Here is a 288,358-nt window from a genome sequence, read left to right as displayed (position 1 = left end):
GGAAGGGATCTTGATCATTTATGACATCATTGAGTTGTAAAATCAACCAATCTCACAACTCTCCCTACCACTGGACACCTTGTTACGCATTGCTGTGCTTTCTGTGTTTAGTCGCTCAGTTGTGCCTGATTCTTTGCAATCCCATGGACTGTAGCCCACCAGATTCCTCTGTCATGGGATTTCTCAGGCAAGAATACTAGAGTGAGTTGCCATGCCCTCCTCCAGGGAATCTTCCCAACTCAAGGATCGAACCCAGGTCTCCCGCATTGCAGGCAGATTCTTTACCATCTGAATATTGTGTTGGCCAAAAAGTTTGCTTGGGTTTTTCCATAAGATGTTACAGAAAAACCTGAATGAACTTTTTGGGCAACTCAGTAAAATAATAGGGGCTTTTTTGGTGGCTTAGTGGTAAAGAATCCGCCCACCAATGCAGGAGATGCAAGTTCGATCCCTGGTCCAGGAGGATCCCACAAGCTGAGAGACACCTAAGCCAGTGTGCCAAAACTACTGAGCCTGTGCTCTAGAGCCCAGGAGCCAAGTCTACCGATGCCAGTGCACTCTAGGGCCCATTGTCTGTGACAAAAGAAGCCATTGCAATGAGAAGCCCAAGCACTGCAAGGAAGCGCAGCCCCCACTGGCAGCAACTAGAGAAAGTCTACACCTAGCATAGCTCAAAAAAATTAATAAAAATAAATGATAAAATTATAAATAAAATAGTAAATGATCTTTTTGTTTAAGTCACTCCAAATTGGGATTTTTGTTACCAACAACCAGATGGTGCTAGTGGTAAATAATCTGCCTGCCAATGCAGAAGACATAAGGGACATGGGTCAGGAAGATCCCCTGGAGGAGGGCATGGTAACCCACTCCAGTATTCTTGCCTGGAGAATCCCCATGAACAGAGGAGCCTGGCGGGCTACAGTCCATAGGGTTGCAGAGAGTCAGACATGGCTGAAGCAACTTAACACACACATATACAACCAAATGCATGCTAACTAATACAAAATTTGGCTAGGTTTTTGAAATTTAATATTCGTGTAAAAACAGGAAAAGAATCATGTATTTCATAAGTCCAGGTTCTACTTCAGAACTTACCATTTATTGGTTGAATGACCTTGGACATCATAAGTTACTTTCCTTATCTGCCAATGAAAACAATATTCTTTTTCTCTCTCTATTCTTCTGGTTAAATGAATGTATTTGATATGCTTTGTAATTTTTAAACTTTTAGAATTAGCACAGTAAATAACGTGTGTGTGTGGTGCTATGAGTTGTAACATATGTATAGATTGATGTAACCACCACCACAATCAAGATACAAAACAGTTTCCCTCAAAAACCTTCCTTTAAATCCTTTTGTAGTCACACCCTTCTCTTATCCCTAATTCCTGGCATATTGAGCTTTCTCTCTCCTTATACTTTTGCCATTTCCAGAGTGTACCGTGAATGGAATTATACATTATGTAATCTTTTGAGACTGGTTTCTTTCATTCAGCATAATGCCTTTGAGATTCATCTGTATTGCTGTGTTTATCATTAGTTTCTTCCTTTTGGTTGTTGACTATTATTCCATTGTGTGGGTATATCACAGTTTATCCATTCCCCATTACGGGACATTTGGGTTGTTTCCTGGTTTTGGAACTTACACACAGAGCTGCTACAAACATTTATGTATGGGGTTTTGTGTGAACAGAAATTTTATTTCTTGGGTAAATATTTAGGAGTAGAATGGCTGGGTTATATGGGAAATACATGCTTCACTTTTGAAGAAACTGCCAAAATATTTTCCAGAGTTACTGTGCCATTTTGTGGTTCCCCTAGTAAAGCATGAGAGTTCCAGTTGCTCTGTGCTCTTGTCAGCACTTGACATTATCAGTATGTTTCATAGTTGCCGCCCAGATGGGTATGTAGTGGTTTCTAATTGTGGTTTTAGTTTGTATTCCCCTAAAGGCTAATGATGTTGAGCATCTTTCCACATGCTATCCATGTATCTTCTTCGGTGAAGTGAAATGGAAGTCACTCAGTCGTGTCCGACTGTTTGTGACCCCATGGACTATACAGTCCATGGAATTCTCCAGGTCAGAATACTGGGGTGGGTATCCTTTCCCTTCTCCAGGGGATCTTCCCAACTCAGGGGTTTAACCCAAGTCTCTCACATTGCAAGCAGATTCTTTACCAGCTGAGCCACAAGGGAAGCCCAAGAATACAGGAGTGGATAGCCTATCCCTTCTCCAGCAGATCTTCCTGACCCAGGAATCGAACTGGGGTCTCCTGCATTGCAGGCGGATTCTTTACCACCTGAGCTATCTGGGAAGCTTTGGTGTATCTGTTAACAAGTTGGGCTACTTTATTTGTTTATTTATAAAATTTTATTGAAGTATAGTTTATTTACAATGTTGTATTAGTTTCTGCTGTTCAGTAAGTGATTCAGTTGTACATATACATACTCTTTTTCATATTCTCATTTTCTTTTCCATTACGGCTTTATCACAGGACGTTGAATATAATTCCCTATGCTATGTTATAGGATATTGTTTTTTATCCATTCTATATATAAGAACTTACATCTGCTAATCCCAAACTTTCAATCCATCCCTCCCCCACCCCCTTGGCAACCACAAGTCTGCTCTCTCTGTGAGTCTGTTTCTGTTTCAAAGATATATTGTTTTGTGTCATATTTTAGATTCCACATATAAGTGATATCATATGGCATTTGTCTTTCTCTTTCTGACTTACTTTTGCTTAGTATGATAATCCCTAGGTCCATCCATGTTGCTGCAAATGGTTTTATTTCATTCTTTTAATGGTTGAGTAGTATTCCATTGTGTATGTATATGTACCACACTTCTTTATCCATTCATCTGTCAATGGACATTTAGGTTGTCTCCATGCCTTGGCTATTGTAAATAGTGCTTCTGTGAATATCAGGATGCATGTATCTTTTTTTAATTATAGTTTTGTCCAGATATGCGCCTAGGAGTAGGATTGCTAGATCATATGGCAACTCTATTTTTAGTTCTTTGAGGAACTGCCATACTGTTGTCCATAGTGGCTACACCAATTTACACTCCCACCAGCAGTGTAGAAGGATTCTCTTTTCTCCATACCCTCTCCAGCATTTATTATTTGTAGATTGTTTAATAATGGCCACTCAGACCAATGTGAGGTAGTTTGGATTTGCATTTCTCTAATAATTAGTGAAATAAGCATCTTTTCATGTGCCTATTTGCCCTACTTTATTCTTTAACTGAGTTTTTTGTTTTCTGATTTTTTTTTTAGTTTTGAGAGTTCTTTATATATTCTGGATACAAGACCTTTATTGGATATGTGACTTGCAAATATTTTCTCTCAGATTGTAGCTTGTCTCTTCATTCTCTTGCAGAGCAGAAGTTTTCAATTTTGATCAAGTTCTTTTTGTGGATTACACTGTTGCTGCTATATTTATGAACTCTTTGCTAACCCAACGTCACAAAGATTTTCTATGCCTTCTGAAAAATTTATAGCCTTATAAATTACATTTAGATCTATGATCCATTTTGAGATGTCTTATCTAAGGTAAGAGGTTTAGGTTTGCAGGGGCAGTTGGCGCATAAGGATGTACAGCTTCCTTTTTATGAAGAGCTCTCTATGTCCTTGGTCATATCTAATTTGCTGAAGAATCCAAAAAATCATTTTGTATTAATGTCCCTGGAGTGCTTCATAAACTGTAAGTGAAGTGAAGTTGCTCAGTCATGTCCGACTCTTTGTGACCTCATGGACCGACCCCATGGACCGTAGCTTACCAGGCTCCTCTGTCCATGGGATTTTCCAGGCAAGCGTACTAGAATGGGTTGCCATTTCCTTCTCCAGGGGATCTTCCCAACCCAGGGATCGAACCTGGGTCTCCCGCATTGCAGGCAGATGCTTTACCATCTGAGCCACTATATCATAAAATATAAACCTGTGCCCTATTGTAAAACTGTATTCTTATGAGGTCTGGATCTGCATAGGAATTGGCAAAAGAAAATAAATCAGAATTATGAAGTAAACCACCCATCAGCTGGCTACTATTATATTCCTCTCCACTCATAAATATGTCAACCACAGAACACCTGATAATCTGAAAATTACTTTTTTTTCCATTTATTTTTATTAGTTGGAGGCTAATTACTTTACAACATTGCAGTGGTTTTTGTCATACATTGAAATGGTGAATACATGAAAATTACTTTTTAATTAACAGATGGTAATGGGACTTAGTCAAAATATTGAAATATTGATTCGGGGGTGTTTTCTTGCTACCTCACTGCTAAGTATTTGTTCAAACATGCAGGCCCTAAGGGAGATTGTGAAATCAGTGAAGATGATCTCTGATCCCCTCTCCACTCCCTTTCCCACCATACCCTTTCAACCAAGTTATATGAAGAAGGCAGACAGGGTGCTACATGAAGACCAACATAGGACCAAAATTCTGAACCAGAGCATGAAATGCTGATCATCAAATTCAAGTGTAATCTCTCTTCTCTGTTGTCTTATAAACCATATTTCCACTGAAGTCATTCTTCTGTTAATCATTTACTCTGGCAGTTGTTGATTTTAAGCAGAGCCTAGGATTTTTTAGAGCTTAGATAAGGATAAAAATCTCAAGTTTTCAAGCCTGGGGCTTTTTGTTTTGTTACCTGGTAAATTTCAGCATTAGAAAACAAGATTGGGAAATTCACACGAAATTCAGGAGGTAGATAAAGGGTAAATAAATCTGATCCAACCTTTATGTCAATTGCAGATGAGATACAAAAGGTGAGGTTATCTTTCAGGAGTGCACTTTTGTTTACTCAAGCTCCCACCCAGAATCCTACAGCCTTCTCTTCCCCCATAGGCTGATTCAAATTCCTCCCCTTGGAAACATAGAGGTCAAGCTGTGCATAAAGGAGATTTATTAGCAGACCAGAGGCTATCAGGCATTAAGCAAACAGGGAAATCACAGACGTTCAAAGTTCACCACTGTCTCAACAATCATCGGTGATGCTCCCTAGGACAGCCAGATCCTTCTAGAGTTTGATGTGGGGCCCCTGTGAGGCTATGGGGATCACTTTATTGCTGCCCAGGACTTGGCTTAGAAGCACTGTCTTGAATTTCCCTGGAGATCCAGTGGTTAGGACTCTGTGCTCTCACTGCCTGGGGCATGGGTTTGATCCCTGGTCAGAGAACTAAGATCCCATGTGCTGCGAGGCGTGACTAAAAACAAGCAAAGAAAACAACAACAAAACCAAAAGAAGCACTGTCCCAATAATAACTTCCACAGGGATATTCTCTCCTGAGCTTAGGACATATATACTGTATGTTCTCAAAAATTACAGCTTAGTGAACGACTTCCACGCCCATTTCTAGTTCTTGGTGAAAGCTATAATCATCTTTGTGGTTGGTGTCTCCCTCTAGATAGTACTTGGAAAATTCACTTGACCTGATTATGATTGTTGTATTTGGCCACCTCTGCTAAGGAAGGGCTCTGTCCTCACCTTAAGCCAACAGGAAATCGCAGCCTTCTTCTCTTAAGGCGGCTCCACTGGTAATAATTCTGTGGCTTCTAAAGATGGGACCTACCCAGCATCCAGAGGATTAACTATGGGAATCTTGCCTCCGAAACAGGAGAGAAACAAACCCTTTTCCTGGAATTTTTCTGAGTATTTGGCATCTAGGTCGTGGGGATTGGGCATTTACCAATACCGATTTCATTCCTCCTGCATTTTTTTTTAAACATTTTTTCCTCCTAGCAAGTAGGGGTTCTTAGTTCTGGACCAGGGATTGAACCCATGCCCCCTGTGGTGGAAATGAAGAGCCTTAACCATTGGACCACCAGGGAAGTCCCTCATCCTCCAGCTCAGTTTCTCAATCTTGTCCCACTCTTTGTGACCCCCATGGACTGTAACCCACCAGGTCCCTCTGTCTGGGGGATTTTCCAGGCAAGAATACTGAAGCAGGTTGCCATTTCCTCCTCCAGGGGATCTTCCAGACCCAGGAATTGAACCCATGTCTCCTACATTGGCAGGCAGATTCTTTACCACTGCACCACCTGGGAAGCCCATGTTATTACAAAGGAATAAACAAATCACCTGGGAAGCAATAGAAGGAGAATGAATCTAGGGATGTGGGAGTCATTCCATTTCTGTTGGAGAGCTCTTTGTTGTGAGCAAATTTCTCTCTAAGCCTCAATTTCCCCTTTCTTTAACTGGTGGTACCAGCAGCCCCATCCCTTGGTTTTGTTGTTTAGATGAAGTGCGGGAATGGATATAGAGTCCTGTAGTACAGTACCTCTCTCAGTTTTTAATAGATGTTAGCTGTTATTAGTTACTAGCATCAGTACATGTGGTGAGAGACTCCATGCCTGCCCTAATTGTTGCCTTATGATTTTTGCTTTACTAAATGGAAGTATGGAGGTGCCCTACTTTTTTTCATTGCTATGCTCTAAACTAATCAGAAATAAGAAAGAAACAAAGACAATGTTTTTCAGTGAAGACCTGTGATGTGTTATCCTCTCTTTCCCCTTTCCCCTTAAATGATGGAAAAACCAGGGACTTATTCACCCTTAATACTTCAACTGCCTAACTATTCAGGTTTCTAATCTTTTATCGTCTGATAGTATTTTCCTTCTGAAACCCTGCCACGCTAACCAGCCTATCCCATTTGAGATGGAAGGGAGATAAAGGAATTACTGATTACTAAGTGCTTTGAAGATATGAAGGACTCTCTAAATGCCAAGAGTCATTATTGCCTTCCAGTATAGCAAAATGGTATCATAAAAATGGATCATAAAATCTCTTTGCTACCATGGACCCTACTCTTTTTTGCCAGTTAAAATTTACAGCTATAGCCTGTTTGTTCAAAGCCACGAGGGACATGAAAACAACCCTGTCATTTTCTAAAGTTGATGTCAGTGTCCCTAATCAATTGAACATAGAATGTCTCTGGAGATGTGAGCAAATTCATTTTGCAGCATCCATATGAGAATAACACATCACGATCATCTTCAGTTTCTAATGACATCAGTGACTCTTCCCTTACTTGCGAGCTCTTTGTCTGCAATGAATGTGCTGTCCGCATCTCTTTGGCAAGTGTTTGTTAGTTTATATCATTACCCGGTGTTTCCTATGCACCCTGCTTCAGAGCAGCAGGGAACTGGACAGAGAGAAGAAATCATCCAGGTAACCTTGGATTAGGTAAAGGACAGAGTAAACACATTATTGAGTTTAGAAGACATTGTTTAATCAACTTACAGAAAAGCTATTTGCTCATTTTCCTATCATGATACCCATGTGTATGTGTATGCTTGGTCGCTCAGTAGTGTACGGTTCTTTATGACACCATGAACTATAGCCTGCCAGGATCCTCTGTCCATGGGATTCTCCAGGCAAGAATATTGGAGTTGGGTTGCCATTTCCTACTCCAGGGGATCTTCCCGACCCAGGGATCGAACCCACATCTCCTGCATTGGCAAGCAGATTCTTCACCACTGAGCTGCCTGGGATAGGACAGCTTTAAAAAAAATTTTTTTTATTGAAGTATAGTTGATTTATAATGTTGGGTTAGTTTCAGGTGCATAGAAAAGTGATTTTTATATATGTATATAAAATATATATTTTCAGATTCTTTTCCATTATAGGTTATTAAAAGATACTGAATATAGTTCTCTATGCTTTACAATAGGTTCTTGTTGGTTATCTATTTTATATTATATATAATATATATATAAATATATATATATTTTATACAGAGTGGTTTAAATTAAGTATAATTGCCTTACCTGGAAGCCCACCTATTTCTTTGTGTTTAGGGAAAACGAGGGACTTTAGTAGGATTTGACAAATGAATAATACATGTGGCATGATGAAAAGAATTGGGTTTCCATTAGAAGCTTTGAACATACTCACAACCCAGGATACAGGGCTGTTTTCGAACCAAATTCATATAAAAGTATTTAATGATTTTGAAATTTGATTACAATTTTCAAATCCGTCTGTGATTTTATTTTTATCCCAACACTGCCCTTTGATTTGACAAAGTAATGTTGGCACCTGACACTATTCCTTAACTTTATTAAGTGAGTATAATTAAACGTTATTTGCATTCAATTATTTGCTTATCTGCTTCTTTGATTGTGCTTTCTCTTTTCATCAATACCAATTTTACCTTCATTTAATCAAAGTGGTGAAATAATTAGATAGATAAGAGATTTAAAGTAAAACTGATGATTCAACCTTGATAAGACCCTAAGGCCTCTTGGAATATTAACTTCCTTTATCACTGCTTTCCCTAAGGTTCACCTTGATTTTTATATACACTTTAACTTGGGTGGGATCATGGAGTGGAGGATGGGAGGGAGACAGGTACTGAGGGAGCTATTGAAATAAAAATGAAATGTCAAAAGGCAAGTAAGGTCAAAATGCTTCAATATCTACTATTGTAGGAGGAATTCTATACATATTATGGCTTGTTGACATATGTAGAATTTTCACATACAATGAGAAACTATCAAAAATGATCTTGTAAAACTACTCATTAGATAAAAGGAAAGATGTTAGATTCTGCCTTTATTAAACTTTTAATGTAAGCATAGCACCTTTCTTACTAGATTCTTCAGAGATCTGAGATCATAGAGTATTAGACAAGATGGACCATGGATATCTTAGTCCAGCTCTCTCCTCCAGAGGGGCCTCCCTGGTAGCTCAGACTGTAAAGCCTCCCTACAATGTGGGAGACCCGGGTTCATTCCCTGAGTCAGGAAGATCCCCTGGAAAAGGAAATGGCAACCCACTCCAGTACTCTTGCCTGGAAAATCCCATGGACCAAGGAGGCTGGTAGGCTATAGTCCATGGGGTCGCAAAGAGTCGGACAGGACTGAGTGACTTCACTTCTCCTCCAGAGGACCAGAGAGGTACACTGATTTTCTCAAAATCTGGTAATGGAGGGAAAAAGAGAAAAAGCAAGTGAGGGAATGAGAAATAGAAAACAGCTTGTGGACTCCTAGTGAAAGCTCTTTCAATGATTGAGTAGGAGGAATTTTCACTAAGTAAATCCCCTACATGCAAATGAGTTCCCTTCTGAGAGTGCATTCATAAATCCAATTTGTTTGTAAGTCCAACAAAGTTAGCCTAGGTACCCAACTAATACAATCAGCTATACAGTACTGTACTGTTATAGGTTTGTAATACTTTTCACACAAATAATACATAAAAAGCAAACACACAAAATGAGTAATGTCTACCATCTTATCTCCTCACTCCACTCTTTCAATTATTTTCTCTTTTATTTCCATTGTTATCGTTTGGCACTTCTTAGCAGTACCAGCTACATCACTGCTGCTTTTATACTTGCTTCCAGACTTCCTGGGCTTGAAATAAAGATACTATACTCTACACTGTCTTGTCCAGTAAAGTACACAAAAGCATAACCACTTACACAGGATGCATGCACATGACAATGTATATACCACACACGAACACTAACTTACATGATTAGACATGCGAAGGCTCATCCACATCTTTGAAAGTTTGCAACTTCAAGGTTCATATGTAGGGGACTTACTGTACTCAGCATCCAAAATCCCTTCCATTTCCCATTGTGTGAGCGTTAGTGTAGAGCCTTGGTGTTAAAACATTCTCTCCCTCTCTCCACCCCCTGCACAGTCAGATCATGGGCACGTGATCCAGCAGATTCTCTCACCTGGGGCTTTGAATCTTGAAGGACTAAAGAAAAGGAGCCTGGGAGATGAGTCGACAATGCTGTGATCTACCAGCCTTTCTGGCTGTGTCTAGCGACTCGCACACTCTTGCCATAGTGACTAGAGCCATCAATGGCCGTGGACTACAGCAGAGTCAGCAGTACCATCTTAACCAATCTGCTACCTTGCCTCGATACTTTCCATACTTTAATCAAACATTCCTCTCCAGGAATTCTATGAGTTTCCTGATGATTTCCCACTGTCTTTTTTTTTTAACCCCAAGAACTCTGACTGATTCAGAAATCTGTACCACAAAGCGAACTGCAGGCAACTGACCCTTAGGGAAAAGTGATAAAAAATCTGGAAAGTGTTAGTATGCTGTAATGTTCTTTATCTTTCTGGCTTACTTCACTCTGTATAATGGGCTCCAGTTTCATCCATCTCATTAGAACTGATTCAAATGAATTCTTTTTAATGGCTGATTAATATTCCATGGTGTATATGTACCACAGCTTCATGATAACTCTATATGCAAAACAGAAAAAGAGACACAGATGTACAGAACAGAATTTTGGACTCTGTGGGAGAAGGCGAGGGTGGGATGTTCAGAGAGAACAGCATTGAAACAAGTATACTATCAAGGGTGAAACAGATCACCAGCCCAGGTTGGATGCACGAGATGGGTGCTCAGGGCTGGTGCACTGGGAAGATCCAGAGGAATCGGGTGGAGAGGAAGGTGGGAGGGGGGATCAGGATGGGGAATACATGTAACTCCATGGCTGATTCATGTCAATGTATGACAAAACCCACTGTAATATTGTAAAGTAATTAGCCTCCAACTAATAAAAATAAATGAAAAAAAAAAATCTGGAATGATTAAATGACATTAAAACTCCCCCTCAGAAATACAGTGGCAAAACAGCTGCTTAAACCATTGCTTATGGCCACCTGGAATGCTGATGGAGAATACGATTTAAGAATAGCATGAAGGGCATGAAGAGTTCAATGACAGCCAATGAAATGGCTGCTTCTTATAATGTATGGCTTAATGGTGGGAAAAAGTCATTGGCCTGCACTGATCTGAGATGGTCAAAGATAAACTCAAACTTTGGTCTGATCCTGGGTGCTGATGAATTACAGTGTCAGTGGTATTCACAACCCTGACAGGTTTCTGAGGTGCACATTTTGGCATTATTTGGGTTAGACCGAATGCTGGAAAATTGACATGGAAATATATGAGAGGATTTAGAGAATCCTAAGAGTGCTGAACCCTTAAGTCTCATTGAATCTCCCTTGTCAGCTCAAGAAATCTCCCTTAGCTTGTCTGATGAAACTGTCCTTTTCTTGATTGAAGACATTCTATTACTTAAGGGAGTTGCCTTGCAAGCTGAAGTCAGTTCACTTCATCCTTCTCCACCAACCCCCAAGATTGTCAGATTCCAGCATGGCCCTTGGAGGGGGCTGGCAATGACAAAGTCAAAGCCAGAGAAGGCCAAAGAACTCCCAGATATCTAGTTTATGTTGAAAAACTCTGGGAAGTGTGTGTGAGAATAAAGCCTAAGGATGCTTGATCAAGGATGAGAAATGTGATTTTGGATTGTCTGGATACAATCATGAAAGATTCACTGTAGATTGAACAGCTATATTGAATCCAAGGGATGAAGAAGGAAAATGCTCCCAGGTATCAAGCCTTATACCTCCTGACATTTGACCTGGAGGGAGAGAAGCCCTGAGGCATGGGTCTATTCTGATTCATAAACACTAGTTAATTTGGCCAGATGATTAGGTGCATGGAAGGAATACGATTCGAGACTGGAGACAAGGAAGTCTCAAGAAAATTGAGTGGGTTTCTCAGAGGAAATATTGATGTTCCTTGTGATACACACAAAAAAGCAAAGTCTCTTATGTCTGTTTCATTTATTACTGTATCTGTTTAAAAAAATGCTACACTGCATGTTATGGACATAAATATAAATACTTTTTATATAAATGTTGTTTAGTTGCTAAGTCGTGTCTGACTCTTTTGTGACCCCATGGACTGTAGCCCACCAGGCTCCTCTGTCCATGGGATTTCCCAGGCAAGAATACTGGGGTGGATTGTCATTTCCTTCTCCAAGAGATCTCAACTCGGGGATCAAACCTGAGTCTCCTACTTGGCAGGAGGATTCTTTATCACTGAGCCACCAGGAAGCCCTTCTATATAAATAGCAGCTGAAAAAAAAATTTCTCAACATTGTATTGAGAGAAATACATGCTCAATTAAGTTTAGATATTAACAGCACAATGGGTTTAGGTGTTCTATCAGGAAAATCATTGATTAAGGCATTCTATTGGGTGGGCTGATTATATTATTTGGCTACCCAACAGTTGAACCCCTGATTAGATTTGAGGATCTTAGTCCTGGTTTCTTGTAGAAAGATCTAGAGAGATAAAGGGAACTTCCTAAGATCAGGAAATGGGGAAGGAAGGAAATGAGAGAGAAAAGACAGAGAACTGGAAATAAAACCAAATCTCTACTTTTGTCTGACAGTCTTACTGCTGCAGATTACAAAGGATATTTAGGAGGTCATTTGTTAATGGAGATTTGTCTTTTTTTAGAGGAGACAGAAAACTGCCTTGTTTTTTGAGCCCTTCTGAATATCTAGAAATTCCCAAGTGTGTGAGTCTTAAAAGAAGGTAGCAGTCCAGCTCCCATCAAGGAAGTCAAAGTGAAAGAAAGTGAAGTTGCTCAGTCATGTCCAACTCTTTGGGACCCCATGGACTTTCCGTCCATGGAATTTCCCAGGCAAGAATACTGGAGTGGGTTGCCATTTCCTTCTCCAGGGGATCTTCCCAACCCAGGGATCGAACCCTGGTCTACTGCACTGCAAGCAGACGCTTTAACCTCTGAGTCACCTGGGAAGCCCCTGACGAAGCAAAGGAGGCAATATTTCCTGTCCCCACCTCTTAGCAAAGAGGGTGATCTAGCAGGTGAACTAACCTCAGCCAATTGGATGTTCCCATCCAGGACTTTGCTCTCAAGAATGTAACTGAAAGATGAAGGAAAAGATTAGAAGCATAGTGAGAGCAGGTGTCCACCCAGCAGTGGTATCCTAGTCAGATCGCTCCTGTTGGGTAGCTTTCCTTGATCTCTGCCTTTTTTTTTTTTTTTAATGAGCCTCATTCCCCAGTCTTCCCACTGATTCTCTGTACCAGCTGATAGCCTCTAGCGCGAAATATCTACCCAGGAAAGCTGGGAGGGGGAGTAGAGTGAAGTCAGACTTATTCTCTTGGTTTCCCATGAGATTGCCTTGGGTTGGCTGTTCCTTGATAGAAATGCACGTTCCTATCAAGGTGGCCTACTTTATACCACGCTCCTTCCAAGTTCCAATGAACTCTCCATCCCTCCATCTCTTTGGGCCAAGGAAGAGCAACAGTTCCTGGCCTTTAGCCCTGGGTCTTGGCACTATACCTGTGTTTGTGCCCCAACCCCCTTCCAACCCTTTGACATTTGTTCCTTTGTCAATAAACCCATTTCAAATTATTCTAATAAGGTTTCACCTGTTTGTCAGAAACCTGACTGACATGCCTTCAAGTATATTTATTTTCTGGTTAGCTTTGTTGCAAAGAAACCCTACAGTCCTAGCAATCTAGGAGGAGGGGAAAGAAGAAACAAAAGCCCAGAATTGGGGGTCAAAGGTGAAATTTTCAGTCACTGGCAAAAAATGAGGCTGACTGTAGCCAAGGGACCCTGTTAGGAAAAAGTTACCCATGTAAAGGCACAGATAAAAATAGTTCAAAATGCTCTTAGAGTCTTCAAGCCCGATTCCAATCACAAAGGGCGATGGCAAACAGCACATGTAAAAGGGAGCTTTTGTTCACAGATACACAATTACTGAACAGTCGGACCATTCATTTTTTGAGTGTCTGGACAGTCGTTAAGTCCTCCTTCCCTCCCAGTTCCTATAGTGTTCTGTGCAAATTAAAATGCACATTGGTTCTTCTCCATGTCTCTGCCCAACAGTTTTCTTGTTGTCAGACAGCCGCACGTTTGGAATTATGCAGCATGACAAAGCTATTGATCTAGCGCCACCTAGACACACCAAATCAAACTGCAGAGCTGCCTCCAACTTCATTAATGGAATAGTGAATTTTAAGACACAGACCATAAAGCAAATAAGGGGAATTTTGTATTATGAGGGAAAGTAAACCATATGGAAAAAACTTGCTGAAAGCCAGGCACTACAGGTTTCGAGCACATTAGGAGTTATTATCCTGATTTAACAGATAAAGAATCAGTGGCCAAGAATAAGCAACTTGCCCGGATGACTCAGGTAACAAGGGGTAAAGCCAGAATTCAAAACCATGCAATCGCAAGCCTATTTTCTCAATTGAGGTGTGTGATCCTCCCCTCCCCCACCGAGGGGATGCTCAAGATAATCCATCTTGGTGGAGCAAACCAAATATTAGAGCTTTTAGTTATGTTTATTGTTTATCTCTGGAGAAGGCAATGGCACCCCACTCCAGTACTCTTGCCTGGAAAATCCCATGGATGGAGGAGCCTGGTAGGCTGCAGTCCATGGGGTCGCTAAGAGTCAGATACGACTGAGCAACTTCACTTTCACTTTTCACTTTTATGCATTGGGGAAGGAAATGGCAATCCACTCCAGTGTTCTAGCCTGGAGAATCCCAGGGATGGGGGAGCCTAGTGGGCTGACGTCTATGGGGTCACACAGAGTTGGACACAACTGAAGTGATTTAGCAGCAGCAGCATTCTTTATCTCATCATTTAAGTTTTTGTGTATGTTTTACAATATACACAGTATATTAGTACATGCATACACACATGTATTGCTTCTGCGTGTAGCTTTTCTCGATCTCTGCCTTTATTATTTCTGAGCCTCATTCCTCCAACTTTTCACTGATTCTGTTACCAGCTGAGAGCTTCAAATGCTAGATATCTACCTAGGAAAGTTGAGGTGCATGGGTACATAGACAAGCTCTTTTATTTTCTGGTTTCTGGTTGGTTATGAATGAGATGTGTGATCTATAAGTTTGAAAGGCAGTATAGTGGACATGAATTTGAGCAAACTCCAGGAGATGGTGAAGGACAGAGGAGCCTGGCAGGCTATGGTCCACGAGGTCACAAAGAATCGGACACAACTTAGCGACTGAACAACAACAGCAACATAGTGTAGTTTTTGGAGCTTAGATTCTGGAACTAGACTCTGTATCCAAACCTCAGCCCTACCACATTTTAGCTAACTTTGGGTCACAACTTCTCTGTACCTCAGTTTTCTGTGATAGGCAAACTTAAACAATTAATACATAGAGTGCTTAAACCAATGTCTGGCACAAACGAGAGTGTCATAATCTAAGGCATTATCATTGCATCACATGAGCCTTAAAAGTAGTCATCTAGGAAATAACCTAGTCATACAACTACTGCCATATACCCCTCATAATTCTTCTTGTCGAATCGTCTCTTGAGTTAGTCCATGAGTCACAGGAGATCATCAAGTCCATTTCTTTACAGCCACTCTTTGTCACCCCAAAGCATATTTTTTTCTTGAAAGTCTTTTATATTTTTCATCCATTTAAGTTCCAAATTGTTCTTTAAAATAAATCTCTTTTATGAATCTAGTACAAGTATAGAGATTTAGGATTTTCACCTCCATGGCTTTTTACAAGAACATAACTCAGGGTCCAGAGTCTCTTCCAAAAGAGTCAAAGCACATTCCCAGCAGTTTCAGCAATGCTAGACCAAGTGGCTGCACAGAGAAGGAGAAATTTCATTTGGATATCTAAGTTATGTTTCAGATTCCTGCAAAAAAAAAAAAAAACTATTTTATCAAAGTACAGTGTAATGTAGGGAGTCCAGTAACCAGTGTCAAAACTCAGCTTGATTACTGGTTCAATACTTACTAATAGAATCACTTACAGATCATTAACACATGTAGAGTGATTTAATGACTCCTTGCTTATGAGTCTGGGATGGGAGATGAGCTCATTGAGGTAGAGAGCCAAATGACGTAGGCTATTGGCTGGACTTTGTCTTTTATTTTGAATGAGTAGGGAAGCCATTGGAGGGTCTTGAAAAGAGGAAGGCATTTCCCTTAAAAGGATCATTCTGACTCCTGGGTTGTGAAAACTGTTATGATGGAGGCAGGACACTGTGATGTGCAGGGTGTATTTCTGTTTTGTATATAAGTGCATTGGTATCATTTTATTTTTTAATCCACATATAAACAATATCATATGATATTTGTCTTTCTGTGTGTGGCTTACTTCACTTAGTATGATAATCTCTAGGTTCACAGATAAAGAAAACAAACTTAAGGTCGCCAAAGAAGAAAAGGGTAGGGTGGGATAATTAGAAAAATATACACACTACTATATATGAGATAAATAACCAGCAAAGATCTACTATATAGCACAGGGAACTCTAGTCAATATTTTGCAATAAACTATAAGGGACAAGAATCTGAAAAAGAATACACACACACACACACACACACACATATCTGAATCACTTTGCTGTAAACCTGAAACTGATACAACATTGTAGATCGGCTATACTTCAATTAAAAAAACTAATTACAGTGACATTTGACTTTAACAGATAATTGATAATGTATGTTGTACTCTAGTGCTACAAATAAAAACTTGGGCCATTAAAAAAAAAAAGAAATGATGGCAGTACTCTGGATGAGAGATGATGGTATTTTGGAGCAGGGAGGTAATTTTGAAGATGATAAAATATGAGGAATTTGCAGATATATTTTGATATTTTGTAGCCAAAAGGAATAATGTCAGTAGAAGGCCCCAATAAGGTATCTGGTATACATTGAAACCAATAAAAAGACATAGTCATTATTATTTTATACTCACAACTTGTACAGTAGTCAATAGGTAGCCAGTTTTTCAGGACTGTTATGAACTAGGATCTTCTAAGATATCCTTTTCCTTCCTAACATATTTTAATTTTTCCTCAGTAGACAAATGGCATAGTCCCCAGAGTTAGGGTATTGTAGACAGACAAGTATGACTTCAAATCTTGATTTCACTGCTTACTAGCTGTTTGATCATAAGCAAGTTGCTTAATCTCTCTGTACCTCAGTGTCTTCATCTGTAAAATGGACTCAATAAAATATACCCCAAGGAGTTTTGTGAGGATTCAATAAGTTGATACATGTAAAGTGCTGAGAAATATGCCTACCACATCATAAATAATCATTAAATGTTAGCTGTTATGATTGTCAGCTTCTATCAGCTTTTCTATTTATTATTTTTCATTTCAAACCTTTGATTTTGATTGAAGAAGCAAATTTGTTCATTATTAAAAAAATTAAGCCATACAGATATAAATGAATTAGAAATTAGAAATCCCCTCTAATTCCTCACCCCAGAGTAGTGGTTACTACTGCATAGCATCATAAAGGTTGGTCCAGATATTTACCTATGTGTATATCAAACCTATCCATGTAGTTATATCTGTTAATTTACTTTTATATAGTAGGGTAATACTCTGCATATTATTTTACAACTTGTTTTTATCACTAAAAATGTGATCTTAGATATCTTCCCACATAAACACACACAAACTCATTATACTGATTTTCATGGTTGCATAGTATTCTGTTGTATGGAAGCCTGATAATTTACTTATTCATTAGCTTATTTACATACTTTATGTGTCTTTAATTTTTCTTAAACAATGCTGTAATAAATGCCCTGGTACATATTTTTGGTGCAAATTTGTATATTTCTGTAAATTCTGTAAAAAAACAAACTTTCTGTAAAAAAAAGTTCTGGAACCACATATCTACAGAAGTGAGTATGATGAGTAAGAATTGTATGCTTTTAAAAAAATACGTTTAATTTATATTGCCTTTGAAAAGGTCATACTTTTTCAGATTTCCACAAAGTGTGAATAAATATGCTCATTTCTCCTGCTGACTAGGTCCTGACAATCTTCTTAATCCTTGCCAGCCTAATAGGCAAAATAAATAAATATTATTGCTTTATTTGCACTTCTAATAGTAAATTATCTTTTCATGTGTTTTTTTTTTCATTTATTTTTATTAGTTGGAGGCTAATTACTTCACAACATTTCAGTGGGTTTTGTCATACATTGACATGAATCAGTCATGGAGTTACATGTATTCCCCATCCCGATCCCCCCTCCCACCTCCCTCTCCACCCGATTCCTCTGGGTCTTCCCAGTGCACCAGGCCCGAGCATTTGTTCATGTGTTTAAAATTTGGATTTTTCGGTACAAGCTTCCTGCTTTTGTCCATTGCTGGAGTTCCTTTTATTTATTTTTTCCTTTTCTTGTCTTTAAAATTTGAAAAAAGGCAAGCCATTGGCTAAGGAAAAATATTTGTAATACATAAATTGACAAATGACACTAGATGTTTACGCAAAAGAAGTTTGAGCATCTGCCCACAAAAAACCCTGTGCATATCCATAGCAGCTTGGTTTATTAGAGACCCAGACTGGAAACAACTCAAATGTCCATCAATATAGGTAAACAGAGAAATAAAGGTATATCCATAAAAATGAACAAATTACCAATACATAATGATATCTTCTCAAAGACATTTTCCTGAGAGAAACCAGACACAAAAGAAATTGTACAAAAGATGATATTAATCTATGCATGATGGAAAATCAGAATGGTGGTTTTTTTCCTAGAAGGTGGAAGTGGAGGAGGAAAACACATATCTGGCTTAGGGTGGTAATTAAATGGCGTAATGGTATATACATTTGTCAAAGCCCATCAAAGTATACAATTAAAATGGGTGTATCCGTTCTTAAGTAAATTGTGCCTCAATCATGTTGACTTAAAGAGAAATAAGTTGTTTTGTTCCTGAATCAAAACATTTCACTTGTACATTAAAGTACAGGAAATTAGTACAGAAAATAATATAATAGTCACTCACACATAACCACTCTAATTGAAAAGATGTTAACATTTCACCATATTTGTTTGAGATCTCTGTTCTTTTGAAAGAAGTAAACCATGACTGAAACTTATGAAATTACAGTTCATCTCTCACCCTTCCTTCCTGTTTCAGAGGAAATAACTCTTCCTAAAATGATGTTCGTCCTTCCCATGAATGATCATGTTGCATGTCTCTATACAAATATTCTAGTTATCATGTGTTTAAAATTTATAAGATAGAATAGCATGACATAACACATATTTTGTACTTTTAAAATTTTTCTCAACAGAGAAATTGTTGAGAATTCCTCATGTCCAGACATGTAAAACCTCATGTCCAGACATTATAACTGCTATATGATAGTCCTCTGTGTGAATAAATAGTATCCATTCCTCAACTGATGGACATTTAGGTTGTTTCCACTTTTTTCTAGGATAAACAATGCTGAGATGTGTATCCTCATGTATGCCTCTTTGGGACAGGTTATCTTTTCAACTTCAGTTTTGACAAATTATTTTCTAATGCATTTGTACTAATTTGCACTCTCACTAGCAAGTTACCTGTATTCCTAAATACACTTATCAATATTATTATATTGCCAATAATGTGAATATAAAATATCATTTCATTATCACTTATTTTGCATTCTCCTCATTTCCAATAAGATTAAACATCTTTTTACATGCTTATTGGCCACTTGAATATTTATCTCTGTTAATATAATGCCCTTTGCTCATTTTTTCTTTCTTATGTTTTTGTCTTTTTCTTATCAACTTGTGAGTATTCTATACATATTCTGAATACTAGATCCTTTATCCATTAAATGTCCATAATTACATTTACCAGGGACTTCCCTGGTAGCACAGAGGTAAAGAATCCATCTGCCAGTGCAGGAGATGCAGGTTTGATCCCTGGGTTGGGAAGATCCCCTGGAGAAGGAAATGGCAACCCGCTCCAGTATTCTTGCCTGGAAAATCCTATGGACAGAGGAGCCTGGCAGTCCATGGGGTTGCAGAGTCAGACACAACTCAGTAATGAACAGCAAAAATCAGATTTATCAGCCTTTTCCTTTACTGCTTCTATAAGCTACTTATGCTCTTCCACAAGTTAATCCCTTGCTACCCCGAGTGTGATCCAAGAACCAGTAGCATTGATAGCATCTGGAAACTTGTTTATAAATGCAGATTCCTAGGACCCACTCTGATCGCTAAATTAGAATCTAAATTTTAACAAGACCAGTAGATGATCTGTATGTGTGTGAATGATTTTTAAATACTAGACTAAATGATTAAGAAATATGCAAATTTTCTTCCCTGGGGTAATAGCCCAGTAATCCCCACCTTTCTGTTTCTTCTTTATAAATTAAAGTCCTGCCTTGGACCTGTAGGTCCTCAATTCATATATCTTGGAGTGTGTGTGTGTGTGTGCTGAGTCGCTCAGTCGTGTCCGACTCTTTGCAACCCCATGGACTGTAGCCCACCAGGCTCCTCTGTCCATGGGGATTCTCCAGGCAAGAATACTGGAGTGGATTGTCATTCCCTTCTCCAGGGGATCTTCCTGACCCAGGGATCAAACTCGGGTCTCCTGCATTATAAGTGGATTCTTTACCATCTGAGCTACCAAGGACACTACAAAATTTCAGAAATCAAAGAAGCTGTTAGAATCTGATTTGTAAATTCACATGTTTATGGGATTTCATAGTGATGGTCTCAAAGTGGAGACACATCTGTTTATCTGATTCCAAAGAGAGAAATAAGCAGCGATAGTAGCCGAGTTCTGATAACGTTTAAAATGCAGGCTTTGGAAGTTTTGTTGAATGCTGTCAAGAAAGGAACTAGTTTAGCTAGGATGTATAATCCATCAAATGTCTTCCTTGTTCATAGATGTGTCTATTTTTAGTTGACACAAAATGCTGCATAAATGAGTCACAGCAAGAATTAATAGGAGAAATTGCCAAGAGTTGTACCTATTATCAGATGTGTGATGACTTGTGTATATCAGCGTGATTTGCTAAGGAGCGTATGAGTGGTTGGACTTTCTGGGTAGCTCAGCTGATAAAGAATCCACCTGCAATGCAGGAGACCTGGTTTGATTCCTGGGTCGGGAAATTCCCCTGGAGAAGGGATAGGCTACCCACTCCAGTATTCTTGGGCTTCCCTGCTGGCTCAGACAGTGAAGAATCTGCCTGCAATGCAGGAGACCTGAGTTTGATCCCTGAGTTGGGAAGATCCCCTGGAGAAGGGCATGGCAACCCACTCCAGTATTCTTGCTGGAGAATCCCCATGGACAGAGGAGCCTAGCAGGCTACAGTTCATGAGTTCAAAAAGAGTCAGACACGACTGAGCGACTAAACACAGCATAGCACAGCACATGCGAGTGGTTGGCCGTGTATGAAGGGGGCACCAAAGAGCAAATGACTGCAGTGGGGAATCATGAAATTTTACTTTCAAACTCCTTGCCTTCTCCAACATGAAGGAGGTGACTCCACAGGTTGAAAACATCTTGCTACAGGGATGTGGCAGAGGTATTTCCTATTCACTGAATGTCAGAAGTGCTCCCATAGTTCCCCACCACCATGCATCGTTCAGGAGCACAGAACACGAGATCTGGTCAATGGGTGGTAAGAAGAGGAAATGTTTTGTGTTAAGCCACTGAGATGTGGGTGGTGTTCACACTGCAGCATAGCCTGGGTTACATTGACTGAGGCAGTGAAAGCATAGCAGACTCTGCCTTATTAATACTGTTGCATGTTACTCTATGCCAGACACCAAGCAGTGAGTACTACCCAGAACCCCATAACAACTTTCTGAAATAGGCCATAGTATTATCCTATATGAGAGATATCTATATCATATGTATCAATAGTATTTGACATCATTGCTGTGTAGATGTAGATATATGAGCTATTATTGTTTAATAGCTAAGTCATGTGTCTTTTGCATTTCCATGGACTATAGCCCACCAGGCTCCTCTGTCCATGAGATTTCTCAGGCAAGAACACTGGAGTGGGTTGCCATTTCATTTTTCAGGGGATCTTCCCGCCCCAGGGATCGAACCCACGTCTCCTGCCTTGCAAGTGGATCCCTTAACACTGAGCCACCTGAGAAGCCCAAATCAGGCAAGAATGCTGGAGTGGGTTGCCATTCCTTTTGCCAGGGGATCTTCCAGACCCAGGGATTGAACCTAGGTCTCCTGCACTGCAGGCAGATTCTTTACCCTCTGAGCCACCAAGGAATGGTAGATGTATGTGTGAAAGTGAAATCACTCAGTCGTGTCCGATTCTTTGCGGCCCCATGGACTGTAGCCTACTAGGCTTCTCCGTCCATGGGATTTTCCAGGCAAGAATACTGGAGTGGGTTGCCATTTCCTTCTCCAGGAGATCTTCCCGACCCAGGGATTGAACCCGGGTCTCCCGCATTGTAGGCAGACGCTTTACCATCTGAGCCACCATGTGTAGCTGTAGTATATTGTGAAAGGATGTGTTCTTCCTTTCCTCCTGTTATGCTGGAAGTAGTGTCTCTTCAGTAAGGCAGTCCCTCCACATAAGATCTGATGCTGTCTCTTCCTCCCTTCCATTAGTGATTTTTCCTTCACTCTCCCGAATCTGTTTTCCCCCCTTCTATTCAGTTTGTCCCTCAGCATTCCCAGGTCTCTCAAAGCTTCACAAAAGCCCACCATCCACCTCATTTCCTCCTCTCCTGTCTCTGAAGTGTTCACCCTCACTTCCTTCCCTCAGGGTCCCCCCCCCCCCTCCAACTACCACGATACCATTCTTCTGTCACCACTCTACCAAACAGCTACTTTCAACCCTGATGATGATCTCCATGTGGCTAAATTCAGTGGATGGTTTTCACCTTACATCATTCCTCAGCATCACGTGACAAGATTACCCACAGCCTCCTGATGAAACCTCATGCTCTTTCTCTCTGGCCACTGACTCCTTTGCAGCTTCACCATCGGGTGCTGGGTGATTATATTTTAGCCTTTGTCACAACTCATCCTAGCCTCTCTTTTCTCCTCATCCTGTAGTCACTTTCACCTAGCAGTCTTTGCTAAGGCTGCTATCACTATGCAGACCCAGGGATTCTTCAAGTGGGTGACTCCATCTGGAGCTTCTGCTCACCAATTGCCTGCTCAGTTCCATGCTTCCAGTTTGACATCTTAGTGTGGGCAAGGCTGGACCGTCAATCCCTCAGTTGTGTCCGACTCTTTTGTGGCCCCATGGATTGTAACCTGCCAGGCTTCTCTGTCCATGTGATTTCTCACGCGACAATACTGGGAGTGAGTTCCCATTTCCTCCTCCAAGGGATCTTCCTGACCCAGGGATCGAACCATGTCTCCTGCATTGGAAGGTGGATTCTTTACCGCTGAGCCACCTGGGAAAACCCTCTGCTTACTTAACTTCAACCCCTCTTGCTCCATCCTCTGAGTTCCCCATCTCAGTAAATGGCGCCATCCTCCGCCTATTTGCTTATGTTGGAACTTGGGAAGAGTGTTGCATCAATCCTTTGGGGAGGGTTCAGCACAAAAATGTGCTTAACTCTATTTTGAAATGAAAAAACAAACTAAAGCATATCATAACTAAAGTAAGTCTTTTACATTTTTATTTTTCCACAGGGACTATTCTGATGCTTTTAAAACAGAATATTGAATCCTTTCCAAAATAATTTTGGGCCCTTCTTTTGCTGTTGCTATAAGAGCCCCTTGCCTGCCTGAGAGTCAATAGTCAGACACCATTTCCTGTTGATTCTCCTTCTTAAAATATTTTTGAACCTGTCTGCTCCTCTCAGGTGCCAATTTTAAGGCTGCATGACGATTATCTAAATTTCTGCAATAGGTCCAAATTTTCCTCCCTGCTCCAAATTATTTTCTACAAAGCATCCATGTAGGGTGATAGCAGGAATATATATAATGGATTCCATCAATTCACATTTTACAAACTCTCAGTGGCTTCCCATCGTCCTCAGGATAAAATCTCAGGTTTGCAACAGGCCCAAGATCCTGCCACTTTGCCATGGGCCAGTTTTACCTCTTTGAGCTCCTGGAAAAAGCCAAGCTCCTTACACATCTCGGTAGCTGATTTACTCTTTGCTCCCCAGCTCTCTCACTCTCCCAGCTTCTCCTTCCTCAGTTCTTAGATTCAATGTCCTTTCTTCAGTTAAGTTTTTCTTTTTTCATTTTTTTTATTAGTTGGAGGCTAATTACTTCACAATATTGTAGTGGCTTTTGCCATACATTGACATGAATCAGCCATGGATTTACATGTGTTCCCCATCCTGATCCCCCCTCCCACCTCCCTCCCCATCCCATCCCTCTGGGTCTTCCCAGTGCACCAGCCCTGAGCACTTGTCCATGCATCCAACCTGGGCTGGTGATCTGTTTCACCCAGTTAAGTTTTTCTTAACCTCTTACTCCAGATCAGTGCTCCTAGTTTAAACACTTTCTTAGTAACCCCCACTTTGCTTTGTAAGTAAACAATTATTTGTATATTGGATAGTTTAATCTCCCCTCCTAATCTACAAACTCTAGAAAACTCATGCAAACTCCCTGAGAAAGTCAATACTCATTCTAGTATACACAGGAAGTCCAGGATCCTTGAATCCAACTTTGTCTGATTTTAGAACTCATGCCTAAAAGTTGAGAATTAGGCTTTATTTGGTGGACAAACCTGAGGACTTAAGCCCAGAAGACAGCCTTTCAGCTCTAAGGGACTGTTCCAAAGAGGTAAGGGAAGAGCCAGGATTATATAGGAGTTTTATAACAAAAACCAGATAGTCAAAAGTTTAGTGTTAGATAGCTCAAATTAATGTGTGTGTGTTTAATCCCTCAGTCATGTCTGATTCTCTGCAGCTCCATGGACTGTAACACACCAGGCTCCTCTGTTCATGGGATTCTCCAGGCAAGAATGCTGGAGCAGGTTGCCATTTCCTCCTCCAGGGGATCTTCCCAACCCAGGGATCGAACCTGCACATTGGCAGGTGGATTCTTTACCACTAGAGCCAATCTCAGAAACCCAAGTTTACGAATTTAGCTCTCTTCTGTGTTTGGGGCGATGCATGAGTCTGTGCTCAGGGAAATCATTCCTTTGATATGCACCTTAGCTCTCTAGGGCCAATATCCTGTTCTTCCCCATGCTGAGGCCCCTCAGGGTGCACCTTTGTGGGTGGCTGCAGTGGGGGTGGGGGGCCCCCCCCGCCCCCCCCCCCCCTTAGCTCTGGGTAGGTCCTTTGTCTCCATCCTAAATTCCCTCAGGGCTCACCACTGGGGCTCTGGTAAGCGCCTGCTGGCTTGATGGCCATCCTTCGTTTGTTAATACGACTGGCAACATTTCTCCTTCACAGGAGAAACTGGAGAAAAATGTTAACATATCTGGCTAATACTAGAACTGTGTGTGTTCTAGTGTGGGTGAATCTTTTTGTGCAAGTTCAAGTCAGTTGTAGATTTCAGGAAACCTCAGCCTTCTGTGTGTGTGGGGGGGGGGGGTGGTGGTGGTGGTGGAGGAGGTGTTCAGTTTACCAGCAGGACTAGGTAAACTGGACCCGAGTTCTCCCACCGTATAATCCTCACATCTCTAAACGGGTGACATTAACCAACTTGCAGGGCTGTAGTAGGACTCATTCATCTAATACGTATTTAATGAGCATCTAGTATATACCAAGTTTGGGGTTAGATGATGGGGATACAATATGATTTAGGATGTTGGGCACTGCGCCTATCACATTTAGTTATACATGGTCACAGGTACTAGTGTTAACACAGCTGTGTGTTGACATTTGCCTGTGTCACGTAGCTTGAGACGGGGTGTGACATTTGTGACGCTGGTCACTATCCAGACGCGGGCCGGGATTACCGAGCGGCGCGACCACACCTCCGCTCCGGCCACTAGAGGGCGCGCGGCCTCTACCGTAACCGTCCGCTGCGTCTGCGCCTGCGCCGCGCTGGCTGCCCGCCCTCCACTCCCCTCCCCCCAGCGCCCACGCTGCCTCGCGCCATAACGCTCCGCCCCCGTTGCCCCTAGCGGCCGTTTGTTGACTTCCGGGAACACTGGCGTCGCGGATGCGCGGAGTGTCGCTCTGGGGGCCCAAGGGGCTCCCAGCGCCCGCTTCGAAGCTGAGGCACTGCCTTAGGCCCAGCCGAGTCGACCCCGCCGACTTTCTGGCCGAGGAGCAGGCTTTCCATAGCGCCATTACCATGGGGGAACCCAATGAGATGGTGCCCGGTGAGTGGCGCCCGCGGCGGTGGCGGCGGGCCGGGAGGGAGGGTCAGCGGGCGGGCGGACGGCCAGGCCCCGCCTCTGGGCCGGCCCCGTTGGGGGACAGGCCTGGGTCGCGGCCACCCGACTACGGTCGGAGTCTGGCCGCGCCCCTGCGGTTGACTGAGAGGGGAAAGAAAGGAGGGAGAGGAGGGAGACTACGGGGGAAGGGGGTGCCGGTCTTTCTTCTTCTAATTCTTAAAATAAGTTTTAGATAGTTTCTCGAAGGCAGGGGCAGTTTTCACCTCCCTATGATCTTCCCAAAGTACTTCCTTTGAGGTTCTCAGAACCCGGTTGTGTATTGAACGCAGTAAAGACTGGCTAACCGGGGGACGTGCGGTAAAAGGATGGGGAAACAAGTTGGAGAAAGGAGGGAGCCATTAGCGAGTGGTTTTTAGGAGACTTTACCCCTGAGCTCCAGGAATAACCTTTGGCGTTGTGACCGAGTACCACGTACATTCTGTGTAACAGAAATAGACGTTTCATAAAGGAATACTTATTTCAGCCACTTGGGATGTGCTCAGATCTTTCCTGTAATACTTTACTTTTTATTTTTTTTTTTCATGACAACTTCATTTATTATTTTTTTTTATTTTTTATTAGTTGGAGGCTAATTACAATATTGTAGTGGTTTTTGTCATACATTGACATGAATCAGCCATGGATATACATGTATTCTCCATCCCGATCCCCCCTCCCACCTCCCTCTCCACCCGATTCCTCTGGGTCTTCCCAGTGCACCAGGTCCGAGCACTTGTCTCATGCATCCCACCTGGGCTGGTGATCTGTTTCACCCTAGATAATATACATGTTTCGATGCTGTTCTCTTGAAACATCCCACCCTCGCCTTCTCCCACAGAATCCAAAAGTCTGTTCTGTACATCTGTGTCTCTTTTTCTGTTTTGCATATAGGGTTATCATTGCCATCTTTCTAAATTCCATATATATGTGTTAGTATACTGTAATGGTCTTTATCTTTCTGGCTTACCTCACTCTATATAATGTGCTCCAGTTTCATCCATCTCATTAGAACTGATTCAAATGAATTCTTTTTAATGGCTGAGTAATATTCCATGGTGTATATGTACCACAGCTTTCTCATCCATTCGTCTGCTGATGGGCATCTAGGTTGCTTCCATGTCCTGGCTATGATAAACAGAGGCAAGGATATACAATGGAAAAAAGACAACCTCTTTAACAAGTGGTGCTGGGAAAACTGGTCAACCACTTGTAGAAGAATGAAACTAGAACACTTTCTAACACCATACACAAAAATAAACTCAAAATGGATTAAAGATCTAAGTGTAAGACCAGAAACTACAAAACTCCTAGAGGAGAACATAGGCAAAACACTCTCCAACATAAATCACAGCAGGATCCTCTATGACCCACATCCCAGAATATTAGAAACAAAAGCAAAAATAAACAAATGGGACCTAATGAAACTTAAAAGCTTTTGCACAACAAAGGAAACTATAAGTAAGGTGAAAAGACAGCCCTCAGATTGGGAGAAAATAATAGCAAACGAAGCAACAGACAAAGGATTAATCTCAAAAATATACAAGCAACTCCTCCAGCTCAACTCCAGAAAAATAAATGACGCAATCAAAAAATGGGCCAAAGAACTAAAGAGACATTTCTCCAAAGAAGGCATACAGATGGCTAACACATGAAAAGATGCTCAACATCACTCATTATCAGAGAAATGCAAATCAAAACCACAATGAGGTACCATTACACTGCAGTCAGGATGGCTGCTATCCAAAAGTCTACAAGCAATAAATGCTGGAGAGGGTGTGGAGAAAAGGGAACCCTCTTACACTGTTGGTGGGAATGCAAACTAGTATAGCTGCTATGGAAAACAGTGTGGAGATTTCTTAAAAAACTGGAAATAGAACTGCCATATGACCCAGCAATCCCACTTCTGGGCATACACACTGAGGAAACCAGATCTGAAAGAGACACGTGCACCCCAATGTTCATTGCAGCACTGTTTATCATAGCCAGGACATGGAAGCAACTTTACTTTTTAAAAATGGTCATTATGACCCACTAAGTTGATTTGCTGACCCACTCCTTATGACTCGGTTGGTAAAGAATCTGCCCGCAATTTAGGAGACTGCAGTTCGATTCCTGGGTCAGGAAGATCTGGCGAAAGGCTCGGCTCCCCACTCTAGTATTCTTGGGCCTCCCTTGTGGCTCAGCTGGTAAAGAATCCACCCCCAATGCAGGAGACCTGGGTTCAATTCTTGGGTTGGGAAGATCCCCTGGAGAAGGGAAAGGCTACCCACTCCAGTGTTCTGGCTTGGAGAATTCCATGGACTGTATAGTGCATAGGGTCGGCAAACGGACACCACTGATCGACTTTCACTTGTATGGGTCACGAGCAACAGTTTGAAAAAAAAACACTAGAGCAGAATCGTTGCGTTTCTGCCAGGCTCTTGGGTTCAAACGTGATTCAGTTCCTGCCTCGAGTTCACAAGGTAGTGAGACATACAAGAAACTAAACAAAATGGCAGTATCAATTGACAGAAGATGCCACCAGGCCAGCACAGAGCCACTGGCCCCCTGGCTTGGGGGGAGGGTAAGCGGGGGAAGCCTTCTTGGGGAGCCAGAGCAGGACAAAACAGTTGTAATTATTCCTTTTATTAAAAAGTCAGAGCCTGTTCTTAGAACCTGGCCTCCTAAATCATTATTGGTTTGAACTCGCACACCTCACAGTTGTTCTCAAAAGGATTTTCCACAGTGGCAAGTCTCTTGAGCATTAGTATTTATTATTAATACTTAAGTTCGTTATGTCTTTCTTTTTGATACCTGTTTAGTTTGTGTGTTGTCATCCTCCTTGAGGTTTCCTCAAAAGCTGAATCTGGTCTCGTGTGTGTGTGTGTGTGTGTGTGTGTGTGTGTGTGTTTAGATATTAATACCTTTGGGATCTCATAGAAGTTTTTGGTCTCTCTCCAAAATAGTACTGGAGTAAACCAGTTTGTGAATACTCCTCTTATCAGGTAGTATTTAATGACTTCATTTAAGAATGTCCAGATCTCAACATCCTGCATCCTCACAATGTTACTGATGAAACTCAATGCTGTCCTATTTCTGTGTGTGGAGAAAAGCCTTCAGTCAGAGGCTAGACTATGCGACGTTCACCAGTGTGAGTGGGGGATTGAGGGTATCAGCTTATTTCCAAGGAGTAGATGGTCCACCTTGTGGCAGCAGGACTTAGTCATTGTGACAGTATATGTCTTACTTTACACCAGTAAACAGATAATATTTACTTGATTTATGAGATCTTATAAATGAAACTAGAATGAAGTCTGGGGAGTAAAACTGAGTTAAGTTGGAAGAAGGAGGGTGTAGGCCGTGTGGAGCAGATAAAGTACTGGAAAAGTATTTTAGTTAATGGGCAACATAAACTTGTGAAATCAAAACTCTCATATATTTGTCTAATTTACTTGCAGATTCGGGTGCTGTGTTTACATTTGGAAAAACCAGATTTGCTGAAAATATTCCCAGCAAATTTTGGTTTAAAAATGATATACCTATATCTCTTTCATGTGGAGATGAACATAGTGCTGTTATTACAGGTTAGTGTTAAAATCTTAAATGAAGATAGTAATACTTAGAGAATCCTAAGTATTGTAGATATGTTGTTTGAAACATGTTGAAGATATATAGAAAGTGAATTTTTGTTTTTTGTTTTTTTACTTTGCCAGAGAATTCTTGACAAATTGATTTATCAGGGAAGACTTTTAAGTTCCCTTAGTATACTGACATGTGATTTTCTTTGCATATTGCTTTCTTAGAATAAATCTATTTGAATATATTCACCACATCAAAAAACTGTTACTGTATAATCTTAGAAACTTCACAACTAACAGAATATAGCTATAGGTAGATGGGCAAGGTAACCTGTAAAACCGATAACATTGTTTAAGTACAGCTTTTTTGTTTTCTAATGACTTCATCTCACATTATGTTGAAAATGCTTCAGTTTATTATTTCTGTTTCTTTCCCACCAGGAAATAATAAGCTTTTCATGTTTGGCAGTAACAACTGGGGACAGTTAGGATTAGGATCAAAAGCAACTGTTAAGAAGCCAACATGTGTCAAAGGTTTGGGGTCTTGTCTTCTTTATCACTTTAAAAGTACTTTTCTATTGATTGTGTAATTCTTTAGTATAAACAATAAAGCCTTTAGTTCTTTGTTCACTGAGATTTACTTGAATATTGTTGGCATTTAACTTTATTTTTCATGTGATATTCAGAACTACTTTTATATGTTAGGATTTAAAAATTGGATTGATTTTAAACCCAGAGACCACAAAGGAAATAATGATTCTTTAGTACTGTGCACTTGAACATCGTTTTTTTTTTTTTTTTGCCTGTTTTGTAAACCTACTTAAATATTACTCTTATTGTATATACAGAGAACAAACAATATGATAGGATTTTGAGCTCTGTGTCACTTGTTAAGAGTTGTGAACATCATGGTCCTATGTAGTTGCAGGTTTTTATAAAACACACTTTACCCTGCTGTATGTAGTTAGCAGATGTGCTGAAGAAAACATCAGACTTAGGAGTTGATTAGTACTAGTGTTCTTACAAGAACAACAGGACAAAATGTTTCAAATTAGGATTGTCCCAGAAAATATAATACCTTTACAAAGCTTTCTTGCCATTACGTGCAAAAGCTTCTGTCTGGTTTAACCCATGAACGTCAGCTATACTTGAATGGTGATAGACACTCCTTGACAGGAGCAGGATTCTTTATCTTTGTAGCCAGATTTTTTATTTGAGCTCAGAATTTCAGTGTAATTTATCATATCCATGCTTCCGTGGTAGCTTAGACAGTAAAGAATCTTCCTGTAATTCAGGAGACCCAGGTTCAATCCCTGGGTCAGGAAGATCCCCTGGAGAAGGGAATGGCAACCCATTCCAGTATTCCTGCCTGGAGAATTCCATGGACAGAAGAGCCTGGCGGGTTCTGTGGGTTGCAAAGAGTCGGACACGACTGGGTGATGAACACACACATACTCACACATGCTATTTGTAGATATTGTTGTGGAACTTTTAAAGTATTCCACTAAGTCAAAAAGTATTTATTGAGCACAGGCTACTAAACCCTTGGGTTTATTTACAGTGCCCACTATGCTTACTGTTCAAAATCTAATGAAAGTGAATGTGTTAGTTGCTCAGTTGTGTCCGACTCTTTGAGACCCCATGGGCTGTAGCCCACCAGGCCCTTCTGTCCATGGCATTCTCCAGGCAAGATTACTGGAGTGAGTTGCCATTTCCTTCTCCAGGGGATCTTCCCGGCCAGGGATTGAACCTGGGTCTCCTGCATTGCAGGCAGATTTTTTTTTACCATCTGAGCCACTAGGGAAGTCCAATATTTCTAATAGACAAGCTAATAAGATTGTCTAGACTCTGAGATCTTTGAGCCAGGGACTCTGTCTTAGTGATATTTGCAGCCCCTGTGCTGAGCACTTAAGAGATGTTCTGTAAATGTTTTTGATATGTAAATGAATGAATGAAGAACTTTACCGTAGTTGTATGACTAAACAACAATAACAAATGCCTATGAATGTTGAACTTAGTGTTTTGTTGTGTGAGGTAGAAAGTAAACTTGATGATGGTAATGCCAGATTAGGGAATAGATCAGGTTGGAGAAAAGGCAGCATAACAATGCAGTGGATCTCAGCACATACTAATTACTTGTGGAGTTTTAAATAATATATAGATGCCTAGGTCTTACCTCAGACCTACTAACTCAGATTCTCCAGGGGTCAGGCTAAGCTATCTGTATTTTTTTTTTCAGAACACCATTGGTTATTATGATGCACAACTATCTCCAAAAACTTTTGATTTGTTAGTTATGAAAATCAACTTAGAAGTCAGACAGGCCTGGGTTTAAATCTGTTCTACAACTTGGTCATCATTTGACCTGGATTATTTATCATTTCCATATAATCATAAAATACCTTACTTGTCATATTTTTCTATTTTTAGCTTTAAAACCGGAAAAAGTGAAATTTGTTGCTTGCGGAAGGAACCACACCCTGGTTTTAACAGGTATAGTATTCAATCTGTGGGCTTCCCTGGTGACTCAGCTGGTAAAGAATCTGCCTGCAATGCAGGAGACCTGGGTTCGATCCCTGGGTTGGGAAGATCCCCTGGAGAAGGGAAGGGCTACCCACTCCAGTATTCTGGTCTGGAGAATTCCATGGAGTGTATAATCCATGGGGTCACAAAGAGTTGGACACAGCTGAGCAACTTTCACTTCACTTCACTTAATTCAATCTGTATGACTTCCTGTCCAGTCTGAGGACCGAGGTCTCACTCCAGTAACATTTGTGACTTTGTAAAATTAATAGAAATGGTACCTTGGTAACAGTAAGATTAGAATTTTTTAAAAATGTAAATGGATAGTACACTTGTTTGCCTATGAAAATATGCAGATAAATGTTAAGTGGATGAAGAAAAAGCTTTCTTTTCTTGGATGATGTCAAGGGACAGCATCTCTTATGTGCACACCTTCAGGGGCCGCGTGCTCCTGATCTTGCTCTTCCTTCTTCTTTTCAGAGGGTGAGTGGAAGCCCTTCCTAAAAGGCTCTTGATGTGAGTTAGCACGGTTCCAAGCAAAATCCAAACAGGCCGTGTGTGTGTATAAGTGTGTGTATGTGTGTGTAGAAATTCACAAGGTTATTTTAAAGTTTATATGGAAAAGCCAAGGACCTCGAATAGCCAAAACAGTTTTGAAAAGATCAGAATGGAGGACTACCTGGTTTTAAGACCTACTGTAAAGCCACAGTGGGGCTTCCCTGATGGCTCAGACGGTAAGGAATCTGCCTGCAGTGTGGGAGACCCGGGTTCAGTCCCTGGGTTGGGAAGATCCCCTGGAGAAGGGCATGGCAGCCCACTCCAGTATTCTTGCCTGGAGAATTCCATGGACAGTGGAGCCTGATGGGCTATAGTCCATGGGGTCTCAGAGAGTCAGACACGACTGAGTGACTAACTAACACACACACAGCTACAATGATCAAGACAGTGTGCTCTTAGTAAGTAGATAGACAAAGATTAACGGAGTAGAGTCTGCATATAAAGCCACATGTTTATGCCCAAGTAATATTTGACAAAGGTGCCAAGGCAATTCCGTGAGGAAAGGTAGTCTTTCAACAAATCCTGCTGGAGCAATTAAATATCCAGACCTTGACCACCCAGCAGTCTTTCCCACCTCCATCACGAACACACAGCTGCTTCTGTCTTCAGGCTGCTCTCACTGCTTCAGCCCCCACCTCACCTCTCTGCCCTCACTCAATACTTTCCCTCTGCTAAAGTGTCTTTTCTCTTTCTCTTATTCAGATTTTTGTCTTTTAAGATCCAGTGTAAGTCTTCCTTCTTCCATAGAGCTTTTTGTGACTATTCAACTTTTTCCTTGTGTCATTCTCTGAACTGCTTCAGCATACCACCAACTCTGATATGCTCCATATGTTTTAAATTGTGTGGTTCAATTTCCTGTGGCCTTCGAACCTCTTCTGTTTGAAAGCTAGTCTTGTTTCCTGAATTAGGTGTCATTTCTTTTTAAAATAGTATCTAATTTAAAATTTTTACTGATACAGAATGGTTTTGTCCTCAGTTTCCCTTATAATTTAGTGAGGCTTTACTGCCATGTGCTTTTATGACAGATACAAGTCATTTTAATATGTATATCTTTACGTTTCATTACTTTAGAGCTTACTGGCAGTGTTTATTATCTAGGAATGATCCACTATGTGATTAAGAAAATTACTAGCATTTATGCAGTGCTTATAGTGTCCCAAATTCTATTCTAAGAATTTCATAAATGTTAATTCATTTAGTCTTCATAACACCTCTGTGAAGTAGACACTATCATTATCTTATTTTACAGATGAGGAAAATGAGACACTGAGACATTAAGGATAGCTTGCCCAAAGTTACACAGCTGATAAGTGGCAAGCCAGCATTTGCACCCAGAAAGTCTGGTTCTGTGTGCTCTTGCCTAGACACAGTGCTGGACTGCCCTCCTGTTTAGGAAGGCAGAAAATTAAAATAATTATGCAGCATAGAGTTTCCATATTTCTAATTAGATTCTTCTTGTATTTGCCTCATTTTATTGAATACTTATTTGTTACCTATTATATCTTAGCCTTAATGGGTATAGAAGTTAAAATTAATGAACCACATCTCTTTTAAAATGGTTTGATTTGGATTATAAACTAATTTGGAAATTACTTTCCTCTTTTTTGTTCTGAATTAATAGTTCTGCATTTCGATTGCTACTTAAACCCTAGAATAATTTATAAAATCTCACAGAAATGTAGAGCCTTGCTTGTTTTGCTGTATTTTTGACACCAAAAGGAAGCTGTTCACCAAATTGTAGGATAATGCCAGCTTTCAACTTTCTTCACTGGTAATAGACTATCTAGTATACACTGGACTGTCGATGACGACTGTGGTATACTGATGTTTTGTTTTCCATGTGCAGGAGGAGGCAAAGTGTATGCCACTGGAGGAAATAATGAAGGGCAGCTTGGACTTGGTGATACTGACGAAAGAAGTGCCTTCCATCTAATTAGTTTCTTTACATCCCAGCATAAGATTAAACAACTGTCTGCTGGGTCTAACACTTCAGCTGCACTGACTGGTAAGACTTTTTCCATTTCAGACTGGGACACAGCCCTTTTTTTCAGACCAGGATACACAAAATCAGTAAACTGAAGACAGCAGCCCTGTTTTGTTTTCTTTCATTGACCATGTGTTTTCAGAAGACATTTAAAATAGAACTGAAAATCATGACAAATATTACAACTTTATGCTTACATACATACAGAAGGTAACTGTATGTAATTGTTAAGTAACTTCTAAGCTGTACTACCCATCTGTTTCTTTAGATATTCTTAAATAGTACCTTCGTTGCATGTTCTGAAAGTTATACTTCAGCTTTAGTGAAGTTGCTGTCAGAAATATCCCAGAAATCTGCAGGATATATGTTACTAAAATATAGTTTGTAATGGTCATTGCATCGCTCTGCTCTGCCTATCAAAAGCCCATATGAGAAATTTCTTTAAAATTTGGAGCCGAGATTAACATGTCTCTCTGAAGAAGCTGCTGTGTACTTCTCTGTTCCAGTCCAAAGAGGTGTGTGAGGTGTGCTGTCGCTCTGGCCGGCAGGAGAGCCAGAGTCGGATCTGCAGTTGCATCCTTTCAGTTCTCTCACCCACACAGTTAGCGTTTAGACCTCCTCCTTTTGGTTCTTATTTTCATATTTCCTTTTATTTACTTTATCATGAAACACTTCAGATTTTAAAACTTTTAATTAAAAGATAAAAGTAATTAAGTCTGGATCAATTTTCCAGAATATTTCTCTTAGTTTTTTTTCCCCCTGACAACACAACCTTTATCAGAAAGCACAGAAGTTAGCCTGGTTTTGAGATGTTAGGTATGCTAATGTATCTCCTAGTCTCTGAAGTTAGATTATGTATTTTCAACTGTAAAAAAAAAAAGTTAGCAAAAATAATTTTTTTCTTCCTCTAAAGCATCATTCCCACAGTGTTCTCAGAGCAAAGTAGTCCCAGTCCTTCTGACCTGGGACTTGTCTGGGAGATGTGCAGTGTGACTCATGCCGGCATTCAGTTCAGTTACAGGTAGACTGCTTGAAAGGAGGGAACCATCTTCTGTTTAGAGACTTTAGAATAAGGAAAGGATATTATAGGAAAGGACATTCTGTCTTTGCTATTGAGGTAGAAATATGGGTGTGACTAAAGTGATATACTTTAGATTATTCTCTATCCTTTATCATTATAGAAACATTTCATAATAGAAATAGTACTATTAAGTAGTTCCCTGGTATAAATATCTTTTAGTACTCGTCTTTCAAGATACATCATTTTTCTAATTTAAAAAATAAATGTTCTGTTGGGAATATAATAACTTGCTATCCCTGCTACCTCTTGAAATGTTTTTTCCTCTTCATGTTTTATCTATAGAGGATGGCGAGCTTTTCATGTGGGGTGACAATTCCGAAGGGCAAATTGGTTTACAAAATGTAACGAATATATGTGTCCCACATCAAGTGACCATTGGAAAACCTATCTCCTGGATCTCTTGCGGATATTACCATTCAGCTTTTGTAACAAGTAAGACAGAACAGTTGAATTTCTTGTTATCTCCCATGTCTAAGTTATTACTAAATTAATAATAAAATAACATTCTACATTTCTGTAGAACTATCATCATGGTACTCCTGATGAAATAATTTTGGTCTGTTCTGGTCACAGTGTTTCTTCATTTTAATAATGAGTGTTTATAATTTCAAACTATCTGACATGTTAACTGATTTTAATGAATTAGATCTATTAGGAAAACAAATTTCATATATAAAAAACCCTTCTAAATGTTGGTTCTCAAATTTCTTTGCCATTAAAAACAAGACCCATGAGCCTCTTTTCTCTGAATCTGCTTGGTTCTATACTTTGACGTATTCTGATCTTGTCCTGATAATTTGCTTTTATCATTTCAGCACATGAGTCATAGATTTTCATTGTAGGAATAGGGTTGAAGATTTGATGGAAAAGGAGGAGAGTTCAGTATGGGATATGCTTTCCTTCAGTGGTTCTTTTCTCAGGATCCCCAATTTCTCCTTTTCCTGGCCTCATTGGCAACCTTCTTTACCTTAAAATATTTTAAATGCTAGACTCTATTACAGCCTCCATCTACTCTAGTAGTAACAGCAAAAATATGATCTTGGTTTTCCATCCTATTGATGGTTTTTCTAACAATAAAAACACCTAGGAAAACAGTTTTATGGACCCTCTTAGATATCTTTCTAAGTATTTATACTTAGAGTAGTTACAACTCTAAGTATAGGTGTCACTTAAATAGTTATACATTTACTTCTTATTCTGTGCACCTCAGATTCAGGTTTAGAAAATGCTTATTGTCCCATCTTAGTGCCCCCCAGGTTTACCAATGACTTGGTAGTAGTTTGCCCTAAGAAAAGGCAAACTCTGACTTGGCTAGTTTTGTTCACTACTGTGTCAGTTTGTGTCTTGAAGAAACTGACAATCAATAAATCTTGTTGAACGAGGAGGTAAGTGAATGAATGATAAATTGTTTTCCTTGGGCCAATACCACATACCAACTTATCTCCAACTTTAGGGCTCCTGAGGTTGGTATAGTCTGTGCTCACTTTGTTTATGAAACAAAAAATAGAAAAAAAAAACACATGAAAAAACAAATAAAGCATTGTCTTATATTTAGGCCTTAATAAAATTGCCAATATCAATTTTTATTTACTACTGCTTTAGCCATTAGAGAAACAAGTGCAGTTAATCATTTTAACTGATAGACATTACATTGAACTTTTTTGTTTTGTTTTCTGTTTTATGCCTTTAAAAGAAATAGCTATATCGATGTATAGTTCACATACCATGCAATTCATCCATTGAAGGTGTGGGGAGCAGCAGGAATTTACAGACAGTAGTAGAAAGAGACTTGTCTAGACTTAGAAATTCCTTTCATATGAGAAGCAAGAAGCATGGGGAAAGGGGGAGGCACGCTGACTTACTGAGCACTTCCGTGCTGAGTACTTCAGAAAAAATTGTGGTACAGAAAACTTCACTTTTGTGCAAATCAATCTAGAAAATGAGTTTGGCTGTGTTTGCAGTATTTGACCAAGTTTTATGTGACACCTGCCTTGTGTGTTAGATGTCACACAACTTCCCTAGGTTCTGATTTGCTAGAAGGGCTCTGTCTTCGACAGCTCATTATACTCATAGCTAAGATTTATTACAACAAAGGAGAGATATGTATCCTTCAGAGAGGTCCCATATGCACTTCCCAGTCCTTCCTCTTCCAGGGCCACACGAGATGTGTTTTCTCTTTGGCATTGAACTACAGGGATGTGTGTGTGATGTCTCTGCCCAGGGAAGCCCTGTTCTATTCTCAGGGTCTGAGGCTTTTCTGTGGGTGGCTGGTCATGTAGGCACATCCTGCTAGCAACTCGTCATAGTACCTGCAAGTCAGGCCCTTCAACAGTGAAACCAGGTGTACATCATCAGTGTTGATGTTTGTGCAAAGCAACCCTTTCTTAGCTTCTGGCTAAGCTGACATAATTCATTTCTCCAGGTGTGTGTAACAGAATCACCTATCACCAGCTTAAAACTCCCAAGGGCCGCATTCCCAGGGGTTAGCCAGCAGTCAGTCGTGGTGTGGTTCTCTTGGAGACGTGCGAGTAATACAATAAGACGTGCTGTGTTACCTCTTCTGCATGAGTGATGTAGAAGCTTATGATTAGATTATGTGTTTACCACAGTTTTTAAATTCCTGCTCTGTAGGACTCACTTCAGTTCATAGAAATGAACAAAATAGTTCCTGATTTCATGAAGCTCATAGTATAGTGTGCTAAGTGTGATAACAGAAGCAAATCAATAGTATTGGTATGGACAAGGCAGCAATTAAATGACATGAATTCCTTAGTAGGAGTGTCTGTCTGGAAAAAGTGCCATCTGAGTAAAACCTGCCATCTTTAGGCTCACTCACCATATTGCTTCATACATAAATGAGTTTTCTACAGAAAGTTTCATGAAAAGCAATTATTTATGCAATAAGTATTATATTTAATGGACTAGACACACTGCTAGGTTATGCAAATATCATAGTGAGCAAGACAAAATCCATGTCCTTTTGGGGGTTTAATGTCTAGACATTTTTCTTTATTAAAAGTAAGTGGAAGAAGTAAGATCATCTTGTCTATGTACTGTGAAATAGATAAAATAATTTTCTAGTTGTTACTGGTAGTCATAGTCATGAATTCTTCATGAAGATTTTGGATTAGAATAATCAAGAGGAAGGGAAAATCTACCTTTATTCCTTACTATTCGGTAAAAGTATCTCAAGAAAGGTCAGATTTATTAAGTTTATATTTTCTAAATTTTTTATCAAACGTAAGAACATGTTCCAAAAAGACCAGTATTTTGTTCATGTCTCTGTCATCATCGATCCCTCTTTTTTTTCTTCAATAGCTGAGGGAGAACTGTACACCTTTGGAGAACCAGAGAATGGGAAGTTAGGTCTTCCCAGAAAGCTCCTGGTCAATCACAAAGTGCCCCAGCTGGTGCCTGGAATTTCTGAGAAGGTGATCCAAGTTGCTTGTGGTGGAGGGCACACAGTTGTTCTTACAGGTATGGGTGCAGCTCCGTTCCCTGCTTTCTGTGGTACCTAATGAAAACCTTCTTTAACATTCGCTTATTTTTATTGTGGTAAGAACACTTAACATCTGATCCACCATCTTAACAGAATTTTAAGTGTATAATACAGTAATGTTATCTATAGGCACAATCTGGTATGACAGGTCTGTAGAACTTTCACCTTTGCATAGCTGAAATCCATTTATTAGCAGCTCCCCTCTCCACCACCCTAGTCCCTGGCAACCACCATTCAAGTCTCTGCCTCAGTGAGTTTGTATGTTTCAGATACTTCATGTAAGTTGACTTTGCATCTTTTTCCATTAAGATCTCTACTTTTTGTTCCTATAGTTAGTAAACATTTCTGGCCTATGGAAGATATTGCTAAGTAGAAAAAAAATGAATCTTGTCGAATCGTTTTTGCTTACATAATTGACATTTTCATGACCTAACACCTTTAATGGAAGCAAATAACTTTTTTAGCTTATTTTCAAGAACACTTTGTTTTCCTCATGTATATGTATTCCATATTTATTTAAAATTGACTTTAATTTTTCTGAAATACTTAATTTTGAAGTATATTTTGAAGCTCCTTGTTAATAGTCTTTTCTACTTGTCATTGGTAACTCTTCTCTTTGATATTCACAATATCTAACTTGGTGATTTCTTTGTGATTTTTATGTCTGTTACAGTAATTCATTAAAGGGGGATAAGATTTTAAATGACAGATAAGAATACAGAGTTAGAACCTTAATGATAATGTCCCTTTTGGCTTCTGAATTTTGTTTTTGGTATGATATGTGACTTCTTAGGATGCTAGTCAATATAATTAAAATATACTACCTATTAATATGCTTACATTGATGCTCCCAGATTTGTTCAGCATTAGATTTGTTTTAAATGAGTAGTATAGAGATAATGCAGTTAGGTAGTGAATAATTATGATACTTTTTAGTAAAAAGAAACAGTTTTTGAAGTCACCGCTTAATCTTCAGTAACCCAAAGCTAGAAGTGTTCTAGACAAATTTTTAAATAACATCCAATTCTTAGATATTGTTTAAATGTTGCAAGGTGATTAAGCAGTATATTATCTTTAGATTTTCCTCTCACATCACTTTTCCTTGACTTCCTATTGTAGCCCTGGTCATGCTTATAAAGTTATGGTTTCCCAGAATTGCAATTTCCAGATGGAATATTTTCAAAGTGAGAAATATTTTTTTCTAGGTCCTCCACTCTAAATTTGGAAATAATTCTGAAGTTTAAGATTTTTTTTAAACTTCTGCTGATAAAGTGAATTTTTATATAATTTCTGAAAGATTTATTCTAGGAATTAAACTTTAATCTTTATAAATTATCTGAAAATTTATTCTGTAGGCAGAAATGCAATTTATTCTTGCATCAAGTATTTTCTCTGGTTTATACCAAGATTATAGAAAGAATTAATTTCCTAGGTGATTGACGGTTATTCTGAAGGACGCAATGCTGACTATATAATAATGTGTCATTAAACCATATATTATAAAATATTTTCAAGATTATCTTTTAATTATACTTAAAATTTTAAATGCACATATATGCACATAAGTATGATAGTTTCTTATAGTATAATAGACATTTAGCTTTCTGTGAGCTTTGTTTTGAAGTTAAAAACTATGTTGCCAGAAACTGATTGTTTTCTCCAGATTTTTGGAGACTTTCGAATCTCACAGATCATTAAAGTTTTTATATTTTAAGTTTTTTTATTTTGTAAGAAAACATGAGGACCTACAGAAGATTGCCAACTTCCAGTTTGCATTTGGCTAAATATGAACATTGCAAGAAAAATGCAATCTGTTTTTACCATTAAATCATAAAGTAAGGGTCATTTTCAAAACAAAAATTTTAAAGCTCTTAATTTTATAGTAAAAGACACCCCCTTAAATTGTATAAATTTATCTGTATGAAAGATTCACTATTTTGCCTATTTTTTAAAATTTATTCATGGACCTTTGAAGGCTGTATTATGAGCCAGTCCTGGTGAGAAGCCTGTGTTCTGAAGTAGTATGGATAGAAATATTAAATATTTAATTCTGATTGATAAAGAAATGAACCTAAAGAGTGTATGATCATCAGTTTGAGTAAGTACTAAGTTAAATACCTAAGAGTTATCAGATACTTTGCAAGATCATAAAGCCAAGAATAGCTAATCATCTGATCTAAATGGTTCTCTTAACTAAAGGGAATGGCTTAGATTAGATGATTCTCTGGAGGCCCTCCCCAGCTTTGTTTTTTCTTGTGTCTGTAATTGTGATCTTAAAGTCTATTTAGATCTGACTTTATTGATCTTAAAGTCAATAAAATACTTTAAAGATAATTAGTTCATTGTTGATAAATTTATTTAAAACTTGATATTTTTATATAACTACGATAGATTATACAATATAGCTACTGGTTGTAGCGACAGTCAGGGAAACGATGGATTGCTGTTGAGAAAGTTGGAACTGGGACAGACTAAGTGAAACCGAGTGATCCATATCATTTTGTATGTCATCCACAGCAGTTTTCAGAAGACAAGAAAGGCTTGGTTATTAGATTGGGTCCACAATGAAGTCTGGACCCCCAAAGAAAATAAGAACTTAACTTCTCCAGATTATATTTAGACAAACTTAAGATCTCTACAGGGCTACACAAGTATCTAGTTGTGAAATGAAATGTATTCTGTGAAATTAGAGTAATATTTATCTGAAGCCAACTAATCAAATCTGTTTTCCTAAGACAGTATTGTTTATTAACATTGAATTACATTGTTAAAAATGTTACAAAGGTGGGATGACTAAAATTTATATTGATTTTTGTATAAAATGTCCTTAGGTAAGAGTCTTCAGTCATTTAAAAATAATAGAAACTATTGTCATTGCTAATCATTCAAGCACACAAGGGAACAGAATAAGGACAAAACGTTTGTAACTTGATTCAGTCTGCCTGAACAGCCTAATTTCACAGCCCAAGAAACTAGGAGTAATTGTTGGCCAGCTCAAGATAGACAGTTTTTTTCACTTACCCAACATCCTCCTATTAAGCTGAACATTCAGAATTGGAGATACGCTATGTGATTATTAGTTTTACTAGAAATAGTGTTTTTTACACTAAAATAAAGGTCTGTTTGCCATTGCCTCAGTGTGGCTTCATATCCTTGACACTGTGTTGTCTTTAAGCAATAATATCTTTGTGTCTTATTCATGAAGTAAACATTAGAAAGAAAAATGTAAAACTCTATGACAATAGTTATGTGTTCAGCAGTATCCTGTGTTGTCCCAATAAGGTGAGTTGATTAGATAATTACTTTTTAGAAAATTGTTCTTTTACTGCTGACTGTCCCATTGTGTTTTTAAACCTTCCTGTATGTTTTCTCATTTAATCCTCGCAGCAGGTCTTTTAGATAGAGTTTATAGCATTAGGGAATTTAGGTAGCTTGTCTGCTTGCCACAGCTAGTAGTAATGAAGGTTTGGGCTTCTATCTGAATCTGAAGCTCTCACTTCTGTAACTGCAGCAGGAGAAGCAATGTGTTGCACTGTGGAGAAGCACACCAATGCAGTCAACACTGTGCTTCCTGAGGCAGGGGCCTGGAAGCATTGTGTGTCTAAAAGGACACCTCCATCACCACTTGTTTATCCTGTTCTTGGGCTTTTTCATTTCTCAAGACTATATGAGCTAATACTTACTAAATTATTGGAGTTTATTTGGAATCACTTCAAAACTACTAATATCACATAGGATGGATAAACAGCAAGGTCATATTTTATATTCAGTATCCTATGATAAACCATAGTGGAAAAGAATATGAAAAGAATATATGTATAACTGAGTCACTCTGCTATCTAGCAGTAATTAGCACAACATTGTAAATCAACTATACTTCAATAAAATTTTTTAAAAAATTTAAATAATACAGAGGAAAGGCTTTTCCCCTCATCTGATTATTATTGCACTTCCTAATAAATGAGCTTTGTGCTGTGCTTTGCTTAGTAGCTCAGTTGTGTCCTTGTCTTTGCAACCCCATGGACCCCACCAGGCTCCTCTGTCCATGGGGATTCTCCAGGCAAGAATACTGGAGGGGGTTACCATGCCCTCCTCCAGGGGATCCTCCCAACCCGGAGATCGAACCCAGGTCTCCTGCATTGCAGGTGGCTGCTTTACCATCTGGGCCACCAGGGAAGCCCAAGATCACTGGAGTGGGTAGCCTCTCCCTTTTCCAGGGGATCTTCCCGACCCAGGAATCAAACCGGGGTCTCCTGCACTGTGGGTGGATTCTTTACCAGCTGAGCTACCAGGGAAGCCCTAAATGAGCTTTACCTGTGAATAAATGTAGCATATCTGCTGTAAGTTTTAATTCTCATGCAGATTTTCCTCTGAGATTGTTTTCTGAAATAGGTTATTCCATTAAACTACTGTTAAAAGTAAGGACTTTTTCTGTGGGAAACACTATTCGTTTATTTAAGTCAGTGAAAGAAATTAGCTTAATGACAATTGATGCTTTTTGACTGAGTGGTAATTATAGGGACTGTTTTGGTTTCACTGACTTTTGTGTATTTAGCAGTTCCTTCTATCATTATATGTAAGAGATGGAATTAGGCCCATGACATAATTGTTACAACTGTGTACCTTGTCATTTTTCTCTTCCTTTATCGAATGTACAGTTAAGTATTAGGTATTCTTACATGAGTGTTTCTTTGAGAGACCCTTAACATACTTTATTGAAGAGGATATATCACCATTTTCCCAGATATAATGATGACAGTATCTGTCTCTCTGAAATCCTTTTCTTGTATTTGCCTCTCCCCTTTCAGAGAAAGCTGTGTATACCTTTGGGCTGGGACAGTTTGGTCAACTGGGTCTTGGCACTTTCGTTTTTGAAACTTCAGAACCCAGAGTGATTGAGAGTGTTAAGGATAAGAAAATAAGTCACGTTTGCTGTGGAGAAAATCACACAGCTTTGATAACAGGTACGGATCAAATTTCTGTTAATATACTTAATGGAACTGGGTATATTTTATTACAAAATAAATACTATATAGAATGAATGTATCTAACTAAAACAGAGGAATTAATAAGTGAGAAAATGTAATTTCTTGTTTAATATGCCAATGTATAAAGTTGTAAACTCCTTTTTCATATTTTAGTTCAATTTAAAATCAGTGTAAATGATCCAAAGATTTAGAGCCTCAAAATATGTCAGTGCTCTCAGAGGTGAGACCATAGTATTATACTTTGGCAGAAAGCTGGAGTCTTTTTGTAACTATTGATTTGAAGGCTCTAAACTCTGCTCACACCAAGAGGAAAAATCTCCTAAGAAGGAACTTATTTTAAAACATTCTCCGTGTTCAGTCTGACAGTACCATTCAGGCTGAGTAAATTCTTAGAATGCTTCTGCCACTAGGAGGTGTTTTCAGGAGTAACTTTCCTACTTTCTCCACAGTGCCAGCAGTGCTCGCTCTTCTGCCCTGTAGTTTCTCCTTTTATCTGGGAAGATGCTGCTTTGGGCCTACTTCTCAACCTCAGAAACTAGGTGCTGCTAGTGTAGGACTCAGTAAAGGTGCTTCCCTAAAATGACTGACTCACCCATAGATAATTAATACACTGCACAATTTTAATTGCTTTGGAACAAAAGGCTCTGTAATTTTTTTGTTTGTAGCTCACAGTTCTATCGAAAAAGCAAAGCATTTAAAAGTCATAACTCATATAATATTTTGAAATAATCCAGATACTGGTATTTCTGTGTTTTCCTCCTTCTCTACAAAAGTTTCTGCTACAGTGGAGCTCATCTAATGGTATCTGGTTGGGGGAAGTAGGGATCAGCAAATGCAAGGTACTACCATATACTGGCCCTTCTTCCCCAAAGAAGCTTTCAGAGAGCACTGGTGCCCCCCGTTTTCCAGTATCAGTGTCCTTGTTAAAAGTATAGTCGAAAGTGTAGTCGCTAAGTCGTGTCCAACTCTTTGTGACCCCATGGACTGTAGCCCACCAGGCTTCTCTGTCTATGGAATTCTCTAGGCAAGAATACTGGAGTGGATTGCCATTTCCTTCTCCTGGGGATCTTCCCAACCCAGGGATCAAACTTGGGTCTTTGTATTACAGGCAGATTCTTTACCATCTGAACCACAAGGGAAGCCCATTACATTAAAGTCCTTGTTAATGTACATCCTTGTTACTACATTAAAGTCCTTGTCAACGTAACATGAAATTGAACTATATAGAATGTAAAGAATTATTCATTCATAGTCCCAGAAAAGTTGTTGATATGTATGCCTTATTGCTGGGCCCTTAAGCTCAGTTTCTTTGTCCTTACTGCCATTTTCCATCAACTCTAAATTGCCACTGATAGTTGTCGTGGTCTGGGTGCAGACTGGAAAAGAATTTCCAGACATGAGACAGAATGAGAGGAAAATAACGTTTATTAGAGTGGGAGACACTGTTAAGAACAGTGGGCCAGCTCAAGGAAGAACCGATGTTGAATAGGGGTCCTCAGTACACTTTTATACCCAGGGTACAAGGAGTGGGATAGGGGTCTTGTGGGTCATTTGCTGATTGGATGAGGCATACACCTAGTATACTGGGTGGGGGAAGTGTATGGATGTGAGAGTTGGACTATAAAGAAAGCTGAGCACCGAAGAATTGATACTTTTGAACTATGGTGTTGGAGAAGACTCTTGAGAGTCCCTTGGACTGCAAGGAGATCCAACCAATCCATCCTAAAGGAAATCAGTCCTGAATATTCATTGGAAGGACTGATGTTGAAGCTGATACTCCATTAGTTTGGCCGCCTGATGCAAAGAACTGACTTAAAAGATCTGATGCTGGGGGAAATTGAAGGTGGGAGGAGAAGGGGATGACAGAGGATGAGATGGTTGGATAGCATCACTGACTCAGTGAACATGAGTTTGAGTAAACTCCGGGAGTTGGTGATGGACAGGGAGGCCTGGCGTGCTGCAGTCCATGAAGTCGCAAAGAGTTGGACATGACTGAGTGACTGAACTGAACTGAATGGAGTAGGAGGGGAGACAAGTTATACTGTTCCATTAATAGTTACAACATGGAGGAGGGAAGGACGATAAGGGTCTGGTTTTTCCATTCTTGCATTACAAGACCCTCCTTGGTTTTATCTGCTCTTTCATCCTTGGGTCACCACAATAGTAAATATACTTTTTACAGATCCTCTAACATGGAATTAGGTTATTTGGTTAAAGTTTTGTAATACCCTTCCTCCTGATGAAAGAAATTATAGCACAAATAATTGAATTATTAATTTTTTTTGACTGTTTTGTTGGTGAATCCTCCGCAGGAGTAGATGTTATGAATTTTTTTGTTGTTGTTGTTCAAGACTAATGAGAGGTATGTAGTGAGTTATCAGGAAGTTCTTACCAGTTCCCCATTATAGCCAGTGGTTCATGTTTTTAGAAGCTCTCTGAGGTTGGAAGTGTGATTGGACAGCTTGATCAGAGCTTATTTTTTCTGGCTAAAGATACTCAAGTTTAAAAAAAAAACCTTAACATTTTGAATAAGGGAAGTGAAAGTCACTCAGTTGTGTCCAACTCTTCGCAACCCCATGGACTACAAAGTCCATGGAATTCTCCAGGCAAGAATACTGGAGTGGGTAGCCATTCCCTTCTCCAGGGGATCTTCCCAACCCAGGGACCAAACCCAGGTCTCCCGCATTGCAGGTGGATTCTTTACCAGTTGAGCCAGAGAAGCCCTGGTGAATAAGGAAATCAGGGTCAAAAAAAGGAGGAGGAAAGCAACAAAAATAGGGAGTACACATAAAGAAAGGAAACAAATACCTAGTAGTAAGAATTATAACACTCTAAATTGAGAATCTAAATGCTGGTTTATTGGTTATTTATAGGGAATCTATTTGTTTTTAATATATTAAGGTTTGAACTTGCCACTTAAGTGAATTATGGTTATTTTTTCAGAAAATTCTCTTGGTTTTTCTTAGTATACGGTTACTTTGCCATCTTAAAGTGCAAGTTCCCAGATATGATCTTGTCATTTCCCAGCTTAAAACCATTCATTTAGGTTATTGGTGTTCTTAATATCTGCCTTAGAATCCACCTACAATGCAGGAGACCCTGGTTTGATTCCTGGGTCGGGAAGATCCCCTGGAGAAGGGAAAGGCTACCCACTCCAGTATTCTTGGGCTTCCCGGGTGTCTCAGATGGTAAAGCATCTGCCTGCAATGCAGGAGACCTGGGTTCGATCCCTGGGTTGGGAAGATCCCCTGGAGAAGGGAAAGGCTACCCACTCCAGTATTCTGGCCTGGAGAATTCCATGGACTGTATAGTCCATGGGGTCACAAAGAGTGAGCGACTTTCACTTTTACTTGTTCTTAATGTAGAGTTCAAAAATGCTTAATATGAGCTAATAATATACTCTGCAGTGTGGCTCCTTTTTACCTCTTCAGACTCATCTCATACCACTCTCCCCTTTGTGCTCCAGACACGTTGGTTGCCTCTCAGCTTCTTGACTGTGTTATGCTTTCTGTGCTTGATATGTACTGCTGGCCTCTGCCTGAAGAATTCTTTGCTCCCTCCTTCTTGTAGCTAAACCCTAATCCTTTCAGCTTCAGTTTGAAAGCCTTTCCTAGTCACTGGCTTAGAGGGAGAGCCCCTCTATACCTGTACTGGCACCATTTCCTTTACTTCTGCTTCCATGGCACTTACCTCACTTGAGATGGAGAGTATGAAGGAAAGGCTTGAGGAGTGAAGGTTCAGACTAGCTACTATGGCCGCAGACAAAAAGATTAACTGGCGAGGTGACAAAATTACTCATCATTATCTTGGGCCCGGCTGTACAGGGGACCCCCCCCAAATTGGTATCCCCCACAAGCAGCATGGTTGGTTTATGGCATTTCCTTCAAGAGCTTTCCACAACCCCGAAGCAGAAGTAAGAGAGAGGATTGATCTAGTCTAGTGGTGTTTTGGTCTCCCCAGGGGACTCATGATATTTTTGATTGTCATAGTTGCAGAGGCAGGCATTTAATAGATAGAAGCCACGGATATTGCTGAACATTCCACAAGGCACAGGACAAACCCATATAGTTGGGAATTATCCAACCTCAAATGTCTGTAGTGCCAGAGTTGACAAACCCTCAATGACCTGAGGAAAAAAGAAAATAAATTGGGATGTAGAAGGTCAGAATATAAAAATCTCTTTCTCTTTGATAAGGTGGTATTTATCATAAGAGTCATGCTGGATTGCTGCTGCTCCATACAACACCTTGCAGGACTGGGTCTCAGTTTCACAAGCCACCAAGGGCTTAGTGATTTATTCTCACGGTATCTATTGCCTAATGTTATGTGTGGACAACAGAAACCATAGAGAGTGTGGAAACATCAATGGACCAGAGTAAATGCAGAATATGAGGGGAAAATTGCAATGTCAATTAATATATCTACTGTTTACAAATAGATTCATCAAAGTAACACTTTCATAATTCTCTCTTTTTTTCATTTTAGAATCAGGCCTTTTGTACACTTTTGGAGATGGTCGACATGGAAAACTGGGACTCGGAATGGAGAATTTTACCAATCAGTTCGCTCCCGCTTTGTGTTGTTATTTTTTGAAGTATATAGTACATTTGGTAAGGGCTTCACATTTCCCTGTTTACATGTTCACATTCCTATATTTGATTCTTTGGGGATTTCATATAAAATGAGTCCTTTTACATTTAGATGAAATAATATCATGGCTCTATCTAGTGAATGTACTTGTGTCCTAAAGGCCAAATGTCAGATATCACAACACTCTGAAAATCTGTCCTTTTCCTAGTGTTTCTTCTCACTCATAGTAGTCATCTGTAAATGTTCGTTGGGTTAGATACCATTCAGACCCTCAGATCCTGCTGATAATAAATGATGAGTTTTGAAAATACTTTTATTTAGCTAAGTGCTATTTGGATTAAGTGTTGTTTCAGTATTGTCCGCATTAGGCACCATATCTCTGTTGTTTCTAACACTTGCCAATTAAGAACTATAGATGAAAATTTTGTTTAGCCTGTGATGATAGTAAGGGCTTCCCAGGTGGCACAGTGGTAAAGAATCCACCTACAGTGCAGGAGATGCAAGAAATTTGAGTTCGATCTCTGAGTCAGGAATATCCCCTGAAAGAGGAAATGGCAACCCACTCCAGTATTTTTGCCTAGAAAATCCCACAGACAGAGGAGCCTGGCAGGCTACAGTCCATGGGGTTGCAAAGAGTCGGACACAACTGAGCGACTGTGTGCACACACACCACAGGCACACACACATGCACACACACACTGATGATAATATTTTGTTGCAGGAAGGGGGACCCCTTCTAGGGCCCAAAACTGGGCTCTCATCTAACACTCTGAACTGAATTGTCTGAGGAGACACATGTGCTGACAAAGCAAGAGATTTTATTGGGAGAGGGCACCCAGGCAGAGAGCAGCAGGTTTAGGGAACCCAGGAGAACTGCTCTGCCATGTGGCTCGCAGTCTCAGGTTTTATGGTGATGGGGTTAGTTTCCAGGTTGTCGTTAGCCAGTCATTCTGACTCAGAGTCCTTCCTGGTGGTGCACACCTTGCTCAGCCAAGGTGGATGCCAGAGAGAAGGATTCTGGGAGGTGGTCGGACATGTGGTGTCTTCTTTTGACCTTTCCTGAACTCTTCTGGTTGGTGGTAGCTTATTAGCTCCATGTTCCTTACCAGGACCTCCTGTCGTAAAATAACTCATGCAAATGATTACTGTGGTGCCTGGCCAGGGTGCACAGTTTCAGTCAGTGTGCTTCCCCTAACAATATCACTTGGAATTTGTTCCCCAGAGACTCAGAGCCTTATACTGTGGAACACTTCCCATTCCTTGATTTGACACCTATTTGATGAATACCTGCTTGGTACAAGATAGTGGACTGAGGATGAGAAATACAGAGCATGCAGTGATGAACACTGAGACCAGATTCTCACTCACTGAGCTTATAATCTTGTGTGTGTGTGTGTGTGTTGGTTGCTCAGTTGTGTCCGACTCTTTGCAACCCCATGGACTATAGTCCCCCAGGCTCCTCTGTCCATGGGACTCTAGGCAAGAATACTGGTGTGGGTTGCCACTCCCTTATCCAGGGGATCATCTTGACCCAGAGATCGAATCTGGGTCTCCCGCATTTCAGACAGATTCTTTACAATCTAGCCACCAGGGAAGCCCCTGTATAATCTTATGGGGAAGATAATTTTTCAATGCTATACATAAAACAGATCCATTTTAACTTTGGAAATATTATGAAGGAAAGGTTCAGGGTATGCTATTCTATGTTGCAATGTAGAACTCTATGAAGATACCAGAAGTCTCTATATTGTAAACACTACATAATGTTTTTTTAAGCATTTTATTGAAAACTACTTATTTCTTAAAGTCCTTAAGATGTTGATTACGTTTTTCATTCTTTCACCATTGTGCATGCTTGCATTTTGCTTTTGGGGCTTTTAAGCATTAAACTTAAGAAACTTTCATGTAAAGAGAAAGGCTTGAAGACATGTTTATCCAAGAGACTGATGTATTCTTGGATCCCTTATTACTTTTTAAAATTTATTAATTTATTTTAATTGGAGGATAATTACTTTACAATATTGTGATGGTTTTTGCTATACAATGACATGACCCATGGGTCACTTATATTTAAGTAGAACTTGTCTGATTTTTTTTCAAGTTGTTAGTGTTGCTCCCAGATTAAAATAGCATTTTCTAACTTGTGAAGAGAAATATAATGTGCCAGATAGTTTTTTCTCTATACTATATATTCAGTTGAAAGTAAAATGATGTATTAGATTTGGTCTAATTTTCCGTAAAAGTTTTTAAAGAATATATATTGTAATTCATGTGTTTTTTTTTTTTGTGTGTGTGTGTGTGGAGGGGGAGAGGGAGATAGAGAGATTCAATCATTCAGTCTAGGAGGTCTACTGCTAAGTTAATGTTTTGTAGCTAAAAACAGTTAAAAACCCATTTGTGTTTGAAGCCAATGTCAATTAATTGATCTGTGAATTTATGCTGCAGGTTGCTTGTGGTGGATGTCACATGCTAGTTTTTGCCACTCCACGACTTGGTATGGCAGAAGACGTTGAGCCAGTTGAAATAAATAATTTTTGCTTACCTTTGGCTCTATCTGTGCCTATCAGTGATCCACCTTTAGAAAACATGCTGCAGAGATATTTATCAGCACGTGTGCGCCGTCGAGAGAGGGTACGTTTGTGACCTGTTCTATATAATAACACTGTCTAGTGCTGCAAAGAAAAGAGGAAGAAAACAAATTTATTTTCTTTTTAAACCAAAGAAGGGTCTTCTTAGATAAATTTAGTATATAAAATGATTAGAATTAATAGCTTACAAACTTTTAAAGAAAACTCAGAATTAAACTGTTAAATTAGAAAATTGAAATGATCATAGATAACCTTTGTAGACAGTGGTACTGCTAAATTGTTGTCTCAACCGTATGTGAATTGACTTCTATTTTGGTTTTGTCTTTTAAAGCTAATACTTCATGAGCAGTGGAAGGTTATATAGTATAAGTAATGAAAGGTTGAAAACAAAAAATAAGGACTTTGGGTTGAGAGAGGGAATGTTCTTTCTTAATTAAATTTAGGGATTCTCATTCTGTGCTTTAAAATGATCATTATATAAAGTAGTTAGCCTGCAACTAATAAAAATAAATGGAAAGAAAAAAAGTATAATAATAACAAAAATAAATCATCACCAAAAAAATAAATAAAATGATCATTACAATGACACTTATATTTTAAAAAGTAAAATCCCAAGTAATTTTTAAAGGAGACATTCCTTTTTAAGTAAAAATTACTTTAAATTCCCAGATGTATGCCTTTAGAGGTAAAAAGTTACATTTGGCTTTTTATTATGAAAAAGTATATATGGAAAAATTAAGAAATATCCCATAAGTATTTTGTAGTTGGTTTGTGTTTCCTGAGTAACTGTTTTCTTTCAGGGAAGGCAGAGAAAACACACATACACTTTTCCCATCTGGTGAAAAACATAGCTCCAGATTGACGATTTAGAGCAACTTAGACACAGAGGCAACAAAACAAAACATTTTTGAGCCCTTCGGGATTATTCAAGAGTGAACATTGTAGGACTTTGGCCAATTTGAAGTCTCTCTCTTTGATAGTTTTTGCAACCTCAGGGCAGTTTACATCAATATTAAATATATGACATCATCTAACAGTCTATTTAACCTGTTTGCTTTAAAGGAGAAATCCCCAGACTCTATTCGAATGACGGGAACACTACCTCCAGTTGAAGGGACTTCCCCACAACCCATTTGTTTTTTGCCTCGCTTAGTTCCTTTCTCTATGTCTGCAACTAACCTGCTAGAGAAAACGATGACTGAAAATGAAAACTCTACGCCCCCAATGGAGCCAGGTAACATTTGATGCTCTGCTTGCTCTCAGAAGAAATGTACCGTTTATTCCTACTGTTTTCATGTTCATCTTCAGATATTTTCTCCACTTAAATTGTTTTCTTCCTAGTTAGAGACTGACATCTCATTCAAACTCAAATCCAGGAATTCTCTGACTAATAGAAAGCATCTCTGATGACCTTAAAAATCCCATGTGATGACAGCAGCGTTATCTTTATAGAGCAGTGTATAACATACATATCACCTTCTCTTACATTATCACCTTTAAACCCAGAAGCAACCCTAAATAGGTGGGAGTTAGATTCTTCATTTATATATATGAGAAAAACAAGGCTTTGAAGAGATTGAGTGACTTGCCCAAGGTTACTCAGTTTTATAAATGAAATGAACAGGATTTGCATACAGGTCTTTTGGCCCTATGTGAAGTTATGTATTTAGGCAATATAGCATCATGGCTAGGAGTATGGGATGTAGAGTCCAGTTGATCTGGGAGCAGATGCCAGCGCCAACATTTATTAACTATATGTATCTTAGGAATGTGTTTATGTTGCCGCATGGCATGTGCTCGGATGATAGGGACGGGGCAGGAAGCCAGGACTAGGAAAGCAGAGTAAGCAGTAGGTTTGGAATTAAGAAGATAATCTGGTCATCTGGGATTAAAAACAGTGGGACAGATCGTTTTAATATCTTTGGGCTCAGGAACCTACAGAAAAGGTTGAGGTAACAAAGGATCAGGAGCTCAGGCAAGGACTGTGGACCATGGGAATGGAATATTCCCTGCATCCAGGACCTTGATAAGGAGTAGGGTTTCTTACATCTTGCCACAACTTTTGTGTTTCCTTTGGAAATAAGAATCACTGGTACTCTTCAGCCCTGTACCTGGGAAAAGTAGATTCTGACAACAGTGTGTGCAAGGAAAAGACAAGTTTATGGTTTGGGGCAAGTTGTTTGCCACTTCTAGAGATTAGAATGTGAAGATAGAATTTTTTAGAGTAAAAGGAAAAGCCATCCCTTATCTTCTTGTGACTGTTTACTAAAACAAACTTAATAAGAAATATTTTGTAAGTTGTATCCCTGGAGGAGGAAAAGGCAACCCACTCCAGTATTCTTGCTTACAAAATTCCATGGACAGAAGAGCCTGACATTCTACAGTCCTTGGGGTCACATTGAGTCAGACACGAGTGACTGAGCACACATCCAACATATAATGTGACTTTTTCTAAATTATTTGCAGACTTCAGTGTTTCTTATGGAGATAAGGACGTTAGGGAACACATGGATGACAAGGTGACATTTAAGCTAAAACAAAGGGTAAGAAAATAACCACACAGAGAGGATGTGTCTATTCCAGGCAAAGAAAATAATGTAGTTAAAGGCAGTCTATAGGAAAAGGAAAGAAGATCATTGGGGTTAAAGAGAAAGTGAATGAAGGAAAATCAAGAGTGAAGGAAAAGACAGGACAAGATGATGTTGGAAAAAGAGACAGCAAAAAAATATTCATGGTTTTATAGGCCATGAGAGGCCTAAGTGATTTGAGTGTTTTTCTTAAGTGTAATAGAAAGTCATTAAAGGATTTTAAACAGTGGAGTAATGTGCTCCAATCCCATTTATGTTTTAAGATGATCATTTTTGCCTACATGTGGATGCAGGGATACCAGACTAGACTAGAGGTGGGAAGAAAACTTGAGGACCTTTTGCAAGAGATGATGGTGTACAGACCTAAGGTGTTCACAGTGGATATAAAAGTGAGCCCATGGGAAATACATTTTACACATAGAACCAGGTGAACTTGTTAAACTTGTTCATAAATTACACATAGATGTGTAGGCAGGAGGGTGGTTGACTGCTTTGAGGGAAAAAAGTTAAAAACTGAATTTGAGATCCCTGTGAGGCATCCAAGTAGAAATATCAAGCAGGCTGTTGAAAATGAAAGCATAACATTCAGAATAGAGGTCTGGACAAGAAATAGAAATTTGGAAACCATCAACGTGGAGATGGTATTTATAATTCATGGAAGTAGAAAAGAGCACTCAGCATTTTGCCTCGAGACTGACTGATGCTTAGAGGGTAAGAGAGGGAGGACCAGCAAAGCCACTTTTCTCAACCTTATCAGCCAGTAGGGCAGAAGGAGGGAAATGAGGAGAGACTAGGGTCACAAATTCAAAGTACTGCTCAAAGCTCAAGAAAAAGGAGTGTAAAGAAGCATCCCATGGATCTGGCATCCTGGACATTTTTGGTGATCCTGACAAGAGTAGTTCCAGGGAAAGATCAGGACAGAAGGCAGAGTGTCACTGAAACTTAATGTATTCATTTGTGAAATGGGGATATAACACTTACCTCTCATTATCATGAAGTTAACTTGACATGTATAAAAAAGCCTTTGTCCCGAGCACATGGTAAGCTTTCAGGGCAGCTGTTCCACAGCTTCTGTTAGCACTAGACTTCTTTTCTTCCCCATTTACCTCCATCCCTACCTCTCAGAGTTCTACTCATCCATCATTCCCTGTAACTCCTTAGTGAAAAATTTCCTCATCTTCCACATTTGGATGGGGTTTCTCATTCTCCTATATCACATATTTTGTATTCCCTTATAGACTATATGTTCATTAGGATTTAGCAATTACTTAAGTTGGTATCCGCTACCTAATCCCTCACATGGAATGAAGACAAACCGATTGTTCATTCAATGGAATTGAATGAATTTATAAGGGAGAGAGTGCTGTGAACTGGCATTTTCAGTGAAGACTTCATTAAGGAGCTCCTCTCAAAGAAGTATATATGTGCTAAATGGGGATATAGTAATTGAGACAAATGTAAGGTCAAATGAAGCTTGTAACTTTCCATTATCTGCTTTATGATGTAATAATCTTAGGGTTTTCTGTGAAAGTTTCTGGGTCTCTGTACTATTTTTCTGTTGCTACATAAGCAGTGACCCTAAAACTTAGGCTAAAACAACAAACATTTACTATCTCACATAGTTTCTAAGGGTCAAGAATCCAGGACCAGTCTAACTGAGTGATTCTGGTTCAGGATATTTCATGCTCCTCTTGCAAGCTCACTCATGTTGGCAGGAGGTTGGACTTCTTCATCACATGGGCTTCTCCTTGGGTATACTCACAGCATGGCTTCTCCCAGAGCCAAGTGATCTGAGAGAGAGAGGGAGAGAGGACTGAGACATAAGCCACAGTAACATCAAATTGATCTGCTTATTTTATTGGCCATACAGACCAACCTGGTAAAATGTGGAAGGGAACTACACAAGTGTTTGCATAGCAGGAGGGTATAAGTTGATGGGGATCTTTTGGGCACTGGCCATCATAGTGCTTGATACCTCGTAGTATTTATCCCAAAGGAATAATGTTTCTCTGTTCATATGAATGAAGCAGTTGTTATCTTATCAGTGTCAGGGTCTTTAAATTTTCAGAAAGATTTTAAAACCTGCTATCACTGTGAATGAATTCTGTTCAGTTCCCTTAATATGAGGTTAAAAGACATTCGAAAGTGAAAGAAAGTCAAGATCACTCAGTTGTGTCCAACTCTTTGCGACCCCTTGGACTATACAGTCCATGGAATTCTCCAGGCCAGAATACCAGAATGTATTCTGTAGAAGCCTGTCCCTTCTCCAGCAGATCTTTCACACCCAGGAATCCAACCAGGGTCTCCTGCATTGCACGCGGATTCTTTACCAACTGACCTATTAGTAAAATTATAATTGTACTTTTATATTGCAGAATAATTTGTTTATTGTCTAGTTGTCTTTCACTTTTCTGTTGAAATCTGGTTCTATCTTTTCTATGTTAATCATTCAGATTATTTTCAACATAAAATGACCAAAGAGAAAGAAACAGACAGTCTTTCAGCAGAGGATTCAGAAAGCCTTGGAGAAACTGCTGATATCTTAAATATGGTACTGGTTTTCCTATTTGTGCAATATAGATACAAATTTGAGTTTTAGTTCCTCATGTATTTGTGTGTGTATGTCTGTGTATATGTGTACTTCCTAAGCCATTATATACATAGAAAAAAGCTTTTTGTTTTTGTCTTGGTTTCATTCATTATTTTAAACTGAGATTTAGTGAAGTATAGATTAAGTACTGTAAAATTAATTTCAGCCCTCATTATTAGTATGCAATTGAAAGTTGATTATATGATTGAACTGTTTTGTATTACTTTTATTTATATGTATTTTAAATCAACATATAATGATATATAAATATATAATCATATGTATAAGTATATAATCAGTTATATAGTCTTTATTTTTTAGAACATGTTTTTTAAAATTTATTTCAGACACACATGTTGCACCTGAATTCCAGTGAAAAACTAAAATTATCGCCAATTCAAAAGCAAAAGGTATGATACAGAGAGTTATTTTCACTATGGTGGGAAGAACAGTTTAAATTGTTTATATTTTTGTTGAAAGGTTTCTGGAAAGAACTCAAGAAAGGTAAGTATTCAACTTATTTTAGGATTTAAAAGATGGGGATACAATATGTATAGTCTCCATTTGGGCTTATTCTGTTGGTATTTTCTGTGATACAACAAGACTGGCAGAATTTCACTGCTGAAATTTGCTCTTTGAAGTCATTAATAAGTGACAATATCCATACTTTGTTACCATCAAGGCAAAAGATATTTATTACCATTCTTAAGTGTTAGAAGAGGCTCCAGCTGTTTATGAGTGCCTCTCACCCTTTGTTTGAGTGTGACTTTGGGTGAGTTACCTTGATGACTTTACAGGATGATATTAACCTCTTTTCCAGTTCTAAAGTTTTGTGGTTTTTAGTTAAAATATTTGATAATTGCTTTTACAGTGTTTGGAATAGGCTTTAATTTATCAAGGAATTGGTAGCATAAAAACAATATTGAACATTTGGAAATTAGTCAGAAACCATGCATTAGTGATAGAGACTTTTAATGAATAACAAATGAATAGAAGAGGAGGGAATATTCTGGTTTTTCACAACCCTGGAGAGATAAAAACCTGACCTGAAATCATTTTCATTTTCTGGCTTGAAAGACCAGTGAGGTGAAATGATGAAGGGTTCAGGATTAGAAACATAAATTGGAGAAATGCAAATTGAAGGACAAAGGCTACAGAACGCATTTCATTTATATTTCTAGTACCTTTGCCACATTGTTAAACTAAAAATTCTTAAAATCAAAGTCACTGAAATGCAAGAGAATCTGGGTAAATTATAAAAATTTAGTGCCAGTCCTCATTAGTCATATCTATATCTTACTGAGAGGCATATTGAGTAACAGCATTCTTTTTGAATATGGGAGAGCTTTTTTCCTAACACAGTTGTCGAAGCTCAGTGATTTGTTGACTTGACTATACTTCCAAGCAGACATCTTTTGTGTGTCTTTCCTTCCTCTTAGACTCTGGGTGCTGCCTCTTCTGTGCTGCTTTATTGTGCTAAGGAAATAAAGGCACATGCATTTACAAATCATTTCTGGCAGCTGGGCCTCTGTCTTAAGGCTATTGAAAGAATTGTGACTTTAAAGAAGAGACCTAGAACAAACAAAAGGAAGGCACTTTCTTTTAAACTAATATGTATTTTATATTTCACATAGTCCTTTTATGTAGAGGCCCTACCAAGCCTACTTTAGTGAATAAAAAAGATTTATTATAGCATTTCTTTTTTTTTTCCATTTATTTTTATTAGTTGGAGGCTAATTACTTTACAGCATTGCAGTGGTTTTTGTCATACATTGAAATGAATTAGCCATGGATTTACATGTATTCCCCATCCCGGTCCCCCCTCCCACCTCCCTCTCCACCCCATCCCTCTGGGTCTTCCCAGTGCACCAGGCCTGAGCACTTGCATCCAACCTGGGCTGGTGATCTGTTTCACCCTAGATATACATGTTTCGATGCTGTTCTCTTGAAACATCCCACCCTCGCCTTCTCCCACAGAGTCCACAAGTCTGTTCTATACATCTGAGTCTCTTTTTCTGTTTTGCATATAGGGTTATCGTTACCATCTTTCTAAATTCCATATATATGTGTTAGTATACTGTAATGGTCTTTACCTTTCTGGCTTACTTCGCTCTGTATAATGGGCTCCAGTTTCACCCATCTCATTAGAACTGATTCAAATGAATTCTTTTTAATGGCTGAGTAATATTCCATGGTGTATATGTACCACAGCTTCCTCATCCATTCGTCTGCTGATGGGCATCTAGGTTGCATTTCTATATATTTTTAACTTGTGCTGTTTTAATCATTTATTTAGCAAAAAATGACCTCTTCCTAGGTCTAGCACTCTTCACAATTTATAAAACTTGATTTAGTGAGCTTTTACTATCTAGAGACTCAAATTCATCAACTATTTCAGTCCATTAGCTTATAGAATTTAGATCAACAATTTGATTTGCCTTATTTTGTCTGGCAACAAGTTAATTTCATATTCTTAATGTATCATTAAAACCTCAATGGTTCATTATATAAGTTTTTATAGAAAGCTTATAAAATTTTATATTTTGCCTTAAGTATTTTTCTCATAGTTTTTTATGTATGCAAATTATTATAATTAAAGAATATAGTAAAAGGAAGAGGGTCAAAAATTTGAAAACTCAAAAGATTTTGTTTAGAAAAGAAAAACATTCATTATTATGTAGTGTATTGATAAAAAGACTTCATTGTGATTTTTAGATTTTTTTCTTCTAGAAATAAGCTTTTTCTTATTTCAAGTTTTTTAAAAGTTCATATTTTCATTTAGTTTCTTTCATTTTGAGAATTTTGTGGACTCAAAAGACCAATCAAAATTTGACAAAACAATAGGGAAAGTAGAAAAATGTGCATTTTTTAACAGTATTTTTCAAAATCAGTCTGGAAACATATTTAAGAATTGATTCAGATTAAGAAAAGGGGCAGAGATTAAATATTGGTACTGTGAGTAATGGCAAAGTTAAGGCAGGTGTAAATTTGAAAGTTAAACACAGATTCATGTTACTGAATCAAAATTAGATGCTCCACAGAGAATGGCATAAATTATCCCCCACCAAAAAAAAAAAAAAAACCAAAATCTGAGGAAAATGTCGGTAAAATTGGGCATTGTAATTCTCCAAGTGAAATTTATGATAATGCAAAATCTTGGCAGTATTTTGTAGTAAATAAGTTACCTTTATCAACTAATAGTAGTATGACGATTACTTCAAAAAATTTACAGAAACAAGAAATAATCGAGAAACCGAAGCAGCATACAACTTATACTGAAAATGATGATAGTAATGAATATGAAAATGAAGAGATGTCCCCAAAAGTGACAGAAGGGAGAGTATATAAACAACTTTTGGCACAAGGAATGTACATGATGCCAGCGACTTTATCTATGGAAGCATTTTCAGATGAGGACGTAGGTAGTGACTCAGACCTGCAAAGTCCTCAGACCAGCACCAGTGCAGAGGGTTTGCAAAAAGGGACCTTTAGACATGAAAATAAGCGTGGTGTCTATCCACTTTATAGCGAGGAAATAGAAAAGGAAAGTGATGAAGGACAAAGTCAGAAGAATTCAGAAGCAAAAGAAATAGTCTCTGATATGGAAACTGATCTGGTGAAAATGACTGATCTGAAGGATATAAGAAAAACTGAGGAGAATAGAAAAAATATTGATACATTTTTGGACAACTTACCAAATAGAGACATAAATATTGAGGATGAAGAAGATAAAGATTTTGTTAAGGAAAGTAAAGGGAACAAGCAAGATATGATCTTTGACAGTGAACGAGAATCTATAAAGGAGGAAGACAGTTATTTGGAAGGTGAAAGTCAGCAAAGTATAGCTGATGGTTTCAAGCAGCCTGAGTCAATAGAATTTAGCAATGGCGAGAAAGAAGATGATGAAGTGGAAATTGATCAAAACTTGTGGTATAGCAGAAAATTTATTAAATGTGAAGCGGCCAAATACAGGCTATCCAGAATCATGGCAAAATATGAGTTTAAGTGTGATCACTTATCAATGATCTCAGAGGAACAGGAAGGAGAAGATGATTCAGAAGGAAGTGGAAAAGAGGAGCAAGAGATAGAGGCAAATGAGGAGGAGTGTGGAGAAAAAGAGGAGGAGGAAGCAGAGCTCCTGTCAGATGACCTTACAGACAGAGCTGAGGTGAGTGAAGGCAAAGGAAAGCAAGGGGGGAAGGCAGAACACGTGCCTGAAGGTGGAGGTGAGGGAATCAGGAAGGAAGGTAATTCAGGAGTAGAACAGAGAAGTAGAACAGGAAGTGAGGAAGGAGAAGAGGGGGAAGACATGGGAGAGGGAGTAATAGAGAGCCTGGGTGATGGAGAGAAAGACCTGGAGGAGGAGGAACAACAGCCAAAGGAGAGGGAACAGGGCCACCAGGAGGAAAGAAGCACAGGGAGGAAAGAAGCAGAAGAGGAGGAGCAAGGAGGCGGGGAGGGAGAGGAAGAGGGAGGTGAGGAAGAAGAGAAAGACAAGGGGAAAGAAGAAGGGAAAGAGAAAGAAGAGGAAGAGCAGGAGGGGAAGGGGGAGGAGTTAGAAGAGGGGAGATGGCAGGAAAGAGAGGGGAAAGGAGAGGAGGAGGGGCAGGAAGGAGAGGAGAAAGGGGAGGGAGAGGAGGAAGGGGAGGGAGAGGAGGAAGGGGAGGGAGAGGAGGAAGGGGAGGGAGAGGAGGAAGGAGATGGGGAGGGGCAGGAAGGAGAGGAAGAGGAGGAGGAAGGAGATGGGGAGGGAGAGGAAAGGGATGGTGTGGAACAGGAAGGAGAGGTGGGAGAAGAGGAAGGAGATGGGGAGGGAGAGGAGGAAGGGGATGAAGAGGAACAGGAAGCAGAAGGGGGAGAGGAGGAAGGAGATGGGGAGGTAGAGGAGGTAGGGGATGAGGAGAAGGAAGGAGAGAGGGGAGAGGAGGAAGGAGATGGGGAGGGAGAAGGGGAAGGGGATGGGGAGGAACAGGAAGGAGAGGAGGAAGAGGAAGGGGATGGGGAGGGAGAGGAGGAAGGAGATGGGGAGGAGCAGGAAGGAGAGGGGGAGGAGGAGGAAGGAGATGGGGAGGGAGAGGAGGAAGGTGATGGGGAGGAGCAGGAAGGAGAGGAGGGGGAGGAGGAAGGGGAAGGGGAGGAGCAGGAAGGAGAGGGGGGAGAGGAGGAAGGGGATGGGGAGCAGCAGAAAGGAGAGGGGGGAGAGGAGGAAGAAGATGGGGAGGGAGAGGAAGAAGGGGATGGGGAGCAGGAAGGAGAGGAGGAAGAGGAGGGGGGAGGGGGTGAGGGAGAGGAGGAAGAAGGAGAGGGGGAAGAAGAGTTAGAAGAGGGAGAAGGTGAGGAGGAGGGAGAGGTGGAAGGAGAGGAGGGGGAAGGAGAGGAAGAGGAAGGAGAAGAGGAGGAAGGAGGAGAGAAAGAGGGGGAGGGACTGGGAGGAGAGGGAGAGGGAGAAGAGGAGGGGGAAGAAAGAGTGGAGGAAGGAGAGGAGGAGAGAGAGAGGGAAGACACTGAGAGAGAAGAGGAAGAGGGGGCAGTGGGGAAGAGGAAAGACAAGGGGAATGGGAGAGAAGAGGAGAAGGGAGAAGATGAGAACAATGAGGAAGAGAAGGGAAAGTGCCAGGAGACAGGCAATGCAGAAAGTGGAAGGCAGGGAAGAAAGGGTGGGGGAAGGGAATCCAAAGTGAGCCAAATCAGAGGATCTGGGAAATACGACAAAGATAGAACACATCCAAAAAGGTTTACTACTCACAGGGAGGGGAAGGGGGAAGGGCATGAAGTACAGAGGTTCAAAATGCCAGTGCAGTCAAAACAACTTTTAGAAAATGGGCCACCAGGTTCCAAAAAATTTTGGAATAATGTATTACCACATTATTTGGAATTGAAGTAACAGATTTTAAATTTGACCTGATTATGTCCAACCAAACAATTTTAACATCTTATGCATAATAGGCACTCATTTTATTACATTGATTTTGTGTCATGGTTACTTTACATGTGGTACATAAAGATAACTTGAGGCACTGGTAAATTTTGGCTTCTCTTAAACTATTATTTTGGTGTCCCCCCAAATTATATAGCTAAAAAATATCAAAAGGTCATAGCATATAGTTAATATTCTAATTCCTCACTAAAGACAGTGTTATGAAGGAGTATATTATAAAAGTATTTTGTTTGTGTATATAAGTAAGTCCCTTTAAAAATGGCACAGATCTTTAAGGGTTATAAAAATGTCTAATCTCATAACTATCTATGTTAGCATAGTTTTTTCAGTCTGTAACTACAGTTTGCCCACCATATAGAATAATGTTGATAAGAACAGGTGTTATTTTAAAGCCAAATGAGGAATTCACATATTTTTTAAAGTAGTGCTTTTTATCTTTAATGTGTCCCTTTTGCAACAATCTACAAAGTGACACCTGGGTTCAGAGTTTAGATTCTAATGTCTCTTTTAGTTACTGTTTGGTAAATGACAGAATATATGATGAAATGAAAATGAACATATATTCTAGAAGTATGAAAATCTTTTAAGTGGTTACTTGCCAGGCAAAGCTACTCACTGGGCTTCGGTTTCCTTATCTGTAAAATAGACTGGATTAGATGGTATAATAATTAAAGCCCTTTGTAACTCTTAGATTCTTTCACCCTAACATGTTATTTGCTTAAGAAAATTTTTAAGGAAGAAAAATCATGTTTTACAGTTAATCCAGTTTTCTATAAAATGTTATTTACTCTTAAATTATGACAGCTTTAATATCTTTTGTCTTCTGTAATTCTGTATTTGCATCTCCTATAATTTCTGAACTTTCACTATACTGTCAGACCTTCATTCCCAGTACTGCCATTCCCAATGTCTGTTACTTATTGTCAATGTATTCTTCATTCACTATTCTGTAATTCTCTGTTTGTTATTTGTCAGAATGTTTCAAGTAAAATAAAAATTAAATGCTTACAGTCAGTAGTTGTTTGTGAAAAGAGAAACTTTTAGATATTGGATTTTAGAGAGGCTAGATTTCCACTAGAGTAATTCCATTGTATATAATGCAGCCAGTTTGTTTCTTCAAAGCTTTCCTTCCCCAGCCCCTTCAATATCTTATACATGATGGATTTCTTATACTTTCCTTTTATCAAGGAGGATTGTGATGGTAGACATCCTGTGAATTTTGTGTAGGTTGAATTCTTTACACATTTGATTTTCCATGAGGAGAAAGACTCAGAAAATGGAAAAATTCCTAAAGGTAGTTGTAAATTGTCTTTTAGCTGCGAGACTTTCTGGTAGCTTCCACTAACTAACCAAATATGTGAGTTTGGCATTGCAGTGTTCTACCACACTCATTAGTGTTAGAATCTAATTAATACCTAGATTAAAATGTATGTATTATGTTGATTCTAGTGCCAAACATGGTTGTTTTAGAAGTACACTTAGGATTAAATAGGATGGATGACAGAAGTGGAGTTCATAGAGGAAAAACCTCCAAGGAGATGAGAAACTCTTAAGCTCAAGTACAGTGGTAAAGGTGTGGGTGTTCATCTTCCACTCAAGAGGTAATCAGCCCTCAATACTGAAATGATGCTCTTAAAATATGTCCATCTCAGAATTTGAACGAGTTGAGATAGCCATTTGTAAACAGCATTTCTTACCCTTTTCTTTACCTTTTTCTAGCCAAAAACAAACAAAAAAATTGTGCTCTTTTAGAAGCATTCATTCATGCAGGACTAGTGCTCTGGTTAAAAGAGCACTGGCCTACTCATCTTCAGACCTGAATTAATACTTGGCTAGGTAGTTTGGAGTAGCTAGTTCCCTCTTTATTGTCCACATCTGCTGGTTGATCAGGCTTTTACTGTACTTTATCAGTGATCATTTCTGAGGCAGTATCAGTGATCATTTATGAGGCAAGTGTGAGTTGTGTATGTAGAATCCATTGAATTACAGTTTCAAATGAGCACTCTGGCAGAAAAATAAGGTAAGATACAAAGGAGGACAACAGAAACATCTGCCGCTGTGGACCAGCAGCACTCCAGGTGAGTGTAATTGAAATGTTCTCTATTATTTCACTATAGAAATCATTGATTTCTATACTGTATTTCTATTACTGTATACATGTAGATTAAAAATAAAATGCTACCATGGAGGAAGTTGCTGTAATTCCGTCCTTTCCTTCTTTCCATTGTGAAAGTTAAATGTGATATTCCATGCCCAGTACCTGACACATAACTTATATTTGGTGCATGTTATTCAATCAACAAATATTTATGTACCAAGCACCAAAAAGAGGACAGAAGCTACCCCAAATCAGGTGGATCTCAAGAAGTGAGGGCTGCTCTCAGTTAACCTCCTGTGGCCCTCCAACCTACCAGGGACTTTAGGTAGGTATAGATTTCTTGAAGGAACACCAGGGTGAAAGAGTTCCTATAACTCTGCCTGGACTGTTGCTTAACAGTGCCCTTGTATTTGCCGATACCCCTGTGTTCTTGGACAGATGGTTTTATCTGCCCAATGATGAAAATATGATTTAAAGATGAATCTCTGGCTTTCCTCCATTAAATCCCTTAATTAATAAGAACGTGGTTTTTATACTCTAAGCTGTTTCTACAGATTGACCAGAAAATTTATCAGCATAATAGAGTGCTTCAAGTGTGGCACTTCAGCTGCCACCGAGAAAGACCAGGCAAGGGCTTCCCAGGAGTGATAGTGAAATGGGAAATGAGTCATGAAAAGTAAAACCTATCCGGGCAAAGAGTGGGCTGGGCGATGGAAGCCAGGAGAGTGTTTCAGTGTGACTGCAGCCTCAAGTACCCTTGGACTAGACAGAGAGGCGTGAGACCTTCTGTGTTTATAAAAGATGTTAAACAGGAGTAAGGTTGATCACACTTGGGCTTTTGTGGCATCCATCTGTCAACAGGATGGAGGGTGGAATGGAAAGGGAGAGGACCAGAGTCAGGGATAGCAGTCAGAGGGCAGTTACAGTTGAATAGGCAGAGACTGAAGCGGGGCTGGACTAAGACAGTAGGATGGAGAGTTGGAAATGTGTCATTACAGGAGATTTAGGGATAGAATTGGAGGGCTTAGAATTGGGTAAAGATATGTAGCTTGGAGGGAGGGAAAAGGCCAAGCTTTTCCTGTTTCTGGCTTGGAGAATTGGGAAGAAAGACTGCCATACATGGAGGCTGAGAACTGAGGAGTAGGGGCAAATTGAGGAGACTGCTTGGGGCTTTTTCATCCAGGAGATGTTCAATAGACAAATACACATCTGGGTCTGGCACTCAGGGAAGATGCTGCATATCACCAGCTTATGCATATAGTTAAAACTGTGGATTTGAATGAGAGGCAGCATTCAGAATGTGAAAAGAAAAGAGAACTGCAGAGAGAATTTAGGGAAACATGAGTAGGTAAGGGCAGATTGAGAAAGGGAAGTCTAAGAAGGAGCGAGGGTAAGAACACTTTCTAGGAGACAGGGGTCCCCAAAGCCAGGGAAGAAGGAGCAGTGGAGGGCCACAGGGCTGGGGCAGAGCCCATGTTGCATCAAAGAGTGAACTTCAAGAGGTCTGCCTTGCAGAGACATAGAATCAGAACTAGATTCTGAGAAATAAATATCAAAGAGCTCTGCTGGCATAATTCTCAATTTAGGAAGGGAGATGTATATTCCAGAGACTTTGGAGCTCTGGGGTGAAAAATTCTCAGTTTTTAATTGCTATTATTATATATGATGATACATAAGAATAGGATATTACTGATGTGAGCTTATCAACAAAAACATTTGCAGTGCTTTAAATATCAGTAAGGGTTTTTTAAAACAAAAACAACTCTGAGGGCAGCCATTACAGTCTGCAAATTATTTGGGCAGAGTTGGTTCAGAGCATGGGCTCTATAGTCCAGTAGGCCTGAGTTCCTGTCCCAGCCCTACTGATTAGCTGAGTGGACACCTGGAAAATTTTTTTTTTTTAACATTTCTGAGTTTTACTTCCTTCTTTTAGTAAAGGAAGGGGGGTCTTTTAATAGTTAAGTTAACACATGGAACATGTTAGCGATACTCAGCAAATGCTAATCTGTATCACTCTAATTATCCTCTCTGATCACATCAGGTTAGGTACAATGCTAATGAATCTCCAAGTCACTGGCCGATGTGCATGAGTATAGTTTCATGTGCCTCTAAACCTTACTTTTATTTAAATACAACATAGAAACCCCTCAAAAAATTAGTTTATGGAGGTAGATCCATGGGAATGAAATAGATTGCAATAATGATAACCCTTAACTATGTATGGGGTGGAGTGAAACTCCTGTTACACACCATACATGAGTCAAATGCCGCCCCTCAGCATTTGAACCATGATGAAAGGCTGATGGCATTCACATGGTTAGCCTCAGCCTAAAATTTAGATATTAGTGCTGTAAGGGGACCAGAGTTCCCTCTGTATCCTAATTTTTTATCAAATAGTTAAAAAATAAGACACATAAATTATAATCATGGATCATGTGTTTGTTTAAGATAAAGAGGAAGATCAATCTTCTAAGGAAAAACAGGGGGAAATAATAGAGTAAAGCTGAGAACAAGAATAAGACTACATTCCTTTTTTCAGGCCTCTTTTCAGAGTCTTACTGTAACGTATTTGCTGCTGAAAATATAGGATTAGCAATGAAGTAACAGATGGGCACATAGAAAGAAGGGGAAGTTTAGAGATAATGGTGTCATTAGAAGCAAAGAATTGGAAAGTCACAACTGGCATCCTGTGGGTGCACTCCAGCCTATAGACTTGTTTGGTATACATAGTGATTTTATAAACATTTGAATCAGATGCCAGCATTGAAATATCAGATTTTACATTGAAAATACTGTTTTGTGGGCTTCGCTTGGAAAACCTGAGTATCTAAGAGTATCATGCCCGGTGGCAACACAGGCCTATAGCCCAGTGGAGGCCTCCCTGACAGGCCTTCTTCCCACTCTTGCTCTGGCTGCCAGACACCTGGCAGAGAATAAAGGGATGTGTTACAAGAGGGTAGAACAGAGAATTGCACACTTTAAATGAACTACTGTCTATTGATAAGATCTGGGACATGGCAAAAAGTGTCCAAGCTTCTTGTTTTGTGACAATCCTCCATGCACACTTGGGATTCTATCTTACTTTTTATAGAATGGACTTCACAAAATCACTTCTGTTTACATACAAATACTTATTTGCTCGTTATTTTCTCTGTAAACAGTCTTTTTCATCTTGATACAGACCCTCCTAGATAGGTGTTGATAAATGTCAACATTTGATAATTTTTCCATTTTATAGACAGACATTAAGTAGGTGCCTTGCTCGGGCCAACAGTGGTGGAGCAAGGCTTAGAAAACAGTGTTTAGATCTTTGTATTTAGTGCTCTTCCCACTCTCTACCCCAGCCTCAGTTATTTCTAGTGTAGTTAAAACACGCACTTATATGTCAGCTATTCTTGTCCTAAAAAAAAGATACTTTGAAACTGAGATTTTAAAATATGCACTTTCCCACCTGATGATTTAGGTATAAAGTTCTGTGCTGTATGTTATTTTGTTGTTTGGAAAATACTTTCTATCCTTTGTGACACTGAGGCAAGTCATGAATCCAGAATTGTAGAGCAAAATTTTACACATTATAGTCTTTTTTTAACTTAAAAAAACTTTTGAAACTAATACATAGGCAAGTATATATCTCATGCATATATAGTTCAATGTATTTTCTACAAACTGCACACACCTATATAGTCAACATCCAGATCAAGGAAAAGCACAGTGTTGGCTCCCAGGAAGCGCCTCTTCAATCCCCTCCCATCCGCCACCCCCTCCAGGGTGACCACTTGGCCAACTTCTGATTGCAATCTCTAGTTCTTAAAGCATACCGTATATTCATTTCTTAAGGAAACTGAAACCTTTTGAGAAACATTTGGTTTCTTAGTATTTCCCCTAAGAAATGTAAAAAACTATTGCCCTGGTCTAGACCAAAGACTGCAGGTACCCTCGCTGTGTCTGACCAATGAAACAAGGGTTCTTTTGTGGGAGTCAGGCCCAGTCACTTCTTCACTGGGGTCCTAGCACAAAGTTGATTTCCCCTGATCACTCCAGAATACCTCTTTACATCTAATGTGGTTCTGGTGACAAGAATGTTTTTAAACTTTATCCTTTCTTTTTATAAAATGACAGTATTCTGCCAGTCTCTCCTAAATTGTTTCAGTTTGAAGGTAAGTGCTATATGTGACTTAAAGTAGTTGTCCAGATGTGTATAGATTAATTTTAAATGTGCTTAATTAGGTGCAAATGCTGCAATTGATGATGTGATTTCTATCACCAATGCATTTTCTAAGAGCTTTCTCAAACTTAGAAAATGACATAGTTCCAACAGTTCTTCATTGTTATAGATTTATATAAAGTTAATGAGTAAAATTGTATTGGGTTGGCCCAAAAGTTCTTTTGGTTTTTAAGTTATAAATACACGACACATTTTTCATTTTCACAGAGAACTTTACTGAACATTGTGTTCACCAATTTGTTCCACTACTTTCTGCCATTTTCCAGGCAACTTAATAATTCCATCTTCCCCAAATTTTGTATCTTTTTGAGCAAAAAACTGTTCTAGGTGCCTTTTATAGTTTTTCAGGGAATTGAAATTTTTTCCATTAAGAGAATTTTGTGAAGACCAAAAGGGCATGTGAAGGTGCAATGTCTGGTGAATACAGTGGATGAATCAGAACTTTCCAGCCGAGCTGAACAGTTTTTGTGTGGTCATCAAAGAAATATGTGGTCTTGCATTATCCTGATAGAAGATTATGCGTTCACTGTTGACTGATTCCAGACACTTTTTGTAGAGTACTGCTTTCAGTTGATCTAATTGGGAGCAGTACTTGTTGGAATTAATCATTTGGTTTTCTGGAAGGAGCTCATAATAGAGGACTCCCTTCCAATCCTACCACATACACTATATCACTTTCTTTGGATGAAAATCAGCCTTTGGTGGTCTCTTCCATTCCACATTATCATACAGTATCCACTTTTTTTTTTTTATTATTTCATGGATATTTGTTTTGTTTTTTTCATTTATTTTTATTTGTTGGAGGCTAATTACTTCACAACCTTTCAGTGGGTTTTGTCATACATTGACATGAATCAGCCATGGATATACATGTATTCCCCATCCCGATCCCCCCTCCCACCTCCCTCTCCACCCGATTCCTCTGGGTCTTCCCAGTGCACCAGGCCCGAGCACTTGTCTCATGCATCCCACTTGGGCTGGTGATCTGTTTCACTATAGATAATATACATGCCGTTCTTTCGAAACATCCCACCCTCGCCTTCTCCCACAGAATCCAAAAGTCTGTTCTGTACATCTGTGTCTCTTTTTCTATTTTGCATATAGGGTTATCATTACCATCTTCCTAAATTCCATATATACGTGTTAGTATGCTGTAATGTTCTTTATCTTTCTGGCTTACTTCACTCTGTATAACGGGCTCTAGTTTCATCCATCTCATTAGAACTGATTCAAATGAATTCTTTTTGATGGCTGAGTAATATTCCATGGTGTATATGTACCACAGCTTCCTTATCCATTCATCTGTTGATGGGCATCTAGGTTGCTTCCATGTCCTGGCTGTTACAAACAGTGCTGCGATGAACATTGGGGTGCACGTGTCTCTTTCAGATCTGGCTTCCTCAGTGTGTATGCCCAGAAGTGGGATTGCTGGGTCATATGGCAGTTCTATTTCCAGTTTTTTAAGAAATCTCCATACTGTTTTCCATAGTGGCTGTACTAGTTTGCATTCCTGCCAACAGTGTAAGAGGGTTCCCTTTTCTCCACACCCTCTCCAGCATTTATTGCTTGTAGACTTTTGGATAGCAGCCATCCTGACTGGTGTGTAATGGTACCTCATTGTGGTTTTGATTTGCATTTCTCTGATAATGAGTGATGTTGAGCATCTTTTCATGTGTTTGTTAGCCATCTGTATGTCTTCTTTGGAGAAATGTCTATTTAGTTCTTTGGCCCATTTTTTGATTGCGTCATTTATTTTTCTGGAGTTGAGCTGCAGGAATTGCTTGTATATTTTTGAGATTAATCCTTTGTCTGTTGCTTCATTTGCTATTATTTTCTCCCAGTCTGAGGGCTGTCTTTTTACCTTACTTATAGTTTGCTTTGTTGTGCAAAAGCTTTTAAGTTTCATTAGGTCCCATTTGTTTATTTTTGCTTTTATTTCCAATATTCTGGGAGGTGGGTCATAGAGGATCCTGCTGTGATTTATCTCAGAGACTGTTTTGCCTATGTTCTCCTCTAGGAGTTTTGTAGTTTCTGGTCTTACATTTAGATCTTTAATCCATTTTGAGTTTATTTCTGTGTATGGTGTTATAAAGTGTTCTAGTTTCATTCTTCTACAAGTGGTTGACCAGTTTTTCCAGCACCACTTGTTAAAGAGGTTGTCTTTTTTCCATTGTATATCCTTGCCTCCTTTGTCAAAGATAAGGTGTCCATAGGTTCATGGATTTATCTCTGGGCTTTCTATTCTGTTCCATTGATCTATATTTCTGTCTTTGTGCCAGTACCATACTGTCTTGATGACTGTGGCTTTGTAGTAGAGTCTGAAGTCAGGCAGGTTGATTCCCCCAGTTCCATTCTTCTTTCTCAAGATTACTTTGGCTATTCAAGGTTTTTTGTATTTCCATACAAATTGTGAAATTATTTGTTCTAGTTCTGTGAAAAATACCATTGGTATCTTGATAGGGATTGCATTGAATCTATAGATTGCTTTGGGTAGTTTAGCCATTTTGACAATATTGATTCTTCCAATCCATGAACACGGTATATTTCTCCATCTGTTTGTGTCCTCTTTGATTTCTTTCATCAGTGTTTTATAGTTTCCTATGTACATGTCTTTTGTTTCTTTAGGTAGATATACTCCTAAGTATTTTATTCTTTTTGTTGCAGTGGTGAATGGTATTGTTTCCTTAATTTCTCTTTCTGTTTTCTCATTGTTAGTGTATAGGAATGCAAGGGATTTCTGTGTGTTAATTTTATATCCTGCAACTTTACTATATTCGTTGATTAGCTCTAGTAATTTTCTGGTAGAGTCTTTAGGGTTTTCTATGTAGAGGATCATGTCATCTGCAAACAGGGAGAGTTTCACTTCTTCTTTTCCTATCTGGATTCCATTTACTTCTTTTTCTGCTCTGATTGCTGTGGCCAAAACTTCCAAAACTATGTTGAATAGTAGTGGTGAGAGTGGGCACCCTTGTCTTGTTCCTGAATTCAGGGGAAATGCTTTCAATTTTTCACCATTGAGGGTAATGCTTCCTGTGGGTTTGTCATATATAGCTTTTATTATGTTGAGGTATGTTCTTTCTATTCCTGCTTTCTGGAGAGTTTTAATCATAAATGGGTGTTGAATTTTGTCAAAGGCTTTCTCTGCATCTATTGAGATAATCATATGGTTTTTATCTTTCAATTTGTTAATGTGGTGTATTACATTGATTGATTTGCGGATATTAAAGAATCCTTGCATTCCTGGGATAAAGCCCACTTGGTCATGGTGTATGATTTTTTTAATATGTTGTTGGATTCTGTTTGGTAGAATTTTGTTAAGGATTTTTACATCTATGTTCATCAGTGATATTGGCCTGTAGTTTTCTTTTTCTGTGGCATCTTTGTCTGGTTTTGGAATTAGGGTGATGGTGGCCTCATAGAATGAGTTTGGAAGTTTACCTTCTTCTGCAATTTTCTGGAAGAGTTTGAGTAAGATAGGTGTTAGCTCTTCTCTAAATTTTTGGTAGAATTCAGCTGTGAAGCCATCTGGTCCTGGGCTTTTGTTTGCTGGAATATTTCTGATTACAGTTTCGATTTCCTTGCTTGTGGTGGCTCTGTTAAGATCTTCTATTTCTTCCTGGTTCAGTTTTGGAAAGTTATACTTTTCTAAGAATTTGTCCATTTCATCCAAGTTGTCCATTTTATTGGCATAGAGCTGCTGGTAGTAGTCTATTATGATCCTTTGTATTTCAGTGTTGTCTGTTGTGATCTCTCCATTTTCATTTCTAATTTTGTTAATTTGGTTCTTCTCCCTTTGTTTCTTAATGAGTCTTGCTAATGGTTTGTCAATTTTGTTTATTTTTTCAAAAAACCAGCTTTTAGCTTTGTTGATTTTTGCTATGGTCTCTTTAGTTTCTTTCGCATTTATTTCTGCCCTAATTTTTAAGATTTCTTTCCTTCTACTAACCCTGGAGTTCTTCATTTCTTCCTTCTCTAATTGCTTTAGGTGTAGAGATAGGTTATTTATTTGACTTTTTTCTTGTTTCTTGATTTGCTATGAACCTTCCCCTTAGCACTGCTTTTACAGTGTCCCATAGGTTTTGGGTTGTTGTGTTTTCATTTTCATTCATTTCTATGCATATTTTGATTTCTTTTTTTATTTTTTCTATGATTTGTTGGTTATTCAGAAGCATGTTATTTAGCCTCTGTATGTTTGAATCTTTAACATTTTTTTTTTCCTGTAATTGAGACCTAATCTTACTGCACTGTGGTCAGAAAAGATGACTGGAATGATTTCAATTTTTTTTTAATTTACCAAGACTAGATTTATGACCCAGGATGTGATCTATTCTGGAGAAGGTTCTGTGTGCACTTGAGAAAAAGGTGAAGTTGATTGTTTTGGGATGAAATGTCCTATAGATATCAATTAGGTCTAGCTGGTCCATTGTGTCATTTAAGGTTTGTGTTTCCTTGTTAATTTTCTGTTTAGTTGATCTATCCATAGTTGTGAGTGGGGTATTAAAGTCTCCCACTATTATTGTGTTACTATTAATTTCCTCTTTCATACTCGTTAGCGTTCGCCGTACATATTGTGGTGCTCCTATGTTGGGTGCATATATGTTTATAGTTGTTATATCTTCTTCTTGGATTGATCCTTTGATCATTATGTAGTGTCCTTCTTTGTCTCTTTTCACAGCCTTTATTTGAAAGTCTATTTTATCTGATAGGAGTATTGCGACTCCTGCTTTCTTTTGGTCTCCGTTTGCGTGAAATATTTTTTTCCAGCCCTTCACTTTTAGTCTGTATGTGTCTCTTGTTTTGAGGTGGGTTTCTTGTAGAAAGCATATATAGGGGTCTTGTTTTTGTATCCATTCAGCCAATCTTTGTCTTTTGGTTGGGGAATTCAGCCCATTTACATTTAAGGTAATTATTGATAGGTGTGGTCCCGTTGCCATTTACTTTGTTGTTTTGGGTTCATGTTTATACAACCTTTCTGCATTTCCTGTCTAGAGAAGATCCTTTAGCATTTGTTGAAGAGCTGGTTTGGTGGTGCTGAATTCTCTCAGCTTTTGCTTGTCTGTAAAGCTTTTGAATTCTCCTTCATATCTGAATGAGAGCCTTGCTGGGTATAGTAATCTAGGTTGTAGGTTTTTCTCTTTCATTACTTTAAGTATGTCCTGCCATTCCCTTCTGGCCTGGAGGGTTTCTATTGATAGATCAGCAGTTATCCTTATGGGAATCCCTTTGTGTGTTATTTGTTGTTTCTCCCTTGCTGCTTTTAATATTTGTTCTTTGTGTTTGATCTTTGTTAATTTGATTAATATGTGTCTTGGGGTGTTTCGCCTTGGGTTTATCCTTTTTGGGACTCTGGGTTTCTTGGACTTGGGTGGCTATTTCCTTCCCCATTTTAGGGAAGTTTTCAGCTATTATCTCCTCGAGTATTTTCTCATGGCCTTTCTTTTTGTCTTCTTCTTCTGGGACTCCTATGATTCGAATGTTGGGGCGTTTCACATTGTCCCAGAGGTCCCTGAGGTTGTCCTCATTTCTTTTGATTCTTTTTTCTTTTTTCCTCTCTGCTTCATTTATTTCCACCATTTTATCTTCTACCTCACTTATCCTATCTTCTGTCTCTGTTATTCTACTCATGGTTCCCTCCAGAGTGTTTTTGATCTCATTTATTGCATTATTCATTTTTAATTGACTCTTTTTTATTTCTTCTAGGTCTTTATTAAACATTTCTTGCATCTTTTCAATCTTTGTCTCCAGGCTATTTATCTGTAACTCCATTTTGTTTTCAAGATTTGGGATCATTTTTATTATCATTATTCTAAATTCTTTTTCAGGTAGATTCCCTATCTCCTCCTCTTTTGTTTGACTTGGTGGTCATTTTTCATGTTCCTTTACCTGTTGGGTATTTCTCTCCCTTTTCATCTTGTTTAGATTGCTGTGTCTGGAGTGGGCTTTCTGTATTCTGGAGGTCTGTGGTTCCTTTTTATTGTGGAGGTTTTACCCCGTGGGTGGGGTTGGACGATTGGCTTGTCAAGGTTTCCTGGTTAGGGAAGCTTGCATCTGTGTTCTGGTGCATGGAACTAGATTTCTTCTCTCTGGAGTGCAATGGAGTGCCCAGTATTGAGTTTTGAGATGGGTCTATGTGTTGGGTGTGACCTTGGGCAGCCTGTATGTTGACATTCAGGGCTGTGTTCCTGCGTTGCTGGAGAATTTGCGTGGTATGTCTTGCTCTAAAACTTATTGGCTCTTGGCTGGTGGTTGGTTTCAGTGTAGGTATGGAAGCTTTTGGATGGTCTCTTATTACTTAAAGTTCCATGTAGTCAGGAGTTTTCTGGTGTTCTCAGGTTTTGGGCTTAAGTCTCCTGCCTCTGGATTTCAGTTTTATTCTTCCAGTAGTCTCAAGACTTCTTCAACTATACAGCACTGATAATAAAACTTCTAGGTTAATGGCGAAAAGATTCTCCCCCGTTAGGGACACCCAGAGAGGTTCACAGAGTTACACGAAGAAGAGGAGAGGGAGGAGGGAGATAGAGATGAGCAGGAGGGGAAAAAGGGGGACTCAAGAGGAGAGAGACAGATCTACCTAGTTGTCTGTTCCCAGAGTGTTCTCCGTAGCCCAGACACCCACAAAGATTAACAGAATTGGATTGGGAAGAGAAGGAGAAAGGAGGAAATAGAGGTGTTCTGAGGTAGAAAATGGAGAGTCAAGATTGGGAGAGAATAATCAACACACTCCTGAATAAAAAATGGGAACTGAATACTGGATTCTTAAATGTCCACAATTTATATCATATACTGAAAAACAAAGATTAAAAATCTAGAGTAGAGGTTAGACTCTTAAAAATACTATATTAAAAACAAAAACCAAAACACACAAAAAAATTTTAGAAATATGTATGAAGTTTGGTTTAAAAATAGGGCTTCTCTTTTTATTTGTAAGGTTATAGGGTAATGAAAATGAAAATTAAGGAGTAATAGAGGACTGTAAAAGGAAATAAGAGAAAAAGAAAAATAGAAAATAGAAGAGAAAAAGAAAAAAAAAATTTTTCCTAATTAAAAAAATCATAAAAATCTATGAAAATGAAAGTTAAGGAGTAATGGGGGAGTAATAGGGAATTTTAAAAGAAAATAAAAGAGAAAAAAAATTTTTTTTTACTTAAAAAAAAAGTACAAATATATCTAGGAATTTCTCTGGAGCTGTTGCGGTCAGTGTGGGTTCGGTTCAGTTTCAGATAGCCCCTCATTCCAGCTTACACTTCTCGATATCTCCAGGCCCCTTCCGGTGTAGTCTGTGTTATCTACAGGGATTTTAATCTGTTACACTGGTCCCTTCTGAAGTGGTTCCCTTTGTTTATTTGGCTTCTGTTTGCTGGTCTCTTCAGTTCCTAATTTCCGCCCTGACACAGGCGGGTGGAGGTGGACTCTTACTCAGGTTGCTAGTTCCCTCGCGCTGTGGGGAGGGACCTGCGCTGCTTTCCCCGTCTACGCTGCTCAGGCTCCCGGCTGCTCTATATGGAGCGTGCCCTGTGCTGTGCGCGGTTCCAGCCCTCGGGTGTTCCACAAAAGCATGGAACAAAAAGCTGCGCCTGCTTTTTGTGCCTTCCCCGTCAGAGCGGCTCAGGCAGCCAGGGGCTTGAAGGGCGCACTTTCCCCGGGTGCAGCTCGCCTTCTGCCCTCCGCGTCCCCAGCCCCAGTCACTGCCCGTGCCTGCGCCCTGTGTCTTGCGACCCTCCTGGCGGGATGTTGACCATCCAGAATCTCAGGAGGTCTTTGATTAGAAACTGGAGACCTGTTTGCAGTGCGGTAGGGGCTGCGGTCCTTGGGGCCGAGCCTGCCCCTTTCCCCTCCCCCCTGCCTCCAGTCTCGGGCGGGGCTGGGCCGGTCCGTATCCTGCGAGCTGTTCTCTGGACTGGCTCGGTCCCTTTGTTCTGCGAAAGGCTGGCAGTGTGTTCGGGCCTGTTAATTTTCTCTCTCTCTTTTGCTGTCCCACAGTTTAAGTTGGTAACTCACAAAAGCTCCTTCTGATTGTCCTCAGGGCACTCAGGCCCGGTCCTTACTCTAAGCAATGCTGCCCGCTCCTCTCTGTTCCGCCCCCACTTGCTGGTGGTGGATGTGGGCGCCTGGGGTACTTTTCTGCTGGGAGTTGCTTTTAGGCACGTAATCTGTGGGTTTTATTTATTGTTCCCCTCCCAGTCAGGTTGCCCTCCGAGATTCAAAAACTTCCCCCAGACCCGCCAGTGCAAGGGTTTCCTGGTGTTTGGAAACTTCCTCTGTTAAGACTCCCTTTCCGGGACGGATCTCCGTCCTTAGCTCTTTTGTCGCTCTTTTTATCTTTTATATTTTGTTCTACCTCCTTTCGAAGACAATGGGTTGCTTTTCTGGGCGCCTGATGACCTCAGCTAGCGATCAGAAGTTGTTTTGTGAAGTTTGCTCTGCGTTCAGTTATACTTCTGATGAATTTGTAGGAGAGAAAGTGGTCTCCCCGTCCTATTCCTCTGCCATCTTGGCTCCTCCCCCAGTATCCACTTTTAATTGCTTACAATTTGTTTTAAAAACGGAATGTTTGTGTTTTTCATTGAGAATTGGATGCAGAAATACAGTCAAGAAGGTTTTTTTCCCACTTATGTGCAACCCAAACATCAAAGTGATGAACATAACCAAAAATGGTGTAAGTGATTTTCAACACTTGATTTGATTATTTTGAGTATGTCAGATATCTCTCTCATGGTATAACATTGATTATTTTCAGTGTTTCGATTTGATCACTATCAACTTCAACTTGTGTGCCTGACTAGGGAGCATCAACCAGCAAGAAATCTCCAGCATGAAACTTCACAAACCACTTTTGACACATTCAATCACTTCTCCATACACTTCTCCATACCTTCTCCATACACTGCACAAATCTTTTTTTTACATTTTTGTTGTATTTTTACCTTTCTTGAAATAATACAGCATAATATGTTGCTTTTTTCTTCCATCTTCAATATCAAAATGGCTACACAGAAATTCACCAATTTTGATAAGTTTTTTTAATGTATGCTGATATGATAGCCATCACAATACAATCTAACAAAATTGTTTTCAATGAAGTTAAAGACAACTAAGTGCTACTGGAGCCATCTTATGGGAGAAAAAAAAGAACCTTTTGGCCAACCCAGTAGTTTATTATTAAAAAAAGCAAGATGTCTTGCTTCTAAAATCAGGTAAAACTCCCATGTTTCTTTTCATAAGAGCATGATATCTTATGGTTACATTAATACCTTAGTAGACTAGCACAGTTAAAATTGACCCAGGTCCTAGATTATCCAAACTGTCCAAGAAACGAGGACTTTGATGGGACACAGCTCACTGCTCCTCCCTCTGGGAGATAAGTAGGCAGAGTCTGAAGTTTTCTGTCTCAAGAGCTCTGTTCCTTTCTAGTTGGCCTTCAGATAATGTACATTTATGAATACATCTACTTATCAGACCTAAGTCTTAACTCTAGTAACCTTGTTTCCCATTCTCTTCCAAGGTAAAGTGATCTCTGATTATTTTATTTAACTGTCATGTGCATTTGGCTAGCCATAATATATAAGTCACTTAAAGGGGAAAGCATGCAGAAGAAAAAGAAAGTTTTAGGAGTCCTTGGTAAAGGGTAACGACTTTGTCATGAACCCTACCCAACCTAAACATGTAGCACATCCTTCAGTGTAACTCTCTACCCTGTTGCCTTCTCCTGTATTCCCCTCCTGAGTGCACTACCTCATGACCTTGATTAGCTGAAATTAAGCCCTCCCACAGTAGCTTCTGAAACACTTTATTACAATCTCAAGGCTTCACTTCTGGATTGCTTGTCCTCAGTGGGAGTGCTATCAGGCCATACCCTTAGTGCTACTGGCCTGAGGATGCCACTTATATGTGTTACTGAGGTGTGAAATACATTCTTTCCCTAGCCTGAACTCTCACAATTTATATTTTTTGCCAGGAAAAAGAAAAGTGAGTCAATTATTAGAGACATTCTTTTCTAACCACCCAATAAAGATTCTGTCAGGTGGCAGGCTTCTCCTTAGCCAAAGAGCCACTAGGAAGGTGACCATGAGCAGCTAGTTACAGTGTTGAAGGGATATAAAGGATCTATATGGTCTCAGGCAAATATGGCTAAGGTGAACTTTGTAAAAACATTCTTCAAAGGAGTGAATGGCACAGATTACTTACTGTGTTTTAGGGGCCTAAAACTACCTGTTTTAGGGGCCATTGTGCCTTTAGTGAAGTACATAAATGAAAAGCTTAGGTAAAAATGTCCAATAAAGAGTCCAGTCTCTTAGTGACAATAAATAAGCAGTTTTCCACCCAAAACATGAAATGGCAAAAAATACATAATCAATATAGAATAAAGGGTAAAACTAATATTTTCTGCCTTTAACGAGCATTGCATGATTTATTATCAGTCTACCAAATCCATAGACAGGCTATTTTATAATTTGGATTAACTGGACAGGAGCCAGATGGACAAAGTTCTGCTTCTGTTTGGTTTTCCATCTGCTTCAAAAAACCAAGAACAAACCACTTAAACTGCCTATGTCCCTTTTATCTTTTTCCCAGAGTGTAAGTAATTATAGTTACCTCTCTCTTGGATACTGGTGAATTATACTTCTGAATCTTAAATCCCTATGTTTTGGAAAATGAACATAGTATATACATATGATTAGATTATGTTATAATGCTACAGTATGCTAGAAAGCTTTTGAACTTCTCTAATATTTAAAAGCATTCTTTTGAGATAGCCCAGAAAGCATTTTGTTTTTCCATTTTAACCTTACTGTAGGTGCGGAAAAGAACTTTGGGAACCCTAGTCATTGAAAGTGTTGAAATAGAGTAACATGTATAAAATCCTTGGTAATATAGTAACTTGATATGGGGCATGGATTATTCAGTATTTTACTTCTTTGACTTTCATATTCGAATTCATAGTCTGTGTGTTCTTTGAAATGGTATAAATTATTTATGACAGCAATGTCACATCTCTTATTTTGTTAAAAAAGAAAATTTTAACTCTTCCTTGATTATCAATTTTGTCATAGGATCACAAACTTTCCGAAAATGAAGACCTGGTTGAGGTAACTGGTGAATATACAGAAGGCAAGAAGAAAGATACCGGAGACTGTAACAGTGTTCCTGAAGACAATCACTGTGACACTGACAACTCAGTTAAAAAGGTATTGACAGCCGTTGAAAATGTATGATGATATGTGCTTAAATCCTGAGATCCTGCTCAAGAAAAAGCTTATGGGTCTCCTGGTCTCTGCAGAGGGCAGATTCCAACTTCCATGGAGAACAGAAATACTACTGTGAATGACATTGTTCATGTGCTGTAGGACAAAACTTAGGCAGATTTATGAATCAGGCACCTTTTTTTTTTCCCTCTAGCATTCTTTCGACACTTCTTGGTAGCATTCCGTTCTTCATCTGAGTGAAAGTAAATTAATAGGGGCCAGTATAATACACTCTTGAGAAATTAACCAAGAGATTGAGCACCAGGTCCTTGAAATGATAAAATTACATTAGCAGCCCAGTACTAGTGGCAGAAATGGGATGTGTATGCGCGCGCACACACACACACACACACACACACGTGTATTTTTACATGGCCATGGACAAATGAAAGTTGTTCACAGCAGTGTTTAAGGTTGTGATTGGTTCTGCACAGATGTGGTCTGGGAGAAAGTATTTATAGGAGGAATGGGAGGAGGCCCCCGTGAGGAAAAGAAAGTCATACTGAAAGTGGAGCTAGAGATGCCGAAAGCATCTCTTCCAATAGGCAGATTTCCCTGAGTGAACCTGCTAGGAGACAAGTGGTAGGTTTGAAATCATTCATTTTCTAGCACTACTCTGGATTCATTTCAGAGGTATGGAATTCAGAAACCCAAACCGAATGATACTGTATTGATTCATTTTCATTTCATTTTTTAGATTGGTTGCAAAGAGCTCTGAGTTAATCATGCCATCTCATTAATGAAACACTACCATCACTTGTCTGCGCGAGGCTCTTATCTCTATTTAAATTGATTCCCTTTGAGCCCCACATTCCCCTTTTCCTTAACATGCTACTGCTGCTGCTAAATCGCTTCAGTCGTGTCCGACTCTGTGCGACCCCATAGACGGAGGCCCACCAGGCTCCGTCCCTGAGATTCTCCAGGCAAGAACACTGGAGTGGGTTGCTAACATAGACAACCATTAAAACATGCTTTCCTTTTATTTGAATGTGTATTTGTAAAACATGTATTGTTTTGTATGTATGTATTTTTAACTTACAAAATGGTATTGTATTCTAGAGGTCATTCTCTCCCTTACTTCTTTTTCCAAGACTCCTTTCACTGAGGGAAAAATACATTCTAGCAGTTATTGTTTTCTTTCAGAATAAGGGGAAAATTCTGTTTTATAAGGAATGTTTATGAGTTCCAGGTATGGTGGTCCCTGAAATTATTTAGTATAGAATTCATTAAACTCCCAATTTGACATTATAAAATGTTGAGCTAATTCCTATACCAATCAATGTTCCTGAGTCTTCTTTGAGTAGAATTCTTGAATATACAGTTCTTGTTAATCATACAGTTTTATGCTAGCGAAGGACATTAGCAATTATCTAAGGCAAGAGTCCAGCAAAGAGAAGTAATTGTAACACATTTATGTTATTAGCTGGAGACCGACTCTAGAACTCTGCTTAAAACCAAGACTAGGTTTTCTAGCCCAGCACAAATATGTTTCTTACTATATTGTTTCTTTATTGTTTATAGGATGAAAAAGTCAACGAAGAAGAACGAGCCATTCATGAATACAATGAAAATACAAAAGGTGTGAGCATGTTTGACTTCAAAAGCCTACTTTTAAAAAGGCTAGATATGTAGCATACTACATTCATATGTACCTACAGATATGTATACATATATGTGCTGTAACTAAGCACATAGCTTACACACATATATTCTATTGTACACTTTTTATTGTCACATGACCCTCATAAGCTATGAAATATGTGGCACAGTATTACGTGTTCTCATTGATCACCACCATAGCTTCTTTACATGGAAATATTCCCATCACTCATGGCTGCTCACGTGTCAGTGTTAAGTGATTTAGAACAGCCTTTTTACTACTTGTTTTTTTCAGTCAGTACTATGAAGTTGGGCATTTGTCCCAGATCCCCATTTATATGTCTGGTGAGCACTGCCAGACGCTGTCACCAATGTCCATGCTGGCCTAGTGCCACAGCAAGCCATCCAGTTATTTCCCCCAGAGCCTAGACCTGAGTCTTTGATGGTACCACAGGCGTTTCAGGGGAATCCTTTCCCACCCCTTGCTGCTGGTGTCAGAGAACAGGTGCCGCAGAACAGAAGAGACTGTGACTGCCCTTGAGACCTGCAGTTTCTACACCCAAACCATTGGTGTTTTTGCTCTATATTGTTTTCCATACCATAACATCAGAGTGTGCTTTTGCTGCAGTGTCATTACAAATAACTCTCCATAGTAGTACATATCTCGTCTGAATTTAAGCAAAAGAAGGAGTAGTTCCCCTAATACTTTTTTCCTTCTAACTTCTGCAGAAAGATAGTAAGTTTTAGAATATTTTAAACAAAATGTTAAAATATTTGTCATTGCTAAGTATTCTACACCCTATAACCTAAAGTGTTAAAAAGAAATTAAAGATTTAGGCTGTTGATAATATAAAATTAGAAGAATGCACATGCTTTATGATTATACTTGCAAGATCATTATTCAGCTATGTAACATATGGATTAATTTGAAATGCCAAAAGATATAACATGTCCATTTGGGTACAGATAATTTCATTACAACTAAGTTTATTATTTTAAAAGGTACTTTATATTTTACAGAAGTCTTCCCTAACATTTACAGTTATCTTTGCTATATTTGGGTACTGATCATCTAAACATTTACAGTATTGGTTAGGTCATTCTGATAATTTTGCCTTAACTTTTCAAGAAATATGCAGTTGTCCACTACTCTTTAGTATTACCCCATAATTCATGGTTGATAGTGTTTCACAGAAAGCAGCAGGGCTTTTCTTTTTCTCATTAGTTTGAAAAAATATTTCATAATATATCCTGTCATAGGAAATATGTGTGATCGTGCAAAGACTAATTCTTCAGAAATCCTGGAAGATAGTGAATCAACACCAGCTAAAGACATAAAAAAATCGAAGGTAAGTGAAATGAATTTTTCATTTAGTGTTAAGGCCAAAGTATTGAATTGCTTCTTCTACTTCTATATAATGATCCATATAATATAACTCCCTTAATATGAGTTTCGGTGGCCCAAGAACATGTGATGAATTCCAGGTGATGTTTCACATTTTTAATGTGCCTATTTACTTATTGGACATTATGATTCAAGATTCTGATTCAAGTTGCTCTGCCAAAATGTAATAGCATGTTCCTTTCAATCATCCCATGCATACTGATTTATCATACAGGCAAAGATATGTTAAAGAACTCTATTGCTTAATTATAAGAGTATAATATCCTGAGAGTCTAGAAGAGAGTAAGGCTGAGTAAGACAAGAAATAGGATGGATAAAAAAAAACTGATGATTGTGCTTAGAAGACAACATGCTACTTCAGTGTCTCCTGACTGATACTTGTTTTGGAGTTTTTACAAGTCTGATAGATACATTTCTTCTTCTTGGAAGTAAATTAGTCTTTCTACTTAAAGAAGAATTTTATTTAATCATGAGACCACATTTCCAGGTAGAAGTGTTAGAAGGAAATATGGAAGACAAGAAAAATGAAAAGCTTTGTTAAATTCTTATTCAACCTTAGGTCTCAGCTTAAATGTCATTTCCACAGAGGCCTTTTGTGACCAACCGCACTTATTTAAATTATGTCTCATTATTATTCTCTTACATAGCACCCTTTTTCTTATACTTCTTACTGTTTGTCACAGTTTGCAATTACAGAGTCATTTGTATATTGTTTACTTTATGTCTCTGTCTCCCCACTGGCCTTCAGCTCCATGGGGACAGAAGCTATTTTCTGTTTTGCTTTCTAGTAGTGCACATCATAATTTCTGGTATATGGCAAATGCTCAGTAAATATTTTTGGTTGACAACGAATTGTGAAATGTAAGGGGGTAAGAAAAAGGAAAGAATGAAGGTAAAGCCAGGAGCCATCCTTAGGGTAGTTAACAGTCATCTTTTGCCATCTTTGTGGGTAATATGCCACTCTGAAATTTCTTTCAGAATTACTTCAGAAATGTCAACAGTTATTTTAGCCCAAATATCCATATTGTTATCTTTTACTAAAAATTTCTTCATGACCATTTTTATCTTTCTAAAAGTATCTTATAAGTTTGGATTACTGTACCTAAAGATGTCTTTGACCTGGCTCAAAGGACAGTTCAGAATTATTATCCTTTTTAGAATCATAATGAGCATCGCTAGAACATTTCATCAGGATTTAGGAACTTTCTAGATTTTCTGTCTAGTAGGACAGAACATTTAACAGATACTCCACCACTACACTTTGTAGCTTTCCTGTGAAAACTTTTTTCAGTTATAAAGAGCTCAGGGAGAGAGCCTGGCAAAGAAAATCAAATATGAGGGAGAAGGATGAAAAGTAAAGGAGTCAGGAGACATGAGAACCCAAGGAGAGGAAAAGTGAAACAAAGCAGCAAAAAAAAAAAAAAAAAAAAAAACTGAAACACACCTCTGACCAAATGAAAATGCTTATTCTAGAATACATGGTCGAGTTTAGGGAATGTTTCAGGCTCTCCAGTCTTCAGCATTGTCGACAGATGGTAGCATTTGAATACACGGGACAGGGGAGGCCTGAGCCAGAGAAGGAACACTGTGGCAGGCACCTGTAACAGCGGGCTAAGTAGGGAGCGCCGCCAGCCCACACGACAAAGCTAAGGCCAGGCCAGGATACAAAGTGCCAGGCTGACGAATTCAGTCTCAAGCTTTGATTCTGCTTAATTTCTCATTTATACCTAATGGAAAAACATAATTCAGTAAGTATACATGTTAAAGAAAAGAAACAAAAAGTAATGGAAATTATATTTTTTAAAGTCAAGCAGTAATAAATATACTTCGAACTTAAAGAATAGGCTGTTATTCTGTGTATTTTAAAAAGGAAATAGATGATTTGGAAGAGATTCTTTCCAATCCGTCCCACATGATATATTTTAATTTATAATGTCTCTAACCTATTTATACCATCTAAGCCAAACAAATCAAACTGTTTTTAAAACTTGGGAAATAAATGATGCATTAACTCATATCAGAATAATTAGGTGTTTGAAATTTTACATCCCTTCCCTTAATTAGTCAGCCACTCCAAAGATAATCTAAAAAACAAAAAAGAAAAGAAATAATTACACTCTTGGTGTCTGCAAGACAGAATTCACCATTGAATTTTGTTTTGATGATTTTAAATGTTTCAGATAGCCAGGTTAGGACCCATGATTTTAATTGGTGGCAGAGATTTTTGATGATTGTTATATCTGGAAATTGCCAAATACTGCTTTTCTAAACTGTAGCAAATTTGGATCCACAGTTAGCCGCTAAGAAAAATGTGTTATTGGCTTAATTTCCACCTAAGTAAACTAATGAAAAAAGCAGGAAGCTTCTTAGCCATTAATGATAATTTCTTCCCATCATGAAATTAGTTTATTCGTGTATTTATTTAGCATATATTTATTGGAAGCCACTTATGTGCCAGGCACAAGGCTGAAAGCTGCAGGTATACAGAGGTTAAAAACCACTGCTGTCCCTCAGAAACTGGCTAGAACATGGCAGATTCCCGGATAATTCCCCATACCGGTGCAGTCAATTGATTTCTTATTCATTGTCATGACTGTAAATAACAAGAAGCTGAGATGAGAATTTCTCCACCAAAAATTATGTATGTGGGGCCTTACCTTTCCTGATGGCTTCCTTTTCTCTGATACTATGCTTTATTCACTATGGCAGCACAACTCAGCACGTTTGCCCCAAGTACACAGCTTTACTGTGTTGTGAAGAAAATCTTAGGTCAATTACACTTGCAGTTTCCTGCTGCTATCAGTTTTCTCAGGCTTAATACATAAGAGGATCTCTTCTCTTTCATACCCACCCAATAATTACTCCCCTGCTTTTTAAAAATAGCTTTATTTAGATATAATTTTTTAGATATAATTGACCTAAAATGAACTATGCATTTTTGAAGTATGTAGTATGATTAATTTTAACATAATATCAATCAAGAGCGTGAACAGTGCCATCAAGAGCATACGGTTCTTTGTGCCTCTTTGTAATCTCTGTCTACACCCCACATCCCCCTGCCATACTCAGCAAATCACTGATAACTGTTTTGAGATTCATCCATACATGTATCAGTACTTCATTCCTTTATGTTGCTGAGTGGTGTTCCATTTTGAGTTAATTTCTTAATGTGGTAAAGGTATGGATTGAAGTTATTTTTTTTTGCATATGGACAATTATTCTAGCATCATCTGTTGTAAAAAAGAAGCCTATCCCTTCTCTACTGAATTGCCTTCATGCCTTTTTCAGAAAGCAATTGATTTTTTATGTGTGAACCGATTTCTGGACTCTGTTGCTTTGATCTGTTTATCTTGTGCCAGTACCACACTGTTTGGATGACTATACCTTTATTTTTTTTCCATTTATTTTTATTAGTTGGAGGCTAATTACTTTACAACATTGCAGTGGTTTTTGTCATACATTGAAATGAATTAGCCATGGATTTACATGTATTCCTCATCCCGATCCCCCCTCCCACCTCCCTCTCCACCCGATCCCTCTGGGTCTTCCCTGGGAAGACTATACCTTTAATATAAGTCTTCAAATCAGAAAGTTAGTCCTACAATTTTGTACCTTTTCAGACATATTTTGGCTCTTCTAGACCTTTTGTACTTAAAAATGTGAATTTTTACAACCAGTTTGTCAATGACTGAAAAAAAAAATGCCTGCTGAGATTTTGATTTGAAATTATTTTTGAATCTACAGATAAATTTGGGGAGAATTAATATTTTAACAATGTTAAGTCTCTTAATTCATGAACATGACATTTCTCTTACTGATGTCTTTTCAAATTTTCTTTTGCAATATTTTGTTGAAATTTTCTTAACATGGAAGTTGAGGTCACTGATTTAAGACCTTTCTTCTTTTCTCTTTTAGGCTTTTTGTGCTGTAGATTTCCCCTGAAGTACTTGATATGTTGTGTTTTCATTTTTATCCAGTTCAAAATACTTTCTGAGTTCCCTTTTGATTTCTTCTTTGATTCATGGGTTATTTAACTTCTATGTATTTAGGAATTTTTCTGGGCTTCCCAGGTGGTGCTAGTGGTAAAGAACCTGCCTGCTAATGCAGGATGTGTAAGAGACCCAGGTTCAATCCCTGGGTGGAGAAGATCCCCTGGAGGAGGGAATGGCAGCCCACTCCAGTGTTCTTGACTGGAGAATCCCATGGACCAAGGAGCCTGATGGGCTATAGTCCATGGAATCACAAAGAGTTGGACACGGCTGAAGTGTCTTAGCAAGGCAAGGGATTTTTCTAGTCATCTTTTTGTTATTAATTTCTAATTACATTGTGACTGGATAAATACTTAGTATGAATTGATTCCTTCTAAATTTATTGAGACATGTTTTATCACCCAGAATCAGGTTTATCTTGGTAAGTGTTCATTTGAGAAGAAGGTTGCGAAGAATACTGTTGTTGGGAGGAGTGTTCTATCAATGGCAATTAGGTCAAGTTGGTCAATAGTGTTGTGCAAGTTTCTTTCCTTCCTGATTTTCTGTCTACTTGCTCTGTTATTGAAAGAAAAGTATTAAAATCCCTTACTAGAGTTGTGGATTTGCTACTTTTCCTTGTGCTGCTATTAATTTTTGCTTGATGTATCTTAAAGCTGTTATTTGGTTGTATTCTATATAATGTTTAGAATTGTTACATCCTCTGAATTGACTCCATCATCATGAAATGACTTTCTTTATCCCTAATAATATTCTTTGCTCTAAAATCTACTTGATCTGATATTATATAGACACTTTATAGCTTTTTTTGAATTAGAGTTATCTTTTGCCATACTTCACTTTTAAACCATTTGTGATTTAACATTTGAAGTACATTTCATTTAGGCAACATGTAGATGGGTCTTGCTTTTTTATTTAATCTGAAAATCTCTGCCTTTTAATTGGAGCATTTAGACCCCAGTGGCACTAGTGGTAAAGAACCCGTCTGCCGATGCAGGAGACATGAGAAGTGGTAAAGAACCCACTTGCCAGTGCAGTAGACGTAAGAGATGCTGGTTTGATCTCTGGGTTGAGAAGATCCCCTGGAAGAGGGCATGACAACCCACTCCAGTATTCTTGCCTGGAGAATCCCATTGGACAGAGGAGCCTGGAGGGCTACAGTCCATAGGGTAGCAATGAGTCAGACATGACTGAAGCAAGTTAGCACGCACGCACATAGATGGGTCCTGCTTTTTTTATCTTATCTAAAATCTCTGCCTAAGAGTATTTAGACCATTTATATTTAATCTTTATTTAATATTTAATCTGATTATTGATGCCATTAGGTTTAAGTCTATTTTCTTACCATTGGTAGTATTTTTCTTGGTCCCTAAAAAAAAATGCTACTTTATTTTATCAGATATATCTTTATTTGTTCTTATATTTTTGTTTGTAGTTTAGATGCATCTCTTGTAAATGCCTATAAGCTGGATTCTGACTTTAAAAATGTTAACATATACAGTACCTAAAATCTAATGCTAATGAATAGTCCTTTTCCCCAAATATTACCAGGATCTTAGAAGAGTTTTCTATCACCCCTTTCTTCCCATTTTATATATTATTGTATCAAGTATTTTAATTTTTTAACCTCATCAATCAAATAATGTTATTGTTATACCACTTTCTTTATTCACCACTCCTTTTCACACCTCACATGTCCTTTCTGTAATGTTGTTTTTATTCTTCCTGAAGAAATCTTTTGGAAGTTACTGTCATAAATTTCTTTCTGTAGTTAACTTTTGCAGTTTCTTTCACTTGAAAATAAATGATAGTATGACTGGTTGACAGTTATTTTCTTTTAGTATCTGCTCCCATTGTTACTATTAAGACATTTGCTTGAGTATATTGGCTGATAATTTCACATATACTCTGTCATTTCTCTCTGGCTGGTTTTTACATTGTCTTTGATGTGCTTTATTTCACTATACAATGCCTAGATGTGAGTTTTTTTTTTTTCACTTTAACTTTCTTCTAATTCATTATGACTCTTGAATCTGAAAATTCATGTCATTCATCATTTTAAGAAAATTCTCATCCATTATATTTTTGAATATTTCCTCTCTTCTCTTTGCAAGGCAGATATAATAAAACTTTTCATTCTGTTATCTGTGTCTTTTAAATATTACTTTAATATTTTCTATATCTAAGTGATATTTGGGGAATTTCAGGGCTTGTCTTTTTCATAGTTATCTTTTCATCTAAAGACTAATCTGCTATTTAACCTCCCTATTGAGTTTTAATTTCGGTTATCTTTCACATTTTGAAGTGAAATATTCTATTTCAACTCTTTTTCAAATCTATCTGATATTGTAAAAACTACTACCTTGTTTTATGTTTGTGTTTTTTATTATAGTCCTGTAAGTAATGTAAGCATATTTATTTTATATTCTGTATATAGTTATTCCAATGTCAGACATCCTCCAGAGTCTAAATCTGTTTGTTGCTTTGGCTCACTTGCTAATGGTGTCTTGTTTCCTTCTGTATTTTTAAATTTGGATTGTGAGTTCATGTTTAACCAGGACTTTTTGTAGAAATGCGTTAAAGCTTAGATTAGAGTAAGTCGATCCATAGAGAATTTGTATAAAATTCTGTTAGCTCTGCTTAGTGTTACCGTTCCAGGACCATTTTCAGTTAATGTCTCAGTTAAGAGTTTCCCAGGATTACTGTACATGTGAACCCCAAACTCACATTAGGAAAACATTGTTAAGCTGAGAGAGATGTTATTTTGTTATCTTCCAATATTTGTAGATAGACTTACATTAAAGGCCTAGTCCTTAGAGGGCCCCCACTTTACACAGGAGTCTCAGTTCTAGTTCTCCACATTTTGTGAGATCAAATAATTAAAATCCAAGAGTTATGAGATCAATAAATAACATTTCAATACTCAACTTATCTCTGAGGCTTCCTGCTCTCTCTTCATTTTTTGGCCCATGGGAATTTTCCCTTCATTTTTATGTGAGCTTGCCTATACATTATAAAATTATATTTTGTATACTTCTTCAGCATTTCTTAGTTATTTTGTAGGGGCAAAAATTTTCAAGATGTGTATTCCTACACAATAACAGGAACATTTAACAGGAACATTGCATTTTAGTTCGTAGACTTTTTCTAGACTCTTGACTTTTTGGGTTAGAACTTTTCATTCTCATTCCTCCATTCTTTAAAGGTAAGCTATTTAAAGGTAAGCTATTAATATTTGTTGTTGATCAATCACTCAGTCGTGTCTGACTCTGCGACCCCATGGACTGCAGCACACCAGGCTTCCCTGTCCTTCACCATCTCCCAGAGTTTGCTCAAACTCATGTCCATTGAGTCAGTGATGCCATCCAACCATTTCATCCTCTGTTTCCGCCTTCTCCTGCCCTCAGTCTTTCCCAGCATCAGGGTATTTTCCAGTGAGTCAGCTCTTTGCATCAGGTGGTGAAAGTATTAGAGCTTCAGCTTCAAGCATCAGTCCTAAAATGAATATTCAGGGTTGATTTCCTTTAGGATGGACTGGTTTGATGTCCTTGTTATTCAGGGAATCTTCAGAGTCTTCCCCAGCACCACAGTTTAAAAGCATCAGTTCTTTGGCACTCAGCCTTCTTTATGGTCTGGAAACAGTGATAGACTTTATCTTCTTGGGCTCCAAAATCACTGTGGATGATGACTGTAGCTATGAAATTAAAAGACGCTTGCTCCTTGGAAGAAAAGCTATGACAAACCTAGACAGCATATTAAAAAGCAGAGACATCACTTTGCCAACAAAGGTCTGTATAGTCAAAGCTATGATTTTTCCAGGAGTCATGTACAGATGTGAGATTTGGACCATAAAGAAGGCTGAGCTATTATTTTTAGCCCCATTTTAATTTCTGAAAGAGCCAGGTCTTTGGGTGCTTTTTTGGTTTTGGCATCATGTCAAAACCATTATTTGGATTGCCATTCTTTAGGAACCCTGTTTTCTCTCTGGCTAAATCCTCAAAGACCTTAATTCATTTGGCACTTTTCAGTCATCATCTTCCTTGATGTGTCTTGCATGTGCCTTGATGGCCACTCTCTTCTTGGTATTCTCCTCCTCTGATTTCTGAGATCCTTCTTTATCCTGATCTTGTTCCTAGAAAACTCAGTTCCCAATGCTGGCTCCTCTTCCTCTGCTTCCCTTTACACTAGGCATTTCCTCCGTTTCTTTTCTTCTTCTGTCTCTTCTGCCCACCTGGAGTCCCTGGGTTATGAGGTACTTTGATCTCTTCAGCTATTATCTGCATTCTGCCTGCTGTAGCCCCGGCCCCGCCTGGGCCGCAGGTCCACGTGTTGAACTGCCTACTCAGGCCCCTGGGCCTCCCACTCATTTGGCAGCAGTAACATTTTGCCAGAAATTCTGATCTATAGGAACGGGGAGGCGCGTCCTCCTGTAGAATATCTTGGTTTTCATCTTTTTTCCTCTTATAACAAAACAAAGTAAAATTAGTTCTTTGAAGAAAAATGACATATAACAAATAGCAGATGTCAATACTACTGATAGTGTTGAAGTGTAAACCCCGAAAGGTCTTGTTTTAGGAAGAATCATGATAGCAATTGGTAAAAGAAAAAAGGCTGGCGGATGCTGAGAATGTACCATTGTGGTGCCTCATAAAAATGTGATGAAATAACGTTAAGACTTATTGAAAATTATACCCTCTAAATACTATTAAGTAACTGTTTCATTTACTGAAGTGAATTCTCTGCGTGTGTTTTTTTTCCTAGATTTTCCTCTTTAAAAGAATGTCATTGACGAGTCAGAAAATTATGCAGATTAATAATGAGCCATTCCCAGAGATAAAACCAATAGGAGACCAAGTAGCTTTTAAAAGAAATAAGAAAGATGCCAACCAGAACAACATGGGGCAATATCATCAGGATACCTCACCCCTCAATATGGAGAGAAGGTCAAAATCTTGTACAGTACTTTGAATCTATGTTTGTGTGTGCATGGTCACCAAGCACATTGTAATTTATACTTGAAAAACATCTTGAGTTCTGAAAGAAAGTTTCTAATAAAAAACTTTAAAAGATATAACTTAATATCTTTTATCTGATTTGAATAGTATGACCAGTTTTGATGTTTATTTAAATACTGACAGTTTTGACAAGCAATTTCAGAATATGTTTATTTCAAGCTCTCCTTCAAGTGTTGTGGCCCTAACTGTTCAGTGTTGCAATATAAAATATATTTTTATATGTGAAAGTTAAATTATAATATTTCATAGTTTTGCTAAACAACTTTATTATAATTTCATAAGACAATATTTGCAACCTCATGACACTGTAACAGTTTTGAATGTATTTGCAATTTTCAAAAACTGCGTCAAAATTGTTTTGAATGAACATATTTTAATAAACTACATCTGGTCAGTTCCACTGTTTAAATGGATGAATATGAATAAAATTTGGGGGTACTTGGAGGTATCAGTATACAAAACAGGGGCAAAAATATTAATTTTAAAATATTGAAAGACATAAAATGCATTTACCTTTGAGTAAAGAAAATAGGAGGGCAACTCTGTAAACAGGACATCTTTGTGGAGAAACTGTTGAGGTTTGACATGAAAACACTGCAGGTTATGTGGTGTGATCTGCACTGTTTGACCATGCCACAGATCACCAACCTAGGAGAACCAGACACAGCCTGGCCGGCTCATTGCAGCTGTCTCTAGCACTGACAGTGGTAACTAGGATTGGCTCTGCCACAAGGAATAGGAAGGGTAAAGCTGCTAAGTCAGGTCAAATAGAAACATTGCTTTCCTATGCTCACAGATGCTACTTTGAGCAACTCAAAAAAATTGAGCAACTGCCTTCATTTTTCCCATTCTAGCTTCTGACTAAAACATTTTCTTATTCAATCACAGTGACCATTGCTCCATTTGAACAGATAAACTCCATCTTTGTGTTTCATGCACAAGGGCTAAAAGGATGTTAGTCTAGAATAGACCTGATTTTGGAATCTTGCAAAACAGTCTCATACTACATTTAGTAGAATTCTAATATTATTAAAGGTAAATTTAATAAAAACTGTTTGCTGTCACCACTATAGTACAATATTGTAAGAATACTTCGCCAAAAATAGAAACTACAAAAACCAAGTGGAAGTGAAACTCACAAATAATACTAAGACATGCCAAGTGTGATAGGCAAGATATCCTAAAATGGCCCCTGAGGTTCCCGCCTGCTGGTATATGTGCCCTGAGTAATCCCTTCCCCTTGAGTATAGGGGGGAAACTGTGAATATGGTGAGCTAGCACTCCATTGCTTATGTTATATTATGTGAAGAAGGTGAAATATTTTGCAGATATAATTAAAATTCCTAATCAGTTAACATCAAGCAAAAGAGAGATAATCCTAGGTGGGCCTGACCTAATCAAATTAACCCTTTCAAAATAGCTCTAGATATCAGAGTTGGACAAAGTCACAGCAATTCAAAGCAGTAGCGATGATCTCCTGTTGGCCTTGAAGAAGCAGCCTTGTGTGTGTGTGTGTGTGTGAGAAAGTCGCTTGGTTGTGTTTGACTTTTTGTGACTTCATGGAATTCTTTAGGCCAGAATACTGGAGTGAGTAGCTGTTCCCTTCTCCAGGGCATCTTCCCAACCCAAGGATCGAACCCAGGTCTCCCTCATTGCAGGCTAATTCTTTACTGTCTGAGCCACCAGGCAAGCCCTGAAGAAGCAAACTACCGTGTTATAGAGAGAGTCATGTGCCAGAGTGAGACACCTCTAGGATCTGAAGGTCCTATGTATTCTATAACTGCAAGGCACTGAATTCTTCCAGCAACCAGTGACCCTGGAAGAGGAATTTAATGCTTATATTTAACCATAGCCCTGGCTGATCCTGATTGCAACTTTGTGAGGCCCTGAACAGAAGACCTAGCTAAGTAGTACCCAGGCTCCTGACCTATGAAAACTACAAGATAATAAATATATGCCGTTTTAATCCACTAAGTTTATGGTAAATTGTTATGCAGCAGTGAAAGCTAATATCAGTTTTATTCTGGGAAAGGGCCTCAAATTAGAAAGTTGGAAAGTCTTCATCTCGGGAGTGAAGGAATATTTTATTAAATTGAACAAAAAATGCATTTAAATCAGGAATCGCATAACTGAAGTATTTACAGAGGCTAAACAGATAAGCATATTGGAGCTGCTGCCAATCTGTTCTAGCTGGTAATTGCTGTTTCTCAATACTGGGCCCTGTATTGCCAGACACTCAGCTATTTTCAAAAGAAGCTGGAAATGTAGGGTTTTAAAAAATTTATTTATTTTTCAATTGAGGGATGATTGCTTTACAGAATTTGTTGGTTTCTGCCAAACATCTACATAAATCAGCCATAGGTATACACATGTCTCCTCCCTCTCGAACCTCCTTCCACCTCCCACCCCATCCCACCCCTCTAGCTTGTTACAGAGCCCCTGTTTGAGTTTCTTGAGCCATACAGCAAATTCCCATTGGCTATCTCTTTTACATATGGTAATGTAAGTTTTCATGTTACTCTCTCCATATATCTCACCCTGGAAATGTGGGGTTTTATATAGGCAGTTCATTCGTGTGCATGTCCATGTGTGCATGCATGTGTATATAAACAGGGAGAGCCAAACTGTAGCTGCAGGCCCAATTTTGGCCACAAAGGGCAAATTGTGACCTCGGTTTTAAACAAAGTACATTATTTTGGCAAGAGAATTTTGTTTACAAGGAAAAATATGTTGAAATAATTAATTAGGTCCTGGATTTATCTCAGTTGTAATCTTCCCTTGTTTGGCCTCTGGAAATGAGAGTTAAAGAATTACTTAGAAAGTGATCATTCTGCTAAGAAGGTAATTTTTTGTTGCATACAAATGTATACTAAGCCTTCTTGGGAGTGTGGGGAGTTGAGGGAGAATGATGGAATATTATTATCTTGAATATAATGAAGTAAGATATTTCTCCTGGAAGAATCTACATTAAGGTTAAAAGACAACAAACAAGCTTAATAGTAAGCAGTTCCTCCAACAGTTGTGATGGATGACTACTTTGGCGTACTGTTAATACACAATCCTAGTCACTGAAACATCAGGAAATAGCATCCTAACCCTAAAAGTATTTACAAAAGTTACAGCAGGAAGTCTTATCTGACCAGGGAAAGCTGCATTCCCAAATTTGCTTTTATTTTCATCTGATATGATATAAATATGTATGTTATGATAGATGAAGTGAAATGAAAGTTGCTCAGTTGTGTCTGACTCTTTGCGACCCCATGGACTACAGTCCATAGAATTCTCCAGGCCAGAATACTGGAGTGGGTAGCCTTTCCCTTCTCCAGGTATGATAGATGAGATGTCTTAAAGGTAAGGTTAGCAGTGGATTAGAGAGCTATATCTAAATTTAAATGCTGGTACTATTTTTACTTTAAGAAAGCTTGTCTGATTTAGTGATAAATATCTATCCCAAGGTGAAAAAATGTTTTATATTCTAGAAAAGCTTTTGAAGTTTATCAGAAGTAATCTTCACAAGTAATTTGTTAGAATTTGTCAAAATATTAGCACAATACTTCTAAAATTTTACAGAATTTTCCCTATGAGCTTTTTTGTTATAACAAGTTATCTTTTATAATTTCTGTCTATCAGTTGCTTAAAATCATTAAAATTCTGTACATAGGAATATTTCAGTTCATATTTTTAGGTAGTTTATAATTTCCAACTTGGCATCAGATTTATATTAACTCCTTAATTGGTATAATTATTTAACTTACTGTATATAGTAATTAAGAATTAACAAAAGTTATATAAAATGTAAACTAATTTGGGAAAACTTAAAATTGAATTGAAGCTTTCATATTTGAATTGAATATTGATTTACAGTAGTATGTTAGTTTCAGGTCTGCATCAAAGTGATTCAGCTATATATGTGCTTGTGTGTATATATTTTAGATTGTTTTCCAATATAGGTTACTACAGTATATTGACTATAGTTCTCTGTGCTGTATAGTAAATCCTTGTTGCTTAATCTATTTTATGTGCAGTAGTTTGTATCTCTTAATCCCATACTCCTAACTTATCCCTCCCTCCTTCTCTTTCCTCTTTGGTATAACCATAAGTTTGTCTCCAAGGTCCATGAGTCTGTTTCTCTTTTGTATATAGGTTCATTTGTATTATTTTTTAGATTTCCATGTATTGTTGTTTAGTCGCTATAAGTTGTGTCTGACTATGTAACCCCATGGACTGTAGCCCACCAGGCTCCTCTGTCCATGGGATTTTCCAGGCAAGAATACTGGAGTGGGTTGCCATTTCCTTCTCCAGGGGATCTTCCTGACCCAGGGATCAAACCTGTGTCTCCTGCAGTGGCAGGCATCAGAATGCAGATTCTTTACCTCTGAGCCCCCCATATAGTATTTGTCTTTCTCTGTCTGACTTCTTTTTAGTGTGTTATTCTTTTAGGTTCATCCATGTTGCTGCAGTGGTATCTTTCATTATTTTTTATGGCTAAGTAATTGAGTAATACATATATATCCATTGTTGTTGTTGTTCAGTTGCCCAGTCATGTCCAACTGTTTGTGATCCCATGGACTGCAGCATGCCAGGCCTCCCTGTCTCTCATCATCTCCCAAAGTTTGCCCAAGTTCCTATCCATTACATTGGTGATGCCATCCAGCCATCTCATCCTCTGATTCCCTCTTCTCCTTCTGCCCTCAATCTTTCCCAGCATCAGAGACTTTTCCAGTGAGTCAGCTGTTTGCATCAGATTACCAAAATACTTGACCTTCAGCTTCAGCATCAGTCCTTCCAGTGAGTATTCAGGGTTGATTTCCCTTAAGATTGACTTGTTTGATCTCCTGCTGTCTAAGGGACTTTGAGGAGTCTTCTCCAGCACCATAGTTTGGAGGCATCACTTCTTTGGTGCTCTGCCTTCTTTCTGGTCCAGCTCTCACAACTGTATGGGATGACCATGGCCTGGGCTATATGGACCTTTGTTGGCAACGTGATGTCTTTGCTTTTTAACACACTGTCTAGGTTTTTCATAGCTTTTTAACACACTGTCTAGGTTTGTCATAGTTTTCCTGTCAAGAAGCAATCGTCTTCTAATTCCATGGCTGCAGTCACCATCCACAGTGATTTTAGAGCCTGAGAAGAGTGAAATCTGTCACTACTTTCACCTTTTCCTCTTCTTTTGCCATGAAGTGATGAGACCAGATGCTGTGATCTTAGTTTTTTTTTTAATATTGAATTTTAAGCTGGCTTTTTCACTCTCCTCCACCTTCATCAAGAGGCTCTTTAGTTCCTCTTCACTTTCTGCCATTAGAGTGGTATTATCCACATGTCTGAGATTTTATTTCTCCTGGCAATCTTGATTCCAGCTTGTAACTCATCCAGTCTGGCATTTCGCATGATGTGCTCTAAGTATAAGTTAAATAAACAGGATGACTATAAATAGCCTTGTTGTTCTCCTTTCTCAATCCTGAACCAGTCAAGTTGTTCTGTTCATGGTTCTACTGTTGCTTCTTGACCTGCATACAGGTTTCTCGGAAGACAGGTAAGATGGTCTGGTATTCCCATATCTCTTGAGTGTTTTCCACAATTTGTTATGATCCACACAGTCAAAGGCTTTAGAATAGTCAATGAAACATAGGTAGATGTTTTTCTGGAATTCCTAGATTTCTCTATGATCTAGCGAATATTGGCAATTTGATCTCTGGTTCCTCTGCCGTGTCTAAACCCAGCTTGATCATCTGGAAGTTCTCAGTTCATGTAATGCTAAAGCCTAGCTTGGAGGATTTTGAGCATAACCTTACTAGCATGGGAGATGAGTGCAATTGTCCGGTGGTTTGAACATTCTTTAGTACTGCACTTCTTGGGAATTGGGATCAGGATTGACTTTCCAGTCTTCTGGCCACTGCTTAGTTTTCCAAATTTGCTGACATATTGAGTGCATCACATATTAAAATAGCATCATCTTTTGATTTTAAATAGCTCTGCTGGAATTCCATCACCTCCACTATCTTTATTGATCTCCTTAATGGAAAGAATACACAGAGGAACTGTACTAAAAAGATCTTAATGATGTGGCTAGCCACGATGGTATAGTCGTTCACTCAGAGCCAGACATTCTGGAATGTAAAGTCAAGTGGGCCTTAGGAAGCACTGCTTCCAGTATAGCTAGTGGAGGTGATGGAATTTCAGCAGGATATGTGATGTACTTTTTTTTTTAATTGAAGTATAGTTGATTTGCAATGTAGGGTTAATTTCTATTGTACAGCAGTGAAATAAAATCTGCATTAAATCTGTAGGTTGCTTTGGGTAATGTTGCCATTTTAACAATATTAATTATTTCAATCCAAAAGCATGGGATATCTTTCCATTTCTCTTAATCATCTTCAGTTTCCTTTATCAATATTTTATCGTTTTCAGCATATAGGTCTTCCACCTCTTGATTAAATTTATTCATATGTATTTTTTGACATTTTTTTACTTGCTTTTTCTGATATTTAATTGTTAGTGTAAGGAAATATAACTGGTTTCTGGATATTAATCTTGGATTCTGCTACCTTACTGAATTTCTTAGTTGTAATAGATTTTTAGGTTTGTTTTTTGTTTGTGTTTTTGGTTTTTTTGGCTATGCCATACAGCTTGCAAAATCTTAGTTCCTTGACCAGAGATTGAACCTGGGCCACTGCAGTGAAAGCACCAAGTCCTAACCACTGCACCACCAAGGAATTCCCTAGTTCTAATAGTTTTTATATGGAGTCTTTATGATTCTCTATATAGACTACCATGTCATCTGTAAATAGTAATAGTTTTACCTTTTCCCTTCCAATTTGGATACCTTTTATTTTTTTTTTTCTTGTCTGATTATTGTGGTTAGGACTTCCATTACTGTGTTGCATAGAAGTAGTGAGAATAGGCATCCTTGTCTTATTCTTGAATTCAGCAGGAAGGCTTTCAACTTTTCACTTTTGAGTATTATGTTGGCTGTGGGTTTGTTGTAAATGTCTTTTATTATATACAACTATGTTTCCTCTACCGCTTTGGTGAAAGTTTTTATCACAAATGGATGTTGAATTTTATCAAATGCTTTTTCTGTATCTATTGAGATGATCATGTGATTCTTTTCTCTTGTTTCTGTGTTATATCACATTGATTAATTTGCATGTCTTGAACTGTTCTTGTGACCCTGGAATGAATCCAACTTGATCATGGTGCATGACAACTTTTTATATATTATTGGGTTTGTTTTGCTAATATTTTGTTTAATATTTTTGCATCAGTATTTATCAAGGTATTAGCCTGTAATTTTCTTTTTTTGTAGTGTCCTTGTCTAGTTTTGGTATCAGGGTGATGGCTTCATAGAATGAATTTGAAATTTTTCCTTCTTCAATCTTTTGGAATAGTTTAAGAAGCAAGTATAAGTTCTTCTTTGTATGTTTGGTGGAATTTCACAGTGTATCCATCTGTTCCTGGACTTTTGTTTTCAGAGAGTTTTTTTTTTAAATTATAGTTTCTATTTTACTTCTAGTGATCAGCCTGTTCAAATTATCTATTTCTTCTTGACTCAGTTTTGGCAGGCTGTATATTTCTGGAAACTTTTTCATTTCTTCTACATTGTCCAATTTATTGGCATAAGTTCATAGTATTCTTTTATGATTTTTTAAAATTTCTGTGGTATTAGTTGTTATTTCTCCTCTTTCAGTTATTATTTTGTTTGTTTGAATCCTCCTTCTTTGCTTTTTGATAAGCCTACCTAGAGGTTTGTTGGTTTTATCTTTTCAGAAAAAAACAGCTTTTGGGTTTATTGATCTTTTCTATTGCTTTTTATATGTTTTATTTCCTCTGTAATCTATATTATTTTCTTCCTTCTGCTGACCTTGGGTGATTGCAGTGGGTTGTAGTAGGAGAAGAATGTGACTACAGAGTGATAGTAGGAAGCAGTGTTTTTGGAGTGATGGAACTGTTCTATATCTTGATTTTGGTGGTATTGCCTAAAACTATACATTATAAAAACTGTACACCCAATAAAGGTCAATTTTATTACATTGATTTTTTACAATAACATCAAATAGACTTTTTAAAAAACCTAATTCAGTCAAATAAATTAGGTGGACCTTAAATAATGAGACTTGAAAATCTAACTTTTGATCTAAAGGTAAAATGTGGGTGGGTTATCCTAGAGTAGTAGTTCTTAGCCAAGGGTATATGTAAAACACAGGAGTTTTTCAAATGTGACTGCCTATGATCTACCTGATTCTGATTCACTAGGTCAAGGCTAGGACTGGTTGTCTCTTTAAAATAGTTTCCAAGGTAATTATGGTCTAACATCAAGTGGAGAATAATTTATTTGAACTGACAAATTATTAGAAAACTTCAGAATGTTATCTGTCACAAGCAAACTACTATAATAATGAGAAGAAATTTCCATATCGTTTTCTTTGAAAGATCCTAGTTGTATTAGTCTTAGTAGTTAAATTTCTGTAACAAAGACTCTCCAAATCTGAGTTAACACTGAGTGTTTATTTCTTGGTCATGTCAGAATACACCAGCAGTGTGTAGATGACCTTGCTCCACACAGTATTTCAGGAACCTTGTCTCTTATCATTTGGTGGCTTTAGTATTCCCTTGGAGTCTTGCCATCCTCCAGGCCTGGAAGTTGTATATATCACTTATGCCCAGATTCCACTGGCATTCAATGGCATGGGCCCAACTTTCTATAAGGGAAACTGAAAAATGTTGGCTGATTGTGAGCCTAGGAAAACAAGGGCTCTACACAATGGAATATACTTAATCTGTGTGCCAATGGAGGGCATGTCCTTGTATTTTCACAAATAAGAGTGAAGGACTATGGAATACTTTATGCTTTTTATAATTTAAAACTCATTATTAAGATGTTGCCAACAGCATAAAAAGCCAAGTTTCCAAAGCATAGTTGTGTGTTACTAAGAATACTGGAAAATACATAAAAGAGTTTAATTTAGGCTTTGGAGGCCTCCCACCCTATTTCTCAGCCTATTATTGCTTTTGATCACAAGGACCTGCTGACATCACCCCTGATTGTGTCCCTTGTACCCTAGTGAATGGTTTTGTCCTCTAGGTTTTGTTTATCACCTCTGTTCTTCTGCAGTGTATTCAGGGAAGATCCACACAGATGTGTTTCCTCCCTTCCTACTTCTCATGCCGTCATAGGGACTGAGAAAAATTCACTTATTACACATTATTACAGTATATAAAACTTATCTATATCCACAACATGTGTACTGTATGTCTTAGCACATATGATAAATAGGATGTGGTCAGTGAGATGAATATCACAGAGGTACTCCAAGAAGAATGCACACGTGGAATGTAACCTTATCCCATTTTTCATTAAGAAAAATGCTAGAAAAGTGATTCTTTGGCTTGTGTGGTAGTGAATGGCAATAGCATTTGTACATGTGGGAAGAGGTAGAAAGAGGAAGAAATAGAAAAGTAGAAAATATCTATGATCTACTGAAACAGGAGTTTATCCCCTATTTTTATATAAGGGCCTAAACATCAAACAAATGAAATAATCAATACATTTTGTCTGTTTCCTGTGTTTGTAACAGACTGCATTTGCATTGATTTGAAAGCAAGTTTTGTTTCCAAGAAGAGATGGCTTACAAGGGATTTTATGCCTCCTTCCCACAAAGCTAAGTAACATAATTGCATGGTATTTGGGCCATCTTTCACAATCATTAATAAAGGGATTACTCCAGCCACAAATATATCAAAGTAAGTATTTTCAAGGGTCAGAAGAGAAAGTACTCCAAAAGATCACACCACAGAGTCTTCAGCATAAGGTCAGTGTCAGAACTCTATCATAGGGTTATGACTTCACAGTGGCAGGACTTTTATTTAGAAAGCCAGCGAAGTTTACTTCCAACAAGAATTGAAATATAAGACACAGGGTTCAGACAGTGTGTGGGAGAAGCGATAAAAAAAGGAATAAGAAATATATGTAAACTGATAAAATCAGTGTCAATTAGGCAGTGGGTGTTTGATTTGCAAGCCTGTATGTCACTTTTTCCTTAAAATTCCTAATTCTGTAGATTTTGAATTCTCAAAAAGAGGCCTAGCTTTCATCAGGATTGGTATCTAATACTAAGAGGATTGGTCATAAAAGAGAAAATCAAGAAGTTGGAAGAAATGTGACATTTTGTAAACTATAGACAGTAAAAAGAGGCCTTGAAGGGATTGAAATAGCTATGGTTGAAAGAGAAATGGAAAACCAAATAACGCAAAGAAACATGGACCCCCCGCCCCCGAACCATTTGGATTTAAGCATAGCTGAAGAAGCTGAAGGAATTTGGTTGTGTAATGCAAGCATAGTACATTTTCCTTTGAGCAACTACCTGCCATGCCTAAGTTTCTGAAAATAAAACAAATGGTTTTATCAATGATAAAATAACCTACCAAATGCTGTAAGTCTTGGGGCAAAAATCTGACCTTTCAGAAACTACTGCAGGAAATTTCTTATATTTGTGTAAGGCTCAGTGTAGTTGGAAAATTATTTTAATATTTCAACAATTAGTTATTAGCCACCTCAAAAGTTCCCAGAAAAAGAGGAAATAGAAACATAAGCAACATTTGAAAATAATTTTCTTTTAGAAATTGTTTCAGTAGAAAAAGACTAGTAATTTATCCTAACTGCCTTTAAAAAATGGAACTTAAAACAGGAGTTTTAAACTCCTTTGTTAAATTTTTTTAACACCTTCTGATGTTTAAACACCTTTGTTAAATTTTTTATTTCAGTTATTATACTTTTCAACTCTAGAATTTTCATTTGGTCCTTTTTTATGATTTTTATTTCTATATTGAGATTCTCTATTTATTGACTCATTTTTAACATATTTTCTTTTAATTCATTAAACATAGTTTTCTTTAATTACTTGAACAAATTTATAATACCTACTCTGAAGACATTCTCTGCTAAATCTAATATCTGGGTCTACTCAGTTGATTTCTATTGACTACTTTTTCCTGATTTTGGGGTACATTTTTCAGTTTCTTTGTCCAGTAATTTTTGGTTTAAAAGTGGACATTTTTAATAATATTTTATAGAATATTTATAATAACTCGATTGTTTTATTTTTCTGAAAGCTTTTTGTATAGTTGTTTGTTTGATGCTTAGTTACTTGTCTGAACTTAAACCATAGAATCTGTCTTCACCTACCTCCAACCCCCACCATGTCACCTCACTCAGCATCTACCTGCTGATGTCTCTATTCAGATTTTTAATTAGTTTTACATTTTAGCCCAACTTCCTAAAGGTTGCCCATGTGTCTGAATAGCTTAGTTGGTTAGCCAGTTAATTTGGCAGAAGTTGTGTTCAAACAGTTGTGCTCGTTGGACTTCTACCCTCTGCCGATTGAACTGTGCATGGTTAAGGAATGCATTCCAACTTGCAGCCAGTTCTTGTATTTCCCTTGGCTTTCACTTTTCCCCAGGATCTTTTGGATCTTCCCCATATTTTTAGTTTAGCAGTCCATCTGTTGGTGTGGACTTACCTCAGCACTGCTATGGTTCACTGGTTTTAGGATCTCCCCATTAAATACCTGGCTGTAATCAGCCCCAAACTAGGACCTCAGCTTTGGAGTAGCAAAGCTGGGAAGATGTCCCCCCTCTGTTACAAACCAAATTCATCACTTCTGTCTGGCAAATCTGTGGGTTTTCATCCTCTTCCCTTTGTCCTTTACAGGTGTTACCCCCAATAAATCTCTTCTATATTTAATTCACATTGGCAGTTTCTTTCTGGAGGACCTAAACTGATACCATGGGTGGCGTAGTTAAATGGGCCATCCACTTCACAGTTTTCACTGAGGAGCTGTGTAAATTAGAATTGGATGACTCAGACCATCCTCACTCATAAAACTGAGACTACTCTGGAACTAACAACTGGTCTCTATCCAAGTCTACTAGCTGAAATCAAAGATAACTGCTCGATGCTTGAAGGAACCCAGGGGTTAAATTCCTCCTGTAGAAAGGAATGAGGCAATCATATAGGAGAAGATTCAGTGACCATTGGAATTTAGTCAGTTGTCACCAACCTGAAGTGGGAAAGCTAGATTAGGAGCTGAAGGAGGATCCACAGAGGGTACCATCCTGGCAAAGACCTGAACCAGGAGATAAATAACCCAAGTTATCCTAACTGTATCAGTAATTGCATTCAGAAATTAATTAGAGAGACCTGAATATAGTAGCTAAAAATGCAATGATTTTATTCTTTTGCATAAAACAAGTTCACAGGTAGACAGTCTTCGATTGTTATGACAACTCCATAAAATCCATCAGTAATTTAGAATCATCCTCACTTTTGCCAGCCGTTTTCACCATGTGGCTTCTTCTGTCCTTAAGGTCAACCCACATTCCAAGGCGGATGCTGAAACTCCAGTCATTACTTATATGTAGTCTAGGAAAGAGAATGAAGAAAAACAAAAAGCCCTCCCCCACCCCCAACTGATTCAGCTCCTTTAAACAACTTTCCCAAAGTTGCACTTCTACTAAATCCCGTTGGCTAGAACTTGATCATATTTCCACAACTGGGGGGTCAGAGGCAAAAGATGTAGTCATTTATTCTGGGAAGCAGTGTGCCTTAGCTAAAAATCAGGCTTCTGTTATCAAACAAATATTTTTCACAATGATCCCCCAGTTTTAAAAAATCCATTAAATAACATTGTTTTTAATTTAAAAAAAAAATTTCTTTGAAGTATGAATTTATTTTTTCAAGTTGAACAGTGGACAGAAGTAGACGGGAACTTGAGGCAATGTTTCTTCTTATGGGCTCCCCTAGAGACCAGAGGACAGATTCGACCCCTTTTGTGAACCATGGCATGAAATTGTCCACAACCACCAGGTACTAGAGAAGAGCCCTGGTCACTCCTCTGGAGACCCTGGAAAGACCCCAGACATGACATTCAGTAGGACGCAACTCCATGATATTTTATATGTCATTAAAGACTTCTTTAGGCTAACAGAAATTTGAAAGGCTCAGCCACATCTGGGTTACAAAAAAGAGATGATTTTATATAAACTTTCTTAACCAGTTTGGTCTTGTATAATCATGGCTCCCCAGGCCTTCCTCCCAAAAGGTATTGGCTATTTTAAAATAGCAAAATACAGTCAACCAAATTGGCTGTGAAAATCTACTAAATACAAACTCTCATTTGGTAACAGCCTGTCTTATACACACATACACACACAAGTATACACATTCTAGTGAAAAATCACCCCAGGTCCAGAATTGAGTCTGATGAACTGCAGTCACACTTACTTAACTACTTTGACTTTACCTGAGAAGAAGTCTTCACTGAACACACAGGGCAGCTTTTAGAAGAGATTTTTAAAAGGTAAACAGTTTTGCCTTCTCTCTGATTATTCACGGAATGAATATATCATTTTCCTATGTTAGAACTCCTGTATTGATGAGACATGTAAATATGTAGAAGTGATAATAATTCATGTTAATGAGGTATATAATATAACAGATACCTTCTAAAATGGAAGCATTCAGCAAGAGAGACTTTAAACTTGACTTTCCCCATTCTGGACACCAGAATCTTGCCTACAACTATCAGGCAGAAACTCCCATTCCAAGTATCTACCTACCGTAACACATGGAAGAAGCATTTCATTCAGAACTTCTTGAAGACAACCCAGAAATTTACCAAGATTCATACATGTGTATATCTCATTATAAAATTAAAGCATGACTGTATACAATAATTATTACAATAGCACTTAATAAGCATTGCTACATCACACTGTTCTAAGTGCTTTCTTTTTATTAAGTCAGTTAATCCTCACACTATGAGAAGAGTTTATTTTCTCAATTTTCAATGTATACTTGAGTCACAGAGAAGATAATGAACTTGCATAAGAACACACAGCTTTTAAACGGATTTCTAACTTTATAAAACCTGTGCTCTTAATCACAATGCTTTGCATTGTGTACAGTCATTTCCACGTGAATTTCCTTTGTTTTCCTCTGAAGAATTGATGAATATCCTTAGCCAGGTGTGGCTAATAAAATTATCATTTTGATCCTGTATTGTTTTATTTTGTGTTACTCAAGTTCTGCTGACAAGTCCTCTTCTGGGTGTCATGTTGCCATCTCTGCTGGGGTCTGTATTGAGTTAGGCTATATGTATTGACTTTGTACTATGTCAGCTTAGCTAACCCCAGAACTATGTTTCTGAGAATTGCCTTTGTATGGTTCTGGTTTCTGGTTGGCCACAAGAGATTTTAGAAGGTAAAGATTCGGGTCAGTGTAAGGTGCCAGGGAATACTGCAGAGCACGCGCATTGCCCCTGATACTCTGGCTCACTTTGTTAGCACCACGTGTCAGTTGGACACACAGGTTCTTCAGCTTCTGCCTGACCTACTTCAGCTTCTTCAAGTTCTGGGCCACACGCATGTGCAGCTACGTAACAAATGATGCGAATTTCTGAAGGTCACCCACATCACTGAAGCTGGAGATGGTGATAACAGACGATTTCCACTTTGTCCTTGCATGTTCCGGTTTCCACTTGTTCTCTCCCACTTCACATTCAGCTTTCCTTTCTGATAGCTACCCCTGCCATCTACAGGGAGTCCAGGCTCATCACCAGGTGCAGAGACAACAGCATGTCATAGAGTTCTCACCAGTTCCCACGATCGCCTAAGATCTAATCCTTATGATAAATTTCTAATTCTGTGTGGTTTACAGTGGTTCTGCATTCCTAATCGAACCTGAATGGGCTATGATGACAAATAAACTTCAAAGCCAGTAGCTTAACAAAGGTTTATTTTGAGCTCAGATCAGAAATTCAGTGTGAATCAGCAAAGTGGGTTGGCCAACACTTCGTGCATACAGTGTCGTTTGAATTTTAGCCATTCTGAATAGTACATAGCATTCTCATGGTTTTAATTTGAATTTCCCTAATGATGTTGAGAATATTTTCTGTGCTTATTTGTCATCTATTTATCTACTTTGGATTATCTTTTCCAAATTTGTCAGGTTGTTTATGGAGTTTTGAGAGTTCTTTATGGATATGTGATTTGCAAATATATTCTATCTGTGGCTTGTCTTTTAACTTTCCTAACACTGCTTTTTAAAGAACAGATGTTTTTAGTTTTGATGAAGTCATTTTAACATATTTTTTATGGATTGTGCTTTTGATGTCATATCTAAGAAATCTTTGCCTACCCAAAGGCCACTAAGATTTTCTCCTATATTTTCTTCTACATGGTTTACAGTTCTGTTTTACATTCAAGACTATTACCCTTTTTGAATTGGTGTTTGTCTTTAGTGTGAGGTATTGCTCAAAGTTTTTTGTTGCAATATGCATGTTAAACTGTTACAGCACTAAAGGAAAAGACTGTCCTTTCTGTATTGTATTGCTTTTGCACCTTTGTCAGAAATCAGTTGACCTTATATGTGTGGGGCAATTTCTAGACTTTCTGTTCTGTTTCATTGATTGATTTGTCTACCTTTATGCCAGTGCTGCTCTGTCTTCTTTAATGTAGCTTTTTAGTAAATCTTTGAGTGTTGTTCCTACAAGTTTTTCTTAAAACATTTTTTTTTGTCTTCGAGGCCCTTTACATTTCTATATTCATTTTAGAATCAGTCTGTAAATTTCTATTTCAGAAGCCTACTGAGATTGTGAGAATTGAATTGAATTTAATATATAAATCAGTTTGGGAAGAATTGATGTTTTAACAATCTTGAGTCTTCTGGTCCATGAACTTTAATTTCACTTAGCAATATTTTATTGCTTTGGGAATTCAGATCTTACAAGCTTTTGTCAGATTTATACCTAAACTTTCAATTGTTTGTATAATATATAGTATAGAGAACTCACTTACTAGTTCTAACTTTTTTTGAAGACTCTGTTTTCTACATAGACAATCATTTTATCTTTGAATAGACAGTTTTACTTTTTCTCTCCAATCTGAATATCTTTGTTTTCATTTTCTTGCCTGATTGCTTTAGTTCTTTCAGTATAATAGTGAATAGGAGCGGCAAGAGTGATTATCATGATCTTAAGGGAAAAACATTCAGTCATTCATCATAAATTATAATATCAGCTGTAGTTCTTTTGTAAATAAATGCTTTTTATTGGGCTGAGGAAGTTGCCTTCTAGTTTCAAGTTTGCTGAAAATTTTTATGGGGAGTGGATGTTGAATTTTGTTAGATACTTTTTCTGTATGTATTGAGATTATCATATAGTTTTTCTTTTATGGTCTGTTAATGTGAAATTGATTGAATTTTGAATGTTAAAATATTTGTATTCCTATGCTAAACTCTTTTTGGTCATGATGCGTTATACTTTCTATATTATATATTGTTTGATTCAGTTTCCTAAAATTTAAAGAATTTTTACATCTTTGTTCATGAGGGAAATTGATCTGTAGTTTTCTTGGTAATATCTTGGTCTGGTTTTGCTATCAGCATAATGCTGGCCTCATAGAACGAGTTAGGATGTACTTCCTCCTCTTCAATTTTCTCTACAAGTTTATGAGAATTGGTATTTCTTAATGTTGAGTAGAGTTCACCAGTGAAGTCAACAGGGCCTGGAATTTTCTTTATAGGGAGGTTTTTAACTACACTTTTTGACTCTTAAATACTAGAACCTAGGCATGATACATTATACTTGTAACCAGAATCAACCCCATGGTTCTGACTAATTGCAAGAAGGCTGGAAAATGTAGGGGAGCACATAGGTATATAGTGGTCAGTAAATATCTGTGCCATATGGTGTTTGGAAAATTTATAGAAAATTATGTCTACTTTGAGTAATTGTTCAAAGTTTACAATTGTGAGATGTAGCAACTACATTACTGGGCAGGCTTGTCCCCTCCAACCCTGCAAAAAAACACATGGCTTTTATCGTACAACTCTGGAAATAAGATCATATTCTCTGTGCTGTGGCTCTGTTCTCTTCAGTGGAAACTCAGTTTTCTCCTCCTATGGCTTCTGGTCCACATTGGTGAAGAGAGGATTTTCTCCAAGTTAGGCTTTGGCAGGAAAAATAATTTCTAGATTGGATCCAAGATGAAAATGGTTCCTTGGCCTTATGGAAACACAAATACCATGACTCTTCCTGTCTTACGCTATAAATATTCCAGTGTCTGCAGAAGCTTCTCTTGGCTGCTGAACTGTTTAAATAGTTCTTATGCACCAATATTTAGGATACAAAACCCCACCAAAGTTTGAATTTTATTAAAATTTTCATATTGCTAACACTAGTTTCTTTTGCATGTCAGATAAATATATTTGATCATAAATTAAGAACTTATTGGAAGTTATATCACTCAGGGCACATGTCAAGATGCTGCAACAGAGAACTACTATTCAGTGGCTTATTCAAGGTATATGTTTCTCTCTCAGTTCAGAAATGTGCATTCCAAGGCTAGTAAAGCTGCTCTACTATCCTCAATAGAGGGCTTCCACTTATTTCATGGTTCAAGTTAGCCTGGGTCCAGTTATCATCGTGTCCCAGCCAAGATTAAAGGGAAAGGCTCATGAGAGCACATGAACCTTCCATTGTAGGGGAACAAATTAGAAATATCATTGCTTCTGCTTCGCTCCAGTGACCAACACTTAACCTCATAAAGACACCAAATTGCAAACAGAGATGAAATATCATCCTGAGCTGGGAATCCAAGTGCCTAGCTAAAGCTCAGGAGTTCTGGCAGTGGGTGGTGTCAGTTATTTTTTAAAAATTTGAAGTATAGTTGATTTACAATGTTGTACTAATTTCTGCTATCCAGCAGTTTTATATATGTACACACACACACACACACATTCTTTTTTTTAAAAAAAATTTAGTTATTTATTTGGCTGCACCAGATCATAGTTGCAGCACTCAGGATATTTTAGTTGCCACATGAGGAATCTAGTACCCTGACCAGGGATTGAACCTAGGCCCCCAGCATTGGGAGGGAAGAATCTTAACCACTGGGCCACTAGAGAAGTCCCTACATTCTTTTTAAAAATATTCCTTTTCCATTATGGCTTATCACAGGATATTGAATATCATTCCCTGTGCTATACAGTAGGACCTATATAGTAAAGTTGCAGGATATCACACAGAAATCTCTTGCATTCCTATACACTAACAATGAGAAAACAGAAAGAGAAATTAAGGAAACAATACCATTCGCCACTGCAACAAAAAGAATAAAATACTTAGGAGTATATCTACCTAAAGAAACAAAAGACTTATACATAGAAAACTATAAATCACTGATGAAAGAAATCAAAGAGGACACAAACAGATGGAGAAATATACTGTGCTCATGGATTGGAAGAATCAATATTGTCAAAATGGCTATACTACCCAAAGCAATCTATAGATTCAATGCAATCCCTATCAAACTACCAACGGTATTTTTCACAGAACTAGAACAAATAATTTCACAGTTTGTATGGAAATACAAAAAACCTCAAATAGCCAAAGTAATCTTGAGAAAGAAGAATGGAACTGGAGGAATCAACCTGCCTGACTTCAGACTCTACTACAAATCCACAGTCATCAAGACAGTATGGTACTGGCACAAAGACAGAAATATAGATCAATGGAACAGAATAGAAAGCCCAGAGATAAATCCACGAACCTATAGTCACCTTATCTTTGACAAAGGAGGCAAGGATATACAATGGAAAAAAGACAACCTCTTCAACAAGTGGTGTTGGGAAAACTGGTCAACCACTTGTAAAAGAATGAAACTAGAACACTTTCTAACACCATACACAAAAATAAACTCAAAATGGATTAAAGATCTAAATGTAAGACCAGAAACTACAAAACTCCTAGAGGAGAACATAGGCAAAACACTCTCCGACATAAATCACAGCAGGATCCTCTATGACCCATATCCCAGAATATTAGAAACAAAAGCAAAAATAAACAAATGGGACCTAATGAAACTTAAAAGCTTTTGCACAACAAAGGAAACTATAAGCAAGGTGAAAAGACAGCCCTCAGATTGGGAGAAAATAATAGCAAATGAAGCAACAGACAAAGGATTAATCTCAAAAATATACAAGCAACTCCTCCAGCTCAACTCCAGAAAAATAAATGACCCAATCAAAAAATGGGCCAAAGAACTAAACAGACATTTCTCCAAGGAAGACATACAGATGGCTAAAAAACACATGAAAAGATGCTCAACATCACTCATTATCAGAGAAATGCAAATCAAAACCACAATGAGGTACCATTACATGCCAGTCAGGATGGCTGCTATCCAAAAGTCTACAAGCAATAAATGCTGGAGAGGGAACCCTCTTACACTGTTGGTGGGAATGCAAACTAGTACAGCCGCTTTGGAGAAGAGTGTGGAGATTTCTTAAAAAACTGGAAATAGAACTGCCATATGACCCAGCAATCCCACTTCTGGGCATACACCCCGAGGAAACCAAATCTGAAAGAGACACGTGCACCCCAATGTTCATCGCAGCACTGTTTATCATAGCCAGGACATGGAAGCAACCTAGATGCCCATCAGCAGACGAATGGATAAGGAAGCTGTGGTACATATACACCATGGAATATTACTCAGCCATTAAAAAGAATTCATTTGACTCAGTTCTAATGAGATGGATGAAACTGGAGCCCATTATACAGAGTGAAGTAAGCCAGAAAGATAAAGACCATTACAGTATACTAACACATATATATGGAATTTAGAAAGATGGTAACGATAACCCTATATGCAAAACAGAAAAAGAGACACAGATGTACAGAACAGACTTGTGGACTCTGTGGGAGAAGGCGAGGGTGGGATGTTTCAAGAGAACAGCATCGAAACATGTATATTATCTAGGGTGAAACAGATCACCAGCCCAGGTTAGATGCATGAGACAAGTGTTTGGACCTGGTGCACTGGGAAGACCCAGCGGGATCGGGTGGAGAGGGAGGTGGGAGGGGGGATCGGGATGGGGAATACATGTATATCCATGGCTGATTCATGTCAATGTATGACAAAAACCACTACAATATTGTGAAGTAATTAGCCTCCAACTAATAAAAAAAATAAAAAAATAAAAAAAATAAAGAGAGAGACTAGGTATTGGTGGAAAATGAGTAAGCTTCCAGGAGTGCACAATATGAGACAGAAGAAAAAGACTTGGGAACAAGCAAAAGGAGACCAGTGTTGACTGGGGGCATGGCGCGTAGGAAACAGGTGTTTTGCTACAAGTTTTACTTTAGTTTTAGGTTCAAAGGATTCATTACCAAAAGAAACCGCTCATTCCACACAAACAATTTCAATTTTTTATAGAATATTATTTGATTTCATTTCAATATGCAGTCATTAAAAGAAGAGAAATAGAAACAATAGAGAAAAGTAACAGCACATACATCACCAAATTGGCCAAACAATATCCAGACTTAAACTGCTGGGAAGTCCCTGGTTAACAGCAACCTGGAGTCCCAGTTGGAAAAAGGTCTCGGGCAGTGTGTCCATCCCATGGGTAAGACTTCAAATTGGAGTTTGGGGGGCTCCCACTTAAGATACCAGGCTGAAAACTGATATCGTCATCAGTTTGCATGCAAAAATGCCACTCTGGTTTAACTTTTACAATGCTATGTGCTTCACCTTGTGAGTCATAAAACTTGTTAGGCCCAGTGGGGCTGGCCAGGTCCTCAGGAGCTTAAGAGGATTCAAGACCCACTCTCTTTCTTATCTAAAGTGCTGCCTAACTTGATGTGCTTGAGGGCAGGCATGTAATCCGGGCAGTGTCCAGACAGGTCAGAGGCCTGCTCTCTTGCTTCTGAAACCTGAGCAAGACTTCCTGCATTTTAAGTTCCCTAACAACAGGCGTTGTAGGAACACCTGGGCACTGCTCCTGGGTTAAAGAAAAAAAAAAACCCTCCAACTTTTTTGTCATTATTCTGTCACTTGTTCTAGATTTAAGGTCCAAATGACCAAGAAAAGATACCTAACTTACACTGTATTGGGGAAACAAGGAAGAATTTGATGAATGTGACCTCCTGAAATCCCGTGATTGTCCAGGAGTGGGAGTTCCCCAGAAAGAAATTGGAGTACTATTTGGAAGGGGTGTTGGGCTATCACAAAACACATATCTACCATATCAATCACTTTAAATATATGCCAGAATACTAGTACCATCTAATTTATTTGACCATTCCAAAGACAAAGTTGTGGCAACTCTAAAAAAAGAAGTCACCATCATATCCCATATTCTGCCAGGACCTCAGTTTTCCTGGTGCTGTCTTTGTCATGTTTCTTCTACCTATGCCTTCTTTCCCATTCTTTGTGTTTTTCCAAACTTTATTATCTGTTGCTGGAACTACCCCTCCTTGGCTAGGATTCTTGGGATGCAAGTAAGAGAAAACCCTAACTCAACTATTACAAACAATAAGGACATGTCTTACCACTGATATCAAGCATTCCAGAAACTCCAGGTAGGCTACAGGCATCCTAGATCTGGACTCTGGGCTTGTTTCTTTTGCAGTTTTCTTCATTTCCCCACTTCCCCACGTGTGTTGGCACCAGTCTCAAGCTGGTTGTGAAAATGGCTGATGCATTCCACGCATCTCCTCCATACATAACATTAGTGGAAAAGAGGGACTTCTCTTGTCTGTATATTCTTTTGGGAGTAAGGTGGATGCTGCCTATATCCCTCTTCAGGCTTAAAGGGACTTATTTTCCTAGCTGCTGAGATTGTTTCCTTCTGAGAGCCCACAGCTGTCAGCTCGTTTTGGAAATGCTCTTTGCTGAAGATAACTGTCTTCCCAAGTCCATGTTGCCTACCTGGGAGCAGCTCATATCCAAGTATCTCAAATGTATAAGGACCCAGCCTCTTCCACCCAGCTCAGAACAACTCTGTGAGACCATAGAGTTCCTTGGTGGACTGACTGAGGCCTCTGTGGAGGCTACTTTATAGCTGAACTTTTCCCTCTACCACATCTTGCTGCCTTCTCTTTGATCTCACAGGTATTGACCACAAGTACAGGGGCCACAAGAGAAGACTCTACGCATGGTCTTCACCAGATGGTCAAAACAAAAATCATATTGATTATATTCTTTGCAGCCAAAGATGGAGAAGCTCTATACAGTCAGCAAAAACAAAACCAGGAGCTGACTGTGGCTCAGATCATGAAATCCTTATCGCCAAATTCAGATTCATTTGAAGAAAGTAGGGAAAACCACTCAACCATTCAGGTATGACCTAAATCAAATTCCTTAAGATTATACAGTGGAAGTGACAAATAGATTCAAGGGATTAGATCTGATAGACAGAGTGCCTGAAGAACTATGGGCGGAGGTTCCTGACATTGTACAGGAGGCAGTAATCAAGACCATCCCTAAGAAAAAGAAATGCAAAAAGGCAAAATGGTTGTCTGACGAGGCCTTACAAATAGCTGAGAAAAGAGAAGCTAAAGGCAAAGGAGAAAAGGAAAGATACACCCATTTGAATGCAGAGTTCCAAAGAATAGCAAGGAGAGATAAGAAGGCCTTCCTCAGTGATCTGTGCAAAGAAATAGAGGAAAACAATAGAATGGGAAAGACTAGAGATCTCTTCAAGAAAATTAGAGATACCAAGGGAACATTTCATGCAAAGATGAGCACAATAAAGGACACAGATGTTATGGACCTAAGAGAAGCAGAAGATATTAAGAAGTGGCAAGAATACACAGAAGAACTATACAAAAAAAGATCTTCGTGATGCAGATAACCACAATGTTGTGCTCACTCACCTAGAGCCAGATATCCTAGAATGCGAAGTCAAGGGGACCTTAGGAAGCATCACTACGAACAAAGCTAGTGGAGGTGATGGAATTCCAGTTGAGCTGTTTCAAGTCCCAAAAGATGATGCTGTGAAAGTGTTGCAGTCAATATACCAGCAAATCTGAAAAACTCAACAGTGGCCACAGGACTGGAAAAGGTCAGTTTTCATTCCATTCCCAAAGAAAGGCAATGCCAAAGAATGCTCAAACTACCACACAGTTGCGCTTATCTCACACAATGGCAAAATAATGCTCAAAATTCTCCAAGCCAGGCTTCAACAATATGTGAATTGTGAACTTCCAGATGTTCAAGCTGGATTTAGAAAAGGCAGAGGAACCAGAGATCAAATTGCCAACATCCACTGGATCGTGGAAAAAGCAAGAGAGTTCCAGGAAACATCTACTTTTGCTTTATTGACTATGCCAAAGCCTTTGACTGTGTGGATCACAACAAACTGGAAAATTCTTCAAGAGAGGGGAATATGAGACCACCTGAACTGCCTCCTGAGAAATCTGTATGTATGTCAAGAAGCAACAGTTAGAACTGGACATGGAACAATAGACTGGTTCCAAATTGGGAAAGGAGTACATCAAGGCTGTATATTGTCACCCTGCTTATTTAAGTTATATGAAGAGTACATCATGTGAAATGCTAGGCTGGATGAAGCACAGCTGGAATCTAGATTGACAGAAGAAATATCAATAACCTCAGATACACAGATGACACCACCCTCATGACAGAAAGTGAAGAAGAACTAAAGAGCCTCTTGATGAAAGTGAAAGAGGAGTGAAAAATTTGGCTTAAAACTCAACATTCAGAAAACTAAGATCGTGGCATCTGGTCCCATCACTTCATGGCAAATAGATGGGTAAACAGTGGAAACAGTGGCATACTTTATTTTTGGGGGCTCCAAAATCACTGCAGATGGTGAGTGCAGCCATGAAATTAAAAGATGCTTACTCCTTGGAAGGAAAGCTATGACCCATCTTGACAGCATATTAAACAGCAGAGACATTACTTTACCAAGAAAGGTCCATCTAGTCCAAGCTATAGTTTTTCCAGTAGTCATGTATGGATGTGAGAGTTGGACTATAAAGAAAGCTGAGCACCAAAGAATTGATGCTTTTGAACTGTGGTGTTGGAGAAGACTCTTGAGAGTCCCTTGGACTGCAAGGAGATTTAACCAGTCCATCCTAAAGGAAATCAGTCCTGAATATTCATTGGAAAGACTGATGCTGAAGCTGAAACTCCAAAACTTTAGCCACCTGATGGAAACGACCCTGATACTGGGCAAGATTGAAGGCAGGAGGAGAAGGGGACAACAGAGGATGAGATGGTTGGATGGCTTCACTGACGTAATGGACATGAGTTTGAATAGGCTCCAGGAGTTGGCGATGGACAGGGAAGCCTGGCGTGCCACAGTCCATGGGGTTGCGAAGAGTCAGACGCAATGACACTGAACTGACTGACAGGTGGCACCAGTGGTAAAGACCTCACCTGCCAATGTAGGAGACATAAGAGACATGGGTTCTATCCCTGGTTCAAGAAGATCCCCTGGAGGAGGGCATGGCAACCCACTCCAGAATTCTTGCCTGGAGAACCGCATGGACAGAGGAGCCTGGTGGGCTACAGTCCAAAGGTTCACAAAGAGTCTGACATGACTGAGGCGACTTTGCACACACACTCCTTTCATGTATATTCATTGCAATGTTAGAGTCTGCTTTTTATGGAATTTGATCTGCAACAGTACATGAATAAGTCTTTCTCACATATCCCCTCAAATCTCAATGTACCCCTGTGTCTTAAACACTCCCTTAAGCAGATTCCTGGTAGAGAGAACAGGACTGTCATGATTGACTTAGACCAAATAGGATTTGCCTCTGGAGCAGGGGAAGGTGTCACACTCCCCATATTCTTATTTATTTATCTTTGGCTGCAGTGGGTCTTTGTTGCTTTGCTAGGGCTACTCTTCATTGCAGTGCTCAGGTTTCTTATTGTGGCGGCTTCTCTTGTTGAGGAGCATGGGCTCTAGGCACAGGCACATGGGCTTCAGTAGTTGCAGCAAGCGGGCTCACTAGCTGTGGTTCCTGGGCTCTAGAGTGCAGGCTCAGTAGTTGAGGCACATGGGCTAAGTTGCTCTGCAGTATGTGGAATCTTCCCACACTAGGGATCAAAGCAGTGTCCTCCCTGTTGGCAGGCAGATTCTTATCTGCTGCACCACCAGGGAAGTCCCTCCCATAATTCTGTGGGGCATGGATGGGAAATGAATAAAATTGGGGCTCTGCCAGCAATGAAGATGCAAAGGATGGATATTGGGTTGGCAGCCAAGAGCGTCTGAGGCATCAGCTTCTACCTCTAGATTTTCCTTCTTACTCATGGCACCCTCTGCCATAGTCATCTTCTTCAGAGTCTGTTTTATTCATATGACTTCCATGCTTTTAAAAACTCTAAACATGTATCTACAGATCATATTATAGATACTTGTACTCTTTTTATTTTTTTCTTCCTTCAGCATACCTAGAGAAACCACACACACCCATCAGCCACAAAGGCTTGTTACTTACTATTTCACTACAAAAGGGATGCTGGAAAAGAAGCAAAGGAGAAAGGCACTCCTGGCAAGGTGGTGCAAATCAGGCTATCCAGAAGCAGGTATTTTTGACAACCCTAAGAGGCCATGTTGCATTCTCCATGAGAATCAACCACCTATAGGTTCTAGGCTTTAGCATCAAGTGCATAGCTTCTCGCCACTCTTCAAGAACCTATATAATTTGGCTCCAGTTTTCCTTTCCAGCTGCCTCTCCCACTGTGTCCCTACATGACCATTCTGCTCCTGGCTTGTTGCAATGCACACACCCACTTCTGTGTTTCTGGTTACGTTGCTCTCTCTCCTTCAAAATCTATCTTAAGCCTTATCTCCTCTATAATGGCTTTCCTGACGCCCACCCCCACCCAAGTCTACTGAGATCTCTCATTGACTACACTACCCATAAGTGTCAGTCAGCAGACACTTAAAATTAACAAAGGCTTTCTAAATCACTAAAATGTCAAATACAGATGTTTCTATATACATTCCTAGCTTTTTTTTCTGGGCTTCCCTGGTGGCTCAGACAGTCAAGAATCCTCCTGCAATGCGGGAGACCTGGGTTTGATCCCTGGATTGGGAAGATCCCCTGGAGGAGGGCATGATCACCCACTCCAGTAGTCTTGCCTGGAGAATCCCCATGGACAGAGGAGCCTGGTGGGCTACAGTCCATGGGGTCACAAAGAGTTGGACACGACTGAACGACTTAAGTGCAGCTTTTTTTCTAATCACATTTCGATAGAGATGAATGATTCCTGAATGTGGCCACAGTATAATTTACTGCCACAGAGACACAGAGGTTCAATCACTTCAAGAACATCATTGTTGCTGTTTAGTCACTGTGTTGTATCTGACTCTTTTGCGACTCTATGAACTGTGGCCTGCCAGGCTCCTCTGTCCATGGGATTCTCCAGGCAAGAATACTGGAGTGTGTTGCCATTTCCTTCTCCAGTGGATCTTCCTGACCCAGTGATCAAACCCACATCTCCTGCTTAGTAGGCAGATTCTTTACCACTAAGCCACGAGGAAAGCCCTCAAGAACATTACTGGATAGAAAACAAAAGTCTATCATGATCCTGGTGGTGGAAAGTCAAGACTCATTACTTACCAACAAAGCATCAGAACTTTTCAGATTCAAACTTTCTCAGTAATTTCTCACAAAAATAAACACAAAGAATGTGGAGTCCTTGAATGACAATAGTCTGTGGTAAATTTTTGAAGCATTTCATGTATGAACAACTACGGTACAGAACCCCTGTAGTATAATTCTTGATGTTTCCAAATTGCCTTTGCACATAGTCAAATATTTGATGAATGGATGTTGAATCATCATTCATCATACTTTGACTAATTAATTTTATGGTGAGAAATGTCACCTCAAATAAGCATAAGAGATTACACAATTAGATATATTGAATAGTTCATTTAAGCTGTCGTGTTTGAAAGTTATTAAACCTTGTACAAACAATAGAAACTCATTCATTTATTAATTTACTTTAAAAGTTTATTTTAGCACCTACTAGGTGCTATTTGTTGGTGCTGTAAATACAGTGATGAAATGAGACACTGTCCCTGCTTGTGTCAAAGAAATCATAGTCTGTCAGGGAATACAGATATTGGTAGTGGGATTTATACAAATAGATAAATACTATGATGAATTCAGATACTTTACACAAATAAGTATACATATGCTATGTATATTGGAGAAGGAAATGGCAACCCACTCCAGTGTTCTTGCCTGGAGAATCCTGGGGACGGAGGAGCCTGGTAGACTGCTGTCTATGGGGTCACACAGAGTCGGACAGCACTGAAGCAACTTAGCAGCAGCAGCAGCAGCAGCAGGCTATGTATATACTATGAATCACTTATCTTATTTTTAGATTTTTTTGTCATTTTTAAAAATTTTCTTGGAGTATAGTTGATTTACAATGTTGTAATAGTTTCAGGTGTGCACTAAAGTGATTCGGTTATACATATACATGTATTCATTCTCCTTCAGATTGTTTTCTCTTACAGGCTATCACGGAATATTGAGTAGAGTTCTCTGTGCTATATAATACATCCTTGTTGGTTGTCTGTCTTACATATAGTAGTGTCTGTATGTTCATCACAATCTCCCAATTTATCCCTCTCCTCCATATTTCCCCTTTGGTAATCATGTTTGTTTTTAATATCTGTAAGTCTGTTTCTGTTTTATAAATAACTCCATTTGTATCATTTTGGTTTCTAAATTAGATTCCACATATGAGCAATAACATATTTTTCTTTCTCTCTCTGACTTACTTCACTCAGTATGACAGTCTCTAGATCCATCCATGTTGTTGCAAATGTATTATTTTGTTCTTTTTTATGACTGAGTCATATTCTATTGTATATATGTACCATATCTTCTTTATCCATTCCTCTGTTGATAGACATTTAGGTTGCTTCCATGTCTTGGCTAAGATAAATAGTGCTACAGTGAACATTGGGGTGCATCTATCTGGCTGAATTATGGTTTTCTCCGAGTATATGCCTAGGAATGAGATTGCTGGATCATATGGTAGTTCTATCTTTATTTTTTAAGGAACCTCCCATACTATTCTCCATATTGGTTGTACCAACTTACATTCCTACCAACAGTGTAGGAAGGTTCCTTTTTCTCCACCTCTCCAGCATTTCTTATCTGTAGACTTTTTGATGATAGCCATTATGACTGCTATGAAGTGATATCTCACTGTAGTTTTGATTTACATTTCTCTGATAGTTAGTGATATTGAGCAAATTTTCATGTGCTTTTGGGCCGTGTATATGTCTTCTTTGGAGAAAATGTCTATTTGGATCTTCTGCCCATTCTTTGATTGAGTTGTTTGGTTTTTTGAAGAAACACATGTTTTAGTTATCTATGCAGAGTAATAAATCAGCTCAAAATTCAGTGCCTTAAAACAATGAGATACCATTTATCTCACTGGGTTAACTGGGTTAACTGGGTTCAGTGGGCAGTTCTCGGCCAGGACCTCGCATACAGCTGTAGTCATACAGTGACTTGGGTTGGAGTCATCTTGAAGGCTTCCCTCACTTCTGTGTCTGGCAGTTGATACACATTCCTGACTGGGATCTCAGCTGGGCTCTCAAGTGGTTCATAGACACATGACCCCTCCATGTGGATTCTTGCACAGCATGGTTGCTGACTTCCAAGAGCAACTTTCTAGAAAAATAAAAACCAGGCAAAAGCTGCATCTCCTCTTGTGTCATAGCTTTGGAAGCACACCATGTTGCTTCTGGCATAGTCACAGACCCACCTTGATTCCAGGGGAGACAACACAGAGCTCCCTTGATGAGAGAAGTATTCAATATCACATTATAAGAAGAACTTATGGGATGGGAGATACTTTGCAGCCATCTTGGAAAATATGGAGCACGTAAGACTGAAATTTTATCTACTAGGGAGTCTAGGAAAGCTTCCCTGAAGTGGTATATAAGATAAAATCTGAAAATAAGGAGATGTTACCTAGAATAATGGTAGAAAATGTAAGCAGAAGAAAGTATTTGCAAAGTCCCTGAAGCAGAAAGGAACAGAGCACAGACTAAAAGAAAGTCAGAGTGATATCAGTAGTAAGACTGATGTAAGGGTGGTGAGAGCTGAGGCTGGATAAGTAGACAGTGTCTGGACAAAACAGAGCTTTGTATGTTATGTTCAGAATCTTGTTCTCTTATGTATCAGTACATGTACCAGTAATCCAGCAAAGGGTTTTAAGCCAGTGAGTGATGGTTTGCTCTGACTGCAGCAAATGGAGAGGATATGGAAGTCACAGGAGATACAGGAATGGATGCAAGGGACCACCTAGGAAGTCACTGATAGGGGTCCAGTTGAGAGGTGATAGGACAGAGCATGGGCCAAGTGGGTGGCAATGAAGACAGAGCAACATGGCTGGTTTCAAGCATCATAAGGAGGAAAATATAGGACTGAGGGATGAGTTGGCTGGAGAGGAAAGAATTCAAGGATGAATAGTGGTACCAGTCGCAGACACAGAGAATGCTGGAGGACACCGAAGTCCGCAGGTTAGAGGATGTGAATCTATTCAGTATGTGTGGAGTTGATGGTGCATCTGAACAATCAAGAGAAGTTATTAAATATATAGTAAGGTCAGGCACCCACAGGAGAGTCTAAAGATACATATTTATGAATTCTTAATGATTAGCTGGTAATTGAAGCTCTGAGAATGGATGAGATCACCTAGGAGAGAGAATAGAGATTCCCATGGAATTCAACATTTAATGGTTGCCCTGAGATGAATGGGTGGCCCAAAATACTAAGAAGCATCCAGAGATTTTGGAGGTATGATAGTGTGGTGTCCTGGAATCTATACATTATCCACTTACTTGAAGTGTTGTTGTTCCGTCACTAAGTCGTGTCCGGTGACAAGTGGTCATTAGTACTGAGTATGGAAACGAGGACTAATAAACGTCCATTGGCACAAACAACACACTGGTCACAATGGCAAGAGTTGTTTCACAGGACCAGTGTGTACAGACTCAGTTTGGAGTAGGCTGATGGAAGCAGAGAGTTTAGGCAACTTTTTTTTTGAAAGGGAAAGAAAGAGTTGGAGGAAACTGTAATATTACGGTCATGCAACAGCATCCATTTGAGAACAAGATATACCAAACATTGGGTTTCATTGTACCAGATCATATACTCAAGAGACATCTCACTGTGTATCCTCCTTTTAAAGAGAAGTGAGCATGAGGCAAGTGGGGAAGGTACTTATATGTTCCAGCCAAACAGAAATTGAATCTACCCTGGCAGAGAGAGACAAGGACCAGAGCAGTGTGGGAAAGCTTCACACAGCCACTTGAAAAATATTACTGTAGACTCCCAACACTGATAGCTCAGAGTCCTTATTCGGCTTTGGTGTGTTCAACTCTTATGGGCCTTTTGTGCAAGTCTTGTAACTTTTCCACGAGTCAACTTTTCTTTGGCTGTTGACCAGGGTCAGAGAAAGGCTGATCCCTGAAAGGCAGACGGGACAAAAAATCCTACAGGATTTGACTAAATGAAGCATTTGATTAGTTATCACTAATAGCATGATGCAACCCAGGAAGGACTATTAACTCATTGTTTCTAAACTTGGCTTGTTTTTGTACTTGGCTGGAGCCCTCAGCCCTCTGGCCAAACTAGCAAGGTTTCTGCATGTGCTCTGGCCTCCCTGAAGCCCTCATAATTGAGCCAGAAACTCTCGGGATCCAAGAGAGGTCTTTAGGAACAGGAGAAAGGCCATGGGGACAGCCACAGGGAGAGGCAACCTGCACTGTGCCCACACATACAGGGGATGCATGTTAGCTGTTCCCCTTGCAGATGGAAGCCCTTCTTTGGCCTCCAGGACTCATTTTCCTTTCCAAGTCCTTTCTATGATGCTGACCTTTGGGTTGATTACAAGTGAGTAAATGAAAGCTTTCCCTCTCCTCCAACACGTCCTTCTATGACTTGAAACATGTGACAAGCCTCTTACCTCCAGCAGATGTTTTCTGGATGAATCAGCATCCAAAAAGGCAGAGGCCCCAGGGATGTGCCAACATCAACAGAATTGCAAGGACTAGGGGGAGAGAGGGGAGACAGTTCGATGGATGCAACCTTCTGCAGAGGGTTAGCTGCACAAACTTTAAAGAAGGCAGCCCGAGAATCATGTTCAGAATAAAGAGTGAAAGAACAGAACTGTCTCCACAGGGCCTCAAGCAGATCCCACTGGACCAAGGACCAGGACTGGTCTTCTTTGGGCAATCAATATCATCACAGTTGGATGCAGGCATGTGTCTGAGGATAGTCTTTTGGCAAAAACATCCCAGTTTCACATGAGTTACACTCGTCTTCAAATGCATGGCCTCTAGAATACCAACCAATTGTCTCATTTTTACCACATTAAGTTATTCCTGTCTCCCAAGAGCTCTGCCCCCTCCTCTACTCCCCTCTTAGACTGCCACAAACCACATTACCACCCCAGGTGAGGGCTTAGAAGTTAGGGGTTCAATCCTTATGGGTGAGATATTTAACCACAGGATCTAACTGATGTTTCTTCACTTTGTTCTATTTTTCGTCAGCCTTTAGAACTGGGTCATGCTCCCTTGTCCATAATTTCTACAAGTCTTATCTGGAAAAAAAAAAGGGTGCCTCTTCTCCCGTGGGACTCAGATACCCCTTGTCAAGATCCAGAAGCTGGTGTTTGCTATGACTTCCTTCACGCTCCCCTGTTTGACTTGTATTCTCTTGTAAGCCTCTTTTTCCTTTTCTTCCTTTTTCTCCAATGTCCTCAAGGAGCTCATCCACTTCAGTGACTTCAGCTTTCACCTCCATGCAAGCATTTCAAATCTCTACCCCTCTCCTCTTCTCTCCTACTAAATTTCAAATGATCTTAGCACTGGAGGTCCCTACCTTGTTGGTCCACCCACACAGCAATCTTCATATGTTCAAAACTAAACTTACTATCTCCTCACCCTCGCTCCTCACCTGTATCAGCCCATGTTCATCCAAAGAAGCAGATGTATATTGTGAAAGTTCAGTATGGATTCGTTACAGGGAACCGTTCTTATGCAGTTGTGGCCGCTTACTAAGCAGTCTCTCTATGGCTGTTATCTCTGAGTCTAAAGCTGGAGCTTGACATTCATGGAATGTCCAGGAGGGAAGATGGATGTTAAGTGGAGGGGGGAGATTGAGGGTAGGTTGGAACCAAAAAGCACAAGCTGGAGCTCCATGAGGAAGAACCGTACTCACGTAAGTCCATGTGGCCTTTGACCTTGGTGATGAGGATCTCCAGCAGAAGTAGGGCTCTTCATCACAGAGCTAAACACATCTACACCTGACCTAGGAGTCGAAGAAGCTGAAGAAGGATTAGAGAAAGGTTGGTGCTGCACACTAGCGAGGTAAGTCAGCAAATCGGCAACATGTGTGAGCTACACTGCCTCTCTTCCAGCCTCCAAATCTCCCGAGGATCTCCCCTAACTGGAAACAAGAGAGTGAATTCTGGGAAATGTAGCTCAGCCTAGCCAAGCTGACACATCACGAAGCCATTAAAATTCACCCCTAGTCAACTTGGCATCCATACACATCTCCTTAAAGTATACTTAATATCTGAATCAGGACAAGGCTAAAGTCCTACTCCTGCCTAGTATTATACAACTCTTCCACATACAACCAAAAAATGCTAACCCTTTCCCCAGAAGAGAATAGAGTTCCTTTTTTTGTCCGTGGGTGATGTTCATTCTTTTCCAAGATGATTCACACATTTCCTTTGATATCTTTGAGATAAAAAGTATTATTAATATATCATGTTAGATGATGAGATGAAAAAAGAAAGAAAAAATATCTAGGTAATACATTACAAATATATCTATATTAAAATGAGGAAGAAATATTTATAACTATTACAGTCTCCGTCTCTGCAACAGCCACATGGTCATAATGGATATTTATATTTGTTGTGGTTTACTCACTCAGTCATGTCCGACTCTTTGTGATCCCATGGACTATAGCCTGCCAGGCTCCTCTGTCCATGGGGTTGTCCAGCCAAGAATACTGGAGTGGGTTGCCATTTCCTCCTGCAGCGGATCTTCCTGACCCAGAAATGAAACCCAAGTTTCCTGCATCACCTCATCGGCAGGCAGATTCTTTACCACTAAGCCAGTTGGGACACCCATATTTATAACTGCCTTCCCATTGTATACTATTTGTATTCATTTTGCTGTCAACCAGCACCTCCGCAGCTTGTCATCGTTCTTTGGTGAGGTGTGATAAACTTTCAGTCTTGAAGATTCTGGTATATTAGCATCCCTGCCTGAATTTGCTTGTTGTCCACCCATCTTTGTGCCCTTCATTTAAGGGTTCAAATAGCTTCCCAGGTGGCACTAGTGGTAAAGAGCCTGCCTGCCAATGCGAGTGACTTAAGAGACAAAGGTTCAATCCCTGGGTGGGAAGATCCCCTGGAGAAGGAAATGGCAACCTACTCCAGTATTCTTTCTTGGGAAATCCCATGGACAGAGGAGCCTGGCGAGCTATAGTTCACGGGGTCACAAACAATTGGACACGACTAAAGCAACTTAGCACACACACACATGGTTTTCTGTTGGCAATAATCATCGGACCTGGGAGTATTAAGAGGGACCCTTATGGATTTTCACTAGAGGTAATAGCAAACAGTGCCGCTCCCATTTCCCCTTGCTGTACTCCGGGATCTATGAATACTGGCTAGGAGAAACAACATCATATATTTGATGGCAACTCAAAGCATATACAGCATCCAGGATGACCTTGCCCAGCCCTGCAAGGTGTTGCCACTTAGCTGTGCATCAAGTACATCTTCAGAAGGCCGTGCCACTTCAATCAAGCTGCTTCTGGATGATAGGGAACATGGTAAGATTGGTAAATTCCATGACTCCGAGTCCATTGCCACATTTCATTTGCCGGGAAGTGTGTTCCTTGATTGGAAGCAGTGCTCTGTGCAGTACCATGATGGTGGGTAAGATATTCCATAAGACCATGGATGGGAATTGGGGCCAAGCATGTGGACAGAGAAGGAAAATCCATATCCAATATCTCTACTCAAGTCACCAAATGAAAGTGAAAGTAAAGTGTTAGTTGCTCAGTCCTGTCTGACTCTTTGTGACCCCATGGACTGTAGCCTGCCAGGCTGCTCTATCCAAGAGATTTTCCAGGCAAGGATACTGGAGTGGGTTGCCATTTCCTCCTCCAGGGGATTTTCCCAAACTAGGGATCGAACCTGTGTTCCCTGCGTTGGCAGGTGGATTCTTTGCCGTCTGAGCCACCACCAGGCAGACTTCTCAAAACCCTGCCTACTAAGAGGATCCCCCTCCAGTGGTGGTGTTCAGGGCTGTAAGCGAGTTGGGCGGTAACGCTGCCACTCTCCACTTTCAGGTGCCGCCTACCTGCTGTGCAGAACTATCTGAGGTTTTTCTTCCTCAGTTAACTGGCCAGGGGGCTCATTCCATCAGGCCAGAGATGTGGGTTGGAAGAGAGAAGGTAATGTAGCAGAAATAGGGACCATGGATTTGGGGGCCACTTATTTTTTCTTTCTGTTTTTTGGTTGCGCTGGGTCTTTGTTGCTGTGTACGGGCTTTCTCTAGTTGCAGCGAGTGGGAGGTTCTCATTGCAGTGGCTTCTCTTGTTTTGGAGCACAGGCTCTGGGCACACGGGCTTAGCTGCTGCATGGCATGTAGAATCTTCCTGGAGCAGGGATAAACCCATGTCCCCTGCCTTGGCAGTTGGGTTGTTTATCCACTGTACCACCAGGGAAGTCCTTGAGGCCTTTTCTTAATGCAACTTACGCCTTTCAGGCCCACAGAAGCCTGATTACATATGAATTACTTCCATTTGATGATGGAGTGCTGCAGTGAATACCCTACTGTATGGCTTGGCCAGTTGGACAACACTAGTTCATGATGAGCAGTTCAAGTTACATAGTAACTTGGTGGTCCACAGATAAGCATTTCATCAACCAAAAGTTGATTCTGAAAAGGAGAGTAATTATCCACTAAGGAGGGCGGGGATTTGGCCACAAAGTTTTAAGGGTCAGGTCTTGCTTCATCTAGAGGGGCTTGCCAAAGACTTCACACTGCACCTCTTTCAGCTGCTGACACATGGAACACCAGTAGATCTCCTGAGTCACATGGCCCAAGTGACAGAGCAGCTTACAAAGTGGCCCAGACATATGACATATGGGGTCTTCTCTTGCCCTGTGTGTGTGCATGCTCAGTTGCTCAGTCGTGTCCAGCTCTTTGCAACCCCATGGACCATAGCCCGCCAAGTTTCTCTGTCCATGAGATTTCCCAGGCAAGAATACTGGAGTGGGTTGCCATTTCCTCTTCCAGGGGATCCTCCCAACTCAGGGATTGAACCTGCGTCTCCTGTGTCTCTCTGCATTGGCAGGCGGGTTCTTTTCCACTGTGCCAACTGGCAAGCCCTCTCTTGTCTGAGCCCCACTCAAAACCAGCATGTCTTAGGTCACATTCATACGGTATCTAACCAAAGAGGAAAATAAGAGGGATTCTCTCAACTGGGCTTTGTTTTATAAGTCTCTGAGCAAGCCCCTGGTTGGCCAGCCTGAGGCCTGTGCTGACCCTCTAATTCCAGGGGCCTGGGGCTCAAGTTCTGTTGACCCAGCGTGATTCATGGGACCACACCTACGACCGTGATTTGGAGAGTCTGTGGTCAGCAGATCCCTCCAAAACCATACAAGGACTTCCCCAAATGATATTTTTTTCTGGGAGTTCATCATCGAGCCATTCTTAGAATTGAAATAAGGCTCTGGAAAAGTCAGGTAGCCCTCTTCAAGTAGTCCTTTTCTCTGGAGATGTCTCTGAGCATATTTCAGAAGGATTACTTGTACCCTCTCTCTGCCAGAGCAGGAGGGGGACTTTCTTGGTCCTTCACCATGAAAACCTGGTAGGGTTCCTGGAGTTAAAGCCTATGGCAGTGTGGGAATCTCTGCTATGACGTCACCCCCAGCAGTTTCTCACTCTCCTATTAGTCTGCATTCAGCCCTCAGCCATTTTTTCTAAACTGCCATTATGGCGTACCTACCAATGTATGACTCCAGTGTGTCTTCTGCTTCAGGTAAGCAGATCTTGGCTGTGACTGTCTGGATCTGCCTATGTTTCTAGATGGGTGGTAATTTGCCTGAAAACTCAGTTCTTTGTTGACTCCAAGAAAACTCATGAATTTTTGTTTACCCAGCTTTCTCTTGTTGTCAGGATGGGAATGATAACTTCCAAGCCTGACCAAAGATATTAATTTCATATTTGAATCTTTACATTCTTATATTTCTCAATTTTCTGTATGTGTGCTCAGTCGTTTCAGTTATGTCCAACTCTTTGTGACCCCATGGACTGCAGCCCACCAGGCTCCTCTGTCCATGGTGGTTCTCCAGACAAGAATACTGGAGTGGGTTGCCATGCCCTCCTCCTTGGGATCTTCCCAACCCAGGGATGGAAACCAGGTTGCAATGCGCCTGCAAGCCACATTGCAGGTGGGTCCTTTACCAACTGAGTCACCAGGGAAGCCTGTATAACCCCCTACTCCTACTATATAAGAGTATTCTTCTTTAATCTTTTGCTGAATACACCAAATAGTTTCTGAAACTGCCTTTCCTTTTTTTTTTTGGTAGCTGGTTATTTTCATAAATGAGATGTTTTCCTTGAATCTTTAAGAGTCAAAATATTCCTTTTCCCTTATGCTGCAGAAATTTTCATCCCTTAGAGCTTATATTGTATCACTCTGAATATTTATTCTAGAAAGAGAAGAAATCTCTTTAAGCCAGGGGATTGTAAACAGACTGCCTGTAGCTTTTTTTGATCTTGACCTTGAGCACTCTTATGTTAACCCTTTCAAATCTAGATTTGTTAACAGATACCAGAGAGCAATAGTACCAGCCAAACTCGCCCTACCCTTCTGGCATTCATTTAGCATGATTCCAATAGACTGCGATTCCATCTCCTTGTCCTTCGAGTCTTGAGTTCTCAGAAACCTGGAGTCTAGTGTGGTCTGTAGTTTGTATAAGTACAGGATGGAAACAATTAAACCCACCATAACTGTGCTACTCAAAGTGTGGTCCCTAAACCCATGCTGCTCTCTGACTTATTCCCATTTTTCTATGGAGTTATATTTATTGGTTTTATAAAAGCCTTGATCAATGATGGATTGGGAATTTTTAAAAATTTATTTTATGTAAGTATAGTTGATTTACAATGTTGTGTTAGTTTCAGGTGTACGGCAGAGTAACTCAGTTATACATATATATACATCCCTTTTCATGTTCTTTTTCTGTTATGGTTTATCAAGGGATATTGAATATAGTTCCCTGTGCTATACAGGACCTTGTTGTTTATTCATCCTATATATAATAGTTTGCCTCTGCTAATCCCAAACTTGGATTGAGAATTTTGGAACAATAGTCCTTCACCACAGCTAGTTTCCAGGTGGCTCAGTGGGTAAGGAATCTGCCTGCAATGCAGGAGACCTAGGTTTGATCCCTGGGTCAAGAAGATGCCCTAGAGAAGGGCATGGCAAGCCACTTCAGTATTCTTGCCTGGAGAATTCCATGGACAGAGGAGCCTGGTGGGCGACAGTCCATGGGTCGCAAGTAGTCGGACACGACTGAAGCGACTTAGCACACACACATGCACAGCTAGTCTGAGAAGCACTGTCTTAAGTCTCATCCCTCCTGAGTGCCTCCTTGACTTTGATTCCACTTCCATTTCCTAAGGTACAGTGAGACACCAATGTTCCCCTTAAGTTTCAGGTCCTTTACTCTGGAAGGATGTGGGAAGAGAAGGACTGGTTTGTGAAGGTGGGGGATAAGGAGGTGTGGGAAGACGGCAGAGGTTCACGAGGGAAGGGCCTTGACTGACATGCTCAGAAAAGCTCTCTCCTGCGGTATGTAGGGGGCTGCCAGATTCTGCTTCAATGGCGTCTCTGAGTCTACAAGTTCAAGGAAGAAAGTGGAGGGGTGGGGAATCCTGGGACTCCTTTTCCTTCCTTCTCCACTGTGGGTCATTCTACTCTAACTCAGGGGACAAGGCTGTGCTGTTTAATCCAGCCTCCTCCACACTGCAATCAGTGGAAAGACACCTCTCCCCACCCCCGCACCCCCTGCCAGACTTTGAGGCTGTGTTCCCTTCTCCTCACCTTCGGCACTTTGCCCAGCACTCAGGAATGCTTCCGAGGATAGAACAGGCTCTGTCAGCAGCGCCCTGAGGTGCCTGGCAAGTCTGTCGTAGCCTGTAGGTAACTAAGTATGATAGGTACTGCTGAGAAGCCACGTTTCCTGTACTCGGAGTCTGTGTGGTTGAATTTTGAGATCTCATGTAGGGCATCATATTTATCTTTATTATCTTCTTATTTATTTATGACTATGCTGGGTCTTCTTTGCTGCACTCGGGCTTGCTCTAGTTGCAGTGAGTGAGGGCTACTTCTTTGTTGCAGAGAGCAGGCTTCTCACTGTGGTGGCCTCTCTTTTTGTGGAGCACAGGCTCTAGAGTACAGACTTCAGTAGTTGTGACTCTCGGGCTTAGTTGCTCCGGGGCTTGTGGGAGCTTCCTGGACCAGGGCTAGAACCCGTGTTCCCTGCATTGGCAGGTGGATTTTTATCCACTGTGCCACTAGGGAAGTCCTATCATTATTTTTTAGTGTTCAGAGTCAATACAGCATCCTTGCTTATTAGAGATGCTTTGGAACCTATTTCTTACCTATCTCTGTGCCTCATGGCAGCAGTGCCTTTTCCCAACTCATTAGTAGCTATGACCAGCAGGACAGGAAGAGATCAGAGCTCTGTGGCACTCCCTAGGTGACTTCTTCTCCTGTTTCCATCCATTCATGACCCTGTCTGCTTGACAGATTATGAATCTGCTTAACCATCCTATTGTCTACCAAGACACTGTGAAGAGGATGGATAATTTCTCCTCTGCTTCCCTCTTCTCTCATCCCTTCTGCCAGAGAGTCCTGTATATAATAATTATAAATAATAATACTAGTTATTGTAATTATTATTATAAATCTGGTTGGAGTTTGTTCTAAAGTAGCAAAGAAAGCGGCTCTTAACAGTGTGGTATTGCTTGTCATCAGCCAGACTCAGGTGCTAGGCGAGAGCCAGGTGTTCCTTGTCCGTTCAGTAATAAAATGCATGCTGGCTTTTGTGAGCAGAGCTTGTCTCAGAGATGATAAAGGAAAGGAAGGCCACCGGTCAGACTAACCTGGACCTGGAAATTTGGGGTACCCATAAAGCTTTGCTCATGAACCTCCAACAGGGGTTCTCGATTGGGGCCAGTTTTTGTGCTAGACGATATCTGACAGTTCCTGGAGACATGTGTTGATTGTCACAACAGAGAAAAATTGAGAGCCTGCTACTTGTTCCCAGGGGCACAGAGGCCAGGAATGCAACTAAAACATCCTTCAGTACGCAGAGCAGGCACCCTCCCCAACCAAGAATGGTCCAGCCACAAATGTCAGTAGCGCTTACTTGTTCCCAGGGGCACAGAGGCCAGGAATGCAACTAAAACATCCTTCAGTACGCAGAGCAGGCACTCCCCCCAACCAAGAATGGTCCAGCCACAAATGTCAGTAGCGCTTGGGCTGAGAATCCTTGACTTAGAATTTATCCCGTTCTAAAACCTGCACAACTGGAGCATGAGGGCAAGGGGATGATCCATCTGCCCAAAGGCCAGGCCACATCCCTAAAGATTCTTTGGTCTGGCTAGGGTGGAGCCCAGATAGGGTATTTCCATGAAGCTCCCCTAAGGTTTCTCTCCTGGGTGGACAGGATTGAGAACCACTCCCTGGAGAGTCTGGTGAGATGGAGGCCCAGGAAGAGCCTGACCGCCCTCATTATCTTGTGATCAGAGGGTTACTGAAGGGTTGTTGGCTCCATGAGGAGGCAGAAGCAATGGAGAGAAGGCTCCCAGGCACCAGAGAGGATAAGATGGAAGTTCAAGGCAGAGTCTTTTGTGAGAAATGGGAAAAGAGCAAGCCATCTAGATTAAAAAAATTGAAAACCTTCTGGATGGATATTCCCAGGGCCTTTCATCTAGCTAACAGACCAGACTGCTGAGGCGAGGAGAAAGCTGCATTTCCACAATGAACATGGCCTCTGCCATGGTACAGGGCTCCGTGACCCCAGAGGCGGCTGGATGTTAGCACCCTTGCCCCTTCCTCCAGGACCTTTGCTCAGTGCGCATGGCACAACTGAATGCAGCAGCCCTAGTTGGAATCTGTCTTAGCTAAGATCTTCTGGCAGGAAAAGGGGCAAGGTCCCTGCCTTAGGTGTTTACAAAAAAAAAAAAAAAAGAGAGAGAGAGAGAGCCTCGAAGAAGAAACCAGATCAGTCCTGCAGGCAGCCGAGAAACCCTATCCTGACGCCAGCCCACAGGGTGGAGGCTCCAGGCTGATCGTGGTACCCTAGGGGTGCGAACAATCCAGGAAATGGGGAACTCTGATTTCAAGGGAACTACAACAGCTGAATTCCCAGGCTGTGGGTGAGACGGGGAACTTTCTGGGCCTTGTGCTCGCCCATTAGCCAACCTTGGAAAGAGTACCTCAAGCCTCATCCCAAACCGCAGTGCAGCCGGCACGCACCCGGGCCAACAGTTGATTCATTCCTTCGCTAAAGAGAAACCAAAAAGCCATAACACGGACGTTGGCGCCGGCGCAACCACACACCTAAATTCTAATCTCCGCTCTGTCCGTAACCCTGAACCCCGGCAGGTTTCTAAGCGGTGTTTCTTTTCGGAGAGGGTGGGCATAATAACAGCAAACTTGGGGCGTGATCAGGAGGGTCAAATGCGCGAACTTTGCCATAATAACCTGCCGCGGTTGTCTCTTCTCTTTGCCTGCGACTCACGCAGCTCTCTGCCTAGATGACATGGTGCTAGGGGCCCGTGATCTGGGAGGGGGTCGGGCAACCGGTGTGTGTATTTGGAGTGAAAGGGCGCAAACTGGGAAACCCAGAGATACTTTGGGATGATTCGGTTTACTAGGGCACGCCCCTGGCGCGCTTCGGCACCCCGGAGAGGAGGTGGAGGTGTCAGCCCCGCTCCAGAAGAGCTGGCACAAAAGGAGGGGGTGGGTCGGAGCCCCAGCCGCGCCAGCGCTCGGGGGAGGCGGAGGAAGGAGGGTTGGCCGGGGGCGGGAGACAGGCGAGAGGAGGAGTTTTTAAGTTCTGCCTCCGCCGGCCCGCGGCGCAGTCCCTCGGTCCGGTCGATCTCCTCCCGCCCCCGGGACGCGCGCCGTGCAGCTGAGCGGAGCGCAGCGCCGGCGCGCCATGGGGAGCCCCGCACTCCGGCCCGCGCTGCTGCTGCTGTTGCCACTGCTGCTACAAGTCCCGCCGAGCCGCGGCTTCCCAGGTAGGGCCAGGGGCGGGCTAGCCTCCCCAGCAGGGTGCCGGGGACCACCCCCATCCCCGGCTTGGCCGGAGGGTGGTGCAAGGCGCCCTTTGTTTGCGCCGACTTCGTCTTTCGCCGCCCCAGGATGGGGGGACGCGGAGCGGGGCCAGCGTCCGGGCATCGGGAAGGGAGAGCCGATTGTCAGCCGGTCGCCGGGAGCCAACGGACTCTCTGCGCCCGGAGTTCCAGGGGTTCAGTCAAACCCACGTAGGCGCTAGAGGCGATTAAGAGACGTTTGGCCGCGGGCTACTTTCTCACCCCCAGGAGTTGCCTCTCCCGCGGTTGCTCGCGGCCGGGACCCAGGGGGCTGACAGCTTGTCCTGGAAGGAGCACCTACCCCCTCCCACTCGAGGTCCCAGGCCACCCCCTGGGGCTGCAGGGCACGAGTCGCCGTAGAAGGACTCTCGGGGACGGCGCAGGCGGGGCCTCTCCCGCATCCCCCAACCCCCCCTGCTGGGGATTCCGAGAAAGTCTGCACCGCTGGAAGAGAGGTGCCAGCTGAGAGTGGTGACATGTGGCAAGCGCCTGGTTAGCACGCGGGCTCTGCGAGACAGGGGGTGGGGCTTCTGGTTTCTGGAAGGCGTGGTCTGTAGCATCTAAGGGGACCCAGGTGTTTATTAGGGCTCTCCTGGTGTTGACAGAACCTTCTTTGGAAATGCAAAGAGCTTCAGGGGAGCTGGGAAACATGGATGCACCCGTGTCGCCCTGGAGAGAAGAAATCCTTGGGCGCATTTTAATTTAGTGTTAATGGGAAAGTGGGTGATGTGGGCTAGGGGGTCGGCAGATATCTGGCTTTACTTTCAATACTGTGGGCAGTTTAAATTTGGGGTCTGAAAAGCGAACCTATAGAGTTGTGGGTGAAGGTTGGAGGGGGAGGGTTCCCAGATAGCATGCTGGGGAGATGAAGGGCTGGCTGCTAGATATTCCCTGTGCATCCACTAATGAGTGAATGACTCCAACGTGTGAAGTGATAATCAGGAACTTTTGTTTCCAGCTGACTCTTGTAAGTTTTTCAGCTGTTTGGTAGGAACTGATTCAGGGCAAAGTGGAAAGGAGACTATCCTCTGTGCCTGGCAAGTGCCATTCCCCTGTCCCCCATGTGGATTCATCCCAACCCCCCAAAGTGGGAATCAGGTTAATATGAAACTAGAGGGGAGGGAGAAGCCCACACTCGACAGGGAACAGGGGGAGAAGTTGAGAAGTTAGAGGTGGCTTTTCCTGCTGAATTGGGAGGCATCTGTAAGCCGCCTGTGCATCTGGTGGAGCCTTTCTTAGTTAGCCAAGGGGCCTCTTGTCTTTTTCCATCTGACCTTCCTCCCCTCTCTCACCCTGCCCTCCACTCTCCTTCCTTCTACTGCATAGCTTGCTGCCAGAGCCCAGCCACCCACAGAGTCATGGGTTTCCAGCTTGGGCACTCACTACTTTTGGGAACTGGCCCTGGTTGGCCTGGCTCCTCCCTCCAGCGCCAGCCTGCAGGCTGCCCCCAACTTGGCACATCCCAATGGGATCTTTCAGGAAATGTGCTCCGCTGGGGCTGATGATTCCAAAGGAACAGATTTCAGTCCAAGCCAGAGGTTTTGGAAATCTGGGGAGGGGAGACTCTGTAGGCCTGTGGGGCCCAAGGCAAGTCATGTCAGCCAAGTTCACCCTAAGTGCTGAGTGACAGATTTTGAAGATCATTTCAGAGGCAGTCTCTTAGCAAGTGGGCATGTGTCTCTGGTAAGAGGCCTGGAATCAGGAATCTCTGAAAGAGGGAGATGGGGATTGAGAAGGCCCCATCAGCACTTCTCTCCTTATTGTATAACCATCTGAGATTTAATAGGGAAACAGTCAGAGAGAAAATCATTCCCAGTCCCACTCCTAGAAGGTCTCTGGAGTTCTTCCATCTTTGAATTTGATGCAGCTTTTCTGGCTGTCTGATTTTTGTAGCCTACCAAGATGCGGTGTCTATAAAAACCCACATGAAGTATATGGAAAGTTCACAACAAAATTGTCTATACTGGATTGTGTTTGCATGTCTGTAAGATAGGATTCTTACTCTGTTCTTTGTTTTTGCTTTTATTGATGTGTAATTGACATATAACATTAGTTTTGGGTGTACAGCATAGTGATTTGATATTTGTACACTCTGCACAATGGTGGCCACAGTAAGTCTATTTACCATGCATCACTGTACATAGTTACAAAAATTTTTTTTCTTGTGATGAAAACTTTTAAGATCTACTCTCAATACAATATTATTAATGATATTCATTCCCTGGTGACTCAGATAGTAAAGAATCTGCCTGCAATGCAGGAGACCCAGGTTCAATCCGGGTTGGGAAGATGCCCTGGAGGAGGGAATGGCTACCCACTCCAGTATTCTTGCCTGGAGAATTGCATGGACAGAGGAGCCTGGCAGGCTGCAGTCCATGGGGTCACAAAGACGGGGTGAGTAACACACACACATACCATGCTATACGTTTCATCCCATGACTAATTTAAAGCTGGAAGTTTATACATTTTGATTGCCTTCACCCATTGCGTCTACTCCTCACTCCCCTTTCCCTCTGGCCACCACGAATCTGTTCTATGTATCTGTGAGCTTAGGTTTTGTTTCATGTTTTTAGAAGCCACATATATGTGAGATCATATGGTACTTGTCTTTCTCTGCCTGACTTATTTCACTTAGCAAAATGCCCTCAAGGTACATCCATGTTGTCACAAATGGCAGCATGCCATTCTTTTTTTCTGGCTGGATAATGTTCCATTGTGTGTATATACCACATCTTCTTTATCCATTCTGAGCCACCAGGGAAGCCCTTTCTCTAAATGTAAATTTATATAATTTAATTTTCATGGCAATAAACTTAGGGATGGGCTTCCCTGGTGGCTCAGACTGTAAAGAATCATCTCTGCAGGAGATGCGGGGTTCAATCCCTGGGTTGGGAAGATCCCCTGGAGAAGGAAATGACAGCCCATTCCAGTGCTCTTGCCTGGAGAAGCCCATGGACAGAGGAGCCTGATGGGCTACAGTCCATGGGGTGGAGAAAGAGTCGGATACAACTTAGCAACTGAGCACACATGGTAGTTGTATTTTTAGTTTTTTGAGGAACCTCCATGCTGTTTTCCATAGTGGCTGCACCAATTTATTTTCTCACCAATAGCACATGAGGATTCCCTTTGCTCCACATCCTTGCCAACACTTGGTTTTTCTTGTCTTTTGGAGAATAGCCATTCTGACAGGTATCTCTTTGTGGTTTTGCTTTGCATTTCCATTTTATTCTGTTTGTAATGACCTCTTGAAACCTCATTTACATCTGAGATTTTTGAGGTTCAGTGTACCTCCTTTTGCAAGCAAGGCTGAAGCTAGAGAACAAGCGCTGGGGCCACTAAGAAAGGCTCCATGAATCTGACTCCTGTTGAAAACTGGTCAAGTGTGTGGTTTCACCAGCCAGGAACACAAAGTGAGGATGGCTGAAAGCCAAACCAGACCTCACCAGCCAGAGCAGTCTTTTAAAATGCTGCATTTGGAGGTAAGTATTAGGAGCTGAACACCTGGCTCAGGATGTACAATTAAAGTCTCATCGGGAGCGAGTTAGGCTAGAAATTTCTATTTGGGTTTAAAACATGTAATCAGCTGATAGAATTCCTCTGCATTCAAAAGGAGAATGCTAGTGAGAAATGCCATATTTTCTGCCCTAACAGTAAACATGGATGTCACAGCCATGAGTGATTGCAGCCCTCCGGTGTGAGCCGGTGAGCCCTGAGGAAACTCAGGAAAGAAAAGAATTCCTGCCATCTTGACTGTAGCCATTCCCTACAGTGAACCCTGAGGAAACCCAGGATGGAGAAGCACAGGATACTGGCCCCAGACAGCTGAGGTGCATATCAAAGGAATGATTTCAGTTGAGCCCAGACTTGCATCTTCCCATAGATAGAAAAGCACTGAATTTATAACTTGGGTTATCTAGTTTTCTTTAATTAATGATAATCATTTGATGTTCAGACTACCTGCCCTTTGGTGTTTTTTTTTTTTTTTCATTTATTTTTATTAGTTGGAGGCTAATTACTTTACAATATTGTAGTGGGTTTTGTCATACATTGACATGAATCAGCCATGGATTTATATGTATTTCCCATCCTAATCCTTTGGTGTTTTTAATATTTTTCATTTATTTATATGCCCTGTGAGAACTCTTAGTTGCAGCATGCAGGATCATAGTTCCCTTACCAGGGATGGAACCTGAGCCGCCTGCTCAGGTTGGGAGCATGGAATCTTAGCCACTGGACCGCCTGGGAAGTCCCTACCTGCTCTTTGTTGCAAAACTTCTACATAACCTAGCTCCTCCCCTCACCTCCTCAGAGCAGTTTTCTCAGGGTTACTGGAGATGCTGTCTCCCAGATTGAAGTCCTAAAAATTCCCACCAAATAAAACATAACTCGCAGGTAGTGAATATTTTTTAAGTTGACTCTGGGAAAAGCAGGACCTTTTCATCTGGCATTTTCTTATTGATAACTGTCAGTACAGTATCCTGCTGTTGTTGTTTAGTCACTAAGTCATGCCCGACTCTCTTGCACCTCCATGAACTGTAGCCCACCAGGCTCCTCTGTCCATGGAATTCTCTAGGCAAGGATGTTGGAGTGGGTTGCCATTTCCTTCTCCAGGGGGATCTTCCCAACCCAGGGATCGAACCCATGTCTCTTGCATTGTAGGTGGATTCTTTACCACTGAACCACTGGGGAAGCCCATGTCCAATTCTCGAGAACTCATGGCTTTTCTGTCCATGAAGTTCTCCAGGCAAGAATACTGGAGTGGATTGCCATTCCTTTCTCCAGATCCTGCTATTACTGCTACTCATTTCCTAGATTTGTGAGCTGAAAGAGACACCAGAAGCCATCACTAAAGCACCGTCTTCAAACCTTCCTCCCACAGAGACTGAAATATTGCCCTTTGCTTTGCAGTGATTTCTAGAACATTCTCACTTTTAGTCTCTCATATAACAACTCATCCTGCTTTCTTTGGCCAGATACAGCTCTTTTAAATACAATTTTGCTTCATTTTACTTCTAATTTTTAAAATTGAAGTAACTATCACTTGTTTTGATCACATTGCTCTCTTACTCAAAAAGCTAGAGCAGCTGCTCCCTGTCCTCTTAAATTAGCTAGAAAGTTCTCTGCTGTTGATAGGGGACTCTACAGTTTGCCCGCAGCTGAATTTTCCAATCCTTCTCTCCTGGCTTCCTAAAATCCAGCCAAAGTTGACTCTATGCTTTTATAGACCTGGAGTCCCATGTTCACTCTTCTTGTTGGTTATTGCTTCCTGCACCTGGAATGCTTCCCTGAAGCCTCCATTTGTCGAAATTCTGCCCATCTTCCAGCAACACTCCCACTTGAATGAAACTTTTCCTTGATCCTTTGATAAGGAAGCTCCTGCCTTCCTGTAAACACCTGCAGTGTTTCCTGTATCTTGTGGTATTTATCATATGTGCCATACATTGCAATGAACTATGCATTCCTTTATGCTTCTCCTAGATTCTGAGGCTGTGAAAGCAGGGCAGTACTCTGTCTTAGTGCTCTGTATTTCCCATGGAGCCTAGCCATGACCTTGGAAGCCAACAGGATATATTTGTGCTTATTGAGTTAATGTGTGCTTGTGTGCTAAGTCGTTTCAGTCGTGTCTGACTGTGCAACCCCATGGACTGTAGCACACCAGGCTCCTCTGTCCATGGGATTCTCCAGGCAAGAATACTGGAGTGGGTTGCCGTGCCCTCCTCCAAGGGATCTTTGCAAGCCAGGGATTGAACCCGTGTCTCTTACGTCTCTTACACTGGCAGACAGGTTCTTTGCCACCTGATAGTTTTCCTGCAATTCGAGTGATGAACTACTGGCCAGAGGAGCTAAAAGAAACATGTGGGCAAACAGTACATGTGCCACCACTAACCTCCATACATAGAGATGATGCCTTGCTGGCTGTAGAGGTTGGCTTTTTTAAATCCGTGAACACCCTCCTTTTGAGCAAAAACCTTCTCTGTTGGAGGTTGTAAGACGAGACACTTACTGCAGCCACAAGCTGGAGTTTGCATTTATTATTTTTGTTGGCCACTTTGCTACAGTCCTTTCCAAAGTGGTTGAATGGTTTCCTTAGTCAACGCAAATGTGTGTGCTGCATCAATTCCCCTTTCAGAGAATGCAACTCAAATGAGTAATTGAAAGTGAAGACTGAAGTGAGTTTCAAGAGCAGAAGTTTCACTTGCCAGGTTGTACCGTAGTCTGAAATTGTAGCAGCCAAGTTATGAACAATACCCAGGTTAAAGATTCATTTCGAAAACAGCAGTGTGAAGAATCACCTCACTAGAGTTCCAGTTCATAGAGAACTTCTCAAGCCAGCCCCCTCAGTTCTTTTTTTCATTTTTTAATTTTTATTGGCGTATAGTTGATTTTCCATGTTGTGTTAGCCCTCAGTTCTTGACTGTGTCATTTCTGGACTTTCAGCTTTTATGGGCCATTGTTTCTGGGGTCTTTTAAGCCTGGCTGTTTCTCTTGGATGTTTGAATTCTGCCTTCTTCTCATGGAACCTGGGTTCTACTCAAGAGATTGTTTTTAAAGTGGACATAGAAGGATGGAATGCTAGGATACCAGGATGGAGAAGATGGGGAATTCCTTCTGTCAGTAGCTCTCTGTCTTATAATGAAATAGATACCAAGTTATCTAAGGTGGTAACTGTTAGAACGTAGATGGGAACACAGAGAGGAGCCATGTAGGAACCCTGGACCTGGGGATTAAAGAATGATGTTGAGTGATGCTGGTGCCAATAGTGTTGACCCTACAGGCCCAAGGAAGGTTAACATAGGATGTCTCTGGGCTTCCTTCTCTAACAACATTTTGAAATTGGAAACAAAAATCTATGTGAGTGATCTTTTTCTGGGGAGAAGGCCCTATTCTAAATCAAAACCACAACTTACTAGATAGCTTTGTGAATTCTATATAAGTATGTGCACAAAAGTCAACAGAGAAAGGAAGATGAAATTGCCAGAGTAGGGAAACTTTGAACCAATGATTGGGTAGCCTCTTGGGTTATAACCAGCAGTACAATTTCCCATTCTCCTCATTTAAAGATTGACACTAAACAAAACAGTCATAATCCTAGATTGTAATTACCTTCAGGCCTGGGCTGGCAACTTACTGTAGCCCTCACTTAACACAGTATCTGGGACTTGGGGCAGAATCTTTTCATGGCTGTTTGTGGATTGATTGAACGATTGAGGTAATTGTGACAGGGAATCAACACATTCTATTTCAAATATCCCTGCAGGATTTAAGCAAAATTTCCAAGCTGCTAATCCTCAAAGAAAAAGAAATTTGAGACAGCAGAAGCAATTTGCAGAACTGAACCAAAGATCCATTTGGACAGGCAACATGTAGGGGCATAGTTAATTGCTGAGGCTCTTGCATCTCAAATCACCTTAGGACACAAGGAGACTTTGAAACACCAGGGAATTTGCAGGGAGGGAGCAGGGTTCTTCAGATAAAAGATTTAAGGATAAACCTTGTTGGAGATGATAATTGGTTGCACCTGGGTCTTATGGGCTCATAGCGCACTCTGGCCTCAGAAACTTCTGGAGCTGTCATTCCTGAGGTGAGTGATTCACAGCCCCGTAATCCTTAGCTCATACTTCATGCCTCTTGATGCATTGTTCTCCAGGGAGAAGATAAATGGGTTTGGACGTAGTGCCCTGGATTATCCCAAAGGTTTGGGGTTGTGAATTGAGTGTATTGGTTTTAAAACTTTTTTTTTTGTAATGAGTAATAGTCTGACAGATCCAAACATAGAATTTGGGGGTGGACTTTCAGCCTTGGTGTTGAAAGATCCTTGCCCTGTTGCTTCTGCCCTCCTCTGACAGTGACCTGTTTGGTGACAGGGCCCGCACTGTTTCCTCTGTTACCACTCACTGGCTCTTGGCGGCGTCCGCCCAGTTATGTCGGATGAGCCTCTTTATCTGTTCTGTAGCCAGCACAGCCTGGACCCTCTTCTGGAGGCCTCTGGCCTGATGCTGGCTGTGTGGGTGGCTGGGCTAATGACCCTGCCGGCTCCAGGGATTCAAGAATGTTCAAAAACACTGGTTAAATGAGGGCCACGGGGCAAGTGAGAATTGAGCCGAGCGTTGGCAGGCCCCTGGTGGAGTGGTGAGGAAGTGGTGGCCTGGCCACATCCCCCATCTTCTGAGACTCTGCCTCCAGGGTGGCCGCTCTGTAGAGGGACTCTGACAGACTTGTTGCCACTGACTCAGCATTTGTCAGACAAAGGCTCCAGTTCCTTTAAACATCCAGTGTTGAAATCCTGTCTCCAGTTTGAGTCTAACTCAACTTTCCAAAGTAGTAGAATCAGTCTCACCAGGAACTACTCATGGACCCGATGCCCCCAGCCACGTGAGCAGGCCTTGGAGTCTTGTTCATTCTGTGTCCTCGTGGCTGACCAGGGAACCTGGTCCTTGGCAGGGGTGGGGGGTTGTCTCAGGAGGGCTGACCTGCTGGTTGGGTGTCTCGAGCTCTGTCTAGAGGCTCAGGAGTTTCACCCACATCCAGGTTCCCTGCACAGGCCACTTGATTCATGTGGCACCTCAGCCTGAGAGGGTGCCTGAGACAGAACTCCCCATGTCTTAGTGATGATCCTCTAAGGTTCAGCGAGGGGAAGGAATTTGTCTGGGGTCACACGGGAAGTGAAAACCAGAGCTGGCCTTAGAACTCAATCTAGTGACTCCAGGATTCCCTTTCCTCCATGGGCAGGAACTTAATTCAGTTTTTGAATGGCCGCCACATGTTAGGCACTGGCCCAGCACCAGGGATTGGCAGGCAGGGATCAGTGGTGCCCCAGGCACTCCCAGAGCCCTACCTTCATGTATTTCTGCATGGTTGTTTGTATCAACACTTGGCTGCAATCTGAGACTCTCACACCCAAGGCTGCTTGGGTGTTCCTCAAGGGTTCTGAGAAGTTGCTGCCCAAAAGCTAGTCCTTGCCCATGCTTGTCGAGGTCCCGAAGGCTCCCTCTCTCTGCCACTTGCTTTGAGCTCCCCAACTGACAGGTCATGATATTTTTTAACAGCCTTCCTGTGATGTAATTCACATACCGCATCATTTACCCATGTAAACCAATTCAGTGATTTGTATTCAAAGTTGTGTATCCATCACAATTTTAGAACGTTTCATTACCCCTTAAAGAAACCCCACACCCCTTAACCATCACTTCCTACCCTCTTCCCCACAGCTCTAGGCAACCACTGAAGTATTTTCTGTCTCTATATATTTTTCTCTTGTCAACATTCTATACAAATGGAATCACACAATATTTGTCCTTTTGTGTCTGGCTTCTTTGGCTTGGCATAATATTTTTCAGGCCTCATCCATTTTGGAGCAGGTATCAGCTCTTGACTCCTGTTTATGGCTGAATTATATTCCATTGTATGGATAGACCGTATTTTATCCATTCATCAGTTGATAGACATTTGAGCTGTTTCTACTTTTTGATTATTATGAGTAATGCTGCAGTGAATATTCACATATAGACATATGTGTTCATTTCTCTTAAGTAGATCCCTAGGAGTGGAATGGCAGGGTCATATGGCAACCATTTGAGGACCTGCCAGACTGTTTTTCCCAAGGGGACTGTACCCTTTTACACACCCATCGGCAGTGTGTAATGGTCTTGACTTCTCTGCATTTTCACCAACTCTTGAGATTATAGTCTTTTTGGTTGAGTGATATCATTATAGCTCAGTTCATGAATAGCATCCACTCAAGGGTTGAGTGACAAAGCAGTGTCTGTGCTGTCAACTGGCAGCATCTTGGCAAGAGTCACCTAAGGGTGCTTGCCACTCTCTCACTGCTGGCTGTGGGGCATTGCATAGTCCATAAGTTACCTTTGGGCAGGTTAGAAAAAGATGCCCTGCCTAGGCACAAGTTGGCACAGAGCTTGATCAGGAGATAGATTTTGCGCTAAGTAGGAAAAGGATAGAGGCAGGCCCAGGACTCAAGACTTAAAGAGTGCAAGGTGGGAATTTTGTGGCCATCCAGTAGTTAAGATTCCGGGCTTTCATTGCCAAGGGCACAAGTTGGATCACTGGTTGGGGAACTTAGATCCCACAAACCACGTGGTGCAGCCATAAAATAAATACATGAATGAAATAAATCTCATACAAAAATAAAGAATGGAGAGCAGCGCGGTTTGAGATCCCACCTGGTCTTTGGTCGGGTGTGAAGGTGGGTGCTGTGATGTAGACAACTTCCTGAATGCCCATATATGCAGCAGTCCTGGGTGTCAGTAGCTCATCTCCAGGTGGGACAAAGCTGTGGGCCCTATGTACTTTGACAACTTGCATCTATTAAAAAGGCAAACTCACCGAGAAAGTGAGTCAGAAGCTCAGTCCCCACCCGAGACCTATTAAATCTGCATGTGCATTTCAACAAGAGCCCTCTGAGGATTCTTCTACACAGTGAAGTTTGAGAAGGCCAGGTCTGCTGGGTGAGTTCAGTCCTTGACCAGGACAGGGTGGCGGGTCTGTTTCTAAGGGCTGCATAGTAACACTCTTCTCCTCCTCGTCCCCCTTCTCTCCTGGGCTTGGCCTTCCTCATGGCCTCCTCTAACTTCTTTCCCTAAGTCCCCGACATTCCTGAGATAAGCATGTGTAGCCTTTCCTTGGCTGCTCCCACTTCTAACTTCAAAACAAACGTGAACCTTCGGGCGGTGGGGGGGGGGGGGGCCTCAACTGCATCTCCTTTGAAGTCCTCCTGCATGGAGCGCAGCTCCCATCTGGCCTGATTGCCAGCCATGGCAGAGCACATATGGGGTGACGGCTATCAGGGTGTTTCCCTGTCTTTGCCCTGCAGCTCAGCTGCAGCTTAGAAATAACTTCAGTTCTTGAAGAAAGGCCAGCTACATGAGTCTGATTAGGACGGCTCTGCCTCCCTGGCAAGACCTTGTCCTGGGATTGAGAATTTCTGCAGCTGATCCACTCTTAAAGACACAGGGGCTCCACATCTTTGTGCCAGAGATGGATGGCACTGGGCTTCGGTAGCAGGCAGCCCCTTGGAGGGTGGGAGAGATTGACACCAGTGGGGAAGACAGGAGAGCACAACCCGCCCCTCACACTCCCCAAAGCCCCCAAGCTGGGCAAGTCAGGAAGACTGAACTGTGAGCAGCACTAAAAGGGTTTCAGGGCTCTGAGTGGGTCAGTGGTTCTCAGCCCATCAGTGGTGTTTGGACAGGCTAGGTTGGTGTGACTGGGGGCAGTCTGATGAAATGAGGTTTCCCTGACCCCCTACGTCTGCAGGTTCTGCTCTGTCAGATCCGGAGTGGGACCTAGGGCAGGCGTCTGCAAACTCTTAGGTTGGCCAAAAAGTTCATTCAGGGTTTTTACTGTAACAGCGTGTGACAATCCTAAATGAACTTTTTGGCCAACCCGATAAATCTGGGCAGGCCAAACAGCATGTCCCACCACAACTCCCCTCCCCTGGTTTTGTAGGACCAGGGAACTAAGAATGGTGGTTATATTTTCAAGTGACTGAAAAAAATCAGAAGGAGAAGACTAGTTTGTAACACATGACATTTATATGAAATTCAACTATCAGTCTATCAGGGTCACTGGAACCCGGCCACACTCATTTGTTTGGGTGTTGTCTGTGGCTACTTGGTGATAAGTGGTAGGGTGGAGTGTCTGTGACAGAGACCATATGGCCCACAAAGCTGTAAGTATTATTCTCTGGCTCTTTACAGAAAAACTTTGCCAACCCCTCAACTAGGGTCTTGGTACTCAGAATCTAGCCTGAGACCTGCCTGGCCTGGAGCTCTATAGAAGCCTAGCAATCACACCCGTGAAGTCAGAGCCTCCCTGTAACAAGATCCCTTTGTGTTGGGGGCTTCTGCTCCTTTACCACGAGGCTCAGCTCAGGACTCATCTTGGTCTTAGTTAGGGGATCTTTTAAGCCATGTAGGCTAGCATGCTGTAACTAGCCCTGTACACACTTAAAAAATATTTATTTATTTATTTTTGGCTGTGTTGGGTCTTCGTTGCTGTTGTGCAGGCTTTCTCTAGTTGTGGTCGGTGGGTATTGTCTGGTTTTGATGCACAGGCTTCTCATTGCAGTGACTTCTCTTGTTGTGGAGCGTGGGCTTAGTAGTTGTGGCGCACAGGCTTAGTTGCCCGGCGGCATGGGAGATCTTCCCAGAGCAGGTATGGAACCCATGTCCCCTGCACTGGCAGGCAGATTCTTAACCACCGGACCACCAGGGAAGCCCACCCTGTACCCATTTATCTGATGGATAACGGCTGTCTCGTTCTCTTTATGGGAGGCTTGGTAACCTCCTGTTGGTCTCCAAAAACTAAGTCCCTGTTATATTCTCCACCAGTTCTTAAGGCCTGGTGTCCTGATCCAAAGCTGGAGGCAGACTGGCCTTGGCTGCCTCCTGACAGACTTCCTGGATGCTGTGAGCATTTCTGGACCACGGGCTTGGGGCTCTCCAGACCGCCTGCCCTGCCAGGATCCTGCCTCAGGGTGTGGCCCGAAGCCCCTCACTACCCCTTACCCAGCTCACTGTCAAGGCCTTGATTTGGACATCTGTCTTTTCCGGTGGCTTTTCCCTCTGGAGCCTGTGATCTTTCTGCTGGTCAGGACCATCCCCAGTAGAAATTTTCCCAAAGTGGCTTCTTCGAAGCACTGCTTTCCAGAGAGATTCATACATATTGTCTGGAGTCCTTTTTAAACAAGTTCTGTAGGTGTCTTTAGTGGGCTTTCCTGGTGACTCAGTGGTGAAAAATCTGCCTCCCAAGCAGGAGACTTGGGTTTGAGCCCTGGGTCAGGAAGATCCCCTGGAGAAGGAAATGGCAACCCACTCCAGTATTCTTGCCTGGGAAATCCCATAGACAGAGGAGCCTGGCAGGCTACAGTCCATGGAGTCACAGAGTTGGACACAACAGCTAAAGAACAACAACAACAAAAGTTTCTTTACTGCTGGACTACTCAGGGTCATGATATGCTACTGTAATTGCTCCCCCAAGGGAGAGACAAACAGTGAGGACCACCGAATCTCAAGTTGTGTTCTCCAGACCACCAGTAGCAGCAGCACCTGCGAACTTACCAGATGCTTTAATTCTCAGGCCCCATCCCAGAACTGTTGAATCAGAAGCTGGATGTAGGGGAAGGTGGGCCCAGCAACCTTGTTGTAACAACCCTCCAGGTGCTTCTGATGCTCACTCAGGAGTGAGAACCACTTGTGTTCCAAGTTATTTTCTCACAGCGTCTCAATAGACCGTGTGCTAAATTGCTTCAGTTGTGTCCAACTCTCTGCAACCCCACAGACTGTAGCCCACCAAGCTCCTCTGTCCATAGGATTTCCCAGGATAGAATACTGGAGTAGGTTGCCATGGCCTCCTCCAGGCGATCTTCCCGACTCAGGGAATTGAACCTATGCCTCTTACAGCTCCTGCATTGGTAGGTGGATCCTTTACAACTAGCACCACCTGGGAAGCCCCTTTCAATAGACTAGTGTTTCTATTTGTTGTTTTTCAAGGAAAATGCGTTTTGGATTTCAGGACAGGACCTTTGGGAAGATGGCATTGAATTGCCTGAAGCATTTACTGATGGCAGTGACCACTTCAGGCTCAAGGGGAAAAGGAAAAACACCTTTGGGTAACACCATCTGCCTCACATCTGGCATGCTAGGCAGCTGTGTGCATACTTGAGAAGTTTCCTCCAGCTGAAGGCCACCAGTGTTTGGTTGTTGCAAATGTGTTCTTTGAATTGTTTTTATGTGTTAAAATGTGAAGAAAGCTGGGAACAGCCTTTGGGATATATCTCTCTCCTCCTCTAAACATTGTCTGCTTTCAGAATATTCTTCTTTCTTCTGCAGAATTTCCTCATGCAAATCCCAAACCAGCCAGTCCGGTCCAAGTGGCTTTTGCTGGTGCCCTTGTCCACAGTGAGTGGCCCTCTTTCTGTCCATAAAAAGCCTCAGGAAGCTTTCAGATCTGAAGAGATGCCTCTTAGTCCAGGGCAGCTGTGCATTCCTTCTCAAGGCTCAGCTCTCCCCTTCTTGTTCTAGAACTTTCTCCTTTGCTGTCAGGGTTAGTGGTGTCACAACCTTGGGCCTTCAGGTGAACACTGTTCATTCTTTGCTGTCAGAGAGTTTGTAAATGTTTTGTTGTCACTTAAGTTTGAAAATCGCAGCGACAGTGAGGCTTGAGGGTGAGGTGAGAGGAATCACCGAGTCCTCTTGCCCAAGTCTTGGCTGTGTCTTTGTTTAAAATGAGGTGAGGCCTCAGGACCTCATTAGCTGATGTGGATGGGTGGGTTCTTGATGTGGATTTGCCTTCTGAACAGAATTGTGAAGAAATAGAATCACCTCATTTGCCTGGAGACTGAAGTGATTTGATGGCCACCTGAGGTGAATCTGGAGCAAGGGAGAACTTGAATCCACCTCAGAGTCTCCCTCAGTCACTACCTTTATCTGGAACCTTCTGCTGAGGACTTGCTGCAGTCTCCCTCCTTTCTTGGATTTTCTCTGTGTTGACCTCTGTGGAGAACAGTTGAGCCTTTGGAAGACCGTAGGCTGTTGCTGTTGTTCCGCTGTCTGGTTTTACTTTATAGGCCAGACCTTTTTTGGTTCTGTCTGTGTTGTGTGCCAACAGGGCTTCAGGAATGCCCTTGGTGGGAACTGGAGCTGGCATTTGTGGAGGGCCTCTGCTTTGTGCTGATCTCTTCAGAGTTAAGTGCCTGTCTTTTTCTTGTCTTGCCTCTTTCCCAGCTTTAGGCAATGGGTCAAAAATTAAACAATAGAAGGAGACTTAACTGGAAAAAAAGATATTTTTCCCTTGGATGAGAGTAATGCCTTCATTTATAAAGTTATCCTTTTAACTTTCTTTTTGTTAGCTGTGAGAATATGGTCACAGCTAAAATTGCACAAGCCACATGCTGTCTTAATTGTCTCTGCTAATTCAAGGCGGAGTGCCTGGGGAGCCCAGATACCATCAACTCTCCTAAAGTTGCCCTTTGGGAGTCTTGTACAAAAGAGTTTGAATGGAGGATGGAGCATTCTCTCAGATGAAGAGCTGTAGAAGCAAGGCCATCTCTGAGGTCTCGTGCCTGGCAGGAGTCATGGTCTGTATACAGATCTGATACTTTTTTATTACCAGCTCCCCATGTTACCACTATTATTATTTTTTTTTCTTTGATGAAATAAAGTTGAAGAGCAGCCTTAATGGGGAAAGAAATTACATAAAGCTGAGGTTTGGGTGTAGGAGAGGGAAGAAAGGTCCTTAGTAGGATGGAGCCACAGTTGCCCAGCAAGCGGTCCATTTATTGCATTTCCTCCCTACCCTCTCTTCCCCAGTCTGTCATTACAATTATGCCTTCTGGGAAGCCTCCCAAATGAACCACCTGCACCTTATCTTAGAGTCTTCTGGGGACATTCACATGAACAATGGCTCAGCTGGAACTTAACCCGAGATTCAGAGTTCTTTCTACTGGAGAATTGATTCCTACCAAATAGAGCTGTCTAGCTTAGAAAGTGAACTGCAATTCACACTTTTAGGAGGAAGCTTGAGGAGTGTTTCAGCTAGCTATTGCTGTGTAAGAAACCATCCTAAAACTTACTGGCTTAAAAGAGCAACCGCCATTTATTTGCTCCTGCTTCTGCAGTGTGGGCAGGGCTCAGTGGGAATGGCTCAGCTCTGCTCAACATGGTGTTGGCTGGGGCAGCTCCTAGGGGGCTGGTGAATCCAAGATGGCTCCCCTCCCATGTCTTGCACTTCATCTGGGATGGTGGGGCCTCTCTACCTCTTTGCAGTCTCCTATTCTCTCTATTCTTTCTCTTTCCCTCATGTTGTCTTTCTACCCAGCAGAGTAAATGTACTTTTGAACATGTAGATGGTTTCCCAGGGGATGAAAGTCAAAGCTGTCAGGGCACTGAAGGCCTAGGCATATCACTTCTGTCACATTCTATCCATCAGAGCAAATTGCAGAACAAGCATACTTTGAGGGTGGTGGTGGTAGTAGATGGACTCCACCTCTTAAGATGGCAAGAGTGGTATACATGTGCAGGGTGGGAGGAATTGTTGCTGGCCAACTATACAAGCAATCCACTGTAGGGCTGGTCTGGAAGAGCATATTGGAAATGTGAGCTTAATTTCCCAGGATGTTTGCTGGGCACATTCTGATTAAATGCTAGATCCCAGGTTAGCTATATAAATGTGTTAGACTGTTTAGCTGCAGAAGGTGGCAATCCCAGATTCACTGCAATCCATAGAAATGAGTAAATCTGTAGTCCTGGGAAAATCCAAGGTTTTCCCCAATGCTGACTGGTACTAGAATCATTTCTGTTGTTTATTCCCTAGTACTTCTCTCTTACTTTCATTAAAGGCAGATTTTATTACAGAAAAGGTAACTCAAATCATAGACTTAAATATAAAAACTGTATGTGTGTGTTCACTTAGTCATGTTCGACTCTTTGTGACCTCATGAACTGTAGCCTGTCAGACTTCTTTGTCCCTGGGATTTCTCAGGCAAGAATACTGGAGTGGGTGGCCATTCCCTTCTCCAGGGGATCTTCATGACCCAGGGATCAAACCTGAGTCTCCTGTGTCTCATGCATTGACAAGCAGATTCTTTGCCACTGAGCCATTTGGGAAGGCCACATATAAAACCTACAACTGTAAAACTTCATGATGATAATATGAGAGGAAATCTTTGTGAGCTTCAGTTATACAAAGCTTTCTTAGTTTTGATACCAAAAGCATAATCTATAAAATTGAAAAAAAAAGTATTTCATCCAGATTTAAAACTTCTGCTCTTTGAAAGACACAGTTAAGAGAATGAAAAGACAAGCCATAGACTGGAGAACATACTTGCAAAAGATGTAGCTGATAAAGAATTTTTATCCAGAATATATAAAAAGTTCTCTAAATTCAATAATAAGATAACAAGTAACCCAATTTAAAGAGTGGGCAAAATATTTTAACAGACACTTCAGCAAAGAAAGTATGTGAAAAGATGCTTAACATCTTTATCCACCTACTAGCTGGATGAACTTGACCAGCATGGTTTTTGCTTGCATCTGCCAACCGTGAACAATGCCACCTGCTCTCCTACGGAAGTAATCTGTGATGTACTGTGCATATATAAGTTATGGTTATAACTCCCGAAAAACAACTTGCTCACATTCTCTTCCTTGTAGAGGGCTGACTAGCCATTTTCTCTCTCTCCCTCACTGGACTTTATGTGACAGACACCCACAAATTGCTGGCCATGACTGTTAGGTAACCACTAGCCACTAGCAATTTGAGACAGGTCATTTACTGTAAGTCAAGTGGACGTGGGTGTCTCCCACCATGCTTTTCCAAGCCAGCCTGGTTTTTAGGTCTCCCTAAAAAATCTCTCAATGCCTACTTTTTCTGCCCTCAAGTGTCCTTATGTCCTTTCATTTCAAGGAACTTGCATCATTTGTGCCCGATAACAAAGGGCTTTAGTTGTTCCTTGGTACTATCAATACATAAGAGATTTGCTTTGACCTTAGGCTTTTCTTTGAATTCATTTGTAATCTGAAATGGATTATTTTATATTTTCATGTTATTTTTTTTCTCCATGACCCAATGTTAAATGCTGAATGCTTAGTAAGGACACTTATTACATGAGGAGTAAGTGACAGAATATTTTTTTCATCTAGTTCCTAAATTTGGATAAAGAAGCTAGGAAGAACAGCTGCAATAACCCAAATAATTTTCTATTTCCATGAAACCCAAAGGCCCGCTTCATGTATTAAACATTTCTGAAATCCCTAATATTAAAAAAAAGTGAATAACGGTTGTTCTTTAAAAAAAAAAAAATAACAGCTTTATTGAGGTATAGCTGCATTAGGTGCATGCTCAGTTATGTCTGACTCTTTGCAAGCCCATGGATTGTAGCCCACCATGCTCCCCTGTCCATGGGATTTCCCAGGCAAGAATACTGGAGTGGGTTGCCATTTCCTTCTCCAAGGGATCTCTCCAACCAAGGGATCGAGCCTGTGTCTCTGGCGTTTCCTGCATTGGCAGGCAGGTTCTTTACCACTGCACCTCCTGGGAGGCCCATTTTTTGAGGTATACTTGGTATATAATAAACTCCATTGAATTTCCTTTACACTTTTTAAAATAATTAATTGGCAGATTTTTTTGCTGATCTGTTTCTTCTTTATTCTAGTCCATTGATCTTTGTGCCTATTCCTTCAATAATGTCATGTTATTTTTATTATTGTAGCTTTGTAAATAGTCTTAAAATTGGGTAGTGTGCTTCTTCCAGATTTATTCTTCTTTTTCAAAATTGTTATGGTTATACAGTCCATATAAACTTTAGAATAAGCTTGCCTCCATCGACCTAAAAAGCTTGCTGGAATTCTGATTGGAATTATGTTACATCTATTAATCAATTTGGGGTGAATTGGCATCCTTACTATTTTGAATCTTCTAATCCACCAACAGAATTATCTTTCCATTCATATAGATCCTTTTTTATTTCTTTAATTAGCATTTTGAGGTTTTCTGCATACAGATCTGGTACTTTTTAAATTTAAGATTTATACAGTCATCCCTTGGTATCTGTGTAAGATTAGTTTCTAGGACCTGCTGTTGATACCAAAATCCACAGATGCTCAGGTCCTATAGTACGCCCTCCATATTTGCAGAATATATATCCATGGATTCAACCAACCACAAATCAGAAACAGAGTACATGAGATGGAGTTGGTTGAATCAGACAATGCAGAACCTGCAGGTGGAGAGGGCTGACCATATATTTATTGAAAAAAAAAATCTGCATAAGTGGACCTGCACAGTTCAAACTGTGAACCATGTTGTTTAAAGGTTAACTATACTTAAGTATTTTGTTTTCTGGAGCTATTTTAGAACTGGTTATTTTTTAAAATTCATTTTCTAACTTTTTTTTCGACAAATGTTTTTTATGTGTCAATTATATAATCATGTGAATTTTCTTCTTTAGTCTGTTAATGCGGTAGATTACATTGGTTTTTTTTTTTTATTGATTTTTAAAAATATTTAGCCAGCCTTACATTCCCAGTATATATGTCACTTGATACTGGTATATTATTCTTTTTATGTATTGCTGAATTTTGTCTGTTAATATCACTTTGGGGACTTTTGCATCTATGCTGATGACAGATATTGTCCTGTAGTTTTATTTTCTTGTGATTTCCTTGTCTGGTTTTGGCATCAGCTTAATGCTGGCCTCGTAAAATATATTTGGACATGTTTTCTCCTCATCTACTTTCTGGAATAGATTCCATAGAATTGATATTATTTCTTCTACAAATATTTAGTAGAATTCACCAGCGAAATCATCTGGACCTAGAAACTTTAACTACAAGTTTAATTTCTTTAATATCTTGGAGATTATTCAGGTTATTGATTTCATCCTGGGTGAGTCTTAGTAGTTTGTAATTTTTGAGGAATTGGTCTACTTCATCCAGGTTGTTAAAGTTATGTGTAGTGTTGTACACAGTGTCTGAAGTGATATCCCCTGCTTTATTCCTAATATTGGTAATTGCTTTGTCAGTCTTGCCAGAGTTGTATCAATTATATGAATATTTTCAAAGGAATATTTTCAACTTCATTCGATTAATTTTTCTCTATTCTGTATTGTGTTGTTTTATTGATTTCTGCTTTTATGTTCATTATTCCTTCTTCCCTTGGCTTTATTTTATTATTCTTTATCTAATTTGTTAAGGTAGAAGCTGAGATTATTGTTTTGAGACCTTTTCTTTTTCCTAATATGAGTGTCCAGTGCTATAAATTTCCCTCTAAGCACCACTTTACCTGAATCCCACTGTACTCTTTCTTCTCTCCTTCTTGAACTCAGATGCCTTGAATATTAGACCTTTTGATCTTGTACTGTAGGCTCCTGAGCAGTAGGAAAAAATAAACCAAGTTAGGGAAAGACAGGACAAATATGACCCAGCAATCTCACTATTAGGCATGTACTGAGGAAGCCATAATTATTACAGCATACTAACACATATATATGGAATTTAGAAAGATGGTAATGATAACCCTATATGCAAAACAGAAAAAGAGACACAGATGTACAGAACAGACTTTTGGACTCTGTGGGAGAAGGCGAGGGTGGGATGTTTCGAAAGAACAGCATGTATATTATCTATAGTGAAACAGATCACCAGCCCAGGTGGGATGCATGAGACAAGTGCTCGGGCCTGGTGCACTGGGAAGACCCAGAGGAATCGGGTGGAGAGGGAGGTGGGAGGGGGGATAGGGATGGGGAATACATGTAACTCCATGGCTGATTCATGTCAATGTATGACAAAACCCACTGAAATGTTGTGAAGTAATTAGCCTCCAACTAATAAAAATAAATGAAAAGAAAAAAAATAAAACAATTTTTACCAAAAAGAAAAAGCCACATGTATCCCAATGTTCATTGCAGCACTATTTACAATAGCTGGGACATGGAAGCAACGTAGATGTCCCTTGACAGATGAATGGATAAGGAAGTTGTACATATACACAATGGAATATTCAGTTCAGTCGCTCAGTTGTGTCCGACTCTTTGCAACCCCATGAACTGCAGCACCCCAGGCCTCCCTGTCCATCACCAACTCCTAGAGTCCACCAAACCCATGTCCATCGAGTCAGTGATGCCATTCAACCATCTCATCTTCTGTCGTCCCCTTCTCCTTCCCTCAATCTTTCCCAGCATCAGGGTCCTTTCAAATGAGTCAGCTCTTCGCATCAGGTAGCCAAAGTATTGGAGTTTCAGCTTCAGCATAAGTCCCTCCAATGAACACCCAGGACTGATCTCCTTTAGGGTTCACTGGTTGGATCACCTTGCAGTCCAAGAGACTCTCAAGAGTCTTCTCCAACACCACAGTTCAAAAGCATCAATTCTTCAGTGCTTAGCTTTCTTTATAGTCCAACTCTCACATCCATACATGACTACTGGAAAAACCATAGCCTTGACTAGACGGACCTTTGTTGGCAAAGTAATGTCTCTGCTTTTTAATATGCTATCTAGGTTGGTCATAACTTTCCTTCCAAGGAGTAAGCGTCTTTTAATTTCATGGCTGCAGTCACCATCTGCAGTGATTTTGGAGTCCAGAAAAATAAAGTTTTCCACTGTTTCCCCATCTATTTGCCATGAAGTGATGGGATCAAATGCCATGATCTTAGTTTTCTGAATGTTGAGTGTTAAGCCAACTTTTTCACTCTCCTCTTTCACTTTCATCAAGAGGCTCTTTAGTTCTTCTTCACTTTCTGCCTTAAGGGTGGTGTCATCTGCATATCTGAGGTTATTGATATTTTTCCCGGAAATCTTGATTCCAGCTTGTGCTTCCTCCAGCCCAGCGTTTCTCATGATGTACTCTGCATATAAGTTAAATAAGCAGGGTGACAATATACAGCCTTGGTGTACTCCTTTTCCTATTTGGAACCAGTCTGTTGTTCCATGTCCAGTTCTAACTGTTGCTTCCTGACCTGCATACAGGTTTCTCAAGAGGCAGGTCAGGTGGTCTGGTATTCCCATTTCTTTCAGAATTTTCCACAGTTTATTGTGATCCACACAGTCAAAGGCTTTGGCATAGCCAGTAAAGCAGAAATAGATGTTTTTCTGGAACTCTCTTGCTTTTTCAATGATCCGGCAGATGTTGGCAATTTGATCTCTGGTTCCTCTGCCTTTTCTAAAACCAGCTTGAACATCTGGAAGTTCACGGTTCCCGTATTGCTGAAGCCTGGCTTGGAGAATTTTAATGGAATATTAGCCAGTTATAAAAAGGAACTCATTTGAGTCAGTTCTAATGAGGTGGATGAACCTAGAGCCTGTTACACAGAGTGAAGTAAGTCAGAAAGAGAAAGACAAATACCGTATATTAATGAATATATATGGAATCTAGAAAGATGGTACTAATGAACCTATTTGCAGGGCAGCAAAGGAAAAACACAAAGAACAGACTTGCACACAGTTGGGGAAGGAGACAGAGGGATGATTTAAGAGAATAGCATTAAAACATATACATTACCACATGTGAAATAGATAGCCAGTGGGAGTTTGATGTATGATGCAGGGAACCCAGAGCCAGTGCTCTGGGACAGCCTAGTGGGGTGGGAGGGGGTTGGGGGGTCAAGAGGGAGGGGACATATGTACACCTATGGCCGATTCATGTTGATATATGGCAAAACCGTCACAATATTGTAATATAATTAGCCTCTGATTTAAAAAAAAAAAACATGGATGATCTCCCCACTCTCTTGAGACCACAGCTTCTCCATTGAGAAAGTTTCCTTTACCCAGAGTCTCGGGTGCCTGCTGGCCCATGTTGCTACTGCTATAGCTGCTGCTACCATCTCTCCTGCCCATTGCTACAAGATTACTTGGGAACTGGGACCCAAGAGAACAAAGAAAGGAAACAAGTAAGCAAACACTGGAGAATTTTCTCCACTCTCTAGAACTCTCTCTGCATCCAGTGTCCACTTGTGTATTCAGACTGACTTGAGTTCAGCCCAGTGGAACATCACCACCAATTCAGTGGTACTTCAAATTCTGCCTTCTTCTCCAGTCTACCCACTGATGTTTCCTTTTCACAGTCCTTAGATAGCTATTCAGTGCATTTTGTTCAGGTTTTTAGTCACATTCAGTAGGAAAGAAGAGGTGTGGAATATGATTACTCCAGCTTACTCAGAATTGTAATCATGTGACCTGTTTTTCTAAAATTCCATGATCTTTTTGATGCTGGCCACAGAGACAATTTGCTTTCTTCTTTCTTTCTCTCTTTTGTTTCTTCTTGTCTTTCTTTCCTGCATTTTCTTGACTGTGGTACCAAGTAGATCATTAGACCTTGACTTGACTTTGACTTGACTTTGTTGCAGATGGTGAAAATTCTTTTGTATGAAGTTTTATAAAAATTATGATTTAGAGAAATGGTTGGAATACTTATTGGAAAACACTTTCTGCTTCCCAAAGATATATCTCCTAGGATGAGAGAAGAAAAGAATAATAATTTAAAGAGTAGAGAATACTCATCTTACGGAGTCACCCTGAAAGCACAATAGGATCATATATCTGTATCTGACACAGGTATAAGTAATTTTTGTCCCTTTAAGCAAACCCAGTTCCATCCAAAGCTGTTTTCTCATGTGGTCATGACAACAAATATATGTTAATAATTAAAGGAACATAATGCAAAGAGTCGGACGTGACTGAACTGAACTGAACCATGCAGGGTGACTTTGCATTAAATTGTGTGTGTCCTCCTTTGCTTTATTAGATAGTTCATTGGAGCAGTGATTGAACAATGCTGCCTTCAGTCTGAGTAATGGAAATTGTGGAATTGGGACAGAGTTAGTAAAACGTAATCTTTCATGCAGATGGGACTTTTGGTAAACTTTTCAATTAATTGCTTTCCTTTGGGCACTTGTATTGGTGTCCTAAAACACTAAGCAGCTTTAAAACACAGTTATCTATATCTTATCTGAAAGTACAATTATCTATAAAAGACTGAAGTGTGAAGAAGTGTGTGGCTTCTCTGTATGGGTCATGTATGAGGGTCCTAGCACAGTGATTAGCTCAGCTCATTCTTTTTTTGGCTGTGTCACACAGCATGCGGGATCTTAGTTCCCCGACCAGGGATCAAACCAGTGCCCCCTGCAGTGGAAGTGTGGCGTCTTAGCCACTGGACTGCCAGGGAAGTCCCTGCCCAAGCTATTTCTAATCACACGTGAACTAGCTACACATCCTTATTTTGAATGGACATCTGAAACTGCCTATAGCACAATTCCTCAGTGATAGCCGAGACTCAGAAAACAACATTCATGTTAACATCCAAGTTCTGTTCAAAACATCCAGAAAAGAGCCAAATCCTCCAATTTGATGAACTCTTTTGAAGTCTTGTGAACCAACAATGTTGACATGTAATTCATCATTAGCTTAGAAAAACACTTTCGGAATATAAATTAGGCTTGAAGTCTAAGATGGAATGATGCTCCTTTCCATCAGAGCATCTCACCCTGCTGTTTCAGATCCTCTCTTCTTTCCAGCAGCTGCCGTTAATCAGTCCCATCTCCCTCCTCATCTGTGTTCTTTTGCTCACACTCTTGAAATCAAGTCTTTCTCTCTGATGCAATGCCTGTGTCTTAATTTGAAAATCTTAGATAGAATGCACTGACTCCATGCTTAAACAGGAAGAGACTAAAGCTGTGAGAGGTGGTGGGTCTGGCCATAGGCACACAGCTGGGTGGGAGCAGGGCTGGACGAGGCTTCCTAGCATGCCACTCCCTTGTTTTACTCTGAATCTTCTAGAAAGGCACTGTTCTGATTGCATAACCTCACCTCTGAAGACACCCCATTAGATTTTTAATCCACTCACAACTAAAGATATCACATCAAAATTTTCATCTGCTTGCAACTTTCCACACTTTTTTCTTTCCTTTTTTTGGGGAGGCCGCACTACATGGCATGCAGGATCTTAGTTCCTTGACCAGGGATTGAACCCATGCCCGGTGCAGTGGAAATGTGGAGTCCTAACCACTGGACTGCCAGGGACATCCCTCTTTCCACATTAAAAATTATTTATTTACTTATTTTTGGCTGTGCTAGATCTTTGTTGCTGTGCGGGCTTTTTTTCTCTAGTTGCAGAGAGCAGAGGCTACTCTCTAGTTGCAGTGTGCGGGCTTCCCATTGCAGTGGCGTCTCTTGTTGTGGAGCACAGGCTCTAGGGCACTCAGGCTTCAGTAGTTGCAGTACTCAATGGTTGCGGCTCCCAAGCTCTAGAGCATAGGCTCAATTTGTTGCTCCGCAGCATGTGGGATCTTCTTGGACCAGGGATCAAACCCATGTCTCCTGCATTGGCAGATAGATTCTTTGCCACTGAGCCATCAGCAGAGCCCTACACTCCTAAGTACATGAAAGGAAGTCACCTTGTGTTGGTGTCAGAAGTCACAATCCTGCTCATGATCCATTCCTTAATCTGAGTGCTTTGACCTGCATGTGTTCAGTTTGGGACAAGTCATTGAACGATATACTTTATTTTTTTTTCTTTTTTTTCCATTTATTTTTATTGGTTGGAGGCTAATTACTTTACAATATTGTAGTGGTTTTTGCCATACATTGACATGAATCAGCCATGGATTTACATGTATTCCCCATCCCAATCCCCCCTCCCCCACCCCATCCCTCTGGGTCAAACAAAACATTGGTAACAAGTCTACAGGAGATGGGTGACTTGTGGTGGACAGGTTGGGAAAAGCGTAAGAGGAGACAAGTAGCATAGGGCAGGAGCCCTAATTTTGTTCTGGGCTTCCAAACTGAATATTCTGCTAATGCCCTTTATTGTGCAACAAGTCACCGCTCTCATCCATCTTAAAAATTCATTTTCCTCTTAAAGCTCTTTTATCCTACTCTCCAGGGTACTTTGGCTTCCTGGCGCCTGCATAATCTTTGTACCATCAGCACTGCCGAATCCTACTTTAAAAGAGCCATTTGCTGTAGCTGAAAATCAGAGCGATAATCATGCAGGGATCTTGGCCCCCACCCCAGGGTTCTTGCTTGTTTAATATTTGCTAACAAGCCAGGGCACATCTGGATTTATAGTTTCCCTGCACGCCTGTGCTCTAAGGCTCCAACGTATATGTGTGAAAGGCTGTAGTTTATTTTCTAAATGGCAGCTCTGAGACCTCTTGTTTCTCTGCTTTTACATTGAATCTGAGATAGAGGAAATGCTTATTCGTTGAGGCTTCTCTCTCCCATCCCCCACGTTTCTTTTCCAGTAGCAGAAGGGGCAGGAGACCAAGTGTGTAACAAACAGTGGATTGAAAGCCACAGCTCCATCCCTCCTCCTCAGGACTGATGGAATGATCCTTGTAGGTGTTCAGCACTCTTGCCTTTTTAGTCTTCCTCTCTCTGATGTTTAGAGTCGTCTTTTGTCTCTTCCTACATCTTTCTGCCCATCCCTCCCTCCCCACATGATGTTGTTCAAAGACGTCGGTTGATGTGATTGGTCAGTGTGGGAGGCATTATTTAGTAGTCTAATTGCACCGAACCCTAGACTCTTAACCTTGGAAAGGGCCTTTAGGTCCCCAGAGCAGGAACCCCCATCTCACTCACCCCGCCAGCATCCTCCACCCTTGTGGGAACACGTCCAGGCTCAGTGAGTTTTGATGGTATCTCAAGATGGTCTCAATGCCTTAGAAAACTCTGGCTCAAATGGAGCTGAAACCAGCCTCTGGATAACTTCCAGACATTGTCTCTGGTTTTCACTTTTGGAATTATACAGAGTGAGTCTCCTTGTCTCTATGTTGATCCAGGGGAAATCAAAACATAGGGATTCTATTTCCCTGAAGTCTCATTTTCTTCAGATTATAAATCTAAACACCTTTTAACAAACTTTATACTTTTTTGGTTACTTATTTACTTGCTATGAAAGGTAGCCCACATTGGTCATTTTGGGGGTTCTTCTTCTTTCTAGCATCTTCTAGCATGTCAGTATCATTCTCAAGTGGCCTCAAGAATGAGCCTGAATGGTATCCCCAGGTGCAGTTGGTTCAGTCTTCTGTGATTTAGTGTCTCTTGTCCTCTTCCTGGTCACTGTCACTGTCTCTTTTGTTTTCTTGGGTTGGCCAAAAATTTCATTTGGGTTTTTCTGTAAGAAGCTGCTTCATCTGTTAGCTCACAATCTGGGCAGCTAGCTGATCATTCTCTCCCAAGTCTGCCAGTTCTGCCCATACTGGGTCTGAAGAGCTTAAAGGGAAGAAGAATATAAGAGTTCATATTCATAATCTTCTAGGTGTCCAACTGGCTATTTCCTCTGATGATTTCTTCATCTGTACTTTCGTGTCCACTTGTAGCCAGTGCCCGCCCACCCCCTACCCCCAGCCCACCTCTGTGTCCTCCTGCAGCTCAAGTGGACAGTTCCCGCTCCTGGACATGTCCCTTTGTCTCAGAGACTCTGCCAGCAGGCTTTCTCCAGTGTTGTGGAACTGGCTTGGCAGAAGGTTCTAGAAAAATAGGTTTCCCACCACTGGGGCCAGCCCTCTGCCTAGGCAGGGCAGGTGTCAGTAGACAAAGGCCTGAACTGCCAAGTCCCATTGCAGTTCCCCAGAGGGTCCCCCATGGGAGTGTGTCCCCATCAATCACCCCTGGAAGCAGCCTGCATCTTAGTGAGTCTTCATGGACTTTTCTCTTTTTCTCCTTTGTCAATTTCCCTACTTCCACACCAGGCTTACTGGGATCACCTCCCCAGTGACCTACCCACATCCTTGTCTCAGGGCCTGTTTTGGGGGGAAAACAACTAAGATCCTGTCCTCTGCAGCTCTGTATCATCTCCAAATTGTTGACCGAAAAAAAAAATGCACCACCTAAAAGTTGAGGATTATGCTTTATTTGGTGGATTTCTTTCTTTCTTTTTTTTTTTTCAGAGGTAAGCCCAGATGATAGCTTGTTAGATTGCTCTGAGGGACTTTTCCCAAGAGGTAAGGGAGGAACCAGGATAAAGAAGAGTGTTTGCAACAAAAACCAAGTAGTTGAAACATCAAAAGATGAAAGAAACCAGGTATCTCAAGTTAATGAATTTAGCACTTTTCTGTGTATGGGAAGATGTGAGACTCTGAGCTCATGAAAATCATTCCTTAGATATGCACCTTAACCATCTAGGGGTAGTATCCTGCTTTTCTCCTTCTTGAGTCCCCTTAGGATGCACCACTGATGGCAGCTGCAGGGACTGAGTGTTTGATAGCTGCAACATCTTTTCTTTACTGATAAGGCAGGTGACATTTTTCATCCACAAAATCTATTCTTTATTCTTCTCTCACTCATAGTCTACACAAAGCCCTATAGCACATCTCCTGACTATTACACATTTGTGGCTTGTGAAATCTGATTAGTGGGTCATGCCAGCACTTTTGTAACACTTGAATAGCGTAGAAAATATAAGAGGGCATCACACCTTAAACATTGCCTTAAAAAAAATTGCCTCGCAGAACTTATTTTTCAGTCATATGAAGGTATGTGTGTAGTGACTTACGAGATAACATTTCTTTCTAAATGTGGGTTATGGTTGAAAAAGTTGTAAAATCCCTGCTTTCACAAACACAATGTATAAATCAGTATTTTTTAGGGTACTTACAACCACTGAACATGTTACCATCCAGTCACAGGGATGTCAAGTGAGGGTGTATGGGTCTTGATGCAGACAAGGTGCCCTGTATCAGAGAAGACATTCTCTTCAGTAAATGAAGGAAATGAGGCAAGCCAAAGCTGATTCCAAAGTATCACCATTAAAAAAAAATTAAGAAGATACATGTACCCCAGTGTTCATAGCAGCACTATTTACAATAACCAAGACATGGAAGCGTTTAAATGTCCATTGACAGATGAATGGATAAAGAATATGTGGTACATATATACAATGGGATATTACTCAGCCATGAAAAGAATGAAATAATGTCATTTGCAGCAACATGAGTGGACCTAGAGATTATCAAACTAAGTGAATTAAGACAGACAAAGACAAATATCATATGATATCACTTATATGTAGAATCTTAAAAAACAATACAAATGAACTTATATGCAAAACAGACCCACCTACACAGCAAATATATGGTTACCAAAGGGGAAAGGGGAGGGGGAGAGATAAATTAGGAGTTTGGGATTAGCAGATACAAACTATTATATATAAAATAGATAACCAACAAGGACATACTACATAGGACCGGAAACTTTACTCGATATCTTGTAATAACCTATAAAGGAAAAGAATCTGAAAAAGAAATATATATAACTGAATCACTGTGCTGTACATCTGAAATTAACATGATGCTGTTAATCAACTATACTTCAAAAAAAAAAACCTCCCCCCCAAATGCTTCCTATTTTTCTATTTAGTGATATGTTCTAAAAATAAAGCCTAGGTTGGAGTTAGAATTTTCTGATCTGTAGCTTCCATAGTTCTGTCTGTTTGAAAATTGCCCACCCTTCATCTTTGACATTTCTTTGGTTTTCTTTAATATTTCCATGATTATGAGGGATAATTGCAGTTGGCCCAATACATTCTTTCAGGCCTCAAAATGTAGTTTCCCTCAATCTGGACATTTGAACTCAGGTAAGGCACCAGCTGGGGTCTCACTGACCTTGTTTCAAGGCCCTTCTGTTAATGCTTGGCTTTTCCTAGCTGGTGATGGTTCATCTGAATGGAGGTGACAGATGCACAGCAATTGAGAATACCTGGTTTTTGTCTGCATATCTGTTCATGTATACACAGCTTCTCAAGTAGTGTCAAATTCATCTTGATACTCTCATCACTTTGAAACTCCTGACTTAGATGAAAATATATGGAATCTGGGCAGTTTGTGTCCTCATAGGATGAACAAGATGTTGTCCTAGTCTAGTTGCTCTTTCATCAACTCTGCCATGTGACTGTGTTTCGTGCTGGGATCCTGAGAACCCCCCTTAGCAGCAGCAGAGGGTTCACCCACCGGCCTGGGCTCTGGGCTTGCCCCGCTCTCTGCCTCGTTCCCAAACTCATCCACTTCCTGCTTTCCATTCTTGACACTCTTTAGTTCTTTTCTCTATTGCTTTTTTGGGAAATAACCTTATGAAATAGTTGTAAAGTTAGCACTGGGCCATTGAAAAAAATCTGAGAAGACTGAAAAGCATAAAATAAAAAAAGGAAACTCAGATCTCCTCTTGTCCACTGTCTGGAGATAACCACTTTGAATATTGCTGTTTAGCTTTTTAGGCTCTTTTGCACATTTGTTCAGTCACTACGTCATGGCAGACTCTTTGCAAACCCATGGACTGCAGCATGCCAGGCTTCCTTGCCCTTCACCATCTTCCTGAGCTTGCTCAAACTCACGTCCATTGGGTCGGTGATGCTATCTAACTGTCTCATCCTCTGTTGCCCTCTTCTCCTTCTTCCTTCAACCTTTCCCAGCATCAGGGACTTTTCCAGTGAGTTGGCTCTTCACCTAAGGTGGCCAAAGTATTGGAAGGTCAGCTTCAGCATCAGTCCTTCCAATGAATATTCAGGACTGATTTCCTGTAGGATTGACTGGTTGGATCTCCTTGCAGGCCAAGGGACTCTTGAGAGTCTTCTCCAACACCACAGTTCAAAAGCATCAGTTCTTCAGTGCTCAGCCTTCTTTATGGTACAACTGTCACAATTAAAATGATGTTATCTATCCATCTATTTTGGGGTCTTTTTGAAATCTTAAAATTTGTGGTGGACATCTTTTCTTTCCAGTTAGCATTGTGTCAGCAAAATGTTGACAGAAATTTCAAACACTCTGAGAAGTTGAAAGCATGTTTATCATGAACCATCATATGGTACCAACTAGGTTCTACAATGAACATTTTACTATACGTGCTGCATTGCATATGTATATACCCCTCCACCCACCAATATGTGTAGTTCTGTTTGGTTTGGTTTTGTTTCGTGGTACCTTGCAGCTTGCCGGATCTTAGTTTCCTGACCAGGGATCGAGCCTGGGCCCTCAGCAGTGAAAGAGCCGAGTCTTAACCACTGGATTGCCAGGGAAGTCCCTTAATACATCTAGTTTTTAAATAAACTTCAGATTATAGACATGTGAACCCTCATGCTTTAATCTGCATGCCAACCAGGCTCATTTCAATTACTGTTTTTTAAATCATTTTTCAAAAATAACTTTATTTGTGTTTGGCTGTGCTGAGTCTTCGCTGCTCTCTGGACTTTAGTTGCAGCGAGCAGGGGCTGCTCTGCATTGCAGTGCATGGGCTTCTCGTTGTTGTGGCTTCTCTTGTAGAGCACAGGCTCTAGGGTGTGCAGGTTCAATAGTTGTGGCACACGGCCTTAGTTGCTCCATGTCATGTTGGATTTTCCTGGACCAGGGGTCAAACTTGTGTCTCCTGCATTGGCAGGTGGACTCTTTACTACTGAACCACTAGGAGAGCCCCTTATCATCATTTTTAATAACTTATATCACAATTTAACTAGCCCCCTTTTGATGGACTAGTACTTTCAACTTTTTGTTAGTATAAACACCATCACAACAAACATCCTGGTTTATGTACACTTACCTAATTGTTTCCTTAGGATGACTTCTGGAAGTGGCTGCCTCAAGGTATATGTGTATTTGTAAAGATTTTTATGTGTATTACCAGTTTGCTTTCTGGAAAGAGTCTTCACAGTTGTCCATCAATAAGCAATATATATGAGTATTTCCCCATACTCACCAACACTAGATATTATCAATCTTTTAAAGTTTTTCTAGGGGAATTTCACTGGTGGTCCAATGGTTAAGACTCTATGCTTCTAATGCAGGGGGCCCAGTTTTGATTCCTGGTCAAGGAACTAAGATCTCACATGCCATGTGGTGTGGTCAAAACCAGAAAAAAGAAAAGTTTTCAAATCTGTTTGGGAAAATATAGTTTATGAATTTAACTTGTAAACCTTTTATGCTTTTATTTTTTCCCAGACTTCACATCCCTTCTCATTTTGCCATGGTGGTCAGTACTTCCCTGTCCGCCTCTGCTGGTCAGTCTAGATTCAGAGCCCCCATCTTCCCACTGCAGAGATGGGAAGCTCCATTGTCGGCTCGGGTGACTTCATGGATTAGGCCTTGCCTCCATTTGATTCAGGGGGCTCCCCTGGTGGCTTAGATGGTAAAGAATCTTCCTGCAATGCAGGAGACCCAGGTTCAATCCCTGGGTAGGGAAGATCGCCTGGAGAAGGATTTGGCTACCTACTCCAAAATTCTTGCTTGGAAAATCCCATGGACAGAGGAGCCTTGTGGGCTATAGTCAGCGGGGTCACAAAGAGTCAGACATGACTGAGGGACTAACACCCGCCTGCCCATTTGACCCAGTTCTGTTGCTTGAGCCCCAAGAGGGCTTTTCTGTCCACTTGGATATACTGTCATTCCCCCTCGCCCAGGTTTATTTGACCCACACAGAAAGTTTCTCCTGAGCATTGATCATGGCAATGGTAGGATGTTGGCTTACATACAAAGCAAGAAAAAATTTAAGTGGACCTTAAGGAAAAACTTCAGACTGTTCTAGAGATAAAAGTTGAAAGCTGCTTGAGACTAGGCTGGGATGTCTACATCTTCAAACTTTTAGTTTTCATCAGGACACACTGAGTTCTTGCTGTCTGCATCAGAGGATCTTCCCAGACCATTTCCAGATCCTAAGATTCTCTCATTTTATTGACAAAACATGCCTTTTAGTTGAGGTCCAAATGGTCGTTCTTAAGAACTTCAAGGATAAACAAATTCTTATAATTGCAAACAAATGAGAAACCAATGTAACAAACAAACTTTTTGCATTGAAGACGTTATAATTGCTCCAGTTTAAAAAAAATGTTTGTTTTTAAATGAAACATTGAGTAGAACAAAAGGACATTTATTTGATATGGATAAAGTAATAAAAAACCAAATCCTTCTGTGTTTACCAGCCAGTTTAATAAAAAGAACATTACCAACACGAACATTAAGTGTTACCTTGAAGTCCTTGTTGTGCTTCCCTTGGATTCAAGTCCTTCTGTCTCTTAAGAAGTAACCAATATCTAACGCGGGGTTATCATTCCTCTGGTGTTCTTTATAGTATTACTGGAATATGTTTATATCTCTAAAATGTATTATTTACATTTGCAAGCTTTTGACCTTTGTGTAAGTGAAGTCACACTGAATGCATTCTTTTGTAACTTGCTTTTTTCACTCAATATTAGATTCTTGAGATGTATTCACATTGTTGCCTGTAGTTGTAGTTTGTTTAGTCAAGTTACTATATAAAATCCCATTATAAAATATGCCATAGTTTATTCATTTACTCTTGGTGTGCACTTGGGTTATTGCTAGTTTTATAAGAAACTGCTGTTGGGAAGATCTTTGTTCATTTCTCTGGAACGATGTGCAGGAATTTCTCTAGAATAAATACTTGGGGGTGGAATAGCTGGATCATAATACATATATAACTTTGACTTTCTTCAATAATACCAAATAATTTACTAAGGAGATTGTACCCATTTAAACCACTATTGTGTGTTTTTATTGCTCAACATCCTTATCAGCACTTGATCATAGATTATCAAATGTTTACCAACTTGGTTTGGTATAAAATGGTATCCCAGTGCTTTTCATTATTATTATTGAGATTTTAGTAATAATAGCCATAATAATGTGGTTATGAGTTCTCATGGGAGAATTTTGTTTTGTCTTCCACTCATTGCCAGTGTACAAGACAAAACCTTTTCTTTGTAGCCCGACTACATGAGGTAGATTTATTTCTAGTTCACCCTTTACACTGAGTGTGTAGACCTATGATATATCAGCTTTATGTAGGGGGTGGTGAGGGGAGGTGGGAGGTCTCCTTTGAAACTGCCAATCTTGAGTGGTCCCTTGAGTTTGTCTTCTGAACTTAAGTCTTCATTGGTTTCTGGATATCAAAGCTCAGTTTTGGTAGTTTCCCTTAAAAGGGAACATGAACCTCAATAACTGCTTCCCCCAGGTTCCCACTTCTGTGATGATTTTGGCCTGTGAGTATTTGTTACTTTCTTGAAAACTCAAAGTGGATGCCCCCCAAATTTTTGTTTAATTTCTCCAGAATTTTTAGCCGATTTTTTTAGCACAGTCAGGTTAAGTGGCTCCCATACTGCCTGAAATTGAGTCCTAATTGCTTTACTTTGAAATTGCTTCTCTTTCCAAACAGTAGTTATTTTTTAAATGTATTCATGGAATTAGACTAGAGCAATCTGATCATTTGATGAGTTGAAGGACGCTCGTACCTCCTCAACCCTCATTCCCCCTCCTCAGATTCAGAAACCAGAAAATTCTCAGTGGAGATAGCCACCCCATCACTTGTTCAAGATTTTACAATAAAACAAACAACTGTCTTTTGCTAACATTTGAGAATTTCTGCATGTGTTCACCAAGGGGGGAGAGTAACAGACTGTCTATGCTGTTTCCCATTTTCTGCTTGTGTTAATTTTTCATTTGCAATTCCTTCCTCAGCAGTTCACGAAAGAGCAATAGTTCTCGGAGACTTCAGTTTCATGCTCTAAAAATGCTCCTGGTTTACTCTATCTACCTGGGCATCCTTAATGATGAAAAAGATCCACACCCAATTTGATTTTGCTGTGTAGACTTTGAATATGACATGACTACTAGACATCAAGAAAAGCTTTCAAAGACCAATACCTATCACAACTTTTGTAAGGGATGCATAATAGTGTGTTTGTATTTTTCCTTCTTTTTGGATAGAGTACATGGATTAAATGAAATCATTTTTTTTTTGTTTTTTTCTTTTAAAGAAAATTGAAAAATTGAGGAAGTATAGTTGATTTACAGTGTTGTGTTAGTTTCTGGTGTACAACAAAGTGATTTGGTATAGGCATTCTTTCCTATATTCTTTTCCATTATGGTTTATCACAAGATATTGAATATAGTTCCTTGTGCTATACAGTAGGACCTTGTTGTTTATCCACTCTTGCACATAATAGTATCTGGTAATCCCTAACTCCCACTTCATCCCTCCCCCACCTCCCCCCTTAGCAATCACAAGTCTGTGCTGTGAGTCTGTTTCTGTTTCGTAAATAAGTTCATTTGTGTTATATTTTAGATTCCGTACATAATTGATAGCATTCAGTATTTGTCTTTCTTTGTCTGACTTCGCTTAGTATGATAATCTCTAGGTCTATCCATGTTGTTGCAAATGGCAGTATTTTTATTCTTTTATATGGCTGAGTATTATTCCATTGTATACATGTATCATACCTTCTTTATCCATTCATCTGTCAGTGGACATTTAGATTGCTTCCATGTTTTGGCTATTGTGAATAGTGCTGCTTTGAATATCGGGATGCATGTATCTTTTTAAAAAAAATATTTTTATTTACCTATGCTGGATCTTAGTTACAGCATGTGGGATCTAGTTCCTTGATGAGGATCAAGCCTGCTCTCCCTGCATTGGGAGCTGAGAGTCTTAACCACTAGACTACCAGGGAAGTCCCATGTGTCTCTTTATGAATTAAATTTTCTCTGGCTGTATGCCCAGGAGTGGGATTGCTGGATCATATAGTAGCTGTATATTTAATTTTTTAAGGAACAGCCATACTGTTCTCCATGCTGGCTGCACCAACTTATATTCCCATCACCAGTGTAGGAAGGTTCCCTTTCCTCCACATCCTCTCTAGCATTGTGAAATCCTTTATGGAAATCGCCCAGGGTAGCGCCTGGGATGGTATCTATCCACTAAGCAGGAAGTCCAGCTTCCCCCTTACAAGCTGTAGACCCCTGCGTTGGGACTCAGGGGTGTCTAATTTGGCCAGTAAAGCCAAATAAAGGGGTGCTTCCCAGAGCTTCTGCATGATGAAAGGTCAGAGGAGTCACTGCAACTTCATTTATCTTTTATTTGACTGTTTCCTTCTTACCCTGGACTGGTGTCTGCTCATCGGAGTGCTGGAAAATTGCACAGAAAGACATGGCTTGGCCAAGTTCACTTAAGGGTGTATACTTCCTTTTCTACTGGCCCAGGGTTTCTGAGAATTGGCCTCAACCCTGCAAATAGCGACTTGACCAGCTCCACCAGTCCCCATTCTCCAGACAGTCTTGCCTTGACCCTGGGGCTTAGTGATGTTTTGAGGTTCTGGAGGAAGAACAAAGGGAGCTTGTCACTACAGGCCCTTCTCCAGCAAGAAGCTGGGCAGGGGCCAATGTGCCTGCAGGCTCCTGTATTGACAAGTTGCAGCATCCTTGAGAGCAGCCAAGACATAAAAATGGTAATTTGGGTTTGCATCTGGAATTTCTGAGCTTTCAGTTCTTAGACCAGAGGACTCTCAAAAAGAGAAACTAGGATACACATATAATATCCATATCTGTATTAGTCTCTTTGTTAGACTCTAGGTCAACAGATCAAGACCGTCAAGTAGCTGGATGACTGTACTAGGAAGAGAAGGAGTCTAAATGCCGTGTCCCAGCGTGGGGGTGGGGAGCAGCAGATGTGGGATATAGCAGGCACTGGAGAGAGAATGCCCTTCCCTTTTAGTGTATACTGAGTCACCCCCAGGCACACCTAGGGTTTAACTACATAATGAATTGAAAGGGCTCTTATGGACTCTCCAGGGGATCTGATTACCAATTAGATGATTTCCAAGGGAAAGCCAAGTTCAAGTTACAAGCAACTAATTTATAAATGCACGTTTGGGATACTGCCAGCTCTGTGTGAGAGGCATTTGGGCTTCCCTGTCATCATTGCCTTGAAATCCTGGCAGGGATACCAGACACCCCGTGCTTCTCTGGCCTCTCTGTGGGCAAGGAGCTGCATAAGGTACTTGTTGAGTAACACTAAAAGTTCCTTGATCCAGTATACCACCCCAGTTGCCTGTTCTGCTATCTGAAGTTTTCCCCATGAGAATCTGGAGTTTCCACAATGAAAAGGAAGCCATTTGGGGAACCCTTTATATAATTAGTTGTGTTAAGGCATGTAAATATGAGAATGGATCCATGCCTTAATTGTTATGGATAGCAAAGATTATACGCTTTAAAAAATTCTTTAATTAAATCAGTTGATTATTAATTTGGAATTCCTAGATAGGTTATGTTATGCAGTTATTTTCAAATTCTTTTGACTGCTACCAGCAGTAAGAAATATATTTTACATCACAGTCCAGAACACACACACACACACACACACAGAGACTGTGTGTCATCAAATCTAAAACTCCATTGGTTGTCAGTGGCATCCTTGTTTTAGGTACCATTAAGAAAGATAGAAATGGTGCCAATTAAATTACACTGTTCCATTAAATTATAAAGGTCATCATGAGTTCAGAGAAATTAAAATGTAAAACTGCTTTTTTAGATCAATGAAATATTTATACATATATATATAATTATATTACTGAACCAGAAGTTTCATAAACTTTTATATATAGTAACTTTTTTTTCTCATTCTGATCTATTGTATTTTATTTAAAATAAAGCTGGCACTTCCCTTGTGATCCAGTGGCTGAGGCGCCACAATTCAATGCAGGGGGCCAAGGATCTAGTGGTCTAGTTCCATGGTCAGGGAACTAGATTCCACATGCTACAACTAAAACAGATCCTCACATGCTGCAGTGAGGATTGAAAATCCCAAGTGCCACAACTAAGACCTGGTGCAGCCAAATAAATAAGTAAAAGAAATATTTAATAAAATAAAACTGATTCCACTAAATTTTTTGAACAGCACACTGAAAGTGAAAGTGTTAGTCACTCAGTCGTGTTCACCTCTTTGCGACACCATGAACAGTAGCCCACCAGGCTCCTCTGTCCATGGAATTCTCTAGGCAAGAATACTGGAGGGGGTAGCCATGCCCTCCTCCAGGGGATCTTCCAAACCCAGGGATCGAACCTGGGTCTCCTGCACTTTAGGCAGATTCTTTACTGTCTGAGCCACCAGAGAACAGCACACTATAAAGTATTTTAAATCTGAGCTATGCTATTGTTTTGAAATAAGGACTCGGAGATGATATTCTGAGGCAGATTTCTTATCCCAGACTGGATGTTGTGATACATCTTTTGGTCATTCATTTCATTCAAATGTGAATTGATGGCCTACTGTTTAAGTCAGCCCTCTTGGTGGTAAGTGACAGAAACCCATCTTGAACTAGTTTTGGCAGAAGGAAGATTTTGTTTTCTGTCAGGGCAGGGGTATGCCGGTGGGCCCAAGTTATAGTGGAACCAAGGGCTCAAGAACTATGAGGTTGCTCTTTCTCTCTATCCTCTACCTGTCCCTTCTTTTCTGTAATGATTTGATTCCCTTGGATAAGCATTGTCTATAATACTTAACCTTTGTCATTGACAATGACAGGGCTCATTGCTTCCTTTAGCCACTAGATTTTACTTTTACCAGATTTTACCACCAGAAAAAAATCCCCTGAAGGATCTGATTGTCCCAGCTTGATTCCCGTGATTGTCCCTGTGGTCAGGGGATGGGATCAAGCCATCTCCACTAGGAGCACGTGGGTAGTATGGGGGAATGTTACAGTTCCCCAAAAGGAGGGGGCCTGTTTCCTTCAGAAGAACACAGGGGATGTTCATCACACCTAGAAAAAGGGTAGCACAAGGCTCTGTGTACTGGGGTTTAGCCACTCCCCAGAGGTATTACACAAGGCCTGCAAATGATCATTTTGGAACCCAGAATTGCCATCAGTTCAGTTCCACCTTCTTTTTTCCCCAGAGCTTGAGCCTCCCCATGAAGATAATAATAACTGAAAGCAGCCAGTATGTGACTGTCATTTCAAGGACACTGGGCAGAAAATCATGCTTTCAAAATTCAAGAGGGATACTGTCCCCAAAAGAAACCTTTCTATTAATACTTCCCATCACAGCAGAGCTGGCTAAATAGATAGGGCATGAAAGGCTTCAAGTGAAGTCCAGGTTTTAATCCTTGGATGCTGGTGTTCCATCCTCTGTCAGGGAACCAGAGAATGTTCCAGAAGGATGAAGCCTCAGGCTTCAGCTGAACAGGCTGCAGCCTATCACAGGCAATCCTGTGATGTTCATTGAAGGACTATTTTCTAGCGGTGTTTTTCCTCACATCTCTTTTTCTTTCTCCCTCTCCCTGCCCACCTCCAGTCTTATCTGTCTCGCCTTAATCTACATCTTATCATTCTACAGCCATGTAGTTAAAAGGCGTGCTGCCTACTATCCTCAGTACATGCTGCTGCAGTTTTCTTTTCTTAGTATCTCTCTTAACTGAATCTTGTTCTTTTCAGTTTTGCTACAATGCACCGGAATTTTGTAAATTATACCACCAGTTTACTGCCAAGAATGATACACTAGTTGCAGCTTTATTGGGGCAGCTTTTCTGAATCTTAAATACAGTATCTGTTTCTGTAAGTACAGCCTTCACTCAGGGAGATGGTGTTTCACTTTGATGCTGGTAGAACAGCTCTAGCGGATCAGGGGTGTGTAGACAGATGTCTCGAGGGAAAAAAGCCTTTTAAAGAACTCTGGATGGAGTAGCACTTTGTTCACAGAGGCTGTAAGAGAGTAAGGATATGTCTTCTAGATCCTCTCAATGAAACAACAGAGAACAGTTTATGAGATTTGTGGATGTAGCTTTTGTCTAATGAAGTGAATTCCAAGAAGATTCACAGGAGATCCACAAATTTCTTAATAAGTTTCATATTTGGAAATATTACCAACATAACTTCCCTGAGAAGTTTCATGTCTGCTTGAGAAGATAGAACTTACACCCAACTGAAATAACTTCTGAAAAATCAAACCCATATAAGATCAGTGTTCATTCAAAAATGGGAACAGAGCATATTGATGTGAGTAGACTTTAACGTGAAAATTAGAAAAGACCAACTAGAGGGGCTAGGCTTCAAAATAGCTTTTAAATCTTAAAGCTGAGAGGAGACAGAGGGCTTTTCAGGTGGGTTGTGTAAAGGCATGAAGATAGAAACAAGAAGTTGTGAAATGGCACAGGATTTATGGTCATAGGAGTTCAACCCTGTGTGCTTTGCAGTTGACATTCACTTCATTCTGAGCTGAGAACAGAATCATGAACAAGGTAGTGAAGGGTTGCTGCCCTCCTGACCTATATGTTCTAGTCCCTGACTGATATCTCCCTCATGGGAGGCAATGGAAATGAAAGAATCTGGTGAAGTTAAGAGTCATGTGCCATGCTCTTTGTTTATTACCAGTTGGAGGAGGAGGAGGCCATGTCAATTACCGCAACTGGAAAACCTGCCCATTCAGCCTACACCCATGACTGCCATCTGCAATAGAAGGCCCTACACCTGTCTCAGCCCTATTCAAGTCAAGCAAAATTGCTTGACTACTGTCATTCCAACTAGAGTTTGACTACAGCAATGTTTGGGCGAAGCATAATTTAATTGTGTACGGCACTCTTCTCCCCACTCCTGTCACTCCCTTTTACAGATGAGAAAACTGAGGCTGAGGAAAGGACACACTGGCTTCCCTAGTTAAGACCATACAGTGAGTGGAGGAGCTAGAACTTAATCCCAGGGATTTTTCAATTGCATCTACCAGAGAGGATAGCCATGGGCAAATGAGGAAACTTTGTCCCTACTTGGCTTTTTATGGGCTAGAACATCCAAGTCTTGAGCAAATCAGGGCAAAACAAAGGCTTCCATCACTGCCCCCAGAAGCCTTTCTTAGCTGGTCAGATATCTTCATCTGGTGGGAAGGAAGAAAGAATTAACTAGACAAGGCTATCATTACCTATGGTTTTCCTAAAAAATCTGAATCTGGTTTTCCAATTATTTTGACTAAGGCCCATAGGAAGAAATACATACTGTGACCTACTATTTGGGAGAATATAGTATTTATTGTCCAATCAGAACACTTTTGAAAGTGAGGGAGTGCTAACGATAATCAAGCCAGGACAACAGACATAAAATCTAACTGTCTCATGCAAACTGGGAACACCCTCCCACAGCACACCTAGATAATTGAAATAGAAATTGCACAAAGTAGTATTTAGTCTTAATATGTGCAATGAACCCTGACATTTTCAATTCTAGTCTATTTCACTACAAAAACACTAATTATGACCCATTAAATTGAGTCAAAAGTTTGAAACATGCTTCTCTAGTTGATTGTTGCTACATGTGAGGGGTTTGGGATGGTGACGGAGAGGGGAAAATGGGATGTGGTGAAGTGAATGTCTGAGATGGACCATGAACTTGTCCCATCTGAATATTTTGGTGAACGTTCTCCTCCAGGACAAATACTAGTAATAAATATTGCCTCCAACTTATTCCCCGTGATTAGAAAAAGGTCTATTTAGATTGATCTTTCTGGCTGTCCTTGTTCTGCTCAGAACAAGCATCTTCTCTGTGTACTTCCCCCATTCCCTTTTCTTACCCTTGGGCTTTAAAAAATTTTTTATTTGACTGTGCTGGGTCTTTGTTGTGGCATGTGGAATCTTTAATTGTGGCGTGTGGGATCTAGTTCCCTGACCAGGGATCAAACCCAGGCCCCCTGCACTGTGAGTGTGGAGTTTTAGCCACTGGACCACCAGGGAAGTCCCACCCTTGAGCTGCCCTGCCCCTGATTTAGAAGTGTAAACTTCCAAGAAAGAGTTTCTCGTTTACAGTGTCTGGCCCCTCTGTGTACTTGCTCCTGTGTCTTGGAGTTGAATGCTCTTGAAAAGCTTAATTTTCTTCTCTGCTCCCTTCCTTCAAAAATACACATTTATACACAACAACTGGACATCTCTCCTCTGTCTCAAGACTTTGCCAGGACATCACAGAGCAAGTCTTGCCTGCCAGTCAGGCATGAGACTCACACGTGGGCTTCTTCAATCAATGGTCCCCAATATATTAGGACTTTCTGGGTAAGAAGCCCTTGGAAATTGCCCATGGAGGAGAGAAAGGTTACCACTCTACCCTCTGTCCACTCTTCTTCAGGTCTCCTAAAATGTTTGAACACTTGTATGTGTCAATAAGAGCCACAGAATGCAAGACACTCATTAGTAATACTTCACAGAAGTAAAAAGAACTTTCTGTAAGCCCCCGTTTTGTAAAGATCTTTAGGACATGGAGACGCATAGAGAACCACAGGGGTTTTCCTGCCTCGAAGGCTAAACTATGGTAATATCTTGAAACTGAGAGTCACTTTTTCCTAAAGCAGATTTTATCATCTGATCATACGAATTCATAAACTAAACTTGACAGCAGTTTATTTTACTAGAGAGGATTGAGTATGTGACTTTTCCTGGTATTATTTAATTGAATATATATACACATATATTGTTTCTAAATCATAAATCATTCAAGATGGTTTAGACATAGGAATTTAAAAACACAAAACTGATTCAAATGAATTCTTTTTTTTCCATTTATTTTTATTAGGTGGAGGCTAATTACTTTACAATATTGTAGTGGTTTTTGTCATACATTGACATGAATCAGCCATGGATTTACATGTATTCCCCATCCCGATCCCCCCTCCCACCTCCCTCTCTACCCGATCCCTCTGGGTCTTCCCAGTGCACCAGGTCTGAGCACTTGTCTCATGCATCCAGCCTGGGCTGGTGATCTGTTTCACCCTAGATAATATATATGTTTTGATGCTGTTCTCTCGAAACATCCCACCCTTGCCTTCTCCCACAGAGTCCAAAATTCTGTTCTGTACATCTGTGTCTCTTTTTCTGTTTTGCATATAGGGTTATCATTACCATCTTTCTAAATTCCATATATATGCATTAGTATACTGTATTGGTCTTTATCTTTCTGGCTTACTTCACTCTGTATAATGGGACCCAGTTTCATCCATCTCATTAGAACTGAGTCAAATGAATTCTTTTTAATGGCTGAGTAATATTCCATGGTGTATATGTACCACAGCTTCCTTATCCATTCGTCTGCTGATGGGCATCTAGGTTGCTTCCATGTCCTGGCTATTATAAACAGTGCTGCGATGAACATTGGGGTGCACATGTCTCTTTCAGATCTGGTTTCCTCTGTGTGTATGCCCAGAAGTGGGATTGCTGGGTCATATGGCAGTTCTATTTCCAGTTTTTTAAGAAATCTCCACACTCTTCTCCAAAGTGGCTGTACTAGTTTGCATTCCCACCAACAGTGTAAGAGGGTTCCCTTTTCTCCACACCCTCTCCAGCATTTATTGCTTGTAGACTTTTGGATAGCAGCCATCCTGACTGGCATGTAATGGTACCTCATTGTGGTTTTGATTTGCATTTCTCTGATAATGAGTGATGTTGAGCATCTTTTCATGTGTTTGTTAGCCATCTGTATGTCTTCTTTGGAGAAATGTCTGTTTAGTTCTTTGGCCCGTTTTTTGATTGGGTCATTTATTTTTCTGGAATTGAGCTGCAGGAGTTGCTTGTATATTTTTGAGATTAATCCTTTGTTGCTTCATTTGCTATTATTTTCTCCCATTCTGAGGGCTGTCTTTTCACCTTGCTTATAGTTTCCTTTGTTGTGTAAAAGCTTTTAAGTTTCATTAGGTCCCATTTGTTTATTTTTGCTTTTATTTCCAATGTTCTAATGAGATGGATGAAACTGGAGCCCATTATACAGAGTGAAGTAAGCCAGAAAGTAAAGACCAATACAGTATACTAACGCATATATATGGAATTTAGAAAGATGGTAATGATAACTCTATATGCAAAACAGAAGAAGAGACACAGATGTACAGAACAGAATTTTGGACTCTGTGGGAGAAGGCGAAGGTGGGATGTTTTGAGAGAACAGCATCGAAACATGTATATTATCAAGGGTGAAACAGATCACCAGCCCAGGTTGGATGCATGAGACAAGTGCTCGGACCTGGTGCACTGGGAAGACCCAGAGGGATCGGGTAGAGAGGGAGGTGGGAGGGGGAATCAGGATGGGGAATACATGTAAATCCATGGCTGATTCATGTCAGTGTATGGCAAAAACCAGTACAATATTGTAAAGTAATTAGCCTCCACCTAATAAAAATAAATGGAAAAAAAAAGGAAAAAAAAAACAAAACATAAAACTTTGGTGGCATTAGGATCCCTAACTATCCTTGATGCTTTAAAAAAAAATATTGAAAAACATACCAGCCCAGATATGTTTGTCTTATTTTATTTTTTTTTAACCAGAAGCTCATTTATATGCATAGCAGCTCAAGGTGTGTGTGTGTGTGTGGGTGTGTGTATGTGTGTGTGTTAGTCACTCAGTTGTGTCCGACTCTGTGACCCCATGGACTGTAGCCTGCCAGGCTCCTTTTGTCCATGGAATTCTCCAGGCAAGAATACTGGGATGGGTTGCCTTTCCTTTCTCCAGGGGGTCTTCCAGACCAAGGAATCAAACCCAAGTTTCCTGCATTGCAGGCGGATTCTTTACCACCATTTGAGCTACCAGGGAAGCCCAGCAACTTAAGGTAGTAAAAGCTTAAAATATATATGTACTAAATTAAATACAAAATGTGATTATGAACCATAAAATGAAGAGTTTGTAAAACAAACCAAAAGTAATACTTTGTTTGAGGCCAATTTCAGTATTTGAGTTTTAGGGAGATTTCAGCTGCTATCTTACCTTGGTTCCCTAGAAGCAGAGCCTGTGACATGCAGGAGGACTGCTCTCAGAGAAAAGCTGTCAGTGAGGAGGGGAAGGGAAAAAGACCCAAGCAAAGATACAGTCTCTGGTAAAATCTAGCACCACAAGGTGCTCAGAAGCATAAATTCTGCAGGTTTGTACTTCCACCCCCCACCTTTTTTTTGTTTTTAAACCAAATACTGCTGCTTATATCAGATTTTGTATAGGTTGCAATCTGGTCATAGCTTAGCTGGCTCAAGTTTTCTCAAGAGGCTCCAATCAAGTTGTTATTTTGGCCTGAGGTTTCACCCGAAAGCTCGACGTGTGTGTGTGTCTGTGTTTCATCTGAAGGCTCGACGTGTGTGTGTGTGTGTGTGTAGATCTCCTTCCAACCTTATTCACATGACTATTGGCAGGCTGTGGTTCCTCACCACATGGGCTTCTCCATAGGACTCCATCATGACTTGGCAGCCAGTATTCCCTGGGATGAATGACCCAAGAAATACACTGAGAGCATGTCCAAATGGAAACCACAGTCTTTTTATAAGTCAACCTCAGAAGAGATATGACATCCCTTCTACTATATTCTTTTCATTAGAAGCAAAGTCAATAACTCCATTCCACATTTGAAAGGAGAGAGTTATACAAAGGAGTGAGTTCCAGGAGAAAGGGATAACTCGGAGGCTGCATGTCACAGTCTACCCTCTGGCACCCAATGATCCATGTCCTTCCCACATGTAAAATATGCTTACCCCTTCCCAAGGTCCCTAAATGTCTTATGCCATCACAGCATCAGCTCAAAATTCAGAATTTCACCATCTAAATCTGGTCCAGGGAAGATAAAGCCCCTTAGATTTACTTTCATTTTCTGTTGTTCTAAAGGAGGTGATTTTTAAAAAATTCATTATTTGTTTTTGGTTGTGCCGAGTCTTTGTTACTGTGTGCAGGCTTTCTCTAGTTGTGGCAAGCAGGGGCTCCTCTTCATTGTGGTACATTGGCTTCTTATTGTGGTAGCTTTTCTTATTGTGGAGCATGGGCTCTAGGCACAAGGGCTCAGTAGTTGTGTCACATGGGATTTAGTTGCTCTGTGACATATAGAGTCTTCTTGGACCAGGGATTGAACTTGTGTCTTCTGCATTGGCAGGCAGATTCTTATCCATTGTACCACCAGGAAAATCCTAGATGTACTTCTTAACTGTAACTGCTTGAATACAGTTCTTCTCTATTTGTAGACCTGCAAAAGCAAAGGGGTAAGTTACCAGCTCCCCACATATCTACAGTGATTAAGTAGGCATAATATAACTGCTCTAGAGATTCCTGCTAAAAATGGGATCAAATAGGAGGCATAAGGGAATCACTGTTTCATAGAAATTTTGAAATCTAGCTGGCCAAGTTTTGATAGTTCTTTGTTCAGGCCTCACAGTCTGGAAAGAATTCTTTATGGTTCTCTGCTCTATTCTCTGGGCTCCTAATTACACCCTCTGAACAGTCTTTCCTTTGCCGTGCAAGGTAACACCTATTTATAGCTAAGCAGCTCTGTGTGTCTGTTTCCTGAAAGTAGAATTCTATCAGTTCAAAGGTCTCTCCTCAATTCTGTAATGTCTCTATCCCTCTCAGTCATGTTGGTAATATTTCTGAATATATAACTCATTAAAACTTTGTGAGTCCATTGCAACAAAAAGAATAAAATACCTAGGAATAAATCTACCTGAAGAAACAAAGACCTATATATAGAAAACTATAAAACACTGGTGAAAGAAATCAAAGATGACACAAATAGATGGAGAAATATACCATGTTCATGGATCGGAAGAATCAATATCATGAAAATGAGTATACTACCTAAAGCAATCTATAGATTCAATGCAATCCCTATCAAGCTACCAATGGTCTTTTTCACAGAACTAGAACAAATAATTTCACAATTTGTATGGAAATACAAAAAACCTCAAATAGCCAAAGCAATCTTGAGAAAGAAGAATGGAACAGGAGGAATCAACCTGCCTGACTTCAGACTATACTACAAAGCTACAGTCATCAAGATGGTATGGTACTGGCACAAAGACAGAAATATAGATCAATGGAACAAAATAGAAAGCCAGAGATAAATCCACGTACCTATGGACACCTTATCTTTGACAAAGGAGGCAAGAATATACAATGGAGAAAAGATAATCTCTTTCATAAGTGGTGCTGGGAAAACTGGTCAACCACTTGTAAAAGAATGAAACTAGAACACTTTCTAACACCATACACAAAAATAAACTCAAAATGGATTAAAGATCTAAATGTAAGACCAGAAACTATAAAACTCCTAGAGGAAAACATAGGCAAAACACTCTCTGACATCGATCACAGCAGGATCCTCTATGACACACCTCCCAGAGTAATGGAAATGAAAGCAAAAATAAGCAAATGGGACCTAATTAAACTTAAAAGCTTTTGCACAATGAAGGAAACTATAAGCAAGGTGAAAAGACAGCTTTCAGAATGGGAGAAAATAATAGCAAACGAAGCAACTGACAAAGAATTAATCTCAAAAATATACAAGCAGCTCCTGCAGCTCAACACCAGAAAAATAAACGACCCAATCAAAAAATGGGCCAAAGAACTAAACAGACATTTCTTCAAAGAAGACATACAGATGGCTAACAAACACATGAAAAGATGCTCAACATTACTCATTATCAGAGAAATGCAAATCAAAACCACAATGAGTTACCATTTCATGCCAGTCAGAATGGCTGCTATCCAAAAGTCTACAAACAATAAATGCTGGAGATGGTGCAGAGAAAAGGGAACCCTCTTACACTGTTGATGGGTATGTAAACTAGTACAGCCGCTTTGGAGAACGGTGTGGAGACTCCTTAAAAAACTGGAAATTAAACTGCCATACTGCCAGCAATCCTACTGCTGGGCATACACACTGAGTAAACTAGAATTGAAAGAGACACATGTCCCTCAGTGTTCATCAGAGCACTGTTTACAATAGCTAGGACATGGAAGCAACCTCGATGTCCATCAGCAGATGAATGGATAAAGCTGTGGTACATATACACAATGGAATATTACTCAGCCATTAAAAAGAATGCACTTGAATCAGTTCTAATGAGGTGGATGAAACTGGAGCCTATTATACAGAGTGAAATAAGTCAGGAAGAAAAACACCAATACAGTATATTAACACATATATATGGAATTTAGAAAGATGGTAACAATGACCCTATATGCGAGACACCAAAAGAGACACAGATATAAAGAACAGACTTTTGGACGCTGTGGGAGAAGGCAAGGGTGGGATTATTTGAGAGAATAGCATTGAAACATGTATATAACCATATATGAAATAGATCGCCAATCCAGGTTTGATGCATGAGACAGGGCACTCAGGGCCAGTTTACTGGGATGACCCTGAGGGATGGGATGGGAAGGGAGGTGGGAGGGGGGTTCGGGATGGGGGACACATGTATACCCATGGCTGATTCATGTCAGTGTATAGCAAAAACCACTATAATATTGTAAAGTAATTAGCCTCCAATTAGAATAAATAAATTAATTAGAAAAAAACACTTTGTGAGTCTCCTGTGAATCTTCTTGGAGTTCACTCCATTAGCAAAAGCCACATCCACAAGTCTCATAGACATAAACTCTTGTTTAATTGAGAAGATCTGTGAGATACATCTTTACTGAAGGGCCTGTTGTATGACTGAAAGTACTCTGAAGCACCACCTTGACCTAACAAAGGATTTGATGGTCATATTCTTGGCTTTATCTGTACACTGTTTTCCTGGCAGTACCCTGTATTTGATCTTTGTTCTGAAGCCATTCACATGTCCTTTTGTGTTTACTACAGTTGCAGTGTAGCCCCTTTGGCAAATCATTTGCTAGAACTAGATCATCTGGTTCCCGTAAATGAATACCCTATGGCTTCCAACAGTGCAAAATATCTTTTTCTAAACTTCCAAATCTCCAGTATTGTCACTGTTTAAACTGATATCCTGAAGCTGTACTGAGGGGGATAAAACCATTCCAGACATATGAGCATAATGGCACATGATATATGTGTTGTAAGAAACATGAAGCAGCCTTTTCTCTCTTCTTCCACATTTGTCAACTACCAATTCTGAATCATATTGCTAGGTATACAAGGCAAATTAGACGTGGGTCTCATGACTGAGCCATTTAGAGACATGATTTATATCCACAGATTAGATATTTTAAAATTAAGTCTAAACCTATGATGTCTAGTATGGCAGTCACTAGTCATATGGCTATGTAAATTTAAATTAATTAAAACTAAATGAAGTTTAAAAAATTATTCCCCAGTTGTACTAGCCATATTTCAAGTGCTTAATGATCACATGTGGCTAGTGGTTACCCTATTGTACAGCATAGATATAGAACATGCATATCATTGTAGAAAGTTCCATTGGACAGCAATAATCTAGAGGGAAAAAAATAAGGTCTAATAAAGCTAAGCATTTATCCTTGTTTTACGTATATTTCTCTGTCCTCTGGCATACTAAACAGATTCAGATATCAAGGAGATACTACTTATTTCCTTAGTAAATACTCTAATGTGCTTCATAGTAAAGAATAATGGGAAACCATGGTTCTTCATAAGTGTTTGGATCACAGAACCTTCTTAAATCTACTAAAAGTTAGCAAACTTTCCCCAGAAAGTATATTCATGTACCAGACAGTATGTCCAATTACACGAGGTTCATGGACTCCCCCAAAGCCCTTCCATTGATCCTCTAGGAGTCCAGGGACTCAGGTTAAGGATCTCTACTGCAAAGTGAATTTGATTTTCCCATTACTTTCAGCATACAATTAATGACGAAATTTATATTTACTATTAAATATGATGACTTCTGATAATAAAATTATATTTAGAATAAAGATGATGAGAAAACAAAAATTTCTGACAAAACATTAAGAATGTATAGCTATCTTCAAAATAAGTTAAAAAAATAAACCCAACCCTTTGAACTAAAACTAACACAGATCCAACAAATCTGTCAACTTGCATCATGTATCACAGTCAATAAAGGGATATGGTTTAGCAGATTGGCCACTTCTTCCATTGGTCTTGAATGCTCCCTGTATTCCTCACTGTCACAATGAAAAAAATTTTAGGATGATGAGCACTCTAGTAGCCTTTTAAATCTAAATTCCTGGTGTAATTCTAATACGTATAATAGATATTTCTTAAAAATGAGTTTGTTGACTCAATGATATTAACTACCTAGCAGGCCAGGAAGACCTTTCTTTGAACTTTGGAAAAAAAGAGTGACTAGTTCTTTGCAAATCTGTTAATTTAGATGAAGTTTCTGCAAGGAGAGCAGAATTATAAATGGAATTGGCTCCAGGTATGGCTAAGGGACAGAATCCGACATGGCACCAAGTTTCTGATTTCTGAGTCAGTGTAGAATTTGTGTGGAAGAAGCACTGAAGCATTTTTTCCAAAGAGTGGTCATCTGAACCATATGAGGACTTATTAATAGTTGTCATAATAAAACCTCAATTAACCAAAATTCTAAAGGGAACAGCCTTTTGTAAATAAAGAAGAGTTTGCTAGGAAACCTCCCTCTCTCTTTCCCTGCCAACCTCTCTCTCTTTATTCCTTTCTATTTTAACCCTGTGGAAAATCTTTTTCTAATATGTGTGAATCTTCTTTGCTATTTTAGTAAGCTTTAGTGAGTACGATCTTCTGAACATAATTTAGTCAGTGGGCTTCCCTGATAGCTCAGTTGGTAAAGAATCTGCCTGCAATGCAGGAGACCCTGGTTCGATTCCTGGGTCAGGAAGATCCACTGGAGAAGGGATAGGCTACCCACTCCAGTATTCTTGGGCTTCCCTTGTGGCTCAGCTGGTAAAGAATCCACCTGCAATGTGGGAGACCTGGGTTCGATCCCTGGGTTGGGAATGTCCCCTGGCTACCTACTCCAGTATTCTGGCCTAGAGAATTCCATGGACTGTATAGTCCATGGGGTTGCAAAGAGTTGGATACAACTAAGTGACTTTCACTTTTACTTTGATCTTACTATATCCTTCATGACAACCATTTTGTAGACTGGTCATCATTTTTTATGGAAGTTGATATATGAGTTTAGGCTGAATATAAACTGGGAATTTGGGGGAATATCCATTTATTTTGTTTTCACTGATCTTCTATCAATAATAGGCAGTAAATTCCCTGTTCATTTGTGAATTAGTTTGGATGCATTCAGCTTGCAAGTAACAAACAATGCTATTCATAACAGTTTAAACTGAAAGGACATTTAGTATTGACCTAGCAAAAAGTAGGGAATGGCAACCTACTCCAGTATTCTTGTTTAGAAAATCTCATGGACAGAGGAGCCTGGCATGCTACAGTCCATGGGGTTACAAAGAGTCGGATACAACTGAGTGGCTACACAACAGCAAACAAGAAGTATGGATAAAAAAAAGAAGAAGAAGTATGGATGTAAGATGTCTAGGGTTGATTTAGTAGGTCACTATAGTCATCACAGACCCCAGATTCTTTTTATCCTTCCACTCTACCATCCTCAGCTGAAAATCTTTAGTCCTGAGACATCTTACCTCATGGTTACAAAGTGGCTGCTATAGCTTTAGGTATTTATCCTTACACAATTGCTCCCAAAGAAGGAAAAGAGAAACAAGGGCAAAAGAATCTTCTCTCTGTGTGCTTCTCTCCTTTATCAGGGAGAAAGTCTTTCCCATAAACCTTGTTCTCCTTAAGCAGGCTTCTTTGTGATTGTCATCTGCCAATGCTAGCTTTCACACCTATCTCTGCAACATTTATTGGCAAAGAGGAATTTCTGACTTACAGTCATCATGGTTCAAGGTAGAAAGAGATTAATTTGTGTGTTGTAATCTAAATGGGGCTTCCCAGGTGGCACTGTAGTAAAGAATTTGCCTGCCAGTGCAGGGAACATAGGAGAAGCAAGTTTTATCCCTGGGTCAGGAAGATCCCCTGGAGGAGGACATGGCAACCCACTATAGTATTCTTGCCTGGGAAATCCCATGGATAGAGAAGGCTGGAAGGCTACAGTCCATGGGGTCATAAAGAGTTGGACAAGACTGAGCATGTATGCACAGTCTAAATGGAGGTGGATGTACCATTATAAGTGAGTTACTAATCAAAGTAATCTCTGCCAGGATTCTGAATTGAGATCTTCTGAACTGTCTGCCTTGTAGTCTCTAAGTAAAATCAGCAGTGAGAATGCCTGGTTTCGGATTTGAGTGAGCTATCCAAAGAAACCAACAGAAGAGCTGCTTTATTGTGCCAGGGAGACTGCTTTCTTGTGGGTGATGATGCAAACCATCCTTATATCTCCTTTTAGCTCATTATAATGGAGAAGGCAATTGCACCCCACTCCAGTACTCTTGCCTGGAAAATCCCATGGATGGAGGAGCCTGGTAGGCTGAGGTCCTTGGGGTCTCTAAGAGTCGGACACGACTGAGCAACTTCACTTTCACTTTTCACTTTCGTGCATTGGAGAAGGAAATGGCAACCCACTCCAGTGTTCTTGCCTGGAGATCCCAGGGTCGGTGGAGCCCAGTGGGCTGCCACCTATGGGGTCGCACAGAGTCGGTCATGACTGTAGTGACTTAGCAGCAGCAGCAGCTAATTATAAAGACTTGTCTCATGGTGTGACCTAGAGGGCTCCTTTCTCTAGGCAAACATCTACCACTTTTCAAGTGACACCAGAGTTGAGCTTGTCATCTTAAGTTGAATGTGTGGTTTAACAGTACATGTGGTTTATCCCTGACACCCCTGGAGGCAGGGTCAAGGCTCACTGTGGGAGTTATGTGTGCAGGTGAAGGCAAATGGAGAAAACTTAGAACCCAGAGTCTGGTTTCTGGCAGTTGGCCCTGAACTTGTTTGTGTAGCCATCCTTTTAGATGTGTAATAAGGCTTTGGGGTGTGAGGACTTGCAGTAGTGTGAAAGGTGGTGCTAGTGGTAAAGAACCCGCCTGCCAGTGCAGAAGACACGAGATACGGGTTCTATACCTGGGTTGGGAAGACCCCTGGAGAAGAGAATGGCAATGCACTCCAGTTTTCTTGCCTGGAGAATCCCAGGGACAGAGGAGCCTGGCGGTCTATGATTCATAAGGTTGCAAAGAGTCAAACACAACTGAAGCCATTCAGCATGAAATTAATCATAAGTATTGGATACCACAGTCCACCATTTTTTTGTCTTTAAGAGTTATCATATATATATATATATATATATATATATATATAAATTTTTACATAATGATATGCTCAACGAAGAAAACATGATAGAAAAAAAAAAGGTGGAAATTTTCACTCTAATTCTACTGCTCCAACATGGAGATTTATGGTGTATTCTTTCAGCCCCCTTTCTCATTTCTCCCATTTCTTTCTTTTCTCCTTCCTTTTCTCTCTCCCTCTCTTCCTTTTAAAAAATGGCAAAATATTTCAAATATAAGCAAAGTATTCACCATCTATATTCAACTGATATTAATATTTTCCACATTTACTTCAGATATTTTGTAAGAACTGAGACATCAGTGGCTCCTCATGTATGCATTTGGCTTCCTTCTCCTTCCTCCCTGCCCAGAGGAAGCCATTAATATAAAGTTGTTGTATATCTTTCCAATCCATTTTACCACATATCTCTAGAAAACATATTGTATTATATTCTGCATTTTAAAATTTTGTATACTTAATCTCATGCTGTATTTATTATGCAACTTGCTTTTTTTTTTAACCATACATTGTTTTGAGATTTCATCTTGTTTTGTGTAGATCAAGTTCACTCATTTGAACTTTTACAGCTTCTTATTGTATGAATAATACACCTCCATTTATTTCTAGGAATGGTTGTATACATCTGTTTTTACTAATGGCAATGCTGCAGGGAACCTTCTCGCACACGGCTACTCCTGCCTTATGCCAAAATTCCTGAGGTGTATGTCTAGAAATGGAAGGGCTGATTTGAAGGATAGTTTCAAATGAAGTGCAAAGTTTTTCCAGCCTACTTGTACAATTGTATTTGTACCAATGGAACTTGAGAGTGTCTGTTTCATGACAGCCTTGACAGTTAAATTGTTGCCAATCTCCTGAGTGTAAATTGGTTATCTTGATATATATTATCCTGAATACCAGTGAGCTTGAAGATTTTTTTATGTTAACATTCTATGGTATTTGCTTCAAATTCAGGTCATTTTTTTTTCTACAAAACTTCTAATCATTTTTGTCATTTTTTCCCATTGGACTATCTTCTTTATATATCCTGGATAATAATTCTGCATTATATACATTCCAAATATTTTTTCCCAGAATAGGTCTTGTCTTTAAACTTTATTTATGTGTCTTTTACTGCATAGGAGTTTTATATTTTTGTGTAGTGAAATGTGGCCATATTTTTCTTTATGGGTTATGGTTTGTGAGTTTTGTTTGATAGCTTTTCCTACCTCATGTTTATGCACATATTCCTCATTTTCCTCGAATTTTTGGCTTTCAAATTTAGGTCTATAAACTGTCTGGAAATTATTCTTTGGTTTGGCATAAGATAGAATTCTAACTTAGTTTTTGTTTTTCTTTGTATATGATGTATAGCTAATTAATCTCAGCATATTTATTGACCTTTCCCCCCACTGATTAGTAATCCCACTTTATCATATTACAAATTTGACATATGTATGTGTCATATAACAAATTTAACATATGTATGTAACATATAGAATATGTGACATATTCTATATGATATATATAGATATATAATATCATTATATATATATAATATGTATACATATGTGTATGCTAAGTCACCTCAGTTGTGTCTGAGTCTGTGCAACCCTATGGACTGTAGTCCACCAGGCTCCTCTGTCCATGGGGATTCTCCAGGCAAGAATACTGGAATGGGTTGCCGTGCCCTCCTCCAGGGGATTTTTCTCACCACGGATCAAACCTGTACATCTTACATCTCCTGCACTGGCAGGCAGGTTCTTTACCACTAGCGCCACCTGCAAAGCCATATATGTGTGTGTGTGTGTGTGTGTGTGTGTGTGTGTGTATTCAGTTTCATACTTCATCCTGTATATAGTTTGCAGTATCTGCTTTCCTGCTTAGTTATATTTCACACATATTTTCTAGACTTGATTAGTGGCTATAAAATAGTTTGTTGATATAAAGTAATTTGCTCATGCCCCTATTGTTAGATGTTTAATTTTTCACTATATTAAACAACATGTGATGACTCTGTCTTAGAATGCTGCTGTCCTGGTAAAGTGGGGCTGTGCACCCTAGGTGCCCTATCTCTCCAGTAGGTCTCAGTCCCGTCCCATCTCTATGGAGCGTCCCTTCTTTAACACATCTCCAGTTGATTCTCTGTGAGTGTTTTTGTGATGGTCACGGAGATGCACTGATCAGATGTGCCTTCAGAAGGACTGATTGTCTCAACTGGGGGTAATGCTATTCTCAGACACCCGTCAGCTTTCGGTCCCTTAAGAGCTTGCCTCAGCTGTTGGGAGTGCTTCACCCAAGTTCATATCCTCGAGGTGGGCCGAATCCAATGACTGATGGAAATAGGGATAGAAGGGTCCAGCCATCTTAGTCCAACATCAGAAGCTGTCAGGCTTCCTCAGTGACTCAGTGGTAAAGAAACCGCCTGCAGTGCAGGAGCCACAGGAGACGTGGGTTCGATCCCTGGGTTGGGAAGATTCCCTAGAGGAGGGCACGGCAACCCACTCCAGTCTTCTTGCCTGAAGAATCCCATGGACAGAGGAGCCTGGCAGGCTACAGTCCATGGGGTCGCAAAGAGTCAGACATGGCTGAAGTGACTTAGCATGCATGCATGCACAGAAGCTGTCACTGGGCTGACTTTAAGGCTTGACTTCTCCCTCTCTCCAAACATACTTCCTTCTTATCCCTTTCAGAGGTGTGGATCCCTAATAAACACTGCGGGTACTAAACTCCATCTTGTAAGGTATTATACCTCCCAAAGAGCCCAACCTGTGACAGTTGTCTTCTCTGCTTAGAGCCAGGAATCAGTCCAGATCCTCTTACTGCCTAGATAGATTATATGGAGGCCAGGGTGACTTGAAAAGAGGGAATTGCTCTTAATATGAGACATATCTCGCAACACTGAGAAATGTGCCATATAGAGTTGGAGAATTCACCAGTTCTGGAGCACTTCCAGTTCAGCTCTGATTCTGGGGGAAGGGGTCAGGGTAGGAGGGGAGGGGCAGTAAGTTTTTAAAAGCTTCTGATCCGTTTGAAACATATTTTGGAAACTATACTTCTTTGCATTAAGTGAATAATAAAATCTATTTTCCATTATAAAAGTAACATATGTTTATAATGGAACATTTAGAAGAGAAGAAAGAAGAGCATCCAGTGATCAAAGACTCTTTTCCATACATTGTTTATTTTGAATTTGTTTTACATTATTATAAATCATACCATTTATATAATTTTGTTACAGCACATTTTTCACTTAATATTATAACCTAAGCCTTTTCTGTTTTATTTAACCTTTTATAAACATTTTAATGACTACCTTATATTATATCCAGTGAATGTACTTTGTTTATTTAACCATAATATTGACTGTTCGGTCAGTTTATAGTCTTTTTCTATTTTAAATGATGTTGCAAAGAAATCTCTGTAAATTCTTTTAATTTTTTAAAATTGGAGTATAGTTGATTTACAGTGTTAGTTTCAGGTATACAACAAATGCAAATTCTTTTTCTATATTTAATATTATTTCTTCGGGATAGATTCCCAGAAGGGAAATTGCTGGATCAAGGGATTTGAATATAGGCTTCTAATTCTTGTTGCTAGATTGCTTTCCTGAAGAGTTTTGTGTTCATTTTTTGATATGGAATAAGGAACAGTTTATGTAATTTTATACCTGCCTGGGTGGCCAGAGACCAGGTAAAGAAACCTGAAGCAGAACTGGGCTTCTCTAGTTGGGAAAGTCCTTTCCAAATGGACACGGTCTGGTCTTCATCACTTTTAATTTCCACTCACCATCTCTCATCTAGGATACAAGTAGAGCAGGACCATTACTCACTTCTCTTGTGGAGCTTTGAATAAACTCATAAAAGAGAATGTTCTTACCTGTGATGGTTGCAGTCCCTGCTGGTAAATGTGTGATCAAGATGTTGCTAATTCAACAGTCAGTGATCAGAAGAGGAAGGCTAGAGGGAGAGATCTCAAAATTCAAGATTATTGCTTTGAAGTTTGGGGCCTGATACTGCTCTAAAGGTTAAGAATCACCATTCACTGGAATTCAACAGTTAACATTTGAAAAGTGATTCAGTTCCAACTTCCAAATACGTTTAAAATTTTAAATTAAACACAGACTTTCTCTCTGAGGTTGTGGTTTTCAAGGGTAGCAGGACTCATCAAGAAATTTGACTTTAGCCATGCCTGGGTGAGAGGTTTCGAACAAACATCCATGTCATCAATTTCAGCCCTCATTTCCTACAAATAGACTAAGGCAGCTTTGAACTTCTTTTGTCATTAAGACTTTTGATTTGCCTCCTTAATCCTCCACCCAAGTTCGTTTCACAAGATGGACTTATTTTCAGGTACCATAAACACCCAGTTCTACCAGATTTTCTTTGACTGCTGGAGAAACTCAGTTGTGCCTGAGTCACACACATTTTACTGCGTCTCCGCTGGCATGAAATTCATATTCATTGGCCTCTTCTCAGAGTGAAGTTGACTTGCTCTCAATCTCGAGTCCAGAACTCCAGTGGACACATGGTGATTCTCAAACCATTGAAGGCTCATCTTGATGGGCTCTGGCAATCTCAGTCCAGCCGGGTTCACTCTGAGCGGTCCCCTGTCCCTTTGTGAATGGCCACAGAAGCTTTCACTCTTGCTCTGCGTTCTAATAGCCCCTCTTGCATGAACTGTGCCAAAGCAGTGCTTCAAAATATTCATCCATATCATGTGGCTTTTCTTGCTGCAGTTTCTGTTCTTTTTTATTGTAGGATCTGGAGATTCACCGCTAGAAGATGATGAAGTCGTGTATTCAGACGCTAAATATAAAGGTGAATGCTTTGCTTATGTGCTAATGAAGACCTGCTGATGCCAGGAGAACTTTCCCTCTTGCCCTGCAGAACCGATTATAATAAAGTGACCAGACAACACATTTTCACTTGTATTCCCTGTCCAGAAAAGAAAATGTTTAAAAAGTAACATGCATATGCTCCCATTTGAAAGAAAATACAGAAAAAAAAAAATGAAAGAAAACTAAAAGCATTTGAAAATCTCTGAAGTGCTGCCCTTCAGCACCCCAGTGGTCATTTTATTCTCATCAATTTCTTTACTATCCTTACTTCTGCAAAGCCAAGCTCTAGCTGATGAAAGTGAAAATCAAGCCATGAGTTCTACCTAATTCATACATTACAGCCAGACTCATCCTGAGTAAACCTTCCAAGGTCAAATCTGGACCCAGTGCTGCTAATGTACTGAGATGAATGGGGAATGAGAAAACTTGATTTTCATAAGCTCATTTCATTGTGCTCTTTCTGAGTGTGGCTTGGCTCCTGAAATGATGAGTAAAGTGTGTTGACCAATGAAACTTTAATGATAAAGAATTCCATCTCTACACATTTTCAGCAATTCACCCCTTCCAGCAGGTATAAAAAGCCTAATCAAGAACCTTCTATGCAGGCTCAGGTAAGTATGTCCATAAATAAATATTTTCTACTGGTGAGTTGTTTCTCTGAAACTTAAGGAGTCCTGAGAAAAGTGAAGGTAAATTTAGATTATTCCTTGCTGAATCCAGTTCCTTTTACATTTGAGATATAATTTGAATCAAATTGCTTAATAAAGTTCCATCATGGCTTTTTGTCCAGAAAATTTGTCTATATTTTGGCAAGAGCACTCCCCTGCTCTGTCATGATGTATCTGACTTATAGGAGGATCAGGGTAGTACTGGCCATTCTTTGGTTGGAGAAAGTCCTTCAGTTGTTTTCTACACAAGTGAACAACCTTTCTAATATAATGACTGGTACCTATGTCCAGGTGTGTTTCCCACCATATTCCATGTTTGCTTATGACCTGTGACTACAAATACTCATTCCTATCCATAGCTCCTGTATTACTGCCTCAGGAATTAACCAGTCAAGCAAAGCACAGACTTGTTAATGAGTTGTTTGGAGTAAGGTGGTTTTCCTATTCCTAACATTTCTTAATTGATTGAGAGTTTTAAAAAAACTTCCTAAAACACATGCGTACCCATGTGACCCTTCACATGTACAAGAGGCATTGTGTAGTGCCCTTGGATCATTGTTCCAGTGTTCATCCTCCCTTCACAGCATTGGATGTATGGAAGGTAGACCAGATGGCCAAAATATGTGCTTGCCCCAGAGCTCATTTAGAATATTTAAGAATATATACTTCTTAGGGAATTGTTTTCATTGTCAGTCGGTAACTAGACTTCTCGTGATGATCATTTTGTAATGTATAGAAATTTCTAATCACTATGTTGTACACAATGTTGGAACTAACATAGTGTTGTAGGTCAATTACACTTCAATGAAAATAAAAGGAAAGGAAAGAAAAAAAAAATAAAACTTAGAGGCAAACCATTATTCACCAGGGGATTAGTTGTAGATCCTCAGGCCCCTACACAGTGTCTGGCACAGAGTATGTACTCAGTGTTTTTTTAATTAAATTTATGATATAAATCATAATTTATAAAAGAAAGAAGATGTGAAATGTAACCAACACTTAATGTGGCAAGCCTGGCTTTTGGTTCTTTTACTTGGAATGCCATTCTGTCTTCACACTAGTGGAGGGGAGGAGGAAGGCATTAGAGATATGTTGTTATTACTTATTTACAGATGAAGGAACCGCAGATTAGAAAGGGGAGGTGACTTGCCCAGACTCACACAGCTAGCAAACATTATGTTTGGGTTTAAACTCCAGATGTTTTAGCTCAACATCCAGAGTTTACTAGTGGTTCCTCCTTAGTCTGCTACATGATACTGCTTACCCCCAGGAACTCCACAATGGCCCAGGGAGATGAAAAAGCTTTCCAGAAGAATTAATTTAGGTTTCTTCCTAAATAAACTGTCTTAATTGAAGCAGCATAAGAGCTTCCTTTCTGTAAATCTCTATTTTAAACATTTTGCTAATTCACTTTTTAAAACATTTATTTTTAAAATTATTTTTAAAAATTAATTTTTATTGGAGCATAGTTAATTTATGATGCTGATTTGTTTTCCACTGTACAGCAAAGTGAATCATTTAATACACATGTAACTCATGGTATTTGCATGCATTTCAAATTCAAGTCACTCTGTGACTTTTTCATTACTGTCACTGCAGGGCTGTTAAAATGTCAAAATACCTTCCAAAGATTTGTCTTGGGAAGTAATCCAAAAGAAATTCCTTTGGAAAAAAAATAAAAACAGGATTCTTTCCCCCACATGTTGACAACAGCATAGCTTTTGGATAGGTAGCCAGCACTGTTTTTTAGCTGGGTGAAGGCTTAGAATATCTTAATTTAAAAAAAAAAACTGCTAATGGCCTGGTTGTATTGAAATATGTGAATTTGTGATACATGTATATGCCCATCATTCTGTAATGTACCTGCTAGCGTTAACTATTTGTCCTGGGCACAGTTGTGGAAAAGACAACCGTAATATGTGTGCTAAGCATTGTGGGTCTGCTGCCTGACATTAGTTTACTCTAAGACCCTGTACTTCCTAACCTCACATCAAAGTCCAGAGGTTGGAGGATGTGAGTGTTTTCAACATTTGAGCGAAAAACGAGTAGAGAATTGGATGCCCTTCCAGGTTGTAAATCTGTGGAATTGTGATTGGAACCCACAATGTAAAAAGGATTTGCCTTTAGCTGGAAGGATTGTGGGAGACTACCCAAAGTTATTAGTCAGAAGGAGTAAGGAGGTAGATGTGAGTGTGAGATGGGTAGGAGGGCAGAGAGGCATAATTTGAATTTGAATTTGAATCATACAACTGCAAAGCTAGATGGGACATTTTTTGGACATTTTTAAAGTGGTATAAAATTTGATCAGAATAAAAATAAACATTGTATTGGGTTGCCCAAAAAGTTCATTCAAGTTTTTCTGTACCATCTTAGGGGAAAACCCAAATGAACGTTTTGTCCAATGCAATAGATGGGACTTCTAAAATAATTTCATCAGATTCCTTACTTGTGTAGATTAGGAACCTGAGTCCCTGAAAAGTGTTTTGAATTACTAGGAGATGATAGATTTAGATAATATGAGCCCAGTCCTCTTGACTTTGCCCAGTATCCACCATACGCTACCAGCTCACTGTTTTCATCACCTCCCTCTGGGTTCCCCGTGTTCCTTCTCACCTCATCACCCTTCTGCCTCGATGGGGATTTCATTTGCTCTCTCTAGAGCCCAGGTCTCAGTCCAGGATTTCAGTTTGGCCTGTGAGATGGTGACAAAAGGGCAGTGAAGGGGACCAGTTGGCAGGAGAAGAGGAGACTGGAACTAGAGAAGCACAGAAGCATTGCAGTCCACAAGGGGAACTTAGAGGAAGTGAGGTAGTGGGGGAGTTAGGGAAAGGGGCGGGGGCAAAGAGGACAAAGACAAAGAGGTAAGGCCACAGATGACCTTTAAGATCTAACACTGTGGAAGTCCTTTGTGGACTATACAAATTGCTTCTTTGAGCTTTAAAACACTAAGTACATTTTGGAGTTTCCTTGTGGGTGGTCTTTCTTATTACAGTTGGAAAAGAAAGGCAGAAAGAGAAAGGGAGGGAGAAATATACATCACTTCTAGTAGTCATAGAAGCCAATAGGTTCCACGTCTTGGAGTGGTAGGCATCTATGGATTTTTTCAGAATTTATCATAAGGACTTTTAATTATAGAAGAAATATCCACAGCTTGACAGTACTAAGCAAACATACCCCCAAAGGCTTCTCATTTACCTGCGATCTTGAAATCTCTTATCTTCGTGGCTTACCAGGAGCCATCACCAAAGAAAGAACTAAAGCATTTAAAATTGGTTCAAAAATTCTTTTATACTTAGAAGAAAATACTGGAGATAGTCTGCTGTTTTGTACTTCACTTCAGGGCCAGATTTTTCTCATTTTAAAATGTTAGCACATACAGACTGGATGTGTAAACCCCAGAGGAAGGAAACTTCATTCCAGAGAGGGGCTGGAGGCCTGGTGTAAGCTCCTGCAAGTCTGTATCCACGTGGTCAAACTTAATCAGCTCTAGACTAAGCCTGGGACAACACTTCTCCCCAGGAAGTCCAGGAAATTCTGCTTGAGCACCTTAGCACCCATTTGCAGCTGTCTGCAAAGCATTATATGATGAAAATATTAGCCAAAGGCGATGTCAGAGCACATAAGTTTAAAAAAAAAAAAAGGAAAACAGTCTATGCACGAGACCTGGACAGGAAGGACTGTTGGTTTTCATGGTTGAGAAGCAGCCAGAAACACAAGTCAAATAGGGAGTTCCCTGTGTGGCCACATGATGGCGCACAAACCCCACTGACAGCTCAGGTGCTAGGGGAAAGTGAGGAGCGTGGCAGCTGCAGGGAGGGGACACCTGTTCAGGGTGTGGAGAGCCTGACAGACTTGAGGGAGCTCGTCTCTGGTCCCCATTGATGCGTAGTGGGAAGTGTGGGAACTTTCCAGGAGCTAGTCTTGTCCTGCTAATTTTATGGCTCAGCGAGCACCTACTAAAAGCCCAGGGAGAGGTCCTAAAGTATGTGTCGCCCTAAGCTGTACTCTGGGCAACTACAAGACTGAAATCAAAACACCCTGGAACTTTGCCATTGGAGAAGGGTGTCATCTCCTACCTAAAGGGGGCTTAACTGCAGACATCTGAGAAGGGAGGTTGCTTCCCAATGGGGAGTCACTGTTCTGTGACTTTAAGCCCAAATTATATCCTGTGGCAAAACCCTGGAAATTGTTGCTGTATCCACACTCATTAAGATGGGATTGTGTTTTTACAGTGACTATGATACAAACTTGGAAAAAAATCTAAATTGACCAATTATTAACTCCCTGCTGCCATGTATGGATGGTTGGGCTTAGAGTTCACAATGGTAACAGTTGCTCTCAAGAGAATTCTGTCTCTAGTCAAGGAAAATATTCAAAAGAACAAGCATTCATTGAGCATTTACTATGTGCTAGGCACTGTGCTAGTTGCTTACTATGCATTGTTTTCAGTCCTTGTAAGAGTCCTATGACATAGGTAGGAGTATTGACTCGGAGAGGTTAAGTAACTTGTCCAATGTCACATAGCCACCAATGGAGGAACCTGGACCCATACTCAGATATATCTGACACCTAGTCCCGTGACCGTAACCTCCCCACCCAGAGACACCTTATAAGACACGGGGCACTATTTGGAGGTCCGATGTTTGGAATGCAGCCAGTCAGGGACTTTGAGACTGAAAAAGACACGTTTTCTGAAGATGTCATTTTCTATTTCTCCTTTTCCTTTGTTTCTGCTCCCTGTAGACATCCCGTGGTGCTCCCCCATCAAGGTGAAATACGGGGATGTGTACTGCAGGGCCCCTCAAGGAGGATACTACAAAACAACCCTGGGAACCAGGTGTGACATCCGCTGCCAGAAGGGCTATGAGCTGCAGGGCTCTCCCCAGGTGATCTGCCAGTCAAACAAACGGTGGTCGGACAAGGTCATTTGCAAACGTGAGTAGCCTGGCCCCATGTGGGGACCTCAGGGCCAATCAGGGCCAAAGTTCTTTGTTTGTTTTTTTAAAGATTTTTTTTAAAAATGTGGACCATTTTTGTTGTTGTTATTTGGCTTTTTGGTTATTTGGTTTTGTTTATTTGGCTGTGTTGCAGTATGTGAGATCTAGTTCCCAGGGATTGAACCTGGGCCTCCTGCATTGGAAGCATGGAGTCTTAGCCTCTGGACCATCAGGGAAGTCCCTGATGGTGGACCATTTTTAAAGTCTTTACTGAATTTGCTACAGTATTGCTTCTGTTTTCTGTTTTGCTTTTTTTGCCCCATGACATGTGGGATCTTGGCTCCCCGCCCAGCCCAGGGTCTGAACCTGTACCCCCTGCATTGGAAGGTGAAGTCTTAACCCCTGGACCGCCAGGGACGTCCTGGGGCCTAAGTTCTTTTGCTCTGAGATCAAGGATTTTTACTGAATGTTTTGCGGGCTGTGATGAGAAAAACTCCTCTGTGAGCAGAAGCCAATGTGTTCCTAAGATATGGCAGAAGATGACACATTTCAGACAGAGGGGTGTGATTGGCTGTTTGAAAGGGGAAGAGAACAGAGGTTTTTTTTGCACTATGTTATGTCTGTTTAATGAGTGCTGAACCCTGGAAAGGTGTTGGGGATTGAGAAACAAGACACATTCTACCATCAAGGGTCGTCTGCCATCAGGAGTCTCACAGAACAGCATCAGAGACAGCGGGCAGAGGAGTAAACCACAGTATAAGTGCAAGAATGTTGCTCTGGCCCACCTACAAGCTCCTCCTTTATGGGAGGCAGATGGTGATTGCAGCCATGAAATTAAAAGACTCTTGCTCCTTGGAGGAAAAGCTATGACCAACCTAGACAGCATATTAAAAAGCAGAGACATTACTTTGCCAACAAAGGTCTGTCTAGTCAAAGCTATGGTTTTTCCATTAGTCATGCATGGATGTGAGAGTTGGACTATAAAGAAAGCTGAGCACCAAAGAATTGATGCTTTTGAACCGTGGTGTTGGAGAAGACTCTTGAGAGTCCCTTGGACTGCAAGGAGATCAAACCAGTCAGTCATAAAGAAAATCAATTGTGAATATCATTTGAAGGACTGATGCTGAAGCTCCAATACTTTGGCCACCTGATGCTAAGAGCCGACTCATTAGAAATGACTCTGATGCTGGGAAAGATTGAAGGCAGGAAGAGAAGGGGAGGACAGAGGATGAGATAGTTGGGCGGCATCACCGACTTGATGGACACGAGTTTGAGCAAGCTCTGGGAGTTGGTGAAGGACAGGAAGCCTGGCATACTGCAGTCCATGGGGTCACAAAGAGTTGGACACAACTGAGCGACTGAACAACGACAAATCAGTAAGCAAATGGAAAAAGAAAACACTACAAAAAAAGGGCAAAAATCACCATCAGCAGACGAATGGATAAGGAAGCTGTGGTACATATACACCATGGAATATTACTCAGCCATCAAAAAGAATTCATTTGAATCAGTTCTAATGAGATGGATGAAACTGGAGCCCATTATACAGAGTGAAGTAAGCCAGAAAGATAAAGACCATTACAGTATACTAACACATATATATGGAATTTAGAAAGATGGTAACGATAACCCTATATGCAAAACAGAAAAAGAGACACAGATGTATAGAACAGACTTGTGGACTCTGTGGGAGAAGGCGAGGGTGGGATGTTTCAAGAGAACAGTATCGAAACATGTATATTATCTAGGGTGAAACAGATCACCAGCCCAGGTTGGATGCATGAGACAAGTGCTCGGACCTGGTGCACTGGGAAGACCCAGAGGGATGGGGTGGAGAGGGAGGTGGGAGGGGGGATCGGGATGGGGAACACATGTAAATCCATGGCTGATTCATGTCAATGTATGACAAAACCCACTACAATATTGTAAAGTAATTAGCCTCCAACTAATTTAAAAAAAGGTAAAAAAAAAAAAAGGGCAAAAATGAAAACCAGTTGCAACATAAAAGAGAAAATGCAAATGGCTGAGAAAGCAGGGAAGAAAAGATTTGCCTCACCAGTGTCAATGAAAATAATCAATAAACAATCTATAATAGAATAGAAGAGAGTTTTATCTGAGCCAAACTGAGGACTCTGTGGTAACCCAAGGATGAAAGAGCAGATAAAGCCAAGGAGGGCCTTGGAATGCAGGAATGGAAAAACCAGACCCTTAGCGTCCTTCTCTCCCCCATGTTGTAACTATTAATGGATTTCAGGTCCTCCTGAGCAGTATAACCTGTCTCCCCTCCTACCCCACAGGGAGAAGGTATTTGCCTTACTCTTCCCTCCACCCAGTATACATGCCTCATCCAATCAGCAAATGACCCACAAGACCCCTATCCCACTCCTTCTACCCTGGGTATAAAAGTGGAGTAAGTTCCCCTGTTCAATGTTGGTTCTCCCTTGAGTTGGCCCACTGTTCTATCAGCATCTCCCACTCTAATAAACTTTATTTCCTTCTCAAAAAAAAAAAAAAAAAAGGTGCTCTTCCCTGGACTACTGGAAATAGAGAGAAGTGCTCCTCCACGAGGTAGAGCTTAGGGAGGCAGGGAAGAATTACCCCCTGAATGATGCTCATTCCCTGAAAGGCACCAGGCCTCAGGGGAGAAGACTGTAAGCACATTTCAGGGGCTGACTTTGAGCTTCCTGAAAAGTTCTGTCTCATTTGGGAAACTGCACATTGCACAGCATGATTGAAGCACATTTCAGATGCCATTGCTTTTCCAGACCGCTGTCATGAATGGAGCACTTGTTGTGTACCAAGCGTTTCACATACATGCAATTTTGGCAACAACACTGTTGATGTGGGTGCCTTTAACTGTTGGGGAAACTGGGGTTGGGGGCTGCAGCCGTGTGATCCAGTCTGTGTAGACGACTATACCATTTGGGTGACTATCCTGGACAGTATGTGCTTCTCCCAGGTGTCCTGGATGCCCTGCTACCCGTTGCTCTTCATGACTTGTACCGTCAATTGACCTTCCTCCGAGGAAGAAGAGGCTCTGCTCCTTCAGAGCACTGTTTTCTCCATCCTAACAGGGAAATCATCCCCCGTGGGCAGCCTCTAGCTGCCCAGTACTACTGATGGGTAAAGGATTCTGAAAGCCCAGCTACCATGCCTGGAGGCAGGGCAGACTCAGGTGTCAATCATGCTCCATGGCTCCCCTGCGAGATCGGGCTGAGGCTCACCTGACCTGAGATACCACCTTGCCCCCCTTCCTCCTCTCCCCGTCCTGCCTCCCCCACCCTTCACTGTTCTCCCCTGGAAGCACATTCTTACTTCAAATCGGAGTTTGGAGCAGAGAAAGGTTTATTGCGGGACAAAGCAAGGAGAATCAGTGGCTCCAGCCCAAACTCACCCCGCCTCCCAACTGCCCGGAGGGTTTTATCACAGCCTGTTTAAAGGCCAGGTGTGTGTGTGGAGGGGTTGTGGGTCTCAGGGTACAAGATAAGTTCATGCACAGTTCTTTGATTGATTGATGGTGAGGTAACAGGGTGGTTAACATTATAGGCGCCAGGGGTCTGGGGTCATCAAGTAGTTCATTGTGCCCATTTGGTGGTGGTTTTAGTATATGAAAAACTCAGGGAGTGTGCATCAGATACTATTATCTGGGTCTTCAGAGAGGAGTTAGCATGGAGGATATAGGAAGAAGAGGTCTGCCTCCCCAAAGGCCCCATGGCATCCTGCTTGGTGACACCATCCATCTTTTCTCAGACTTCTATCTGCTTTATTTCAGTTAACTTTCCCCTATGCTTTCAGTTTCTGGACTCTGAAACTCCGTGACAAAAACTAAGACATGCTGAATCTCTGGTTTTCTCTTTTTCAGAAAAGCGATGTCCTACCCTTGCCATGCCAGTGAATGGAGGGTTTAAGTGTGTCGATGGTGCCTACTTTAACTCCCAGTGTGAGTACTATTGCTCGCCAGGATACACGCTGAAAGGGGAGCGGACAGTCAGGTGTATGGACAACAAGGCCTGGAGTGGCCAACCAGCCACCTGTGTTGGTAAGAAAATATCACCAGTTCTCAGGAGGCACCTACTTTGGGAGAAGCAGGGGGTGTCCATACAGTGGATTTAAAATTTTTATTTATGTATCTATCTCTACCCAGTCTTAGTTGCAGCATGCAGGATCCCTAAATTGCTGCATGCAAACTCTTAGTTGCAGCAGGTGGGATCTAGTTCCCTGATCACGGATGGAACCTGGGCCCCCTGTATTGGGAACATGGAGTCTTAGCCACTGGACCACCAGGGAAGTCCCCATAAAGTGGATTTTAAAGGAAGCACCTGTGTTCTATGTGTAACACCTAAGGGCCCAGTTTTGCTTTCTGTGGTTCTCGTCATCCCTATTTCTCTGGCTCAGCACAGACCTAGCCTCAGTCTCTTTGCTTGAGTTGACTTCACAGCTCATGGCTTTCCCATGACTTGTCTCTCTCTTGGATTGCAATCGAGGCAGCTGGAGGCTGGCAGAGAGAGGTATGGGGCAATCCTGCTATTTTAGTTCCGGGATGTGCCCTGAGCATTGAGCAGAGTTGTTGACATTTGGCCGGACGGTCCTTCGGGGAGCAGCTCTGTGCCTTTCAGCCCACAGACATAGTTCCTTTGTTAGCGACGCTGGGAATCAGCAAATGCTCAGTGGGCTGAACTGGCAGGGATTTGGCTGTCTTACCTGACTCTGGATTTGTTGGCAGTAGTTCTTAGTTGTGGTTCTGGGGAGCCTTGGCCGCAGCCTCGCTGGAACTCTTTTTTTTTTTTTTTAATTAATTATTTTTGGCTGCACTGGGTCTTTGTTGCCTCTCTCGGGCTTTGCACTAGTTGCGGTGAGCAGGGGCTACTCTTGGTTGACAGTGTGCAGGCTTCTCTTGTTGCAGAGCAAAGGCTCCAGGGCACACATACTTTGGTAGTTGCAGTGTGTGGGCTCAGTTGGGGCACACGAGCTTAGTTACTCTGTGGCATGTGGAGTCTTCCTGGATCAGGGCTCGAACCCATGTCCCCTGCATTGGCTGGTGGAGTCCTATCCACTGTGCCACCAGGGAAGTCTTTGCTGGAACTCTTTACACATGCAAATTCAGGGCCCCACCCCAGACCTGCTGAATCACAAACTCTGGACATGGGCCTAGCACTTGGCACTTTAAGGAGCCTTCCAGGGTGTTCAGAAGAGCTTAAAGAGAGAGCCACTGATCTAAGACAGTGCTTCTCCAGTTTGGGGATCACCTGGGAACCTTGGTAAAAATGTAGCTTCTGCTTCAGGAAATCTGGGGCAGATTCTGGGGTTCTGCTAGACCCTGCTCTCGACAAGGTTTCTGAATCTTGGGATAATGCACATCTGGTGTCAGATAATTATTTGTCATGGGGTCCTGTCCTTTGCACTCTAGAATGCTTAGAGCCTTGGCTTTTACCTGCTAAATGCTAATGACATCTTTCCCCAGCTCCCACGTGCGACAACCAAAAGTGTCTTCAGACATCGTCCAATGTCCTCTGGAGGGAGGAGGAGAGGGAGGAGAAAAATCACCCCTCCTTTGAGAATCACCCATCTCTGAGCAGTGGATACCCACCCTGGCTACTTACTAGAATCACCTGATCTTTTAGAACCTAGCCATGCCTTGATCCTGGGGCTTCCCCAGAAGCTCAGCGGTAGAGAATCCACCTGCAATGAAGGAGACCTGAGTTCAATTCCTGGGTTGGGAAGATCCCCTGGAGAAGGACATGGCAACCCACTCCAGTATTCTTGCCTGGGAAATCCCATGGACAGAGGAGCCTGGCGGGTTGCAGTCCATGGGGTTGCAAAAGTGTTGGACATGACTTAGTGACTGAACAACAACACAGCTTGGTTTTACCCTAGAGATTCTGACTCAGTTAGCCTGATGTGGGATAGCTGAAGGAGGCGAGTGGCATTATAAAAGCTTCCCAGGTGGTTTTCATGCACAGCCAGACTCAGGACCATCATCTGAGAGCAGTGGATCTCAGAGAGTGTGGACTCCTGACCAGAAGCATTAGAAATGCACATTTCCAGGCCTGCAGGATTGTTGATGCTGGGGTGAGGCTTAGCAATCTGCATTTTTACAGGCCCTCCGGGACATTCTGATGCTCTAAAGGTTGAGAACCTGCCTTGGAAGATCAGATTTGGGAAGAACTTTTTGTACCTTTTGAAGAAGGAAATGGCAACCCACTCCAGTATTCTTGCCTGGAGAATCCTATGGACAGAGGAGCCTGGCAGGCTACAGTCTATAGGGTCGCAAAGAGTCAGACACAACTGAGCAACACAATACTTAGTACCTTTTAACGCAAAATAGCGCCCAGCAGTTTGAACACCAGCTGGAAGCTTGTTAGAAATATAGACTCTTAGGACCTATCCCAGACCCGACAGATCAAAATCCACACTGTAAGAAGATCCCCAGGGGATTCCTATGTTCTTTTAAAGTTGAAGCAGACTGCTCTGGGACAGTGGTTTTTAACTCTGGCTGCAGTTTAAATCTGAGTATCTGGGGCCCTGGCATTTTTCCAAAACTAATCCAGGTAATTGAAAACTACTATCCCAGGAGACTGTTGACTCATAACATGTTAGAGCTGCCAGGACCCAGCCTAACAGAACATTCTAGTCCAATCCCCCTTCTGCAGATAAGGCCTTGACTTTGTTGATATTGCATAGAGCCAAGCCTATGTCTCCAGGCTTTTAGGCTCAAAGTCCCTAAATCCAGAGACAGCTCTGGCACAGAGGTGGCAAGACAGCTGACTGCAGGAGCCTGGCTCCTATGCTGCTTGGGTCTGCCCATCCTGCAAAGAACCATTCAGCTCAGGCTGCGCCTGCCCATTCCCCCAAGGACTCCTTCCTGACAGCTCAGCGTCTGGGCAGACAATTCAGGGATGTGACTGAAACTGAATGCTGCCCTCTGGGGGCAGTTGTACAACAGCTTCTCTGGCCTTGGTCCTACGGGTATCTTCATGATGGTACCACTGTCCACTGTCTCCCTTGGCAGCATCAGTCATCCTTATTCTTCAGTTATAGCCAGGGGACTGACCCAAGATGTGAGCCTTCTACATCTTCTACATCACAGCCTGGACTTTACCTTACATCCGTCTTAACTAGAGCACCGGGTCCAAGTAATTTCTCAGATAACTGACTCAGATTTATTCCTGACTTCTCTTTTTCTATGATTTAGATGGGAGTTTGAATTGATCAGTAATTGGGAAGACAGAAACCATTCTAGGTGTTTCCAACAGAGGAGACGTTAATACAGGGTAGTGGTTACAAACATATAGGAAGGGCTGGAGGGACAAAAGAGGAAAAGGACTGTTACCAGACATTGTGTGCGTGTGCACTCAGTCGTGTCCAACTCTTTGTGACTCCATGGACTGTAGCCTGCCGGGCTCCTCTGTCCATGGGATTTCCCAGGCAAGAATACTGGAGTGGGTAGATTCTCCAGGCAACCTTTCTGACCCAGGGAAGCATCTCCTGAATTGGCAGGCAGATTCTTTAGCCCTGCGCCACCTAGAGATTAGTTAGAGCAGAAATCCATCCCAACCAAGGGCTGGGGGGAGCAAAAGTGGCCTAGTGGTGTTACCCAAAGTCCATAAACTCACCCTGAGGCTGACATGTCTGCAGCTGACACCATCATGGATGAGAATGAAGCCAGGAGCCCAGGAAACCTTCATGAAAGCCCCTACCAGAAGCCTAATGGCTTCCCTCTTCGTCTTGCCCTCTGTCCTCATGGGAGTGCCTCCCATTGGCAAACCTAGCTGGCACCCAGCTGGCAGAAGGAGTCCAAGACATGTCAATTTGAGAATTTCAGTACAGGCAGTAAAGATTTCAGTGCAGGTGATGATTTAAAAACAACTTCCAACAGAATCTGTGCCACAGAAGCCTCTTTCTTTCTTTCTTTATTGTTTTGGTGGTACTGTGTCTTTGTTGCCGCACGTGGACTTTCTCTAGTTGTGCTGAGTGGAGGACTACTCTCTAGTTGTGATGTGCGGGCTTCTCATTGTGGTAGCTTCTCTTGTTGTGGAACACGGGCTCTAGGCACACGTAGTTGTGTCACACAGGTTTAGTTGCCCGGAGGCATGTGGAATCTTCCCGGACCAGGGATTGAACCCGTCTCCCCTGTGCTGGCAGGCGGATTCCCAACCACTGGACCACCAAGAAGTCCTCAGCAGCCTTGCTCTGAGGTCTTAGACATCTCCCTGTAAATCGCTGTCGTTCTCAGTGAGGAGGAGCCTGCAAAGCGGCCCTGCTCAGCCCATGCATGTAGGGTAGTCCTCAGGCTGTGAGCTCCAGGCACACTCTTCTAGAAGGACATGACCTGAGGCCAGATGTTGAGGTTTAAGAGCCCCTCCCAGATGTTGCTTTCACTCGCTGCCTGGTGACTTGGAGTGTGCAAGCTAGCTCTTCAGAACACTCCACTCCACCGCCCACCCATCTCCCCCCCCCCCCCCCCCCCCCCCCCGGCTTTGAATGTCTGTTCCCTCACATTGGAAGGGGCAGAGGTGATGGGAGGGGAGGAGATACTCGAAAATCTCCCTGCTGAGCAAGCACTGGCAGAATCCTCCAGGGATCACAGTTTTCAGATGTCCAGATTGTTTCTAACAATGGAAAGAAAGTGCTGATTGTTTTCAAAAAGCAACAAGCATGTCTTAAGCCGGACCAGATGGGCCTGGAACCTTCCCAGAGGGAGAGAGAAAAAACTAAGAAATGAACCCCAATTCCAGGGGATTGATCTTAGAGTGGGACAGAGAAAGGTACAGACATCTTTGGGGGTAGGGGAATTGGTGCATGCAGTGGGAGGGGTGAAAAGGAGATCAGTGATCAATGAGCTCCCAGGAAAAAAAAAAAGAGAAATAAGACACAGCAAGCAGGCAAATCTTTCTTTGATTCTGTGACAGATAAGCTGGAGTTTGTCCCCTGTGAATTTTACTCCAGGGATGTCATGGACTCTTTGGCTTTCAATGTATTATTAAATGAGTTTATTGGCTTGGTATGTTGGCAGGGCTCGGGGGTCTGTGAGCACAGCTTGGAACCTCAGGCTAGTTTAGGAGCTGACATATGGTGGCCAAGGAATTCTCAGATTTCTACACTGCCTTGAGCAATGGCTCTAGGTCCAGCTGTGCTGAGTGCTAAGGAAATCCTCTCAGTTCTCCTTCAGATCTAGAGGGAAGAGAGAACCCTGGGCTGGCTTTTGATGCTGAGGTGGTCAGTTCTGTGGCCTGGCTAATTTGAAAGGACCACAAGTCAAAATTCATTCTCTTAGGCAGCCTACACTCTGGCAGTAGACTCAGTGTCCATGGTTATTTAAAAAACAGATATAGATAGAAATAAGTCAATGTAGGAGGGAAAAAAAACATACTGCAAATTGCAGGAGGGTAAAATATTTAGAGAGCCACAACTTCCATTGATATATATATATATATAAAACCAACCCCATAGACTGTAACAACTATTGTTTTGGGGTATATTTTTTTCTTTCTTTCCATTTTTAGTCCTTTCCGGTTACATTGGCATGTAGATATAACAATGGACAGTTATAATTACAGGTCCTCTCTTTTGGACCAACACTTTTCCCTAGGCCAACAGGAAGAGAAAAAAAATTCAAGTAAATTTAAAACCCATGGACAATGAAAACCGAGCAAGTATCTTCAGATACACAGGGAGCCCCATTGAGATGTTTTAACAAAAGACCATGTACAAACCATCTTGCTTCCTGAAATTACTCTCTGCTTATTTTATATTTCCTGTGGAATAGAATAGTTGGTGAGTTAACACAAATGGAAGTCTGGAATAAAAAAAAAATCTCTGCAGTTTTAGATATGCAAATTGATGGATTACTTTTCCGGCTTCCCAATTATCTGACAGCTCCATTGACCCAGTGACCCACAAGGAAGTTTGCTGGGCAGAATGGTATTATTTCTAGAGATTCAGTTGAGGATACAAATGTCGTGGGGCTGAGAATAAATGTATCAGGGCATTGCTGTAAATGCTCTGAAATCATACAAAATTTTTCCCATGTTGACAAATACACATTGTTTTATAAACTTTCAGGAAGCTAGTTTCAGCTTTGCAACAAGTTGCTTGATTGATATACTACTCCACTTTTTTTTTGACCCCACTGCGTGGCATGTAGAACTTGCCCAACCAGGGCATGCAAAATCTAGCTCTCTGATCAGGGATGGAACCCGCGTCCCCTGCATTGGAAACTTGAGGTCTCCAGTGGTTTACACTACCACCTTGGAAGTCTGAGATACTGCTCCACTTTTTAAACTGGCATGATTTTTAGCACAAACTAAACAGGTAAACTGTTATTGCACCGCTGTAGTATATCCCCAATGAATTTTTAGTTTGGCACCTTTCTGATGAAGATAGTGACTTCCAACTGTGGAATTCTTTGCTTCTCAACTCTTTGGTCCATTGGGAAAGTTTCCTCATATCTCATATGGTGCCAAAGAAGTGGAAACTCTGTTCAGGGACATGCACATGGATTACAATCTAGCTGGGGGAAGCAAGCAACGAGGGAAGTTTTCAGTGGCCAGGTTTGTTCTGCCTTGGTTAGTCACTCTCTCTCTGTGACAGGAAATGGCCACTTCTTCCCTCCATCAACAACCTCCAACTATTTTATGTTTGTGTCAGTAATCTATTGCTGCACAACCAATCACCCAGAACTTAGTGGCTTCAATCAACCATGTTATGGCTCATGGTTGTTTGGGTTGGCAATTTGGGCAGCGCTTGGTGGAGACAGCTCACCTTTGTTGCACATAGTCATGGCCAATGTCTGGGGCTGGAGGATCCAAGATGGCTTCACTCCTGTGTGCAGCATCTCACTCAGAGGTCGCTATACTGGCTAACATTTGAGTCCCTTTTTCTCTCTCCCTTCATTTCTCATTTTCTCCACTTGACCTCTCAAGTCAGATAATTGGGCTTTCTTAGATGGCAGCTGGCTTCTGAGCTAGTAAGCACAGAAGGTGCCAGACTCTTTAAGGGCCTATGCCTGGGACTGGCATAGGATCACTTCCCTTGCATTCTGTCGGTCAAAGCAAGTTACAAGCCAGGCACAGATTCAGATGGAGGGGAGGCAGACTCTACCTCTTGGTAGAAGGTTGCTGTTGTTCAGTTGCTCAGTTGTGTCCAACTCTTTGCAACCCCATGGACTGCAGCCTGCCAGGCCTCCTTGTCCCCCACCATCTCCTGGAGTTTGCCCAAGTTCATATCTATTGCATCAGTGATGCCATCCAACCATCTCATCTCTGTTGCCCCTTCTGCTTCTGCCTTCAGTCTTTCCCAGCATCAGGGTCTTTTCCAATGAATCAGCTGTTCACATCAGGTAGCAAACTATTGGAGCTTCAGCATCAGTCCTTCCAATGAATATTCAGGATTGATTTCCTTTAGGATTGACTGGTTTGATCTCCTTGCAGTCCAAGGGACTCTCAAGTCTTCTCCAACACCACAGTTTGAAAGCATCAATTCTTCAGCCCTCAGCCTTCTTTATGATCCAGCTGTCACATCCGTACGTGACTACTGGAAAAACCACAACTTTGACTAGATGAAACTTTGTTGGCAAAGTGATGTCTCTGCCTTTTAATATGCTGTCTAGGTTGGTCATAGCTTTTCTTCCAAGGAGCATGCATCTTTTAATTTTTAGGCCGCAGTCACCATCTGCAGTGATTTTGGAGCCCAAGAAAATTAAGTCTGTTTCTGTTTTCCATTTTTTCCCTCATCTATTTGCCATGAAGTGATGAGACCTGATGCCATGATCTTAGTTTTTTGAATGCTGAGTTTTAAGTCAGCTCTTTTACTCTCCTCTTTCACCTTCATCAAGAGGCTCTTTAGTTCCTCTTCACTTTCTGCCATAAGGGTGGTGTCATCTGCATATCTGAGGTTATTGATATTTCTCCCTGCAATCTTTTTTTGTTTTTTTTTCTCCCTGCAATCTTGATGCCAGCTTGTGCTTCATCCAGTCCGGCATTTCACATGAAGTACTTTGCATATAAGTTAAATAAGCAGGGTGACAATATACAGCCTTGATGTACCCCTTTCCCAATTTGGAATCAGTCCATTGTCCAATGTCCAGTTCTTCTACCTCTTGCTTCTAACTGTTGCTTCTTGATCTGCATACAGGTTTATCAGGAGGCAGTTAAGGTGGTCTGGTATTTCATCTCTTTAAGAATTTTCCCCAGTTTGCTGTGATTCACACAGTCAAAGGGTTTTCTGTAGTCAATGAAACATAAGTAGATGTTTTTATGGAATTCCCTTGCTTTTTCTATGATCCAACAGATGTTGGCAATTTGATCTCTGGTTCCTCTGCCTTTTCTAAATCCAGCTTACATCTGGAAGTTCTCGGTTCTTGTACTGTTGAAGCCTAGCTTGAAGTATTTTGAGCATTACCTTGCCTAGCATGTGAAATGAGCATGATTGTGCAGTATTTTGAATATTTGTTGGCATTGCTCATCTTTGGAATTGGAATGAAAACTGACAATTTTTAGTCCTGTGGCCACTGCTGAGTTTTCCAAATTTGCTGACATATTGAGTTCAGCACTTTCACAGCATCATGTTTTAGGATTTTAAATAGCTCAGCTGGAATTCTGTCACCTTCAGTAACTTTGTTTCTAGTAATGCTTCCAAAGACCACTTGACTTCACACTCCAGGATGTCTGGCTCTAGGCGAGTGATCACATCATCATGGATATCTGGGTCAGTAAGACCTTTTTTGTATAGTTCTTCTGTGTATTCTTACCACCTCTTCTTAATCTCTTCTGCTTCTGATAGGCCCTTGCCATTTCTGTCCTTTATTGTGCCCATCTTAGCATGAAATGTTCCCTTTATTTTCTTGAAGGGACTCTAATCTTTCCCATTTTATTGTTGGTAGGAGGAACTGCATGTATATAAGGGGATTATGGGTAGCCACCTTCCCAGGAAATTCACCAGAGTATTCTTTGTTAGAAATCAGAGCTTAGAAATCACTAATGAAATAATACATGTTGGAAGATGTCATACCAAATTTGAAAAAAACAGGTGTGGTTGCTTATATCCTATTTCCAGGTATATTAATAAGGCCAAAATCATAATACTTTAAACAAGTTAGAACTTCCATTCTCATATAAATGTCCAGGCAGTGTCCTAGACCCAACCTCTTCCTCATTTTTTCTTCTACTCTCAACTTGCAGCTTTCATCTGCAATCAAAGATGGCTGTTCACAGCTCACCACTTCATACACATTCAAACCAGGGTGGTGGAAAAAGAAAGAGGAGAGTACCTCCTGCCCCAAACACACACATACCTTTTTAAAGCACAACCCAGAAGTTGCACATGTCATTTTTTCTCACAGCTCACTGGTGGAACCCATCCCATGGCCATAAATAACTTGAAACAAGGCTTGGAATCGAATCTTCTTTCTGGAGGGTCACAGGCCCAGGAAAACTTTTCTTCTGAAGAAATGGACATACATGGGCTTTTCTCCACTTGCAGAGAATGGGAGATACTCTCTACTTGTGATGCGCGGGCTTCTCATCCTGGTAGCTTCTCTTGTTGTAGAGCACGGGCTCTAGGGTGAATGGGCTTCAGCAGTTGCGGCTCCTGGGCTCTGGAGCACAGGCTCCGGAGTTGTGGCACATGGGTTTACTTGCTCCACAGCATGGGGAATCTTCCTGGACCAGTGATCAAACCTGTATCTTCTGCATTGGCAGGCAAATTCTTAACCATTGGAGCACCAGGGAAGCCCTCACCCTCTTTTTTATTCCCACCATCTATCTGGTTAAACATAGTAAATATTCCCAAGTATGTAGTATAGCTTCACAGATAAACAGTGGTTGACACAGTGTGACATGTTTGTTTCTGGTATTTTATATGCAGAGAAGAAACTAGAGCACAGAGGCAGGGGATAGTTTGTCAGTTGTCTCCAGTGAGTGGGGCAGAGGCCAGGATGTTCGTGAGAGTTGCCGGGTTGCCACACCGTAACTGGCCCTGTGGGTGCTCTGACTCAACAAGGAATTGTGATCAGGTTTCTATAGTAACTTTGTTTATTTGATTCATGGAAATTTATAATAATGTAGAAATAGCAATGATGGCCACGGCTGTGTAATAATAGGCTTCAGTTTCTGGAGCATCTGCTGGAGGGCAGGCCAGCTAGTCTCATCAGCTGAAAAAAAGGGCCTGATGCTTGAGAATCTGACAGGGGTCCGCTCTGCTGCCGCTTTTCCAGGGTTTATGGGGAAGGTGGATGCGATGACCGGGAAAGAATGTGTATGCAGAGGATGGAGGGAAATAATTAGCTCAGCAGTAGGCAGACACACAGAAGTCTTTGACTGATTAAAATAATTTAAAAATATGTGATCATGTCTTAAAATCCCAGACCGCAAAGAAGTTCCCAAAGAGAGGAAAGGCTTCCCAGACTATAAATGGGGATGATAACAACAAGGTTTAGTCTAGTGGTTGGTGGCGAGAATTCAGTGAAATAATGCAGGGAGGGTCAGTAAATAAATATTAGTTATTATCGTTAGTGCTTTATTTCCTCTTGGTTCTTGTTTGGAAGAACACTGCTTCTGAAAAAGTAGGCCAAATTCGACTGATCATTGTTAGCTGTCAGAAGCTGGCTTTGGGAAGCTCTGAGACTATTCACCCAGATAACCTAATTTGGAGCTGTGTTTGCTCAGTGTCAGTATGTCTAGTTTATAGGGAAAACAATCCAGCATATCATCCAGATGTTTAGTTTACATGACACAAAGGGTAAGAATATCTTTTCACTCTGACAGTGTTGCTCCAAGAAAATATGGTAACACTAAGTAATTTTATATTGAAAGCTATTTCCCTTCCTCCTCCTCTCCTTTATGGCTTTAATTTTTTTTCTAGATTCAGTATTGTTGTTCAGTCACTCTGTCATGCCTGACTCTTTTGCAACCCCATGGGCTGTAGCCCACCAGGCTCCTCTGTCCTTGGGATTTCCCAGGCAAGAGTACTAGAGTGGGTTGCCGTTTCCTTCTCCAGGGGATCTTCCCGACCCAGGGATCAAATCTGTGTCTCCTGCATTGGCAGGCAGGTTCTTTACCCCTGGGCCACAGTACAGCATTTTTAACTGAGATATAATTCATTTTCACACCCCCCTCTTTTAAAAAATATTTTTGCCCATGCCATGCAGCATGTGGGATCCTAGTCCCCTGATCAGGGATTGAACCTGCACCCCATGCAGTGGAAGCACAGAGTCCTAACCATGGACGGCCAGGGGAGTCCCTTGGCTTCAATTTTTTAAAAAATAAATATGCTTTCTATTATGAGCTTGCTGACTATATTTGACCAGCAGGGGGCAGGTATTATATACATATCTTTCTGATTCACCCAAAGCTGAAAAATGTTCATCTGAACTATAAAAGTATGTCTTCTATCACCTCTCATAGTAAAAACAAAAAAGGATTGTTTTTAACATCTTAGCAACTGAAAATAGACACCTCTAACTCATTTAAAGCAGCTTTCATCTCACCATCTCTTTGATAAACTATAAGTTCTAAGAAGCATATTTTTTTTCACAGTTACTATCCCTGAAATTAGCATGCATCTCACAATTGGTGACTTAGATTTAATAAAATATAGTTATTCACTTTAGGATTAGCATATTATGGCTGTAAATTCACCCTCCACTGAGGCATGGCATTGAATGAAAATGAATTTGGATCGCTGAAGACATTACTGTTTAACAAATTATTCGTGATTTCTTTCCCTAAATAAAATGACAGTTATTGGACAAGACACAAGAGAAAGTGTATGAAGACTTGACTTGGTGCATTTAGTCTCTCAGAAATGTTTGTGATTCAGAATCAAAGCACATTTCATTTTCATTCAGGCTATAGTAGTATTTAAACAATTACCATATATATGCGTTAATATACTGTATTGGTCTTTATCTTTCTGGCTTACTTCACTCTGTATAATGGGCTCCAGTTTCATCCATCTCATTAGAACTGAGCCAAATGAATTCTTTTTAATGGCTGAGTAATATTCCATTGTGTATATGTACCATAGCTTCCTTATCCATTTGTCTGCTGATGGGCATCTAGGTTGCTTCAATGTCCTGGCTATTATAAACAGTGCTGCGATGAACATTGGGGTGTACATGTCTCTTTCAGTTCTGGTTTCCTCAGTGTGTATGCCCAGGAGTGGTATTGCTGGGTCATATGGCGAGGGTGGGATGTTCTGAGAGAATAGAATTGAAACAAGTATACTATCAAGGGTGAAACAGATCACCAGCCCAGGTTGGATGCATGAGACAAGTGCTCAGGCCTGGTGCCCTGGGAAGACCCAGAGGGATAGGATGGGGAGGGAGGTGGGAGGAGGGATCGGGATGGGGAACACATGTAAATCCATGGCTGATTCATGTCAATGTATGGCAAAAACCACTACAATATTGTAAAGTAATTAGCCTCCAACTAATAAAAATAAATGAAAAAAAATAAACAATTACCAGTTGACATGTAAAATAATGCAAATCAAAATGTTAATTTACTCTGCCCTCTTAAAAATACATTCTCTGCCTGTTGAAAATCATCAAGTAGAGCTTGTAAAAGTTTGAATTCTCCCTTCTTGTGATTTCACGTTGTGTGTGCATGTGTTAGTCACTCAGTCATGTCTGACTCTTATGCGACCCCTTGGACTGCAGCTCACCAGGCTCCTCTATCCATGGAATTCTCCAGGCAAGAATACTGGAGTAGGTTGCCATTCCCTTCTCCAGGGGATCTTCCCAACCCAGGGATTGAACCTGGGTCTGCTGCATTGCAGGAAGATTCTTTACCCTGAGTCACCAAAGAAGTCTGTTCTAAGAATAAGTGCTCTAATTTGGGTTATAATTCACATTCTCATTATTCCCATGCCTGGCCTTAAATAGATCACTTATGCTGTCTGAGGCTCAGTTTCCTGATCTGTAAAATGAGATCATTGGGTAACTCCTGTAAGCCTCCATAGCATTTACTTTTATGTAGTCTAGAGCAGTGTTAATTTTCTACCTCGTGTCATATTTCACATATGGTGACATAATCCCCTCAACAGAATGTCAACTCTGAAAATAACATGATTCTCTTGCCTTTGCATGCCCAAGCCCAGGAGCTAAAATGATGCCTTGGGGAAGGCTGGTCCTCATTAAAGATTTGTTGCCTTGAATTGAATCAAACTAGATGATACCTAAGGCACTTTTCTCTAGTATCTGATGATACTGTCTTTAAAGCAGGAAGGACTCACTATGGCTGAATGATTTCTAGTTGGGTAACTGCTATGTTGCCAAGTCAACAGGCAGAGTTTGGAAGCATGGGGAAGAAGTTGCTGTAGCTGATAAATTACCCTACAAGACACTAGCAAGACCAGTTGATTGCTGGTTTAGCCATACACAGGTAAGTACTCACACAGTCTTTAAAACTCAGCAGGCATATCACTGGAAACTCTGCTTAGTGTGATGTGGCAGCCTGGGTAGGAGGGGAGAATGGGGTAGAATGGATACAAATATATGTGTACACACACACACACACACACTCACACACACACACAGCTGAGTCACTCTGCTGTGCGCCTGTAACTATCACAATCACTGTTAATCGGCTCTACCCCAATACGGGCTTCCCTGGTGGCTGAGTGGTAAAGAACCCACCTGTGATGCAGAAGATGCAGGAGGCCTCGGGTTTGATCCCTGGGTTGGTAAGATCCCCTGGAGGAGGGCATGGCAACCCACTCCAGTATTCTTGTCTGGAGACTCCCATGGACAAAGGAGCCTGATGAGCTACAGTCCATAGGGTCGCAGAGAGTCAGACATGACTGAAGCAACTGAACACGCATGCATATCCCAATACAAAATAAAAAGTTGAACTCGGCAGACAAGAAGGGGCAAGATGAAGGGAAAGAAGATAAATATAGAAGGGGTGAAGAAACCCTTCAAAAATAGGGAGCACCTAGAGCTTTGGGCACCCACAAAGATGGTGCAGTGGTAAAGAACCTGCCTGCCAATGCAGGAGATACAAGAGACAAGGGTCCAATCCCTGGGTCAGGAAGATCCCCTGGAGAAGGAAATGACAACCCATTTTAGTATTCTTCCTCTGGGAAATCTCATGGACAGAGGAGCCTGGTGAGCTACAGTCCATGGGGTCACAAAGAGTCAGACACAACTCAGCACAGAGCTTTGGGCATGTCCAGTGGTGGGTTGGGTGTCAAACCCCAGGTTGATATTTCCTGATGATGGTGAGAATATTCTGATTATATTTTCAGATCTCGAACCTCCTAGAATCAAGTGTCCAAGTGTGAAGGAACGCGTTGCAGAACCCAACAAGCTGACAGCCCGAGTGTCCTGGGAGACGCCCGAGGGAAGAGACACAGCAGACGGCATTCTCACTGAGTAAGTGCGACTTGGCAGCTGGAATGAGGTTGCCTGTTTATGTGAGAAGTTCACTACCAAGAATAAGAAGTGTGTATCTGCTGGTCAGTGTATGCTTTTGGACTCCGTACAGCACTCTTTCAGCCACACCTCATTCATTTCTTTATTTTTCTTCACTGTCTGGCATACTACATTCTTCACTTATGTATCTGTTTATTGCCTGTCTCAACTACAGTGTGTTTGCAGCCATATCCTTAGTGCCCAGAACCATGCCTAGCACATAGTTGCTGCTTAGTAACTATTTGTTGAAGAAAAGAAAGGAAGCCAGAAGGAGTGGTGGGGAAACAGGAGGAAAAGGGACAGAAGGAGGAAGAGGAAGCCAAGTGGTTAATTCAGGGAAAGACTCACTGCCATTGTCTGCTAGGCCCTCTACCCAGGCGGTCCTAAGCCACCGCCTCCCTGGGAACCTATGTCTCCCAGGTGGAGCTCAGCGTCGCCCCCTTGTGCTCGGGGAGTATGTTTTCGAACAGAACTCCAAAACCTCTTGTGTTTTGGCACCTGTTTCTTTCACAACTTTTGATTTTTAATTTTTTAATATATGACCATTAAACACTTAAACCACTTGTAAATAAAAGAGAAGGAGTCCTTCTGCCTTCTTCCCCACCCCAACCCCCTTCTCCAGGACCAACTGCACAAAGAGTCTGAAATACATCCCCAAAATCTTTAAAAATGGGTGGTTCCCTTCAGTGAAGTTCAGCCACATGTTGTTATAATCTAGCAGCTGCGCCTGTGCCCCTGCGGCTATGGATAGGCCCTCATGTTCCCTGGAGGTCACTTCTTCAGACATGAAGTGGCATGTTCACATCCATGCCTAGAGTACACGGTCCTATTAGACCTCCCCACCGAGTTTCCATCTGTGGACAAAGAACACCTCTAACTTACCCCTGGTGAGCCATACAGCAGGGCAAGGCTTTCTAGAATTCTGTCAACCCAGGCTGGGCAAGAGAATATGTTTCTAAGCCATTATTAGCCATAAAAGAACATTTTCTTCTAGGAAGAGGCTCCGTCTTTCACCCCTAGGACATTTTGTTCTGACAGCCTGATACTTTTTCCCACCATCTAGCTTAGATCATATTTGTTATGTTTCCCCTTGTAATTCCTCAAAGATAAAGTGTGAGTATTAAGAAATTATTTATTTGCTGTCACATACATATGTCACCCCTTAAGGAGAAACTTTAGGCAATGGGGATTAAAAATATAAGTCACAGTTGATATAACCATGTCATGCGTCATGTGTGTGTGCTCAGTCATGTCCAACTCTTTGTGACCCCATGGACTTTAGCCTGCCAGGCTCCTCTGGCCATGGGATTCTCCAGGGAGAAAATTGGAGTAGGTTGCCATTTCTTCCTCCAGGGGATCTTCCTGACCCAGGGAGGGATCAAACCCAGGTCTCCTACATTGGCAGGCAGGCGGGTCCTTTACCCCTGAGCCACCTGGGAAGCCCTTGATATCGTCAGGGATTGGCTTTTACCAATTGTTAAATCTTTTGGGGCCTGGCACGATGCCTGGCTCTACCCCTAGCCCATAACAGATTCTTAGATTCTCACAACTGCGATTGCTATTGAAATCTGGTATAATATACACACAATATCAGGTCATCAGATGACTCTAGTTATCTAGCAAGGATATTCACCTTGGCATTTTCGTGGTAATCTGTGTGTTACAGTTAGAAATGTGACATTTTGAAAGAGCATCTTAGTAGCCTGAACCATCTGTTCAGAACAGCTATTGGCTTCCTAAATTCTACAGCCCAGAGCCATCAGAGGTGTGGAGCAGAATGAGGAGTTCAGATAAGGGTGTCTTTTCCCCCTTTTCAGCTCTTGCTTGGCCTCTTTGCTTCTCTGGCATTTCTCTTCTTTTCCTCATGTCTTTTGCAAGTTTCTGTTCTGTAGTCCCCTTCTGGAGGGGAAGGTTCTAGTGTTAGGTGCTGAGAAGACTGCTTCCTGTGAGCTCCCATATTTATGCCCTATGACTGTTATTTGCATGTCACACATGAAAGAGAGTCTCCAAAAGGTGAGTGGCCACTCATGTTTGAAGTCTGATTCCTCTCATGTTTATCTGCTTTTAAAGTGTGCTTGCTGATGAGGACCTTAAAGCACCTAAGGCCCAGCGTGACATGTCTGTAATGCTGGGATGTCTGGCACTCTTGTAACACCCCTCACTACATACTTGTAAACAACTGCCTTGTCCACCTGTGTGGAAGGTTCTCCTCAATGGTGACAGTGAGAATTTCACATGCACATTGTCAGTCAATATTCTTTTCATTCCTCAGACGTGTAGAGAGAAGGGAAATTATCTATTGAAAAACAATTGATCATATTGTACCTACTGATATTCTTATCAGACAACTGAGAAGAAAGATGTGGGAGTCACCCTTGCTCTGTGACCTTGGGTGGGTTCCTTGATCTTTTGGTGGCTCAGTTTCCTCATCTGTGAAATGGATATAATAATGCCTATGTCATAGAGTTGTTGAGAGGATTAAATAAACTACTGTATATGTATGTGTGTGTATACACACACACACACACACACACACACACACATATATATATATAAAATGTGTAGAACCAGGCCAGACATGTGTAAGGTTTATATACCGGGCTTCCCTGGTAGCTCAGAAGGTAAAGAATCTGCCTGCAATACGGGAAACTGGGTTCGATCCCTGGGTTGGGAAGATCCCCTGGAAGAGGGAATGGCAACCCACGCCAGTATGCTTGCCTGGAGAATCCCCAGGGAGAGAGGAGCCTGGCAGGCTACAGTCCATGGGGTTGCAAAGAGTCAGACACAACTGAGTGACTCAGCACACACAGCACAAAGAATAATAATAATTATAATACTAACTAATAATAAAGATAATAACAACTTGAGTTATTATTGTGATCACCATGAAAATCACAGTGAATTTGCCTTTTGTTCAGGAAAGGTCGTCACTGAGATAGAAAAAGCAAAGAAAGTTCTAGTGCCCCCTGCAGGCCCAAATTGCCAGTGACTGCTGGGACTACCCTCTCAAATGATTTCCCTCAAAGAAAATTCCCTCATCCTCCCAATCAGGCGGCAGTTCAGGTCTCCCTTGAACCAAAGGAAGGAAGACTTGGGCTCTGGGTTCTTAGCGTCTCCCATCCTCTGTTCTACATCCCAACATGAAAAACCAGTCTGATCTTCCCAGAAACTGGGGACTTCCATTTTCTGGTCTCAAACTGCACTTCCAAAACAGAGTAAAGCTCAGAAAATTCTCTTCTGTGAAAATTAAACTAGTAAAACTGGCCTAATGGCAGTCCCTTGGAGTCTGTGTATCTTGAACAGAATGGGTGCTCAACAAACACTCATGATGGTCCTCTTTGATCCTTAGGCCATCATGGCCTGATTGTTGTTAGGGCCTACAGCGATCATCTTTGGTGTTTCTGATTTTTTCCCCCTTTAAGTGTTATTCTAAAAGGCCCACCCCCAGGCTCGCATTTTCCAGAAGGAGACCACAAGATCCAGTACACAGTCTATGACAGAGCCGAGAACAAGGGCACTTGCAAATTTCGAGTTAAAGTAAGAGGTAAGATGACTGCTTCTTGGCTTTTTTTTTTCCCCTCTCTTTGTAAGAACAGAGGGAAGCAGAGGCTCAAGCTAGAACCTTCTGTGAGTGCCCATTGTCAGAGGGAGACTTGCCAGCTCTGGATTTGCCTCATCATGAGGCTAGGGGAAGGGTGCCACCTCACTGCCTAAATTTCACAATTCAAATCCGGATGAGGTTGAGTGCTGGCAGATGATTGAAGGAGTCCAAGAGAGCAGTAAGCTCGTCTTACATGAGCCCATCGCTGGCTGTCCCAGAACAATAGTATTTAATAGCTTTTCATGTATATTATCAAGTGTGAAACAGATCGCCAGTCCAGGTTGGATGCATGAGACAAGTGCTCAGGGCTGGTGCACTGGGATGACTCAGAGGGATGGGATGGGGAGGGAGGCGGGAGGGGGGATCGGGATGGGGAACACATGTAAATCCATGGCTGATTCATGTCAATGTATGGCAAAAACCACTACAATATTGTAAAGTAATTAGCCTCCAACTAATAAAAATAATTGGGAGGAAAAAAATAAAAATAAAAGCTAAAAAAAAAAAAAGCTTTTCCACTCCTGGGCTTCAGTGACCAGCCAAAGCCTATTTGAGTCCTTCTATGAAGGAGGTTAGGAGCCCCTTAGGTAGCCCACCAGCTGATCATGTTCTTGGTGTTCCAGAACCTTTGGGAAAAAAAGGTTTTTAAGGTTTAGTTTGAGCTTCATGGTTTGGGTAGCTAATGACTAGCCATCTTTACTCCTTCCTCTTCTGGGTTCAACCTCCTTATCTAGACCCTGGGGAGCTGAATCAGTTCATCTCAGTGGTCTTGTTGGTTTGAACAGTGACCCTCCCAAGGCCCACCCACTGGCAGGTAGCCACACCTGCCCCTCCCTACACACCCGCCCAGTGTAGAAGCTGGTGTTTCTGACTCCTCTTCTTCCCTGCTTACTTTGTGGTGGGGGGCGGCGGCACTCAGCACTGAGCATCCTCTGGGCTTGTGTCCCACACAGTGAGACGCTGCGGCAAGCTCCATGCCCCGGAGAACGGCTACATGAAGTGTTCCAGTGACGGCGATAATTATGGGGCCGTGTGTGAATTCTCCTGCGTCGGAGGCTACGAGCTCCAGGGGAGCTCTGCCCGAGTATGTCAGTCCAACCTGGCTTGGTCTGGCGCTGAACCCACCTGCACAGGTACGAGGGCAGCTCTCTCTCCAGCCAGCAGCAGACCCTGAAGCCCCTTTGGTTCCGATTTCCAGGACAGGGAGGCTTTTGTTCTATATACTTTGAAAGGTTCAGCACCAGCCATCTTCATCTGTTGGGTGATAACAGTCTTCCAATAACTGGGCAGCCCGTCTTGCCCACTCTCCTTCTTCACCTCTGCTCATCTTCTGATTCCTCTCACATGTCCTCTAAGTCTGGTGCACGAGCACCACCCCACGTCTTCAGCAAGAGGATTTGCTGCTGGTGTTAATTTTATTTTGTTGAGGCTGTTCAGTTTGGCTTCTCTGTATCTATTGATTGCCCTTTTTGAGAAAAATGAAGGTGTTTTTATAAAGCTTGGATGCCAATGAGAGTTATTTTATGGTGACCATGATGCCAGGCGCTGTCAGTGTGTCGGGGAGCGGCCGGCGGGCGCAGCGCTGGGCAGGCGCGGCTGACCCCCTCCGCGGGGCCCAGCCGCCAGCCCGCAGCTAGGAAGTCTTCTGTTAGGCTCGTCTGACGTCTTTCCCTCAGTTATACTTTCAGTGACCTTTTGTGCATCTGTAAAGGCGAAACAGAAACTCACAACCTAATAAATAGCGCTCTTTCCTTAAAAAAAAAAAAAAAAATGTCCTCTAAGGAGGAAGCTGGAGGTAGGAACCCAGGGTTCATTATAAATCAGTGGCATTATGAATTAGCGAAGTCTGCACCCTTGGGACCTCCCCTGACAGTCCAATGGCTATGACTCTGCGCTCCCAATACAGGGGCCCAGGGTTTGATCCCTGATCAGGGAACTAGATCCCACATGCCACAATAAAGAGTCGCTTGCTACCACTAAAACCTCATGCAACCCAAACAAAAAAAGCTATACCCTTGTTCTTTTCTTCAAAGCCAGTACGCTACTGTGTACGGATGATAGAGCCCCTGCTTTGCAGCACTAGGTGGAAAGTCCCGCAGATCTTGGGCCTTCGGGATCTTTCCTCCTAACGTCAAATGAGGAAGCAAATACTTTACCTTCTTCTGGAGCTGTTGAAAGGATGAAATGAGGTCATCTATTGAACAGTGGAATTGAGCAAGACTTGGCATATGGTCCCGAGGTTGGGAAGATCCCCTGGAGAAGGGAATAGCAACCCACTCCAGTGTTCTAGCCTAGATAACAGCAACAATAATGAAACTAAAACTTTCAATACCTGTCAGCTGTTATTACTGAGGAACAAAAATTGGGCTGGGTAGCAATCATAGTGTGACATTTGGACTAGCCAGAAAATTCTGGACATGGCTTCTATTTCTGTACTCCACTTTTTCTCATTTCCTAGTACTTTCTCATCTTTATGCTTTTCCTTTAATCTTAGCTGCTCAGAATTAGCTCAGAGAGAGAGACGGAGACACAGATACAGACATCAACAGCTAAATGCCTGAGGCTCTTAAATTTCATTAAAATACAAAGAACATCCCTCTTTCCTTCCCTGTCTCATTTCCTGGGGTAGGAGAGTAATGCCCCCCACCTCCGGTACGCTGCAAACATATCCACGTCGTAATCCCCAGAAACTGTGAATGTGTTACCTTATGTAGCCAAAGGGACTTGGAAGTTGTAAATTAAGGATTTTGAGATGGGGAGAAGCACGTGGATTATCCAGGTGGGCTCAATGGAATCCCAAGCATCCTTAATAAGAGGGAGGTGGAACTGCTCTCAGAGAGGAGTGAGGTTGGAAACTGCTGCGCTGTTGGCTTTGAAGGTGGAGGAAAGGCTAGGAGCCAAGGAATGCAAGGCGGCCTCTAGATTCTGGAAAAAAGGCAAGGAAACAGATGCTCCCCCAGGGCATGTGGGTTGGGGGCGGCGGGGGAGGGGGCACAGCCCTGCCAACAGCCTTGACTTGACCCCAGTGAAACCCGTTCCAAACTTCGCACTGCCAGAATTGTAAGAGAATGTGTGTGAAGCCCCTAGGTTTGTGGTGATGAGTTGACCACAAGCCTGAGGAAACTAACATGCATCCCCATTCCCCAACTGAGTGCTCTTTGGGACCACCTCCAGAATAAACTGAAGACTTCTAGTTGAGTCTTTATCTCAGGGTTTACTTCTTACACATATGTTTCTGTGTCTCATCACAGGCTGTATTGAGCCAGAAGCAGTAGAGGGTTTCTGATCTACTTAACTGTTTCTGATTACAGCCATGAATGTCAATGTCGGCGTGAGAACAGCAGCTGCACTTTTGGATCAGTTTTATGAGAAGAGAAGACTGTTCATTGTGTCCACCCCCACAGCCCGAAACCTCCTCTACCGGCTGCAGCTGGGGTTGCTACAGGTGAGTCCTGGCAGCAGGGCCGAGGCAGGAGGGAGACCTCTGAACAGGAAGGGCCCAACCATTTCACTCAAAAGCAAAAGCTAGATTCAGTTCTTAATCCATTTCCCCGGAACTTCAGGAACTGGCACTTCAGAACTCCCACCATTCATTTCTGGGTCTGCACTATAACCTGATTAGCATTGACACCCCAGAGCTAACCCAATCGTTTTCCAAATAATGAGGTTGGTTTGTCTTCACTAATAAGCCTAACTGACATGCTGTTCAGGTTCAGCCAAAGAATAAATTGTCTTTGCTGAACCCGGCCAGGGTATGCCTGGGAGGGAGGCCATCTATCTGTTGTTTACCTAGAAGGCTGACTCAAGAACTGAGAAGAGTCCAGGGGCCCTCAGGTCCCACATGCCACCTCAGGGAGCTTCCCCAGCTCCCACAGAGCTCCTCAGAGGGGGGTGAGCATCTTTCAGAAAAGCAGTTCTCTGAACCATGGTCCGTGGACTAGCTGTGTCAGCCTGGGAGCTTGTTAGGAATGCAGATTCTCAAGCTCCCACCCAAGACACACTGGATCAGAAACTACCTGTTAGCAAGACCTCCAGGTGACTCCTAAGAACTTCAGAGTTGGGGGGGATAGCTTTTCTAGGAAATGTGCCCTTCTTATCTGTGTAAGTTTTGTAGCTACAAAATGAGTCAACCAGTGTCTTTTGGGAGGGGAAAAAAAGCCAGAAACTGAAAGGATTGAATTAGAACTTGCTTGATTTTTGTCCTGAAGCATGTTGTCAATAAGAATGGCTAATCTGAAGAGGTGGGATGCTGTGCTGGGTCATAGATGTGGTGTTGCATATTTTGGGAGGAATGTTTCACCCAGGTGGTGCTAGTGGTAAAGAATCTGCCTGCCAATGCAGGAGACGCAAGAGATGTGGGTTCAATCCCTGAGTTGGAAAGATCCCCTGGAAAAGGAAATGGCAACCCACTCCAGTATCCTTGCCTGGAGAATCCCATGGACAGAAGAGTCTGGCGGGCTGTAGTTCATGGGTTCACAGAGTCAGACACAACTGAGTGCATGCTTGTGCGCGCGCGCGCGCACACACACACACACACACACACACGACAGTAAACAGAACTAGATGTTCAGAACAATCTTGGTTTACTCAAAGGCTACAATTTAACTTTTCAGCATTAAGACATTGAATAATAAAACTGTTTATTCTCCACATGTACTTGGACTTCCCATGAACTCTGAAGAGCCATATAAAAAGTTTGGGGCTCCCTTGATAGGAACCTAATTTATCTCGTCTTTACCTCCAATCCCTGCCACCTGACCTCCACCTTATGTCCCCTTGTCCCAGCTAGGGGCTTGCTGTTGGGGTAGCACAAGGCGACAACACTCCATCGGGTGGGGAACTGGCCTTGCAGGCTCTATCCCATAACTATATATTTCCCAACCTCCTCTTATTTCCATGGAAAAATAAAAAAGACAAACAACTTGCTTTTTCTCTGTTGGGCAAACTATGGCATTTTTAAGTAAAATTGTATTGAAGCGCAGCCAGGGCTTGCTCATTTGTGCATTCTTTATGGCTGCTTTTAGCCGTATTCCACAGTGGCACCATTAGAACAGAGACCAGCCAGCCCCATGGAACCTACAATCTTTACTCTCTGGTCCTACACACAAAATGTTTGCTGACCCCTGCCCTAGTCTAGCCCACTCCTTCAGGTACTTGCTAAGTTACTAATCAACTAGTTGGTTAAAATCCTTGATATCAAGGTATTGATATGTGACCTCCCCCTTCCAACATATTTACATTTGCATTTTAAGCAGAGCCTTCAAAGAAAGGTTTGATTGGCTTATGTTATTGTTAGAATAAGAAAAATGTAATTTCTACCTTTTTTTTTACACTCTTCTACCACTTCTATCATCCCATACAGAGATATTTCAGTAAAACTGTAATAAAAACTTGGTGTTCTCATACCTAAGGATTTTAAACTTTCTTTCTTCCATTTAGTCATCATTCATCTTAAATTACTTTTTTGTTTCCTTATTGCTACTGCTGCTACTGATGAGACTTCCTGGCATGTGGTTGAGCAGGTCATGGTTCTTGCCAAGGACCAGCTCAGAGGACTGGAGCATTTTCTTTTTTTAAAAAAAATTAAGTTTGATGGACATCTAACATACTAGTTTCAGGTGGACAACATAATGAACCAATATTTGTGTATATTGCAAAATTATCATAACTCTTCCATTTAACATCCATCACCATACGTAGTTACTAAAAATGGTTTTCTTGTGATAAGACCTTTCAGGATCCACTCCCCTAGCTCCTCTCAAATATACAATACAGTTTTATTAACTAGAGTCACCAGGCTGTATATTACGTCCCCATAAGTTTTTCATTTTATTACTAGCAATTTGTACCTTTTGACCCCCTTCACCCATTTTGCCCAACTCCCAGCCCCCACTGTCGGAAAACAGTCTGTTCTCTATATTCATGAGCTCAGTTTGTTTTAGTTCTTTGGGTTTTTAAGATTCCACATGTAAGAGAGATCATATGATATTTATCTTTTTCTCTTTGACTTACTTAACATAATGCCCTCAAGGTACATTCACATTGCAAATGGCAAGAGTTCATTCCTTTTTGTGGCAGCAGAGATACACTTCCTCGGTCTGGGTAGTGAACTTCTCACATAAAAGGGGCAGCCTCATTCCAACTGCCAAGTTGTGCTTACTCAGTGAGAACGCCATCTGCTAAGGACCTACAGAACTTTTTAATTTGTGACTTGCCAACTAAATCAAATCAGAGAGGAACAGCCTTTCCAAATGATCAATCAAAAATAAAATGCACCTTTTTAGCCTGGTATTTCCCCTGGTCTCATTTGTTTTGCATTTCAGTGAACATTTATTGGGGCTTCTCTGGTGGCTCAAGGGTAAAGAATCTACCTGTCAGTGCAGGAGATCTGGCTCAATCCCTGGGTCAGGAAGATCCCCCAGAGAATGAAATGGCAACCCACTCCAGTATTCTTGCCTGGAGAATCCTATGGATAGAGGAGTCTGGTGAGCTACAGTCCATGGGAGTCACAAGAGTCAGACAACTTAGTGTCTTAGCCTTAGTGACTAAACAAGAACAAATATTGCATTTTAGATATTACATTTTCTTCATCCATTCATCCATCAAGGGACATTGAGGTTGTTTCCATAGCTTGACTATTGAAAATAACACTGCAGAGAACATGGGGGTGCTTAGATCTTTTCAAGTTAGTCTTTTTCTTTGGATAAATATGCAGAAGTAGAATTGCTGGATCATACGGTAGTTCTATTTTTAATTTTTTTGAGGAACTGCCTTTCTGTTTGCCCACTAGGGAAAAATGGGCTGCACCCATTTACATTCCCACCAACAATAGATCAATTCAGTTCAGTCACTCAGTCGTGTCCGACTCTTTGTGACCCCATGAACTGCAGCATGCCAGGCTTCCCTGTCCATCACCAACTCCTGAAGCTTACTCAAACTCATGTCCATTGAGTTGGTGATGCCATCCAGTCATCTCATCCTCTGTCGTCCCCTTCTCCTCCCACATTTTGGTCCTTCCCAGCATCAGGATCTTTTCCAATGAGTCAGTTCTTCACATCAGGTGGCCAAAGTATTGGAGTTTCAGCTTCAGCATCAGTCCTCCCAATGAATATTCTGGACTGATTTCCTTTAGGGTGGACCAGTTGGATCTCCTTGCAGTCCAAGAGACTGTCGAGAGTCTTCTCCAACACCACAGTTCAAAAGCATCAATTCTTCAGCGCTCAGCTTTCTTTATAGTCCAACTCTCACACCCACACATGACTACTGGAAAAATCAAAGCTATGACTACATGGACCTTTGTTGGCAAAGTAATGTCTCTGCTTTTTAATATGCTGTCTAGATTAGTCATAACTTTTCTTCCAAGGAGCAAGCGGCTTTTCATGTCATGGCTGCAGTCACTATTTTTGGTGATTTTGGAGCCCCCCCAAAATAAAGTCTGCCACTGTTTCCATTGTTTCCCCATCTATTTGCCATGAAGTGATGGGACCAGATGCCATGATCTTAGTTTTCTGAATGTTGTGTTTTAAGCCAACTTTTTCACTCTCCTCTTTCACTTTCATCAAGAGGCTCTTTAGTTCTTCTTCACTTTCTGCCATAAGGGTGGTGTCATCTGCATATCTGAGGTTATTGATATTTCTCCCCACAATCTTGATTCCAGCTTGCACTTCATCCAGCCCAGCATTTCTCATGATGTACTCTGTATATATTAAATAAGCAGGGTGACAATATACAGCCTTGATGTACTCCTTTCCCGATTTGGAACCTGTCTGTTGATCCATGTCCAGTTCTAACTGTTGCTTCCTGACCTGTATACAGATTTCTCAGGAGGCAGGTCGGGTGATCTGGTATTCCCATCTCTTGAAGAATTTTCCACAGTTTGTTGTGATCCACACAGTCAAAGGCTTTGGCATAGTCAATAAAGCAGAAGTAGATGTTTTTCTGGAACTCTCTTGCTTTTTCGATGATCAAACGGATGTTGGCAATTTGATCACTGGTTCCTCTGCCTTTTCTAAATCCAGCTTGAATATCTGGAAGTTCACATACTGTTGAAGCCTGGCTTGGAGAATTTTGAGCATTACTTTGCTAGTGTGTGAGATGAGTGCAATTGTGCGGTAGTTTGAGAATTTTCTTGGGCATTGCCTTTCTTTGGAATTGGAGTGAAAACTGACAATTTTTAGTCCTGTGGCCACTGCTGAGTTTTCCATATTTGCTGGTATACTGAGTGCAGCACTTTCACAGCATCATCATTTAAGATTTGAAATAGCTCAACTGGAATTCTATCACTTCCACTAGCTTTGTTTTTTAGTGATGGTTCCTAAGGCCCACTTGACTTCACATTCCAGGACACCTGGCTGTAGGTGAGTGATCACACCATTGTGATTATCAGTACATAAGCTTTCCCTTTTCTGTATGTCCTCACAGCATTTGTTACTAGTCTTTTTCTTTCCGCCTTTTGTTGCACTGGTTTATTAAGAGTGAATCCCTATCAGTATTTGTAGACTATCAGTACTCATGTATGGATGTGAGAGTTGGACTATAAAGAAAGCTGAGCACCAAAGAATTGATGCTTTTGAACTGTGGTGTTGGAGAGGACTCTTGAGAGTCCCTTGGACTGCAAGGAGATCCAGCCAGTCCATCCTCAAGGAAATCAGTCCTGAATAGTCATTGGAAGGACTGATGCTAAAGCTGAAACTCCAATACTCTGGCCACCTGATGTGAAGAACCGACTCACTGGAAAAGACCCTGATGCTGGGAAAGATGGAAAGTGGGAGGAGAAGGGACGACAGAGGATGAGATGGTTGGATGGCATCACTGACACAACAGACATGAGTTTGAGTAAATTCCGGGAGTTGGTGATGGACAGCGAGGTCTAGCGTGTTGCAGTCCATGGGGTCGCCAAGAGTCGTACGTGACTCTCTGACTGAACTGAACTGAAACAATGGGGAACTGAAGCATCAAAGCAGACACATTAAGGATCATACATAATAGATAAAACCCTTAAATTTTCTTATTCCCTGTATTCTTATTCCCCCTTTTATTTATTTGCTTAAGGAATTCAATGCATACTGATAGCTTAAGGAGAAAGGTGTCAGATTCATGATCTCCAAAGAAGAAGATTTAGCTTTGGGACCAGGGACCAGGCTTGATCACTCAAGAGCTTTTGTGTAGCAGAGTTTTATTAAAGTATAAAAAGGAACAGAGAAAGCTTCTGACATAGACATCAGAGGGGAACAGAGAGTGCCCCCTTTGCTAGTCTTAGCAAGGGGGTTATATACTTTTTTAATTGGTTATTGCAGTAAATCAAAAGAATGTCTCAAGGTTGTAAAGGTCTTACCAGACCCACTCCCACAATATACATTTTAAGATAACAGGATTAGAACTAACAGTAGAAAGATTTTACCAGAGCTACTCCCATAATATACATTTTAAAATGACAGGATTAGTCAGAAGGTTCTCAAAAGGGAGAAACATGTCCTCAAGCAGGATATATTGTTATATAATCATTGGTACAGAGTTTAAGGGAAAACATCCTTGAGCAAGATGAGTTTTTTGTTGTATAATCATCTGCTCTGGGCTTAAAGAAAAAACTCTTTGTCCTTTTCTCCTCCTTGAGAACTCCAGACCCCTCTCTCCTCCTCAGGACTTCTTATCAGCCTACATAGGAACTGACTCTCTCAATTCTTAACCAAAACTGAATTCCTTATGAAACATTTCTTCATAGGCTGCAGAGCAGTCTGTCTTTCTGTGCCTTTATCTTTTGTTTGACTCCCAGCAGTTCTGCCTGAATAGCTCTATCTTCTGGTGCCATCTCCTGGGCTTTCTTAAAGTCAGTCAATGCTTGATCATATTCTTTGAATCCTGGCCACCCTTGGGCTCTATGGTACAGTGCCTTGGTGTTTGCTGAGTCTGTTTCAAGGACCTCCAAGCAATTGTCAACCACTCCCTGCCAATCAGACATTTTCAGTGGACATCTTCAGTTTGTAAGCTCCAATATTCAGCACACAGCTTAAAGCAACAGGCTGCAGCTTTAATCAGTTGCAAGCTTCGTGCCTTTCACACACCTTAAAACTTTGGTGTATTTTTTTTTAATGGTCATCTCAGTTCTTGGATTTGAATAAAGAATTTCAATGTTTTTTAAGTCTTCTGTTACTGAAATTCCATCTACATCTTTTAAATCTACATCTGCATCCTCAGAAACCTCGATGACTGTCACCAGAACTATCTCAGGGGAATATTCCCTAATCATCCCCTTCCTTCAGTTCTCTGCATTCTGCAATAATGCACAATTTGGCAGTTTTTTCACCTTTCATCTCCACATTTTCCCAAATCCTTGCCACACCCATTCTTTTCATCACCTGCCCAAACATCACGTGTTTCCCATAAGTGAGGAGTCGGAACTGTCATGATGAAGAACTGAGAATCACTTGTCTTACAGCCTGCATTTGCCAGGCTCAGTAATTCCCCCTTATTATGGTGATAATGGAAGTTTTCATCTTCAAATTTTTTATCATAAATATTTTGTCCACCTGTCCCATTCTAATTGGAGAAGTCTCCACCCTTAATCGTAAATTTCTTGATTTGATGCAAAGGGCATCCTTTCAATTTCACCACTTCCCTGGTGGCTCAGATGGTAAAGCATCTGCCTACAATCTGGGAGACCCAGGTTCAATCCCTGGGTCGGGAAGATCCCCTGGAGAAGGCAATGGCACCCCACTCCAGTACTCTTGCCTGGAAAGTCCCATGGATGGAGGAGCCTGGTAGGCTACAATCCATGGGGTCACGAAGAGTCATACATGACTGAGCGACTTTTTTTTGTTTTTTCAAATAGAGAGGTTTCCCATTAGTGAGTCCAATGCCTGTTTCTCCCGTACCTGACTGCTAAGTCACTTCAGTCATGTCCAACTCTTTGCCACCCCATGGACTGTAGCCCACCAGGCCCCTCTGTCCATGGGATTTTCTAGGCAGGAGTACTGGAGTAGGTTGCTATTTCCTTCTCCAGGGGAATCGTCCTCACCCAGGGATTGAACTCACGTCTCTTATGTCTCCTGCACTGGCAGTTCTTTACCACTACCACACCTGGGCTAGTATTCTGTACACAATTTTCCTGTACACAATGCATGAAAAATTTCTGCAGTTTTGAGCATAATATCTGCAAGCAATTTCAAGACAATTAGACCGTCTCATTCCCCTCCAATATCCAGATTCAAGATGACTAGAGGGTTGCTGGGGTTGGAGTGCTTAGCTGGGGTGAGGAGGAGACGAGTGCAACATTGTGGCCCAAAGACACTATTTGCAAGTGACTCAGAGCACTGCATGACCGCAGCACAGCATACTGTATCTATATAGACCAGCTGTGCTGTTATGTGTCTCTTTAATGATGGCCCTTCTAATAGGCATTTGGTATTGTCTCATGGTTTTGATTTGCTTTCTAATGACTAGTGATATTGAGCATCTTTTCATGTATCTGTTGGCCTTTCATATATTTTCTTTGGAGAAATGTCTATTCAGGCCTTTTGACCATTTTAAAATTGAATTATTTATTTGCTGTTGAGTTAAATGAGTTCTTTAGAGATTCTGGATATTAATCCCTTATCAGATAAATGGCTCGCAAGTGTTTTTTGTCCCCATTTTGTAGGTTGTCTTTATACTTGTTGATAGTTTCTCTTACTGTGCAGAAGCTTCTTAGTTTCATGTAATCCCACTTGTTTTTTTGTTTGTTTTTTCATTTTGTTGCTGGGGCTTGAGGTGTCATATCCAAAAATCATTGCCAAGAGCTGTATCAAGGAGCTCTTTTTCCTGTTTTTTCATCTAGGAATTTCATAGTTTCATATCTTCTACTTAAGTCTCTAATCCATTTCAAGTTCATTTTTATAAGTAGTATAACCTAAGGTGTTAGTTTCATTTTTTACATGTGAATATCCAGTTTCTTCAGCACTAGTCGTTAAAAAGACTTTTCCTTATTGAGTATTCTTGACTCTTTTGTCAAATACAAGTTGACTATATATCCTTGAGTTTATTTCTGGGCTCCCAATTCTGTCCCATTTGATTTTTTTTTGGGGGGGGGGGGATCTGTTTTTATGCCAGTACTATACTGTTTGAATTACCATAGCTTTATAGTATAGCTTAAAATCAGAAAATGTGATGCCTCCTGCGTTGTTCTATCCTCTGAGGATTGCTTGGCTATTTAGGGGTCTTTTGTAATTCTGTACAAACTGCAGGATTGTTCTCCCCCCACCACTTATGTAAAAATGCTATTATGCTATTAGATTCTTTCAGCTTTCTATTGTTGAGTATGATGTTAGCTGTAGGCTAGTCATATATGATCTTTCTTATGTTTAGGTACTTTCTATACCAAAAACTTTTTTAAAAAATCATGAACATAAGTTGAATTTTGTCAAATGCTTTTTCTCCATCTATTGGGGTGATTTTATCATTCTATTAATCTGATATATCACATTGATTTTGTGTCTGTTGAGCCATCCTGCATTCTAGATGAAATTCCACTTGGTCATGCTGAGTTATCCGTGTAATGTGCTGCTGAATTCAGTTTGCTAGTATTTTGAGAAATTTTGCATCCATATTAATCAGGGATATTGATCTGTATTCTTCTGATAGTGTCTTTTTCTGGCCTTGCTATCAGGGTAATGCTGACCTCATAAAATGAGTTTGGACATGTTTCTTCCTTTTCTACTTTTTTGGAAGGGTTTCAAGGTTACCGTCAATTCTTTACAAACATTCTTTAAATGTTTGGTAACATTCATTAGTGAGGCTATCTGGTCCTGGGCTTTACTTCATTGGGAGATTTTTTTAGTTTTTTTTTCTATTATTTTATTGATTTAATCTCCTTACTAGTAATTAATCTATTCAGACTTTCCATTCCTTCATGATTCACTCTTGATTGTTTTTATGTTTCTAATAATTTTTCCACTTCTAGGTTGTTGAATTATTGGCATAGAGCTATTCATAATAGTCTCTTATGAACTTTGTATTTCTGTTGTATCAGTTGTAATGTCTCCTTTGACATTTACAATTTTGTTGATTTAGTTTTTTCCTTAGTTTAACTAAAGGAGTGTCAATTTTGTTTATCTTTCAAAGAACCAACTCTTAGTTAGGTTAATTTTTTCTACTGTTTTTCTGTTCTCAGTTTCATTTATTTATGCTCTAATCTTTATTTCGTTCCCTCTGCTAATTATGGGCTCAGTTTCTTTTTCTAGCTCTTTAAGGCATAATTAGGTTGTTAATTTGGGAAATTTCTTGCTTTTTAATGTTGATTTTTATTGTTGTGCACTTAAGTTTTCGTATGTTGTCTCCATTTTTGTGTCAAGATACTTTATTTCCCCTTTAATTTCTTCCTGATCCATATGTTATTCAGGAGAGTGTTGTTTAATTTCCATGTATTCATGAATTTTCAGTTTCCTCTTGTTATTGATTTCTTATTTTGTACCATTGTGGTCAGAGAAGATACTTGGTATAATTTCAGCCTTCTTAAATTTTCTAACACTTGTTTATTTAGTGGCCTAACATATGGTCTGGAGAAGGAAATGGCAACCCACTCCAGTGTTCATGCCTAGAGAATCCTGTGGACAGAGGAGCCTGGTGGGCTGCTGTCCATGGGGGTTGCACAGAGTTGGACACGCCTGAAGTGACTTAGCAGCAGCAGCAGCAGCAGCAACATACCTGGTCTGTTCTAGAAAATGTTTCATGTGCACTTGAGAAGAATGTGTGCTGATGTTGGATAGACTATTCTGTGTATGTCTGTTTGGTATATTTGGTCTATGCATGCTAACTCGCTTCAGTCATGTCTGACTCCTTTTGAACCTATGGACTATAGCCTGCCAGGATCCTCTGTCCATGGGATTCTCCAGCCAAGAATACTGGAGTGGGTTGCCATGCCCTCTCCCAGGGGATCTTCCTGACCAGGCATCAAACCCATGTCTGTTATGTCTCCTGCATTGGCAGATGAGTTCGTTATCACTAGTGCCAGCTGGGAAGCCCCTTTTGGTCTATAGAGTTGTTCAAATTTGCTGTTTCTTTATTGATTCTGTCTAGATGACCTATCCATTGTTGAGAATGGGGTATTAAAGTCCTGTTTATTTCTTCTTTTAGGTCTATCAGTTTTTGCTTTATGAAGTTCAGTTTTCCAACGTTGGGCACATAAATATGACCATTATAACTTTTTGATGTATTGATCCTATCATCATTATATAATGACCTTCTTTGTTTCCTTTTACCATTTTTAAAATTAAAGCCTATTTTGTTTGATACAACTACTCCTGACTTTTTTGGGTTGTTTGCTTAAGATATTTTTCCATCCCTTTACATTGCCTTTGTATGTCTTGAAGGCCAAAATGATTCTTGCAATGAGCATATCATTGGATCTTTTATAAAAATCCATTCTCATTTGGAGAACTGGCTCTATTTACATTTAAAGTTATTATTGATAAATAAGATACTGCCATTTTGTTATTGTTTTCTGGTTGTTTTATAGATCAGCTGTTTCTTCTTTCCAATTGTGTTTTGATATTGTGTGCTATTAGTATGCTTTGACTTTATCATACTTTTTTGTAATTCAAGTTTTTCCCTTCTTGTTACCATATGAGCATGTGTTTTAAGTCACTTCGGTCATGTCCGATTCTTTGTGACCCTATAGATTATATAGCCCATCAGGCTCCTCTGTCCATGTGATTCTCCAGACAAAAATACTGGAGTGGGTTCCTTGTCCTCCTTTAGGGGATATTTCCACCCAGGGATTGAACCCACATCTCTTACGTCTCCTGCATTGGCAGGCAGGTTCTTTACCACTAGCACCACCTGGGAAGCTGTTACCATGAGGCTTACATTAAAAAAAAAAATTATAACACACTATTTTAAACTAATACCAACTTAATTTCAATCAAGTCCTAAGCTTTATACTTTAAATTATACGCTCTTCCCATTTTAGGTTATTGATGTTACAATTGACATAGTTTTTAATATTATATACTTTATAACTTTAATATTGTATACCTCAGATTATTGTAATGTTAGTTATTTTTACCATGTTAGGTATGTTTTAAACTAAGTTTCTGTATCCTTAAAAAATTGTTTTATATTGGATTATAGTTGATTAACAATGTTAGTTTCAGATGTATAACAAAGTAATTCAGTTATATATATACATATACATGTAACTACTCTTTTTCAAATTTTTTTTCCACTTAGGTTATTACAAAAAATTGAGCAGAGTTCCCTGGGCTATACAATAGGTTCTTGTTGATTATATATTTTAAATATAGCAGCGTGTACCTGTCAACCACCCACTCTCTCCTCTCCCCACCCTTCACCCTGATAACCATAAATTCATTCTCTGAGTCTGCTTCTGCTTTGTATATTAAGTTCATTTGTGTCATTTTTTAAGATTCTGCATATGAGTGATGTCATGTATTTGTCTTTCTCTTTCTGACTTACTATGATGAACTCCAGGTCCATCCATGTTTCTGCAAATGGCATTATTTCATTCTTTTTATGCCTGAATAATATTCCATTGTATATATGTACCGCATCTTCTTTATCCATTCATCAGTGGACATTTAGGTTACTTCCATGTCTTGGATATTGTAGACAGTGCTGCAATGAACATTGTGGTATGTGTATCCTTTTAAACCATGTTTTTCTTTGGATGTATGCCCAGGAGTATCACTAGTTTTAGTTTTTTAAGAAACCTCCACACTTTTCTCCATAATCCCTGTACCAATTTAAATTCCCACCAACAGTGTAGGAAGGTTCCATTTTCTCCACACTCTCTTTAGCATTTATTATTTGTAGACTTTTTATTCCTATATTTTTTTGAGAGCTTCCATACAGTTCTCCATAGTGGCTGTATCAATTTACATTCCCACCAACAGTACAAGAGGGTTCCCTTTTCTCCACATCTTCTCTAGCATTTATTGTCTGTAGATTTTTTTGGTGATGGCCATTCTGATCAGTGTGAGATGATACCTCGTTGTAGTTTTGATTTGCATTTTTATAGTAATGAGCAACGTTAAGCATCTTTTCTTGTGTTTATTGACCATCATATGTCTTTGGAGAAATGTCTGTTTAGGTCTTCTGCCCATTTTTTGATTGTTCTGTTTGTTTTTTCTATATTGAGTTGTATGAGCTGTTTGTTATTTTGAATATTAATCCCTTGTCAGTTGGCCTTGTTTGCAAATATTTTCTCCCATTCTGTAGGTTGTCTTTTCATTTTGCTGGTGTTTTCCTTTGCTGCACAAAAGCTTATAAATTGGATTAGGTTCTGTTTGTTTATTTTTTCTTTTATTTCTTTTGCCTTGGGAGACTGATCTAAGAAAACATTGCTATGATCTGTCGAAGAAGGTGCACTTGAGAAGATTGTGTTTTCTGCTGCTTTTGGATGAAATGCTACATGAATATCAATTCCATCTGGTCTAATGTGTCATTTAAGGCCTGGGTTTCCTTATTGATTTTCTGTCTGGATAATCTATCCATTGATGAAAGTGGGGTGTGACAGTCCCCTACTGTTATTGTGTTACTGTCAGTATTTGCCTTATATATTGAGGTGCTCCCTATCTGTGCATCCATTCTTTTTTTGAGATCTTGAATTATCTTTACCGTCACTACTCTGAATTGTTTTTCAGTCAGATTGCCTGTCTCCATTTCACTTATTTGTTCTTCTGGAGTTTTATCTTGTTCGTTCATCTGGGACACACACTTCTGCTGTCTCATTTTGTCTAATTTTCTGATTTTAGTTTCCACTCTGCAGGCTACAGTCTGTAGTTCTTCCTGCTTCTGTCTGTCCGCTTATGAATGAGGCAGTCTAAGAGGCTTGTGCAGGCTTCCTGGTGGGAGGGATTAGTTCCTGCCCACTGGTAGGTAGAGCTGGGTCTTTTCTGTCTCCTAGGCAGGGTCATGTCCACCTCCTGGGCAGGGTCATGTCCAGGGGTGTGTTTAGCAGGCAGCTGTGTGCTCAGAATGACTTAAAACTGTCTCACGAGTGGGGCTGTTTTCCTGTCCTGTTGGTTGTTTAGCTTGAGGCATGTCAGCACTGGAGCCTACAGGCTGTTGGGTGGGGCCAGGTCTTGATGAGAAGGCCTCCAGCAGGGCTCATGCCAATGTGTATTCCCCAGAACTACTGGTATGATTGTCTGTCCCAACAGTGAGCCACAGCTGCCTCCCCTCACCTCTGCCGGAGACCCTCCAATACAAGCAGGTAGGTCTGGCCCAGTCTCTTATGAGGTCACCGATTTCTTTTCTCTGGTTCCTGGTGTGCCAAAGACCTTGTGTGTGACCTCCAAAGTGGAGTTTGTTTTCCCCAGTCCTATGGAATTCCTGTAATTAAACCCCACTGCCTTCAAAGCTAGAGGATTTGGAGGCTCTTCTTCCTGTTGCCAGACCCCCTAGCTGGGGAGCCTGATGTGGGGTTCAGATCTCCCAATCCTATGTACAACTTCTGTGGTGTAATTATTTTCCAGTTTGTGGCCTGCCCACCTGATGCCAGGAGTTGATTTAATCACTTTGGCCACCTGATGGCCAGGAATAGTTGATTTAATCACTTTTGCACACGTGCCTCCCTCCACCCCCCCACCACCTCCTACCATCTTGTAGCTCCTTCTTTGTCTTTGGATGTAGGGTATCTTTTTTGATAGGTTCTAGCATTTTTTTGTTGGTTGTTCAGAAGTTAGTTATTTTGGTGGTTTCATCAAAAGAGGTGAGCTCACATCCTTCTACTCTGCCATCTTGTCTCTGTCTACCATGGTTATTTTTTAACTTTTAAATTAGAGCTGTAAGTGAATTACATACCACTATTATATTATAGAACCCAACTTTGACTAAGTTTTTCCCTTTGTGATGAGTTTTATACTGCCTTCTTATGTTCTTATGATGTTAGTTATGCTTTTATAGTTAATCCTCAGTACTTGCAGGGGATAGGTTGCAAGGCTCACTGTGGACCCCAAAATCTGTGGATGCTTACATCCCATTGTCAGTGCTCTGTATCTATGGGTTCCATACACATTGATCTTCTGGTTCTATACATAGTATGTGGTCCATGCTTGGTTGAATTTGTGCATCTATAACTTGTGGATATGGAGGGCTGACTGTATTTCCACTCGAAGTCTTGTAAAGCAGGTCTAATGGTGATGAACTCTCTCAGCTTCTGTTTTTTCAGAAAAGTATTTGTCTCTCTTTCATTTCTGTAGGGGAGCTTTACTAGATATGGAATTTCTAGGGTTGACAGTTTTTCCTTCCAGTATTTTGACTGTCATACCATTCTCCTCTGGTCTGAAAAATTTCCATTATTAAACCACTGGTAGTCTTATGGAGGTTCCCTTGTATGTAACTTCTCTCTTTTGTCTTGTTGCTTTAAAAATTCTTTGTTTTTGTCTTTTGACAATTTAATTATAATATGTCCTGGTGTAACCTATTTGGGTTCAATCTATTTGGCATCATTTGGACTTTTTGGATCTAGATGTCTAGTTCTCTCCCGAGGACTGGGAATTTTTCAGCCATTATTTACTGAAATACACTTTTTTCCCCTTTTTTCCTTCTAGAATTCCCAGACTTCAAATATTTTTCATTGTGTCCTATAAGCCCCTTAGGCTCTCTTCAATCTTTTTCATTATTTTTCCTTTTTGTTCCTCTGACTGGATAATTTCAAATGATCTGTTTCCCAGGTTTCTTATTCTTCTGCATAGGTGAGTCTGCTTTTGAGGCTCTCTATTGAATTAATCAATTATTTGATTATTCAGCTGTATGATTTTTTTTCATGGTTTATATTTCTTTGTCGAACTCCTGTTCATTTTCCTAATTCCATTTAGTTGTCTGTTCTTATAGCTCACAAAACCTCTTTAAGAGAATTATTCTGAATTCTTTGAAAGTTCATAGCTATCTAATTTCTTAGGGTCAGTTATTGACCCTTTATTAATTACATTTGGTGGTATCAGACATACTTGCTTTTTCATGATCCTTGATTCTTTTTATCGGTATCTGTTCATTTGAGTAAGTGATCTCCTTTTCCAGACAGTTCAGGTTTACTTTGGCAGAGACAATTCCTCACCAGTCAGCTCTGTTAGGTTTCTGGACATATCTGCTGGTAACGGCCTTGGGAAGGTGGGGCTTGCTACTAGGGTCTGTTTGGCTGAAGCATCTGTTCAAGCTCTGAGCTTGGTGGCGGGGGTGTGCCATTGACTGGGAACAGCTGGGTAAGTCTGCCATCTTGGTTCCCTGCCCAAATGCTGCTGTAGGATGTGCTTCATGAATTCTAGATTCTCCTCAGGCTTACTAGATGCTTTAGATGGGGTAATATGCCCAGCTGTAGGTGTGGCTATGAATTAGCTTCCCTCCTCTGGCAAAGCAGCAGGAAGGGACCCAGAGTTGGCATGGCTCATGGTCTGGGGACCCAAGTCAAACAAGAGTGTGCACTGAATATTTTGCCTAGGTGAGGACACCAGTTTTGCTCTGCAGACAGAGAAAGCTACAGTCTGTGCTCTGTTCAAATGCACCATAAGCAGGGCTGTTGGATGGGTGATGCAGCTTCCTGTGTGTTAGGCTTCAGTTCCTTGGTCAGGTGGTCTGAAGGGAGTATTCAGTTATAAGTGAGGTTGTGAATGGTTTTCCATTCCTGGGCACAGTGGGAAAAGCACTTTCAACGCCACGGATGTTCTTAGTTTGTGACCTTGACTCAAGCTGACTCATGCATCGAGCTCCCTGGCTGGACAGGGCCACTTTCTTTGCTCTGGCTGCCATCAGCTCTGCTCACCTGCCTCTCAGTTAAAAGTTGGTGCGTTGTACAGCTTCTAGATATTCTCACCAACTCTTCCTGTCAGCTGGGGGCCACACTCCACAGCGGGTAGGGCAATGACCCGGGCCATGCCTGGGTGGCACTGGGAGGGCCCACTTCAGGCAACTCTCAAATTTTCCCAGATAGGCTTTCTGGTCTGGAAGGGACAGGAGCCTCGGTCTGTAATGGGTGAGGCTATGTATCACCTCCCCTGCCTCGGCATAGCAGGGGGACTGTCCAGAGGGAGAGCACAAAAACGGCGTCCCTGGCCTGTGTTCCCTGAGAGCCTCTCTGTAGGTCTCAAGATGTGTGCCAAGCCTGAAACTTGTCCTTAAGGCTGAAGATCCAGGAGAAAAAAATGAGACCTCTTTCACAGAAACTGGGGGTGTATTTCAGTTTGCTGTCTCTGCAATGACCTGGAGGTGGTATCCCAACAAAAACTATTACAGTCACGTGTGAGCCAGCATTGTAATCCCTTCCAGCCACCAGAGCCAGATCATCAAGTGGTGTCCATTGGGTGCAGGTGTGCATATGTGTTAGGTCACTTCAGTTGTGTGTGACTCTTTGCAACCCCATGGACTGAAGCTCACCAGGCTCCTCTGTCCATGCAACTTCCCAGGCAAGAATACTGGAGTGGGTAGCCATGCCTTCCTCTAGGGTATCTCCCCAACCCAGGGATCAAACCTGTATCTCTGTCTCTTAGGTCTACGTGCCAATATTGGCAGGTGGTTTCTTTACCACTAGTGCCACCTGGGAATTGGGTGGCAACCACCAAACCCAGGTCACCATTTGTTAAAAAAAAGAAAGAAAGCATGGCATCAGATGAGGGTTAGAATGTCTTATCCTAGTTTTTTCACCATGTTAGTTGCCAGGGGGGAGGGGGCTCTTTGGGCTGGTGACTGTGAGGGGTGGAAGAATGGGCAGATAAGGGGACACTAGAAGTAATCTTTTGTCCTTGCAAATACAAATGAAAATCCTTTGGAGGTGGTCTTTGATACTTGTTAGGAAATTTGGCTCATGCAGAGTCTCACCCCATCTGGAAATACATACATTGCCATTTTGCTTAGGTTTTCAAAATCTCATTGCCAAGTCATTTCTGAATGATTCCTCTAGGAAGGTATTTGGGTTTTATAGCCAGTAGTTTAACCCCAGTTTCTCAACTATCTTCAGGACAGTATGGAATGGGCAGAGAAACTTCCCCAAACAGAACAGTGCTGCTTCTGTCACTCTATAGTTTGACATGGATTTTCTTTAGCTACACTTACACCTCCTGTCTTGGATTTTTTTTTCCAGCAAGCACAATGTGGCCTGGATCTTCGACACATCACTGTAGTGGAGCTGGTAGGGGTGTTCCCGACCCTCATCGGCAGGATAGGAGCAAAGGTGATGCCTCCAGCCCTGGCCCTGCAGCTCAGGTAGGGGGAAGTTCTCTTCTTAAATGTTATTACCTATAAATGTACTTTTTTCGGATCAGGTCTCTGATTTCTGTCTATTGAGTCTTGATTCCAGGCAATGTTTCAGTACTTTTATTCTGGGAGTATTATAACCATGTTACTTGGCATGTGGCTGCTTATCCAAATATATGATCAGAGGGTAATCACCAGGGTTCTTTCCCCCTCCAGGTGTTTTTGCTTCGTGTTTATTTTTCCCTTGGTTGGAGAGGGCTGGAACGGGGACAGAATACAAAAAGGGCCTTAAGCAATCTTTGGTCTTATTAAGAGGGCAGGCGTCCAGTTTAGCCTTTCCAGGCTTGGCGTCCTTTTCCTCCATGTTTCCAGGGCACTTGTCCATAGCCCCATTTTAACAACTGTTTTATTTTGGTAACGTATAATGCCAGAATCATGGTGTTTGGACTCTGAGTAATGGTGCATTAAAAAAGCAAAAATTAGCAGCCAAAAGGTAATTTCAGAACAACCCAAACTTTTACTTGCATCTTTTGACCACTGTGAAAAGAATAATTAACAAAAGCAAAGCTCCTTAAAAATCTTCCGTTCTCATCTATCCCTTTCTCTCATGCTCTGCAAAGGAGTGGGTAGATCTCTGTTCCTATGGTCCCAAGCTATTGGTACTTCCACTATTTTGTAGCATCCACATCCCAGAAGATACTACTTCCGGGTTGTACAAAGGAGGGGAAAGAGTGAAAAAAAAAATGCCATTTGTGTGTGTGCGTGTGTGTCATATTGGAAGCATAAAATTGCTGACTCTAAATCCATTGGCCAGAACTCATCACATGATTGTGATCAGAGTTCATGGGAGACTGGGAAATGTGGTCTTTGTATATACCCAGGAAGAAGAAAATGAAATAAAACTTGGTGAACCATATCACAGATTTTCAAAAAAGTTCACAGAAATTCTTTATTGTGATGGAAATGTGTCTTTAGCAAGTGTTGTTATGTAGTGACACAACAATTTATTTTTTCTAATTTCCTTATTTTCCATCTGCCTTTAAAAAATAATTTTACTCATTTTTTGCTGTGCTGGGTCTTCATTGCTCCTCAGGCTTTTCTTTAGTTGCAGCGAGCAGGGGCTACTCTCTAGTTGTGGTGTGCAAGCTTCTCATTGCAGTGGCTTCTCTTGTTGTGGAGTATGGGCTCTAGGTACATGGGCTTCAGTAGTTGCAGCTCCTGGATTCAAGAGCACAGGTTCAATAGTTGTGGCACACAGGTTTAGTTGCTCTCAGCAGCATTCCATCTGCCTTTTGACCCACCATACTTTTGATTTATACCTGTCTCCTTGCAGAGTCTGGTCCATTCACAACAGGATCAAAAATTCAGAAGGCCAGGGATGGAAAATGACAGATAGGCCTGAATTCTCTTTAGTTAGCTGAAGGAGAAGCCTGGGAACACTCATCAGCTTTTATGTATTCATTTTTGTCCTCCTGCATTTGTATCTAGTACCTCTCTAGGGGGTGACATTTGTGAGGTCAGAACTAGATCTTTTCAAATTTGCTACCTAGTACCTAGTACAGTGCCTGGTGCCATGTTGGTGCTAAGTAAGTAAGTGGCTCAAAGGGAATCAGCTTTACTATTTCCAGGAGTGACAGTACTCTTAAAGAGTATTTGTATCATTCGCAACACTTCAAATTGAAGATAAGAAAACATGAGAGGACTGTTGCCATCTGAAAATTTTTACTGAAAATTCTCAAAGTAGATTTCACGAAGCTATTGCACATTTAGAACTACCTATACATATGCTATGTCAATGACTTTTTTTTTTCCCTAAAAAACTGCTGCAGAATTTACCAAAGAGTTTTTCTGGATTGCAAATATACAGAGAGAATCTTTGAAAGATAGAAAAATCTGATTTAAGAAAATTTCTAGGTTGTATATGTCAGGGCTACTATACACCTCTGTAGGCTAATGCTGATTATTTAAACAATAAATAAGCTGCATAAATGAATTATACAGTGGTTCTCAAGCTTTACCCTGCCTCAGACTCTCTGGGAGGGCTGGTAAAGAGTGCAGGGCCCTAGCCCCAGAGTTTCTGACTCACTTGGTCTATAGTGGGGCCTGAGAACTTGCATTCCTAGGAAGTTTCCAGGTGTTGCTGATGCTGCTGGTCTGGGAATCACAGTGAGTGAACCACTGCCTGTGCTTTTACCAAACACTTCACAGTTTTGAAATGGAATGTCTATTGTTTTCAATTTACAAGTCCTTAAACTTCTTGGTTAAGTTTACTCCTAAGTATTTATTCATTATGATACAATTATAAAAGTGATTTTTCTATTTCTGGTGCTTTCTTATTGTTGCTGTTGTTCAGTCACTCAGTTGAGCCTGACTTATTGCAACCCCATGGACTGTAGCACGCCAGGCTTCCCTGTCCTTCACTACCTCCTAGAGTTTGCTCAAATTCATGTCCATTGAGTCGGTGATGCCATCCAACTGTCTCATTTTCTGTTGCCACCTTCTCCTTCTGCCCACAATCTTTCCCAGCATCAAGGTCTTTTCCAAAGAGTCGGTTCTTCACATCAGGTGGCCAAACTGTTGGAGCTTCAGCTTCAGGATCAGTCCTTCCAATGAATATTCAGTTGATTTCCTTTAGGATTGACTGCTTTGATCTCTTTCTGTCCAAGGGACTCTCAAGAGACTTCTCCAACAACACAGTTCAAAAGCGTCAATTCTTTGGAACTCAGCCTTCTTTATGGTCCAACTATCACATCCATACATGACTACTAGAAAAACCATAGCTTTCACTCAAGACCTTAGTTGGCACAATGATGTCTCTGCTTGTTAATACACTGTCTAGGTTTATCATGGCTTTTCTTCCATGGAGCAAGCATCTTTTGAGGCTGCAGTCACCATCCACAATGTTTTTGGAGCCCAAGAAAATAAAGTCTGTCACTGTTTCCATTGTTTCCCCATCTATTTGCCATGAAGTGATGGGACCGGATGCCATGATCTTAGTGTTTTGAATGTTGAGTTTTAAGCCAGCTTTTTCACTCTCCTATTTCACCTTCATCATGCGACTCTAGTTCATCTTTGCTTTCTGCCATTAGGGTCGTGTCTTCTGCATATCTGAGGTTACTGATATTTCTCCCGTAAATTTTGATTCCAGCTTGAGCTTCATCCAGCCCAGCCTTTCACATGATGTACTCTGCATATAGGTTAAATAAGCAGGGTAAAAATATACAGCCTTAACATACTCCTTTCCCAATTTTGAACCAGTCTGTTGTTCCAAGTCTGGTTCTAACTGTTGCTTCTTGACCTGCATACAGGTTTCTCAGGAGGCAGGTAAGGCGATCTGGTATTCCCATCTTTTAAAGAATTTTCCACATTTTATTGTGATCTACACAGTCAAAGGCTTTAGACTACTCAATGAAGCACAAGTAGATGATTTTTTCTAGAATTCCATTGCTTTTTCAGTGATCCAACTGATGTTGGCTTTTCGATCTCTGTTTCCTCTGCCTTTTCTAAATCCAGCTTGTACATCTGGAAGTTCTTGGTTCATGTACTGTTGAAGTCTAGCTTGAAGGATTTTGAACATTACTTTGCTAGCATGTGAAATGAGCACAGCTGTGCAGTAGTTTGAACATTCTTTGGCATTGCTCTTCTTTGGGATTGGAACGAAAACCGGCCTTTTCCAGTCCTGTGGCCACTGCTGAGTTTTCCAAATTTGCTGACCTGTTGAGTGCAGCACTTTACGAGCATCATCTTTTAGGATTTGAAATAGCTCAGCTGGAATTCCATCACCTCCACTAGCTTTGTTCATAGTGATGCTTTCAAAGGCCCATTTGACTTCACACTTCAGGGTGTCTGGCTGTAGGTGAGTGATCACATCATTGGGTTACCTGGGTCATTGAGGCTTTTTGTATAGTTCTTCTATGTATTCTTGGCACCTCTTCTTAATATCTTCTGCTTCTGTGAGGTCCACACCATTACTGTCCTTATTGTGCACATCTTTGCATGAAACGTTCCCTTGGTATCTCTGATTTTCTTGAAGAGATCTAATCTTTCCCATTCTATAGCTTTTCTCTCTTTATTTGCATTGTTCATTTAGGAGGCTTTCTTATCTCTCCTTGGTTTTCTTTGGAGCTGTGCATTCGGGTGGGTAATACATTTCCTTTCCTGCTTTGCCTTTTGCTTCTTTTCTTAGGTATTTGTAAGGCCTCCTCAGACAACTATTTTGCCTTGTTTCTGTTTTGATGATCTATTCATTGTTGTAAGCTGGATATTAAAGTCCCCTACTGTCCTATCCTCATATTTCTTCTTGTAGGTCTGTTAATATTTGCTTTATTTATTAAGTGCCACTGTGCCAGTTATATATATATATATAACATTATATATATATATAATATTATATATATATATAACATTATATCTTATTTTTGGATTGAACTCTTTATCACTATGAATCACCCTTATTTAGATCATTATAGTCTTTGTCTTAAAGTCTATTTTGTCTAAGGATAGCTATCCAGGTTACTTTTGGTTTGCACTTGCATTGGATATATTCTTCCATTCCTTCACTTTCATTTTGTGTGTCCTCACATCTGAATTGTGTCCCTTGTAGTCAGCACATAGATAGGTCTTCATTTTTTTTAATACATTCAGCTACCCTTTCTTTTTACTAGATAATTTAGTCCACTTAAATTACTGATAGATATATACTTATTGCCATTTTCTTAATTGTTTTTGGCTGTTTTGTAGTTGCTCTGTTACATTCTTCTCTTGTTCTCTTTCTATGTGATTAGATGACTTTAGCGGTATGCTTAGACTCCTTTCTCATTACCCTTTGTGTATCTACTGTAGGTTTCTGGTCACCATGAAATGTATATATAAACATATTTATAATGGTTTAAGTTGATAACAAATTAAGTTTGAATACATTCTAAAGGAACTCAAATATTTCTGCAAAAAAAATAGACTCACAGAGATAGAAAACAAATTTAAGCTTACCAAATAGGATAGTGTGGGGTTGAGGGAGAGTGGGTGAAATTAGGAAGCTGGGGTTGACATATATATACACTAGTAGAAAAAAAGAGAAATAACAAACACCCCCTATATATCACAGGCAACAATATTCAATAGCCTATAATGGAAAGGAATCTGAAAAAATATATATGTATTTATGTGTAACTATCACGTTGTTGTATACCTAAAACAATTTAAAGTAACTACTTCCATTTTAAAATGGTTACAATGTTTAAAATGTAGATATGTTAGTAAAAGTAGTGGATTTATAACGCTAGTATAAAGGTTTAAAGACGAAAGTAGTAAAATAACTACAATAGCTACTTAAGGAATACACAGGATTAAAAGATAATAAATGTGACATGAAAAACAAAACAAGTTTATTTCAATCATTTTTTTAGATTCCAAATATAAGTGATGTCACATAATATTTGTCCTTTGGCTTTATTCACTTAATAAGATAATTTCTAATTCCATCCACCTTGCGAATGGCATCATTTCTTTTCTATAGCTAAGTAATATTACATGTATATATACCACATCTTCTTTATGCCTTCATTTGTGAATGGACACTTAGGTTGCTTCCATGTCTTGGCTGTTGTAAATAGTACTGCTGTGAACATTGAGGTACATGAACATTTTCTTTCTTTTTTATTTTATTGTCATATAGTTGCTTTACAATATTGTGTAGTTTCCTTTATACAGCAAAGTGATTTAGTTATACATATATTCATTATTTATTGGATTGTTTTCTCACATAGGTTATTACAGAATATTCAGTAAAGTTCCCTGTGCTACACAGTAGGTCTTTCTTGGTTATCAGTCTTTATAGAGTAATGGATATATGTCAATCCAAAGCTCTTGATTTATTCCTCCTCCTTCATGTTTCCCCTTTGGTAAGTATATGTTTCTTTTCAATATGTATAAGTCTGTTTCTGTGTTACAAATAAGTTTATTTGCATTGTTTTTTAAAAATTAGATTCCACATATGAGTGATATCATATAATATTTGTCTTTCTCTGTCTGACTTACTTAACATAGTAAGGTAAGCTCTTGGTCCATCTATGCTGCTACAAATGGCATTATTTCATTCTTTTTTATTGCTGAGTAATTTTCCATGCCGTATATATATGTGTGTGTGTGTGTGTGTGTGTGTCTGTATCTATATGTGTGTACACACAATATCTTTATCCTTTCCTCTGTTAATGGACACTTGGTTACTTCCATGTACTGGCTATTGTAAATAGTGCTGCTATGAACATTGGCATGCACATATCTTTTTTTTTTCATTTATTCTTATTAGTTGGAGGCTAATTACTTTACAACATTGCAGTGGTTTTTGTCATACATTGAAATGAATTAGCCATGGATTTACATGTATTCCCCATCCTGGTCCCCCCCACCACCAACCTCCCTCTCCACCCGATCCCTCTGGGTCTTCCAGTGTACCAGGCCCGAGCACTTGTCTCATGCATCCAATCTGGGCTGGTGATCTGTTTCACCCTTGATAGTATACTTGTTTCAATGCTGTTCTCTTGAAACATCCCACCCTCGCCTTCTCCCACAGAGTCCAAAAGTCTGTTCTATACATCTGTGTCTCTTTTTCTGTTTTGCATATAGTGTTATCATTACCATCTTTCTAAATTCCATATATATGTGTTAGTATACTGTAATGGTCTTTATCTTTCTGGCTTACTTCACTCTGTATGATGGGCTCCAGTTTCATCCATCTCATTAGAACTGATTCAAATGAATTCTTTTTAACGGCTGAGTAATATTCCATGGTGTATATGTACCACAGCTTCCTTATCCATTCGTCTGCTGATGGGCATCTAGGTTGCTTCCATGCACATATCTTTTTGAATTATGCTTTTCTCCAGATATATGTCTAAGAGTGGGATCCTTGGATCACATGGTAGTTTTAGTTTTTAAAATTTTATCTATTTATTTTTGGTTGCACTGGTTCTTCACTGCTATGCGGGCTTTTGCTAGTTGCAGCGAGTGGTGCCTGCATTGTGGTATACAGACATCTCATTGCAGTGGCTTCTCTTGTTGTGGAGCACAGGCTCTAGGGGGTGCAGCCTTCAGTAGTTGCGGCATGGGGGTTCAGTAGTTGAGGTTCCTGGGCTCTAGAGCACAGGTTCAATGGTTGTGGCACACAGGTTTAGTTGCTCTGCGGCATTCATTCCATCTGCCTTTTGACCCACCAAACATTTGATTTATACCTCTTTCCTCACAGAGAGTCTACCCCATCTACATCAGGATGAAAAATTCAGAAGGCCAGGGATGGAAAACGATAAATAGGTCTGAATTCTCTTTAGTTTAGACCACTTGACCTGCCTCCTGAGAAATCTGTATGCAGGTCAAGAAGCAACAGTTAGAACTAGACATGGAACAACAGACTGGTTCCAAATCAGGAAAGGAGTATGTCAAGGCTGTATGTTGTCACTCTGCTTATTTAACTTATATGCAGAGTACATCATGAGAAATGCTGGGCTGGAGGAAGCACAAGCTGGAATCAAGATTACCAGGAGTAATATCAATAACCAAATGATCAATCAGTATGCAGATGACACCACCCTTACGGCAGAAAGCAAAGAACTAAAGAGCCTCTTGATGAAAGTGAAAGAGGAGAGTGAAAAAGTTGGCTTAAAACTCAACATTCAGAAAACTAAGACCATGACATCTGTTCCCATCACCTAGTGGCAAATAGATGGGGAAACAGTGACAGACTTTATTTTTTTGGGCTCCAAAATCACTGAAGATGGTAACTGCAGCCATGAAATTAAAAGACACTTGCTCCTTGGAAGAAAAGTTATGACCAACCTAGACAGCTTATTAAAAAGTGGAGACATTACTTTGTCAACAAAGGTCTGTCTAGTCAATGCTATGGTTTTTCCAGTAGTCATGTGTGGATGTGAAAGTTGGACTGTAAAGAAAGCTGAGTACCAAAGAATGGATGCTTTTGAACAGTGGTGTTGGAGAAGACTCTTAAGAGTCCCTTGGACAGCAAGGAGATCCAACCAGTCCCTCCTAAAGGAAATCAGTCCTGAATATTCATTGGAAGGACTGATGCTGAAGCTGATGCTCCAATATTTTGGCCACCTGATGCAAAGAACTGACTCATTGGAAATGATGCTGGGAAAGATTGAAGGTGGAAGGAGAAGGGGATGACAGAGGATGAGATGGTTGGATGGCATCACTGACTCAATGGACGTGAGTTTCAGTAAACTCTGGGAGTTGGTAATGGGCAGGGAGGCCTTGCATGCTGTAGTCCATGGGGTCACAAAGAGTCGGACATGAGTGAGCGACCGAACTGAACAGAACTCTCTTTAGTTAGCTGAAGGAAAATACTGGGAACACTCATCAGCTTTTATTTATTCATTTTTTCTCCTGCTGTATTTACATCTAATAATTCCCTAGGCTTAACACTTTTGAGGTCAGTACTAGATCTTTTCATCGTTTGCTACCTAGCATAGCACCTGAATCAGTCGATTCATTCATGTACTATTTCCAGTGCATGATGATAGCCTTTAAGAGTATATGTATAACTACCAACACTTCAATTTGAAGGTAAGAAAGCTTAAAAGGACAGATGACATCTAAAAAACTTTTATTGAAAATTCTCAAAGTAGGTTTCATGAAGCTGTTGCTCATTAAGAACTCCTCAAAGGCTCTGTCAGTGATTTAAAAATCCCTATAATTTACTAAAAGGTTTTTTTTCTGGATTGCAGATATGTAGAGAGAATATTTATTAAAACCTTGATGTGATTTTTAAAATGCTAAAGGGTTATATAATATACTAATTTACTAAATTTACTAAATTTGTATAATTTACTAAAGGATTTTATTCTGGATTGCAGATATGTAGAGAGAATATTTATTAAAACCTTGATGTGATTTTTAAATTGCTTAAATTTGAAGGATAGAAAAATCTGATTCAAGAAAACTTCTGTGACTCAGGTTTTATATGTTGCAGCTATTGTAGACCTCCATAGACTAATGCTGATGATTTAAACAAAAAATAAGCTGCGTAAGTGATTTATGCAGTGGTTCTCTAGCTTTATCCTGCCTCAGGATCTCCGGGAGGGTTGTTAAAAGAGTGTGGGGCCCCAGAGTTTCTGACTCACTTGGTCTAGGGAGGGGCCTGTGAACTTGCATTTTTAGCAAGTGTCCAGGTGTTGCTGATGCTTGTGGTTTGGGGACCACAGTGAGTGAACCACTGCCTTGTGCTTTTACCAAAGGCTTCACAGCTTTGAAATGGAATGTCTATTGTTTTCAATGTACAAGTCTTTTAACTTCTTGATTAAGTTTACTCATATATATTTATTCATTTTCATACAATTATAAAAGTGATTTTTCTATTTCCGCTGCTTTCTTATTGTTGTTCAGTCACTCAGTCATGTCCGACTCTTTGCAACCCCATGAATGGCAGCATGCCTGGCTTCCCTATCCTTCACTAACTCCTGGAGTTCGCTCAAACTCATGTCCATTGAGTTGGTGATGCTGTCCAACCATCTAATCCTCTGTTGCCCTCTTCTCCTCCTGCCCTCAATCTTTCCCAGCATCAGGGTCTTTTCAATGAGTTGGCTCTTTGCAGCAGGTGGCCAAAGTATCAGAGCTTCAGTATCAGTCCTTCCAATGAGTATTGAGGGTTGATTTCCTTTAGGATTGACTGGTTTGATCTACTTGCTGTCCAAGCAACTCTCAAGAGTATTCTCCAACACCAGAGTTCAAAAGCAGCAATACTTCAGTGGTCAGCCTTCTTTATGGTCCACCTCTGACATCCATACATGACTACTGGGAAAACCATAGCTTTGACTAGATGGATGTTTGTTGGCAAAGTGTTGTCTCTGTTTTTTTTAATACACTGTCTAGGTTTGTCATAGCTTTTCTTTTAAGGAGTAAGCATCTTAATTTTGTGGCTACCATCACTGTAGGCAGTGATTTCAGAGCCAAAGAAAATAATATATCACTCTTTTTCCATTTTTACACATCTATTTGCCATGAAGTGACGGGACCAGATATCATGATCTTAGTTTTTTGAATGTTGTTTTAAGCCAGCCTTTTCACTGTCTTCTTTCACCTTCATCAAGAGCCTCTGTAGTTCCTCTTCAATCTCTTCCATTAGGGTGGTGTCATCTGCATATCTGAAGTTATTGATATTTCTTCTGGCAATCTTGATTCCAGGTTGAGTTTCATCCAGCTTACCATTTCACATGATTATTCTGTGCATATAAGTTAAATAATCAGGGTGACAATATACAGCCTTGATGCTCTTCTTTCCCAATTTGGAACCAGTCTGGTTTTCCATGTCTGGTTCGAAATATTGCTAGTTAAAGGCTTCTCAAGAGGCAGGGGAAGTTGGTTTGGTATTCCCATCTTTTGAAGAATTTTCCAGTTTGTTGTGCTCCACACAGTCAAAGGCTTTAGCCTACTTAGTGAAGCAGATGATCTTCAGTAACTCCCTTACTTTTTTTTATGATCCAATGGATGTTGGCAATTTGATTGCTGGTTCCTCTGCCTCTTCTAAACCCAGCTTGTACATCTAGAAGTTCTTGGTTCATGTATTTTTGAAGCCTAGCTTGAAGGATTTTGAGCATACCTTGCTAACATGTGAAATGAGGGCAGTTTTGCAATAGTTTGAACATTCTCTGGCATTGCCTTTCTTTGGGATTGGAATGAAAACTGACCTTTTCCAGTCCTGTGACCACTGCTGAGTTTTCCAAATTTTCTGGCATATTGAGTTCATCACTTTCACAGCATCATCTTTTAGGATTCAAACTAGATCAGCTGAAATTCCATCACCTCCACTAGCATTGTTCGTAGTAATGCTTCCTAAACCCCACTTGACTTTGCACTCCTGGGTGTCTGGCTCTAGGTGAGTGATCACACCATTGTGGTTATCCAGGTCATTAAGATCTTTTTTGTATAGTTCCTTTGTGTATTCTTGCTACCTCTTCTTAATCTCTTCTGCTTCTGTTAGGTCTATATCATTTCTGTCCTTTATTGTGCCCATCTTTGTATGAAATGTTCCCTTGGTATCTCTAATTTTCTTGAAGAGATTCCTAGTCTTTCCCATTCTATTGTTTTCCTCTATGTCTTTGTATTGTTTATTTACAAGAAGGCTTTCTTATCTCTCTTTGCTATTCTTTGGAACTCTGCTTTCAGATGGATATATCTTTCTTTTCCCCTTTGCCTTTGGCTTCTTTTCTCAGCTATTTGTAAGGTCTCCTCAAGACAACCATTTTTCCTTGTTGCATTTCTTTTTCTTTGGGATGATTTTGATCACCACCTCCTGTACAATGTTATGAACCTCCACCTGTAGTTCTTCAGGCACTTTGTTCTGGATTAAAGCCCTTGAATCTATTTGACTTCCAGTGTATATTCAAGAGGATTTTGATTTAGGTCATATGTGCATAGCCTAGTGGTTTTCCCTACTGTGTTCTATTTAAGTCTGCATTTTGCAATAAGAAGCTCATGATTTGAGCCCCAGTCAGCTCCAGGTCTTGTTTTTTTTCAAATATACTACTTAAGAGCAGAGAACTAGCTCCAGAAGGAATGAAAAGACTGAACCAAAGTGGAAACATCCCAGTTGTGGATGTATCTGGTGGTGAAAGTAAACTTTGATGCTGTTAAGAACCATATTGCATAGGAATGTGGAATGTTAGGTCCATGAATCAAGGTAAATTGGACCTGGTCAAACAGGAGATGACAAGAGTGAACATCAACATTTTAGGTATCAGTGAACTAAAATGGGTGAGAATAGGCAAATTTAATTCAGATGACCATTATATCTACAACTGTGGGCATGAATCCCTTAGAAGAATTGGAGTCACCCTCACAGTCAACAGAAGAGTCCAAAATGCCATTCTTGGTTGCAGTCTCACAAATGACAGAATGATCTGTTTGCTTTCAAGGCAAACCATTTCAGCATCACAGTAATCCAACTCTATGCCCCAACCACTAACATCATAGAAGCGAAAGTTGAACGGTTGTATGAAGACCTACATGACTTTCTAGAACTAACACCAAAAGAAGATGCCCTTTCATCATAGGAGGCTGGAAAGAAAAAGTAGGAAGTCAAGAGATACCAGGAGTAACAAGCAAGTGTGGCCTTGGAGTACAAAATGAAGCAGGGCAAAGGCTAACGAGAGTTTTGCCAAGAGAACACACTGGTCGTAGCAAGCACCCTCTTCCAACAACACAAGAGGTGACTCTGCACATGGACATCAGCAGATGGTTAATAGCGAAGTCAGATTGATTATATTCTTTGCAGCTAAAGATGGAGAAGCTCTATACAGTCAGCAAAGCAAGACAGGTAGCTGACTGTGGCTCTGATTATGAAGTCCTTATTGTGAAATTCTGACTTTATTATTCATGTATAGAAATGCCTGGGGTTTTTGTATATTCATTTTGTAGCCAGAAACTTTATTGAATTGGCTTATTAATCTAACACTGTTTTGATGGAGTCTATAGGGTTTTCTATATATTACATCATGACATCTACAAATAAAGACAGTTTTTTAATTTATTTTCCAATTTGGATGTCTTTTTTTCTCTTTTTCTTGCTTACTAAGTCTGGCTAGGACTAACAATACCATGTAGAATACAAATAGCAAGAGTGTGCATCCCTGTCTTGTTTCTGATCTTAGAGGAAAAGCTTTTAGCTTTACACAATTGAGTATGAACTTAGCCGTGGCCTTGCTTAAATATAGGACCTTGATGATGCTGAGTTATGTTTCCTCTATACCCACATTGTTGAGAGGTGTTTATCATAAATGGATGTTGAATTTTGTCAAAAGCTTTTTCTAATATGATTTTTATCATTCATTCTATTAGTATGATATAACATGATCTGTAGATGTTGAACCATCTTTGCATCTCTGGTATAAATCTAACGTGTATGATCCTCTTAACATACTAATATGTTGAATTCTGTTTACAAATACATTGTTGAGGATATGTGCCTTTGTGTTCACCAGGGATATTGCCATGCACTTTTCTTGTGTCCTTGTCTGGTTTGGGTTATCAGCTAATGGTGGCCTTATATATGAGTTTTAAAATGGTACCTCCTCTTCTAGTTTTTGGTAGAGTTTGAGAAGGATTAGTATGAATTCTTCTTTGAAAGTAGGTGGAATTCAGTTGTGAAACCATCTGGTCATGGACTTTTGTTTGGAGATTTTTGTTTGTTTTTTTTTAACTTTTTTTTCATTTATTTTTATTAGTTGGAGGCTAATTACTTTACAGTATTGTAGTGGTTTTTGCCATACATTGACATGAATCAGCCATGGATTTACATGTGTTCCCCATCCCGATCCCCCCTCCCACCTCCCTCCCCATCCCATCCCTCTGGGTCTTCCCAGGGCACCAGCCCTGAGCACTTGTCTCCTGCATCCAACCTGGGCTGGTGATCTGTTTCACCCTTGATAGTATACTTGTTTCAATGCAGTTCTCTCTGAACATCCCACCCTCGCCTTCTCCCACAGAGTCCCAAAGTCTGTTCTGTACATCTGTGTCTCTTTTTCTGTTTTGCATATAGGGTTATCGTTACCATCTTTCTAAATTCCATATATATGCATTAGTATACTGTATTGGTCTTTATCTTTCTGGCTTACTTCACTCTGTATGATGGGCTCCAGTTTCATCCATCTCATTAGAACTGATTCAAATGAATTCTTTTTAATGACTGAGTAATATTCCATTCTGTTTGGAGATTTTTGATTAGTGATTCAATCTTCTTAAGAGTAATCTGTCCAGACTTGCTGGTCATTATTCAGCCTTAGAAGGTTGTATTTTTCTAGAAATTTATCCAGTAATTCTAGACTGTCAAATTTCTTGGCATGTGATTTTTCATAATAGACTCTTATCCTTTGTATATCTGTGGTAGCATGTGTGAGTCTCCTCTTTCTTTTCAGTCCTGGTGAGTCTGGCTAAAGTTTTATGAATTTTACCTTAGTGCAAAGAGCAAGCTTTTGTTGTACTGGTGTTTTCTATTGTTTTTCTCGACGGTCCTTCATTTATTTCTTCTCTGATCCTTATTATTTCCTTATTTCTACTAACTTTGGGCATTGTTTGGTCTTTTTCTAGTTCTTTCAGGTGTAAAGTTATGTTGTTTTAGAGACTTTTTTTCTTGATAAGTAATTTTTGCCCTGAAATTCTTATTTAGAACTGCTTTTTCTGCATTTCATAAGTTTTAGAATATTTTATTTCAATTCTCATTTGACTGAATGTATTTTTTTTATTTCTCTTTGACCTGCAGGTTGTCCAGTAACACACTGTTTACTTGCCACACTATTTGTATGTTTCCAGTTTTCATATATTTGATTTCTAAATTTGATACATTATGATCTCAAAAGATGCTGGATATGATTTCAATCATCATAAATTAATGCTTGTTTTAAGCCTCACATGATCTGTCCTAGAGAATGTTCTGTGTGCACATGAGAATATATATTGCTTTGGATGGGATGTTCTGTATTTCTCTATTAAATCCATGGTTTAATGTGTTTAAGGCTGTTTTGTTTATGAGTTTCCATCTGGATGATCTATCCATTGTTGTTAGCTGCATATTAAAGTCTCCTACTATCATTGTCCTTGTATTTCTCCTTGTAGGTCTATTATATTTGCTTTATATATTTAGGTGCTCCTATGCTGGTTGTATATATATTTACAAATATTATATCCACTTTTTGGATTGAATTCTTTATGATTATGTATCACCCTCCTATAGCTCATTGTAGTTTTTGTCTTAAAGTCTATTTTGTCTGATACAAGAATAGCTATCCAGCTTACTTTTGGTTTCTACTTCCATACAATATGGGCTTCCCTTGTGGCTCAGCTGGTAAAGAATTCGCCTGCAATGTGGGAGACCTGGGTTCGATCCCGGGGTTGGGAAGATTCCCTGGAGAAGGAAAAGGCTACTCACTCCAGTATTCTGGCCTGGAGAATTCCAGGGACTATACAGTCCATGAGGTTGCAAAGAGTCGGACATGACTGAGCGACGTTCACATTCACGTCCATACAATGTATTTCTCCATTCCTTCACTTTCAGTTTGTGTGTGCCCTCACATCTTGATTGAGTCCCTTGTAGTCAACATATAGATAGACCTTGTTTGTTTGTTTTAATCCATTCAACTACACTTTTTTTTGATTAGATAATTTAGTCAACTTAAATTATTTATAGGTATATACTTACTGTGATTTTGTTAATTGTGTTTTGGCTGTCTTGTAGTTCCTCTTTTACATTCTTGTCTTATTCTCTGTGGTTTGATGACTTTAGCTGTACACTTAGATTCCTTTCTCATTATCATTTCTGTGTCTCTGTTTCTGGTTTCTGGTCACCATGAAGCTTATATATAACTTATATTTATAATGGTTTATTTTTAAGTTGATAACAACTTAAGTTTAAATGCATTTCAAAGCTCCACAAATATTTTTTAAAAACAAAACTGGACTCACAGACATAGAAAACAAACATGGTTACCAAAGAGGATGGTGGGGGGTTGAGCAAGAGTGGGAGAAATTAGGAATTTCGGGTTAACATACACATACTACTGTAAGTAAAAGAGAAATAACAAAGACCTCTTGTATACCACAGGAAACAATATTCAATAAACTATAATGTTAAAGAGTCTGAAAAATATATTTTTTTAATGTATAACTATCACTTTGTTGTACACCTCAAACAAAATTTAAATTAACTACTTGGACTGTAAAATGGTTAAAATAAAATATTTAAAATGATAAAATTATAAAAGTAGTGGATCTATAAAGCTAGTATAAATGTTGAAAGACAAAAGTAGCAAAATAACTACAATAACTACTTAAGTGATACACATGATCAAAAGTTATTAAATGTGACATCAAAAACAAGTTCATTTAAATCATATTTTAGATTCCACATATAACTGATGTCATATGATAATTGTCCTTCTTTGCCATTCTTCATTTAATAAGATAATTTCTAATTCCACCCAAAAGTCACTTTTTTACAGCTAAGTAATATTCCATTGTGTATATAGCCCACATCATCTTTACACATTCATTTATGAATGGACACTTAGGTTGCTCCCATGTCTTGGCTGTTTTAAATAGTGCTGCTGTAAAGATTGAGGTACATGTTCGTTTTCTTTCTGTTTTATTTTATTGCAGTAGAGGTGTTTACAGTGTTGTGTTAGTTTCATGTGTACAACAAGTGATTCAGTTATACATATACTCATTCTTTCTCAGATGGTTTTCTCGTATAGGTTATCAAAGAATATTGAGTAGAGTTCCCTGTGATATACAGTAAGCCATTCTTGGTTATCAATCTTATATGTAGTAGTGAGTATATGTTAATCCAAAGCTCTTAATTTATGACTCCTCCTCTAAGTTTCCCCTTTCATAACTATATATTTGTTTTCTCTAAGTCTGTTCCTGTGTTACAAATAAGTTCATTTGTATAATTTTAAAAACATTAGATTCCACATGAGTGATGTCATATGATATTTATCTTTCTGTCTGACTTACTTGACTTAGTATCACAATCTCTTGGGGGTTCAGGATGGGGAACACATGTACACCCATGGTGGATTCAAGTCAATGTAACACAAAACCAATACAGTGTTGTAAAGTAAAAAAAAAATATATATATATATTTTGGTCCATCCATGTTGCTGCAAATGGCATTATTTCATTCCCTTTTATTGGTGAGTAATTTTCCACAATACATATGTGTGTGTGTATGTATGTACACGCACACACACCACTTTATCCATTCCTCTGTTGATGGACACTTGGTTACTTCCATGTCCTGGCTGTTATAAATAGTGCTGCTTTGAACATTGGAGTGCACATATCTTTCTGAATTTTTGGTTTCTACAGCTGTATACAGAGGAGTGGGATTGCTGGATCATATGGTAGCTTTATTTTTAGTTTTTAAAATATTTCTTTATTTAATTTTTAGTTGCAGTGACTCTTCATTACTGCCCTGGCTTTTCCTAGTTGCAGTAAGGGGGGGCCAGCATTTTGCTGCAGAGGCTTCTCATTGCAGTGGTTTCTCTTGTTGTGGAGCACAGGCTCTAGGGAATGCAGCCTTTAGTAGTTGTGGTACATGGGTTCAATAGTTAAGGCTTCTGGACTCTAGGGCACAGGTTTAATAGTTGTGGCACATGGGTTTAGTTGCTCTGTGGCATTCCATCTGCCTTTTGACGTACCACACATTTGATTTATACCTCTCTTCCCACAGAGAGTCTTCCCCATCCACAGCAGGATCAAAAACTCAGAAGGCTAGAGATGGAATAAGATAAATGGACCTGAATTCTCTTTAGTTGGCTGAAGGAAAAGTCTGGGAACACTCATAAGCTTTTATTTATTCCTTTTTTTGTCCTGCTGCATTTGCATCTAATACCTCTCTAGGGGGTGACACTTGTGAGGACAGAACTAGATCTTTTTTTTGAACTAGATCTTTTTTTTTTAGAACTAGATCTTTTCTATTTGTTACTTAGTACCTAGCACAGTGCCTGGTGCCATGTTGGTGCTAAGTAAGTAAATGACTCTAAGTGGAATCAGCTTTACTATTTCCAAGGGTGATAGTACTCTTTTAAGAGTTTACTTATAATTCCCAACACTTCAAATTGAAGATAAGAAAACATGAGAGGACTTGTTGCCATCTGAAAAATTTTATTGAAAATTCTCAAAGTAGGTTCCATGAAGCTATTGCTCATTTAGAACTAACTACACATATGCTGTATCAATGATTTGTTTTAAAAACCTGTTGCAGAATTTACGAAAGGATTTTTCCCTGGATTGCAGATATATAGAGAGAATCTATATAAAATTTTGATGTGATTTTTAAATTGATTAAATTTGAAGGATAGAAAAATCTGACTTAAAGAACTTCTATGATTCAGGTTTTATGTGTTGGGGCTACTGTAGACCTCTGTAGGCTAATGCTGATGATGTAAACAATAAATAAGCTGCATAAAAGAATTATGCAGTGGTTCTCAAGCTTTACCCTGCCTCAGAATCTCTGAGAGAGCTGTTAAAACAGAGTGTGGGACCCCAGCCCCAGAGTTTCTGACTCGCTTGGTCTATGGTGGGGCCTGAGAACTTGCATTCCTAGGAAGTGTTGAGGTGTTGCTGATGCTGCTGGTCTGGGGATCACAGTGAGTGAACCACTGTCTTGTGCTTTTACCAAACGCTTCACCGTTTTGAAATGGAATGTCCTATTGTTTTCAATGTACAACTTTTTCAACTTCTTGGTTAAGTTTACTCCTAAGTATTTATTCATTTTATACAATTATACAAGTGACTGTTCTATTTCTGGTACTTTCTTATTGTTGTTGTTCAGTCATTCAGTCATGTCTGACTGTTTGTGACCCCATGAATGACAGCACGCCAGGCTTCTCTGTCATTCACTATCTCCCAGAGTTTGTTAAAACTCATGTCCATTAATTCAATGATGCCATCCAACCATCTCATCCTGTCGCCCCCTTCTCCTCTTGCTCTCAGTCTTTGCCAGAATCAGGGTCATTTGCTGAGTCCACTCTTCCCATCAAGTGGCCAAAGTATTGGAGCTTCAGCATCAGTCCTTCCAATGAATATTCAGGACTGATTTCCTTTAGGATTGACTGGTTTGATCTCCTTGCCATCCAAGGGACTCTCAAGAGTCTTCTCCAGCACCACAGTAGGAAAGCATCAGTTCTTCAGCCTTGAGCCTTCTTTATGGTCCAGCTCTCACATCCATACTTGACTACTAGAAAAACCATAGCTCCAGCTATATGGAGCTGTCAGCAAAGTGAAGTCTCTGCTTTTGAGAGTTTCTTAATTTTGTGGCTGCAGTCACCGTCTGCAGTGATTTTGGAGCCAAAGAATATAAAGTCTGTCTGTTTCCATTTTTTCCCCATCTGTTTTCCATAAAGTGATGGAACCGGATGCTCTGATGTTAGTTTTTTGAATATTGAGTTTTAAGACAGTTTTTTCATTCACCTCTTTCACTTTCATCAGTATACAGTCTTGACGTACTCCTTTCCCAATTTTGAATCAGTCTGTTGTTCCATGTCCAGTTCTAAATGTTGCTTCTTGACCTGCACATGGGTTTATCAGGAGACAGGTAAGGTGGTCTGATATTCCCATCTCTTGAAGAATTTTTCAGTTTGTTGTGATCTACACAGTCAAAGTCTTTATTTAGCCTAGTCAGTGAGCCAGAAGTTCTTTACCACTCCACCACCAGGAAAGCCTTTATATGTGTATACAGACACACAAACGCATAACATCTTTATCCATACCTCTGTTGATGGAGACTTGCTTACTTCCATGTACTGGCTATTGTAAATAGTGCTGCTCTGAAAATTGGGGTGCACATATCTTTTCGAATTATGGTTTTCTCCAGATGAATGTCCAGGAGTGAGATTGCTGGTTCATATGTTAGTTTTATTTTTAGGTTTTAAAATTTTATTTATTTTACTTTTGGTTGCAGTGACTCTTCATTACTGCCCTGGCTTTCCCAAGTTGCAGTGAGGCAGGGGGGCAACATTTTGGTGCAGAGGCTTCTCATTACAGTGGCTTCTCGTGTTGTGGAGCACAGGCTGTAGGGTGGACAGGCTTCAGTAGTTGTGGCTTATGGGTTCAATAGTTGAGGTTCCTGGGCTCTGGAGCATAGGCTCAATAGTTGTGGCACTTGGGCTTAGTTGCTCAGCGGCATTCCATCTGTCTTTTGATCCACATGTTTGATTTATACCTGTCTCCTTGCAGAGAGTCTACCCCATCCTAACCAGGATCAAAAACTCAAAAGGCCAGGGATGGAAAATGATAAATAGGCGTGAATTCTCTTTAACTGGATGAAGGAGAAGCCTGGGAACATGCATAAGCTTTCATTTGTTCATTTTTTGTTCTGCTGCTTTTGCCTCTAGTACCTCCCTAGGGGTGACACTTTTGAGATCAATACTAGATCAACATTTGCTACCTGGTACCTAGCACAGTGCCTGCTGCCATGTTGGTGCTAAGTAAGTAAATGACTCTAAATGGAATCAGCTTTACTATTTCCATGGGTGATAGTAGCTTTAAGAGTGTATTTATAATTACTAACACTTCAATTAAGATAAGAAAACTTGAGAGGACTGTTGAGATCTGAAAATTTTTTATTGAAAATTCTCACAGTAGGTTTTATGAATCTATTGCTCATTTAGCACTAACTGCTCATATGCTGTGTCAATGATTCTTTAAAAATCCTCTTGCATAATTTACTAAAGGATTTTTTTCTGAATTGCAGATATGTTGAGAAAATCTGTATAGTATCTTGATGATTTTAAATTGTTTACATTTGAAAGATTAAAAAAATCTGATTTCCAAAAACATGTTGGAGCTATTGAAAACCTCTGTAGGCTAATGATGATGATTTAAACAATCAATAAGCAGCATAACTGAATTATGCAATGCTTATCAAGCTTTACCCTGCCTCAGAATCTCCGGGAGGGCTATTAAACAGAGTGCAGGGCCCCACTCCCAGAGTTTCTGACTTACTTGGTCTGTGGTGGGGTGTGAAAACTTACATTCCTATCTAGTTTCCAGTTGTTTCTGATGCCACTGGTCTGGGGATCACAGTGAGTGAACCACTGTCTTGTGCTTTTACCAAAGGGGTCACAGTTTTGAAATGAAATGTCCTATTGTTTTCAATGTACAGTTCTTTCAACTTCTTGGTTAAGTTTACTCCTAGGTATTTATTCATATTCATAGAATTATAAAAGTGATTTTTCTATTTCTGGTGCTTTCTTATTATTGTTGTTCAGTCACTCAGTCATGTCTGACACTTTGCAACTGCATGAATGGCAGGACACCAGACTTCCCTGTCCTTCACCATCTCCCAGAGTTTGCTCAAACTAATGTCCATTGAGCTGGTGATGCCATCCAACCATCATCCTCTGTTGCCTCCTTCTCCTGCCCTTAATACTTCCCAACATCAAGGTCTTTTCCAATGGGTTGGCTCTTTGCATCAGGTGGCCAAAGCGTTGGAACAACAGCTTCAGCATGTTGCTGAAACTTCCAATGAATATTCAGGATTGATTTCCTTTAGGATTGACTGGTTTGATCTCTTTGTTGTCCAAGACTCTCAAGAGTCTTCTTCAGCACGACAGTTGGAAAGCATCAATTCCTCTGTGCTTAGTCTTCTTTATGGTCCAACTGTCACATCCGTACATGACTACTAGAAAAACCATAGCTTTGATATCTCTGTTTTTTAATATGCTGTCTAGGTTTGTCATGGCTTTTCTTCCAAAGAGCAAGCATCTTTTAATTCCATGGCTGCAGTCACCGTCCACAGTGATTTTGGAGCCCAATAAAATAAAGTCTGTCACTGTTTCCATTTTTTCCCCAGCTAATTGCCATGAAGTCATAGGACCGGATGCCATGATCTTAGTTTTTTGAATGTCAGGTTTTAAGTCAGCTTTTTCACTCTCCTCCTTCACCTTCTTCAAGAGGCTCTTTAGTTCCTAAGAGTGGTGTCTTCTGTGTATTTTCGTTATTAATATTACTCCCGGCAATATTGATTCTAGATTGAGCTTCAGTGAGCCCGGCTTTTGTATATTGTACTCTGTATAGAAGTTAAGCACGGTGACAATATAGAGCCTTGACTTTCTCCTTTTCCAATTTTGAACCAGTCTGTTTTTGCATGTCAGATTCGAACTGTTGCTTCTTGACCAGCATACAGATTTCTCAGGTCGCAGGTACGGTGGTCTGTTATTGCCACCTCTTTCAGAACTTTCCAGTTTTGTGATTCAGATAGTCAAAGGCTTTAGCATAGTCAATGATGCAGATGTAGATATTTTTGTGGAATTCCCTTTCTTTTTCTATGATCCAACGGATATTGGAAAGTTGATCTCTAGTTCCTTTTCCTTTTCTAAATGCAGTTCTGGCAGTTCTCCATTCACGTACTATTGAAGCCTAGCTTGAAGAATTTTGAACATTTACTTGCTAGCATGAGAAACGAGCGCAATTGTTCAGTAGTTTGAACTTTCTTTGGCATTGCCTTTCTTTGGGAATGGAATGAAAACTGACATTTTTTATTCCTGTGGCCACTGCTAGTTTTCCAAATTTCCTGGCTTATTGAGTGCAGCACTTTGACAGCATCCTCTTTTAGCATTTGTAATAGCTCAGCTGTAATTCCATCACCTCTACCAGCTTTGCTTGTAGTAATGCTTCCTAAGACCCTGGGCTCTGAGTGAGTGAGTGAGCTCACCATCTTGGTTATTCAGGTCATTAAGACCTTTTTTGTACAGTTCTTCTGTGTATTCTTGCCACCTCTTCTTACTGTCTTCTGCTTCTGTTAGAGTCATATTGTTTCTGTCCTAGTTGTGCCCATTTTTGCAGGAAATATTCCCTTGATATCTGTAGTTTTCTTCAAGAGATCTCTAGTCTTTCCCATTCTATTGTTTTCCTCTATTTCTTTGCATTGTTCATTTAATAAAGGTTTCTTATCTCTCCTTGCTGTTCTTTGCAAGTCTGCATTCAGATGGGTATATCTTTGTTTTCTCCTTTGCCTTTTGCTTCTCTTCTTTCCTCAGCTATTTGTAAGGCCTCCCCACACAATCATTTTGCCTTGTTGCATTTCTTTTTCTTGGGGATGCTTTTGGCCACCACCTCCTACACAATGTTTCGAACCTCTATCCATAGATCTTCTGTCACTCTATCAGATCTAATCCCTTGAATCTATTCAAAGGATTTGACAATCCCTGTATAATGATAAAGGATTTGATTTAGATCATACCTAAACGACCTAAATTGGTTTTTCCTGCTTTCTTCAATTTAAGTCTGAATTTTACAATAAGGAGCTCATTATCTGAGCCACAGTCAGCTCCTGGACTTGTATTTGTCCAATATACTACTGTAGAAGAGTGGAGAAATGCCTCCAGAAAGAATGAAAAGGCTGAACCAAACCAGAAATGATGCCCAGTTGTGCATGTGTCTGGTGGTGAAAGTAAAGTCAGATACTGTAAAGAACCATATTGCATAGGAACCTGGAATGGTAGGTCCATGAATCAAGGTAAATTGGAGGTAGTCAAACAGGAGATGGCAAGAGTGAACGTCGACATTTTAGGACTCAGTGAACTCAAATGCATGAGAGTGGGCAAATTTTACTCAGAATAATGATTATATCTTACTGTGGGTAAGACTCCCTTAAAGAAATGGTGTAGCCCTCATAGTCAACAAAAGTGTCCAAAATATAGTACTCTATTAGCCTTTGCCTGCTTCATTCTGTACTCCAAGGCCAAATTTGCCTGTTACTCCAGGTGTTTCTTGACTTCCTACTTTTACATTCCAGTCCCCTATAATGAAAAGGACATCTTTTTTGGGTGTTAGTTCTAGAAGGTCTTGTAGGTCTTCATAGAACCGTTCAACTTCTTCAGCATTACTGGTTGGGGCATAGACTTGGATTGCTGTGATATTGAATGGTTTGCCTTGGAAACGAACAGAGATCATTCTGTTGTTTTTGAGATTGCATCCGAGTACTGCATTTGGACACTCTTGTTGACTATGATGGCTACTCCATTTCTTCTCAGGGATTCTTGCCCACAGTAGTAGATAAAATGGTCATCTAAGTTAAATTCACACATTTCAGTCCATTTTAGTTTGCTGATTCTTAAAATGTCGATGTTCACTTTTTCCATCTCCTGTTGACCACTTCCAATTTGCCTTGATTTATACTTCTTAGAATTTTTTATTTCCATTTTGCTGAATATATTTTTTAATTTCTCTTTGAGTCACTCATCCAGTAATACAGTTTAATTTTTGCCACATTATTTGTAAATGTTTCTACTTTTCTTATATTTGATTTCTAAGTTTGATACATTATGGTCTAAAAAGATCATATGATTTCAGCCATCTTGAGTTGATGAAGGCTTGGTTTATGGCCTAACATGATCTATCTTAGAGAATGTTCTGTGTGCACATGAGGAATATATATTCTGTTGCTTTGGATGGGATGTTCTGTATTTCTCTGTTAAATCCACAGTTTAATGTGTTTAAGGCTATTTTGTTATTGAGCTTCTGTTTAGATGATCTATCCATTGTTGTAAGCTGGATATTATTGTCCTCGTATTTCTCCTTTTAGGTCTGTTAATGTGTTAATATTTGCCTTGTATATTTAAGTGCTTCTATGCTGCTTGTATATACATATATAGAGAGAGATAGATATACATATATCTCTATATATATTTACAACCATTGTATCTTCTTTCTGGATTGCAGACTTTATCATTATGTATTGCCCTTCTTTAGCTGATAATAGTCTTGTTTTAAAGTCTATTTTGTCTGATACAAGAAAAGTTGTCCAGCTTTTGGTTTGCACTTGCATAGAATATATTTGTCCATTCCTTCATGTTCAGCTTTTGTGTGCCTTCACATCTGAATTCAGTCCCTTGTAGGCAGCATATAGATAGGTCTTCCCCCCACCCCCATTCAGCTACCCTTTCTTTTGATTAGATAATTTAAGTTATTGATAGGTATGCATATATCTCTTTGGCATGCACATGATCTCTTTGAATTATGGTTTTCTGCACATGTACACCCAGGACTTGGATTGCTGGATCCATTGTTGCTATTGTTCAGTTTTAGTTTAAAAAAATTTTTTTTATCTTTTGTTGCACTGGTGCTTCATTGCTGTGCGGGTGTTCTCTACTTGCAGTGAGCAGGGGGTACTCTCGAGTTGTGGTGCACAAGGTTCTCTACGGTTGGCAGGCTTCAGTAGTTGCAGAACACAGGTTCAATAGTTGAGGTTCCTGGGCTCTAGAGCACAGGCTCAGTAGTTGTGACACACAGGCTTAGTTGCTCTGTGGCATTCCATCTGCCTTTTGACCCACCACACTTCGGCAGAGAGTCTGCACCATCCACGCCAGGATCAAAAACTCAGAAGGCCAGGGATATAGAACAATAAATAGGCCTGAATTCTCTTTAGTTTGAGGAGAAGCCTGTGAACACTCATAACCTTTTATTTATTTATTATTTGTCCTGCTGCTTTAGCGTCTAGTACCTAGCACAGTGCCTGGTGCCATGTTGGTGCTAAGTAAGTAAATGACTCTAAATGGAATCAGCTTTACTATTTGCAGGGGTGACAGCATCCTCTAAGAATATATTTATAATTACCAACAGTCCAATTTAAAGATAAGAAACCTGAGAAGATTGTTGACATCTGAAACATTAAAAATTTTCCCAGTAGGTTTCATGAAGCTATTGCTCCATTTAGAAGTAACTGTGTCAACAATTTTTTTTAATTTTCCATCTTTTTATTTGTGGTTATTGTATTTTTGCTATTTTAATATATTTGCAGTATCTTAGACTGTGTATTTGCAAATGACAGCTTGAGGAAATCTTTCCATATAATAACACATCCTAAGCAAAATTATCAAAAGTTGAAATAATAACTTGAAGAATTCAATGATTTTTTTAAAAAACCTGTTGTAGAATTTAGAAAAGTGTTTTTTTTTTTAGTTTTTATCATAAAGTTTAATTATGGTTCAGAAAAAATTGAGTGAATAACCTTCTCTGAAAAAATATATTGACTTTGTACACTGCAGTTACTGGGGTGTTTTTTCTTGGATTGCAGATATATAGAGAGAATCTTTTTAAAATCTTGATGTGATTTTAAATTGTTTAAATTTGAAGGATAGAAAAATCTGATATAAGAAAACATCTGATTCAGGTTGTATCTGTTGGGGCTACTGTAGACCTCTGTAGGCTAATTATGATGGTGTAAAAAATAAATAACAGCATAAAGGAATTATACAGTGGTTCTCAAGCTTTGCCCTACCTCAGAATCTCCAGGAGAGCTGTTAAAACAGTGTGGGGACCCTGCCCCAGAGTTTTTGATGGGCCTGAGAACTTGCATTTCTAGGAAGTTTCCAGGTGTTGCTAATGCTGCTGGTCTGGGGATCACAGTGAGTGAACCACTGCCTTGTGCTTTTACCAAAGGCTTCATAGTTTTGAAATGGAATGTCTATTGTTTTCAATGTACAGGTCCTTCAGATTCTTGGTAAAGTTTACTCTAGGTATTTATTGATTTTCATACAACTAGAAAAGTGATTTTTCTATTTCTGGTACTTTATTATTCTTGTTGTTCTTCATTCTCTCACTCGTGTCCAAATTGTTGTGACCCTCATTGACTGCAGCATGCCAGGCTTCTCTGTCTTTCACTCTTTCCCAGAGTTTGCTCAAACTCACATCCATTGAGTCCGTGATGCCATCCAACCATTTCATCATCTGTCACCCCATTCTCCTTCTTTCCTCAATCTTTCCCAGCTTCAAGGTCTTTTCCAAAGAGGTGATTCTTTCCATCTGGTGGCCACAGTATTGGAGCTTCAGCCTCAGCATCAGTCCTTCCAATAAATATTCAGGGTTGATTTCCTTTAGGATTGACTGGTTTGACCTCTTTGCTGTCCAAGGACTCTCAAGAGTCTTCACCACCACACTTCCAAAACATGAATTCTTCTTCGATCAACCTTCTTTATGGTCCACCTCTCACATCCATTACTGGAAAAGTGATAGCTTTCACTAAATGAACCTTTGTCGGCAAAATGATGTCTCTGCTTTTTAATACGCTGTCTTGGTTTGTCATAGCTTTTTTTTCCCAAGGAGCAAGCATATTTGATTTTTGAGGCTGCAGTCACCATACACAGTTATTTTGGAGCCCAAGAAAATAAAGTCTGTCACTGTTTCTACCTTTTCCATATCTATTTGCCATGAAGTGATGGGACCAGATGCCAGGATCTTAGTTTTTTGAATGTTGAATTTTAACCCAGCTTTTTCACTCTCCTCTTTCACTGTCAGCCAATCTCTTTAGTTCCTCTTTGCTTTCTGCCATTAGGGTGGTGTTACCTGAGGTTATTGATCTTTCTCCTGGCAATCTCGATATCAGCTTGAGCTTCATCTAGCCAGGCATTTTGCATGATGTACTCTGCATAGAAGTTAAATAAGCAGGGTGACAATATATAGCCCTGATGTATTCCTTTCCAACTTTGAACCAGTCCATTGTTCCATGTCTGGTTCTAATCGTTGCTTCTTGACCTGCATACAGGTTTCTCAGGAGGCAGGCACAATGATCTGGTATTCCCATCTCTCTCAGAATTTTCCCCAGTTTGTTGTGATCCACACAGTCAAAGGCTTAGAATAGTCAATGAAGCAAAAGTAGATGTTTTTCTTGAATCCTCTTGGTTTTTTATGATCCAAGAGATGTTGGAAATTTGACAGCTTGTCCTCTTTGTTTTCTAAACAAAGCTTCTATGTCTGGAAGTTCATGGTTCACATACTGTGGAAGCCTAGCTTGAAGGATTTTGAGCATTATCTTGCTAGCATATGAAACGAGTGCAGTTGGACAGTAGTTTGAACATTCTTTCGCATTGCCCAAATTTTGGATTAGAATGAAAACTGACCTTTTGCAGTCCTGTGATCACTGCTGAGTTTTCCAAATTTGCTGGCATATTGAGTGCAGCACTTTCACAGCATCATCATTTGAAATAGCTCAACTGGAATTCCATCACATCCACTAGCTTTATTCGTAGTAATGATTCCAGCAGCCCAGTGGACTTCACACTCCAGGATGTCTGGCTCTAGGTAAGTGATCACACCCTTGTGGTTATCTGGGTCATTAAGACCTTTTTTGTACAGTTCTTCTGTGTATTCTTGCCATCTCTTCTTAATATTTTCTGCTTCTCTAATGTCCATACCGTTTCTGTCCTTTATTGTGCCCATCTTTGTATGAAATGTTCCCCTGGTATCTCTAATTTTCTTGAAGAGATCTCTAGTCTTTCCTGCTCTCTTCTTTTCCTCTATTTCTTTGCAGTGTTAGTTTAAGAAGGTTTTTTTTTTTTAAATCTCTCCTAGCTATTATTTGGAACTCTGCTTTCAGATGGGTATATTGTTCATTTTCTCCTTTGCCTTTTGCTTGTCTTCCTTTCAAAGCTATTTTTATGGCCTCCTCCTGAGACCATTTTGCCTTGTTACATATCTTTACTGGAGGATAGTTTTGGTCACTGCCTCCTGTATAATGTTATGAACATCCATTCACAATTCTTTAGGCACTCTGTCTACCAGATCTAATCCCTTAAATCTGTCACTTCTGCTGTAAGGGATTTGATTTAGGTCATACTTGAGTGGCCTAGTGGTTTTCCTGTCTTTCTTCAATTTAAGTCTGTATTTTGCAGTAAGCAACTCATGATCTGAGCCACAGTCAGCTCCCTGTCTTGATTTTCATACAATATACTACTGGAGAAAAGCGGAGAAATAGCTCTAGAAGAAATGAAAAGGCTGAGCCAAAGTGGAAACAATGCCCAGTAGTGGATGTGTCTGGGGCTGAAAGTAAAGTCGGATGCAGTAAAGAACCATATTGCATAGGAACCTGGAATGTTAATTCCATGAATCGTCGTAAATTTAACATGGTCAAACAGGAGGTGGCAAGACTGCACATCAACTTTTTAGGCATCAGTGATCTAAACTGGATGAGGATGGGCAAATTATATGGATGAGGATGGGCAAATTATATCTACTGTTGGAAAGACTTTAAGATTTCTTATTAGTGTATAGAAATGCCCAAGATTTTCGTATATCCATTTTGTATCCAGAAGCTTTACTGAATTTGGTTTATTAATCTAACGGTATTTTGATGGAGTCTTTAGGGTTTTCTATATATAACATCATGAAATCCAGAAATAATGAGAGTTTTATTTTCCAATTTGGATGTTTTTTCTCTTTTTGTTGTGTACTAAGTCTGGCTAGGACTAACAATAGCATGTTGAATCCAAGTGGCAAGAATGGGCATCCTTGTCTTGTTTCTGATCTTAGACGAAAAGCTTTTAGCTTTTTACCATAGAGTATAAACTTAGCTGTGGCTTTGTTTATATATGGGCTTTATGATGTCAAGGTTTGTTCCCACTATACCCACATTGTTTAGAAAGTTTTTGTCGTAAATGGAAGGTGAGTTTTGTCAAATACTTTTTCTGAAACTATTGGGATTATATGATTTTTAGCATTCATTTTATTAATATGGCATAACATGATTGGTAGATGTTGAATCATCTTTGCATCTTGGAAATATATAAATATGTTGAATTGTTTTATAAATGTTGAGGGTATTTGCATTTGCGTTCACCAGGGATGTTGGCATGTAATTTTCTGGTGTCCTTGTCTGGTTTGGGTTACCAGAGAATGGTGGCCTTATAAAGTGAGTTTTAACCTCCTCTCCTAGTTTTTGGAAGAGTTTGAGAAGGATTAGTATTAATTCTTCTTTGAATGAAGGTAGAATTCAGTTGTGTAACCATCTGGTCCTGGACTTTTATTTGTTGGGAGGTTTTTGATTAGTGATTCAATCTTCTTAATAATAATTTGTTAAGAGTTTTTATTTGTTCATAATTCAGTCTTGGAGGGTTGTATTTTTCTAGGAATTTATCCGCTACCTCTCGGCTGTCAAATTTCTTGGCATATAAATTTTCACAGTAGTCTCTTGTTCTTTGCATATCTGTGGTATCAGTTGTGAGTCTCCTCTTTCATTTCTGATTTATGTTTGAATCCAAACTGTCCCGGTGAGTCTATTAAGGGTTTTATGAATTTTACCTTTGCAAAGACCCACTTCTTGTTGCAGTGGTCTTTTCTATTGTCTTTTTTGTCTCTCCATTTATTTCTTCTTTGATCCTTATTAGTTCCTAACTTTGGTTCTTTCTAGTTGTTTCAGATGTCAAGTTAGGTTTCTTTTGAGATGTTTGTTTTGATAAGTATTTATTCCCCTGAACTTCTCTCTCAGAACTGCTTTTGCTACATTTCGTAAGTTATAGGATGTTTTATTTCCATTTTCATTTGACTAAATGTATTTTATTTCTATTTGAGTCACTTGTCCACTAAAACACTGTTTAGTTGCCACATTATTTGTAAATGTTTCTATTCTTATATTTGATTTTCTAAGTTTGATACATTATGACCAAAAAAGATGCTGGTTATGATTTTAATCATCTTGATTAAGGATCTATGCTGTACAATGTTCCATATGCACATGAAGAATAGATATTCTCTTGCTTTGGATGGGATGTTGTGTATTTCTCTATGAAATCCACAGTTTAACGTGTTTAAGGCTGTTCTGTTACTGAGCTTCCATCTGGATATCTGTCCATTGTTATAAGCTGCGTATTAATGTCCCCTACTATCAGTGTCCTTGTACTTCTCCTTTTACGTATGTTAATATTTGCTGTATATATATATATATATATATATATATATATATATATGTATGTATTTAAGTGTTGTCATGCTGGTTATATACATTTACAAATGTATAAATTCCCTCCTCTCTCCTGGAATCAAACTGATGACCCCTGCATTGGGAACCAAACTCCTAACCACTACACCACCTAGGACTTCCCAAACATTAAGCTCCTTCTTTCATCCTTGCTCTGAGAAACAGAGGTATAAAACTAAAGAAGCTGCTTTGAATGATGGCTGACAGTGTAGAGGGCAGGATAAGGTTGGGTAATAGAAATCTCCTTGCATTTGGAATTGTAATTACCTATTCTTGGACTGTACTGTCCTGGAACACAAGGTTGGGTTTGTATGTTTTCATTGTTAGGAAAGATTTGGTGGACTTAAGAGACGCAGAACCAGTTTCATGGGTGTGTGACCTATGCAACCACACAGGTCTCCACACTGAAAAGGGTCTTGTTTTTGGTGTAATGGTATGATGTTACCATCTTGACCTTGTTAATTTTTTCTGGCTTCCGTTTCAACCTAAGTTTTTATTTAGCCTAAGTTTTTTTGACAGTTGTCTTTTTTATATTTTAATTTTAGTAGAATATAGTTGATTTACAATGTTGTGTGTTTCCGGCATACAGAAAAGTGATTCACTTACACATACATATAAAAATATAAATATATATTTATTCAAGGAATATTTTCTCATACAGGTTATCACAGAATATTGAGTAGAGATTTCTGTGCTATACAGTATGTCCGTGTTGGTTATCTATCTATCCTGTATGTTTCTCTATTTTTATATAGAGGAACATATATTCCTTTGTTTCTTCATTTTAGTTGGCTCTCTGTTGGTTTCTATGCATTAGCTGCAATAGGCACTTCTTGTCTTGAAGGACTGGCCCCAGGTAGGAGATGAACCCTAGTTTCTCTCGCAAACCTTTGTGATTGTCCGAGGAGCTTATTTTATTTTCAGCAGTTCCCAATGTTTGAGGGTGTGCCAAGACTTGTTAATGCTCCAATGGAGAGGATCATGGTTTCTGCTGACTTTCACCCGGTAGAGGGAGTTTGAAAATTGCTCCCACCAACATACCCCTGGCCCCTCAGTCTGCTTACTTAAGATTATCAAATGAGCCTATTCACATAAAGTCTGGGTACTTTTAAATGGATGCTTCTACACTGTGTCTTGGGGTGCATTAGTCTTCCCTTCAAGAACTGTTTGAGTTTGTGACAGCTCAGCAGCTCTCGTGGGTATGAGCCCCACTGGTTTGGAGAGATATTTGGGGGGTTGTCTCTCTGTGGCAGGTCTTAAATGCTGGAGAGCCTGCTGTGGGAGAGGAACTGTCTGCTACTCAGGGAGAAACTCCAGGTTATGAGTGCCCTCCTGACTGCTGGTCCCCACACATGGGTGGGGGCTGTGACTGGAGATATTGCTGGGGTTTTGGCCAAGATTGTCTCTCAGCTTTTTATACCTACTTTGATGTGATTTCCTTCTCATTTTCCTGATATGCAAAAGTCACTCTCCTAGTTTTTAGGTTTTTTTCTGGGGAAATTGCTCCTTATGTAGTTGGTGTGTCAATGGGAAGAGGTAAGTTCAGACTCTTCCTACACTAGGATTTTGAACTGAAACCTCCCTTAGTGTTTTGTCTAGTTCTCTAGAACTTGCTCTGAAATTCATATCAACCCAATATTTGAGTAACTCTGAAATATTGCTGGTACCATCCCTCATCCTGTAGGATGTCTTATTTCCAAAATGTCTGTGGTTTCTTAGCCATGGTGGGATGCATTTCTATACCCGTTGGTAGCCTGCTGATCTGACCCATGGCAGTTTTCCCTCTTGATATTCTGTGTCAATCAAGACACAAGGCCCACAGGACGAATGTGTGTGGTAGCAGCAGATGGTGGCACCATGAGGGATTTCTGTCCTAACTTCAGTACTGTAACAGCAAACACTCCAATTCTATATTGGTCATCCTTTGTCATCGGTTCCAGCCACCACAACAGTGCCTAGTTCCTTTTTCCTTCCAAACGTACTTCTCTCGTTTCCTATTCTGTTCTTCTTTTTAAATCTCCCTTTACTGTTAGCAGTTTAGCTTCTGTGTGTACCTATATACCTATGTGCATGTATGGGGAGATAAAGACAGGTAGCTGTGTATCACTTGTGTCCAACTTTTTGAGACCCTACAGACTGTAGCCCCCCAGCCTCCTCTGTCCATGGAATTGTCCAGGCAAGAATACTGGAGTGGGTTGCTATTTCCATCTCCAGGGGATCTTCCCAACCCAGGGATCGAACCTGTGTTTCTTACGTCTCCTGCATTGGCAGGTGTGTTCTTTACAACTAGCATCACCTGGGAAACCCCTAATTAGTCTTCTTTTTAAAGATGCAGAGAAGTTTATTTCTCCATTCCAACATCACTTTCATGCTCATGATTTAAATGTTCCAAAACTCATTAATGCACTTCTTGAGGTCATCTACTCCCAAGTTCCCCTCTTACCACCACGAGAAACCATGGGAGATATGGTAATGCTGTCTTTTATTTCTACTCACTAGAAGTGGACAGAGGAGACTGGCAGGCCACAGTCTATGGGGCCACAAAGAGTCGAACATGACTAAGCAACACACAAACACACACACACACACACACAAGTGGATGAACAATTTAGTTTCCCACTGGGGTAAAATAGAAATTATTCTCATCTCTCCTGCAACTCACTATTAAAAGCCAGAATAGGGACTTCCCTGGTGGTCCAGTGGTTAGGACTCTGTACTTCCACTGCAGGGAGCACAGGTTCAGTCCCTGGTTGGTGAACGGAGATTCTGTATGGCTCAGCCAAAAAAAAAAAAAAAGAAAAGAATAAAGTATAGTCAGCTCAGATTTTGAATAATTTTTTTCCTTAATCTATTTGTGTGAAGAAAAAAAAAATAGTCACTTTAAATCCATATGGCAGAATGTACTCTATCTTGAGATTGTGTGTGAGACAGTCTCTTCTCCAGATTTTGTTGTGTAGCTGAGTGGACTCCTCCCCTCACGCCAAACTCATCTCTTTGTTTGCTTTCCCTGGCTTTTTTCATCTAAACAAGTTTCTAATGAAATACATTATTTTATACATTTGAAATTCTAATGGGGTAGAACAGAAAAAACAGGCCCTTGAAACTACTTCAAATGCTTTTTTGAAATTACTTGATGTACTAAAAAAAAAACTAATCAACCAAATGAATAAAACTAGGGTGAAGAGCAAGTTCTGTCCTGTCTTATGCAGTTGTGAGCTAGATGGGCCACAGCTGGAATGTTTGGAACATAATTTCAATTAGCTTCACCTAGACTTGGCAACTACACCACCACCAGGCCAGGATTGTTCAACCACAGCACTGTGGACATGTTCGTGAGTAGCGGGCTGTTCTGTGCATTGTAGGATGGCAGGTAGCAGCCCTGGCTTCCTACCATTGGAGGCCAGTTGCACCCATCACACCTGGTGAACACCAAAGCTGTTCATACAGAACCAAATGTCCCCTGGGGGCCAAAATCACCCCTGCTGATAACCAGTGGCTCTAGTGCATCTATGATTGTGCAGTCCTCATCTGCAATTAGGGGTTGACGCCAATATAATACAAAAAACTGTTAGCATTGTTGAACATGCCTTAGAGCAACTATTGGTACATAGCACCACTGCAGGTCTAAAGTCTTCCTGCCCATTACAGTCTAAAACTGTCCTATACAACCTGTCAAGCGAATGCAGCTTCTAATTCAGAAGGTTGGGTGGGGGGTGGTGCCTGGGATTCTCCATTGTTAAGAAGTTCCCATGCAATGTACCACACTTTGAGAGGAAAAGATCTAAAGGATAATTCAGTCCTTTGTGATATTAAGCCTTTCTGCACACACAGGTTCACTCTAGGACTCTAGTTGGTTCACCAGTCCTTGGGAAGGCAATTGTGACCTAGTCTTCTCTTTGTCCTAGGCTGTTGCTGCGAATTCCACTCTATTCCTTCAGCATAGTGGTACTGGATAAACATGGTGTGGACAAGGAGCGCTACGTCTCCCTGGTGACACCTGTGGCCCTCTTCAACCTGATCGACACTTTCCCCCTGAGAAAAGAGGAGATGGTCCTGCAAGCAGAAATGGGCCAGACCTGTAACACCTGATGGGCTGTGGCTTCTCTCAGTAGTGCCTCTTCTCTCTACATCGAGCTACACGCACAGAAAGGCCTGAAATATATCCTTGATGTACAGATTTTTATTTGTAATTTTTAAAGTCTATTTTATTATTATAAGCTTTCTTGGCACTTAAAAATTTTACACTGCTCTTTGTACTTTGTACCAAAAACTGAATATACTTACTCTCTTAATTCCATCATGGCTGGTTACTTTGGTAGAGAAACTAGAAACTACAACTATAAACAGGCTTCCCATGCATTTATACAGTGTGACAAGTACGTATCTTCTGTTTTATATAAAACTTACTAATAAAATATTTTAGAGCAAATGTACTAAAAATCATTTTTTTCCCAAGCAGTAGCCATACTTGCTCAGTGTAGTCACGGTCTTCAGACTGCAATTATTGCTGTTTTAGGAATGGAAAAATTAGTCTCAGGAGGAGTTCAGTTGAGCTGAGAGAGCTGAACTTTCAAATGTCAGAGGAGCCCTAAAGCAACAAGCTGGCAATGAAAGAGGTAAGACTTTTGTCACTTACTGTGCTGCTATAAGCAAGAAGCTAAAACCGGAGCTTCCATCTTCTATGTTTCCATCTGCAGTCTCTCCAGTGGACCAGTGTTCACCAGATGAAAGCTCAGGTTGGTCACAAAGACATGAGGTTGTCACACTGTTGAGGGAGACCCAGCTCTGGGCGCTTTATGGACGCTGGGGTCATGGAAGGACGAGCAGCTAGGAGCGGGAAAGTACTGGATCCTGAATTGGAGGAAAAATGTCTCCCAGCTTCCCTCCCTTCCTCCTGTAAGGCCCCAGGAGAGGAACGTGGAGACCTCTGCTCAAGGCCTCAGAGACCTAGGAATGAAGTCATTTTGGCTAGGAATACAAATATGTGCCTGGACACTTCGTCCTTGACTACAGTTCCAGCCACTGGCTGTGATTCATTGACTACACCACCAGTCTGTGTGGGGCAAGCAGCTTTCCCTCATGAGGCCTTCCAAGGGAAGTATTTGCCTAAGGTCAGCCTGAAAAAACTAGGAGTTGGACTCTCTCAACTCTCATAAGCAAACCCTGATCCAAACTGACATCCTGAAACTGAAGGGAAAATTTCAGTCAATCAATGCCTGAACAAATAACTAAATCAACGACAGAGAGTCCAAATTCCAACCTGGAGGTTTAAACCTAGAAGCAGATTTGATTCTTTTGAACATTCAACAGTGATTGCTATCCTGTGAATAGGTTTATATTTCATTTACAGATGATTTTTCCCCTAGTAGCTGCTCTTTGACCTCTGTCTTCCTCAGATGTATCTATCAGATAAAAGGTCAACGACATGATTGGGAAAGGAAGATTAACCAATGGCGAGTATGTGAAGCCATGAACATTTCAAAAGATCACTTGTCACAATTCAGTAAATGTATCAGCCCACATTAAAGCTCTCCTGTCTCCTATTAAAGCCAGCCTGTGCCCTTTGCCCCATACCTGAAAGATCCAAGGCTTGAAGATGGGCTGATGTTTAAGGAGCTGCTCAGATTTCTTCAAGTCTTCTGTTCTATTCTATTCCAGACACTTTGCCTAATGAGATGTAGACTATTTGAAGAATGAGTACACTGTGGTATGTCATGGTACGTGAATCTTACCTTTTTCTTTCCTCCCCTCTAACTTGTAGTGGGACATCCATAAATAAACGAGAGAACCTCTGCACAGGCCAGCGAAGAAATCCATCCATCTGTGCACACGAAAGTGAGTAGATAGGAGCTCAGAAGAGGCTACTGAGGTAAAGGCAACTGCCTAAGCAGCAGTGGCGACCTCTCTAGCAAAGGAAGTGAAACGGGGTGAGGGAAAGTCTGGCAGGCCATGGGGGCTACAGCTGGAGGCTCCCCTTGCTCTTCAGCAACATCCTGTATGGCTGAAGTGAGACATCCACAATTGTGGGGAGGGAGAGGGAAGAAGGCAGACCAAGGGAACTGGAGGAATGGATCTCCTGCTGTCTGCCCTGCGATGCCTGTAAAAGATGCCCACCACCCCCTACTTGAAGATTCCCCCCACCAGGCCATGGGCACCCAAAGCCCCCACTATGAACACATCGCACATTCTGCTGCCACCCTTTTTAAAAAAGTTTTCCCCACCATTGTTTTTTTCCCTATGTACACTCCCTACCCCAGTAGGGAGTTGATGCCTCTACTAAGGACTAAAACTTTTGCTATAGCGCCACCTTCTGGAAAGCAGAAGGAAGGCTCTTAACTACTAATCTGAAAGGAAGTAAACAAAATCTTACCTAAATAAGAAAGGTGCTCCCTATGACAAGCAAGGCAGCAGAGGCTCTCAAACACTATGAAAGAAAAAACTCAGTAACATGGCATCACAAAAAGAAGATGACAATTCTCCAGCAACTGAGGCCAAAGATCGAGAATATTGCAATCTAACAAAGAAATGAAAACAGCACTTCTGTGAACTCAGGAATAAAAGGAATGAACAGGACTATTTCACCAAAGAGACTGAGATTCTATAAAGAGTTGAGAAATAAGAAAAAAATGTATCAGAAAGCATCTGAAATAGAGATCAGATGGGAAAGAGAATAAATAAGCTTGAGGATTGGAATTTAGAAATGAGTATAAAAGGGAGAAAGTTAAGATTAATGGGTATACCAGAAGAAAGGGAGAAGCAGGCAGAGGGCTTAAAGTAATAGTAGCTGACAACTTCCCAAATCTGGACAAGGAACTGTATTTACAAGTCCTCAGAGCTAAGAGAACCTTATCATCTCAATGCAAAAAGACTTTCTCCAGGACACATTATAATAAAACTGTCAAAAGTCAATGAAAAAGGATTTCAAAGGCAGCTTGGTAAAAGATGAGAGTAGCCTACAAAGGACCACCCTCCCATATTAGTCACTCAGTCGTGTCTGACTTTTTGTGTCCCTATGGACTGGAGCCTGCCAGGCTCCTCTGTTCATGAGATTCTCCAGGCAAGAATACTAGAGTGGGTTTCCATTTCCTTCTCCAGGGCATCTTCCAATCCAGGGATCAAACCAGGGATCTGTAGATTCTTTACCATCTGAGCCACCAATGAAGCTGAATTAGTGTATCAATAAGTTTCTCAAAAGAAGCTACAGGCCAGGAGAATCTAGAATAACATGAAACTTCTAGAATAAAATATAGGTAATAAGCTTCCTGATACTAGACTTGGCAATGATGTTTTTTTCTGGCATGGCACCAAAGGACAAACAACAAAAGCAAAATCATCAAACTCAAAAACTTTTTCACAGCAAATAAAATAATCAACAAATATTTGCAAATCACAGAGCTGATATGAGATTAATATCCAAAATACATAAAGAACTTATTCAACTCAATAGCACTATACCAAACCAAGTGGACAGAAAATCTGATAGACATTTTTCCAAAGAATACATCAAAATGGCCAAGAGGCACATGACAAGATGCTCAGTTCACTATTCAGCAGGAAAATCCAGATCAAAACAACAAATAGTTATCTCATACCTGTTAGAATGCCTGTCGTCAAAGGAGACAGAGACAACACATGCTGGTGAGGATGTGGTGAAAGGGAATTAGTCCAACCACTATGGAAAAATATGAAGGGTCCTCAAAAAAATTAAAAATAGATCCATCATATAATCCAATAATCCCCCTTCCATGTATTTACCCAAAGGAAATGAAAACAGGATTTTGAAGAGATAATAGGCACACCCATGTTTATTGCTTATTAACTATAGCCAAGATATGAAAATAAGCCACATGCCTATCAACAGATGAATGGAAAAAAGATGTAGCATGTATACATAATGGAATATTATGTATCCACGAGAAAGGATGATATCCAGCTATCTGTGACAACATGAATAGACCTTGAGCATATTATACCAAGGAAGAGAAACCAGAGAAAAATAAGTACTGCATGATATCACTTATATGTGGAAATTTAAAAAGTCAATCATGTAAAGTCTAGAGTAAAATGGTGATTACCAGTGGGTGGAGCATAAAACTGATGTTGTTTAAGGGCACAAACTTGTAATGAGTAGTAAATAAACCATAGACATTTAATTCACAGTATAATGAATACAGACAAATAATATAAAGTTATATAAAGTGATAAATACTGCTACAATGGCAATCATATTGCAATATTTAAATAGCACCTTAAATCCACAAAATGCTGTATGTCAGACTTGTTCAATAAAAAAAAAGTACATAGATGCACGCATGTATCTGTATACATACCCTACAACAAATTTTGGGGCCATTTCAAAACAATAGGCTGTCTTCTAGAGGACTGGGTGCTCACAGCAAATCTTACAGAATCTTTCTATGTGCCTTTTGGACCCCAGAAAAACAATCCTCAGTAATGCCTGGTCACATCGTTTGGCACAGCAGCACTCTTACAAATGTGCATGCATGTGTGTGTGTATAATGAAGGGGCAGGCCATTAAATTGGCTGAATTCAGACTCTGCTTTGGTAGATAGCAGCTAGAGTCTCAGTTCAGTTCTCTTAAAGTTCACTGGGCTACTTGGAACCTGCCCCCTACTCCTCACCTGCATATGAGTGGCACAGTGATCTGGGAGAAACGCAGGGGGTTTACACATATAATCAGGAGCTCCCCTTCTTGCTCCCTATCTTTGGCCATCTCCTTTCTGAGATGTCCCTTCTCAGTTGCCATGGTCGCTCTTTCCATCTCCAGTGGCTCTTCAAACCATTTAAGACTATCTTCAGTAAAGCCTCCTCCCTAAGACCAGCCTGGTGCACACAGCAACCAGCCCTTACACAAAACCCAGCAGACCCTGATGACTCACCTAGAATACATGCCCTCTTCCAGCTGATGACTGCCCTCCAGTATCTGCCTGCATTTTGGTCACTCTCCCAATTCCTGCAGGTAGCTATTTTCTATATTTTGTCCACATATAATTGTTTGTGGGAGGCAGGTCTAGTAGGAGCTGCTGGCTAGCGAAGGCTGAACCAGAAGGTGGAACTGGTTCAGTCTTTCTTAGAGAACTGCAGATTTCACCTCTACAGGCCTTCAGTGCCGGGACTTCAGCTTAGGTGAATGGGGTGGGGAATGAAGGAGAAAAAAAGGCAATGAGATCGTCTAAAGCACATTAAAAATAAGATTAATGACTGACATGCTGGTAACCATATCACGCATCTATCTATTCATGCATTGAAAATTACCCCCAAAGCTTAGTGACATCACTAGAAACATTCTCTCTCACATTGTCTGTGGGTCATGAATTTGAGAGCAGCTTAGCCGAACAATTCTGGTTTGTACACTCTCATGAGGCTGCAGTCACCTGAAGGCTTTGTGGGCTGGAGGATCCACTTCCATGGAGACTCACTCACATGACTGGCAAGTTGGTACTGGTTGTTGGAAGAGGCTTCTATTATTCCCTACATGAGCCTCTTGAGTGGCATGAGTGTTCTTATAACATGGTGGTGGCTTCTTCCAGTGGAAGTGATCCAAGAGAGAACAAAGTAGAAGTGACAATATCTTTTATGACCTAGCCTCAGAAGACGCAGTTACTTCCAAGGAATCCTAGACCTCACATATGTCAGCCCTATTCAGTGAGGGAAGGGGATATATAAGTGTATGGATACCAAGAGGTGAGGATCATGGTGGGGAGAGACAATTTGAAGGCTGGCTTCTACAGCATCTAAACATTTTTATATCAGAGAATCATTCAGTGATCTTTAGGACAGGGGTAGTGTGGTCAATAATGTAGATAGGTCTGCTTAATATGTATTCAACCCTTTTTAGCATGCAGATGAAGAAAGACAAATTATATTCCCCAGATCCCACTGCAGCTGTAGTTTGAGAAGTGATGAAGACTCTACCAGGCAAGGGAGTTTGGGGCGAGAGATGGAGTGGTAGTATGGAGTTAGCAGATGTAAGCTATTTTATACAGGATGGATAAGTAACAAGGTCCTACTATATAACACAGGAACTATATTCAATAGAAACCATAATGGAAAAGAGTTTGAAAACTATATTCAATAGAAATCATAATGGAAAAGAGTTTGAAAAAGAAATTAACACAACATTGTAAATCAACTATACTTCAATAAAAAATTGAAAAACAAAACATATTCCATCAGTCCCATGCACTCAAAGTGTGACTTGGTTTTGAAACTAAATCAATGTGTGGAAAGAGAAAAATGCAGAGCATGGACATTATACTCTAGACTGTGGCTGAGGCAGTGTGGGTTTTTTTGGCCAATAACTGATGACAGCTTCTTAATTGGGACCATGATTTCTTGATGGTGGCAAGAATGGAATGGTTCTAGAACAAGCAAATCTACTAGTACCTTCTCAATCTGGTAGGCAAATTCCTGATTTTCTAGTTTCTTGGCAGCTCCTTTGGCAGTCCCAAGTGGCTTGGGGAGGTGTTCACCAAGTTCAGCATACAGCCTATTTCTTCATCCTTTACCTCTAGATGATGAGGGAATCCTTTCTGTTTAGCTGAAATAGACTCTATTTTCTGAAACTCGATCTTGAGTGATACTGATAGCAAAATAAAAATTGTAGTCTTCAAACACTGGATTTGTTGGACTTCCTTGAAATTCAATAGTTAACAGAGATATTTAAGTACCTCTTGGAAAAATATCTTATAAGCCATACGGAAACCAGTCAGCACAAATGAGCATTTGTCAGCAATGCTTCATCATCCAGTTAGAGGACAAGAGCTGGCATGTTAGAGAACAAATCTAGGGGTGGAGGGTTGTACTAAAAGTGTGGTGAAAGGACAAGGGTGAGCGAGGTATATTGTAGGACTGAGAAAATGTGATGACCAACAACCTGGATCAGTCTGAAAAGAAATAAGGACAGCAACAGCACTAATATATTGAACAAATATAGGGAAGGGCTGGTGATCCCCAGGTGGTTGAAGATTGAATGTAGTCAATAAAAGAAAAGCAGCATTTAGAAAATAGGTGATGACAGAGAATGGAGGAAAACATCCTTGGAATTGTGATGTCAGGTGGATGGGTTGTCCATATAATAAGTCCTCTTGGCAAGATTGAAGACAGAGAAGATAAATGAGATTCAAGTTCCAAAGGCTTATGTAAGTGTGGAAAAGAGAACTGAATGTAATGTAGATAGGTGGTTGTAAGGGGAGGTGATGGAAGTCATATGTTAGGAGGCAGGAATCTCAGATAAAGTCTTTTGCTTAGGTTAGGTTAAAAATGAAGAATTAGAAAGGGCAGTGGAGAATTGGAATGATAATGACAGTGCCTCTCAACCAACAAATACTGAAGTATGGAACAAAGAACAATATCCTCTAGGAAAAGTGATGCAGGATAAAGTTAGGATTTACTCAGGATTGTCCTGAAAAGATACCAAAGATGATATAGGAAGACTAATTTACTATGAAGTATGTGTGTGTGTGTGTGTGTATGTGCATGCACATGTGTGCACGTGCCCACACATGGTAGCGGACCAGAAGGCATCAAAGAAAGTCTGGGGGAAGAGTTCAGCTGGGGAACACTCACAGCAGTATGAGAATGACAGGACAAAGGAAGACTAGTGAGAAGATTGGTAAGACATCTCAGGCTTACAACTGAAGGATTATAGAAATAAGCATGGATGAATCTGACAGCTTTGATGTTCCCATTTTAGGGTACAATGCTTTGGTGCCAGAAGTGACTTGCACAGTAATTTCCAAGTATTCCATCCCAGACTCCAAGGCAGGAAGAGCACCATGGCCAGAATGAACTCTATGGTGAGGGCTGGGCCCAGCTCTTCCTGTTTCAGGGTCTGAGAAAGGTTACACAAGTCGTCATGAGTTGTCACAAGAAAGTGACAGGATTCCCTAGAGAGTACAGCTGACCCTTGAACCACATAGGGGCTACGGGTGCTGACACACACAGTTCAAAATCCATATATAACTTTAAGTTGGGAAAGTGGGCCCCTGTGTCTGTGGTTCTGCATCCCTGGATTCAACCTACCTCAAACCATTTAGTTCTTTAGTATTTGCTATTGAAAAAACACATATATTTGGATGCACACAGTTCAGATCCATGTTGGTCAAGGGTCAACTGCACTCGGTTCCATCTGTGGGGCAGGAAAACTCAAAAGGGATCCTGAGACATCTCCTTACTGTTAAAAGGTAGGAATGAATTCTTTTTAATGGCTGAGTAATATTCCATGGTGTATATGTACCACAGCTTCCTCATCCATTCGTCTGCTGATGGGCATCTGGGTTGCTTCCATGTCCTGGCTATTATAAACAGTGCTGCGATGAACATTGGGGTGCACGTGTCTCTTTCAGATCTGGTTTCCTTGGTGTGTATGCCCAGAATTCATTTGAATCAGTTCTAATGAGATGGATGAAACTGGAGCCCATTATACAGAGCGAAGTAAGCCAGAAAGATAAAGACCATTACAGTATACTAACACATATATATGGAATTTAGAAAGATGGTAATGATAACCCTATATGCAAAACAGAAAAAGAGACTCAGATGTATAGAACAGACTTGTGGACTCTGGGAGAAGGCGAGGGTGGGATGTTTCAAGAGAACAGCATTGAAACATGTATATTATCTAGGGTGAAACAGATCACCAGCCCAGGTTGGGTGCATGAGACAAGTGCTTGGGCCTGGTGCACTGGGAAGACCCAGAGGGATCGGGTGGAGAGGGAGGTGGGAGGGGGGACCGGGATGGGGAATACATGTAAATCCATGGCTAATTCATTTCAATGTATGACAAAAACTACTCTAATGATGTAAAGTAATTAGCCTCCAACTAATAAAAATAAATGGAAAAAAAAAAGGTAGGAATGGTTTCAGAGGTAACTGAGGTAATATTTTGTCTTAAGTGAAGATAAGGATCTCCTGCAAATCAATATTAAAATATAAATAACAAAATAGTGAAAGGTTTAATCACTTCAAAAATAAGACATATGAATGGTCAATAGCATATGAAAACATGTTCAACATCTTTAGTCATCAGGGAAATGAAGAACGAAAACTACAATAAAATACATTTGAGTGGACTTCCCTGCTGGTCCAGTGGTTAAGAATCATCCTGCCAATGCAGGGGACACAGTTTGGATCCCTGGGCCAGGAAGATCCCACAGGCCACAGTGCAACTAAGCCCATGCATTATAACTATTGAGCCTGTGATTCGCAACAAAAGAAGCCACCTGAACCACAACTAGAGAGTAGCTCCCACTCTCCACATCTAGAGAAAAGCCTGTGTGCAACAACGACGTCCCAGCACAGTCTAAATAAACATATATTAAAAAAAAACTTTTGGGTGGTTAAAATTTTAAAAAGACTGATAATACTAAGTGTTGGTCAGAGGTAGAACAACTGCAACTCTCATAAACTGCAGGTAGGAGTGTGAAGTGGTAAAAGTACTTTAGAAAAATGGTAAATTCTTATACAACTTCCCTATGACCCAACAGTCTCACTCCCTGGTATTTATTTAAGGGAACAAAAAATGAATATACACTAAAAGGCTTTAAGCTTTATTCATCATAACCCCTACTGGAAATGGCCCAAGAGAATGTATAAACTGGCAAGACAGAATAAAATTCAGCAGTAAAAACAATAAACTACTGATATGTGCGACATTCAAAATCATCTGGAATGAAAGCTTAACCCAAATAAGCACACATTATATAATTCCATTTATATGAAATTTGCAAACAGACACAACTAGTCTGTAGTGACAGAAATCAGCACAACAGTGATTTCATCCATTGGGGAGAAACTGATTGGAAGGAAGCATAAGGGAAACATCATGGGGTGTAAGAATGTTCCGTCTTGATAGGGATGTGGGTTACATGGATGTATACAGCACAAGCTGGAATCAAGATTGCCGGGAGAAATATCAATTACCTCAGATATGCAGATGACACCACCCTTATGGCAGAAAGCAAACAAGAACTAAAGAGCCTCTTGATGAAAGTGAAAGAGGAGAGTGAAAAGGTTGGCTTAAAGCTCAACATTCAGAAAACTAAGACCATGCCATCTGGTCCCATTACTTCATGGCAAATAGATGGGAAAACAGTAGAAAGAGTGGCAGACTTTATTTTGTGTGGCTCCAAAATCACTGCAGATGGTGATTGCAGTCATGAAATTAAAAGATGCTTACTGCTTGGAAGTAAAGCTATGACCAACCTAGACAGCAATATTAAAAATCAGAGACATTACTTTACCAACAAAGGTCTGTCTAGTCAAGGCTATGGTTTTTCCAGTAGTCATGTATGGCTGTGAGAGTTGGACTATAAAGAAAGCTGAGTGCTGAACAATTGATGCTTTTCAACTGTGGCGTTGGAGAAGACTCTTGAGAGTCCCTTGGACTGTAAGGAGATCCAACCAGTCCATCCTAAAGGAGATCCATCCTAAATATTCATTGGAAGGACTGATGTTGAAGCTGAAACTCCAATACTTTGGCCACCTGACGCGAAGAACTGACTCATTTGAAAAGACCCTAATGCTGGGAAAGATTGAAGGTGGGAGGAGAAGGGGACGACAGAGGATAAGGTGGTTGGATGGCATCACCGACTCAATGGACATGAGTTTGAGTAAACTCTGGGAGTGTGATGGACAGGGAGGCCTGGCGTGCTGCAGTCCATGGGGTTGCAAAGAGTCAGACACGACTGACTGACTGAACTGACACAGCTATCAAAACACATCCAACCCTACACTTTAACTATGTGCATTTCATCATAGGTAAATTATGCTTCAATAAAAAAGAGTAAAAAAAATAAAGGAATAAATTAGTTACCCTGAAGAAAGAGCTAGTAAAGGCTAACTGAATACCAAAGATACTATAATGATTAATGTCAACTGGAACTATAAGTCCACACCGATGTAAATGGTCAAAAAGCAGAAAGCATCCTTTAGAAAGACATATATAATGATGTGAATTAATCACAAAATGTGAGTGTGAGCCAAGGATGTTGGATAGATGACTAACTACCAAAGAGGAAGGGGTAAACTGTGAGAAGATTATGTTAGTCCAACATCAGAAGCACATAGATAGAACAATATGAAGTGGGAATCAGTATGAGGATTGTGGGAAAAGGGTTTATAGAACACTGCACAGCTGGAGGAGGACACATTTTTCAATGACCTGGTATTGACTCTGTTGTGTCCCTACAGAACAGGACACGACCTGTTGATCTTGGTTCAAATATGAGAGAAGACAATAACTCCATTTCATTTCACAGCAGTGCAGCTTATACCACACTACCTCTCCTTGATGATGATTATAAATCTGGAAAAATACAGGGAAAAAAAGTCACCTGAGTTCATTGGATTTCAACCAAAGCAGGCAAAAATTAGAGAAGATACGACCCTCAAAGAATGAAGCACACTGGATGAAGCACACGCATGTAGTTGGCTTTTACCCTGAAGCCTCCTTCATTTGCTTGGTGCATTGGACATGGAACTCATGCAGAAGGCTGCAGTCTTAATTGGGCCAAGGCTCCATCAGAGGGCAGATAGAATGAAAACAACAACCACAAAAATTAACCAAACTGATCACGTGGACCACAACCTTGCCTAATTCAGTGAAACTATAAGCCATGCCATGTAGGGCCACCCAAGATGGACAGGTCATGGTGGAGAGTTCTGATGAAACATGATCCACTGGAGAAAGGAATGGCAAACCACTTCAGCATTCTTGCCTTGAGAACCCCATGAATAGTATGAAAAGGAAAAAGGATATGACAGTGAAAGATGAATCCCCCAGGTCAGTAGGTGTCCAATATGCTACTGGAGAAGAGAGGAGAAATATCTCCAGAAGGAATGAAGAGGCTGAGCCAAAGTGGAAACAACGCCAAGTTGTGGATGTGTCTGGTGGTGAAAGTAAAGTCCAATGCTGTAAAGAACAATATTGCATAGGAACCTGGAATGTTAGTTCCATGAATCAAGGTAAATTGGAAGCAATTAAACAGATGGCAAGAATGAACATCAACATTTTAGGAATCAGTGAACTAAAATGGGTAGGAATGGGTGAATTTAATTCAGATGACCATTACTACTGTGGGCAAGAATCTTAGTAGAAATGGAGTAGCACTCATAGTCAACACAAGAGTCCAAAATGTAGTACTTGGGTGCAATCTCAAAAACGACAGAATGATCTCTGTTCATTTCCAAGGCAAACCATTCAGTGTCACAGTAATCCAAGTAAGTTGAACAGTTCTATGAAGACCTACCAGACCTTTTAGAACTAACACCCAAAAAGAGATGCCCTTCTCATCATAGGGCACTGGAATGCAAAAGTAGGAAGTCAAGAGATATGTAGAGTAATAGTCAAGTTCGGCCTTGAAGTACAAAATGAAGCAGGACAGAGGCTAACAGAGTTTTGCCAAGAGAACACACTGGTCATAGCAAGTACCCTCTTTCCAACACAACAGAAGACTACACATGGATATCACCATATGATCAAGACCAAAATCAGATTGACTATATTCTTTGCAGCCCAAAATGAAGCAGCTCTATACAGTCAGCAAAAACAAGACCAGGAGCTGACTATGGTTCAGATCATAAACTCCTTATTGAAAAATTCTGACTTCTATTGAAGAACATAGGGAAAACCACTAGGCCATTCAGAGGGCAGCTATGGAGAGGCTAGAAATCTAGGAGGAGACTGGAGAGAGGAGAAAGCCACAGGGAGGGAGACTCCAAATCTGCATATAAATTCATCTCAAAGTGGCCCCTGAGGGGTGCATGTGCAGAACCAAGCTCAAAGGAGTCCAGGGGGAAAACAACAGTTGAAAGAAAAAGATGTGAACAGACATCTCAGTAGCTGATCAGTGCCAGAGATTGAATCAAGGTAAAGGGGCTTTTTGAACAAGTTGGGCTTCCCTTGAAAACCCAGAAATAAAGATTAAGTCTTTGGTCTCAGGTAAACTGAAATAGATCTGCTCAACAAAGCCTACAGCCAAACTTCCATAAGATCAAGGTGACTTAATTTAACTGGGCAAGAATGAAAACAAAACTAGCCTCTGTGTGTAGACATTTCCTTAAACTAGCAGTTCTCAAATTTTTGGAGCACTCCAAACCACTTTAATTTATGTGGATTATCCTACTGATATTTACTGTGTTAGAAATTAAATCCCATTTAATTGAGAAGAAATCAATCTCATTTACAATTGCACCAAAAAGTAAAATACCTAGGAATAAATTTCTCCAAGGAAGTGAAAGACCTATACACTGAAAACTGTTAAGACACTGATAAAAGAAACTGAAGACACAAGAAGATATTCCACGGTCATGGATTTTAAGAATACTGTTAAAATGTTCATATTACCCTATGAAATATACATAGTCAATGCAATCTCTCAAAATTTCAATGGCATTCTTCACAGGAACAAACAATTCTGAAATTCATATGGAACAAAGACCCCGAATGACTAAAGCAATCTTGAGAAAAAGGAACAAAGCTGGAGGCATCATGGTCCACATCCTGATTTCAAAATACATTACAAAAGTATAGTAATCAAAACAGTATGGTATTGGCATAAATCCAGACACACAGACCAGTGGAACACAATAGGGAGCCCAGGAATAACAGGGATCCCAGAATAAATCGATGCATATATGGTCAATTAATTTACAACAAAGGCACCCTGAATAAACAATGTGAAAAGGACAGTCTCTTTAATAAGTGGTACTGGGAACACTGGACAGCCACATGCAAAAGAATAAAACAAGATCACTGTCTTAACATTGTACAAAGAAATCAACTCCAAATGGATTAAAGACTTGAAAGTAATACCTGAAACCATGAAACTCCTAGAAGAAAACATAGGCAATAAGCTCCTTGATATCTTGGCAATGATTTTTTGGATCTGACTTCAAAAGTGACACCAGCAAAAGCAAAAAGTGGGGCTACCTCAAACTAAAAAGCTTCTGTACAGCAAAGGATATTATCAATAAAATGAAAAGGCAATGTATCAGATGGGAGAATATATTTGCATATCATATATCTGATACAGGGTGAACAATGAAAATACATTAAGAAGTCATATAACTCAATAGCAAAACAACAAACAATCCAATTTAAAAAACAAGGAAAATAAATGATACACCAATAAAACTTTAAAAAACAGATCTGAATAGAAATTTTTCCAAGTAAGACATACAGATGGCCAATGAGTACATGAAAAGATGTGCAGTAGTACTAATCATCAGGGAAATGCAAATCAAAATCACAGAGATATTATCTCACACTTGTTAGAATGGCTATCAGCAAAAAGATGAGAAATGTGAGGATTTGGAGAAAGGGGAACTCTGGGTACTGTTGGTGGGAATGTAAATTGCTGCAGTCACTATGAAAAACAGCACAACTTGAAAATAGAACCACCACATGATCTAGCAATTCCACTTTTGGTTATTTATCTAAAGAAAATGAAAACAAATTCAAAAAAATATATATGCACCCCCATGTTCATGGCAGCACTACTAACAATAGCCAAGCTATGGGAACGACCTAAATGCCCACCAATGGATGAATGGATATAGTAGCTGTGTTATACTACTCAGTCAAAAAAAAGAATGAAATAATGCCATTTGTGGCATCATGGATGGACCTAGAGATTATCATACTAAGTGAAGTAAGAGATTGAGAAAGACAAATATTATATGATATCACTTCTATGTGAAGTCTAAAAAGCAAACGAATAAACAAACTCCAAACTCAAGAACAGATTGGTGGTCATCGGAGAGACAGAGGTGGTAGTTGGTGAAATGGGTAAAGAGGGTAAAAAATGCACAAGCTTCTAGCTACATAATGAATAAGTCATAGGAATGTTATATAATAGCAAGGTTGTTGCAGGAAGGAGGATCCCTTCCAGGGCCCGAAACTAGGCTCTTGTCTAACACTTGGAAATGAACTGTCCGAGGAGACACATGTGCTGACAAAGGAAGAGATTTTATTAGGAAAGGGCACC

The 288,358-nt window shown here is 40.5% G+C and overlaps 2 protein-coding genes and 1 pseudogene across 6 annotated transcripts; 2 read left to right on the top strand and 1 right to left on the bottom strand.

Moving 5' to 3' along the window:
• Nucleotides 1-25,633: 25,633 nt before the first annotated feature.
• On the top strand, nucleotides 25,634-103,689 carry RPGR (retinitis pigmentosa GTPase regulator). 4 transcript variants are annotated; one of them, XM_070461920.1, is made up of 18 exons: nucleotides 25,639-25,840; nucleotides 29,332-29,457; nucleotides 29,893-29,985; nucleotides 31,882-31,944; nucleotides 34,379-34,537; nucleotides 35,880-36,029; nucleotides 38,916-39,074; nucleotides 43,905-44,060; nucleotides 48,570-48,694; nucleotides 51,120-51,305; nucleotides 52,325-52,496; nucleotides 56,304-56,401; nucleotides 56,788-56,850; nucleotides 59,673-60,608; nucleotides 79,753-79,887; nucleotides 81,466-81,523; nucleotides 82,804-82,892; nucleotides 101,525-103,689. In XM_070461920.1, the coding sequence occupies exons 1-18, from the start codon at nucleotides 25,678-25,680 to the stop codon at nucleotides 101,543-101,545; spliced, it is 2,952 nt and encodes a 983-aa protein (XP_070318021.1). In that variant the 5' UTR covers nucleotides 25,639-25,677; the 3' UTR covers nucleotides 101,546-103,689. The 4 variants fall into 4 exon arrangements, with proteins under 4 accessions (XP_020769335.2, XP_070318021.1, XP_020769336.2 ...); XM_020913677.2 differs by lacking the exon at nucleotides 101,525-103,689 and adding an exon at nucleotides 91,696-92,358; XM_020913676.2 differs by lacking the exons at nucleotides 79,753-79,887; nucleotides 81,466-81,523; nucleotides 82,804-82,892; nucleotides 101,525-103,689 and adding exons at nucleotides 61,365-61,967; nucleotides 62,046-64,941 and having other exon boundaries at nucleotides 25,634-25,840; nucleotides 59,673-59,862; nucleotides 60,472-61,328.
• A 29,307-nt stretch (nucleotides 103,690-132,996) lies between these two features.
• Nucleotides 132,997-273,788, top strand: SRPX (sushi repeat containing protein X-linked). 2 transcript variants are annotated; one of them, XM_020913681.2, is made up of 10 exons: nucleotides 132,997-133,161; nucleotides 190,215-190,274; nucleotides 195,706-195,897; nucleotides 199,762-199,938; nucleotides 214,146-214,272; nucleotides 217,734-217,855; nucleotides 218,866-219,045; nucleotides 221,224-221,357; nucleotides 238,980-239,101; nucleotides 273,254-273,788. In XM_020913681.2, the coding sequence occupies exons 1-10, from the start codon at nucleotides 133,080-133,082 to the stop codon at nucleotides 273,435-273,437; spliced, it is 1,380 nt and encodes a 459-aa protein (XP_020769340.1). In that variant the 5' UTR covers nucleotides 132,997-133,079; the 3' UTR covers nucleotides 273,438-273,788. The 2 variants fall into 2 exon arrangements, with proteins under 2 accessions (XP_020769340.1, XP_070318022.1); XM_070461921.1 differs by lacking the exon at nucleotides 190,215-190,274 and having other exon boundaries at nucleotides 132,998-133,161.
• Nucleotides 227,628-237,777, bottom strand: LOC110150642 (peptidyl-prolyl cis-trans isomerase D-like; annotated as a pseudogene).
• Nucleotides 273,789-288,358: the final 14,570 nt, after the last annotated feature.

The sequence above is a fragment of the Odocoileus virginianus genome, chromosome X (assembly GCF_023699985.2).
Source record: "Odocoileus virginianus isolate 20LAN1187 ecotype Illinois chromosome X, Ovbor_1.2, whole genome shotgun sequence".
NCBI classification, from domain to species: Eukaryota; Metazoa; Chordata; class Mammalia; order Artiodactyla; family Cervidae; genus Odocoileus; species Odocoileus virginianus.
Note: the sequence above shows the minus strand (reverse complement) of the source record. Positions and strands in the feature narration are given on the sequence as shown.

Excerpts from the sequence above, each read along its gene's own strand:
- RPGR (XM_020913676.2), top strand. The coding sequence starts at position 25,678 with ATGCGCGGAGTGTCGCTCTGGGGGCCCAAGGGGCTCCCAGCGCCCGCT. Across the intron at positions 52,497-56,303 it reads TACGCCCCCAATGGAGCCAG|ATTATTTTCAACATAAAATG; the intron begins GTAACATTTGAT and ends TTAATCATTCAG. Across the intron at positions 59,863-60,471 it reads ATTTTCAGATGAGGACGTAG|AGGAACAGGAAGGAGAAGAT; the intron begins GTAGTGACTCAG and ends CAATGATCTCAG.
- SRPX (XM_020913681.2), top strand. The coding sequence starts at position 133,080 with ATGGGGAGCCCCGCACTCCGGCCCGCGCTGCTGCTGCTGTTGCCACTG. Across the intron at positions 199,939-214,145 it reads CCAACCAGCCACCTGTGTTG|ATCTCGAACCTCCTAGAATC; the intron begins GTAAGAAAATAT and ends TTATATTTTCAG. Across the intron at positions 221,358-238,979 it reads TGCAGCTGGGGTTGCTACAG|CAAGCACAATGTGGCCTGGA; the intron begins GTGAGTCCTGGC and ends TTTTTTTTCCAG.